At 37.0% G+C, this 288358-nt stretch overlaps 4 protein-coding genes, 1 long non-coding RNA gene and 1 other non-coding gene across 7 annotated transcripts; 3 read left to right on the top strand and 3 right to left on the bottom strand.

The window, feature by feature from the left end:
- Positions 1 to 22602: 22602 nt before the first annotated feature.
- On the top strand, positions 22603 to 29119 carry LOC106636724 (uncharacterized). 2 transcript variants are annotated; one of them, XR_016292889.1, is made up of 5 exons: positions 22603 to 22833; positions 23108 to 23248; positions 23316 to 23462; positions 23760 to 23858; positions 28599 to 29119. It is a non-coding gene; the product is annotated as an uncharacterized LOC106636724 (long non-coding RNA). The 2 variants fall into 2 exon arrangements; XR_016292890.1 differs by lacking the exon at positions 23316 to 23462.
- A 35085-nt stretch (positions 29120 to 64204) lies between these two features.
- Positions 64205 to 68049, bottom strand: LOC106639749 (uncharacterized). The gene is made up of 3 exons (XM_014353506.2): positions 67769 to 68049; positions 65697 to 65812; positions 64205 to 64605 (listed from the first exon to the last, which is right to left on the bottom strand). The coding sequence occupies exons 1-3, from the start codon at positions 67937 to 67939 to the stop codon at positions 64209 to 64211; spliced, it is 684 nt and encodes a 227-aa protein (XP_014208992.1). The 5' UTR covers positions 67940 to 68049; the 3' UTR covers positions 64205 to 64208.
- A 4560-nt stretch (positions 68050 to 72609) lies between these two features.
- Positions 72610 to 271263, bottom strand: LOC106639752 (protein CEPU-1). Its single transcript, XM_089590054.1, has 9 exons — positions 270941 to 271263; positions 77953 to 78162; positions 76846 to 77210; positions 76204 to 76354; positions 75663 to 76084; positions 74442 to 74661; positions 74330 to 74359; positions 74096 to 74211; positions 72610 to 73416 (listed from the first exon to the last, which is right to left on the bottom strand). The coding sequence occupies exons 1-8, from the start codon at positions 270996 to 270998 to the stop codon at positions 74126 to 74128; spliced, it is 1542 nt and encodes a 513-aa protein (XP_089446180.1). The 5' UTR covers positions 270999 to 271263; the 3' UTR covers positions 72610 to 73416; positions 74096 to 74125.
- TRNAD-GUC (transfer RNA aspartic acid (anticodon GUC)) lies at positions 92412 to 92483 on the top strand. The gene has a single exon. It is a non-coding gene; the product is annotated as a tRNA-Asp (tRNA).
- On the top strand, positions 166142 to 171852 carry LOC149375176 (uncharacterized). The gene is made up of 5 exons (XM_089590042.1): positions 166142 to 166257; positions 166488 to 168984; positions 169220 to 169562; positions 170117 to 170472; positions 171066 to 171852. The coding sequence occupies exons 2-5, from the start codon at positions 166554 to 166556 to the stop codon at positions 171692 to 171694; spliced, it is 3759 nt and encodes a 1252-aa protein (XP_089446168.1). The 5' UTR covers positions 166142 to 166257; positions 166488 to 166553; the 3' UTR covers positions 171695 to 171852.
- LOC149375175 (uncharacterized) lies at positions 230212 to 232590 on the bottom strand. The gene is made up of 3 exons (XM_089590053.1): positions 232225 to 232590; positions 231569 to 232142; positions 230212 to 230950 (listed from the first exon to the last, which is right to left on the bottom strand). The coding sequence occupies exons 1-3, from the start codon at positions 232295 to 232297 to the stop codon at positions 230869 to 230871; spliced, it is 729 nt and encodes a 242-aa protein (XP_089446179.1). The 5' UTR covers positions 232298 to 232590; the 3' UTR covers positions 230212 to 230868.
- Positions 271264 to 288358: the final 17095 nt, after the last annotated feature.

Genomic DNA, 288358 nt, shown 5'->3' with positions numbered 1-288358 from the left:
TGTAAAACTTATTCAAACAATTAATTAAACTATAAGAAACTAGGAAAATTTTTGAAAACACTTTTTATCAAATGATTTTTCATTGCTATTCCAAGTTAAACACGAGTTTATTAATAAAACGCTCAGTTAACTGGAGGGCAAAGTATGGCATCGCTTAACATAAAGGAAACCAAGATAACATTAGTAAAATAAAAGGCAAGGTAATAAATATTAAAGACTTAAAATTTTTTTTCTTATTTTAGAACTAAATTTTGCCATTTATATAGATATAACTTATGTTGTACAAGTTCTTAGACTAATTTTTCTGATTTAGATCAAAAAATTGTTTTTAAATCCATACGGCATTTACCAAAAAAATTAAATTTATAGTACCTTATAATTTTTTTAGAGCCATAATTGTGACCACCTATTAATCGTTTTTGTTTAAAAAATTTTTAATCTAATAAAAGGGTAGTCTGAGTATGTCTCATGGTGTATACATGTCATAAAATGTATGTAAAAAAACATATTGCGGGAAAACTGGGTTTTCTTTGTCTATGAGGACTGCACTAAAAATGCTCTCAAAATTTTACGCTTTGGTCAAACTTGTCTGATTGTAAACCCTCAGCTGAGACATTCAACCCAAATCTAACAACAAAATTGCGGCCTATTTAGATCATAACTACTTAAGTTAATCTTAAAACTTGATAACATGTATATGCGTCCGCGTTCACAGACAGAGTTCTATTTCTCGTCAAAATTCAACTTTTTTGTACTGTAATAATACTATTTTCTCACAAAAATGCCTATTAATTGATGCATATAATAAGCGTACTACCATCGACAGACGAAATTTTAATTTACTTATACATTTTTTTAATTTCAATGTAAATATGATGGTAAGTTTTAATCTCTGAGTATATACCTCTATAATTTTTTGTACCTATAATAAGGATTCTCATGATCGGTTCTAATAAGCCTTAGCTTATGATTTTGTTTTGGTATACGTACTAAAGCTAAAAAAAGCAATGTGATCGGTCAATTCGTTTTTTATTAAAACATATAAACCTCTAAAAATCAATGTTAAAATAAGAAAATTTTGCTTTTTGTTCTTAATTATTTTTTCTGTGTTATATTTTATGATTTAAACTTTACACCAACATCAAGTTCCTGACTTCAAGCATGATTAAAAAAAAATTAAATAAATAAAAATAAAAATAAAATTTGATATAGGTAAATTCGGGTGTACGTATGCATCAATACTCTTGTCTCTACAATCTTTTGAAAATATTTAGTAAGCCTAGTTGTTTCTAATCCCGTGCCTTAAGTCGCTTCAATATTTATCGATATCTTTATTATTTTTGAATTAAGAATCATATGATATTATGTAAATATTTCAAATGACAAATATTAAATATTGTCCAACAAAAATTATAGGACTAAACCATATTTTTAAAGTGACTATAATTATACCTGGATTCAATAAATATTAGTATAACTAATTTAGTGCAACATAAAAATTAAGAAATGAAAAGTATTAATAAAAAGTTGAGAGCTAAGTAATTGGTAGAGATTTTTTTTTTTTTAATACCTACTACGATTCATTCGAGAAATTACTAGTTTCTCAGCAGACTATTAAATGATTTTATAGAAATTCTACTCAAAATATTTTTAATTATTATTGTTATTATTATTATTATTACGAATATTATCATTATTATTTTTCCCAGAAATCAAACTAGTACTTTTTATACTAAAGATATCTAAAGACCAAGTTTCTTGAACGCATTATATTTTATTGTTTAGGTGGTAGTCTTATTGAAGTATTGTTTCTAGAAAATAATCACAGAAAAACATCATTGCTTTTTTTCAATTAAATGGTGTAAAACGATTTTTCAGCCATTTAGGAACGATTATTGGCGACTAAATCGTTGAGAAGATATTTAAAAAAAAAAAAATTACTTTCAAAAGTTTCTTTTTTATAAGCTCCACAAAATTTGTATTTAATACTTTGTTGTAGAATTTAAATTTATTTCTGTAACAGATACAAAATCTTTTTTGACTGTTTGTATGTTTATTTTGCATTATAAAGCGTCTGCATTAATTGCTATCTGCAGCAAAACATCGCGGTTAGCGATTATAACGGTTTTAGCGACTTTGCTTTATATATTAGTTAGATTAAAATAACTATTTTTCTTTAAATTCGATCGTTTTACATAAATTTGAATTTTGAAATATCGCGCGCAGCTCCGACTTTAAACTTTGCACTTAATAGTACAGTCTACCGTTCGCCAGGTGGCAACTACTGGTCTTTAGTGAATATCGCAAGTAAAAAGGCAACGTAAAGTATATAAGAAGGACTGCGTGACGACTATCGACATCGCCTCTGATCATGTATATACGTGCAATGCATGATTCACTCACCTGGTGTAATTGAAGTATACGTAGCAGTGGTAGTAGAAAAGTACACATTCAATAAAAATCACTGTACACTAAACCACGCTATTACTCTCTTCAAACCTCACCAAACGACCCTCCTATCTCTCTCTCACGCCTCACAAGTAAATATAAAACGCCTATTGTCCAAGACCCAGAAAACTCTTAACATCGGGACGATCTTCATTTTGTCTCCGAAAACCCCAGCAAGGTCAACTAGGCCGTAAAAAATTACGGCTCTGACATTAACCTTCTTCAACGCTCTAAACTTTGTCGAAGCCAGCGTTCTCACTGCTCCTACGACGTCAAGGCGATGCCACCTTCATCGTTCGTCCACGAAGGGACGACTTGGCTCTTCCGAAGTGACAGCGGTTACTTTTAACTACACCCCCCTCTTTCAAAGTCGCCCACCCCCAAAGGCCACTTTTAACAAATTTTTCTGTGGCTTTTTTTCTGCATAAAGTAATTCTGCCATAGCTACTTCGGCCAAGAAATTTTAATAACTCGAAGTTGTCCAAAGTCTATAAGCAGAGATTAGTAGGGAGATTGCTGACTGCCATGCTACGGAGTGTGCCCACTTTTTTCCAGTGGTTCGAGCGCCCCGCCGCGGCCAAGCGGCCGAACCAGGCGCACATTTTTTTTTTTATTTGAGAAGCACGGTAGGGGTATGAGAAGAGTGGATTCGCGTGGAAATGTCCATATAGGCGCACATTTTGGAGACGCGTGGAAGGGGTATACCGAATGTGCGCCTACGAGGAGAGGAGTGGAAATATCGGCTATATAGCTGTATATATCTGAACGCACAGCCAAAGCAAGCGACGACACGAGTTTTGCTTTTTTGAGAGTCTTTGGACTCTGCAACTGAGTACATGCTATGTATAATATGTATATATTTAACTGACTTGCTCTCGCTCTGGCTTCAATGTTATCCATAAATCTTATTTAATTAAATCGTGGAACTAAATGCTCATTAATTATATACACATAATTTTGATTTCAATACATTATGTTTTAACTCTCCCGTACTCTTAAAATTCCCAAATCCATTTATGTTTTCAAAAAATTAACCACTAATTTATTAATTTCACACATCCTAACTTCTGTAAACTGTAGGACAAGCTCCGGAGGATATCCATGAACATATGTGACTTCGAAAGAGTTACATCCCGTCCTTCGGATAGCTAAGATGGATTAGGCTTATGCCCCTACAAAGATTGTTTTGCACTTAAGGGTTCAAATCCACTTCGTGGTAGATATTTTTTTTTTTTTTTTTTTTTCATTCAATGTATCATTTTGTCTTCATTTCTTTTATTTATGTTTCGTTAAAATATATATATGTAGTCAACATTTTTTTTGGATACATCAAAACAAATTAAATTAACATTGATACTTTGATACAAGGCAATTCTATAATTTTATAATACAAAAATAACTTTTAAGGATTTCAATATAATTTGTGTATTTTAAAACTCTACATAGCTCTACACATCAATTATTGATAATCATAGCTGAATTAATTTATCATAAAGAAGTATGCACTTAACTACAATAAACAATAATAGTTATAATACTTCACGATTTTAAGAATAAAATGGAAAACTAGAATAAATAATTGGTCGATTTTTTTAGTAAACTGCAGATTTTTGAAAGATTTTGCACTACAAACATTTACATATATGTTGATACTATTTTGAGGGGGTTGTCGTGGTACAGTCAATTTCAAAATTGAATTTTCGAGTTAGAAATGTTTTTTTTTGTGATTATTCTTAACAAAACAGGTAAATAATTTAGAAATTAGGTGCATGGAACAGAAAAATGCCCAGGAAAGTAAACACAAACGTTAAAACAACAAATTAACCTAACTTTCGCCTCGGACTGTATCACTATATAGGTATTTTAGTAACGTTGTAACTGAACTTTAAACTGTTATATTTTAAAAACAGGGAAGCTAGGCTTCCTCAATTTTAGTATACTTATTTCAACTATAATAAACCCTAACATGTTAATTTTTTAAAAGATTCTTAAGAAAATTTCAAAAGTTATGAGTAAAAACGTGCATTTTCCGACAAGTCCATCTAAAAGCATGTGTTAAAGTGGCCAACTTCGCGATTTTATTTCTCTAAAACTGTGAAACTAGGCTCTTTAAAATTATAACATGTTATTTATAATACTGAAACATACCTATACAAATTTTTTCAGAAATTTCTTAAAACAATGAAATATCACAACATCCCCGTAACTTAATCGAAGTTTTTGCTAGCAGAAATAGACCCAGACTCAGTTTTTACTAATATAGAAATTCGTAGTTAAAAAATTTTGTTAGTTCTCACAATTCCTGATTCTAAATAATTTATCACGTTAGCATAATAAAGAGTCTTCTCAGAGTAATAGGCGTAGAAGAGCCTTTTCAAACTGAATATAAGAAAGAGCCTTTAATTTTTATTTCTTCGATTTTAAGTTGGTACTACATTTATGTGTGTATGTATATAATTGATCTATAAAAATGTATACATTACTACCTTAAAATAGAAGTAAACAAATTAGTTAAAAAGGCGTTGATATCTTTTTGTTAAACTCCTCGTTTTGCTCTCAAGTATAGAATAAATGTGTGGATTCGTACAGGGGTACGAGACCAACCGAGAGCTGGGTGAGGAGCAAATAAGAACTCAAAAATGTCGAAGAATAATCTTGAGCGATGATTCGTTGGGCTCAATCATACCAATCGACGCCAACACCTCAGTGCGAGTGTACCTCTGTATAAAAAGGCTTTTTCTTTTAGTTTAAGAGGACTTTATTCTGCCCGAAAATTTAAAAAGGCTCTTTCTTGACTTTTACTCTAAAAAGACTCTTTCTTGCACTCACCCGATTGTATCATTGTTAAAAATATTACGATGCTTTTCCTGCATTCAATATAAATGATTAAAGTTCCTTTATAATCTACAGCCTAAAAATATGTTTATTACAATCATCACCCTTAAAGGTAATTCACTTTTTTTTTTGTTTTTAACAAAATACTGCGGTATTATAAAAAATGTTTAGTCTCAGAATCTTGCCGAATAAATTTCATTACTTATTCATCGAACTGTTTCATTCATTATTCTTCTTCTGGCTGTCTAAAAATAAATAAAAGTAGCACACCTTATTAAAGATTTGCAAACAATTTTAAAATATTTACAAAACTATTTTATATTGTGTTCATCAAAATCATTTACTGATTAAAATTTCAACATTAAATAAATAGCAGTAAACGGGTGGCTTTTTTTTGTCGCAAATAGGATGTTCACAATTTCTTAGGAGTTTTAAAATACACAAATTATATTGAAATCCTTAAAAGTTATTTTTGTATTATAAAATTATAGAATTGCCTTGTATCAAAGTATCAATGTTAATTTAATTTGTTTTGATGTATCCAAAAAAAATGTTGACTACATATATATATTTTAACGAAACATAAATAAAAGAAATGAAGACAAAATGATACATTGAATGAAAAAAAAAAAAAAAAAAAATATCTACCACGAAGTGGATTTGAACCCTTAAGTGCAAAACAATCTTTGTAGGGGCATAAGCCTAATCCATCTTAGCTATCCGAAGGACGGGATGTAACTCTTTCGAAGTCACATATGTTCATGGATATCCTCCGGAGCTTGTCCTACAGTTTACAGAAGTTAGGATGTGTGAAATTAATAAATTAGTGGTTAATTTTTTGAAAACATAAATGGATTTGGGAATTTTAAGAGTACGGGAGAGTTAAAACATAATGTATTGAAATCAAAATTATGTGTATATAATTAATGAGCATTTAGTTCCACGATTTAATTAAATAAGATTTATGGATAACATTGAAGCCAGAGCGAGAGCAAGTCAGTTAAATATATACATATTATACATAGCATGTACTCAGTTGCAGAGTCCAAAGACTCTCAAAAAAGCAAAACTCGTGTCGTCGCTTGCTTTGGCTGTGCGTTCAGATATATACAGCTATATAGCCGATATTTCCACTCCTCTCCTCGTAGGCGCACATTCGGTATACCCCTTCCACGCGTCTCCAAAATGTGCGCCTATATGGACATTTCCACGCGAATCCACTCTTCTCATACCCCTACCGTGCTTCTCAAATAAAAAAAAAAATGTGCGCCTGGTTCGGCCGCTTGGCCGCGGCGGGGCGCTCGAACCACTGGAAAAAAGTGGGCACACTCCGTAGCATGGCAGTCAGCAATCTCCCTACTAATCTCTGCTTATAGACTTTGGACAACTTCGAGTTATTAAAATTTCTTGGCCGAAGTAGCTATGGCAGAATTACTTTATGCAGAAAAAAAGCCACAGAAAAATTTGTTAAAAGTGGCCTTTGGGGGTGGGCGACTTTAAAAGAGGGGGGTGTAGTTAAAAGTAACCGCTGTCACTTCGGAAGAGCCAAGTCGTCCCTTCGTGGACGAACGATGAAGGTGGCATCGCCTTGACGTCGTAGGAGCAGTGAGAACGCTGGCTTCGACAAAGTTTAGAGCGTTGAAGAAGGGTAATGTCAGAGCCGTAATTTTTTACGGCCTAGTTGACCTTGCTGGGGTTTTCGGAGACAAAATGAAGATCGTCCCGATGTTAAGAGTTTTCTGGGTCTTGGACAATAGGCGTTTTATATTTACTTGTGAGGCGTGAGAGAGAGATAGGAGGGTCGTTTGGTGAGGTTTGAAGAGAGTAATAGCGTGGTTTAGTGTACAGTGATTTTTATTGAATGTGTACTTTTCTACTACCACTGCTACGTATACTTCAATTACACCAGGTGAGTGAATCATGCATTGCACGTATATACATGATCAGAGGCGATGTCGATAGTCGTCACGCAGTCCTTCTTATATACTTTACGTTGCCTTTTTACTTGCGATATTCACTAAAGACCAGTAGTTGCCACCTGGCGAACGGTAGACTGTACTATTAAGTGCAAAGTTTAAAGTCGGAGCTGCGCGCGATATTTCAAAATTCAAATTTATGTAAAACGATCGAATTTAAAGAAAAATAGTTATTTTAATCTAACTAATATATAAAGCAAAGTCGCTAAAACCGTTATAATCGCTAACCGCGATGTTTTGCTGCAGATAGCAATTAATGCAGACGCTTTATAATGCAAAATAAACATACAAACAGTCAAAAAAGATTTTGTATCTGTTACAGAAATAAATTTAAATTCTACAACAAAGTATTAAATACAAATTTTGTGGAGCTTATAAAAAAGAAACTTTTGAAAGTAATTTTTTTTTTTTTAAATATCTTCTCAACGATTTAGTCGCCAATAATCGTTCCTAAATGGCTGAAAAATCGTTTTACACCATTTAATTGAAAAAAAGCAATGATGTTTTTCTGTGATTATTTTCTAGAAACAATACTTCAATAAGACTACCACCTAAACAATAAAATATAATGCGTTCAAGAAACTTGGTCTTTAGATATCTTTAGTATAAAAAGTACTAGTTTGATTTCTGGGAAAAATAATAATGATAATATTCGTAATAATAATAATAATAACAATAATAATTAAAAATATTTTGAGTAGAATTTCTATAAAATCATTTAATAGTCTGCTGAGAAACTAGTAATTTCTCGAATGAATCGTAGTAGGTATTAAAAAAAAAAAAATCTCTACCAATTACTTAGCTCTCAACTTTTTATTAATACTTTTCATTTCTTAATTTTTATGTTGCACTAAATTAGTTATACTAATATTTATTGAATCCAGGTATAATTATAGTCACTTTAAAAATATGGTTTAGTCCTATAATTTTTGTTGGACAATATTTAATATTTGTCATTTGAAATATTTACATAATATCATATGATTCTTAATTCAAAAATAATAAAGATATCGATAAATATTGAAGCGACTTAAGGCACGGGATTAGAAACAACTAGGCTTACTAAATATTTTCAAAAGATTGTAGAGACAAGAGTATTGATGCATACGTACACCCGAATTTACCTATATCAAATTTTATTTTTATTTTTATTTATTTAATTTTTTTTTAATCATGCTTGAAGTCAGGAACTTGATGTTGGTGTAAAGTTTAAATCATAAAATATATCACAGAAAAAATAATTAAGAACAAAAAGCAAAATTTTCTTATTTTAACATTGATTTTTAGAGGTTTATATGTTTTAATAAAAAACGAATTGACCGATCACATTGCTTTTTTTAGCTTTAGTACGTATACCAAAACAAAATCATAAGCTAAGGCTTATTAGAACCGATCATGAGAATCCTTATTATAGGTACAAAAAATTATAGAGGTATATACTCAGAGATTAAAACTTACCATCATATTTACATTGAAATTAAAAAAATGTATAAGTAAATTAAAATTTCGTCTGTCGATGGTAGTACGCTTATTATATGCATCAATTAATAGGCATTTTTGTGAGAAAATAGTATTATTACAGTACAAAAAAGTTGAATTTTGACGAGAAATAGAACTCTGTCTGTGAACGCGGACGCATATACATGTTATCAAGTTTTAAGATTAACTTAAGTAGTTATGATCTAAATAGGCCGCAATTTTGTTGTTAGATTTGGGTTGAATGTCTCAGCTGAGGGTTTACAATCAGACAAGTTTGACCAAAGCGTAAAATTTTGAGAGCATTTTTATTGCAGTCCTCATAGACAAAGAAAACCCAGTTTTCCCGCAATATGTTTTTTTACATACATTTTATGACATGTATACACCATGAGACATACTCAGACTACCCTTTTATTAGATTAAAAATTTTTTAAACAAAAACGATTAATAGGTGGTCACAATTATGGCTCTAAAAAAATTATAAGGTACTATAAATTTAATTTTTTTGGTAAATGCCGTATGGATTTAAAAACAATTTTTTGATCTAAATCAGAAAAATTAGTCTAAGAACTTGTACAACATAAGTTATATCTATATAAATGGCAAAATTTAGTTCTAAAATAAGAAAAAAAATTTTAAGTCTTTAATATTTATTACCTTGCCTTTTATTTTACTAATGTTATCTTGGTTTCCTTTATGTTAAGCGATGCCATACTTTGCCCTCCAGTTAACTGAGCGTTTTATTAATAAACTCGTGTTTAACTTGGAATAGCAATGAAAAATCATTTGATAAAAAGTGTTTTCAAAAATTTTCCTAGTTTCTTATAGTTTAATTAATTGTTTGAATAAGTTTTACACAATTATTAATTAGGTTGTAAAAGATGTGATCCTCATCGAAGTGAGATCATAACCATTTTGTAAGAATAGTGTAAAATAACTTAGTACTATTAAATGACTTTTGGATGAATTTTAACTTCATTAATAATAGTTTTATAGCCATCTAAAAAAGGATGAAATGGTAATTAGCATTTTTCCCACTATTGATATTATATTTTTATTAAAAAATTGAAATATTTAACAAAAGCACCCAACTTTACAAGGAATGAATTTACAAAGCGTAGTCGTTACGCAACATATATATAAAAATTAAATACTATTATCGGAAAAAAGTTTTGTACTATCATCAAAAAAAAAAAAAAAAAAAAAAAAAAAAGAAATCGTAAAAACAAAAAATCTGCTGCGGGCGAGATTTAAACCCTAAATTGCTCAAAGCAAAAGTACTGCTACATAGCTTCCTCGACTACCAACGCACTGTTTTTCTAAGCACTTAAAGTGACACATGTTTATCGTGAAGCTGCAGGGTTAAAGTTTAAGTATTAGTTTATTTTTTCTTTATATTGATAATTGTGTTAAAGTTTGACCTACAAGTAAAATTATCATTTTTCTAAATATTTTCACAATGACTTATTCTTATTAGAAAAGTTACATGTGTTGAAGAATGACATTTGAATTACAAAAAAAGTCATTCTCTATTGAATAAACTTAAAAATCAAAGTAAAGCGTGTGTTTATTATTCTGATATTTTTAATGTGCTTAATTTTTATAAATCTATAAAAACATAAATTATTCAAGTTGTAAAATTGATTATTTTATAGAGGTCAAGTTTCAAGAAGTTACATTAAATATCGGGGCTTACGTTTTATTACTCAATTTTTTATTTTATACGAGGAAAAGTCAGTATTTAGCTGTACAAGTATTTAATAAGTACACATTGAATGAGTAATATATGACCGGACATATAATAAGTAACTGTCCAACATTCAAAATGAGCTAAAGAATAGGAAAAAATTTTTTTTTTTCCAAAAAAATGAATAATTTTTATTTGTTTATAAAATTTATTGATAAAAAAAAATAGTCTATCCGGATCGCGACCCACCATCGATAATCGCGTTCAGCAGGCAAAAATACTCTAAAAAAACTTTGGTGGGTCCGTTCTAATTGAAAAGGCCACGGGACCCTACCTGGCGCCTATACTATTTATAGACTTTGGACAACTTCGAGTTATTAAAAGTTCTTGGCCGAGGTAGCTATGGCAGAGTTACTTTATGCAGAGAAAAAGCCAGAAAAAAATTTGTTAAAAGTGGCCTTTGGGGGTGGGCGATTTTAAACGAGGGGGGTGTAGTTAAAAGTAACCGCTGTCACTTCGGGAGAGCCAAGTCGTCCCTTCGTGGACGAACGATGAAGGTGGCATCGCCTTGACGTCGTAAGAGCAGTGAGTACGCTGGCTTCGACAAAGTTTAGAGCGTTAAAGGAGGGTAATGTCAGAGCCGTAATTTTTTACGGCCTAGTTGACCTTGCTGGGGTTTTCGAAAACAACATAAAGATCGTCCCGATGTTAAGAGTTTTCTGGGTCTTCAAAAATAGGCGTTTTATATGTACTTGTGAGGCGTGAGAGAGGCCACGGGACCCTACCTAGCGCCTAAACTATTTATAGACTTTGGACAACTTTGAGTTATCAAAATTTCTTGGCCGAGGTAGCTATGGCAGAATTACTTTATGCAGAAAAAAAGCCACAGAAAAATTTGTTAAAAGTGGCCTTTGGGGTAGGGCGACTTTGAAAGAGGGGGGTGTAGTTAAAAGTAACCGCTGTCACTTCGGGAGAGCCAAGTCGTCCCTTCGTGGACGAACGATGAAGGTGGCATCGCCTTGACGTCGTAGGAGCAGTGAGTACGCTGGCTTCTACAAAGTTTAGAGCGTTGAAGGAGGGTAATGTCAGAGCCGTACTTTTTTACGGCCTAGTTGACCTAGCTGGGGTTTTCGGAGACAACATGAAGATCGTCCCGATGTTAAGAGTTTTCTGGGTCTTGAACAATAGGCGTTTTATATTTACTTGTGAAGCGTGAGAGAGAGATAGGAGGATCGTTTGGTGAGGTTTAAAGAGAGTTATAGCGTGGTTTAGTGTACAGTGATTTTTATTGAATATGTACTTTTTTACTACCACTGCTACGTATACTTTAATTACACCAGGTGAGTGAATCATGCATTGCACGTATATGCATGATCAGAGGCGATGTCGATAGTCGTCACGCAGTCCTTTTTATATACTTTACGTTGCCTTTTTACTTGCGATATTCACTAAAGACCAGTAGTTGCCACCTGGCGAGCAGTAGACTGTACTATTAAGTGCAAAGTTTGAAGTCGGAGCTGCGCGCGATATTTCAAAATTCAAATTTATGTAAAACGATCGAATTTAAAGAAAAATAGTTATTTTAATCTAACTCATATATAAAGCAAAGTCGCTAAAACCGTTATAATCGCTAACCGCGATGTTTTGCTGCAGATAGCAATTAATGCAGACGCTTTATAATGCAAAATAAACATACAAACAGTCAAAAAAGATTTTGTATCTGTTACAGAAATAAATTTAAATTCTACAACAAAGTATTGATTACAAATTTTGTAGAGCTTTTAAAAAAGAAACTTTTGAAAGTAATATTTTTTTTTTTTAAATATCTTCTGAACGATTTAGTCGCCAATAATCGTTTCTAAATGGCTGAAAAATCGTTTTACACCATTTAATTGAAAAAAAGCAATGATGTTTTTCTGTAATTATTTTCTAGAAACAATACTTTAATAAGACTACCACCTAAACAATAAAATATAATGCGTTCAAGAAACGTGGTCTTTAGATATCTTTAGTATAAAAAGTACAATTTTGATTCCTGGAATAAATAATAATGATAATATTCATAATAATAATAATAATAATAACAATAATAATTAAAAATATTTTGAGTAGAATTTCTATAAAATCATTTAATAGTCTGCTGAGAAACTAGTGATTTCTCGAATGAATCGTAATAGGTATTAAAAAAAAAAAAAATTTCTTCCAATTACTTAGCTCTTAACTTTTTATTAATACTTTTCATTTCTTAATTTTTATGTTGCACTAAATTAGTTATACTAATATTTATTGAATCCAGGTATAATTATAGTCACTTTAAAAATATGGTTCAGTCCTATAATGTTTGTTGGACAATATTTAATATTTGTCATTTAAAATATTTACATAATATCATATGATTCTTAATTCGAAAATAATAAAGATATCGATGAAAATCGAAGCGACTTTAGGCACGAGATTAGAAGCAAATAGGCTTACTAAATATTGTCAAAAGATTGTAGAGACATAAGTATTGATGCATACGTACACCCGAATTTGCCTATATCAAATTTTATTTTTATTTCTATTTATTTAATTTTTTTTAATCATGCTTGAAGTCAGGAACTTGATGTTGCTGTGAAGTTTTAATCTTAAAATATAACACAAAAAAAATAATTAAGAACAAAAAGCAAAACTTTTCTTATTTTAACATTGATTTTTAGAGGTTCATATGTTTTAATAAAAAACAAATTGACCGATCACATTGGTTTTTTTAGCTTTAGTACGTATACCAAAACAAAATCATAAGCTAAGGCTTATTAGAACCAAACATGAGAATCCTTATTATAGTGTAACATCGGTGTATCCACATTAATTTTTTTTCCTCTTGTTTCAAATCTTTCCGTGCCAATGTGTATCTGCAAAGAGGTGAATTACCTACAAGAATGCTCGTAGCTAAGGTACTACGACCATGCATGACTCACTTACATGCACGCTGGCCCACGCTGACCGGAAATGCAAAATAAAATACTTTTCTACAACCATCGATACAAAAGTTTAACTGGGAACAGTTGAACTGAAATATTAAATTCAGATATAATGTTAGATAAACATAAGGTTGAACATTAGGATAGCTTAGAATTAATGCATAGAAATAAGCGAAAATATTACAAGCCAGAATCATCACAAACAACCAGTACGTACTACATTACTAGCAAACAACTACATTACATATTAACTATAACAAATTTGGTACACAACTTTAGTAACCTTCAAAGAATTATCCTATTTTTACCATTCATGTTCGCAGGCTCATGGTCTACTGTACAACCCTTTTGTATCACGTCAACAATTTTATAAACATACTGCAATAGCCTAAATTGTAATCTTGTTAAAAACTGTCACCGTTTCAAATGTAAAGGACAACGGGAAAGTCATGGCACTTCCCCCTTTTCCTGACGCAGAGATGTCGAGAGAGTCCGCACTCTTGCCCCAACACGGGTAACGGAATTCCCGATTCCCCAGGGCACCCTGAGCCGACTTCCTCTCTTACGACAAACAGAAAAACCCATAGTTGATGAAATGTTACTAACATGTTGAAATACATTCACAACTAACAATGAATGGAAATTACTGGTAAATTCAAGTAAATTAACAATATAATAAGTCGCAACGAACTCCTACTACTGTCCGTGTTTTAACCAAAGAAACCGCTACTGTTAAATAATTATTCATGATAATTTACCAGTCCGATCATGCTCACGTGTACAGCGGAAAAACTAGCAATTATTACAATTATTTACTACTACTAAAACTATTATTAATATTTTAAAGTACCGAACACTTATTCAATCAAACCTGAATATTAAGCGATTTTCACCGCTCTTTTTGCATTGGGTTCGATTGAATGGGCGAACAATGGCTACTATTAGCTAAAACTTGTTAATATTACACCTTAACATTAATATTAAGTTATGATAAAATTCTGTAAACTTTTGATGTAAAAGAGAAAGGAAGGGCATGAGTAAGTGAATCACCTTCCCTTCTCTTGACGCACAGAGGAGAACAAGCCGGATGTGGGATGTGCCAATTTCTGAGTGGCTAAACTAGAGCAGTTCTAGCCAATTAGATTTTCGGCTGTTGTCTTTTCTTCAAAATTTTCCCCCGGCAAGCTTTCCTGCGTTTTTCGAGCCAGCGCGTGACCGAGGTCCGCTTCTCGCAATAAAAAGGCCCGTAGGCCCAGAGGAAAATCAGTTTGCAGTTCGTAGTTCAGAGCTTGACTCGACTCGACTCGGCTCGAAGATAGCCCTTCTAAGTGGACTGAGTAGTAAGAGTCCGCCTCTGCTACAACCCAGTCTACTGCGAAGTGAGGTAAACCACTTCAATTCGGCACGCGAAATCCGACAATACCCTTCGAAGTAGACTGAGTAGTGAGAGCCCGACTCTGCTACAACCCAGTCTTCTGCGAAGCGAGGACACTGTCGAATTTCGCTACCACCCTTGTAAGATCAACTGGTTGCCAGAGTCCGTCTCTACTGCCACTTGATCTTCCTCGAGAGCGACTTATATTCACGCGGGTTCGACGTTTGTATAACAACTTTCGTGTTCAAATAAAAGTAAGTGACAACATATCATATTCTTTCTTTTGACCAAGTATTTCCTTTTGCGCGAATACCATTACTCGCCTTAATATTGGCACCCGCGGATCACCGGGAAGTGTAAAGTGTTTTCGTTTTCGCGAACGCCATTACTCGCCACAGTATTGGCATCCTTCGGTCACCGGTAATAACAAATCAATCTTTAGTATAAAGTGTTCTTCGCGAACGCCATTACTCGCCACAGTATTGGCATCCTTCGGTCACCGGTAATAACAAATCAATCTTCAGTATAAAGTGTTCTTCGCGAACGCCATTACTCGCCACAGTATTGGCACCCTTCGGTCACCGGTAATAACAAATCAATCTTCAGTATAAAGTGTTCTTCGCGAACGCCATTACTCGCCACAGTATTGGCATCCTTCGGTCATCGGTAATATCAAATTAGCCATGGACAATCCGTTGCCCTCCGTGGTAATAATACTATTAGAATAACAACGAACAATTGAGTTAAGGCAAATGCTTACCGTGATATTAATGTGTCAAGGTCAAATTACATACGATATCCTTACTCGTGACGGTGTTAACTGTTTTTAGATCGTGAACGAGGTATACCCCGCTCTTGACAAAAGAAAACCGCGAGCAAGTGCATCGGAATATTGCACAGCAGTCAATCTTAGTCGCGTGAAGGCAATCGTACCCTTTTTTGAGTAACGCGTCTTTAAGTTGGATTACCCTTTTAACCCCGCGTCCCACCTACGCGCCCAGTGTGAATCCCGAGCTATTGAGCGAAAGCTTAGGCTCAAATAATACGTTGCGCCGACGTAACAATAGGTACAAAAAATTATAGAGGTATGTACTCAGAGATTAAAACTTACCATCATATTTACATTGAAATTAAAAAAATGTATAAGTAAATTAAAATTTCGTCTGTCGATGGTAGCACGCTTATTATATGCATCAATTGATAGGCATTTTTGTAAGAAAATAGTATTATTACAGTACAAAAAAGTTGAATTTTGACGAGAAATAGAACTCTGTCTGTGAACGCGGACGCATATACATGTTATCAAGTTTTAAGATTAACTTAAGTAGTTATGATCTAAATAGGCCGCAATTTTGTTGTTAGATTTGGGTTGAATGTCTCAGCTGAGGGTTTACAATCAGACAAGTTTGACCAAAGCGTAAAATTTTGAGAGCATTTTTATTGCAGTGCTCATAGACAAAGAAAACCCAGTTTTCCCGCAATACGTTTTTTTACATACATTTTATGACATGTATACACCATGAGACATACTCAGACTACTCTTTTATTAGATTAAAAATTTTTTAAACAAAAACGATTAATAAGTGGTCACAATTATGGCTCTAAAAAAATTATAAGGTACTATAAATTTAATTTTTTTGGTAAATGCCGTATGGATTTAAAAACAATTTTTTGATCTGAATCATCAAAATTAGTCTAAGAACTTGTACAACATAAGTTATATCTATATAATAGGCAAAATTTAGTTCTAAAATAGAAAAAAAAATTGTAAGTCCTCAATTTTTAATACCTTGCCTTTTATTTTACTCATGTTATCATGGTTTCCTTTATGTTAAGCGATGCCATACTTTGCCCTCCAGTTAACTGAGCGTTTTATCAATAAACTCGTGTTTAACTTGGAATAGCAGTGAATAATCATTTGATAAAAAGTGTTTTCAAAAATTTTCCTGATTTCTTATAGTTTAATTAATTGTTTGAATAAGTTTTACACAATTATTAATTAGGTTGTAAAAGATGTGATCCTCATCGAAGTGAGATCATAACCATTTTGTAAGAATAGTGTAAAATAACTGAGTACTATTAAATTACTTTTGGATGATTTTTATTTTCATTAATAATAGTTTTATAGCCATCTAAAAAAGGGTGAAATGGTAATTAGCATTTTCCCCACTATTGATATTATATTTTTATTAAAAAATTGAAATATCTAACAAAATCACCCAACTTTACAAGGAATGAATTTACAAAGCGTAGTCGTTACGCAACATATACATAAAAATTAAATACTATTATCGAAAAAAAGTTTTGTACTATCATAAAAAAAAAAAAAAAAAAAAAAAAAAAAAAGAAATCGTAAAAAAAAAAAAAATCTGCTGCGGGCGAGATTTGAACCCCAGAATGCTCAAAGCAAAAGTACTGCTACATAGCTACCTCGACTACCAACGTACTGTTTTCCTAAGCACTTAAAGTGACACATGTTTATCGTGAAGCTCCAGGGTTTAAGTTTAAGTATTAGTTTATTTTTTCTTTACATTGATAATTGTGTTAAAGTTTGACCTACAAGTAAAATTATTATTTTTCTAAATATTTTCACAATTACTTATTCTTAATAGAAAAGTTACATGTGTTGATGAATGACATTTGAATTACAGAAAAAGTCATTCTCTATTGAATAAACTTAAAAATCAAAGTGAAGCGTGTGTTTATTATTCTGATATTTTTAATGTGCTAAATTTTTATAAATCTATAAAAACATAAATTATTCAAGTTGTAAAATTGATTATTTTATAGAGGTCAAAATTTAAGAAGTTACATTAAATATCGGGGCTTACGTTTTTATTACTCAATTTTTTATTTTATACGAGGAAAACTCAGTATTTAGCTGTACAAGTATTTAATACACATTGAATGAGTAATATATGACCGGACATATAATAAGTAACTGTCCAACATTCAAAATGAGCTAAAGAATAGAAAAAAAATTTTTTTTTTTCCAAAAAAATGAATAATTTTTATTTGTTTATAAAATTCATTGATAAAAAAAAATAGTCTATCTGGATCGCGACCCACCATCGATAATCGCGTTCAGCAGGCAAAAATACTTTAAAAAAACTTTGGTGGGTCCGTTCTAATTGAAAAGGCCATAAGACCCTACCTGGCGCCTATACTATTTATAGACTTTGGACAACTTTGAGTTATTAAAAGTTCTTGGCCGAGGTAGCTATGGCAGAGTTACTTTATGCAGAGAAAAAGCCACAAAAAAATTTGTTAAAAGTGGCCTTTGGGGGTGGGCGACTTTAAACGAGGAGGGTGTAGTTAAAAGTAACCGCTGTCTCTTCGGGAGAGCCAAGTCGTCCCTTCGTGGACGAACGATGAAGGTGGCATTGCCTTAACGTCGTAGGAGCAGTGAGTACGCTGGCTTCGACAAAGTTTAGAGCGTTGAAGGAGGGTAATGTCAGAGCCGTAATTTTTTACGGCCTAGTTGACCTTGCTGGGGTTTTCGAAAACAACATAAAGATTGTCCCGATGTTAAGAGTTTTCTGGTTCTTGGACAATAGGCGTTTTATATGTACTTGCGAGGCGTGAGAGAGGCCACGGGACCCTACTTGGCGCCTTAACTATTTATAGACTTTGGACAACTTCGAGTTATTAAAAGTTCTTGGCCGAGGTAGCTATGGCAGAGTTACTTTATGCAGAGAAAAAGCCACAAAAAAATTTGTTAAAAGTGGCCTTTGGGGGTGGGCGACTTTGAACGAGGGGGGTGTAGTTAAAAGTAACCGCTGTCACTTCGGGAGAGCCAAGTCGTCCCTTCGTGGACGAACGATGAAGGTGGCATCGCCTTGACGTTGTAGGAGCAGTGAGTACGCTGGCTTCGACAAAGTTCAGAGCTCTGAAGAAGGGTAATGTCAGAGCCGTAATTTTTTACGGCCTAGTTGACCTTGCTGGGGTTTTCGGAGACAACATGAAGATCGTCCCGATGTTAAGAGTTTTCTTGGTCTTGGACAATAGGCGTTTTATATGTACTTGTGAGGCGTGAGAGAGGCCACGGGACCCTAAGGTAAAGTACCTAATTGTGGTCCCCTAAATGTTGAGGTCAGCAATATAATAAATATTACACACACAAAACACCGATAGTATGCAAAAGTTATTCGTTTAATTCATTTTAAATGCCTTTTTGAATGAAACTTTACAAAATTTACTTAAAATTTTTGCTTATTTATTTAATAATTAGCTTTTAAAAATATGACTTTTAAGACCATATTTTTGAGACTAGACGGCGAAGTACCCCAGTTGTTGGACCATGCATATTCCATGGCAAAGACCTTGCGTACTCCAATTATTGGACCGCTGTGTGTTTTCGCATTATTGACGCAGAGCAAGTATATTATGAGCTTTTTATGAAGATTCAGTAATTTATATTTACTATTATAGCCTTTTATTTTAAATATTCAATTAAGTTATGATATCACAGTAAAATTGTAATGTTACAAAATATACCTAGATTTAATTTTAAAAAATGAACACTTAGGTATACAGTTACAAGAAGTTCTCGTGATACATTTGGAAATTAACTATCAGATTTTATATCGTACTGCAAATCATTAATCTGTTTTTGAATATCTTTAAGTTTCATTTCAAATCTAAATTTATCATCTTCAATATTCTTTTTCTCTTCGATCAAACCTCTTTTAGTTTCAATAATTTCTTCTTTTTTTATTTTTTCTGCAATAACTTTTATTTTTTCTCTAAAGCCTTTGATAACATCTTTTGAATCCATTTCTGTCTGACAATATAAGTACCTCTGTGAAAAACAGTAAGGAAAATTGGAAGTGTGCATGCATCTTTTGAACTTTTATCATCAACAAAGGCTTGAATTTAATGAAAACTTAAAAGCATTAGCAACTTCTTCATAAGTAGGGTTATGTGAATCTGTTTATATTAAGTAATCGTACGACAATCATCACTGAGTCAATTGTGTGATTGAGACGTTAAATTATACTTACAGTAGCACTTTAAAACTGATTTACTGACGATTAAATCATTGTAACCAGCAACCTAAAAAAAAATACACTCTCACAATTGGGGTACTTCGCTTGAACAGTGGGGCTGAGCAAAAGGGCCGGTATTTATGGACCGTTGTAATTGCGGGCCAAAAACTGGGGTACATTCACCATAAGGACACCTTTTGATGGACCATCGAAATTTTTAATAAAATTCTATTTTTTCAATTTTTTATTGGAGTACGTCAAATCCTTAAACTATAAGCTTTTGATTTATATGATAAACATTGCACAAAACATAATACAAAATTTTAAACCTGTATTTCAAAGTTGACAAAAAGCGCATTAACACCTGCACAACTTAACCGACGTGCTATACGCACTGCATATGACGACAATAAATACGTTGAAAAACATGATAATTTAATAATAATCGGGAGAAAATTTGTTTAATTCTTTGCTCAATGCCTCGTGTTTTGATTTACTATAAACTTACAGGCTTTAAACTTGATTAACAATTATTTATTAATGGTTAATTCAGATATGGACCATTAACTGGGGTAAGGGGACCACAATTGGGTACTTTACCTTACCTGGCGCCTAAACTATTTATAGACTTTGGACAACTTCGAGTTATTAAAAGTTCTTGGCCGAGGTAGCTATGGCAGAGTTACTTTATGCAGAGAAAAGGCCACAAAAAAATTTGTTAAAAGTGGCCTTTGGGGGTGAGCGACTTTGAACGAGGGAGGTGTAGTTAAAAGTAACCGCTGTCACTTCGGGAGAGCCAAGTCGTCCCTTCGTGGACAAACGATGAAGGTGGCATCGCCTTGACGTCGTAGGAGCATTGAGTACGCTGGCTTCGACAAAGTTTAGAGCGTTGAAGGAGGGTAATGTCAGAGCCGTAATTTTTTACGGCCTAGTTGACCTTGCTGGGGTTTTCGGAGACAACATGAAGATCGTCCCGATGTTAAGGTGGTTCTTCACGATGGTGCCGTATCAAAGCGACACGGGACCCTGTGATTTTCTAATTTTCGATTAGCGTATTATTTGCAACATAAAATATGTTGTACTGGCACTTGACTATAAAATCATTGCATTTACATACAAATAAACAAGCTAATAAAGTCAGAGTAAGAGTTGTAAAAAAATTTTTTTTTTACGCAAGGTTCTGAAAATGGCATGTACGCTCCTACTCAAGCAGACGTTGCCGCAGTTTACACGGCAGACATTTCGTTTACGATTAAATATCGTATACTATTTCCCTGATTAGCCCAAACTTTTGTTATATTATTAGAAAGCTGAAAAGTTCTTCTTTCACTACAAACTTTTTCTATTACGATCTTAAGTCTACTTTACGAGATATTACATGATATCGTAGTATGGAAAAGTAACCTACATAAGAACACATGTTAAAAGTGCATTTTTTGACTGACTTGTTTTCAAAAATTTGCCTGATAAAGGGACTTGAAATTTTAAAGAAAGATGCCTTATAACTTTAATAACAATCCCTCCAAATTTCCCTGTAAGTTTAAGTAAATGGGTTAGGTGAAGAACCACCTTAAGAGTTTTCTGGGTCTCGGACAATAGGCATTTTACATTTACTTGTGAGGCGTGAGAGAGAGATAGGAGGGTCGTTTGGTGAGGTTTAAAGAGAGTTATAGCGTGGTTTAGTGTACAGTGATTTTTATTGAATATGTACTTTTCTACTACCACTGCTACGTATACTTTAATTACATTAGGTGAGTGAATCATGCATTGCACGTATATGCATGATCAGAGGCGATGTCGATAGTCGTCACGCAGTCCTTCTTATATACTTTACGTTGCCTTTTTACTTGCGATAATCACTAAAGACCAGTAGTTGCCACCTGGCGAGCGGTAGACTGTACTATTAAGTGCAAAGTTTGAAGTCGGAGCTGCGCGCGATATTTCAAAATTCAAATGTATGTAAAACGATCGAATTTAAAGAAAGATAGTTATTTTAATCTCACTAATATATAAAGCAAAGTCGCTAAAACCGTTATAATCGCTAACCGCGATGTTTTGCTGCAGATAGCAATTAATGCAGACGCTTTATAATGCAAAATAAACATACAAACAGTCAAAAAATATTTTGTATCTGTTACAGAAATAAATTTAAATTCTACAACAAAGTATTGAATACAAATTTTGTAGAGCTTATAAAAAAGAAACTTTTGAAAGTAATTTTTTTTTTTTTTTAAATATCTTCTGAACGATTTAGTAGCTATATTAGCGTGAAATTTAAACATAATAAGACCACAAATAATATAACGCAAGCTCTTTTTTTAATCTTCCACCACAATAACCTAATCGTTTAAATGCCATATTTCCATAGCTCAAGCATTTTAATCTCACAACTATTTAAGCTGTTAAAACCTGTAAATAAAAGTTGAATTAGTTAATAAAAAATTGGTTTGTATCAACAATAATGGTGTTGGTACAAATTTTAATTTTTTGTGAAGAGAAGTCAAACACTATTATTACGAGATAAGTTGTTTATTAACTAGTTCAACTTTCATTCCCTTGGCAATTGGGTTTAAAGAACTTGGGTTATATATAATGAGGTTTGGTATATTTGAATTTCCCTCTAAACCCGTAAGGGATAGAGTATGAAATAAATAAAAAATAAATAAAATATATTTGAATTTCCCGCTGTGTACCCTATAGGTGTTTTCTTTTTTTAATCAGTTCCTGACATGTTTATGACATTTGTATACGTGTCTGAAATCGGAGTTATCGGAAACCTCCATTTTATGTCATTTACTTACCCACCCATATTTATTAATTTATGCTGGAGTGCTCCAAAATTTTAGTAACTTTGTAATTGTTTGCGTGTTATTTCGCATATTTTTCTACGAATTATAAATATTTAAAAAAATGTTTAAACAAGAAATACTAGGAAAAACAATCACCATACATTACTTGAATTAAGTTTATTCAAAATTCAATCAAAAAAAACGTACACACACACATTTGATATCCTAACCTTAACCTGTAGACTTTATGGTTATCGTTTTGCAAAGGACAGGATTTATTTGGCTCCAAAATGGTAAGAGATGAGTAAAATTTTCTATTTGTAAATAAAATTGTGCATATTATGACAAAAATCCGCATCAATGCATCGGTATAGTCAGTCTCTCAAATTTTTCTCACTTTGCATTGTATTTTTTTCTATGTAAGAATTATTCTGTAAGTTGCTATTTTATGTATTTATTTAATTCAATGCTTCAATATTTTTTTATCTTTCATTCGTTGCTGCTAAATTTATTTTTAAATGTAAGTACAATGAATTTCCATTTTCATGCTTAATAACCTTTCTTTAGTTAAGAACAACTACAAAGAAACGAAGAAGGAAAAAGGAGTCCACTGGTGAAGAGATGCTGTGCACCTCAAAAGTATACATGATGATTATTTAAATGCTGTGGCTGCAAAAAATGCTTTCACACACAAATAACAAAAAAGAGGTATGTTAATACTTCAACATTTTAACAACTAATTTATTCTGCTGTATAAGATAAGTGTTTTTTGTAGGTATTATTGCGGGATTAATCATGTAAATTAAGAACATACTTAAACATTCAGCTTGTTTATGGCCTGTAATAAACTTGGACAAAGTTTAAGCATTGACCACTATCTATTTAAAGATGCATCGAAGCTTGTCAAAAGTGGCTAGTGTTGGTGCGTAATAAGTACATGTGTTCTTTTGTAAGAATAAAGTTATTTTTAAATTAGTATGCTTAAAATGATGTACTAGATGAGTGCTCTGTATTAAATAATTTTATTTGAAAAAAAAGTTTACAATGTAAATACTTGATTGCTTATCAGAAAATATGTAAACATTGCACTTACAGGCTATTAGATGAGTAATATTCACATCTTACATAAGACTTTTAATGATATTGATTAATGATAATATTTAAATACATCTTAATTATAATTTAGCGTATACAAACAATGATATTTCTAAATTTTCAGGTAACTTGTCTAAGTAAAGGACGGTACTATGAAGGTCATCTCTTTTTTCCCATACCCCGTCACTATAAGAGTATGACACATAGTAGGCCAGATCACCAGGTAAGATTTCAACTACTCCAATAATGGAGTAGTGTTTTTCTTTCACCGTTAATATGTATGGAAATTCAGTGTTAATTGAGATTCCTGCATTAGCTGTGAAAATACATTCAACTTCTATAAATAACAGTTCTGCGTCATCACAAATTTTTTTCATTTCCCGTTTTTTACACTGAGTACAAACAATAACTTCTGGGTTCTCAAAAATTTCAGTTATACATTTTTGTAAGTTGTTGAATCCCCCTATATCATTGAGTATGTAAGGAGCAACATCAAAAGGAAGAATCAATGTATTGTAGCACCTATACTGTTTTTGAAAATAACAATTTTCACAACTTTTTTTTGTTTCTATCAGGAAGCAATCTGAATCACCTAGGAGAGTATCAATTAATTGAGCTGCGTTGATTCTACAGTCAACAGTATTTTTGTTTATTTTTCCAATGGGATGTACTATTTTTGCTCTATTTACATATAATTGTTCCAAACAGAATTCAGAATGCACATATGTATGGATTGAACGTAAATACTGATTTTGGTGGCCACTGTCAATATAACGTCTCAAGTTTTTGTTGTTATTATAACCGTGAGATAAAATTTCAGTTAACGAATCAAAAGCACACGTGTCCGTGTACTTTGTTTTTACTTGCTCAAAAGTTAGAGCTCCAGAAATCGATCCATTTTTTATTAAAGGGGACACGGTGGTCATTAATTCTTCGAATGATCCTTGTTTTTCAAACTGGTTTTGATTGTCAATGTCAGGTTGACCAAAAGCATTGGTCTCTCTCTCAATAAATGGCTGTTTGATGTAGTCGGGCTGATCTTTTATTTCCTCTATTTTTTCAAATACTTGTTTTTGCAAATTGTCTGTTAAACTCATATTGTTTGGACCTTGGCTGCAGACTTGATGCAGCTCGTTATTTTTCAAAGCTGCTTTTAAAAGTTTCATTCTGCCATCTAAGAGATCTAATTGACGAAGAACAAATTTATTGGCGCTTGTCGGATAGCTTATATAATCTAATTTTCGAATTTCCCTGAAATGAGCTTCTGATCTTGCTGAAGTAGCTGCTTCAAAAGGGGAATTGTAGTATTCAACCATTATGCTTGTCCATGATGGTATTTGTGAAAAAAGATAAAAAATATTATCTCTAATATCTGGGCAATAAAACGGATTAGGTAATGAAAATAAATTTTCGTTGTTATCGCAAAGAGTCAGAGCCTTTTGATATATGTGTTCTATGTATTCTCTGATGTTATTTCCTGTCAATAGCTCAGCAGTCTCTTCTTCATTTTCAACATCCTCATAGCCAATTACTCTTTCTGTGTCATTTTCTAACATACTGTCCATATATGGTTCGTCGTCGAAATTTTTGAATTTATGTATTAACCATTCTTTTCGTTTTTCAATCTCTGATTTAGGATAATAAGTCGAACTCATAGATATGATGAATATAGCCATCAGCACATTTTCAATTATTTCAATCTTATCAACTTGAATGCAATATCCTATGCATCTCTTATAAAAATCTTTTACTACGTAATTTTTATTTTTAAAACAGTTCCATTTCGTAGTAGCGTGCATTATATGGGCCCTATCAGACCGAATAAAACAAGGTTTAGTTATTGGACATTTCTGAGTTAATACATCAAGACAGGAACATAAATACTCTTTATATGTGCATTTGTTGTAAGCCAAACAGATAGCATTGAGTAAAGTCATCGAACCGTCTGTTGTAACTTCATCTGGAACTGGAGCACAAGCAATCATTGATTCGTTTAAAGCAAATTTAAGAGTGTTTGTATCGTGTTTTTCGCTCAACAGTTGCCAAAGTGGAACAATTTTGCCCAAAGCTTGTGTAACCATGACATACAAAAATATATATCCTGTTTGGTCATCTGAAATTGTGACACTCTTAACACATTTTTTTGATGCGTCAATTGATACGCACAGCTTATCTTTCTTTTTCAACTCTTGCCACAACATCAACTGTTCATCGGTCCAATACGAAACCACAAAAGGAAATCTACGGATTTCTCTGATGCCTGGGTGATCATTATTTTTTAAAAATAATAATGACTTAAAGACTGCAGTAGGACCTTTCAATTGCAGTGCCTCATCAATTGCTTCCTGTCTTGCTTTTCTAAGAGTCATGGATGTTTGCATAAAAGCTGGTTCAACATCAGAGTAATTTAATTGTTTGCCTTCTTCCTTTCTGTAACAGCTAGACTTTACGTATAATAATTTTTTTCCTTCGGCTTTCCTGGCTTGACCTCTTAATTTCCTTTTTTTAGAGTGGTGAATGTTTCTGGTGTCAAATGTACTTATTTTTATAGATACAGTGGTACTGTTCATCGAAAACTGTCTTGGACATTCTCCACAAAAATATGTCAAACATTCAGTGCAATAACCATGAAACTCAAAGAATGGAAGCGTTTCATCAGAAAAGAACTTGTTATTTTTAAAAGCATACTTACAACATAATTTCTGAGATTCCCAAAAATTTTTTACCATTACATCTGTCCATTCATTACTCAGAGTTGTATAAGTTCTATTATCTGCATAAACTACACTAACTGGTTTAATACTTTCCCACTCTTTTTGATTCAGATGAATTGAAAATTTTAAAGCCTTGCAACAATGAGGGTTTGGGTCTTGCGTAGTATGTTTAGCAGTGAATTCGGATTCGTCGTACTCATTATTTACTGAACTATCAGACTCGTTTTCTATGTCACTGTCGTTAGGAATAATGTATTTGAAAGGTTTGTTGATGTTGGAATGATTTTGTAATTGCAGCAAAATATTTTGTCTGTTTTGTTGGACAAACAAGTAAAGATTATGCCTTTTGATTTTGTGATCCAACAACTCACATGCTGTTTCCCATACAATATTATTTTCAACAAATAGTTTTCCTGTTTCATCAAAAACTTGTAAATTTTTTAGAACATTAAAAATTTCTTCAGCTTGAACTACAGCTTTTGCAGGCATTTTAGCTTACTTTTATTAAAAACATTCAGTGTCTTATTCAAATCATATTATCTTGTTATTTTTTTCAACTTCGTGATTTTTTTAACTAGAGTAATAATAAACGTACATAAAATAACTACAGTAGCGATAACTGAAAAAATTGTTAAAAAGCAAGTACAAGTATGTTTAGTTCTCCCACGTGTTATTTACTAGCTCAGATAACATTGACTCTTTATTTTTATTGGCTTAGATATTTGCAAAACAATTTTCAATGGCGCTATTTTTTGAAAAATCAAAAAGTAATTTAATCGGTATAACAGCATTCTCATGTACCCAAAGCTTCTTACTTAACTGGAACGGTTCCACTATTTTTATTACTCTATTTAAAAAATATATATATACTTTTTTTAATAAGACTAAACTTGATAATCTGAAAAATATCACACAGCGTACCATTCCTTTTAACAAAATTTATTGTCTGATTGTACTCTGATTGACAAGGTATTACATTCAAATATTTCCGCCCAATGCAAATGGGATGGCGAGCGCCACCTTGCGGACAAGTAAAAGATTGAATGTAACTAGTTTGCCTGGCAGTCGATAAAAAAGATTATGTCATAGTTTTATTAGTGTGTTATTTTTATTTTTTTTTTTTTTAATTCTCAATTTGTAATTTACAGTGCTTCCTCCAAGTAGCATACATTAGTAGGTAATAATGTAAGTTTAACAATTAACAATAGGAGAACGCCAACAAAATAAGAAAACAGAAAAATTCTGTCTTTAAGCTATAAACTCTAAAGAGTCGTTTTTGCTGTTATTGGTGTGTGTTACGAGAGATAGGTTAACTTATTGAAAAATTTAACATTATTCTTCCTTTTTTTTCTAAACGCTGTGTTACAATTCAGGAAAATACTGTACCTATATTAAGTTCATTGATTAAAAACTACTTTAGGGATATAATGCTCATGTTACAAATAAAACAAATTCATTGAAACGTTGAATCCGAGGTTGAATCAACTGCTTAATCGATTTCATAATTTAATTTTCATTACAAAGGTGGTCATGTTTAGTAAATTGTAATCAATATTTTTTACTCATTCAGGACTATTGAAATTATTAATTAGTATTTCTATGTTTCAGTAAGATGTAATATTTTAATTTATTCCGGGTCAACTTTTCCCTGTACGATCCCACATAAGTTTTGATAGGGAAATTGGTACTTTGCCCATAATTATGTATGAATTTTCAGGAGGCATATAAATAAAATAAAGATGCTATGAAAATCTCTATGTTCTAAATCTTATACATGACGTCGTACCTGCAAAATATGAATACCAGTTAATTTATAATTTTTAATAGCACCAAATAGATATAAGAAAAATAACCACTTACCAGTATATACTTAATCATCTTTGCATTTTGCTTTTAATTCATCCAAAAGATAAAAGAACTTGGATACTTGTCTCATCGTAACTCATGGATTTTTTATCCAGCGATAAAACAATAAATCATTAAAGTGTTTTTGATAATTTAATGTACAACATTATTCATTGTTAGTCAGTGATTTAATTATCACCCCCCACAAACAGGTGCCCATAAAAAAACTTAAATAGTGTATAGAATGATAGATAAATACAAATAAAAATAAATAAAAGCTTCTATCTATTCACTGTAAACATTTTATCCTTGCTAATTGCTATGCATGTAATAAATCTAATCAATACTAGAAAGAATTTTGTTAATTGCTAAGTTTGACACTACAGTTATTTTTTGTTTTACAGGTAAGCTGTAGAAGAAATCATTTTGCACGTGCTGCTTCGTATTCCTGGAACAAGATGTGTAGGTCTAATGAATCAAATTTTTAATTATAATGGTAGGACCAAAGCCAGTCGTGTCGCATGAAGATGCATTCAAGATTCTTGAAACTCTTTCCATTTTCGACGAAAATGGAGTCTTAAAAAAAGAAAGAAATCCAGTTTGGAGTACTGCTTTTCAATTATTAGAAAATAAAATAAAGCCAAAAAATCTCTACACGAGAGTTTATGAAAATAGACAAGGATTATTAACTAAACTGAAGTTATCTGCCAAACATAAAAGCAGCGGTAATGTTGAAAAGGATGATGATTCGATTAACGAAAAAGAAAAATATGATGCTAAAAAAAAATGCATCAATTTACGTGACTCAATTGATGCACTAGATCTTTTAAGATCTGACATTGTTATTTTTTCAATGCTAAAAGAGATCAGTGCAAGTCCGTTCCATTTAATTTATTGGCTACCGGATCAAATTGATATATGGAAACTTATGGTAAAAAATTTGAATCTTTCATTAATTTTTGTTGAATCTGATTATTTTGTAGACAAAACACATATATCTGGTACTGAGAGTGGAGTTCAAATTTTATTAACTCTATTAATGAAATATAATGAAATCATTGTTCCGGTTTCTCAAGTTATCACTGAAAGAAAAAATAAAGAATTTTTCGATTATTTTTTGTGTGAGATATTAAGAGAAGCTATTGTGGCTCCAAAAAAAGTTGTATCTGGGCCTTCCCAAATTATATTGGAATCCACGACTTTAGCATATAATCACTGTAGCTTATTAGATTATAATATTAAGTGTTTCCAATTTTTAAATGGCAGTTCCACTGAACTACAATACTGCACCATAAGTGTTGATATGATGCCTGTAATAAAACACTTACAACTAATGATTGACAAAATTTTTCACACTAATATTGTAATAAAACAATTTTACTTGAGTTGCATTATAATGATAGCAACCATAACAGAATTTTCTGTGTTTAAAAATGCCATAAAAAGTTTATTGATTCTTTTAAACAGTACATATCAAAATGGTAATACGGAAGAGGCACGAATGTTTCTATTAACTAAAATTGGAGAAGAGATAACGTATTTGTTACAAAAAAGTGCCTCTTTCAGTGATGAATACAACAATGAGTTTTTTAACGACAAAGATGCATTTTACAAGAACTCTCAAGATTGCGATGAAATTTTTGCTTTTATTGAAAGTATAAGGCTGGAATCCTTACAGTTGTGTTCCAATTCAAACAATGACTATTTTCATAATATAAATCCATACCAATGTATTGTATTTGTAAAACCTTTCACGCGTTTCTTATATTTTTTTCCTTTATGGACAAATCTAATATTACCTGATGAAACAAGAATTCAGTTTGAAATAGCTGATTTAAAAAAAATCCATTTTAATAATTTAAATACTTTTATTAGCCAAAGTAATAGTGATTTGTTACCAATCGAAATTTTTGTCAAAAAACATACACAATTTATTTTGGATTCGGTTCAAATATTTCGAAAAATTGAGGAAATTGAAAAAAATTAAAAAAAAATTAATTTTCATGCTTCAACTCACAGTTATCTGAATTTTAAAGAAAACTGGATAAATAAAGGAGAAAAAAGACTAAAAATTGGGATGATGTTTATGCTACCGCTGCTGCTGTTGATGATGATGATGATGATTATTATTATGATCATGATTATGATAATAATGGAACAAATGAAAATCAATTCTTTTTTAGTGGAAATAACCAAATTTCTGAAAACATACCAAGTATTCAATCAAGTACTCAAGCAACAGAAGAAAAACTTTCTTGTAAAGCATGTTGTACAAGTTCTTAGACTAATTTTGATGATTCAGATCAAAAAATTGTTTTTAAATCCAAACGGCATTTACCAAAAAAATTAAAATTATAGTACCTTATAATTTTTTCAGAGCCATAATTGTGACCACTTATTAATCGTTTTTGTTTAAAAAATTTTTAATCTAATAAAAGGGTAATCTGAGTATGTCTCATGGTGTATACATGTCATAAAATGTATGTAAAAAAACGTATTGCGGGAAAACTGGGTTTTTTTTGTCTATGAGCACTGCAATAAAAATTCTCTCAAAATTTTACGCTTTGATCAAACTTGTCTGATTGTAAACCTTCAGCTGAGACATTAAACCCAAATCTAACAACAAAATTGCGGCCTATTTAGATCATAACTACTTAAGTTAATCTTAAAACTTGATAACATGTATATGCGTCCGCGTTCACAGACAGAGTTCTATTTCTCGTCAAAATTCAACTTTTTTGTACTGTAATAATACTATTTTCTCACAAAAATGCCTATCAATTGATGCATATAATAAGCGTACTACCATCGACAGACGAAATTTTAATTTACTTATACATTTTTTTAATTTCAATGTAAATATGATGGTAAGTTTTAATCTCTGAGTACATACCTCTATAATTTTTTGTACCTATAATAAGGATTCTCATGATCGGTTCTAATAAGCCTTAGCTTATGATTTTGTTTTGGTATACGTACTAAAGCTAAAAAAACCAATGTGATCGGTCAATTTGTTTTTTATCAAAACATATGAACCTCTAAAAATTAATGTTAAAATAAGAAAAGTTTTGCTTTTTGTTCTTAATTATTTTTTTTGTGTTATATTTTATGATTAAAACTTCACAGCAACATCAAGTTCCTGACTACAAGCATGATTAAATAAAAATTAAATAAATAAAAATAAAAATAAAATTTGATATAGGTAAATTCGGGTGTACGTATGCATAAATACTCATGTCTCTACAATCTTTTGAAAATATTTAGTAAGCCTAGTTGTTTCTAATCCCGTGCCTAAAGTCGCTTCAATTTTTATCGATATCTTTATTATTTTCGAATTAAGAATCATATGATATTATGTAAATATTTTAAATGACAAATATTAAATATTGTCCAACAAAAATTATAGGACTAAACCATATTATTAAAGTGACTATAATTATACCTGGATTCAAGAAATATTAGTATAACTAATTTAGTGTAACGTAAAAATTAAGAAATGAAAAGTATTAATAAAAAGTTGAGAGCTAAGTAATTGGTAGAGTTTTTTTTTTTTTTTAATACCTACTACGATTCATTCGAGAAATTACTAGTTTCTCAGCAGACTATTAAATGATTTTATAGAAATTCTACTCAAAATATTTTTAATTATTATTGTTATTATTATTATTATTACGAATATTATCATTATAATTTTTCCCAGAAATCAGAATAGTACTTTTTATACTAAAGATATCTAAAGACCACGTTTCTTGAACGCATTATATTTTATTGTTTAGGTGGTAATCTTATTAAAGTATTGTTTCTAGAAAATAATTACGGAAGAACATCATTGCTTTTTCTCAATTAAATGGTGTAAAACGATTTTTCAGCCATTTAGAAACGATTATTGGCGACTAAATCGTTAAAAAGATATTTAAAAAAAAAAAAATTACTTTCAAAAGTTTCTTTTTTATAAGCTCTACAAAATTTGTATTCAATACTTTGTTGTAGAATTTAAATTTATTTCTGTAACAGATACAAAATCTTTTTTGACTGTTTGTATGTTTATTTTGCATTATAAAGCGTCTGCATTAATTGCTATCTGCAGCAAAACATCGCGGTTAGCGATTATAACGGTTTTAGCGACTTTGCTTTATATATTAGTTAGATTAAAATAACTATTTTTCTTTAAATTCGATCGTTTTACATACATTTAAATTTTGAAGTATCGCGCGCAGCTCCGACTTCAAACTTTGCACTTAATAGTACAGTCTACCGCTCGCCAGGTGGCAACTACTGGTCTTTAGTGAATATCGCAAGTAAAAAGGCAACGTAAAGTATATAAGAAGGACTGCGTGACGACTATCGACATCGCCTCTGATCATGCATATACGTGCAATGCATGATTCACTCACCTGGTGTAATTAAAGTATACGTAGCAGTGGTAGTAGTAAAGTACATATTCAATAAAAATCACTGTACACTAAACCACGCTATTACTTTCTTTAAACCTCACCAAACGACCCTCCTATCTCTTTCTCACGCCTCACAAGTACATATAGAACGCCTATTGTCCAAGACCCAGAAAACTCTTAACATCGGGACGATCTTCATGTTGTCTCCGAAAACCCTAGCAAGGTTAACTAGGCCGTAAAAAATTACGGCTCTGACATTACCCTTTTTTAACGCTCTAAACTTTGTAGAAGCCAGCGTACTCACTGCTCCTACGACGTCAAGGCGATGCCACCTTCATCGTTCGTCCACGAAGGGACGACTTGGCTCTCCCGAAGTGACAGCGGTTACTTTTAACTACACCTCCCTCGTTCAAAGTCGCCCACCCCCAAAGGCCACTTTTAAGAAATTTTTCTGTGGCTTTTTTTCTGCATAAAGTAACTCTGCCATAGCTACCTCGGCCAAGAACTTTTAATAACTCGAAGTTGTCCAAAGTCTATAAATAGTTTAGGCGCCAGGTAGGGTTCCGTGGCCTCTCTCACGCCTCACAAGTACATATAAAACGCCTATTGTCCAAGACCCAGAAAACTCTTAACATCGGGACGATCTTAATGTTGTCTCCAAAAACCCCAGCAAGGTCATCTTGGCCGTAAAAAATTACAGCTCGGACATTACCCTCCTTCAACGCTCTAAACTTTGTCGAAGCCAGCGTACTCACTGCTCCTACGACGTCAAGGCGATGCTACCTTCATCGTTCGTCCACGAAGGGACGACTTGGCTCTCCCGAAGTGACAGCGGTTACTTTTAACTACACCCCCCTCGTTCAAAGTCGCCCACCCCCAAAGGCCACTTTTAACAAATTTTTCTGTGGCTTTTTCTCTGCATAAAGTAACTCTGCCACAGCTACCTCGGCCGAAAAATTTTAATAAATCGAAGTTGTCCAAAGTCTATAAATAGTTTAGGCGCCAGGTAGGGTCCCGTGGCCTTTTTAATTAGAACGGACCCACCAAAGTTTTTTTTAAGTAATTTTGACTGCTGAACACGATTATCGAAAGTGGGTCGCGATCCAGATGGACAATTTTTTTTTATCAACAAATTTTATAGACAAATGAAAATTATTTATTTAAAAAAAAAAAAAAAATTTTTTTCCTATTCTTCAGCTCATTTTGAATCTTGGACAGTTACTTATTATATGGCCGGTCATATATTACTCATTAAATGTATATTTATTACTTGTACAGCTAAATACTGAGTTTTCCTTGTATAAAATAAAAAATTGAGTAATAAAAACGTAAGCCCCGATATTTAATGTAACTTCTTGAAACTTGACCTCTATAAAATAATCATTTTTACAACTTAAATAATTTATGTTTTTATAGATTTATCAAAATTTAGCACATTAAAAATATCAGAATAATATACACACGCTTCACTTCGATTTTTAAGTTTATTCAATAGAGAATGACTTTTTCTGTAATTCAAATGTCATTCTTCAACACATGTAACTTTTCTAATAAGCATAAGTAAGTGTAAAAATATTTAGAAAAATAATAATTCTACATGTAGGTCAAACTTTAACACAATTATTAATATAAAGAAAAAATAAACTAATACTTAAACTTTAACCCTGGAGCTTCACGATAAACATGTGTCACTTTAAGTGCTTAGGGAAACAGTGCGATGGTAGTCGAGGTAGCTAAGTAGCAGTACTTTTGCTTTGAGCATTTTGGGGTTTAAATCTCGCCCGCAGCAGAAGTTTTTTTTTTTTACGATTTCTTTTTTTTTTTTTTTTTTTTTTTTATGATAGTACAAAACTTTTTTTCGATAATAGTATTTAATTTTTATGTAAATGTTGCGTAACGACTACGCTTTGTAAATTCATTCCTTGTAAAGTTGGGTGATTTTGTTAGATATTTAAATTTTTTAATAAAAATATAATATCAATAGTGGGGAAAATGCTAATTACCATTTCATCCTTTTTTAGATGGCTATAAAACTATTATTAATGAAGTTAAAAATCATCCAAAAGTAATTAAATATTACTAAGTTATTTTACACTATTCTTACAAAATGGTTTTGATCTCACTTCGATGAGGATCACATCTTTTACATCCTAATTAATAATTAAGTAAAACTTATTTGAACAATTAATTAAACTATTAGAAACCAGAAAAATTCTTAAAACACTATTTATCAAATGATTTTTCATTGCTATTCCAAGTTAAACACGAGTTTATCGATAAAACGCTCAGTTAACTGGAGAGCAAAGTATGGCATTGCTTAACATAAAGGAAACCATGAAAACATTAGTAAAATAAAAGGCAAGGTATTAAATATTGAGGACTTAAAATTTTTTTTTCAATTTTAGAACTAAATTTTGCCTATTATATAGATATAACTTATGTTGTTCAAGTTCTTAGACTAATTTTGATGATTCAGATCAAAAAATTGTTTCTAAATCCATACGGCATTTACCAAAAAAAATTAAAATTAAAGTACCTTATAATTTTTTCAGAGCCATAATTGTGACCACTTATTAATCGTTTTTGTATAAAAAATTTTTAATTTAATAAAAGGGTAGTCTGAGTATGTCTCATAGTGTATACATGTCATAAAATGTATGTAAAAAAACGTATTGCGGGAAAACTGGGTTTTTTTTGTCTATGAGCACTGCAATAAAAATGCTCTCAAAATTTTACGCTTTGATCAAACTTGTCTGATTGTTAACCCTCAGCTGAGACATTCAACCCAAATCTAACAACAAAATTGCGGCCTATTTAGATCATAACTACTTAAGTTAATCTTAAAACTTGATAACATGTATATGCGTCCGCGTTCACAGACAGAGTTCTATTTCTCGTCAAAATTCAACTTTTTTGTACAGTAATAATACTATTTTCTTACAAAAATGCCTATCAATTGATGCATGTAATAAGCGTACTACCTTCGACAGACGAAATTTTAATTTACTTATACATTTTTTTAATTTCAATGTAAATATGATGGTAAGTTTTAATCTCTGAGTACATACCTCTATAATTTTTTGTACCTATAATAAGGATTCTCATGATCGGTTCTAATAAGCCTTAGCTTATGATTTGGTTTTGGTATACGTACTAAAGCTAAAAAAACCAATGTGATCGGTCAATTTGTTTTTTATTAAAACATATGAACCTCTAAAAATCAATATTAAAATAAGAAAAGTTTTGCTTTTTGTTCTTAATTATTCTTTTTGTGTTACATTTTATGATCAAAACTTCACAGCAACATCAAGTTCCTGACTACAAGCATGATTAAAAAAAATTAAATAAATAAAAATAAAAATAAAATTTGATATAGGTAAATTCGGTCATACGTATGCATTAATACGATATTATGTAAATATTTTAAATGACAAAAATTAAATATCCTCCAACAAAAATTATAGTATTAAACCTTCTTTTAAAGTGACTATAATTACACCTGGATTCAATAAATATTGGTATATCTAATTTAGTGCAACATAAAAATTAAGAAATGAAAAGTATTAATAAAAAGTTAAGAGCTAAGTAATTGGTACAGATTTTTTTTTTTTCTAATACCTACTACGATTCATTCGAGAAATCACTAGTTTTCCAGCAGACTATTAAATGATTTTATGGAAATTCTACTCAGAATATTTTTAATTATTATTGTTATTATTATTATTATTATTATAAATATTATCATTATTATTTTTTCCAGAAATCAAACTAGTACTTTTTATACCAAAGATATCTTAAGACCACGTTTCTTGGACGCATTATATTTTACTGTTTAGGTGGTAGTCTTATCAAAGTATATTTTCTAGAAAATAATCACAGAAAAGCATTATTGCTTTTTTTTCAATTAAATGGTGTAAAACGATTTTTCAGCCATTTAGAAACGATTATTGGCGACTAAATCGTTCAGAAGATATTTAAAAAAAAAAAAAAATTACTTTCAAAAGTTTTCTTTTTTATAAGCTCTACAAAATTTGTATTCAATACTTTGTTGAAGAATTTAAATTTATTTCTGTAACAGATACAAAATCTTTTTTGACTGTTTGTATGTTTATTTTGCATTATAAAGCGTCTGCATTAATTGCTATCTGCAGCAAAACATTGTGGTTAGCGATTATAACGGTTTTAGTGAATTTGCTTTATATATTAGTAAGATTAAAATATCTATCTTTCTTTAAATTCGATCGTTTCACATGAATTTGAATTTTGAAATATCGCGCGCAGCTCCGACTTTAAACTTTGCACTTAATAGTACAGTCTACCGCCTACCAGGTGGCAACTACTGGTCTTTAGTGAATATTGCAACTAAAAAGGCAACGTAAAGTATATAAGAAGGACTGCGTGACGACTATCGACATCGCTTCTAATCATGCATATATGTGCAATGCATGATTCACTCATCTGGTGTAATAAAAGCATACGTAGCAGTAATAATAGAATAGTACATATTCAATTAAAATCACTGTACACTAAACCACGCTATTACTCTCTTTTATCCTCACCAAACGACCCTCCTATCTCTCTCTCACGCCTCACACGTACATATAAAACTCCTATTGTCCAAGACCCAGAAAACTCTTAACATCAGGACGATCCTCATGTTGTCTCCGAAAACCCCAGCAAGGTCAACTAGGCCGTAAAAAATTACGGCTCTGACATTACCCTCCTTCAACGCTCTAAACTTTGTCGAAGCCAGCGTACTTACTGTAGTCCGGGAGCCAGGGTACTTTTCGTAGCCGATGGAGGTCCATGGTTGCACCTAAGTTTTTTTAAATGTATTTTGATGCGCTGAATCCGATTTTCGAAGGTGCTTGGCTGTAAATGTGGCCATTTAATTGTTATAAACGTTTTTTATAAACAAATAAGAAATTTTCATTTTTTTGACATAAAAAAATTTGTTTCAGATTCTTTGGCCAATTTTAAGACAAAAAGTATTTTTGTCATTTTCTCGTAAAACCTTCGTTTACGAGTAAAAAATTCACGAAGTTTCGAAAAACAGGGTTTTTCACGAAATTCGACCATACGTTGCACATTCATTAATGCACATTTTTTAATCCAACACGGCTTAAAACTTTTGTATAATATAGTACTACAATAACATGGAATAAGCAATGTATGATTTGAATTGGATTTTTATCTAGCAATGCCTCATCGTTAGATCTATTGCGCGCTTACGCGGTAAGTATGTACTGGAGACCACGCATGAGAGTTCATTATGTTTAATTATAAAGAGCTGCATTTAAACTTTCTTCCGATATTTTGACTTCTTATTTAAATTTCTAAGGATGCACATCATAAAAATTGTTAGGTAGCATATTGTTAAACATTTTGTTTGAACAAAAATTTTTTTTATTTTTAAACAAAAATTTTTTTTTATTTTTGAAAAAACAATTTTTTTTATTTATCTATCATGTTTTTAGCAACAAGAATCTAATAAATCCTTATTATAGGTACAAAAAATTATAGAGGTATGTACTCAGAGAATAAAACTTACCATCATATTTACATTGAAATTAAGAAAATGTATAAGTAAATTAAAATTTCGTCTGTCGATGGTAGTACGCTTATTATATGCATCAATTGATAGGCATTTTTGTGAGAAAATAATATTATTACAGTACAAAAAAGTTGAATTTTGACGAGAAATAGAACTCTGTCTGTGAACGCGGACGCATATACATGTTATCAAGTTTTAAGATTATCTTAAGTAGTTATGATCTAAATAGGCCGCAATTTTGTTGTTAGATTTGGGTTGAATGTCTCAGCTGAGGGTTTACATTTAGACAAGTTTGATCAAAGCGTAAAATTTTGAGAGCATTTTTATTGCAGTGCTCATAGACAAAAAAAACCCAGTTTTCCCGCAATACGTTTTTCTACGTACATTTTATGACATGTATACACCATGAGACATACTCAGACTACCCTTTTATTAGATTAAAAATTTTTTAAACAAAAACGATTAATAAGTGGTCACAATAATAGCTCTGAAAAAATTATAAGGTACTATAAATTTAATTTTTTTGGTAAATGCCATATGTATTTAAAAACAATTTTTTGATCTGAATCATCAAAATTAGTCTAAGAACTTGTACAACATAAGTTATATCTATATAATAGGCAAAATTTAGTTCCAAAATAGGAAAAGAAATTTCAAGTCCTCAATATCTAATACCTTGCCTTTTATTTTACTAATGTTTTCATGGTTTCCTTTATGTTAAGCGATGCCATACTTTGCATTCCAGTTAACTGAGCGTTTTATCAATAAACTCGTGTTTAACTTAAAATAACAATGAAAAATCATTGGATAAAAAGTGTTTTCAAAAATTTTCCTGGTTTCTAATAGTTTAATTAATTGTTTTAATAAGTTTCACACAATTATTAATTAGGTTGTAAAAGATGTGATCCTCATCGAAGTGAGATCATAACCATTTTGTAAGAATAGTGAAAAATAACTTAGTACTACTAAATTACTTTTGGATGATTTTTAACTTCATTAATAATAGTTTTATAGCCATCTAAAAAAGGATGGAATGGTAATTAGCATTTTCCCCACTATTGATATTATATTTTTATTAAAAAATTTAAATATCTAACAAAATCACCCAACTTTACAAGGAATAAATTTTCAAAACGTAGTCGTTACGCAACATATACATAAAAATTAAATACTATTATCGAGCATAAGTTTTGTACTATCATCAAAAAAAAAAAAAAAAAAAAAAGAAATCGTAAAAAAAAAAAATTCTGCTGCGGGCGAGATTTAAACTCCACAATGCTCAAAGCAAAAGTACTACTACTTAGCTACCTCGACTACCAACGCACTGTTTCCCTAAGCACTTAAAGTGACACATGTTTATCGTGAAGCTCCAAGGTTTAAGTTTAAGTATTAGTTTATTTTTTCTTTATATTAATAATTGTGTTAAAGTTTGACCTACAAGTAGAATTATTATTTTTCTAAATATTTTTACACTTACTTATTCTTATTAGAAAAGTTACATGTGTTGAAGAATGACATTTGAATTACAGAAAAAGTCATTCTGTATTGAATAAACTTAAAAATCAAAGTAAAGCGTGTGTATATTATTCTGATATTTTTAATGTGCTAAATTTTTATAAATCTATAAAAACATAAATTATTCAAGTTGTAAAAATGATTATTTTATAGAGGTCAAGTTTCAAGAAGTTACATTAAATATCGGGGCTTACGTTTTTATTACTCAATTTTTTATTTTATACGAGGGAAACTCAGTATTTAGCTGTACAAGTATTTAATACACATTTAATGAGTAATATATGACCGGACATATAATAAGTAACTGTCCAAGATTCAAAATGAGCTAAAGAATAGGAAAAAATTTTTTTTTTCCAAAAAAATGAATAATTTTTATTTGTCTATAAAATTCGTTAATAAAAAAAAATTGTCCATCCGGATCGCGACCCACCATAGATAATCGTGTTCAGCAGGCAAAATTAATAAAAAAAAACTTTGGTAGGTCCATTCTAATTGAAAAGGCCACGGGACCCTACCTGGCGCCTAAACTATTTATAGACTTTAGACAACTTCGAGTTATTAAAAGTTCTTGGCCGAGGTAGCTATGGCAGAGTTACTTTATGCAGAGAAAAAGCCACAGAAAAATTAGTTAAAAGTGGCCTTTGGAGGTGGGCGACTTTGAACGAGGGGGGTGTAGTTAAAAGTAACCGCTGTCACTTCGGGAGAGCCAAGTCGTCCCTTCGTGGACGAACGATGAAGGTAGCATCGCCTTGACGTCGTAGGAGCAGTAAGTACGCTGGTTCGACAAAGTTTAGAGCGTTGAAGGAGGGTTATGTCTGAGCCGTAATTTTTTACAGCCAAGATGACCTTGCTGGGGTTTTCGGAGACAACATGAAGATCGTCCCGATGTTAAGAGTTTTCTGGGTCTTGGACAATAGGCGTTTTATATGTACTTGTGAGGCGTGAGAGAGGCCACGGAACCCTACCTGGCGCCTAAACTATTTATAGACTTTGGACAACTTCGAGTTATTAAAAGTTCTTGGTCGAGGTAGCTATGGCAGAATTACTTTATGCAGAAAAAAAGCCACAGAAAAATTTGTTAAAAGTGGCCTTTGGGGGTGGGCGACTTTGAACGAGGGGGGTGTAGTTAAAAGTAACCGCTGTCACTTCGGGAGAGCCAAGTCGTCCCTCCGTGGACGAACGATGAAAGTGGCATCGCCTTGACGTCGTAGGAGCAGTGAGTACGCTGGCTTCAACAAAGCTTAGAGCGTTGAAGGAGGGTAATGTCCGAGCTGTAATTTTTTACGGCCAAGATGACCTTGCTGGGGTTTTCGGAGACAACATGAAGATTGTTCCGATGTTAAGAGTTTTCTGGGTCTTGGACAATAGGCGTTTTATATGTACTTGTGAGGCGTGAGAGAGGCCACGGAACTCTACCTGGCGCCTAAACTATTTATAGACTTTAGACAACTTCGAGTTATTAAAAGTTCTTGGTCGAGGTAGCTATGGCAGATTTACTTTATGCAGAAAAAAAGCCACAGAAAAATTTGTTAAAAGTGGCCTTTGGGTGTGGGCGACTTTGAACGAGGGGGGTGTAGTTAAAAGTAACCATTGTCACTTCGGGAGAGCCAAGTCGTCCCTTCGTGGACGAACGATGAAGGTGGCATCGCCTTGACGGCGTAGGAGCAGTGAGTACGCTGGCTTCAACAAAGTTTAGAGCGTTAAAAAAGGGTAATGTCAGAGCCGTAATTTTTTACGGCCTAGTTAACCTTGCTAGGGTTTTCGGAGACAACATGAAGATCGTCCCGATGTTAAGAGTTTTCTGGGTCTTGGACAATAGGCGTTCTATATGTACTTGTGAGGCGTGAGAAAGAGATAGGAGGGTCGTTTGGTGAGGTTTAAAGAAAGTAATAGCGTGGTTTAGTGTACAGTGATTTTTATTGAATATGTACTTTACTACTACCACTGCTACGTATACTTTAATTACACCAGGTGAGTGAATCATGCATTGCACGTATATGCATGATCAGAGGCGATGTCGATAGTCGTCACGCAGTCCTTCTTATATACTTTACTTTGCCTTTTTACTTGCGATATTCACTAAAGACCAGTTGTTGCCACCTGGCGAGCGGTAGACTGTACTATTAGGTGCAAAGTTTGAAGTCGGAGCTGCACGCGATATTACAAAATTTAAATTTATGTAAAACGATCGAATTTAAAGAAAGGTAGTTATTTTAATCTTACTAATATATAAAGCAAAGTCGCTAAAACCGTTATAATCGCTAACCGCAATGTTTTGCTGCAGATTGCAATTAATGCAGACGCTTTATAATGCAAAATAAACATACAAACAGTCAAAAAAGATTTTGTATCTGTTACAGAAATAAATTTAAATTCTTCAACAAAGTATTGAATACAAATTTTGTAGAGCTTATAAAAAAGAAACTTTTGAAAGTAATTTTTTTTTTTTTTTTAAATATCTTTTGAACGATTTAGTCGCCAATAATCGTTTTTAAATGGCTGAAAAATCGTTCTACACCATTCAATTAAAAAAAAGCAATGATGATTTTCTGTGATTATTTTCTAGAAACAATACTTTAATATGAATACCACCTAAACAATAAAATATAATGCGTTTAAGAAACGTGGTCTTTAGATATCTTTAGTATAAAAAATACTAGTTTGATTTCTGGGAAAAATAATAATGATAATATTCATAATAATCATAATAATAACAATAATAATTAAAAATATTTTGAGTAGAATTTCTATAAAATCATTTAATAGTCTGCTGAGAAACTAGTGATTTCTCGAATGAATCATAGTAGGTATTAAAAAAAAAAAAAATCTTTACCAATTACTTAGCTCTTAACTTTTTATTAATACTTTTCATTTCTTAATTTTTATGTCGCACTAAATTAGTTATACTAATATTTATTGAAACCAGGTATAATTATGGTCACTTTAAAAATATGGTTTAGTCCTATAATTTTTGTTGGACAATATTTAATATTTGTCATTTAAAATATTTACATAATATCATATGATTCCTAATTTAAAAATAATAAAGATATCGATAAAAATTGAAGCGACTTTAGGCACGGGATTAGAAACAACTAGGCTTACTAAATATTTTCAAAAGATTGTAGAGACATAAGTATTGATGCATACGTACACCCGAATTTACCTATATCAAATTTTATTTTTATTTTCTTTATTTAATTTTTTTTTAATCATGCTTGTAGTCAGGAACTTGATGTTGCTGTGAAGTTTTGATCATAAAATATAACACAAAAAAAATAATTAAGAACGAAAAGCAAAACTTTTCTTATTTTAATATTGGTTTTTAGAGGTCCATATGTATTAATAAAAAACAAATTGACCGATCACATTGGTTTTTTTAGCTTTAGTACGTATACTAAAACAACATCATAGGCTAAGGCTTAGTAGAACCGATCATGAGAATCTTTATTATAGGTACAAAAAATTATAGAGGTATGTATTTAGAGATCAAAACTTACCATCATATTTACATTGAAATTAAAAAAATGTATAAGTAAATTAAAATTTCGTCTGTCGATGGTAGAACGCTTTTTATATGCATCAATTGATAGGCATTTTTGTAAGAGAATGGTATTATTACAGTACACAAAAGTTGAATTTTGACGAGAAATAGAACTCTGTCTATGAACGCGGACGCATATACATGTTATCAAGTTTTAAGATTAACTTAAGTAGTTATGATCTAAATAGGCCGCAATTTTGTTGTTAGATTTGGGTTGAATGTCTCAGCTGAGGGTTTACATTTAGACAAGTTTGATCAAAGCGTAAAATTTTGAGAGCATTTTTATTGCAGTGCTCATAGACAAAAAAAACCCAGTTTTCCCGCAATACGTTTTTTTACATACATTTTATGACATGTATACACCATGAGACATACTCAGACTACCCTTTTATTAGATTGAAAATTTTTCAAACAAAAACAAATAATAAGTGGTCACAATTATGGCTCTGAAAAAATTATAAGGTACTATAAATTTAATTTTTTTGGTAAATGCCGTATGGATTTAAAAACAATTTTTTGATCTGAATCATCGAAATCAGTCTAAGAACTTGTACGACATAAGTTATATTTATATAACAGGCAAAATTTAGTTCTAAAATAGGAAAAAAAATTTTAAACCCTCAATATTTAATACTTTGCCTTTTATTTTACTAATGTTTTCATGGTTTCCTTTATGTTAAGCGATGCCATAATTTGCTCTCCAGTTAACTGAGCGTTTTATCAATAAACTCGTGTTTAACTTGGAATAGCAATGAAAAATCATTTCATAAAAAGTGTTTTTAAAAATTTTTCTGGTTTCTAAAAGTTTAATTAATTGTTTAAATAAGTTTTACACAATTATTAATTAGGTTGTAAAAGATGTGATTCTCATCGAAGTGAGATCATAACCATTTTGTAAGAATAGTGTAAAATCACTTAGTACTATTAAATTACTTTTCGATAATTTTTAACTTCATTAATAATAGTTTTATAGCCATCTAAAAATGGATGAAATGGTAATTAGCATTTTCCCCACTATTGATATTATATTTTCATTAAAAAATTTAAATATCTAACAAAATCACCCAACTTTACAAGGAATGAATTTACAAAGCGTAGTCGTTACGCAACATATACATAAAAATTAAATACTATTATCAAAAAACAGTTTTGCACCATCATCAAAAAAAAAAAAAAAAAAAAAAAAAAAATCGTAAAAAAAAAAAAATTCTGCTGCGGGCGAGATTTAAAACCCACAATGCTCAAAGCAAAAGTACTGCTACTTAGCTACCTCGACTACCAACGTACTGTTTCCCTAAGCACTTAAAGTGACACATGTTTATCGTGAAGCTCCAGGGTTTAAGTTTAAGTATTAGTTTATTTTTTCTCTATATTGATAATTGTATTAAAGTTTGACCTACAAGTAGAATTATCATTTTTCTAAATATTTTTACAATTACTTATTCTTATTAGAAAAGTTACATGTGTTGGAGAATGACATCTGAATTACAGAAAAAGTCATTCTCTATTGAATAAACTTAAAAATCAAAGTGAAGCGTGTGTATATTATTCTGATATTTTTAATGTGCTAAATTTTTATAAATCTATAAAAACATAAATTATTTAAGTTGTAAAAATGATTATTTTATAGAGGTCAAGTTTCAAGAAGTTACATTGAATATCGGGGCTTACGTTTTTATTACTCAATTTTTTATTTTATACGAGGAAAACTCAGTATTTAGCTGTACAAGTATTTAATACACATTTTATGAGTAACATATGACCGGACATATAATAAGTAACTGTCCAAGATTCAAAATGAGCTAAAGAATAGGAAAAAAATTTTTTTTTCCAAAAAAATGAATAATTTTTATTTGTCTATAAAATTCGTTGATAAAAAAAAATTGTCCATCCGGATCGCGACCCACCATCGATAATCGTGTTCAGCAGGCAAAATAACTTTAAAAAGACTTTGGTGGGTCCGTTCTTATCAAAAAGCCCACAGGACCCTACCTGGCCCCTAAACTATTTATAGACTTGGGACAACTTCGATTTATTAAAAGTCCTTGGTCGAGGTAGCTATAGCAGAGTTACTTTATGCAGAGAAAAAGCTACAGAAAAATGTGTTTAAAGTGGCCTTTGGGGGTAGGCGATTTCGAACAAGGGGGGTGTAGTTAAAAGTAACCGATGTCACTTCGGGAGAGCCAAGTCGTCCCTTCGTGGACGAACGATGAAGGTGGCATCGCCTTGACGTCGTAGGAGCAGTGAGTACGCTTGCTTCGACAAAGTTTAGAGCGTTGAAGGAGGGTAATGTCCGAGCCGTAATTTTTTACGGCCTAGATGACCTTGCTGGGGTTTTTGGAGACAACATTAAGATCGTCCCGATGTTAAGAGTTTTCTGGGTCTTGGACAATAGGCGTTTTATATGTACTTGTGAGGCGTGAGAGAGGCCACGGAACCCTACCTGGCGCCTAAACTATTTATAGACTTTGAACAACTTCGAGTTATTAAAAGTTCTTGGTCGAGGTAGCTATGGCAGAGTTACTTTATGCAGAAAAAAAGCCACAGAAAAATTTGTTAAAAGTGGCCTTTGGGGGTGGGCGACTTCGAACGAGGGGGGTGTAGTTAAAAGTAACCGCTGTCCCTTCGGGAGAGCCAAGTCGTCCCTTCGTGGACGAACGATGAAGGTGGCATCGCCTTGACGTCGTAGGAGCAGTGAGTACGCTTGCTTCGACAAAGTTTAGAGCGTTGAAGGAGGGTAATGTCCGAGCCGTAATTTTTTACGGCCTAGAAGACCTTGCTGGGGTTTTCGGGAAAACATGAAGATCGTCCCGATGTTAAGAGTTTTCTGGGTCCTGGACAATAGGCGTTTTATATGTACTTGTGAGGCGTGAGAGAGGCCACGGAACCCTACCTGGCGCCTAAACTATTTATAGACTTTGGACAACTTTGATTTATTAAAAGTTCTTGGTCGAGGTAGCTATGGCAGAGTTACTCAACAAAATTGACAGGAAATAGCCTTTAGGGGTCACAAAAGTCGCAAGAGGGTGAATTGGAAGGAAAACTTCAAATGTATCTAATTAATACAATTTTAGGCGTCAAGTAACTGAAGCAGAAAATTTATTGAGATTGGAACAGCAGCCTCAAAATTGACAAATAAAGAATCCATTACGTTAGAGATCAGCTTTTTGTTTTACCCTCACAGTAATCTCTTAAATCTTTAAAGATCTAAATTCAGGTTTTTAAATAAGAAGAAAATGTATTTGTATTTTTGTGGCAATAAAAAATGTAGAGATTAAGCTTTAGGACTTTGTTGCTCTGGTAATACAGTTGTGAGATAAGAGAAAAAAAAATTTTTTTAATGTATATTTTTGGGAGTTTAAAATCTTAACATCTTTAAAAAATAGCCCTTTTCGAAAATTACACGGGAGAAACTTATAATCAACCGCTCTTTATGTCCAACGATTATTTTATGGCATAAAGAACGCACGATACTTTTCAGCACAATTATATTTTTTTTAATTTTTACAGCTTATTATTTGACCAAATAAACTGCATGGATTGCGAACAAATATGTTTTTAGTAAGAAGATTTTTGTTCTGAGAAGCGTCAGGAATAAATGTAAAATTTCTAACTGAAAACGTTTCACATTACATGTCAACACACTACGGTATTCCATTTAGTAAGTCTCGGGCGAAGCCGAGACGGGGGGTTGCTAGTTAACATACAAAACAGTTTTTCCGCGGTCTAATACTCAAATTGTCATTGATTTCTTAAGACACTTAACTTCCCTTGATTTTCTCAGCTCATCTCTTATGTCACTTATATCTTTAAAACCGTTGAACGGCAGTATTTTGATTCCCATAATTTATAAGATAACACGCTTTTATTTTCTCAGAACCTTTAAAACTACCAGTCATGAGGAACGGAACAGGAATGACACCTCCGTACATGACCATAAGAAATGTGAAATATCAATTCACATCGACGTGCGGTGTGGATAGCCTATTCCAAATCTGCGTGGCTGCCGCAGCAGAGAATACTCTATTGAAAACCGAAATTGAACAGCTTTCAGATAGGAACGAGTTTTTTGAGTTAGTTACTCACGTTTTAACTGAAGTAGTAACATCGTATGCTTATACGTTAAGGGGTTTGTTTTTTGTAAAATATAAACAAGTAAAAATCGTTAAATCAAAGAAGACCGTACAAGTAGCATGTCACACTGATATAAATGACCTACAACGATACATTTTTAGCGAAATGCCTAGTTTCGTTAAAAAATGTGTAAATTGTAGCGAAGTAATTAATTTTCCTGCACACATAATTCAGCTGAATATGCTTAACAATAGACACTTACTAAGTTTTATCAAGGACCAACTAAATAAAAAATGTGCCGTATGCTCAGGAAAGGCCAACATACAATTTGGTAAGTAATGCACTTGTGCACCTAATATTGTTTAAACGGGAGATTTTCGTGTGACTGACGTAGATTACTTTTATTACTTAAGATGAAAATCATTTTTTGTATTAATCACGGTGTTTGTTAAAAAAATTTTTGTGCACACTACTAACCGCAAAATCGATAAAAAATTGTTTATGGGAGATAAGTACAAATTTTTTTTTGATATCAAAGTGTATTGTTAGGTATTTAAAGCAAAACATTCAAATACTTACAAATTTTTATTTTTATTTTGAACGACTACGTTGCTATAAAAAATGATGTTACGAACAGCGTAATACGTAATGATTAAAAAAAAAAAAAAAAAAAACTATTTTGCATACATAGTACATGAAATTAAAAAAAAATTGATAAAATATAAACAATGGAAAAGTAAACGTGCCCAAGTTTTGAGCAAGTATATTGTGACTAAAAATGTAAATAAATTGATTTTTTTTACAATTTTTGAAATATTGCAGGTACTTTGGTAAGCCTTGAACTCTATGCTGTAGGAAAGCAGTCTTTCTCACGTACATTAAAAAGCCTGCCCAAGAAATTGGTAGATGGAGACGTAATTTTTAATTTGTCTGTACTGATAATTTGCAAGGGTTCCGAAACTCCACAACCTGAAGAAATAGGGCATTATCAGGCTATAAGTTATCGAAGTAACAAATGGATGTAATACGATGACTTCAATGATGCTGAAGTAGAAGTGCACAAAAGCCTTAAAGTTATGCCCAAGCTAATTTTTTACGTTAAACATAATGTATAAGCTCAATGAAAAGTAATGAATATATGAATCCTGTTAAGAAAATCTCGAAATTTGTCAGATATAATTTACACTGAGTATTTTGAAATAATAATTTACTGTAACTGTCAAATGTTTAAAATTTATGTAAATTTAGGCAAAGATTTGTGATATCTCAAGTAAGTATGTTGATGTAAAGAAAATTGTTGAAAAGAATTACATGTACGTCTTTAATTTAGAATATTAGTCGTAGATAGGAGTGAATTAATTGTTCCCACGTCAATACAAGCTCACTTTATTGTCTGTTACTTAATACAATAAGAATTTTATTTAAAAAAAAATCCCTATTGAATAACTTTTGAATTTCGTTGACATCGCGTCGAAACAAATGACGTTATTCAACCGAAAGAAAGTTCAAATTAACACATAAAGTAATACTGAATTGAATGAAAACGATAAAAAAAAATTTTTTTTAAACCGGCTTATTTGTGGATTGTGTAGAAAATATTAGCGTACTAATCATTAAGTAAAAAAAATTTTTAAATTAAAAGACAGTTATGTGTTTGTCAACAGTATTGATTGTAAAAAAATGATATATTTTAATGGTGTATCTTAGTTATATATGAATGCAGCAATTTAATACGAAAGAGCTCTATTAAATATTTATAAACATTGTTGGAAGTATTACTTAACCAATTGAGAATAACAAATATCGATTCAAAAAAAATTGTGAAAAAAAAACCGTCAAAAATAGTATATTAATATATTATATTATAATATTACATTAATTATATGGATAAATATGTATCGTAAGTATAGTAGTATCATTAAAACAGAAAAAATGTATGAGCAAGATTTTAAAATTAAAATAAGTGTAGACTTACGTGAACGTATAAAAAAACATTTTTTGAACATAATATTCAACAATGACTGTGATAAGTACATTTAAAAATGGTCTGATAATGCCAAATACAGTAGAACTAAATAAATGTCACGTATAATTGATAAAAATAGTTTAAAATTAAAGAAATATTGTGAATGGTACAATATTTACCTAAAAATTATTTTAAGTTAACCAGATCTAAAAAATTGTAATAACGTTGTAGCTTTATAAACGACTAGCAGCCCCCCGTCTCGGCTTTGCCCGAGACTTACTAAATAAAACACCGTAGTGTGTTGACATGTAATGTGAAACATTTTCAGTTAGAAATTTTACACATATTCCTGATACATCTAAGAACAAAAATCTTTTTATTAAAAACATATTTTTTCGGAATCCATATAGTTTATTTGGTTAAATAATGAGGTGTAAAAATTCAAAAAAATTATTATGCTGAAAAGTACCGTGCGTTCTTTAAGCCATAAAATAATCGGTGGCCATAAGAAGCCGTTGATTTACAGTTTCTCCCGTGTAATTCACGAAAACGGCTATTTTTTAAAGCTGTTACGATTTTAAACCCCCAAAAAATTTATATTAAAAAAAAATTTTTTTTCTCATATCTCACAACTTTATTACCAGAGCAACAAAGTCCTGGACCTTAAACCCTACATTTTTACTGCCACAAAAACATTTTCTTCTTATTTAAAAATCTGAAGTAGGATCTTTAAAGATTTCAGAGATTGCTGTGAGGGTACAATGAAAAGCTGATCTTTCACGTAATGGACTCTTTAGTTGTTAATTTTGACGCTGCTGTTTCAATCTCGATAAATTTTCTGCGTCAGTTTCTTGACGCCTAAGTAAAATTGTATTTATTAGATACACTTGAAGTTTTTCTTCCGATTCACCCTCTTGCGACTTTTGGCATGCTTAAAATTTGTGTGACCCCTAAAGTGTGTTTTCTGTCAACTTTGTTAAGTTCTAATATATTTGTTGGCAAGGTAGTTCGACGTCCGATGGCCCTAAAAAAGACCGGTGAGCTTTTTAAGTTAACTCTTTCTTGACTGCAGTTAACAGCAATTGTGACCTGGATACCTCAGGGTGATCTTTTCTGGCTTGCTGTTAAAGATACAGACTGATTGGGAGAAAAATTACAAAGTCCGAAGCTTTGGGGCTAGTTGTAGTGCTGTTTCCCAATGTTTCCCGGTATAACGTCGAAGACGTTGGTGTCTAAAAAACCTTTTTTATTTGCAGATTCAGTTGTTTTGGTGATTTTAGATGGGGAGATTGGTTAGTGATACTTGTCCAGTGGAGGCTGTTCCGTTGGCTTAATTTTTTTTCTTCATAGCTGTTATAGGGTTGCCCAGCGCAGACCTTGGAGAGGATCAGTGATTCCTGGTTGAATTCTTAGAGTCGAGAGGGTAATATAGGGTCGTCGGTCACCGGGTTTTCCAGCCTTGCGAAGAACAACTCCGCAGGTGACGTCTGCTAGTGAATAGCTGACTTGGTTTAATAGTGCCCGTCTTTAGTTAATATAGTCTTTTAGTCGACTAATCGCTTCCGGAAATGGTAATAAAAATGTATTTGTTGGCAAGGTAGTTTACACTTAGGTGGATGCTAAAAAGAACCGATGAAATTGATGGTTAAGTAGGGAACGTAAATACTTATAATGGCCCTAAAAAGCGCCAGTGGTGAAACTTCCAGGCTATTCTTTATTATTATTCCTGATGATGAAGAGCTGGCTACGGGTTGCTTGATTCTTACCCTGGGAGTCTCGATATGCGGAGACTGTGATAGAGGGAGATACGCTGCTGACCAAAGAATATCTCGTCTCGGGTCGTTTACCGGATAACCAACTGCTCATCAGAGACGGCATCGGTTGGAATTAATTTATTTTTCTTTGATCGCACTCGTCGAGATTCAGGGTGAAGGGACACTTGGGTCCCTTCCCCCTTAGAGAAGAGTGTCGTCCGTAACCGGGATACCCAGCTGCAAGACTATTGTCAGCTTTCTGTGTGCAGCTCGTTGAATTGCCGAAGATCGACTAAAACACTATGGAGACGCTCCAGCGTTTTATAACCACACTTATTTAATTGTGTTGCAGGTAGCTTCGATTTTATGTCGACGCCACCTAGCGGATTTTACTGAACTAAAGTGAAAAGCTGGCGTATTTTTGCAAAACTTTGAGCTCATTTATTGCTATTGTTATTAAATTTTTTAAGATAAAAACTATACTAAAACCATCTAGGAAGTATCATGAATCAGTGTGCAAAATTTCAACAAAATCGGTTCAGTAGTTTTCGCGGTTAGCGATTACAACGGTTTTAGCGCTTCTGCTTTATATATTAGTAAGATTATTAAGTTTTATTACAGTACAACTGGATTTTAGTCTATATTATCTACAATGTCTCATTAAATACAATTCAAATTGTTAAATAATATAATACTTAATTGAATGAAAATGATAAAAATAAATTTTTTTAATTTAGCTTATTTGGGGATTGTGTCGAAAATATGAGCGTACTCTTCATGAAGTACAACTGGGTTATAGTAAATATTTTGTACAATATGTAATTTGTAAAAAAAATACATAGCAGTAACACTTTTTCTTAATAATTTTCAGTATTTGTATTCTGCAACTCAATAACTATTTTTATTATAAATAAATTTGATTTTTCTTGTAATCAACATAATCGTCCTACATTACTGTACATTATACACAACTATATTTTAATATCACTACTTTCAGCTTAACTTTAAGTATGTACGCAGATTTTAACTATACATCATCAAATTGCAATGATGGAAAAGAATTTTTTTTTTTTATGAAGATTGTTAAAAGGTATTCATGAACTATTTTTGTTATGATAATTTGCCCTTAAATAATTGACGTATAAAATTCATCTCGTATAAAACAATCAGAAATATAATAAAACTCGTTGCTATAAGAATATCTGGGAACGTTCAAATGATATAATATTTAAAATTAATAAATTGAAGGCTCAATACTTATACTCCTTAAGATAGGCAATACAGCATACTTTTTATTTTGCAGCATTTCATGTGTCTTTCTTATCTCCAATCAATTACGATCTATAATACGATTACTCTTTTAGCTTAAATATCAAATATTACAATGAATAGAGGAATGCATTATTCTCATATCTCTCCTTGCGTATTTATATTGCACACAGAGCAGCACAAAAAAAAAAACATGAAAATCTTCATCGAATGGCAGTACAATTAAAACTGAATTTTACCTAAATATGTATTGAATCTCTTTTGAATAAATTTATATAACATTCGTTCGATAAAAATGAGAAGTTCCATCTCAGAATGGCATATTATACCTTTTCGTTTTACTAGTCCTAATTAATTAGGGTTCACGATGCTATTCGTTATTACAACTATTTTCGATTTAAGATTCAAATCGCAATTGAATAGTGATTGAATCTCAAGTTAAATGTATTTGAATCTCTTTTAAATCGTGAATAAATATATTTCAGAGACGGTTGCGGCTCCGAAGAAATTTTTTTGAAATTGCTTAAACTGTTTTCTGGGATGGAAGTTTCTGTCTCTACTAGATATTGCAAGTCATTTAAATAATATTATCTAGTAATAAATAGCCACTTACCTTTTTTGTAGCACACAGTAGCTTTTGGATTATCTCTGCTATTTTTCGAAAGTTTCAAACGCTATAACCCAAACAATTAGTAAATTATATGTATACATATTTTTTTGTTAATTTTTTTAATTAGTCAATTTTCATGTAAATTAATACAAAACAAAAAAAAGTGCTGCATTAATATGCAATAATCATATCTTCATCGAATGGAAGTAGAATCCAAACTGGATTGTACCTAAATATGCGTTGAATCTCTTTTGAATTAATGTACACGACATTCTATCGATAAAAATGAAAAGTTTTTTCTAAGAATGGCATATTATACTTTTTTGTTTTACTAGTCCTAATTAATTAGGGTTCACGATGCTATTCATTATTAAAACTATTTTCGATTTGAGATTCAAATCGCAATTGAATAGTGATTGAATCTCAAGTTAAATGTATTTAAATCTTTTTTGAATCGTGAATGAATCTGTTTCAGAGACGGTTGCGGCTCCGAAATTTTTTTTGCAATTGTTAAAATTTTTTCTTGGGATGAAAGTTTCTGTCTCTACCAGATGTTGCAAGTCCTTTAAATAATTTTATCGAATAATAAATAGTCACCTATACCTACAGTATTTGTAACACACAGCAGCATTTTGATAGAGATCTGACTTAAACACCTGTTGCATCGCAACTGAAACTTTTTAAATAGCGAACGTTTTTTAATCGAAAATCTTTGAAATTATTTTGCTTAGAAATATCTTGCTATATCATATCTTCAAATGTGTTTGAATTGTGCGCTTAAAAAAAAAGATTTAATGTGGCTCAAGTAATATGAATATTCAGTTTAAACTAGTATCATAATGATTGAGATACTGGTTTTATCATCCGAAATACTACTGATACAATAAATACGACTTTGTTAATAAGGCTTTAAAATTTAATATTATATTAAAAAATTGTCGTATTACATGTCTGATAGTATGTTTGCATTATTTACAGCAGGACCTATAAATTACCTCAGATTCAAGATTCAAATCATGTTTGAATAGTGGTTGAATCGCAATTAAATATCATTTTCCGCCCTAGGGTGATTTTGGGAGGCTGGTACTTCCTCGGGCGAAAAAGCAGTTTTCCGGAACTCGTTCAAAAAGTCTCCTTTACGAACCTCGTTACGTCCCTCGCCTTCGGCTCGGGCCGCAAACCTCTCGGTTCGCAAACAGAGACTTTTCAAACTCGTAGGAAAACTACTATTAAGTACCTTTTTCATCTCTTTTAAACCGCCCATAGAAATTTTCTTAAAGACAGCCGTTGTTTAAACGCAAATCTCTGAAATTTTATTTTTAGATTCGAAGTATTTTACCACACATCGATATATGCATTGGAATGCAGTACTGAAAAAAAGTAAACTTGCCTGATTTAATATGAAGGTACATTTTTAAATACAATTGACATTTATTGATCATGCAAAATAAAAATGACACTCAATAGATATAAATGAGAAGTTTCATCGAAAAGTAGCATATTGACTACCATCAATGTTGCTAGTCGTAATCTAACTTCGATTTCTGATATAATTTCTCATAATGCCTGAATCTTAAGTACCACTTCGAGTAACACAGTGAATGGGGCCTTTGTATGTAGTCTGATGGATTCAAGATTAAAATCACGATTGAATGGTGGTTGAATCGCAATTGAATTTTATTTAAATACCTTTTTAATCACGAATAAAACTTTTGAAAGACAAACATTATTTAAACGTAAATGTTTGCAATTTTTTTTAGATTAGAAATATTTTGTAGAAATATACTTGTAAATGTATGAGTATAACACGCTGTGAAAAAAAAGTATTTCGATTAGCCGTGATTAGATTTATATGAATGTTTAGTTTTATTGAAAATAAGAATTATTTGATCATTTTATGAAATGAAGGAAACTGAATTGATGTAAAAATCAAGGTAAATATGGTTTCCTTATTACTTCGTATTTTTACACCGTTCGATGTTTGTGCCATGTGATATACGTTCTAATTGAGCTATATTTTTTAAAATTATTCATCACATTAATAACAATAACAAACGTTTTTACATTAAAAATTGAGATGAAAGTACTCCGATATAATAAACTATGTGTTATTTTAAATAAGTAATGGTGCCTGTTCCAAAGGCTCACAAAACAATCTTGTATAATATATATGATGTGAGACCCAATTATTATCAAGACGATGTTTAAATAACCATATCTTCAAAGTTTCTAATACAATTATATCATTTTATCATATATAAACCGTAGGCCAATTGTAGATTATTTTTATTAGGGATTAAAAAATGATACAAGATTCAACAGAGATTTAAATAAAGATTCAAATCTTTTGAATCCCGTGGACAGCCTCGTTTCCCAGTACTTATAATACCACTATTGTTTTTTATAAATTTTGATATGTTCTTTTAACTCAATTTTGAAATCACTTAAAATGTTCTTAATCACTTTTAGTTCACCTACACTCTCAGATGATGTAACTCAGCTTCAGTTGACGATTTAGTAACACTGTTTTGTTTTTTTCGATTTCCAAAAAATTAAATTACCGTACAACCTCACAATGTAACCTGTCGTAGACTTCCTATCAACTAATCATCGGCCCAATGAGCATCAACATAACAATCAATAAGATCACCTCTATTATCCTTTTTATAAAGTAACTTTAAATCTTTTGTCAAAAATAAATATTTTAAAATTCTTAACGCAATAAAATATGTTCATAACTATTTTGGAATCTGCTCAAATAATTAACGCAAAAACTAACATCAGGTCTTATCCCTGAACTTATGTACAACAAAGCTCCAATTAAGTTTCTAAGTTCAATCCCCTCACATGCTGATTGCGCTGGTTCTAGTTTTAAATTTTGTTCCATCGGAACCGCATACAATTTCGAATTTTTAATATTATATTTATTTGCTAAGGTTTCAGTATATCTTTTTTGATCAAGTGTCATTTTTCCTTTTTCATAATTGTAATCACTATTTATCCCTAAATAAGTTTTAATCTCTCCTAGATCTTTCATCTAAAACCTTTTTGACAACAAGCCTTTAATATAATTAACTTGAGTCTTATTATTACTACAAATTAATAAGTCATCAACAAACAAAGTTAAATACATAGTTTTATTTTCATCAGTTAATAAATATAGACAACAATCATTTTTATTTCTTACAAATCCTAACTCTTCAATATATATATATCAAAACATTCATACTATAGTCTTGGACTTTCTCGGTATTTTCTTCATAACCTCTAGGTTGTTTAACATACATCTCAGATTTTACTTTACCATTCAAAAAAGCCGTTTCTACATCCATCTGTTCAATAATTAATTTATTTTGACAACAGTATGCCAATAGCATTTTTAAAGTCTGCATTTTAGCAGTTGGTGAATATATATCTACAACAATTCTTTCTGTTGAAATCCCCTAACAACTAACCTTGGTTTATAAACATCATATTTTTTTGTATAAACCCATTTCAAGTCTAAAACTTTCTTATTCATCGGTTTTTCAACTAACCTCCAAGTATTATTTTTAATTAAACTAGACATTTCTCTGTCCATTGCATTTTTCCAACTTTCATATTCATACGAATTCATCGCATCATCAAAACTTACTGGACTTTTCGCATTTACATAGTTAACATATACAATACCATTGTAAACAAAATTTTCATCTTCATATTTCGCAGGTTTTTTTACATTCCTTTTTGAACGTCTCAGCTCAATTTTTTCATTATTATTTTTATTTTGTCCATTTTCAGACTCTTGTTCATTTTTATTGTCAGCATTTTGAATTTGATTTTCAAATCCATTTGCATGTTCAATTTTATTGTCGTTTATTTTAAATCCAACCATCTTCAACTATGTCAACATATCTAGCTACTATCACCCTACCATTTAATACAATTCTATACCCTACTTTTTCATAACTTAATAAAATTCCCATTTCAGCTTTATTATCCCATTTAGATATCTTTTTTGTTCTGGTATTCTTACAAAAACTTTACTTCCATACAAATGTAAATTTTCAATACAAGGTTTCTCACCAAACATTATCTCATAAGGAGTTTTATTTTTTTCTACTGAATTTGAAACTATCCTATTATTCAAAAATGCAACCGTTTTACCTACTTCAGGTCAATACATTATCGGTACATTAGCATCTGCTAGTAGACATCGTGACATATTCATAATATCCCTGTTGTATTTTTCTGCCATCCTATTCAACTCATGAACATACTTACGGTGGGCATGGTTTAATCACAATTCCTTTCTCTCTCGCAAAGTTATAAACATCTTTATTTAAAAATTCTTTATCATTATCGCATTTTAATATTTTAACTCTTTTTCCAGCCATATATTCCGTTGTATTGATATAATCAATGAAACAATCATGAACCTCACTCTTTGATGTAATTACAAAAATTTTAATTATCTTGCTATAATCATCAGTAAAAATCAAAAATATTTCTCTCTTTTATAACCCGTTGTACTACGAGGCCCATTTAAATCAGTATGAATTACTTCAAAAATTTCCTTTGCCCTTTTCCTATTATCCTCAAAAGGCAAATTTTCTGTGAGGTTTTTTTTTCTGTCATTGGGTTTTCAAACTTATCTGGCATATTTAATTATTTTCTTATTACAGAACTATCTAAAAAATAAATATCGTTTTTTATATTTGCAACTGCAATTAGATCTTAAAATTTATTATAAATTTTAGAAGTGTCACCTTTTGAAATAACTTTATTATTATTTGTAACTTTACCATAGCTTATCAAATTTATACCCATTTCTTGCACATATAAAACATTATTAAATTTGTCTTCTTGATTGAAATCATTAAAAGTTACTGAGATATTTCCTAGATTTGTTGCTTTCAAAAATCGACTATCTCTCACTTTTACACTAACTGGTACTTTTAAATGAATACATTAATTATAAAACTCATCATTGTTTACTGTATGATCAGAGCAACCACTGTCTAATAGCCATTCAATACTACTATCGCAAATATTATTAATCTCAATATTCAAATTTTCTTTCAAATCTTTTATTACTTTAGTACAAAAACTATTTTGCTGACCATAACCTGTATTTTCGTTGCGCTAATCCTGGCCTTGACGCCATTGTTACTGCTGCCAACCGCCACCCAGACAATAATCGCCATATCCTCTTCCAGCTCCTCGACCGAGCCACCACGGTACTGCCAATTCTTTTGCTACTGACGCGCGCATCCTTGCTGCTGCACGCCACCCCTTTGTTGTTTCTGTTGACGCCCACCTCTTCACTGCTGTGTACCGCCACGAGGTTTCCCCGAATTTTCACCTTGCCTCATGTTCGTGCTTGTACACTGAGCTTCTCTAACTTAAACACACTAGTATCTTTGTTTCTTCTTTCTTCTCTCTCTTTCATTTCAATCATCTTAGTTTTTCTTTTAACAAATTCTACTGTCTGGTGTGATTCTTTCAAAACGTGAATCAGATCACCAACATAACCCTATGAACTTGGTAAAGTTTTTAATATACAACTTAATTTTGTTTTTCACTGATCGTTGCACCTGTATTTTTCAACTCATTTATTAGTTTTTCAAACTCCGTAAAAAACACACTTGATTCTTCAAAATTTTTTCATCTTAATCTTTCCAATTTGTTCCTCACACATATTTGCAGTGCAGTAGATTCTTTTAGATACATCTCATTGAACTTATTTATTATGCTCGCGGCCGTTTCTTTGTCCTTGATAAATTCAAATGGATCATTTGAGATTTCATTACACGTATATATATATAATTCATTGCTTTCAAGTCTTTTTCTAACCATTCTTCTTCTTTGTCCGTTGTCTGTTTCTCTCTCGTTACCACCTCGTCACATTTCTTTAACTTCAAAAACATCAAAACTCTTTTCTTCCAAATACTGTAATCTTTACCATCAAAAACTGAAACTCTTATATCGCCCACCATCTTGGCTTCTTCTTCTTTTTTGAATTCTTCTATTTCTTCAAAAACAAACCTTTTATTATCAATATATCAGTGATCACTTTTTTACACAATTTCCTCGAACTTTTTTTCGTTGGGCAAACACCTAGTCTGAACTTTTCAATTTCATCCATGCACGTGTCTTTCTTGAAGTTCACGGCCTCCGAAGAGAACCATGAAAATCAAAATCAAGATTAAACGACACTGCAACCACGGACCTCTGCTACCATGTTAATAAAATAAATATATAGCGAGGTAGCAAACACAATGAAGAGAACGGATTAACTAATATTTAAGTTTATTTATCATAACAAATAAAGGTTAATAACGATTCTTACAGTTATTCTCATGACACTGAGAGAGACACGACGCGAGCGTACGTACCCGGCAACGGCCATAATCAGTCTGCCTAACACTTTCTTATTATATATACTCTTGCTCTCATCGTGTCTCGTACGAGTCGTATATACGCAGTACAGTAGATGTCGCTAACTACAACAAATATGTAGGGTTTTAGTCCTAGAATCGGTACTGATTATTCAATTAAGAAACAAAATCATGGAAGCGGTAGCCAAGGGGAAAATAATTAAATTAATTTGGATACCTTCTTATGTCGGTATTCGGGGTGATGAGGAGGCTGATCTGTTAACAAAATATGCCTCTAATAAGGGGATCTTTCTGGATGAGGCGATTCCTAGTTCAGATCTTTTTGGACTGTTTAAATCCAAATGTCAATATGATAATGAAACCAAACTAAAAGAGCTTGCACATTCTAAGGGAACAGAGTATTTCAAATTCTATCACACTAGGTACAAGTTCCGATGGTTTCGAAACTCAGACTTTGACAGGAAGTCGATAGTTATTTTTAACAGAATGAGAAGTGGCCACATGTCCCTTAATTATTACTTGTATAAATATCATATTACAAATAGTGATCTATGTAAATGTGGTGAAACACAAGACACAATTGACCATGTATTCTGGCACTGTCGACTATATGAAAAGGAAAGAGCCGTTATGCGGGATAAGCTAAAGAATCTAGTGACATTTCAAGAAATTGGCAACTTTTCCATGATTTTTATGCTAAGTGTTATGGATAAAGATATGCTGAGAATATTAGCAGAATTTATTCATGGGGCTAAGCTGAGCATATAATGGTTTATATTTATACTTAGGAGCTATAGAGGTATATATTATACTAACACTAAATTCCATTCAGTTCTAAAAGAGAAATTTAAGTTACTTAATCTTACTTAACAATAGTTAATAATTTACTTAACAGATCACTTAAGTTAAAATGTATGGGTCTACTAGACTCACAATGTTTTGCAATTTGTATTTATGTATAACCTTATGCATTGTTCATAACTATTTGGTTTCCTTCTTACGTAAAACTTTATTTATTGTATTTAAAAAGGGCGCCTTTATACTCCATTAATTTGATATGTATATATATGTAATGGATTTAAATGTGTAATATAATTTTAACTGTATTTGTGTTATGGCAAAAATGTACTCAAACTGCCAATAAAAATTTTATTCAATCAATCAGGGTTTTAGTCCCTACTATATATATATGTCGTCGTGGGAGAAGGTGCTGGAATGAGCAGAGAGACTTTGTATATGAGTGTGTGCTTTATTTACTGTGATTACATGTGTGGCTCGGACTCGAGCTCAGCAAGGACTGAAGTCGTCAGTAAGCGGTTACACCGCACGACTAGTATAGAGTGGGGGTAAGCCCCTACAGTACTCCCCTCAAGTTTGAACGTAGTTAAAACTTACAAACGGTCTTGTACCAAAATATTTACAATTTTTAAACGTGTACAAAAAAAATTTTACGAGGGAAAATACATTGTATGTCGCAGACAAATGGATTTTAATAATATATCTGATCGGTCTTACAACTCTTCAGATCATTTTTAAAACAAACAGTTTCGTATTAATACATTAACAGAACACTTTTAAAGTCAGCTTACGCTGCGGCACACACTTCAGTAACAAAACAATGTTAATTTAATAAAACAAAAATTATTGAGCGCTGCTACTATTTTTTACAAAAATACATACAAACATTAGGAAAAAAACAAAATAATGAGCAACAGCGCCTCTCTTATAGAGGTAATATAACGAGCTTTTGTAACAATGCTTAAAGTAATTTGGCTCGAATTATAAGCTTGCCATCGGTTTCCGCGCGTGTCAATATTTTATCGTATAACCAAAGCCATAAAAGGGAATTACAACGCTTAGCCATAACAATGAGAGCTGTTATAATTGGGTTATACTTACGGACATCAGTCTTTTATACAATACAAAAATTGGACTAGAAATAAAGCTATCACATTAATTTGGCTAAAAATTATGCACAAAAATTAAAAACTAACTTATCAGATGTCAACAAATTATCTTAAAAATGACACAGCACTCCGAACCATATAAATAAAATTCAAGACAAGACACAATTAAAGTTCAAAATAATACTGATAATTAAACTATGGTCCTTGTGACGCCACTCAATTAAATGCACATACGTAACGCAATATACACTCGCTGGTCTTGAACATGCGAGGGCGGCAAGAAGACACGGCGGCAACATGGCGATGTTACTTCACACAGCACGTGGCTTCTAAAATGGCCAATGTTGCGACGACCAGCACGTGGCTCCAAAAAAAAAATGGCCAACCCTTTGGCACGCAGCACGAGGCCAAGCACAAAATGAGGCCAAACGGCTGCCGAGGTGTCAACGACTCTGCCTAACATGTGCAGAAGGGCGAAGACAAAAACCTCGAAGATGAGCGCAGCGGAATTGCACTTGGTAAAGTCACACCTGTAGGATGATGAAGGTGGAGCATGTGGCCGATGTACAGGCTCGAAAATGGGTGCGCACACAACAGCAACACACATCATATGGTCAACAATGCAGATCTTGGCGATGAAGGAAGGAGAAACAGCACCACGAGCACCCGCCAGGTCAGGCAACGAGGCATCGCCTCAGGCGACGACGTCGTATCAAGCGCCAATATGACCCACGTGGGGTCAAAATAAGCTCGGGCTTAGCTGATAAAACGGTAGCAACAAAGGAAAAGGCTCACCGTGGCTGACACTTCCACAATAAATGCCCCAGCAAAGAAATCTCCAGGTTGACGAGGATGAGCATGTCGGGCGACCAATGCCAGTACCAAGTCGACGACGACGAAGACGATCTACAAAATCACGTCGGGGTCACCAATGTAGGGTTTTAGTCCCTACTATATATATATGTCGTCGTGGGAGAAGGTGCTGGAATGAGCAGAGAGACTTTGTATATGAGTGTGTGCTTTATTTACTGTGATTACATGTGTGGCTCGGACTCGAGCTCAGCAAGGACTGAAGTCGTCAGTAAGCGGTTACACCTCACGACTAGTATAGAGTGGGGGTAAGCCCCTACAAATATAAATTTACTTATATTCTAACAACCCTCTCGACTCTTAAGCATTCAACCAGGAATCACCGATCCTCTCCAAGGTCTGCGCTGGGCAAACCTAACAGCTACGAAGGGGAAAAAAAACTCGAGCCAACCGGATAGTCTCCAACGGGCAATCATCACGAACCAATATCTCCACCTTAGATCACCAAAACAACTGAGTCTGCAAAAAAAAAGTGCTTTAAATACCAACGTCTTTGACATTATATCAGGAAACGTTGGAAAAGATCCCTACAACTAGCTCCAAAGCTTCGGACTTTGTAATTTTTCTCCCGATCAGTACCACTATCTTGCCAACAAATATATTGGAACTTAACAAAGTTGACAGAAAACAGCCTTTAGGAGTCACAAAAGCCTCAAGCATGCCAAAAGTCTAAAGAGGATGAATTGGAAGGAAAACTTCAAATGTATCTAATAAATACAATTTTAGGCGTCAAAAAACTGACGCAGAAAATTTATCAAGATTGGAACATCAGCGTCAAAATCAACAAATAAAGAATCCATCACGTGATGGATCAGCTTTTCATTGTACCTTCATAGTAATCTCTTAAATCTTTCAGTTTTTTAAATAAGTAGAAAATGTATTTGTATTTTTGTGGCGATAAAAAATGTAGAGATTTAGCTCCAGGACTTTGTTGCTTTGATAATAAAGTTGTAAGATAAGAGAAAAAAAATTTTTCTTAATATATATTTTTTGGGAGTTTTAAATCTTAACAGCTTTAAAAAATAGCCTTTTTCGTAAACTATACGGGAGAAACTGCAAATCAACGGCCCCTTATAGCCAACGATTATTTTATGGCATAAAGAACGCACGGTACTTTTCAGCATAATTGTATTTTTTTTAATTTTTACAGCTTATTATTTGACCAAATAAACTGTATGGATTGCGAACAAATATGTTTTTAGTAAGAAGATTTTTGTTCTGAGTTTTTAATATTTTTTTAATATTTGAGAACATGGTTCATTTGAATTTTTTTCTCTTTGATTAGTGGGTAGAAATTAGAGCTAGAAATTAGTGGTCAGTATTCCATCGGTGATATGACGTTTAACGCATTAAAATTAAATTAATAATATGTTCTTAACAGCTAAGATAAAACTGAATAGAAACACAGCTTATTGATTCTTCGAAAATTTTTAATTGACACTTTAATGATAATTTAGTGATGTGACGGTTAACGCAACAAAAAATAATTTTTCAAACGTCCAGCTATTCCAAGAATCAGGGAAGATTTTGCTTGTTGTAGTGAAAGACATCATATAACTAAGATTTTTAATTGTTTATTGGAAGGATAACATCAAATTCTATTTACTATTTTTAATGTTTCAATTTATTTTCTACCTCAATTTTTCTCATTTTTTTCTTCTAGAATTAGAAAAGAGTGTTACAAAGTTGATTTTCGTTTATTTTATCAGACCATTTTTTTAAATACCTAGTCGTTTCTTATTAGGAAAAAGCTTGTTTGTTGTGAAAAAATAAGTAAAACAGCTAATATTGTTATGACTACCTAATATCAATGGTTCGTACCTTACCTAGAGGATAGCTCCGGTTCACAGTGCCCCGAAGATCCGCTCATTACCCGAGTAAAACGAAAGAGTAGCCACTGGTGGAAAACTAGGAGACTGCAAGATCCTCTTCGTCGCCCGTGTAGCCAGGGTAGTGGTATAATATATAAAGGTATAAGAAAAAAAGGAACGATTAAATGTATAGATATAATTTTGCCATTTATTGCGGTTTTCAAAAAATGTACAACAGCGCTTTGAAGGGCAGAGCTCCCCAGCTAAAGTGCCAGACTTGTTGCTGAAGGCAAAAGTATTTAACATGGACTGGCATGGGCCTTTTATACCCTCCAAAGAAGCAGCGGCGGGCGTCGGTGACTTTGATTATAGGCGGCTTGGATGGTTCGCCGATTTTGGCGCAATTCGCAATATGGATACATCAGCGCATCCACGGAATACCTCCTGAATCCCACAGCCAAGTCTGCCAGTTCCATCTTGACACATACCCCAATTATTTCCACCGTAGTAGTGCCATCTGAAGACACAATGTGGGCATACAAAGTCTTTTGGTAGGTTGGCCTGAATTATAATGTTTCCGTTCATTCCTTTCTTCACTTTGTAACGTAGATTACCGTCAGCGAGGTAGATGGGGTGTGCGGCAAAACATTCCTCGGTCTCGATGTCTCTGGTTGAGTTGAGAGGACATAGGGAAAATTCAAAGTAACCCAAGTGATTGGCACTTAAGTCAACTGTTATATTAATCCGTTTTCCTGGACAGTATCTGTGACAAAGGTTTTCAAGTTACATATTAAAAGAGTTCACAGAAATAATTATACATGATGATTATAATGATGTTAAATTAAATCCATGCACTTAATCAGAGTTTTTGATGACGAATAAGACTCATAAGTAAATAAGTAATTCTTTACAACGTATAATTGATTATAAATTTTTATACTTTCATAGAACCTAAAAAAATTCTTAACCATTTTTCAAGATGTAGGACACAAATTAAAGAATCACGTGTTTTAATAATATTTAATTAATATTTTCGTAATCGGAAATTATTTAAAATATAAGGATTTTAAATATATAACTCTTACAATTAATGTTGAGACAGTTCTTCTTTGTTGACTTTACAATCCGAATGAAAAAACATTTCTATTAGAAGCAAGCGTTTATCAAAGAGACAAAACAATGACAAATAAAAATGCACCCTATTTGTTTTACATCTTTTTAAATTTTATAAAAATTATTTGAGTAAATTTTCTACATCACAAATACAGAGAAATTTGTCTAAAACGTATACGTATAAGTGCGATCTAGGATAGTCCTTATTTTATCTTTTGGCGTGTAATTCACTTTTAGGTGGCTCAAGAGAGTAGTAGGTACCGTATCTTTGTAAGTGGATTTTAAAATAAATTATTCATAAAATGTGAGCATAAGTTATAAGACGTGTTTTTCTTGATTTTTTGAGTGAAAATATACTATGCACAAATAAAAGTTAAAAAATTATCTCAAAGTCTCAGGCCCGTATACGTTCTTGATACATCAGTGTTATACAAAGAATATTTATATACAACGTTTACTGAAAGTAGATCCAAAGTATTACTTAGCTGGCCGCTTCTCCGTATAACACGTGAATATGTATCTAATTCTTTATCGTAAATATGCAGCAGCCTGACATTCAACTATTTTTGTTAATTATTTCATGGTTCCAATCGTGAATATATACTGATTTTGGTGTTATTGTGTTCTCCGTAAAAAAAATTATACATTGCACAGTTTTTTAAAAACATATTTGTATAATTATATTCGAGAGTGACTTATTTCTTGAGTCACCTTATGTCACCTTAAATATCTTTTACCGACCTACGAACAATCACTCCTAGGCCGTATTTTCCACCATTTTCGTTGTCTCTTGGTTGACGTTGAGACCAATTGTCGCCACATGGTCCGCAATTCCCTTTATTTTGTTGATATAAAGTCTGGAAATTTTAGCCTAATTAATGAATTTAATTGAAGTATAAAATTGACTGTTGAAAAAAAAAATTGAACAAATGAAACATTATCAAGAATTTATATCGTAAAATGATATATCGTATCATATATCGTATAATTTATCGTAAAATGATAAGGGCTCATTTAATGAAGATCGCTTTAAGTACTTTACTCCGTAAGATTTAACACAGGAAATTAATGACAATGAAGCTCCGTTGAAGCACATAGCGAATAATAAATGCATATATCTTAACAACACTAGCCAAAAAAGTGTTATTGTAAAAATCCTAATAAAAGTATATAGAAAATTGTTTTTATGAGAAAGGCGAATAACCAACGGTAACAATGTGATGGCTTCAAATTTGATTAAATTAATGTAATTGAAACATAAGATACAGTATGTACATATGAGGAAATCCATTTCTAGTTTGGATTTACACGTTCCAAAGAAAAAAAGAAAATTTTTTCGAGGCACACACTTGAACCAATTTTGTTCACATTCTATATGTATACCCTCAGAAATGAGAAAAAAATTGTGTGCAGGCATTTAAGGGCTTGTGACACTGTTTTCTACCCCACTAAAGATTTTAAATACTGATTTTTTAAAGTGAAAAAGCAGGACTAAACTGAAAAATGTCAGAAACTAGTTTGGAAACATTAATCACCCCAAACCTATGCATAACTTCGATGTATAAATAATTTAGGGTGAATTTACCCATCTAAAGCCTCCCCATGAATTGCAGTACCAAAAATTGGTGTAAAAATGTATTATTTCACCTCGGAAATCCCGGGAAATCCTCCCTCGGAGGTTTTTGAGGTCACTGATCCCGAATCGGGGGTATAATTTCAAGCAGGGGTAGTTTTAACCCCTAAAATCATTATTTTTCTCTATAAATGACTAACCAATTCATAATTTTGCCTACGAAATCGTTTCTCATGGATTTTTAAGGTCACTAATCATAAATTTGAGATCTATTTGTGTGCTGGAGTGGTTTTGATAATTTTTAACACCTTATTATGTAAACGAACTTTACTTTAAATCCCCCTCAGGCTCAGACATAGTATTTTTTACACCGGTAAAGTGTTTTTCAGCCATGCATCGGTGTAAACCTAAGTCATGACTAGATGTTTATGCATATAAACACCAGGACTCTTACTTAATCACACCTATCATCACGTTGGCTAGGCGTCAGAGAAACAGTTAATCGACCCTCGAAAATCAACGGCACAGGCGAAACGGTGAGACTCGAACGGTCATCCATCCAAGTACCGACTCACCGCGCCAAATGCCGCTCAACTTCGATGATCGACGGAACTGCAACTCTACCGCTGCTCCACTGTGGCTACTGTAACAACATGTATGGCTGCTTCATCAGTATAAACTGCTTTATAACAAGTATTACGTTTTAGTAAGAGTTTAGATACGTCTGCTAAATTCTACGTTTGGTAATTCGTTTGCAATGATTAACTTGGGTATGATTATAGCAGTATTCAGTAATAAGATTGTAATGGTGGTTTTTGTCGGATAAGTGCCATCGTCTTCGGGGCTATTTTTAGGGACGTAAGGCAGCTGCGGTGCGATGGCGCTTACGTGGCGAATCCTATTTTCTAATAGCTTAAAGCAGTTTCATAACCACCCGTCGTCTCCTAGTCAGTTCAGAGTAGTTTTTTTGGTTTAAAAGTTAAGTACTTATATTACTAGAGTCTTACATAGTGTAAAAATACTTAATTTTATGCATTACGTACGCATAAATAAGCAAAGTCAGCCATAGTACCCACACTATTGTAAGGTACATTGCGGGAATTACTATTTACTCGTTCATTTTTTTTTTTTTTTTTATTAAAAACCTGACAAACAATTGTGATAACGTACGCAATTTCACGAAAATAACTAAATGAAGGGCAAAAATTTAGGTACAGTGAACAAACTATACTTAACTCACCCCCATGCCACCACAGAAAAGCTGGTTGTCGTTGTAATTTTTTGGAGCACCGGACAATTTCCTCCAAGCAGATGATCTACTCACTGGGTCTACAAGTTTGCCGTGAGCATTAACTTGTAAGTTGTAAAAAAAATTTACAAGAATAAAGGCAATGATCATATTAACAGTCATTGCTACAACCACTATTCAGTTCACTTGGAATGCTAAAATATACCCTTTCTTAACAAATCTATAACCGGAGCGTTTTCTGAGCTACGCGTTTTGCGACTAACAACTCAAGATGGCCGTCAAACGTTTGTTTGCAATATTGGAACTAGTTGATTTTTATATGTTAAAAATGACTATAATCATTAGGATTTTGCATCATGTACAGTATGTCATTCGGTAACATATCTTAAGTTCATACTTGTTTACGAGTGTTCGACGGAGCCCCGGTTACAACTCAAGCACTTTATGATTATCGTGACCTCTGGCTTCTTTATGAACAAACGCCACGTTAAGGAACGTGATGGAATTTTTCAAAACTGCTTTTATGAGCGATTAGGCAGGACATTTCGTGACTTCCCGAGAAACGAATCGTCGCGCGAGGCCAGAGCTCCACCGAGGTGCTCGCTCTCCCGCAGCGGCCCTCCACGTCTCCATCTCCGGTCGCATCGCCGCATGCATGCTTACTTATACCTACGTATTGTTTTGACTAAATAATTGAATTCACTCCGTCCCAGCCGTTGCACTTTTTCTCAAGGTCACCAATCTGAAATCGTTGGTTTACTCCGTAGGGCAAAACGTTTTCTGTAACAACTAATCTCTTTCGGTTAGTGTATCTCGATGATTTATTTATCCTAACAAAGGAAAAAATTTAATTGTTATATTTGATCCATAAGATATAGTAATTTTTAAATATTTTCAACGGTATGTCGTACAAAAAAAATTTTTAACAATTTATGCACGTCTGTGCTATTTTTCTAATTACTTTTTTGTGACTCCAATAATATCATATGATCGATTGGAGAAGAAATAATTCGGTTGGTCATATTTTCAAACTTTTTAATGAAACAATTTATCACCTGCAGTACTTGAATTCTAAATTTCTATAACATCGAGTTCAGTGACATATTGTTTTAAAATATCACTTCTGCCGAACATCACGAAACCAACACCTTTGTTTTTTCAAAGAGCTATTTGAAGTTTTTTTATTGTTGTTTCAATTATCTTCTGTGAAAAGATTTAAAACAATCATAATTTTTCTATAAAAGAACGAACATGGATAGAAAAAAAATTGTGTGCCTATATGTAGGCGTATATTTTTTTTTATGCAGATGATCGGTCGTATAAGTATCAGAAATATTTTGAACAATTTAGATTACACGTAGCTTATTATTTTTTTTAAGATTCCAATTACCACTAAAAAGAAATTATGAGCTACATTTTTTTATATTTTACAGACTTGTAATGGAATTAATTTATTTGAAAAGGTAGTTTTCGAAATATCAATTGAATGTAAAGTTGATGTAGCATTGAATAAAAATTATGAAGAAAAGTTTATAAGAAAGCTTCGCACCACTACACTTTAAGTCATTTTTTATTTATTATACTGATTCTCACAAACCTCAGCTTTTGATACAGACTAATGAAAAAGTTCTAAAAATTAACATTTAATAAGTCGTAAATCGTTTTATATTTTTCAAAGGTTATGTAGACAGAATTTCAAACAAATGATTAAAAAGTAGGAAATTTAAGGAAAAAAAATATTAATACCTATGTTCAAATTCATTTTTTTTAAATGTTTTTGTATCTAAGAAACGATGTAAAGATGTTGCGTTTCGGTTCTCCATCGCGTGATTGGAACAATCGATTTGCTCCAAGCTCCTACAATTATGTATTACGACGATTTCTATCATGTTTTTCTCCTCTTCTCTCTTCTTTTCTTTTGATGATGATGGACCTCCAGTCAAAGTATAGGTACCTCTGCAAGTCTCCCCCATCGTCATCCGTCAAATAAAAAAAGAATTCTCATGCTATAATACATACTGTATTATATTTAAAAAAAATATATATTCATGCCATGACAAAGGAATTGTTTTAATAATTAAAGTAATGAAAATTCACCAATATTATAATATAGTTATATTTTATTTTACACTATTCTGTGATTGTACAAGTTACAAACATTAAGGCAACAATAAGCTGTACTTTTAGGACTGAAACTGCAAAGCAGTTTTTTGAACCTTAGTTTACGAATTTGATTAATGTGCAATATTTTTTTTATCGTATTTTTTCTCTCTCGATAGGCAAACGCTTTCTGTCGACTTTCAAAATTAGATAAAAAAAAAAAAAAAAAAAAAAAAAAAAATACGGTCCAATAGTCAGCATATTTCTGTAACCAAAGAATGGCAGTGGCTTATAAACGTATTCTAAAGTCGTTAATTGTAGCAAAAACTATATGCAAGCGTATTTTACAAGATTAAAGAAATTGGGTTTTATCATAACGTAAGGTCTGAAAATAAAAATCTGGGAAGAGGTGGACATATCAACGAATACATGCCCGCAAACTCACTGAAAGACCAAAAACGATCATACTCATTAATATACGCACTATGAATATTTTAGAGCACAACGTAAGTATAATGTAAAAGTAAAGAACACGTAATTTGTTTGTATTGTCTAGAAAAAAATTTATTTCACGTTCGTTGATAGTTACGGATCGTAAAACTAGTTGTTTAAGTATAGAGGACGGTGCTTTGAGTAACTTTACGATCGAATAAGTATAAATTTTTAATAGCATGCCATAAAAAAATTAATTATTTTTTTCTAAAAGGAAAATTTTTTTCACATAAACTCAAAACGAACAGCCCAATATTTTACTGAAATTGAGATTTAATTTTGAAATATATATATTATAATAAACTCAAGTAATTTAAGGCTCTCTTTTACCTACATTCGCTAGCGTTTTCGCATTTAAAATAACGATAATAAAATGCTCAACCACTTAATATAAATATATATGTATGCTACATACTCGAATAAGTATATTTTGGCTCGACTGTATGTTACATGAAAAGTAAATTTTCACTAACTTAAACCATACATTTAAGGTAAACTGTCGACATAACAACAATAACAAATAAGCTGATGCAAAAGAGTATGGTAGGTGGTGAAAAAAAATTTTTTTAATATATTTTACGATCAATCACATTGTATGTTGAGATATTCTTAACAGTAAAAAATTAAAAATGATTGAAATCAGACAATTTTTCAAATTTTTGTTGGTTCCTTGCGAAGTGTTGGAGCACCAAAAAATTTTTAAACTCAAAACGGAAAAATTGTCCGATCTTGATTGTGTATGTTTATACTTATTGAAAAATCTAATTGAGCAATACTTGAATTGAAATTAAAAGTTTCATCAACATTAAAAGTTCAATTTTGAAACCATTTTATTCTTCTCCTTTGGAAGATATATATATATATATATATATATATATATATATACGTACACATGTTCACAAAAATATATTCATTCGAGTTACTTTCAAATGGTACACTAAATTTTAATAATACAATAATATTATTTATAATAATAGTAAATATAATAATAATAATTATAATAACGCATGATACGCACTCAAATTCAACGAGAATTTCATCCGGTTTCTTCCATTTATTCACATCATCATAGCACACAGTTTTCAAGACACAGTCATTCAATTACAGTAAGTATTTATATTTTAGGTAACATACAATAATTATAATTTTACTTTTTCAAGTAAAGTATTAGTAGCAATCATCATCGGTTGTCATCGATTTTCTCGGATATTAATCTTTTACTGATTATCGTTCTTAAAAACAAACTAACTTTGTGTCTCGCATTTTCTAATGTTACGCACGTAGCATTAGCATTATAATTTATAGTATTTATATAACGGCACTTATTTAAATTTTAAGTAACGACGAGCAAAAGGCATTTAAATACACTAATATGTTTGAAAATTTAGTGCAAATGTTTTTGGATGGACGTATCAATGCAAAAAAAAGTATCACCTCTTGGGATATTTTTTTTTTTTTTTTTTTTTTTGAAGTAAAATCTGCCTCCCGCCATTTTCATTCATTTTTCCACATATCTCTGCGTTCGACTTGTTTGTGTACGGATTCCAATACTTGGGCGACATTGTTAATTAATTTACATAAATTATTTAAAATATATATTTTTATAGAATATCTTCCTCACATCTTATTTTGTAATTTCTCAAATGTAATGCACTTTTTTCTTTTCTTTCGTTCTCTTTAGTTCCACCTCTCGTTACACTTATTAAAACGTGAAAATGGCACTCGTAGGAGACTCGTGACATTAAATACACACACTGAGAAGGTTGTAGTAAAAAAAGCTCCTGCCCAATCGATGTTCCAACGCGCATGTATTCAACCCAGCTTAGTTTCACTTGAACAAAATTAAATGAAATCCAGGTGAAAATGAAAAAAAATAAAAAAATTGGAATTTCACCATAAACATGAAAGTATAACAAGTTTTTTTAGAATATAATTGTTACCACGGGCTTTGCGTAAATTACAGAATCGGCGTATGATTGTGCGTGCTGTAACAGGTACATGCCCCAGAAAATAATCGGATTTCCCACAATTTAAATGATTTTTATGATTGAAAATTCGGATGAAAGAAACCGCGTTACCAGTGGCAGTTCCGAGAGTACGAAAATAATGTATACGCGATGCAGCTGTGCTCACGAGACAAGATTCTTTGAAAGGTGTCAAAGAACATGTTTATGAATTTCTTTCAGACGGCGCACGAAAAAGGCTTTAAAAATAGTATATGGAAAAAAAAAAAAAAACGAAATCTATATTTTTTGCGGTTAAACAGTCGTGGGATACCAGTGCGTCAAACGTTTGTGCAGTTGAGCGAGAGGAGGGAGCTTTTTCTTCGACAACAATGCAAGCACATTATACAAATGACAAGTGTAAATGTATCGCGGAGTGGCAACACGAGTGAAAAGAAACAAAAAAAAAAAAAAAAAAAATAGTGACAGAGAAAAAAGAAAAGAAAATGATACATGCTCACGAGAACGAAGAGCGTCCGATTTTGTACCCGTAATAACTCGAACTCTCGACGAAAATCTAAAATTATCGCCGAACATTGTATTGCCCCACGCGAAGCACTCAAGAACCCCTTGGTCGAACAATAATTATAATTATGATAGCGGGCGATTTCGAGTGGGGCGCTCCACTCGCGGAGTGAATCCATGACAGGTAAGCGCGTGGATGACGAGGCGCTGAGAAAAAAAAAAAAAAGTACACTCGGCGCTCGTCTATTCTTGCTTTTATCGATATTTACTTTCAAGAAGAAGAGAGCGCGCTGCAGACTCGTCTTTGGCTCTATGGAAAGCTGCCTTTCGTTTCGCAATTTTTTTTTTGTTTTTTTCGTTTTTGTTTTTTATTTAGTCTCGTTTCGTCGAGCAGAGCTTCTGGCGAGCTTTGGTGGCGTGTGCGCGAGGCGCAGCTCTCGTTGGCCCTACATTGTAGGGTCCCGGAGTGGCCTCCCATCGTCTCCTTCTGTCTTCGTTTACTCTTGTTTTCCTATCCATTTCTTCTTTTAATTGTATCGTGAGGTCTAGTGGTGAACGCTTTGGCTGCAAGTTATGTACCTGAAAACCGGAGATTTTTTGTCATTAATATACATACCACTCATAAATTATTTCTAATTTACGTGTAAAAAATGAAAATCAAAGCTGCCAGGGACACGCAATAACTAGTTATTCCTATTATCGAAGCTTTGAGTTTATATAGTTTACGGGTATTAAGTAACGCGTGATTTACTGGCAAACTATTTTTTCACACGTAACTACATTAAATAAATATACATTTAAAAAATAAAACGTTCCTATACCTATACGCAAGAATGCCTTGTCAGTACTTCTTGTAACTGTAAGTGTATCGTATATTGCGCTACTTGTATTTATAGAATCGTTATACAGATTTTCGATGATAAGGTTATTCAGTTTTTTCAGTTATTACTAGGGGTTCCTCCCCTGCGTGCTTCACGCACCAACCCCCTCACAGTTAATAACAACTATTTAGTTTCCTGATTTTGTTAGAACAGTTGAGTAATTTGCTACTGTGAAATATATACTTTTAATTTTTACTCAATGCAAAAATTTAAACTACAAATTATTTAACTTCATTTTTAAATCACAGAACGAATAAATCGATGACAATCAAAACTCATGGGTATAGGATACTCTATTGTTGTCTACTCATGGAAATCGTATTATTGGCACTTGATTCGTATGAAAAGGAGGTATAAGAGTATTTTTTTCAAATCACCTAAATCGAGTCGTTGAAGAGCCGAAAATATTAAAGCTCCCAGCTGAAGACAAGTGGCAGAATGACGACCAGCAGGGTCATCGCACTAAACGTGGATGTCACTCCAGAGTCTTTCACTAAAAAAAAAAAAAGTAATAATATTAATAATAACTCACCGTATGACCTTCGAATGGTGCATGGCACTGGTAATAATATATCAATAAGAATGAATTGTCAATGAAAAATTCAACACACCTGTTTCGGCTTCAACGTCGCTTTTGTACTCTGCAAAAAAGCAATATCAAAGTTAATCAATGATAGGCTCCAAAGAAACCTCCAAAAGTCAAGTATGTGTTTTCCTTATTACCTCCGTCGAACTTTTTGAGCTCCGAGTAGGGTCCCCACTCGCCGATTCTGTCGCCTTTGGGGTGCTCCTCGTCGTTGCGTGCCCTCAGTTTGGCCTCGTAGTTGCCAGCCTCGATGCCCGTGATTCTCGTCTGGATGATCTTCTCCTTACCAATGGTGCTCACGATGTCGACCTCCTTGCCCTCGAGCCACTCGTCCTCGCCTTCTTTGCGGTACAGGAGCTACGCGCATCGATGTGGACGAACGGGTAAGTGCTTATTCGAGTTATTTGCATGAATTTACGCGACAAAAAGCTGCTGCGGAAAGTTAATTAGGGCGAAGCTTATATACGCGTCGACTTTTTTTTAATACTATTTTACAAATAATTCATCTTTGAACATAATCTCATACAAGTTTTTCCGTGAATTCGAATGTGTACGTTTTATCGTTGACTTGATGGTTTGACTAATGTACCTTAAATGTGCTTCTTTTCGTTGTTGAAGAGAGGGCCAAAAACGTTAGTTTATCGAAAAATATGTATAATATGTTTAAACTACTTGATCCCAACATCAAAAAAATTTTCAGTCAAATTCGTCAATTCATATTTCATATGCGTGTATATGTTAAATAATACTTTTTTTTTTTTTTATCTAGTTTTTAAGGATGATGCCTTTTAATACTTCAAACTACGAGAAAATTTTACTCTCCACAACATACAACCGGAAAGCCAGCTCGTACCTAACTAGTTTTTCTTGATGAAGAAAACTTTTTCATGGTTATAATTTAAGGTGCAATCGAACACAAAAGAAAAACGTATAATTTGACTGCTGCACGTATATTAACGTAGATAATTTTAATACGTTAATACCGATTTTTAAAATCATCGAGCTAATTACAAGCTGTATCTGTATAGACTCTTGTTCACTTTGCCAAAATAAATGTAAACAAGGTGATGTTTAGGTGTGTTGACTCGCCGAATACGGTATCCAGGAAGTAGAGCTTTTTCAAGCTTTTCTCGTCTACTTCAGCTAGATATGGTTGAAAGCTCGAAAAAACTCTACTTCCAGATTATAGATGCCATGGATGCCGAGTTACATAAACTGGATTCAGGCTCAAAAAAGCTCAGCGTGTGCAATGGTTACAAGCTCCTAACTAAACCCGTGAAACGCACCTTCCGCATGAGGCAAGTATATTTGCCAATGCCCTTCCCAACGGAGAACAAAAGTAAAAACTACTTCCTCACCTGGGCCTCAACGATGGGCTTGTAGCTGTTAACCCTCCACTGGAACACGATCGAGTCGTCGACCGCCTCGCCCTTCTTGAAGATAGGCTGGTCGGGCGTGTCCCGGAGGTCGATCTCAGGCCCCAGAGCGTCGCCGAGCTCGCTCCAAGCCCTGCACCGGTAAGCCCCGAGGTCCGACTTGCTCGTATTCTTGATGGTGAGCACGTGGTGGCTCTTGCGGCTGACGCTCTTGCTCAGCCGGCCGCCTTCCTCGGTCTCGAGCTCCCGGCCGTCCTTCAGCCAGTGGAGCCTCTCGACCGGTGGATGGGCATGCACGACGCACGTCAGGTTGCTCTCGACCCCCATGCCCGTGTAGTAGTGGCTGCGCTCCCGCGTCTTGCTGTCACTCAGGTGCTCCTTCTCGTACTCGATCTCCGGCTTGTCTGTCGAACGATCGGGTAGCACATCATTTTTTCGATACTTGCTTTTTACGGCGAATAGACTAGGGGTAAGGGTATCGCGGTGGGAGGCAGATCGACTCGTCACTCAAGGTCATACTCACGTCTGACGCGCAGCTTGAGGTGCTGAATCAGGGGCTTGTCGCTACCGATCTCGATGAGGCACTGGTAATCGCCGGCCAGGTGCCGATTGGCGTCCTTTATGTCAAGATAAACGCCCTTCGCCGTCTCCCGGTCCACCTTTATCCTGTGTCCCTGTGTGCAACGACAATCGTTGTTATTACTGTTTATTGTCATCCTTACAGTCGTAGCAGTTTCAATGCATGATAATAAAAATTGACACAGAATTTAACAAGTATAGAAATGTCAACAAGAGCCCCCAAAAGTGGCAAAAATGGCTAAAACCTGTTTTTTTTTTTTTTTTTTTTTTTTTTTTTGTAAAAAAGATGTGCAATTTTAAGACGAACAAAATGAGCCGCGTAGGGCTCAAATCGGTTGAGCCGTTCTTTCGTGAATGGCAAAAAACTGCCATTTTGAGTCATTTTTTCGAATCTCAATAACTCGCGTTTCATACAATGTTTAGAACTGCAATTTTGGTCACAAGGCAGGTATATTGTAACACACACAAAATTTCAGCTTGATCGGTTTGAGCATAATCCCAGTGCATACAGGTATATATATCATGAGTATTGGGGGAAGGTAAATGTTATACGTATAATATGTGAGATGTAGTATAGGGGATGTACCTGTCTCGACCAGAACATGCCCCGGGGCTCGAGGCTGCCGAGGTACTCGCAGCCCAGCGTGAGGCTGCTGCCCTGTTCAACCTCCTCGTGCTCGGAGGGCAGCACGCGGACCATGTGGCTCGTGTCGCCGCCGGCCGGGCTCACCCTGATCTGATGCCTTATCATTTCACGGTTTTGCTGGCTGACCAGGGCCTCGCAGATGTACTCGCTCGAGCTGTTCTCCGCCGCCACGTTCCTTATCACCAGAGTGTTGTTGGCCAGCCGATCTATTTGAGGATCCGAGCCGATTTTCGCGTCGCCGGCGTACAGCATGTCCGGCTGTTCGCACGTTTGCGTGCACTTCATCCAGCTGATCATCACGTTGTCTGGAAAATTCGGTTGATGAGATTTGCTTGTCTTATAGCAAATAATACTATCAAAGCTCGATTGTGCACATGTCATTCTCGCACATACTACATTGTAGGGGAGACGTTACATTACGCACCGCGCACGTATAGGTACGAAAATATTCAACCCCCCCCCTCCCGTTGCTGAGGTCCACGTAGAGTTGGCTATAGTCTCGCGTCAAGCTAAACTCTACACGAATGTGCCCAGAGCAATAGGCAAGCATATAGTGTATAGGAAGGGGCCTGGCAACCATCAAACTAAATTTTATTGCAAAACTTCTATTTGGAACTTGTTAAAAAGTGATGCTTTTCAAAATTTTTAGCAAATTTCATTTAAATCAACGTAAGTTTTGTAAAAATGACAATAGAATCAGGTTCGACAGTTCCCAGCTAGTATGGACCTTACGCAAGAGCTTACAAATTGAAAAAAAGGCTGAAAAAAATTGCTAGGACTAAATTTAAAAACTCTCATTGTATAAGTACTCATTAATACATTGCATTTTTTTCTGAAGGAATCCATGTGTAGTTTAATGTTGCGTGGTTTAGTTTGTTTATGCAACGAAAGGATATCGATTATTTGAAATCTCGCAACAAAATCTAGAGTGTTTGTGTTATACGCACGAACGAACAACCTTTCGCGTAACGTGATGTAAACGTCAGCGTGACAAAAAAGTGACGAAAGTTTGTAATATCAAACACAATGATGATGATGATGGCTTACCAGCATTAAGGAATTCGCAAGGCAAATACACCGTACTTCCGGGTGTGACGTTAAATATTTTAGACTTTGTAAGAGCTTGCACGGGTAAGCTCTGGTTGTCATCGTCGGAATCATCCCCGTCCTTGTCGGGATCGTCGTTGGCTTCTCTGGTTTCCTCGTCATCTAGGAATTCTTTGTCTTCCTCCTCGCCTGCGGTCGGCTTGCTCCACACTGTAACGATAATAAGTACACATTTATTACAACACAAGCTTGTAGTTGCACTGTTGGAAACTTTATTACTTGTATGTTAAATTTCATAATTTTGATTCCTAAAACAAGTTAATATACATTGTTATAACATTTCATAGAAAAATATGAAATTTCATGGAACATAGTATTAAATTCTATAACTTGAAGTATTAATTTTTATAATTTCTCATTCGTTTTGCTTCATGATGGTTATGAAATTTGCTTCCAAACCATTTTTATTGAATTTTAATAAACCCTTTTCCGACAGCATGCTCACTGTCATTATTATTTTAGATAAATAGAGCATTTTTTACGACTAAAATGCATTAATGTTTGTCTCGTTATATCTGAGACATACAAGACTGAGGAACAAGACAACTCCACGTTATTTACGTATATTTTCAAACAATACATATCTACAAATACTTGAAATATTTTGGTTCTTGCTCATTGCTTCCTGAATTGGCTGGGTTCGAGAAATCAATAGTATTTAATTATTTTTCACGATTCTATATACATTGGTCTAGGAGTTAAAAAATAATTTTATATTAAATTTAGAAATTCATGTCTTTCATACCATGAAACACGTTTATCCTATACGTTTTTGGGCAAAAATAATACGTTGTACAAAATTTTCTTCCGAGAGAAAATAAAAGTAACGAAGGCTTGCATGATCTGTTGTTATACGGAAAAGTTGTCAAGTATATAAAAAAGTTTGAAGCTCCACCGCTTTCGGATAAAAGTTATACCTAGGAGGACGTTTTTGTTCCGTTAATATAAATCAGCGCGTTTTCCTCAAAAAAAGAAAGTAAAAGAAAGAAAAAGAAAGTACTTAAGATCCATCTTCGTCGCTGTTTTCAAAACAAACGCTTGCATCTTAGTAGTGAGGAACAAAAAAAAAAAAAAATAAGCAGAGTCGACGAGCGGCACTTGCAACAGTTTAAAAATAGCACCGCTCCCCAAGGGGTCACCAAAACCCTCCGAAACCCTATTTTCCAAGACATTATTCACGAGTTTGGTGCAAGCCGATTTTTCTCCTCGATAACTGATGTGATTCAATCATTCACGCCACGTCCCCTTATACCTCGATACATTCGACGTCACTGCTCGCCGGCAAATCCCAGCGCGCCCCTTTGTGCCCGACTCCGTCCCCGAGAGGTCCATGAACCCACGGCTAGACGAGGAGGAAGACGCTCGCGCGCGGAGGGCCCCCTTTCTTCCCTCCTTCCCGAAATTCCAGCGCTCCCTACCACTCGTGGACACGTGTATGTGCGAGGCAGCGCGCAGGGGAGATGAAATTAGACTCGCGGAGAGAGCCGTTTCTCTAAAAATACTCGCGCTCTCGGGAAAAGGGGGAGAGAGGCCGCGCGAGAGCGCTACTTACCCTTCCGCTTGATCGTCGCTTCCGCCGCGGCGCTGACCCACCCAAGTGGGCTCGACCCACCCTTTATATATATATACGCCCGTGGGGTACGATAGCGGAATGGAGCCATCTTCGCCCGCAGATTGATTGACGGGGGTCGAAGGTTTTTCTATACATTTGTATTTAGGTGGTACCGATGGGTTATTGGGTTATTGGCGATTCGTTTGTGGTTCAGGGACGAAACGAGCTGTATACAAACATTTTCTTTATCTACAAAGCGAACAGTCAATCGAGAGCGCAGGCATCGCTGCCAGTCGTTAGATCGCGGAGCTGAAATGCCCGTAGTTTTTAAGGCGGGGCTCAATATAATATCCATGTACTGCTGCTAAGTTGTTTTTTCAAGCACGAACGTCCTGTGAGGTCGATGAACTGAGGGGGTGAAACTGTACCGACACGTAATTTCGTGCTTTCATTAATTTTCCACAACGCCATCGCTTATTGCGTTCCGTATACATTAGATGTTGTTCCAAAAAAAAAAAAAAAAAAAAAAAAATCGTTAGTATATAATTACAAAGCAGTACAAAGAGAAAGGTTTTGGGTCGTATCGTGCGTATGGTGCTTTCAGAAAAATTGACCCAATTGCGTCGGAGCACGCACGCGCAGGGCCAAAGAAAACGTATACGCGTATACATGTATACTATATATTAACGCTGAAACGCTGAGTCACCGAGCGAGGCGTTTCCCATGTACATAAGCCCTCCGAGAACGAATAATCGTTTTTTTTTTTTTTTTCTCCATCGTGATAAAAACCGAGGGGAACAATCAGGTCGAGTCGAGCCATAAACACACATCCCTTGTTCACGAATCAATGCTGGGTGTTATTTGCGCGACGGAAATGCACAAGCCAATACCGTTGTTTGTTTTGGTATTCCGTGAAAGTCGATAGGCTGTGCCATTATCGCATGTAAGAGCACTCCAGAGATTCCACGGAAGGAAAATTCCATTCTCCGCATCGAGAGGCTCGGACGAGCAACCAGATCTGGGGTGGTCCGATGGAATACCCATCACCAATGGCACAAATGTATTTTCTAAAACCAATGGCCTCAATGACTCCGCGTACAATTTACTTTCAATTTGTCTGTCTTGTTTTTTCTTTCTTTTCTCCAACGCAAACCCATTAGGAGGAGCTACGCGTTTGGTACTACGTGTGCCACTGAAAAGCCATTTCCCGCGACTCGGGACTAACTGTATACGCGTGATTTGTTAACCATTGGCTTCGAACCAAAAAAAAAAGGTACTTACACACCTGCCTACCACCGTTGGACCGTGTTCGACGGGGCTAAGAGAAAAAGGGCCATTAATCAAAAGAACGAAGCCTCTCCTTTGCATTACTGTAAATGTAACAGCGGCGCTGGGTGATAAATACAATAATCTCACCTCTGTCCGACGCGTTGCAAGTGAGGTGCAGGAATCATTATTGTTATTACGTAACACAAGCACGTCCAATCGTAGGTTGATATATATATGTATGATAATAATAACAATGAGTCACGGTAAAAAGTACAGCCCCGGCTGCACATCCCACGGGGTGGTGGTGGCGGTGGTGGCAGGCACCGTGTAAATGAATAATCACAAAGCTGCGGTGGCTTGTATTCACCTAACGACGCGCATATGTACACACGTGGGTATATAATTCACAAATGATACGATGCGTAATGACAGACCGGTTGGCATCCACACGTAAGGGCAACTTTGTATTATAGGGGAGGGGCTGCCTTGGCCGGTCTCCTCCTGCCCCCCTTGCTCCGCTCATTCGCCGGATCGATTGGAGGAAACGTGATGGACGTTGACTTATATTTCCCTTGTAAACACATTTTTTTACTCTCCCCGAGAATGACGTATACATAGCATCGTACGCGTGTGGCATCGATCGCTCGCCATATAACAGTAAAGAGGCCCTATGGAAACAAGAAAAAACGTAAGTCCTTGACTTGTCGGATTGGCGATTTTTTTCAACCTCAGCGTCGCGTGCTAGGTCGCCTAATCGAGCGCACCGCGATACTACAGTATAATTGCCGAGAGCGAGCAGGTGTTGCTTACACACCTATATGTATGTATACCAACTACAATTCGTTTTTGATCGGCCGCTCCGAGGCTTTTATCATCATCATCATCGCCGGTGGCGGTGCTCTTAATTTTGATGTACGAGGTGGCTTTTACTTGTGATGGTAAAAGATGAGATTTCCCAGGGCAGCCGTGACGCGTGCTGCAATGGAATCGGAAGGAGGTTACGCGTTGTTACTCCGATGTGTTCTTCAAACAATTGATGTATGGGCAATCTCGCGATTAGGTCTTGGACGTGCATCCGATGCATAATTTCTATCATTTTTTTTTCTCGCGAATCTATCGATGGTGGCAGCTTACCGACCGTATGGGGCATGAACTTTTATTGTACTTCTTGCGTGTGTATACTATTATCGATTGCTTGGCATTATCATCAAGTGTAAGTACCGAGCGTTAAAAAATCGTGAGATGTACACACAATAAATATGAAACAAATATAATGATACAAGCTTTTTTTTTTTTTTTAATATATGATGAGTGAAAATTAACTTTTTATTGCCCATACGAGTTGGAACATCGGGTGTTATCATTAGATAATTGTTTTTAACAATATACGCCTGTTTGTTACTCTCATTCTCGTCAATCACGCGCTTGATGAAAAATCATGGCCCATATTATGTTTGAGATAATAAATAAGAGTGTATCTTGTTTTGTTTTTAACTTTTTACATGCAGATGAAAAAAAACAACTTGTTTTGCACCCCAAGACTGAAATTGTAGCAAGTTCTACTGTCCACACGTAAGCGGTACTTGATCAGGATGTAAAAAGTCACAGCAACAAAACGTACATGCATATAGGGTGGTGGTGACAAGTATGCACCTACTTACTGTCGGGAATGTGATTTGCAAGATTCCATCGTCTGAAAAATCAAGTAGAAACAGACGAGTGAGGTAAGACGAGTCATTGATGGTCAAAGACATTTAAATAACTTTCAGTCGGCGAAAACTAATGAAAAACATGTGTATTCACTGTATACGCCATCACTGCATTGCAGATCTGTCAGAAAAAAAACTTTTTTAGCTAAATATAATCTACTAGTAGGTAGGTAGAAAATTAACGTGAATAATAATCACCAATAAACGGGAATATAATACTCTGACATTTTTTGTCCCAATAAAGTTACGTCGAACCACCGGAACGATTCATGAAAACCAATAGGCTGTGTCGCCACAGCCCTTCCAAATAAAAGTAAAGATGAAGTAACGGCGGAATTCAAGTAGTAAAAAAAGGCAAAAAACCACCATCGACTGGTGGAGTCAATTCAGTTCTTCTCCCCCGTGATTCCATCGAAGAGAGAAAAGAGACAAGGAAAGCTTTCGCGGACGCGCGGGAGAGCAGCGATGACTCAATGTCCGGCGGGCCCGTCTCCGCCGATATCAATCAGCCGGTGACAAGAAGCCGAAAGGAAAAAGCCTCGACTCTGGTCGGACACGCATATTTATGTATACATATATATATATCCACGCGCGCGCGCTTGCACACTCTTTCCTCGGCCGCGTAGGGGCGTAAATTTCCGCAGCTCTGACGTACACCCTTTGCATGTGTCTCTATTGTGTTGGCCCGATGGCCTCTACAGTCCGCTGCTAAATGGCGTTCTCCGTATAAAGTTACTGTCGGTGGAAACTTATATATTCTTTACACCCGTCTGCCACTCGGATTGATTTATTCGTCTTATGCAGCAAGCCAATAAAAAGCAAACAGAGAAATGGTCAAAAAATCAGGTCGATTCGACGGAAGAGGACCGCTTACATATAGTACGAGGTTGTATTATCAATTGGTGCACCTACAGCGTGTCAATGAACACTTGATGTTTATTTGAAAAATAAAGGACAAAAAGTAGGAAAAGTTGTACAAGGTATGTGTCATGTTATGTTTAAGTTTGCCTACATGTAACGAGAATATCAAAAATAAACGTTTAACAGTAGTGTTGGAGGGAAAAAAGGGCAACAAGACCTTGTCTGCCGAGGCAAGCTCCATCGGGGTTAATTGGGCGACCATGGATTTATGAGTTTTTCGTTACAGAGCGCGCCTACTGTGGTACACCTATACTTTACAACGATACCTATTCCACACACCCCCACACACGAACACATAGATCTCTCTTTGTACCTATACTTGTGTGCACACAGGAAGGAAGAAAGGAAGGAAGAGAAGCGTTACCGGTATATGTATATGTACATGCATCCACGTATGCCTATGCCCATCGTTTATTGTTACGCGCTCGTTACATCAGCAGAGCCGCGCCTCTCTCCATGCGAGACCCGACAGCGCTTTTTCTCTGCTTTCTTTTCTAAACGACCTGGGCAAGCCGAACGCGGGTGATTTGCGTCCCAGTCGATTTTTCATTTTAATTGTTACCATTGTTTTCCTAGAATCGTTATACGTGCGTGTACCTACATTGGCACCATCAATGTGCAGAAGTGATTGCAGGCCGAGACGCTGATAAATGTTGGCAGTTAAATTTGTAAAAATGTATGCATCAAAACGTAAAGTAGTGATATTGTACTTGGGTAATGTTAGTCATTACAAATTTGTATAACAATTGATTCTTGACCGCGTCATCACTTTTTTTCAGGTTATACTGCAAACACAAGTGTCATTTGAAGTATTAAAGTATTTGTTTTGAGAGACTAGATCATAAGAAGAATTTCCTTAAGTATTCATAAACTTTTTCACTAGATCCTAACTTTGTCAAGTACCAGCGAATCAAACTTTGAGCTTATTCGTACAGATGACCCAAACTCTCAGTATTTTTGTTCACTTTAATTTACTTTTGTCGCTGAAACGCCGAACGACTTTCGGTAGCTGAAATGGAAAGGCGAAAAAAAAGCGAGTGTTTATCTTTTGTGGGAGACGAGGGCGACGGCGCTGTTGACATTGGCAGAGCGACGCAGTGACTCACGCGCGTAACGTCCGTCATATGATGACTTTAGTTCTATTAATCTGCAGATACCATTGTTCGCCAATACAAACGTATGCGTATACACTCGTGTTTATTGATTTTGTCATCGCAGGATAATACAGGCTTCGGGGCTTGGCAAGGAGACGCAACGGTGGCCTTTTTAAATCGTTCCGTCGAACGTCAAGGGCGTCGTTTCGAATGTGTCACACGTGACACGATTCGATATAACAAAACGATTCTCGTGTTTCCACGAGTACGGTTTTTTAATAAAACCGTACTTTTATGTCTGGAACATTGCTTTCGCTTTCCAACCTACGTCCGAATAAGCTCAAAATATGTACTTTCTCCAACAAAAGCTAATGTCATTTCTACTCATGCCAAATGAACGTAGGGTAGAAACTTAATTGCACCCATTTATTTTTTTAATTTCAATGCTTGTCAATTAAAAGTTACGAATTTCAAAGTATACAATTCAGTTTGGGTCCCGTTTTTCACCTATCACTATAATGGCTTGTTGATACTTGTCTGTTTCTACTTAACTGTTGAGACAACAGTATTTTACAGGCATATACCTAACATCGAATGGATACTTATTTGTTACCGCAGCTAAAATATACCGTCTGATACGTATTTAGTGCATAATGCAAATATTGTGATTTTTGTTTTTCATACATCCTGTATCTACTGTATGCAGTCACGATAGACTAGATAGTTTTTTACAGTATCAGGTAACACATACAGGACAACTTAAGTTTGGTAACTCGCTTTTATCATTCATGTATGAAATACAGTATACTGGTATTACTGGTATGAAAAAACAAAATTTTTGCCTTCTGAGTAGAACTGCACAACACGAAGTTACCATTTTTCGGTGCCTAGTATATACCCTACAGTAAAAAAAGCCTCTGATCATTTGTTTGTCAAATTACTCAGCCAACGATTACAATTTTTACACAACTGGCCCAGTTGCATAATTACTTATGCTATTAAAATATTGTTTTAAAATATTAAAAACATTAGATTTTGTACATATTAAATTTATATTTGCATATCCGTATACAGGACACAACTTAAATGCCAACATGACATGAATTTAAAGAAACAATAGCGTATGATTGATTGGAGATGAAAAATAAATTGGCAACTGGACGTCACGATGTGCATTTCAAGCATTCGTACGAATTATGTTCCCGGGGTGAGTCATATCAGCCGATGGTGAACAGCGAGCAAGCCGACAGCCGTACTTACCTATGCGTGCGTTTTAATTTTAGCCGGTTAGGTGTTCCGAGTATACCACTGCCGTGAGGCAAGTGCTTATTTATAATTGATGCACCAATCCTAGAGCACATTCTCAGAAGGAAGTTGCGACAATGGCTGAAATCATCTCTGCTAATACGCCGAAAATTCGAGTGCGAATAGGCCCCCTTTTAGACCCGCTCTCTGCTCGATAAGATCACCGTTTGTAATTTTAACCTGCGAACTTTTCTCTTTGATATTCATAAAACGATTTGTAGCTAGACTAACTGAACATTTAAAAAGTTTTTTTATACATTTAAAGATTCAACTTTGGTCTCAACCGGATAATCATTAACGGATACTCAAAAAAAATAAGCATCTGGTTATATTTTGCGTTTGAGGAGATCTACTCGTGTATTTAGACGGCTCTGTTATTTTGAAGGCTGCCGTAGGTGCAATTACAATGTTACGATAAGCCAATCATTTGAGGCCTAAAATGTGGGTAATAAGACCGGCTGACCGTATTCCATGGTATTATTAAAATGGGGCTGTGAAGAAAAGTAAAATCCATCAAAAATGTCCCACCAAGACTAATTGGGAGTATAGATTTGAGAATTGTAAGTTCGAAGGAGGTTTCAAATAAAGCATTCCATTCAAAAATGTGACGTAAATTAATACATTTGTGTTTTATAGTTAAGAAAAAATTTCCCCAGTTGTTTCCATCATGACTTGGATGTTAGTTAAAATAACAGAAGACAATCTAGATGCCTCATGTTGCTGTGAAGTGTGCAACTTGACTATTCTGATAAACATGTGAAAAATTGGTTGATCAATAACACGACAGTGTAGTATGCATTGTCTTGGTTGCGACTTGAAAAAAATTAGAGTAAATTATAAAAAAATAACTCAGATTCGTCGCTGAAGTAGGACTTTCGATTCGATTTTTCGAAACCTTGGCGTATCATACGCAATACAAGCATGCATTTTGTAAAGGGTAAATAAGGTCATGTGAGGGGCGTCTCGTAACCAATGAGCGTACAAGTTAGCATGGATAGGTCCACAGCGATTTTTTACTTGCGCAGCCCTTCGACTGTTGCATTCTGTAAGTATTGCAGTGGAATATCTTACAAGGGATCAAGTTTAATAGTAACATCCAGGACTGCAGTGAGAACTTTGCATCAATCTTTGTATTAAAATTACATTATAGAGATAAAGGGTATAAGACGTCCGCAACATGTGTGGACCAAATGACGCTTTCTTAAAAAAAAGCAGCCAAAACTAATTGGGTAAAAGTCGAAAAAAACCACTTCGGCCAATTGAAGCAGAAGGGAATTTCCGACAAAAAATGCCGTCATCTTTGTTTGCAGGATGAATATCCTTGGGGGATATGTGTTTGTTGATTAATTCGTATCACTCGACGTGAGCATATACTGTAGGTATGAAGCATAAAAGTATGCAAGTATCGCCAAGGACGAGCTTCTATGTGTTGGCCGGGCTATCGATCGGATGGGGACTCCGGGGGGATGGGGTGACTTCTAAAAGTGCGCCACTCGGCCTCCACCACTACATTCAATAACTGCAGCCTTTTTCCCTCTGCGTCCGTGTAATATACACTGGTAAAGGGCTCGTGGCATAACTGGGGCGCGCGTGCCCTCCTCCCCCTATATACATAGCTCTGTTTTTCCGGGTCTCCGAGACAAGACCCCGACTTTCCGTCGCCAACTCGTCCTCGACGCTCTCGTCGGCCAAAGTGCGCACCCGCACACAAACGCAAACACACGCACCACCTACGTAAGTACACGTGATGGACACGTACGTATAACGGAACATTACGGTGCACGCGTCCGGCTGTTGTCGGTGTCAAGTGGGAGGATTCCTTTCAGCTATACTTACTTTCCATGGCGAGTGATTGAAAAAGTAATTCAACTTTCACAATTTGTTAATCACACGGGTGTAATGTCTCGATAACTTTTTTCTAATAGAATTAATGTCGAGATTCATGGGTGTTATCGCTATTACGTGTATATAATATGCTACGTGAACAAAAACACGTTGTAGGACATGTGGAAGTTCGAACTACTTTTACAATAACAATGACAAAGGAGAATCGAAACAAATGGTAAATATTTGTGTAAGTGTAATAAGTATTGAGTCGACAAGTATCGTCTTGTCTTGGTATTGTCAAGGAAATATTGGTTTTGTTCAGAAAATTCATCATCTAATCAAAATTTGGATAAAAATATGTCACACAAAAAAGTTGTGCTTCAATCAGATAATACAACTTTCTTCAACTGTACGCAAACACCTTTAATCAAAACCATACAAGAAATATTAAAAGAACTGATTTTTTGTTATGTTTACAACGTTTTCTTCAATTATTTAAGTTTTAAGGGGGTTCTGGAAAAATAAATAAGAAATATCGACAAAACATCCACTTCAAAATTACATGCAAAATACTAAATATATAATCTTGGGGCCACTAAGATTTTTCCTTTAGACAAAATTTTCTGGATGTAAAACTGTCAGGGTGTGGTATAAACATGAAGTTACAAACCAAAATTGAGCTCAATTTGATGAAAAGTTTTGAAGATGATTAATTCTCATGTCTTCGTGAACAGTTATTGCACTTTCAGCTCAGGAAAAGATATATGGCACTTTTGTGACGCAGTCGGATCTACAAATATGTAAGTATTGATTCAAAAAATGGACTCAAGACCAAGACTTTTCAAGATCTTGTATGGAAAGTCTTGTCGAGACAAGAAGTCTTGAGGTGAACGGTATTGATCACGTCTTGTAGAGTAAACTTTAATTTTCTCTTGGTATCGTATCGATCAAGACAAGACAAAACGACATCGAGACTAATGTCGAGTATTGTTAAGGCCCTACAAATACTCGTTCTACACTTTGAGTCCGAAATTTACCTCTAACAACGTGCGTAGTTTTACCTACCACCAACCTGAGATAATAATTTTTAAGCAGCTGCAACGGTGCTGTTTGTAAAATATGCTATGATTCTTTTTGACTAATTATGTTACTTTTTCTAACTGATGATGTAACTACCTAACACGTACCTAATTATAATTTTGAATGATATATGTTACGTATCTCGTGTCCTCAACTGGATCTTAATTTTCGAAAACCATACTTCAAAGTATTATTTCGAAATAATATCTGATGGAAATATCGTTGCCCCTTACGAAAGAGAATAACACGTAGAGTAAAACAAACAAAAACGCTTCAAAATTTCCCGAAAAATCACACACAGTTCGAGATTCCCTCGCGAAAAACAACTATTTTTCTTACCGTGGGCGCAAACTTTAATCAATCATTCGGCACCCTTAAATCACTTGGCGCCCTTGGAAAGAGTAACGACATTAGGACTCTGGACATTAAAAAAAAACATACAAAAACCCCACCCTTCGGACGAGATTTTTTTACTTTGCACCTATGGTACGAAAACTACTATTTTTGAGCCTTCCGCCAAAAAATAATACGACTTTACTCTCGACAGAGAAAAACACGTTTAACATTTTCATTTTGCTAAACGCTATAAATTTAGTTGTTCACCTTAACCTTACTATGTTACAGAATACACGTTTTTTACTGTGTAAAAATCTGAATCTTATTTTTTTTCACGAAAGCGGATTCGAATGCCTATTTTTTTTTTTCGTAAGGGGAGACGATACAATGCCACTCGAATGCCAACTTGATGTAAAAGTTTTCTATTTATCATCAAAATCCAAATTTATTAAATATCACGTTTAAAGCGTGTAGTTAAATTTCATGCTTTTTATGAAACACAATACAGTGGTGTTAACAAACTTTTCAAGAAGCATATCGACTATTTAACCACCTTCACTTAAATCTTTTTTATCAATATAAGCACAATACATGTCATGAAGTAAAAAAGTAAACGAATTTAACATATTTTAAACGTGCGTAATTTTCCACGCTTGGAGTCCAACGTAGTGACGCCCATCATTTTTCAGAACTCAACGCAGCTGCTGACCCATTGGATGAGACAAACAAATACTTTACGCGCCATGTCCCTTTATTTACATGTTACGACAATTTACAGCCCCTTTTTCCCTCCAGCTTCGTTTTGCCTTTTAATCAAGTAATCCTGTTACCCCCGACTTTTCGGAAAATCATCAACCCAATCGCTGTGATAGATTCGTTGCGGGGGTTCGGCGATGATAACTTGTTTGCGCGTTCTGTACCTTTGTGTTAGGATGACGTCACCTCCAGCCCCTCCGCCCTTCACTCGATTGATGTCAGAGAAGGGAAGCTAGACGAGAAGGGCATCCAAAAGGAAGCCACGAGTCCGCGCATTTTTCGTGAATCGTGAGGGGGGGGGATGGGCGATTCTTCAAAGCCGATCGCTACAGACGAAATACCGCAAGTAACTGCTACGTTTTCGTATCTGATTAATTGACTCGAGTTTCCTTGGGATGTGCGTGAGCCCACACTGTATTTGCGGTGTTGAAATCATCGTTGCTCGTGTTTGATCACTCATTCATCCACTCCTTTTTCATTCCGGAAATCGATTTTTGGTCATTGATGCGGTTCAACGGGATTTCTTTACAATACCAAAGAATATTACAAGAAAACAAGTAATGAAAAAACCACGGTTTTTTTGATTATTTTTTTTTTTCTATATCGTGTTTTCATCAATCATTTCGACATGATAATCTGCTTCGCTGCGATGAACAAAAAAAATTGATGTTTTTTGTATGCGTGATCGCAAATGAATTATGCCGTTGTGCATCACTCAGCAGTTGAAATGAAATTTTCAATCCCATTCATAAGAAATCCATACATTTCGTCACTCGAACGGGACGCTCAAATGGTATACGTATACGCGCACCCATTGGGCCAGGAATAGTCATCGTTCGTGTGGTTGGTTGATAGTAAACCATGCGCCCAACGATTGGCAAAGCCACACGGTTGACAGTATATAGTTTACTTTCCAAACATGTATACCTAATCTTTCTTTTGTTCACGCATGTAAAAAAGATTCTGTTTTACTGAATTATAGAATGGTAATGTTACATTGTATATATATATACAAGTGTAGAGAAAACACAAACTTTCAACGAGGAATGTATGCAACAAAAATGTCATTTCCCGGCGCGCGTTGAATTCGCACGAGAGCATTGATACTTCAACAACAGTTTTAATTGAAGGAGAGGGGCTGGCGCGGAGTGTGGTTTTAAAAGGCCGCCGTCGCTGAAATGCTGGGGCAAGATATTAAGTGCACAAAAAAGGGCTTTCAATCGCACAGCGCAGTAAAAAAAATAAAAAATAATAATAACGGTAATAGCGTAATAACGAGCAAGGGCTCCGCGACTCTCGGGATAGTGCGTGCCCCTAGTCAATAACAACCATTAACGCGTGAGAGAATGCGCGCACGGCATGACGTCATGCATTCATGCATTCGTTCATTCATTCATTCGTTTGCTCAAAGTTCATCGTACACACTTAAACGTATTATATACCTACGTCGTATTACTGGTTGATTTTTCAATGGAAATTTAAAATTTTTGATCAAATGTTGCAGAAAAGTTGCATAATTGCATGATTCTTCTACACAAATTTACACAGCACGGGTTTTCAAAGCAAACGATCGACTATCAGGGCGGTTATTGACTGCGTGTATCGTTTGAAAAATCAATGGTTGCGTGGGTACTTGGTGAGTTTTAATAAGTTGCAACTAAATCGAAGGACAAAGTTTCGCTCTATGGGAGTTTAAACGATTGTGTATTGACTGTAACTGACTTACTTTTGTGTCTATGGAAACGTACCCCAACGTTATATACAATGTTTATAATGCCGTGAATTACGCGTATGTTTTTTAATGATGACCTCTGATGTGAATGCCATTATATAAATAAATGAATAATAATTTTAAAAAAATTTCGTCGTGTTTGCAGAACATTGAAAAATTATAATGTACATGTCACGTCAACGTAAATTAAACACAGTTTTTTGTGTAGTTATTTCTTTGAAAAAAAAATTAATAAATCAAATATTATAACCCTTGGTAACTTTCATATTGTCAACTTTCAATAGCCCCGTGAAACAAGCAATCACATGATTTGTCTTAACCAATCAAATAAAAGAGCAAATAAAAAAGCCCTCATAGACTCATGACAATACATCTCTTAAGATGGAATCATACAAATATTATAAAGACAAAATATACTATCGCCTCATCAAAAATACCATATGACTTTTTCACAGCAGTAAATATTATAATATAATGTATTGATGAAAATAGACATTTTCCTTTTTTTGTTACAGTCTGCCTAATAACAACACGTAAATCAGTTTGAATAATATCTATCAATGTTTGATGATTGCTTTGATAAACGATGACATTAAAATGTCCAATATGGATTATCGATGAGACATAGTTTCTCTATAATCACCTTATTCATATTAAAACTAAGAACTGTACAGATAATTCATCTATTTATTTTTTTTTAAAGGGGAGATATGAGATACTTATGAAAATCATTGGCATTTATGATTTTTAAAATGGGAAAAATGGCGTAACAAATACTAATGAAAATCAAGTTTATTGTTAAACCCATCCCTTAGAAGTCCTCGGTAGTATAGTGGTTAGTATCTCCGCCTGTCGCGCGGAGGACCGGGGTTCGATTCCCCGCCGGGGAGAATCACTTTTTTTTCTTTACTTTACATTTTAACTCACATTAATAACAATTATTACTATAGTCGTTAAAAAAAATAAACAATATTCATTAGAAGATCGCGTAAAATGTAATATTACGTCAACTGAATATAATTTTTCATCTATAAGTTGTTTCTTTTACACTGAAGAGTATTATTATTCTCCTGAGGCCGCATGCAAATGCTGTACCACAAGAAATACCACCAAGCAGCGAAAAAATCTTTTTTACGTGTTATACTTTGTCCAAGTATCGAAAGACTGTTCATCCGTGTGAGTATGAGATGAGCATGCAACTATTTAGTAATAACATCCTTTAGTGAAATAAAAGATCGGAGATGCAAAATAAACGAAGTAGGAGATGTTATTCTGAAAGACAAAACAAACGTCTACCCGACACGTAAGACCTTGATACAACGCATAATAAATAATCGAGCCACTAACAAGTACATTTTTCAATACGGGTACATACGAATACATCGCGCGAACCTTGGCCGCTGTTTGTAAGTTTAATGTCAAAAGACACAAGTGATCTCCCACCAACAAAAGATGTTCGTCGACGTGCAAACTAAACATTTAACTGCCTAAGATCATTGCATATGTTTAACGTATGTCAAGATGCAAGAAGCGTCTGCTGGTGAGTTCATCACTGCTCGTCATCCGATATTTTTAGGTGCGACACTCGGAGTGATGTCACGTAAAAAAATAGCCCAGATGTACAATAATAAAATCTACCCAAATATATAGTTCTGATCACTGACATTTGTGTTTAGTATAGTCATTAAGAAGTTGCATGATTTTATAAATCAATGACAGGTTGATACAATGTAAAAGCTAATTTGTATACAACCGAATTTACTTGAATCAATCAAAAAAACATGTGTAAAATATGCTATTCTCGCATGGACCTGAAAATTTTTTTTTTCTAATTTTTTATTAACAGTTTATCTCAAAAACGAGCCATCTGTTATAATATTATATGCTTTGATAGTTAATTTACTTCTCACATTATTTACTTTTTTAATGAGATACAGCATAAATATTTTCTATTTATAAAAAAATTAACATCAGTACTTTTATATTAATGGATAAACACGGATTAAGTTCTAAATTCAGCAGCACTAAAAAATTAAATCCTTCAAGTTACGTAAATATTTAGCTCTTCAATTGCCTGAATTTTCCGCACTCAAGTGGCTAAATTATACATCGCATATGCAAGAATCAAGAAATATACATTTTGGATGGTACTCTTGAATACCTATAGATAATAAAACGAGGAGTGTTTGAATTCTTTTAATTTTGTGAAAAAATTTACACCTTACAATTTTTTTAGTTGCAGTATATCTCAATTCTTCATGATTCCATGTAATAATTAATGAAATTTTTTAACTATGAACTCGGGTCCAGACGTTTTAAAATTTGTTTCACAAACGTGACTGGAAAGAATTTCGCTACCAGTTAAAAAGGTTGAAAAAAAAAAGTCTTAAAAATGCTTCTATGAAGTTTATTTTTAACCAGAGCCGACAAATTAGTGTTTAAATTGTTTCGGAAATTATTTCAATTAGGCTGGCAGCGTTTCATCGTTGCAAAAAGAATGTTTTTGGAACAAGTGATACGGTACACTAAAGAAAATGTCAAAACACGCGTTCTGACATAAAGAGCTTTTATAAAAAAATGTAAAATATTTTAAAGACGATCATTAATTCTTTTTCAGAAATATTTTGAATGACGTTATAGCAGAGCTACTCCTAAATAAGGGATTCTCCACTTTCCGTGTTATAACACTTGGTGTACAGTATAGAGTTACCACGCACATGCACTACACAACGTCTAATCCTCGCCTTCCTCGGCTCGATCGCCATCACATTAACAACATCAAGGGAGTGTCCGGCTTTTTCCGCTTGCCCCTCTTCCTACGTGAATTAAAAGCACTACAAAAAAATCATCCGCTATAAGGTTTTGGGGAAAAAATTTTAGAAGCTAATTTTTTTGTTGTTAAATTTGGAAAGCTCGCTTTTTTCAGTGATTAAAAAAAAAGTCTAAAATAATTAAATAACGGAGCTCAAAAAAAGTCAAGACTTCTACCCACAAAAAAGTTACGTCTCGTTTAAGTTTACCCTTTCAATTCGTTAATTTTCGTGAAAACTGACCAAATTCTACGAGGTAGGTCTTTTTATTTACTAAACAAGTCGGGTATTATTTTTTCTTTTTGACTATAATCTAAATGCATAGAAATAAACTTTTCTAAATTTTTAAAGAAATTAAAAGTTGCCTAAGAAAAAATCTATGATTTATCTTGTTTACTGCATAATATCACCTACATATATAACAATGCCAGTTCCATGATAATTTTCGTTCAAAATGACATACAACAACGCACGACTCACGAGGAATAAGTTCGTGTACACTCGCTTGTGTCTGTCCGAGAGTGTGTCGCCTCCACCCGCACGCTTCCCCTCGACAGTACGTGTCCTCTCGGCAGTATATCGTATCTCTGTAGCCTCTGTTACCCTCTTTGCATTTGGTCTCCAAGGTGAGCCCGTGTACTTACCACAGCCTTTTATTTCTCCTCCAGTCGAGCTTCTCGCCTCCGCTCTTCCTTTGCTTGCACGCCCTACGAGTGCTTCTTTTTTTTTTTTCGTTTTTTTGTTTTTTCCTTTTCGCGCTGCTCCTTTGTCGAGCATCAGCGCTGCAAAACAGGGGCGCGCAGAACTGCAGACTGTCCGCATACGTAACACTCACTTACGGCGATTCGATGAGCTGCGTTTTGTTTCGTCTCGTTCCACTCGTCGCCTGCCTTTTGCCCGTTTTTCGCGGGATAATTCATGGGCTCGACAACAATGCGCCCTGGAACGGCTGCACGCGCTTCTTCTTCGATGCTGCGCCTTTTGTTCTTCACTCCCGTGGATTGTCCTCCGAGTGAGTGCGGGCTCGAGGTGAAAGTTATTTTGTCCTCGGCGCGTTTCGCTCATTTGTCCTCGGCGCGTTTCGCTCATTTGTCCTCTCCTCCGCGTTTTTGGGAAACACGGCTTGTGCAAGTCCCATGTTTTTGGGAAAAGACAAAACTAAGACAATACATGCATGCAAGTTTCAGTGATGGTATCAGTTTAACTTTCATAAGCTTCCACATGGAATCACCGTTGACCCAAATATAGTTATGGTCATTCTTGTGGTTATTTTTTTTAGTAGGGCTCGATGGAGTGATGGATAACCAACTCTTTGTCGTTGCGGTCCAAGCCCGTGACAATACTACGTGATACTTGGAGCAAAAAAATTACGTGACTCCATGAGCGAGAGGCTCTAAAAAATGTTCTTAAATATGTATGCCGGCATCAATTTTTCGTCGTCCACGAGGTCACGATGACGGCATCGATTAATGCGCATGAATTGCTCGGCGACGAATCGGGTCCCCCGTCAGTTGGCATCGATTTGCTTCGTTGGCCTCTTAAATCCAATGTTAATTCCTGATCAGCATTAAGTGTATACATTTGCGATTATTGCCATTATTGTGTGCACATTGCGCTGGAAACGCAAGATCGTATACAATTTTTACTGCTAGAACTATTTCATTGTTGCATACTTGTAATACGGGGAATCTGAAAACATTTTAAAGCAGGTCCCGTGAAAAGTGTCCAAGTGTCAAAATACATTGTCACGTTTTCCCACCACGCCACATGTTTTTCGGAAGCCAATACCTATAATGTGAACGCAACAATGACCGATCGAGTCCAGCGCTTTATATTACTGCAATTATTAAAAAAAAAAAAAAAAAAAAAAACGTTGAAAAATATCAGCCATCACCTTGAGCCAGAAATGGCATAGTATTTATACTTGAACAATCATTTTTAAGGATGGATAATTTATATCATTTAAATTTAATAAGTATGTGAACCTCTTTAGAAAAATACAACCATTGCAATCATTCAAATTGAAATCGAGAAAGAAAAAATGATCCCCGAGCGAGGTTTGATGCTCCATCTATTGAGCTATCGGATTTGAGGAAGCTTGGTTTATATTAATAACTACTAAAAAAAATTTTATTTTTCAGTACTTTGAAAACTTGCCGTTGTATAACCATCTTCCAATGAACAAAACAAGTTTGGTTCAACGAGGTAATTAAAAAAAAAAAAATGTTTTTCACAAGTATCTACGTCTGAAATGGCGGCTGCTCGGTATAAATTAATTTTTCTCGCAACTTTCACATGCATGAATACATAACGATACTTTTTTGTTACTTTTTGACGTTGCTCCGAGTAATTCGTTTTAAAAAAAACTTGGAGGCATCAGTGTCAAACAACCACCACGTCTGTAACCCGATGATTTTGATTTTAGGAGTGCAAAACCCCTTGAACGTCTCAGCGTGACATGACAGCATTTTCAAAACCAGCGGTTTTGTGTATAGGCGTGACGTTACGTTATTGACGTCTGTTTACGTTATATGCTTGGGAAATAATTGTAAAGTCCCCCGCTAGGTGTGTACAGAAGGGCCGGAAGTAAAAGCCCAACAGAGCGACGGAGAAGAAGAAATCGGCGTTTCAGCGCATTTGACGGTCGCGAGCGCCTGACTTCATGTCGGGGCGCGCGAATAAACAAATCTATTATTGCCCGTAGCCGGCGGTCACTATTATAACCCGAGACTGTCAGCGGGGGCTCGCGCGAAAATGCACCCTAGGAACGCGTTACACATGAAGATCGTACATGTACGCGCATGCCTACGATTACAACAACGCGTGGACGGGGATGCCACAGTGCCAATAGCTCCTGGAACCGAGCCAGCTCTGCGTTATTACCGATTCGCCTCGCACATCGATACATCAGGCGAGGAGTAACGCGCTGCTGCCTTATACTGTTTATTTATCCCCAGGGACGGCCGATCGCGTCAATTTTTTATTTGTCTTGTTCTCTTGCACGGCGACGCGCCGGCTTTCTTGATTGATTTCGTAATCGGTAAGTACACACACGCGCATACGTCTGGGTAAAAGCCTGCCTGGTCGTAAAACGGAGGTGACGCATCTTGGGTTTCGTAATTTATTACACCTAATGTGTTTGCACAACTCGTGACCGTGATTTCTTCGCTCTGGTGAGCGCGTGAAATCGAAATTCCAGAATATCGGCACGTCTTTGGGTCCTTTCCTTTTGTACGCCTCGCATCCAAGTTGGGAAATCCCGCTGATGGTTCTTTCTGCCACCCTCGTGTGTGGCTATTTTCATCGCCGTCGATGAGATACACCGACATGGAGTGCAAGTTATCGTCTGGTGGTGTTTTAGGTCGTGGCTGGTAAGATCTTATCCGAGTCAGTGGTGAAATGTACAGCGTTAATTTGATTCTTTTCTATGGGCCATTTTACGGAAAACGCAATTTTTTGAGACGTTTCGTTTTAAAAACTTTTAGAATATGTTTTTGATAAATTTATAACACAAATGAAATCATAAAACAACTATTGCTTTTAGTTCAATTGGAAAATGAGTGGTGGCTAAATTGATGTGTTGCGGGTGTGTGTACCACCTTTGACGCTATTCGGAAGCAAAATATGACTTTATAATTTTTTTTCGCGCCATAGGATTTCTAAGTCGTCAATGTTAGCGTTATACTTGTATAGTTTAGAAAGCTAAAATTAAATTTGTATAAGACTTATATGCTGTGAAAGAGTCAGTCCCGAAATCGGATAAATCTAATGTATCCGCGAAAATGTCCTCGCAAATGCCCACAACTGAATTTGGGTACTCGAATTCAAAGGTTTTATATGATACACAAAGGTTGAATGTACAGCAAAAAATTATTAATAACTTTTTCTACTACCATTAGCCAATGTTACAGGCTCACGAATTCGTAAAGCCAGCCTCCGCGTAAAAAAAACTCAGAGCTAGTAAAGACGTATAATCCAAAGCATCTAGGCAAAGTATCGAGTTCTTGATGACAATGAGTAAAAATAAAGCTGGCAACTACATGATGTAAGTGCAAGGTTTGGTACTCATTGTATTTCCACTTCAAAACTCTTTTTCAGCAGGACCCAACAAATCGAAATTTGTTTAGGTCACAAACGATGTAAGAAAAATTCCAGAGAAATAAAAAAAATTCCTTTTCAGTCTTTGAAATACTCCGGTTTACGATGAGCCACACACCTTTCGACATATCGGCATCGTCTATTGCGCCACCCAAGCGCAACTAAAACTTTTATTTGCCACACGCGTTTGGGAATGAGTGACCATTGTGACCGAAGGACGCGCTTTAAAATCCAAAGTTGCGTGGGCTCGCTTCATCGGCTATTTTTCGCCGCGTCTCACGAAGGTTCTTGCAAAGAGCACCCGATAATACTCGAACGAAATGGCTCTCCTTCCTTTTTGTTTACCCACTCATTATCGGGAAGATAAGTTGGACTGTCCACAGTAATATCCACGCAGATCATCATAAATGTAGTCGCGGAGGCTGCTCATTAATAATTTAAACCCATCCCGTGTCTCTCGTAATCCACTCGCTGTGGGCACACAAAAGGATTATTATATGTGCCCGTCTTCCGCGCTCCGCGCCTCTTCTGTAAAAAACGACGCCTGGTATTAATATACCAATGGAAGCAGGTGAGAAAGACAAACAAATAAACAAATAGTATCCCATCGAGGCTGAGCCAGCGAGTCTCATTCGAGTTTGCATCATCCGCGTATAGTTGTAAGCAGCGAAGAAAAAGTAAGCAAGAGCTCTCGGTTCAAGTGAGTGAGTCACCTCGGGGAGAGGTGCAATGTGTACTCATTACGGTTTGACTTTCGGACGGCGTGTGCGGTACGAATTTTCGGTATGCGGCTTTTTATTGGTCCTAATTGGGCTGTGAGCGTCGGGAGCCAGCAGCTTCTTCCCGCCGATTATCTTTTGGGAGGAAAAGGCGAGTCGTGCACGTGTACGTCCACATCAATCACTTGAGGCAAGTTAACGCCCGAGATGAGTGATAAATTTTTATTCAGCGCTTAATATGCCGTTGTTTGGGGAAATTTCAGGCAAGTTACGAAATTGATCGTTTCTGGATCTGTGTGTTATTTTTACGTACCAATCGACATGCCTTTGGAGCGGCTAATCGCGACTAATAAAGGCCAATTTTTCTAGAACATAAATAATCGCTTTAAAAATTTAGGGGTCATAAAACTGTATTTTATCGATGTACCAATGGTTTTTTATTTAGAAGTCGTTATATTAATATAACCGACAATCGGACTTACAAGTTCAATACAGCATTTTAATTGTTCTGAATATTTATTGGCATATACTTTTTGTTGTACGTTTCCTCTGTATCACAGAACAAAGAAACACTCGATCAAATAAATCCTTCCTGGTGGACAATATTTTGGAAAGTAGAACAAGAAAAACATGTGTACGCGCGCGTAGGGGCCAACCCTTCCATTCCCACGTCCAAACAAACGAGTTCCCACAAAATTTATTTCGTCATTGGCAACGACCCGTACTTAACACGGCCGCGGTAGTTAGGGCGCACTTGCTCTATTTTCTCAGCTGGTGTGTCGTACTGTAGCAAAGCTTGGCCCGGAAAAATCGATATAACGACCAGTAGTGGCCAGCAAACCACGTTCATGGAATTGAAAACGAGTAGTTGTGGAGCTTATCCGTAAACCTTTCCGCTTCCGATCTTACATGGACTTTATAGTTGCGACTGTGCCAAACATAACAGCTTTTTTGTGCGGAAAAAAAGGCTTCATTGGATTTAAAAAAATTCATAGTGAATAAATCTTTGATGTTACTCGAGTAGTGTTTAACATTTGCATAAATATTTATTGGGATTTCAGTTTTTTATTGTACGGTATCAATGGACTATTTGTCTTATTTTCTCGTCGTTTAAAGTGAATCAACTACTAAAACTGTCACATTTTTTGTAAGATTGATTATTTGTCAACCTAATAACAAGTCATACGTTGTTAAAAAGGCAAGTAATACCCGGCTCACAAAAATGAAGGTAAAGTGTTTTACTTTAATCAAAAGTATTGAAAAAGAAATTCCAAACATGTGTATGTGGTACGGTGTGGTCCAAAAAAGGTATGTGTAATTCCAAAAAGTAGAGGAGTGCAAGTTTTTATAGGGGAATGAACAACAATCACGTAAGACTTTGTGTGAAATTCGATCGGTCCCATACAAATTCCTAGTTTAAATTACTATTCAGATTTCATTGCATCACGGATGCAACTCGTAGGGAAAAGTATTTATCAGACAATTTCATGCATAAACATTAATTGATCACTTCTCAAAACGTATCTGTGAAACGCAACTTTCAATAAGTTAACGGATGATGTATACGGTAAATTGTTTCGTGTTGATTCATTAAAACAATGACGCCAGAGAAAATGTTTTAATCCTTATCAGTTCTCGATATCACAATGCAATCAACGATTAATTACCGCCTCTAAGTTACTAAACGAGACAACGACCTGTTTGACCAGGGGTAAAACGACCAGTGAAGAAGGCGGCAAACCAAGACAGCTGCAAAGTGAAACATTTGTAAAAGTTTCACAAATATGTTCTCTAAACAGCGAACCGGACGCGCGTCACGTTTCCAGCACTGCAAGTCCAATCGGTACAGGTATCGGTGTATCACGCAAAGACGCGCGCCCGGGGGAGAAAAACATGCAATGACTCCATTTAGACGGCTTTTTCCTCCAATGAAGCATCGTAATAAACCTTCGATTCGTCATTCGAGGAAATTCTCGGGGATATGCCCGCGACGCTTGTCCGACGCAGAGCCGGAGAAGACGAAGGATTACGAGATGCCTGCGACATGCGATCACTTTGCCCGAGACGGTGGGACCTGATTCATGCGAGCTCTCTGAATTATGTATACGGGCTTTTTTCTCCCTCCCTCCCATTCCCTCCTCTGCATGCTCCAAGGAGGAAGTATATGTGTATATATCTGCTCGTCAATCGGCCATTGTCTCTATGACGCGATCTACGATGGCTGCATCGCCGATGCCAGTTGGATCAAGAGATAGAGTTACCTGTACAACAGTAATAGCCGACCGATTGGAAAAACTCACGCCTGACAATTAAACCACGCGAAAGATACAGCCAGTACTCGCACCGAGCCCAGCGTTTCCACGTAACCCCTTGCACGAAGCTAATGAACCGCGACACGTTTCTCAGACACATATACATAGCGAGCCATAAGCAAGCCAGATCATAAATAACCCACTACGTGCAATCTATGCGCATAAATGAATGCTCTCACGGTTGATGTTGCTATTAATCGTGTACGAGCGAGCAAAACAGTAGCCCAGAATCTCAAATGATCCCGAGAAGTTGTGTGCACGATATGGACAATGTGCTGGCGTGTACGCCGATCGCAGGGATCAAACGAGGTCCAAAGGATTTCGTTAGGTTGAACGGGCACGCGTGCCACTTTGATCTGCAACGGACGAGCAATCCACGGAAAGTACACCCAGGATGGGGTTACCTGGTTGTGTACGGAATGGACCTAGCCTCCAAGGGGGAGATAAAAACTAGAATCGCCCTAATCGCGACAAACAGACACGATATCTAGCTCTCGAGTACGCTTGTGTACGTGGGTATACCGTACACGACGGGAAGAGCCATCGATTGGACGGAGCGCATCAGTCCGAGGGAGACTGGCGCCTCGTCATCGATCCTCCGGCCCCTCGGAGAGCACGCTTCCGTCATCCCGAATGGAGGATCTCTCTCCTCCCAACGTTGTGTTTCTCTTTTTGCGGCTGCATGGGGGATTGCTGTGCAGTGCTCGCGGTGATTGGAGCGCGATGTTCACGGTTTTTTACCGCTCGCTGGAATCTCTTTGAGTATACGCTCGGCGCCGTTTTCAGCTTCGCTGTTGTCTTTGGGTCCCTACGGTGCCTCGGCGTACTATAGAATCTCGGACCGTGTACATATGTTTTTAAACTTCTTGAACCGAAGAAACAGTGTTAGATGTACTTTGCATTAACATCTTATATCCTTAAACATGTTATCAAGTCGTAAATAATTTTACGAATTAGAGTAGTACAGTAAGAAAGGCTAGGGATTCAAAGTCTGGAAAAATGGCATCATTCAAACAAACTTTGAGCAAGACTTTCCCTACATTCTCTCCAGATGTGAAAAGTTTGCCACTGAAGGTTTTTATGGCACTTGGTACCGAGTGATTACGTATATATACAGTTGGCAATTCTCAACTGAAAAAAAGTGATATCGATCGGCACCTCATTTGACAATCTAGTAAATTTACCCAGAAATGAATGAACGTAGGAATGTAGGTCTGAGGCGATAGACACATATCCACAAAGAAGGTAACGTTATTCAAACAACTTATTACGTTTTACTATGATAAACATGTCAAAAATACACCACAAAGCACACTGTTAAAAGTGGAGTCAACTACCTTTTAACGCGTACGCGAGAGAGCGCGAGGAGCGACAACTCGTCACAAGTAGTGGCTCGAAGGTCTTCGAACTCCCTATCGGCATTCGATAGTACCTCATTTCACTTGATGCTTGGGTTCTCTCTCGAATCCATATTATGTGGGAGGACGCTACAAGAGTCCACCACAAAGTGGTTCTGGTGCGAAGTCACGACAGTTTTGATCCAGCCAAAACGTTGAATGGCCGCGTAATTAATGATGCAAGGCTTTGACGAGGCATACGCCACGTGCTTTCCCGCAGTGACGCGCTCCATGGGAGACTTTGTAGCTGCGAGAACGGCAGAGGGGAGACCGAGTCGTTGTTTCATTGACCTGGCCCCGCGTGCATTTGTCACTCGCCGCGTATACTTATGACTCATTGCGGGTGTTCCGTTAGAATTCTCAGCTCTAGTGCAACGAAAACGTCGTCTTCCGAGCTGCTGCCATCGTACCTATTGTATGGTCCGCGGGTACCGTGGTATATGAATAATTATACGTACTAAGGGTTCGATTGTTTTCGTTTGCAGAACCAAATAGATACCATAAAGTGTAAACCATGTTCCTCTACACACGGTCTATATTTTTCATTTTTTTTTTTCATTTGTATTTTATAACCATTTCTGAAAACTGTGCCCAATAGGCTCTCCATTGCTGTGTTACTCTTGTATGTATATGCTATCGTCATTAGCATATTAAAAAACTGCCTCAGACTTCATGACATCAATCACTTACACAGTAATGGGAACCTTATTTTTACATGACTTCAAAATAATATCTCTATGCTTCCAAACCATCGGATCACGGTTTGAAATGGTATGTATAGTTTATGGTCAAAAATATACGAGATACAAACGTAGTAGTGTGATGGCAAAATATAGGGAAATTTGAGGAATGGTATATTTAAGTACGAAGAAGATAAGAAGCTGGCAGTTCCTGGTAAGGAATTCCTTCGATTGAGTAACCAACTAATGACTAAGATGAAAAAACGAGGGGTTCATCTATTACGTGATGCTTGACACGACGCAACTGTGGATTCATTATAGAATTAAATTCGTCTATTAGTTCATATTAACTGCAGTAGTTTCCAGCCAAACTCTGCTCTGTTTCGTGGTAGTTTTGTTGTACTAGAACAAACATGGCCTGGACAATTTAAACATATATTTTTAGATAAAGCACAAAAGAGAAGAAACACTTCTGATTACACTACAAAATGAACTTTGAATTTCATTTTGACTATAGGTAATTTAAATGTATACCTAGGAATGTAGAAAATGGCACTAAATAAGAAAGATGCCTGCGATTCAGAATAGTAATTGGATAGTGCATGATAAACCAATAAAATTTATTTCAAAAGTAATTTAAGAAAACCACGATGAACTTTACGAAAAGTGCTTGATATTCAGGGCTTCACGTGGACGTATCAAGTGCACCAGCATTTAGCAATTCAGCAACAAACAGATGTCAAGTCGCATTTGCTGTACAAATGGTAGGCAAATTTACTCAAATAAATCAGATGAGCTACCTTGCACAGTGATGTTGGATGGAGGTGTAGGTATGAATATTTCGTAGGTCTCTTACAGAGAGGCATAAGACATAAATATGTCACGTACAATGCCACAAGAAGCAGCAACTTGGGTTTATTTATATTTTGTGATTCGCAGAACAGCTGCAAAAAAAACAGATATAAACGTGACAAGCACGGGAAATTCAAGCGATTGAAACGAATTTGATCAAAGTTAGAGAGTAAACGGAAACTGGGAATTGAACGCACTAAAATTTAACAAATTTTTAGCTTTGAAGGTTTTATCGTAACATACACACATTTACCAAACAAATCAAAGTTAGTCTTAGGGTTGGCTCTTAAAGATTAATCCGGAATAAAAATTATTTTTAACAAAACATTGTACACATCATTGTTATTTCAAAACTTATAAGATTGGCATGTATAATAATGCATAGGGTTTTGATTTACATAATCATCATTAACAATGATACAATACTTTTAAAGTTTGAAAAAACTATGTGTCCTGTTGTAGTTTTAGAAAGATCAAATCAAAATGGCTGAAACAATCCATGGAATTTACCTTAGCTGCACGTTTCGCCTTCTAATTCAATTCTCATTGGTAAAAAGTTGTGCGTAGTTACCACCTTCCACTATTTTAAAGTTCTTTTTGCATGAAGGCTACATCAAAAGCTAAATTTATATTACAAATGGAAGTTAGCTATAATTTTTATAATCAACTGTTTCATCTAAACCTAGCCAGTAAGTTAGGTTATGTGTTATTGGGATCCCAACAATGCCGATAGCGCCAATAGCTCAAGTAAATTTACAGAAGGTGGAGGGTCTTCTAAAGCCTCGACGCGAGGCTAACCTTTGCCTTATCCCCACCCCAAACGTTGTTCAGATCCCAATAGTACCTTATGTCTACTCACTGTATACTATCATACATTTGGAAATGTGTGACGTGCAGTTTATACAATCCAGTGAATTTCGTTAAACATAATAACATACAGTATATGGACCAAGAAATGTGATTTAACTATACCAATTATCTCACAGGTTGTCATTGTTTACTGAGTACCTGACGTCATCATCGTCAACATGCTGTTTTCAACTCACCTGGAACACAAAAAAATTTTAATGGTAAAAAACGTTCTTGTTATACATGCATAGTTTAAAAAACAGGTATTATACGATTATTATATTACTGTGGTATTATTATTATACTAACAGGATTCGGGGGATAAGTGTCTTATTTTTTCCTTGATCGTTAGGGTCGAGGGTTATATGAATATATAGAAAAAACAACAGGTCGTTGACCTTTTAAGGCTTTATTTAAAAATAAAAAAAATTATGACTAATGTCTTGATATACAAAGCAAAAAAATAACAGCAAACTACCTTATGTGAAACATTGAAGGAATTTTTAACGTATTAAGCAACTTGCTCGTACGCAAGTTGAATCGGCAAAGGCATCAGCATTATGCTGTGTTGTCAATTTATAACCAAGCACACGCACGTGCACACATCTTAAGCGCAAAACAATGACCCAAAAAATCTTACAATACATTTAAATTAGTGATGTTATAGTACAGGTAAACTGTAAATGCATCGGACGACTTTTTTGCCCGTAAGTCGAATCAGCAAGGGCGTCACCGTTGGGGGTACCAAGTGTTAAAGAGTTGACTGTTACCAAGAGGTTACCTTAGAAAAACTGTGTTTTTCCAAGCTGCGATATTCTCGCGATGTTAACCTAAGATTATTAATGAACCTCGTTGAATAAGTTTGAAGGTTCATGGCGGACAAAAAAAAGTTCAATACTTGAACAATATGTAAAACAAAAAAAATGTATACCTTACGTCATGTAAAAGTCTGCACTGAGTCAAATAGCCGATCGTAAGCCCTCTGATTAAGCAGTTGTAAGAGAAAAACCAGTGAACTGAATATTTAAAACCTTCAAAATTTAATTGTATTTTTTGAAAAATTGGGGATTTTTATACGCATTCACTGGGTATGAGTATGTATTTTTTTGAACAACGTAAGTAGATAAAATTGTTCACTCACCGAAAAGCGAAACTTTGTTCGTGCGGTTAAAATATTGTTTAGCGTGCAACGTAGGCACAATGATGTTCTTAGCGCGATAATTTAATTTGTCAGCACATGTTTTGGAGATAACAAGTATAGGTATAGCTACAAAACGCTACTAACTAACGCTTCTTTGTACAACTGTATACGCATATGAATTACGTAAAAATTCGAGGAAAATGGATTGCCGCTAAAAACGAATACCCTCTGCTCACTCGTGTTTTTATGCATAACGACAAGTAAGCATTTATAACATTTACGTTACAAAAATTTAAAATCTATTTCTCCATCTTCGCTGCTTCTAGTGTTTAAGCTATGCTCGTAAAGCCCCTGCACCCTACAATATTGTTACGCGCATCAGAGTGGTTTTTAATACAATAATTACATGGCAAGCTGTTATGATTATTATAATACTCCTACTATCATCACGATGAACAAGTGGGAGCACAAGCAAGTATTATAAACTATAAGTACAACTCATTGGAATTAATCATGTACATTTTAAAAATGTTATTCGTAGTTTGCTGTGTAAAGAGTCACTCAGGAGTATACTTTATAAAGTTACATAATCGTGATACAAATATAAATGTCGTCACAAAGCAGATTAAGAAACTTCTCGCGAAAAAGCAATGTGTGATGTGTTAACACACGTGTCAGCCGCAAACTGGATTTTTAGCTTGTACAGCGCGCAGTTGGAATGGTAAAGATAAAGTACGAGACGAAACTTGTATACCTAAGCATTTCAAAACTGGAAATCAAATTTACTCAACGAGAAGGGCAAAAACGCGCGTGAGAACGAGATAAACGAAGACTTGAATTCATAAAGAATTTTGTTCACACAAGTTTGTACTCTTCCATACCAAGTGGGGGGAAAGCAACGAGACAATTTTCGTTGCAGTTAACGATTATCAGTGAAAAATACCAAATTTTCACGTCAAAACAACCGACTCGAGTTCAATGTACATATTTACGTATTTTTACAAATTTGAAATTAGTTCGATATTAAAGTCAAAGAGCGCCGCTTCAATTAAACAAGTTTATAGATTTGGGATTATCGGTAAGCTTATCATCTACACTTTTGGACGACGTTTCACTGAAATCGCATGGGCTACTAACACATACTACGAGGCATTGGTAAAAAATTACTGCGCGATCTGGATTGTAAAAAGGTCCGGATCTAAATACGCACAATAATAATATTATGTGAATGACCGGTGATAAAGATGTGGCGTTTCGTAATAAAAAGCAAGCACACTTTATTTGTTTTTCTCCTCCTCAAGAATCGGCACAGCCAAATAAATGAGGGGAATTTACTTTTGAGATAACAGAGCAGTACTATATACTTGATACTCGCGCCAACAACACAAGCGACACAGTTTGGCTCACAGTGGAGTCTGTATTATCAAGACACGCAGCTGGTATGTCAATCGGGTTGGAATCCATGTGGGGTATTCGGGGAATCGTGATTCTTTCCAGAGGCCCAGCTTCATCTATACCCAGCGTCTTATACAGACCAGACATCCGAAACAAACGAACCGAGGCACGCGCACTGTTTGCACCGAATCGGGAAGATAACATTCACACGCAGGTAGTTGCAATATACTTTCCAGGGAGTGTTGGTACAGTTTCGGGTACAACGTGTACGAACCAACTTACAATTTATACGTTGCGATAGAACCACACGATAAAAATGCCAACGAGATCTATTAGATTGGGCTGATTTCCAATACTCGCGCAGGGTATACTTGCGTGCCCGAAATGACGTGCAAAAGTCCGCGAGCCAGGATGTCCAGTACAAAAAAAAAAAAAAAACAAAGGCGGAGAGCGAAAAATGGAGTCTCGTTGCTCCGTTGTTCCGGGACGTGGGGCGAGAAAAGGCACCGCTCCACACTAGGGACAACGCGGCAGAAAGAGAGCTAGCACCCGCTAACAAGGCCCTGCTTAGCCGGCTGGCCCTTATCTCGGTTGGATTTACAAGGGGCGCGCAAGCCTCCCGTATCCCCCGCGTGTACCTGAATAATAGATCCAAGAGGAGCTTCAACCGGAAGCGCCTGCACGGCGGCGGTCAATGCCGCCACTGTTGCGGCCTCCGGGGAAAAGGGAGCAAAAAAGCTGATGGGAAGGACAAACTGTCCGGCTGTATTTTTTTGCTGCTCCCCTCTGGTGATGTAAGTGTAACGGTGCCCCGAGCGAGACAATTAACTCATTGAGTTCAACGGCATTTTTGCGGGTAAACATGGAGCAGTCGCGTCGTTCACTTTTCCAAACTATTTTTCGAGTCAACGAATATTATGTCTTCAGCAATTGCCATGGATGTTTTTTGTACGGATTATTGCAGGGATTATTTTGTTTGCCGAAAACGGTGCTATCATACGTTTAATGGAGATTTATTTTCTTTATTTCAGGGTTTTATGCTTACAACAACAGCATAACCAAGGATTTGAATATTTTACCTTAAATTTATGCGAAATTTAGCGTTTTCATATTATTGTGAGAAAAATATAACGCTACATGTCATGTCATACACCATTTTTACAGTCAATAGTTTTTTCAACTATACCATAATTATTATGCAGGAGTTCTTGAGAAATATCGTACATGAATGATGGAAGATATCTTGCAGAAAATCGTACGGAAATTTTTACAAGAATCCCTACAGGAAATCATATTGATTCCTCACTTGACTCTTATTGTATCATGGGTTGAAAACACCGAGACATAATTATGTCGTGACGATTTATTTGATAATCAGACACTCTGTGAAACTGCCAAACCTACGAGCGTCATATAAGTTACCATAAATTGCTCGTAACTCTTGTCTGTACAAGTATTTTTTACTTTACAAGGGCCGACACGTTTAGTTGAGCTATAACTATTGAAAAGTACAAGCATAAGCCAATTCTTTCCCTTACTAACAAATAACATGTTTTGTATGTCTGGATATCAGCAATCGCTTGATTCTAATACATTATGGAGTTTATACGTTTAAGACATCAGTTTTTGAAATAAAATTTGTTCAAGTTGAATTCGGTAATTTGTGGTGGAGTTGCTCATTTTAGTTTGTGTTTGCATTATTGCGTAACGTAGTCCTACTACAACTATGAAAAAATGTCATGGAAATAAAATACGCTTTAAAAGTGTCGTTCTAAAAAGATATTTCCTAATAAGTATTAAATAATTTTGAAGGTATGGAAATCCTACAAAAGTAATATTTTGTTTTACATAAACACTACAAAAGTAGGGAGAAAAAATTGTACCCTTATACCTGTTGAGTGTCAAGTTTCATGAAATTCTCATAATTATTCCTATTTGGGATATTATAATCATCACAATTGGTAACAACTAACTATTGTACGAGTACAACAGCATTGGATTAGTATTTCAATTAATTTTTCTGTCTATATATAGCACCCATATATGCGCAATCAAACCTACTTAGACTTGCTGGAAAAAAAACTATGGAGTGTGCCCTTCAGTTTCAAAGTTTGCTCCTTACGAAGTTCCCTGTAGAGCCCACAAAGCACTAATTGATTTTTAAAGTTTTTTGCCTCTCTCCCAGCGTACCGTTTCAAGATTCACCACCAGCCACTCATGAATATTCAATAGAAGTATAATCAACCAACCAATTAGTTTCCTTGACGAGCTCTTCCATCGTGTAGATGTGGATCATCCATATTAACCATTGTTTTCTTCCACGATCGGCACGAGGAGATGCGCACTTCGAGGTCTCAATGTTAAAATTGCAAAATCTTTTCAAGACAATTAAACCGCCAAATACTTGGAATTCGTCACAAATCCTATATACTTTTAGATAATTTTGAGGTTCTTTTATTTTCATGACTTCAGATGACTCTTTGGATAATTTTGAAAAAAAAAGTTTTTTTTTTTTTACTGACTGGCAACGCTCGAATGCCTCAAAATTCCGTGAATCTCACAACGAGCGGTTTAAAATACACTACACCATTGGTAAAACATCGAAAACAGCACTGTAGAGTCCAAGTATCAAATTCAATAACTAATTTTTGTCCCCTGGAAACGTATGGCATCCCCGTTGGTATACTCCGTAACCCGAATCTGCAAGAGAATTTATGCCCCTTGCCATTGACACCGATCGCGTTCTTCCTCCAGAATCCCCCGCTTCTCGTATACAAGCGAACCTGGTGAAAAATCCACTGAATATCAGCTCGATGCATCGACACGAAGAACGAGCCATCTTCTCCTTCCATCCCATGCTTTCCCAGCCAAGTGCTCGGCCTGCGGAGGAAAACTCGAGCCCCTCGCTCATCCCATCGAATCCACGGTTTTTAGATCCCCATCTCGCGATAAACAGCATTCCACCACCTACGGCCGATCGCTCCTGTCTGCTTGCGCTTCCATTATCCTCCCTTGCGGGGATCGCTAATAGACTACTAGATCAGAATCAAACTGTTGCTGTTTGCGATTATTTTCATGATAACAACTTGCTATCGTTTAATCATCCTCGTCAATCAAGTCAGTCCACACCCAATGGTGGCTGATTTGGATTAAGTAACCCGCAAGAAAAACATGAGCTAGCAACGTTCTGAGTCATCACCACCTCCAATTTGCCACTCCACAGCCACGTACGACAAACGGTAGGTGCAATAACCAACCAGCCAGAAAAACCCGAGCCCAACCAGGCGTAAAAAGTCCATTGTGCGTGCGCGCGAGATCGAAAAAGGGTCCGCTCGTTCGGTTGCAGAGCTGCACTTTTGCTCTGCTTGTTTTGTTGTCCCCGCCACGTGGCCGATAATTCAATCTTCGATCCTCGGGAGGGGATGGTAACGCCGCGAGGACTCGGAGCCGATTGTTTACGAGGGAGGCTCGGGCACCCGTTCATTTGTTCTTCCCTATCTGCGGTGCACGAAAATTTTATGCAACTTTGCTGCTCCCACCACTTACATGCACGTATATATGTATTAAGCAGTAACAATATTTAACCATACATAAATGTACCCTAAGAGCGGCTTGACTTTAAAAAGTTACAGCCATGGGTTCGACAATGTACGATTATGGGTGCGCGTTGTGGAAGCACGAGATGGCGGTTCATAAATCGTGGGCTGGACGGGGTTTGCGAACCGCTGCAGGCTCGTTAGTAGTTGGGTTGTACAGTCTTGCAGTGCAAGCAAATCTGCACTTGCCGTGAAATATATATATATATATATATATATATATATAAGAAAAGTACCCAAAAATATGTAAATAAATAAATATATTAATGAATATTTGGCTGAGTGCCCTAGTGGAGGGGTGTCTCGAAGAGATAACTCTTTAATCGGAATACTTGTGGGGCAAGGCAATTTATGGCTTGGGAAAACAAAGCGCAGTGTCTGATGTATATCAGGAAGAATATGCGCTATCTTGGAGAGTAATTTTTACAAAACACTATAATTTTCTCAACAAAAATAATAAAATACATTTTCTTTTTTTCTCACAACGTCACGTTGAAATAACAAAGTCTTGGAAAAAAATTTTTTCCTCCTTTCGGGCGGAAAGTGAGGGCCGAAAGTACTTTCAGTGCCTAATTCACGGGCGGAAAGTGGAACCTCCCGCCCTAGGGCGGAAAGTACATTCCTGCCCTAGGGCGGAAAGTACATTCCCGCCCGCAAATAAGAAAAATTAGTAAATTTTGTAGTTGGTGCTGTACATTATCAATATGTTATATGCGACATCTATCAAATATCTTTCTTTATACATCTTCAAAACAAGACTTGATTATTTTATGAAATTCTATTATAAGTATATTTTGTGTATAATTTCTTAAGAAAAAATATAATATTACAATAAGGGAGTATTATATCTCTGATTGCCATTTTTTGATACTCATACTCTCATTCCACCAAGTTTTTTTTTTTCGGGAGATTAGATTAATTTAATTTATTTTTTTTTTTTCGGGAAATGGTTGTAAATTTTTTTTAATCGAACGATCAATTGATTTTTTGGACGAGGGGGGGGGGCTTTGCCCCCCCTACCCCCCACCGGGGGCTCCGCCCCCTGGACCCCCGCCGGGGGCTTTGCCCCCTGGTCCCCCACCAGGGGCTGCCGCCCCTGGACCCCGCACAACCTTTGATGCGAACTTTCGTTTATTAACAATTAACTCTTACTTATTTTAAAAAATTCCCTACCTTACCGACTACTTTTTTAGACTTATTATTTTATAAAAATAAAATCATACTCAATTTTAAATAATTGATGCAAAATACGAGTTACCGTTCTTCTTCATGACATCTCAATCAATAAACATAGTTTTATATATACAACACAATTTATAAATAGGGAAGTTCACTAATATCTACACTGCAGTCAAGATATTCTAGCATACCAGCTTTAAGTTTTTGTTCGTACTCAACTATTCTAGTCAATACACTATTCGAAACACCTCCGTTATTTTTTAACAGAGGTTGCAATATCTTAGAATTCATTTAAATTTACCGCTGTGAATCAACTCTTAAATTTCTATTGAAGTGATCATTAACCAGACAAAATACGTTCTCACTTTGCGCCCTTAAGGAGAAAAATAGGATACGCGACTCGGGCGGAGGCCTTCCCGCCCTTGAGCGCACTTTCCGCCCTTCGAGTACTTTCGGCCCTCGGGCGGAAAGAATATTCCCGCCCTGCGGGCGGGAATCATCTTTCCGCCCTTGGGCCGAAAGTACTCGGCGGGCGGAAAGTGCGCCCGCGGGCGGGAAGAAGCACTTTCCGCCCTAGTGGCGTAATATACTATTTCAACATATTTTTCATTTTTCATCTTCTGCACTTTTCGTTGTCATAAAATTTGATTTCAACAGTTTTTTTAACTTTTCAAAGTGGATTTTCAATAATCAGCTTATAATGTTGTTTTCTTACTTTATTTTATTTTTTTCAGAAAAAAAATATCAATACACAAAACAAAAGGTAATTTGTCGCTCACAAGTAGGTGTACGCATAACCAGTATGCCAGTTTCTTTGCATTTAAAATAGAAATTTCACGCTACATTTTCCAAGAATGTGAAATTTAGCTTTGAAGTGCCGCGAAACCGCCTACGGTTATAATCACAGTTGCTTGGTCAGCACTGCCTTCTAACCTCTTTCCTCGAAAGTAAGTAATAAAAATAAAAATAAATTATTCTTGGCACCTGGGGTAATGAACCGTGTACAGTGTGCACTTAAATTTGCATGAACTAATTTTTTTTAACTTCGATTTTTCCTCACGAGACCATAATTCATACCATATTTCTTTGAATACGTTGATATTATCAAGAACTGTAATTATGTAGGTTGAAGATTAGAGTCATATAAAGAATGTTTTGGCCATATTTTGTACTATGTGAAAATAGGAAAAAAATAGACAAACTTAAAACAATTGGATTTTTTTTAACCTACACTGTCCTTGACTGTTTTTATAAATTCCACTTGTTTGTAATACATTTATTTTTATTATTTGAGTAAGTAGTCAACAATAAAAAAAAAAACCATTTAGAAAAAGGCACTTTAGGTGTTCAACTATCAGCCTAAGGGCTGGAAAGTAAGCGAACAAAAGTATTTTTCAAATCGATGACAGGCATTAAACCACTTTTATTTATAGTGTATAATTGACACGGAAAAAAACAACAAACATCAAAAAGTATCGTATGGGACCGTATGAATGGAGCTTAAAAGTACACAAAAATCAATTAACCAATACTTTTGTTTTGCAAGTTTTCGAAAAATTCATTCCGTGAGTAGAGCGCAGTTCCCTCTTCATGGAGTAAGTACACGAGCACGAAGTGAATTCAACGGAATGGATTATTAATGATAGTACGTACAAGTTGCCAACAGTATAAGTAGGAGTAGAGGAAGAAAGGAGGGGAAAACGAAACCGCAGTCGCATCGAGGCGTCAGAGGATCTAAATGTCCTCGTTGGGAGAAAGTACCCGACGCAAAGTCCTCGGCGAGCTCGCGTCGATGCATAAATTTCAACGAAGAGAGAAAGGGAAGATAAGTCCTTCTCGACAATCGAGACATTAGACGTGTACCATTAGATGATCATAGCAGTGTCACGAGGCGCATGACGTCGCAAGCATCAAGGATCACCGAGGATAACGCTATACCACGCACGGCACAAGCTAATAGTATTCTTTGGCACAACCATCGTGCATATATACGATTCATGAAAGGAACATTTATTTATTTAATCCACCTCTGAGAGAAAGGTGTGTATACTCACCAGTATTGCTGAAAAATAACAATGAAAACCTAAACCGTTAGTTTTTCCTGTGACCAGAACATATAAGTGGGTACACGAAGGGCCATGGCTTCTCGAAGCCCCTCGAATCAAGCAAGGGCCATTCTACTTGTATATTATACAGGCTCTGGAAAAATGCATACGGCAGTGAAAGTGTCCCACTTATTCTTGTATACTTTGCTCGTTGTGTGCGCCTGCACAGCTGTCCAATAAGGCAAAGCGACGCACCGTATAAACTATACTAATACAGCCAATCGGGTCACAAAGTGGTACAACAACCACTAACGTGGTGTAAAGAAAAAAAAAAAAAAAAAAAGAATTACTTCTCGTGTGAGTAGTACAAACAACGAAATCCCAAAAATATATCCATTACTATATGTGTATATATTAGAGCTCGTACATGTGTCTTGTTTGGGATGGTTTTATCATTTGGGCAACGCTATATGGCCTGTTGACAAAAATAACCTCGAGTATTCGTTAAAGTAATTAGCGTTTATTTCATGTGTGTATGGACATATAAACCAATCAATCAATGTCTAGATATTAGCTTCGTCAAAATGTACAACTTTAGAGATAGTGTTGAGGGCTTTATTGTTGAACACAATAATATTCTCGCATCGACAAATCAACGGTAAATAAACCTTCAGCAAACCATTTTCCGATTAATATTATAATTATTTTTGGCCAACGGTACAAGTTGTAGAAAAAACCGGATCGGCTGTTCAATGAAATTTGAAATTGTCGAGCATGCATGACACGCAATACCTACACGAGAGCGGGGGGCTACCACACTGGACCGCGGGAAAAAAAAAAAAACGGACAACGCGAAAAACACATAAAAAAGCCGGGAGTGGAAAAAAAAGAGGGGGTGAAAACAGAGCCACCCGTGCGTGAAATTCGTAATAGAATCGCCGCGAGCGAGAGTCGGGGATCACGGGTGCCCGAGTGACATCATCACCGCGTGGCGGGCCCCGAGGCGCTAACCAAAAAAACACGCGCACCGAGTATTTCGTCCGCGACGTGTCGTCGGCGACATTATACTTAATGGCCAGGCTAATGGCGATCCGGCGACACGAGAAAAAAACAGAGGGGGCGCTGACGGTTGGGGAGGGGGAAGGGCCCCGTTCGAAAGCTGAATGAACGAGTTGCGGGTAGGTAGGTATAGCTTTTTTTTGCCCATCGCCCGACCGGTTGCATCGACTCCGGCTGCCGCGGGTCCCGCGAATGATAAATCTTGGCGCAGCGAAGCGGCTTCTTTAATGACTTTCACCAGCGACAACAGCGACGATGACGGCTACACGATGTGTATACAGGTGGGACAACCCTCCCTCTCTCTCTCTCTCTCTCTTTCTTCTTCCTCCAGGACACTCGTCTTTGCGTATTCCACGGGCGTCGCCCCCCTCCCCCCTTTGTACCTACAGAGGCCCCCGAAATTCCCGGGACTCGCTCGCTGAATCAAAAGCCCGGCTCGTGGGCCTTTCGTTCCTTCTTCGCTCGAGAGAATGGTGCGGAGGGCCCTTGAATGAGCCTCACTTTATACGTGGGTAAACACTTTGAATGCCGCGCACTGAAAAATCACCTGTTACTCGGAGACGAGTGGGATTATTTTTCATTCATTCACGAGTCGGTGGATACGGTGTACGTGTCCCTCGGCTCAATCAACGTTTAGGTGTACGGCTGGTTTCTTTGTCTAAGACAACAAGGATTTATCCGTTTGGAGTTTACGCGAATAAAACAAACGCGCACGAAAGTTAAATAAACGCTTACATCATAGAATAAAATTACAGAGATACGTTTAGATTAATTTAAAGTAGAGAGAAGCTTTTTCATCGCATAGGCGTGATTGAGATGAAAAATGTCACAAAACTATAGGTATATAACTGTTTTTAGCTATACGTAAACCATCTCACTTTTATGAATGATCGTGTGTATGATTAACCATTATTTTCCACCTTTTAGATTATCAATAAAAGTGTAGGTACATCTCAGCGAATTTTTTCGATAGTTGGGCCGAGGCAAAAAGCTTACGATCTGTTGTATACAAAACGTTATCGCTTGTAAAATTAAGTAGAAACAGCCGAGTATGGTAAAACGTGCCTACCGATAGGTGAAGGAATTAACGGTAATGCAAGGGGGCCAAGCACCAAGTTTGACTTGAAATTTGATTTGGTGAGTGCAGTGTGACGTCTACGCTTATGTGTAACCTAATAGTCCTCAAACAATTCAAACAATAATCACCAATTACAGAAAATAGTTGTTAACATCCTAACATACAAGCAGTACAGTCTTAGAATACAAACATTTCGGGATTTTTAATAAAATATTGAGTTTTTAATATAATTTCTATGAGAATTCCTTCATATTATAAGGTTGCTCTTACCAACAGACACAAAAGCAATTTGAATAAAATGTGAAGAAAAAAAAACAGTGGGGCGGCCAAAGACAGACAAAAAAGAAACGACGAGTAGGTACAAGATTGAGAAAAGGACAACGAAAAAAAGCGAGACGAGGAGAGGCACTCGTTACAGTTGGGCGCGCGTACGATCGACATCCGCTGTTATTTTATTTGCACGAGAGAGAGAGAGAGGGAGGAGCCGTCGAGCGCATTGTTGCCGATGTAATGAGCGTGAGTATATACGTCACGTCGCGAAAAGAGCCTCTGCGAGAGTAGGGTTTGATTCGTCACCGAGACCCTGCGCCGAACAAAAAGAACGAGAAACAAATTGGCGTGCACCTATACGTTACATACATATACGTGGGGAGAGAAGGGTTCTTTTTTTTAGCGACGCAATTCGATTGGCGCGATAATTGGGCTACGCGGAAGAGCCCGTGTCCACGTACGAGTAGGTGTATCATGCGCGATTCTATTAGTCCGCAGGAAGTGTTCCATCAGGCCAACGACTCGCCTGTGCGCATTTATAGGTGTAATTTTGCTACATTAGCCGGAGTCAGCTGCTCCGGCGTCGGCGCATCACTCCCATCTCGCGATGACGCATTTCGATTCTGTAAAGGGCTTTGCACTCGCGCTTCGAGCGCCACTTTGTATGTTCAATTGGCGACGGCTTTTTTTTCTTTTTTTTTCTTCGCGCGATCTGAATTACTTTTAAAGTCACTTGCAGTAATTTCGTTTGCGTTTTTTTGCTCATTTTGTGCTCTTTACAAACGGGCAAACGAAATCTTACGTATCCTTAATTCGCACTTATCATGCGAATGTTTTGTTCCAAGATGAGTTTAATTCAAACGCCATCATTTAAATGGCTGAGCAATATAACTTTAAAAACTTGTGAAAATGCGTGTGATAATGTAGCATGTATATTGTGTAAGAGAAATAAAAAAATTACGTGTAACTTTGTTTCATCTTACTCTTGATTGTATAAACATTATAAACTTGCTGTATTTTACTAATTCCTAAAATTTATTGCCATTGATTTTTCAAAAATCCCACGGCTCAATCATTCAAACTGTTCCAACCAGTCACGCGACAAACAAACACTCGTTCAGTCACGCGTCAGACAATCTTTTGAGTAGGTATTGTAACAGACCTCTCGACCTATTTTTAATACTATTAATAATTTTACACCTCCAAATAGGAAGGAAGAAAAATACTTGGGTCGATAAGTATTTCATTGCCGCAATGAAATTCAAAAGGAGCTTTTTCTTTTCTTTCGTTGAGGATTGATTGACACGCTTTTTATTAGTTGCGCGCTGACTGTTAGAATAAATCATCAAGGCGACATTTTGAGAAATGAAATAGAAAAAGTGGAATTTGTAGGTTGAATAAAGATAAAAATCATCTGTTGGAAAAAAATGAATGTATACATGTACAAATTAGAGTTATACAAATCGGCAGGCCAAATACGCCGGGAGCGTAGCCTTTTGGTATCAGCAAGTTGTGTAAGGCAGATAACAAGTGTTATGCTGACTTTTGAAAAATATTTTAGGACTCTGCTGATAAAGACCGAGTCGTTAAACTTTAACATAAACAAGAAGAGTTCGGTGGTTGCACGCGCACTTTCAGCTTTCAATGAATTTCATTCAAACTTTATCGTAACAGAACTAGCATACAATTATTTCTTATAGACTTGATATCAGCAGAAAAATTGTCAACGACACGGACAAACGTTTGTCTTTGTTCAGCGTGGCTTTGATTTTTGCACAGTTTACTTTAGCCTTTTCGAAAAGATGAGTGTGACATAGTTGCCAAATCATAAGTCCATCCATAACAGTCGGAAAAAACATCTCGTAAGTGATGGGCGCACTTTTATAGACACAAGACATTTGGTAAATATCAAATGTAGCTCCAAAGTATAAAACTCTTAAGTTTAAATTTAGAAAATTCAAAGTTAATTTTAGAGGGAGGTGCGAGTTCAAAGGATATTCTTGCCACTTAGATACTATAATCATCAAGCACATAATCTACTATTGGTGGGATGTGAACGAGCCGAATGGACACTGTTTGCTTAAACAGTAAACTTCACTCATGCTAGATGCACATCTCATCAACCGATAGTAATTAAGGCTGGGAGTAACTGTATGGATCGTCGCAAGTCACCTTATCGCCGATGTTTTTCAGCTCCAATTTCATGTCACGAGAACTGCGCTCCACTAGAGTTTATCGCAGTCCAAGACGTTTCCTCGAGAATACTTGACAACGTTTTTACGTGAATACGAGTATGAAGTGATACGTAGCACTTTTACTTTCGCTTGTTCCGTGAGTTTGGTTGTGCAATTTCCCTTTGCGTCACATTGAGAGCGACGATAATAAAGTAGACAAGAAAAATCTTTTCCTGTCCCCACACTGCAATATTATTAGATTTGCTGTATCTTGAGCCAACAGTTACATCATCAATGAGTGTCTCAATTGACTGAAAACAGCTACAGTTGACCGTGGCAGAATCAACAACGGTAAACATAACTCACAGATTTTAGGATGTGAGTCAAAGACAACGGAAAAGGTAAAAGGTAACAAGAAATACGAAATTGGAATGGTGAATTGTTTAAAATACAGAAAAAAGTACATGGAGGGGATGGAATCACTATTTCCATGAGTAAACGGTATATAGGGTTAAAAATACACCTCATTATACCCATGCGAAAAAAACATTCAAAAAGTGAAAGAAACACTAAAAAACACAAAAATAACAGACAGTTTTGTGCTTTGGTTCTTAAAAATCTTTTTCCTAATTTTTTAGTTGTTACTGTAGGTCACATGAAATTTAATACCGGAAATAATTAAAAAACAAATTTACTTTATTTCACCAAACTATTTTCATCAACAGTTTCAAGTTTTCTTCCATATATTTATCTGATTTTACTAATTTTTCACTAAACGCCAATAACTATATGGTGTTGTATATTTACGTTTGATACTTAGGAGTTTTGCAAAAATACCATGTTCATACTATTCTATCCACTATACTTTCTTTAAAAATAGGACTGGTATTATGTCTTTTTGCTGATGTTGGCTAAAACTGAGGATTACAATAATTGTAGTCTGGATTTGATCATAATCATATACTACTCAATGCATGTTATTGTTTCAACTTGACTTGAATATCCAAAATATCTCATACAACCGGAAAATTTTAATAATCCTTCTGTAATAAAATATAGTCAATATTTTGCTTTTCTATCATTGGTGCATTGGAATTACAAAAAAAATGTCATGAGGTAAACTCATAGCAAAATTCATTTAGCCATTATACATTGAACAATCAAGATACTCCAGATGGGCACGAATAATTTAATATGATGTGCTTATCGTACATTATTCATATTGTGTTATTTTCATAAAAATTCGTAAACAAATGGTGAATAATAGAAAAAGACATTTTGTGTCGCACCTAACAAACTTTTGTTAGGCTTAAAAAACACAACGCATTTCATGACTGACCGTAGAGAAGGATATACATCTAAATTAATTCATCATAGAGTCAAGATGATTTTACATTCTGTTAACATCTCTGAGCATACTTTGTTGACAGGTGTAATTATTACTACGAGTCTTAACATAATATGTTGTACCAATCATCATAAACGTATTCCACCAGCTATACTCAAGTAGATTCATTAGAATACATAATATTTCTCTAAATACTAGACCCATGCACCTACTTTCACGGCTGTGTGTACGTAATACTCAAGACCCGTCACGTGTCACTTTCTTGCAGGATACAATACACAAGCCGCGACCCAAAATTGAAATAAATTCGCGGCTTGCTGTTCCACGGACTCTTGGTTAGCGTGCCATGGTTGTAGTGTACACAATGAGCCAAGCGGTGCGAAGAGAGCAGAAAACAATATTCAAAGGAGTAACATGTATACCATGTGATCGAGTGGAGATGAGCGAGTTAAAATACATCGGTGACTCAAGCAGTATAGGTATATGCACACCAAGTTCAGTTATTGGCTGTGACGATGTTATACTTAGGCCATCAAAATTTTCGACGTTCAATAGTAACTCCTTCCAAACATGCACATACGGTTTTTGGTCTGTATGCTTCGTCATGGCGGAGACGATCTAGCATCATGCTCATTCAACGATGATTCAACGCAGGAGCAGTGATCGAGTATTGTTTATTTTCGATCTTCATATGACTCACTATTCTCGTTCGCTCACATGAATATTAATTCGAGCTACGCAATCCGAGGAAAAAATCAACAGTCTTTCCGAAATGACCGCCAATGCGAGGTATACCGTAACTTCGAAAGTTAGTTTCGTGCGAGAGAAATGATTGATCGTCAAATTTGTGCAATAAGCGCGACACAAGCATTGCTCACCGCGATGAAATCAGCGCTGCACTCCTGCTTTTGAAAGCCTCCGCGTACTATAAGTACTATGCGCGGCGAGAAAAAACACGGTTGTGCTCATCTTGCATAAGATGGACTGCCGCTACGCGCAATTTATGATTTACGCGCGTCCATGTAACGCTTGAGTTTTCGTGTATTTTTGCCGGAGCGCGCTCGACGCAACATTCATATAGTCGTTGTCGCTGTTTCATCGTCTCTGACACGACTCGCCTTCCATAAGCTGCAGACAAATGTCTCTGTTGCTCGCGGATGTACACAAATGTTTTTTGCTGTAGCTGTGTTTCCACGCGGTGGCGCGGAAATCCACGGGAGCCGGTCTCTCCGCGATGAGTTAATTGGCTTACGGAAGAGGTGAGTCGATCGCGTCAAGATGTCGAGCCTTGCCGGCTGGAGCGTTTGACGCAACGACTGCCTTTTTGCTCCGTCGGGAGGAATTGTGTTGTATGTAGACGGGTTTTGATTGGAACGTCTTTTTTGGCTTTCGTTTTGTTCCTATTGCGTTTTTGTTGAATTGATGGGATATTTTTCTTTTTTTTTTTTCATTCGTCCATGTGTCATCCGTGTGAGCAATGGCGTTGTCCGGAGATTCGAGGCGTTTTTATCACACCTAATTAATTGTAAGGATATCCAAAGTCAGTCAAGTACCTTAAGTGACACAACACTGACTGACTTTGCTTTCGAACCGAATTTTCGGCAATCTAAATTTTTTTATTGACGTTACGTTAAAAAAAAAAAAAAATCAGTTACAATTGTTCTTTATTTTAAAGTTATCTTTTTTTCTGTAAAGTTTACTAATGCAACTGTGCGGCTTTGGAGAGTTACCATTTTTCCGAACCGTAGAGCGCTGCTGATCGAGTTACCCATTAAAAAGTATTTGAAAAAGTCTTATACTACAGTTTTTTTTTTTTTTTTTTTCTAGCCCATCACCTTTCCAGTAGCTGGAACTTGTATTTCCTTCGTAATAAATTCATCGCGTAAAATTAAAAGACACGCTTCGTCATTATGCAGCAAGCGCTAAGCACCCAATCGCTCATCAAATTAAGTTGCATCAGATGTGAATAATCACATGGAACTTCGATAATCCGCGATTGAAAGTTATGTCATATACTTTAACTTTATCTGTGAAGCTAATATTTGACAAACTTCATAGCCTCGAATTATTTTTTAGTTTTTCGGAACCTAAACGTTTTGCGAAATCTGATATATTCAACTATATTTTTGAACGTTTGGAAAAACAATTTAAAGCTTTTTTCCGTTCTCTCATCCATCGTATCACTGTGTTTTTTCACCGACTCCTAAAAGTATAATATTGAGAGAAAATCACTTTAAAATTCAAGTGTGTTTAAAGTACACGTTTAAAGCGTGTAATCGATATTTCCATTTTTATAAAATGCTTTATAGTAGTCTTGATAAACGTATCAAGAACAATCAAATTAATGCTTCGTAAACTATTACACCTATTCTATCAAACTAAAATATTTTTTCGTTAACGATTGATATAAGACGGATGTAGAGAGTAAAACATTTTTGTCACAGGTTTTACACATTTGTAAGCGTGTTGTATCTGTGATAGTCAAGTTTTTTCACTCCACAGATTTCCTACATTGATTTTGCCCATTAAATATTGTCCAATTTAATCAAACTAGTTAACCATTTGGTGCACCATAGATTTGGTTGTCTTTAAAATTATTATTCGCGCCACCACAATGTGCTTTATAAAAAGTAACAAATTTTTAATTACACACTTTAAACGTGTACTTTAACACGCTTGGATTTACAGTGAAGTTCTATTAAAAGAGTTGAAACATATAGGTAGTGAAATGAAAAAAAGTGTGTACAGAGTAGACCCGAATTGTTTGAAGTACATTTTCCTTATTCCGTAGCATCTCTGGAACAAGCAAAATTCTTCAGCCTGGGGACGGGCCGAACAAATGTCTCCGTCACCTTCGAGTACTGAAAATACCATTTTTCCCCAATTTCCTCATATATGCACAATGTATACTTCTAACGAGAGGAAGAGAATGGCATGAAATCGTAACTTTTACGGCACTCAAGATATATTAAAAACAACATAGCCAAGTGCTTGCAAAGTATAGGTACTGTGGTATACCCGCGGTGGAGATCACAGACACCATCATCAGAGAAACAGAGCCGCTCGGTGGAAATGAGTATATATATATATTATAATGTAGGTATGTCGGTGCGAACGCGCGTGTGCGTCACGCACAGAGCAACTCACGATGCATCATCGGGAAGGGATCGGCAAGGAATTCCCTCGCAATGGCTGGCGTGATTGTCATTCGAGGAGCGCACCGGCTTGGTGTATATACGTATATGGCTGTAGGGATGCGGCTCTGTAATTCGATTTGCGTGTGTTCCTCTGTGCAAACGCGCGGCACTGCCGAGGCGCCGTATACTTGCGGAGAAAGTTGCGGGGACTCTCCTCCGGGCGGTGTTAAAAAGCCCAGCCCAACGCTTGGACGTATAATGTACGCCTGACACGCCACAGCGGCCTATTACGCATACATATATACTTACTCACGGGAGCTGCCCACACCTAGGTATATAGGGGTATTCAAGGGATATTCACGGGTCTTTTGCGGTGAAGCTCTCCATAGGGTAATATTGTGATTTGTCGTGCTGTCGTTTTGAACTTTTTTTTCTAAAGTTAAATGAGTTGTTTGCATGAACAAGCCTATTGATCCTTATTTAGGGGTACTGAGATTTTTCTTTTCGATGAATTTTTTGAAAGTACTGTAGTAATACTGTAAAATGATGGTGTTTCATCATCGCAGGACTTTTTTATTGTGTTAAAAAGCTTCAAGGCATTAAAGTTGATAATGTGTAGGGGTTTTAAACAGAGAGTTACAAAAATGAGGAATAATACCTCCATACTCTTATTATATAGGACTACCAAAAACTTTCATCAAAGGTATTTTTACCATTTTTGGCACATTTTGACATTTTGGGTTATAATTTTTTCTGAGTAAACACACAAACTTTTTCTCAAATAAAATTTACGGGACATTGGATGACTTCAGTAGTTGGCTATCCCACCAAAAACAGCATCAGAGCAGGTATTGCTGACTCGAGAAAATCCACGAAAACTATATGCACTGAAAAAAATGATATTAACAAATGGACGAAAATGCAATGAAAGTAAAAGGCGTTCTAGAACGGATTTTCAATCGTTAAAAAAATATGTAGGGTATAATCTCGAAGCTTTAACTGACGCCATTCCCAAAAAAAGAATAGCATAGGTACGAAAGGTAATATGCGTTGCAACAAATGCTATAACAAAAGTATTTTAGGGAACCCATTAAAATGCCAAATTGCTCGTAATGTTCACGGTACATAGGCACCAAACCAAATTAGATTTACATCCATGAATGCGTACACTCATATAGTTATACATCCATTGACATGAAAAATATATGTTGGTGAGTAACGTCGCAAGACCTCATCGAGTCGTTAAACGAGGAATATAGGAGCTGAAAAAAAAAAAAAAAAAATGATTCTCCAACAAATTGAAAATATCGTCCCATTGCAATTCAAGCGAGGACTTAAACTCGCGCGTACGACAGAGAACCTTGGCGGGGTTCGCGGAACTAGTGGATTCGTGCTAACTTTGGAATCCTTCTGCGAATTCCTCTCTCTCTCGCGGCGCGGTGGTATGCACCATGCACATGAAAACTTTCGCACTCTCTTCTAACTCTGCATATATATACCCTCCTCACACGCTCTGTTGCAACGAAACGCGAGTGTGTGTGCATGTGAGTATAACGTACGTGTGTTGGATCGGAGATTCGTGCGCGACTGGGCTCTTATACTCGGATCCGAGCTTCCCTCGCATCCTGCACTCGGTTATCTACCTCCACTACTTATATTCGTCTGGCCCACTATGGTTGTGCTGTAAATGTTGTAAGAGCGAAAAGAGGACTCGCGTGTGAACACACAAAGTTAGTATGTTATAAGTAAAGGGGTATTTCGAAGTGATAAGTTGATTAATTGATTTTTCAACGTGTGAATTGAAGGCATAATATTGACGTTACCTGTTACCGTCGAGCGCAATGAATGAGCAACTATACATCATCGTGACATGTGATGGGTACCATCGGTGGTTGGCGTGTGGTGTGACGATAAATATTGTGTTGCGATGATTGCATGGTATCAACATCGCACGGACCTCAATCATTTCATGCACATCGATTACATGAAATGTGCAGGATTTTTGTTTACCATGGTAATTTTAAAACTGAACACCGACACGCGATGCTTTATCGCGAGATGACTTTTTTTGCTAACACTTCTGTTCAGGTGTACATTTTATACAATTTCGGTACTTGGCTAGTCAAGCGTATAACTAACGAATATCAAGTCATAAAACTGCTAATAGCCAAATAAATATCGACGAAAAATTATGAAACAGTTCAAAACTTCAAATTCAAATTTGTAGGGTATATACATGAAATATGATGAACAAAAAATGAGATGTTACTTTTTGGGATTTTATTTTTCGACCCAAAAAAATGGAAAAACGTCAAAAATGTTGAAGACTGTAAACTCGTAGCCTTTAACATGACAAAGAAATGTAAGTCCATACCAGTATTATGAAAAGTCTCGTTCCCTACAACCTCTGCGTAATTGCAAAACATCTTAAATTCACACCATGACCATTTTAGTGCCAAGAAAACTCGAGCGATTTGGTCCTCGAGTGAAGGAAAACGTCGAAAGGGAAAGTTCCCACAGTTATTAAACAAACGGGCTCGTACGAGGATCACGACCTCATCATAGAACTTATTAAAGTGATGTATGTACAACACACCTCTTGTATATCCAAGTACCCATTATGCACGTGCATGATATGCTGTACCCGTCCACCTCAAGTTGACTCGGATAGCAGTCCTTCACTATACCGTCAACTCTCACAGTTAGATAGTGAGCATCAACCATATTTCGAGCATATGTATTAAGAATACACCGATGGCATGTCATTATTACTACCATCTTGATCCGTTTCGCCACAATTTCTAATGTACGAAGCTACTACCGTTTGTATGAATGGACATCGGTGTTGCGCAAAGGCAGTAATATAAAAACTGTACGGCTCTTTGATGAGATTAACTCAAAAACAGTAAAAGATAGTTATATCCTTTAATGGCGTGCAACGTGTTGGTAAACACATGCGATACACTTGTAACCCGAAACCTCGACCGCTACTCCTCACCCACGATTTTTCACTCCGAGCCGAAGCTCGAAAGTTCCGCCTTTCCCCACTTGAAAAAAAAAAGGATTTCAAGAATCAAAGTTGTGTACTTTGAAATCTCTTCCTTGGACCCACAGAGTCCACACCGTGACCGTATCGAATGAGCCATTGTCTACCGAAAATTGAAAATCTACGGCATCGAGAGATACGAAAATCGCCACCAGCCTGGCAACAAATCTCTATACCCATACAGCCGAATAATCCACTTGTCATGGCTCGCGGGCAGCAACTGGTTGGTCCAAAAAAAAGGACCCTCCGAAGAGGCTGTTCCCACGCGTAAAAGCACCGATACTCCTTCGCTTCTTCATAGACGTATACCATGCGCTCGTGGCTGCTTGTAATGGTGGGCGAAGGTCGGAGGAGTAGCGCGACGCGTTGATAATTGATCGCCCTGTTGCGCGTGTTGGTATACACCTATTCTCACGGACATAATGTCGAGCCCTTCCTCCTCCCCCTCATCGCTTTCTTTCTTATTCATCTCGAGGGAGGAAGTATACCGGAATCGGAGGTAGCGGGTACCCCATGTAAGTAACATGCGTGTGGTCCCATGGTGCACCGTACCCATGTACGTGTATATTTTCGGCTGTTATCTACGATCGATTATACGTAAATCAGCCGTGGACGACGAATCTGTAAGGGTATAAGATCCCGTGGGTTGATACATCGATGGATACATCCGTGGCATCGTGCGTGGATAACGCGTGCACGAGTTTTATATACCTATTACGAGTCTATCATGTATACCACAACGCTAAGCTGAAAAATAAGAGAGAGAGATCATGTATACCGATTTGGGCAATATGTTCTCTCGAAGTTTAGGATACATTTCTGGAAAAGTTGTCGATCGATGACATTAATGACAAGTCTCTTATGTCTGCGTGCCATTTACCCACTGTACAATCGAGACGCCCCGTGGGATTCAGCTGATGCCACGGAACGCACTCGGCTGTTTTGCGATCGAGCCATTGGGAAAGCTGCTCGGATGGACGTTGCCCGAGCGCGAGCGACGTCACTTTGTGTTATGCTGGCGCTTCGTATGGACGTGCCATTATTTTCAGCGCACATAATTACATATACCTCTCCCATGGATCTCCCGAGGGAAAACGCGGAAGTACGTACGTGCCCGTGCGTTAATAAATAAAAAGTACCGCTTTTACCATGTACAATATGCAGCTTGTATATGTACTTACGTTTGTCGTGAGTGCAGTGAAAGTGGCGATTGCTAGCGACTGTTTCCTCTCGCGTTATCAGCGCACTCTCGCTTTGTCCTCTATTTATTTATTCGATAAATTTAATATTGATTAAATCTCGTTTCTATTGACTACTGCTGTTCTACGGCACCATTGGTTGGAAAAAATCTTCTTTCCTTGACCTTGTTTTGGCTTTCATTCAGACCACGGCTTATTGGAACACTTGAATGTCTCAAGCAGTTTGCCTTTATATGCGAAGGTATATATATATACTATCGCGCGTTTTGCAATTCCACAATTACAAACTATCGTGGTAGATGTCTTTTGACAAACAGAGAACTTTTTAGTGAAATCTTTTATTTCGAGTCCAAAGAATTATTTTAATTGCAAATCTCACTTACTCAGCTTTGCTCGAAGGTGAAAGGACCGATGGGTGTTTTCGGACACTGCAGAGATTACAAGCTACACTCGTATACATAAAAGGCCCTAATTTCCTTCGTATAATGTGCCTAGAGATTATAAATTAGGTGAGATTAAGGTACGTATAACGTACACACAGACTCTTACATCACTCCTACGGATTTTCTTTAGAGGCGTTTGGTTGATGGTCCACCTCGGTTTCACGCTATACTGCAATCAAAGTATCTAATTAGCCTTGTACGATGGACAAATCAACCAAATTTACGACTGTAGGCGTTTCGGAGCGAGAAGAGAATTTCGAACGCGGTGGAAAAAAAAAAAAAAAAAAAAGGTATCTCGTGCGATTATTATGCCCGACAAAGTGAGGCAGAGGTGGCAGGAGGATGTGGAATATACATCAGTGGAATACAAGTTTCGACAACGAGTGATTATGAATGGACACTTGACTAAATATTAGCCCTCAAAAAGAAGACAGATGCCCCGGGGCAAACAAGATTAATACATGTAATGTATGTGCCCACGCCGCATGTTCCACTGCTCGAGGAGCGAGGGGAATAAAGGAGTTTTGTCGAGTTGTGACACTGAACGAGAGTCGGGGTCTGAAATTTAGGTGCATCACTCGCGTCCTCTCCCTCTCGTGACGGAGTGCGGCGCGATAGGATTTATTTTCTGTAAACAGAGGCGACAAAGCGCACACGTGGAGAGCACGCAGTGTGCCTATATACATATTATACGGAGGGCCCGAGAAAGTCGGCGCGCGAGAGGACGCGGCTATGGACCTACAAGACCCTGGATGTGTGAACTTTTCCACAAAAAACTCCCTTAAAAGCATACATGGGACCGCTCGAAGGTTGAAACGATACATGCCTTTTTTGGGATATGGAAATGTTCGCTTTTCTGTGAGTATACGCGTGCTTTATCCCGATTACGGAAAACTTTGTGAACTTGCTTTAAAGTCTATGGATCTGAGTTGATGAGTTACACCATATATGTTTTTTTTTTTTTTTTTTTTTTTTTACCAACGTCACGAACCAACACGTTCGTGCTCATGTTCGGCGCATACTCCGCATCAGATAGACATGGGAAATTCATACTCACAAGGATCAAAAAGATTGCTACGCCTCGTTTTTTGTCGATGCCCCTGCATTTCCCACAATGCCCTCCAAAGTCGTGAAATTTCAAGTTTCGGGGTCTCCGTTAATTTGGGGTCCTCTTTTTTGCGGAATCGCTCGCCTACTAGCCTATCCCACACTTGTTTCAAGCGTTTCCAGCAGCACCGACAATGTCAGCAGTGGCAACGCAAGAGGAGGAAAAGACGAGCGGCCGGGGACTCGAAAAAAAGGGGTATACCAGAGATAGGGCTTATAAACGGAGCCTATTATTAGACGGGCCATACAATCCATAGTGGCGGTGATCATGCTGCTACACGCACAAAGAGTCGCGTCCATAATCCAATCGTGTGCTCATGTACGCGTGTTGACGCGTGCCCACTGTGCCCAGTCACTTTCGTTCCATCCGACGTTGCGAGATGGTTCCACGCCTCTCTCTCTTCTTGTTTTCCTCCTTGGCTTTTCCTAAACATAATTGAAAAACGAAATACACGTTCCTCAATTTTTTAGCCGAAAAATCTTTCAGTGTTCGGTTTATCATCGCGTTCCCCGTGTATGCCTATACTTTCCATCGGTGCCGAGCACGCCTCTCGACGGAAGATTTTGAAATCCAGCGGGTCAAAGCGTCGGGCGAAACGTGGCTCAAACCACGCGTGCACGGCAATCAACGGCGAACAATTACTTGGCGCGAATCATTAGTGGATCAAGAACAGCCCAAAGTATGTGGAGGGCCCAAACTGCGTGGTAGTATACTTTTGATGTATCGGACTCATTTGGACCGACTACGGAGTTGATAACTATACACAAATAACAAATGCGCTTGAGTACGCGCATCGTCTTATATACGCGCTCAAGGATGGATGATGCCTACTTATATGTAATTATACGCGATGCTCGAAGAGAAGACGAGCTCTCGTATCTTGTGCAACGTGGTCTACAGTTATATGGAAATGAATTTGATGAGTGAGCACCGGCGTTTGGTTTGAGTACAGCGATCAGATGGATCGTCCAGGCTCGGGGCTTAGAAGAATTGATGTCTTTTTCTCCAGCGCCAGGAGGTCACGTATATAATATCATAATATGATGTAGGCTCGTGAGTCATAAGGTAACCGGTGTATTTACGGGAATTGGCAGTGCAAAACGATATCTCCCCGAAGAAAAACTAATATTTCCACATCTTTTGTGGGTAATGAGTTTGTATGATATTTAATAACTACTACGTGTCCATAACAATTTGTTGTTTTTCTTTTATACTCCCGTTATCGAATTAGTCATCGGTAAATACTGTCCACAGGTGTAGATGAAACAAAAAAATGATCCCATTTTTTTTATTTCCTCTTCTAAGTTTTTCGGACCGTTGCCATGGACTATTCTGGCCGGCTCCGATGTCCTGTTTTTCGTTTGTATAAATTCGTACGCTAAAACTCTAGGAGCTACAAAATTACGGCAGTCGTTGAAAAAGTGCAGAAATTAGATCAAATAGATTATTATCACTTGTATTATATGTAATTATGTAACGCTAGGTAGAACCACTGGAATCGACAAAGTAAATATCGGTTTATATATGTATAGCGTTAGCGTGCGACATTTACGTGCACGCCAGTCGTACGAATTTGTTGGGCATCGCTGCGACTCCTGCCACCACGGGGGGAAGTATATGGGATCTCATCAGTCTTGAGATCATAGAGTTGTACGCTCTCTAAAATGCCTGCAATTAACCCTCGCAGAAGGCTGCACTGACTTTCAATAACTTTTGTATAATGTGCATCTTATACTTGTATTATAAGTATGTATATAGATACTGGTTATCTTTTCATCCTTTGTTCGTTAAACCTGATATTCCGCAACAAAGGCGTGCCTACGAAAAAAGCACCGCAGTACACCCAAATGATACAAAGAGCTCTGCATGTATACATACATATAAGGTACTATTATTGCTAACAATGCTTATAGTTTAGCGCACTTTAACCCATCATTAGTTCGTCCGTTGTTTTTTTTTCTTGCGCATCGAACAATTCTTTAGTATAGATAAACTACTACAATACTTGATGATACTTACATCCTTGATGAGCGATAACTTGAATTACACTGTGCGCCGTACACGTGCTGTATTTCCTAGTTTGCCCCAAGTATATAATGTGACGAATTAATGGTAAACAGTGTGTATGTAGGTATAGGTAATATACTATTGTTTATTGTGCATCGTACATTACGCGCGCAATAGCTATTTTGATTGAATACACCAAGTATCGGTGCGAGAGACTTGTTGTTTAAAATAGGCGAAGATTACAAGCGATGAACACCGACAGACGAGGAAAGGGATAGGTACACCTATATATAAGGTTCCTTATCCTTTGATCGGCCACTTATCGGGCAATGAGCAAACCTTCCATCAAATCTATCTGCGATGCGTATTATTCGATTGTGATGATTGTATATGCAGAGGGTAAGTATACACACGAGATGCATCATGAAAATTGAAAATGCAAGGGGAAAAGAGCAAACGTGAAACGCGATCGGCAAACGATGTACGCGCGTAAGCGGGACGGAATCGGTGGCTACAGGCAGCAGTTAATGCTTCTTGTCAATTCGAGATGGACGTCAAGGCAAAGTCGAGACCGTATATACATTCATACGAGCTGCAGCCGGTGGCGACGCTGTATACATGCGTCGTTGTATGCATGGGTATATATTTATATATACCTATATACGTGAAGCACGAGATACGAAAGCGGCGTATGCAAATTTGCCGGCACACTTTCTTGCGCACACGTGGTATGTATAGCTCGGAGGCCAACGGCGACCCGAGAGAGAGGAGGCTCCTCCTGGGGGACCAACTGATGGTATTGTGAGACGTATACGTGGGTATACGCCCGCGGACGAGCTACGAGATGAAAGGGACCGTCTTCTTGATATTTATGGGATTATATAGGTACAAGTTCCGCGGCGGGAGATGCTTGCTTCCAACGTGGCTCCCGTTTTATATATCATGCACCGGTACACATGCGTACATACCGATATGTGATCAATTGTGATGAAACACAAGTAGGTACATGTATGGAATTTCATTCCTTTAAATAAAAATCGTGTAAATCTTACTCCGAAAACTGTGTGGATCGTTTCACCGAAAGTGCTATGTCTTCACGCCTCAAGTGGGATTTTAGGATTTCAATATTTAGAATTTTTTCATTATTTTTCCCAAATTACTAATTCAAAACTTTGGGGCCCAACTTGATGGTGTCTGTTTTTTCAATACCTATATCAAAATATGAATGTGAAATGTTTTATTTATGATATTTTGATCATTTTTATTTGTATAATGATTCGAAGAAAGATAACACAAATGGTACTGTCGCTACAAGGCAACCTTGAGTCAGCGCTTTTAGTTAGCCTATATTTTTAGCCTTTTTGTTCCCTGAGCCCGAACGAGTACACCAGACTAATTGAAAAAGTACCTACAATATCATATCTATATGTGCATAGTTCGCACATGTGTACGCTCAAAACGCACGATAGGATAGAGTCAATCTTTTGTACAAGTGTCCGTCATTCCAAGGATTGCGTGTAATGCATACTCCTTACTCTCGATTTTCAGCTCCTAATACGCCGATACCGACGAGATTTTTTATGAGCTTGCGTGGACTTACGATGGCAAACGGCACAGCCACGCGATATGTTTACACCCTTTGATACATCTCGTTTACCATACTGCAGACGCAAAGACAGTTACTTACTAAATGTTTTATTTTGCAAGGGTACTCTGCTGAGAATAATAATTATATTATACCTATTTATACCTGTACGCAGCCATAGCAATGTAACAAAGACTCGTGGGTTCATGTCCGTTTAATAAGTATTGTTACGATTGTCATCTTAATTATATTCTTCGACGATGAAATACCTGTTAAAAATGCACAACAAAGTTTATCAATCAGTCGATGCGATTATTCGCAGTTGGACTTTGAACTACTGTTGTTTTTTATGGATTTCCGTGATTGTAATATATGGGTTATTCGTTCTGATACTCAGAAGCAAAAGTTAAAAAAGCAAGTGGTCATTTAGATTGCACGTGAGACGAGGGAAAATATCATACATTACATTATACTAAAAGCAATCAAATTAATCAATGAATTGTTAACTAACCGACCATTTCTTATCTCTGATGATTTGTGCGGTATTCAAAGTAAATCAATCGATTAATTATTTATGTTATCTTGCACCACGTTAAGATAACTTGCAGTTATAAGGACATAATATTTATTCCCAAGAATTTCATTTGCATCTAACGTCAGTAGGTACGTATTTTTTACGAGTTTACCTATTCTCAGTTGAGCGCGTGAAAAAAAAAATTTTTGTAAAAATAAAATTACCTGATGTGCCCTCGGTTCTTCTCCATTTTTTAAATTGTTAAATAATCTGATGACTCACCTGAAACAGAAGAAAAAAAAAAATTTATTTTCATTTGCTTTCGTATGAACAGCTTATACGTAATGACACTCCGGGAAATTATTGTTTAATCGTCGCAACTCGACTTTCCTTACGTAAGCTTTAGTAATTATTTTTGATAACAAAGGAATTTGAATTATCGCGAAGCATCCGAGTCACACGAGCAAAATACCTAGGGTGTTATGACTCTCATGAACATGGTAATGAGAAACGATTATAAAACAATTTGCATAAAGTATCAACAAGATTTTCTCTTACGTGAAACTTTATAAAGAAAATATTACAGCATGGCTTTGCCTGCTTTTATCTTGGTATTCAACGTACACCTACTTTATCCCATTAAATTTAATTTATAACGTAAAGATAAAATTTCAATGATATTCAATCGTTTCTGTACGCCTTGTGAAAGAAACACGTACATTAGTGATATACTCAACCACCACTATGATGATGGATCATGATAACACAAATAGTTCTGATAATTTGTCACACGATGAACTAACTTTGTAATTGTCACCTTGAGCTTATACTTATGTCGACTGACAAAATATAGATTCTTACGTAAGTTGGACAGAGACATGATTACATGTAACCTGTTCACGCAAAACGGACGCGCAAATCTTTTTAAGGAATTTACAGCCCGTACTTTGAAAAAATGCATTGAAGAAATTGCAAGACATGGGTTTAGATTATTAACAAGAGGAATGGTCTTTTACCTTAATCACCTTTTAACTAGTTATTTAGAAATCGCCCAAAAAAGTGCACCATCTAAAATTTGTTGCAAATAAAGCTCGGTCAATTATTTTTTTCGTAGCTCCACACCAACAGGTACTTCCTCGCTGGTCGTGAGTCACGACTTGCAACCACACATGATCTGCATTGTAAGAAAGTGTTATACTTCAAGATGCACGTCATAACATGACATTACTGTTACGCTGTCAAATTTATTTATTCCGAATAGCAGGTGGGTGGGGCTACTATCAACCGATGGATCACCAAAAGCCGTCATTCTGACCGTAAAACGTAAAAATTTGAATCAGTTCTCGTTTTTGCGTCTATTTATTGTCTTATATAACTATACGATACAGTTGAAGAAAAATACATGGGCTCAAAAGAGAAGCAGTACTCCTGAGCGTACATCCCTCGAGTGGCTCCCACCACAAATGTATACTTATCTCGCGATAGTGAATGAAAATTCGAGGCCGACGTTCGAGGTTTGCCAGGTGGCCTAATTTTGCCCAATATATTCGCCCCTTCGCCTCCCCTTGTTTTCCGATTTTCTCTCGAGTGGCCGCAGCTCATTCTATTAATACGCGAGCCTCCCTCCCCCCGCTGGATATTAACTGCAGCGAGACACGCGAGGCCCATTTTTCACGCCAGGGCTCCTAACCCATTTCTGCGCTGTTTCGCGCGGAGACTAGGTGCAATAAGCCAAGTGCATAAATATACGCCTCTCGGGCCATTTCTTCAGCACGCGTGCGCCCGCACAAACGACCGCTCCTATCGACAATGCCGCGACGTTTTTACTATCGCAGACGCACCAGTTTGATAAGCCAGTGCACACCTGCGGTCGCGACGGCGTTTTTTCCTGCACGTAGTTGCCTCGCACTTGCTTCCAAAGATTTGACCCCCTTGTGTGGAAATAAAAAAAAAAAAAAAAGCTTATCGAGAAAAATAAATTTACTCTAAAATGTTGAGACAGGTGTTATCGGTTCTTGGAGCAATTGCTACTGATTACGAATGTTGTTGTTATTGATAAGCCTTTTTTGTTTTTACTCTCACCGTTTTGTTGTACCCGTGCATTTGTCAACACAACTACCAACAGCTGATGTAACAACTTTTATGAAATGTTGCGAAGGTACGTTAATTGCATGCATCCCCACTTTGCAGGTGGCAACGACCGATGCGAGGGACAAAAAGCTCCTTTCTTCCATAATCATTGGTACAAAAATAAAAATGATAACGTTCAGAGTGATATTAGGGTGGCTCACAACCTCTCGTAGTCAATCGAGTTGTGGACTGTACGAACAACTCAAAAAAAGTGTTTTTAAATTTCAAAATTATCCGTTTGTCTTTGACGGGATGTCTGGACTGATAATAATCTCAATATTGACTTTAAGACAATGGAACAATCATGTTACTTACTCTACGTTCCTCAAACCTAGTTTTTGGTAACAAAGTTTACATAAACATTAAAAACACTGAATTTTCAATGCTACAATCCGGAGTCGTAGAGTCGAAATTTGGAATCACAACAGGAAGCAATGGTAGAAATTCCAACGGGTGGAAATTCGCGTGATGACACTTGTGCGTGGACACATCTGCTTACTCGAGCGAAATTCTGGGAATCGTCTGAACAAATCAAGAGTCGGACGAATTCTTCGAACAACGTGAACCTCATCTCTGGAGAGCACACAGACCGTAGGCGGACGAGAATAGGCACACGCGCGCGACGCCCAAGGTCTTGGTAGCTTTCGAATGTTGGGTGAAAATTACAATCGGCAAACATTGAAAACTCGTGGTTTTTCCCGTTGTATGGGTACTAGTTTTTTCTCTCCAAATAATACTTTGCCCGAGGCCTCGATTTCACTCGACAAATAAGAATTCGAGCCACATCCGAGGTTTCCCTCCGCCGACCGTAACTCACGCAGCGAGCATACGGAAAACCACGCATCTTCGACTTTCGCAGTCATTCATACAACGGATTTTACCAAAAAAAAAAAAAACTCGAGCTGAGGTTTCCAGGAGTTTTTTTCGGACATTTTTTTATTTTAAACTTTTTACGGATGAATTTTATCTGCGATTGAACAGAACTGTTTGTAGTGTAAGAGTCCATCGTCTACAAAATTAAGTAGAGACAGACGAGTAACGTAAGGCGAGTCACCAACTGGCGCGCAAAAGAATTGAAAGAAAATAATCTGAAATATATTTCAGATTTGTCATTTTTAGGAAACAGTAGTCATATCTGGTGGCTTATGTCCTTTTCACTCGATGCTTGCCCTGATTGGATGCACACCAGCTAGTAACTCTATTTTTGCTACTGAAGGCTCAGTAAATATCCAAAGTTAAGGAAAAAATTCTGAAATTAAGTAAAATCGATTTATAGTTTTCACGTATTGTACTTGGAACGTTTAGATAGGACTTACAATTATTAAAACAAGCACACGAAAATTTTTTAGAATCATTTTGTACCAACGTGGTCAAACATTATACCCAAAATCGAGAAAAAAAATATAATTTTATACGTATACCCTTTGGTTACGAGAAAAACTTTATTTTATTTTTTTCTACTGTTATAAATTCTTTCCAACTTTTCCGTACAGAACGTAATTCCAACCAATGTAATAAACTAACTAATTACTCATTAACACAGTGCCTTTCATAATTCAAAATACTTGAGAACAAAGATATAGGACCACTTAGTATCTATGAAGTTTCACTAATGCTGTGGGACAACAACCCTTTATTACAGTATTTTAATTATTGTACATAAACACTTTAGACATGGATATTTATCAAACAGCTGTATGATACGTTGCAATAGTTGTACAAGATTAAAATTGTTAAACAATTTTTCAACAAATCTCGTGGCTGTATAAGCAAAATAAATATAAAATATCAGCAAAAATCCATTTTAACAGGCATGGTTGTTGCATCATTTTGGAGAGACAAGATATAAAAAATGTACTTGTGATGGCATATATTTTGCAATTCCTTGAAGTAAACATAAAATATGTTTTTTTTTGCTCTTAAAGCAAAAAATAATTAATAATCATCAAAGTCATGATAATTATTATCCCCTTAAGATGCGGAAAAAATTTTGATTTTTTTAAAAATATAAAAAAACTTTTGTCGATCGTACATAGACCTTATAAATGACAAGAATATAAAGCATCACTCCAATGAAATGGGAAAATAAGTATATAAAGGAGAAAGAAAAAACCCACATCTCATCCAATCTTTGACACGGGCGATCATCAATCGACACTCCAGTGGAACAGAAATCAAGAGGGATTGCGAAACGAATTAAAGGGAAGATATTTATATCGCCGAGGCCAAAGAGGCCGTCATCGCCTTTATACGAGCCTTCGTACTCTCGTATTACGTTACAAAACACCCCGAGGCCTCCTGACCCGGAGCCCTCGATCTCTCACTCCCCGTAGTCCACCGTAGCGATTGGATGTGCTATACCCGTAAGATCTTATTTTCGATTCTGCGCCCGTAGGTATACGCTTCACCCCGGGGCTTCCTTTTGGATGGGCGTCCACCACCTTGGATGCAAATGAAACGCGAGGCGAACGATTTGATTTAGGCCTCGGTATTTTGCTCGGCGCAGATTGCACTCGCCGATTGTGATTCCAGGGTAAGTGGTACCGACCGGTTATGGCTTTGTCCTATGTATAGTCCTCTTTGAAACTGGGTTACCGTGTGGCATACCGATGTACCGTCAACCGATTCATCGTGACTCTCGTGCGTCTCGTTTTCCACTTGAATACGATATTCGACGAGTTGTCATAATCGCAACGGTACGGGAACTAACGGGTGGATTTTTATGCACCCTCAAAAGTCTTATCGGCACCTAACTAAGGACTAGGGTTGTCGCAATACTCGGAAGAATACTTATTCCATCTCGCCTTGACTTGAAAAATCAAGAAAACATCGAATCACGATGTATATTGAAGACTGGAGACGATACTAAGAGAGGCTAAAATTAATATGGTACAAGGAGACCTGAAATCTGTATAAAGAGATTGGGATCCCAACGTATTCTTACTAAAATAGTTACATTCGATACTTTTTAAAATTTAGTATCGGGATGTATTCATTGAAAATAATATATATTAATAAACCAAGTCAATTCACTGAAATATGATTTGGTGAAATTTTATATCAATATACTTTGATCTATATTTAAGCCTCCCCCCCCCCCCAACCTGGGGTCTGGAGAAATTCATTTTTATCACCCTCTCCCCGCGTGGTGGAGTCAAGATCTTTAACTTAAGATCTTAAGTATACCTCGTTCTCAAATTCCATGTAGCAAATAAATGTACAGTTTTTGATCAAACAGCTTAGAAAATATTGGAAAAAGTTGTTTTTTACGACTAGTATTTTTTCTTTAAAGATAGAGCGACGAAGAACACGAACTGCTTTAGTTGTTTCATAATATTGACAAAGTGTGAGCGTCTTTGATTGTATCACAGGAATTTACGTATTATAGGAACGCGACGACTTTATGCTAACGATGATTGGCCTTATTGGAAAATCCACAATCAATCCTAATCCATTTTTGGTGCTCACTTTTTTTGTAAAATTAATAATATTAAAGAACCACTGGTATAAGCATTGAATACTTGCTTACGTAAATGAATTATTTATAAATCAAGATAACTGTTTGAAATATTGAAAATATAACGCACTCAATTAAAACGTTAAAATCACTACTCTAAATAATAAATTGGTCAATTCCGAATGATCATTTATTTGAATTTTTACGTTGTATCAATGAATAATTTAATAAACCTATAAAATAGTTATTTCATGTTAATAATGATTTTTAATCTCAATAAACAATACCTATTTATAACTTAAACTTATTTACTGTTACAAATTGATACTTTTGAAAGAAGTATTAAAATACGTTGTTCGAGAACTACGAACATTTTAAATACAACAGCGCATTCAGTTAACAAAGAAACCACATGATTTTGACCGCAAGTATAGGGTTATTACCTCGAAACTTGCCCCAATATCTGACCTGGTCACCTAGAATTCAGATTAAAAATTGGACGATAAGTACATCGTGACCTTAGTCGATAATCTCCACACGCACCATATAAATCGATCAGACGCATACCAATTGACACAGCGATCGAGACTGCTCAAACAGTAAAAATTTATACATTTATATTGTATTATATTATAACTGATTATGTTTCTTGCAGTGATGGGATAATTCACACGTCATCGCGTTAGAGATTAATTTCGACGCAGTTTGCATAACTGGAAATCCTTAGCCCTCGCAACATTGCTCCAAAGATGTACAAGTGCAGCGGACGTGAGTCATGTGTCACTCGATAGGATCTAAAGGAATCTTGATACTAATATGCAGCATCTGTACTGTACCGAGCAGCTGTACCCTTTGAACTTGTAAAGTACAGCGTCGTGCCAAAAACCCTGAAAATCCCAATGAAATTTTTTTTTGAACGCCAGCATGAAATTTCATCCGGCACCCAAGATAGGCATGTGTAATCCATGCCCAGTATATGCCTATACTATACTTTGTAAGCGAGAGACAGAAGCGCTATCTCGTTTTTTGTGCTCTGCGGGCGTTACCTCGCACGGGTTGTATGGCGTAAAATTAGAGCGTTTCATCATCGAGCCGAGCGACAAGTACCCTCGATAAAAGAGCGTAAAATTTCTAGGTACGTACGGCGCGGAATCCGAATGAAATGAGCGGGGTCGATGTTATATTATTTATCGAGCGATTACACGGCTGTCTACACTCATGTGATTACTACCAGAAAAAACCTAACTCATTTACGCGAACATAGTTACTAACTGCTCCTCTTCCGACCCTCGCGTGACTTGTTACACATGCACATAAGCCTATAAATACACCACCGGCGACGGGCATTACGCGCATTATCGCTCGGCAAGCCCACATTACAAACGCAAATGTGGGGCAGACGAGCTACTTATCTCCCTTTGTTCCTCTCGTCTACCCCGCACTCATTATCTATTACGCAAGAGGAATCCCTCGCTTCGCGGAAGCATCAGCCGAGATTACACGGGCTCATCGTTTCGCGTCGACGACGTTTACGCTTCGATCCGCTCTCTCTCTCTCTCTTTCTTTTTCCTCGTAACCCATATATTCGACGCGTCGGCAACGAGCTTCGGGAACAATGTCAAGTGCACCATTCATCGCGTTTATCAGCTGTACGATGCGTAGAGACATATATATACTCTCGGGGGATTAGCGCGTTCGATCGAGATTCCGTTGCGCGCAGATTCGAGATAGGAATCAAAGAATCGCTCCGAGGTCTTTTTATATGCATGGCGAATTTTGCCCTTCCGGATGATGAACGACATGGCTCTGCCGATGATGCATGGGTGGGTCGGTTGATTTGCAGGGAAGGGGGTGCAAACATCGGACCCGATCTTTTATCGCCCACCGCGAGAGGAGTCCCCCGTTACGTGTTTGGACGATGCGGTCACTCCGGCATCGCTTGGTTGTCTGTCTTTTTTTTGGGAATGACGTGATTGATCAATTCCGCGTATCGCATTAGGCTGCCCATGTTTCGTGCAGTGATTTTTTATAACTTGTTGCTTTTGCGGATTCGTGTAGGAGCCCATTCGAGCCATATTTACAACTTGGAAATACCTATTTCTTGTTTCTTATTGATTCGGTAATTTTTTTATTCATCCGCTCATTTGACACAGTTTTTTCACTTTACAATACTTAGTTTACGGTACTCTGATGTGTTGATGTGAGTCAGATATGACAAAATTGGCAAATGCTGATTTCATACGCTACAGCTCTTAAGCATGTGATGTGGATGGTATATCAAGGTATAGATCACATATGTATAATGTAATAAGAATACCATGTATAACTCGTGCCGGCCTCGCCAAAATGCGTACGTGAGCTGACTTATGAAGTTATTATTTGTATACATGATAAATGCCTTACGCTATAGACACGTAAATATGAAAATGATCGTGTTATGGCATTGTAACAAAACGTAATTACATTTTGCTCAGTGGAATGTAAAAGTGTCATGCTAACTTATTGATATTTTCGACTACGTGCGTGCACGACGAGTCCATTGTTTGTGGCTCAACCCAATATATGTATGGCTTATAGCGTTTTTGATGTACCTAATTGGAATCTTGCATTAAAAATTATATTTGGCCCGTCATAAACAAGATACGATCTATTCTTTTGCACTCCATGTATACTTATCAGTGTTTTCTTATTGTTCAGTTTTTGAAAAGCAAACACTTCGCCTGGATCCCGTTGCTACGGGAAGTATAGGTTCATGCACACAGGTGACTTTGTCTTTTTTTTTCTCTTCGCTACTAATGTACACAACGTATAGGCACGTCAACCAGAAAACCAGATGGAGCCGCAGTAACGACGATGCACTCATATACGTCATAGCGGTAAAAACAACAAATCGGTAGCATGTAAAACTTGAGCTTCATTCACAAGAGAGACACATTACGGTTAATCCCTCCTTGGGGAGGTGGCTCGCGCATACAATGTGCAACGTGAGCGCAGAGCGGATCAAATCGACGAGGTGTCAAGTGCACATCCTATCCTTCCGTGCGAGAAAAACTCTATATACACGAGCGACAGGTGGTCGGTTGTAGAGTGTAGGTATCGCAGCCTCGGCGCGTGTACACATATCTGTGCCGGTATAGAGGGATAAAAGTGTTGACCGAGCCGTAGCCGCGGGGCACGTAATGTGTTTTCCTAACAGAGCCGAACAGATGTTTTCCAGCGGGGAGTAAGGTATATAAAGTGAAGCACATAGCTATACGCACGATCGGTAAAGGAGCTGGGAATGTCGGTCAGGCCGATTTATGCTCGGCGATTGGTGTATCTCGCGCATGATGGGCCGTTACGCGCAAGTAAAGCAAGTTCATCGTGTCATCGATGACCTGGAAACGGAGCCGCCCGCGCCGGCTGATTGGATCGGCTTTCTTGGATCTGTAACGTTTGACGCGCTATCGCGAACGATGATGTGACGGGCGGCCGGAGCTCGTTTCGGATATTTTGAGAAGACACGGACTGGGGTGCCTCGTTAACGGCTTTCGAACCAATTTGTTTCGTGTTCGAACAGCCCTTTGCTTTGCGATCGTTTGGATTGAAATAGATTTTTCACCGGGAGTCGGGCTCGTTTGTTTCCTGCTTCGAAAACGAGAAGCCGTCGGGTTTCTTTTTTCGTACATGACACGCTAGTTTGAGCTTTTTTTCTTCTGTGACGGTTAGATCAATGCGCCGATTAACATTATCAATGGTGTCGCTTTAAAACGATTAGGCGTATGGTAATTTCTGATGTCCCGTGGGAGTGAAATTGTAAAAACAGCTTTGTTTAGGATTTGATAGCAAATGGCTCTTAATCTTTTTTTTACTTGTGAGTGACTTATAATGTAAGGAAATCGTTTGATTTAGTACTGATTTTGCCAAATTGACAAAATATACTTTAATGTTTCGTCGAGCATTTCGCGAATGAGGTAAAAAGGGTGAGCAAACCTAAAAGCTAAGAAAATTGTAGTTGGTCAACGTTGGTCCGTCTCTGCGGTAGAAAATTCAGACCATCAACGAACGAGTAACCAGAGGCGTCTTAATTAATGTACTCCACTCCGTCACCCTCTCCCATCCCTAATCTGCGCCCCGTAATCGCCTGACTTTCACGAGCTTCCTCGCTTAGTAGGAACCGGCTGGGTATACTTTTACAACAAAATGACACCGGACCTGCGGAGATAAGTAGTAGACGGGAGATTCCGGAGCATCGATTACGAGTCGGAGGAGCGATATCATCGCACCGTGCTCGGGTACGTCACACAGCTTGGAACTCCGTCGGGAGGACCGGCAATTAAGGCGAAGCTCTCGCTCGTACAACGCGACGTACCTCCCATACTCGGCACGAGTGTATTACTAATTACTCGCCGACACTTATGCGTTGCGCGTCTCGATGTATCCATCTCCTGTGCTCAAGATTGGAAGGCGTGTCTTGATTTCGTGTCTTTCGTCCGCCGGTATTTTTGGTCAATCGTTGACCTTACATTTTCGCCGCCCGTTGCGAAACTAGTTGGCTCCATGGATATCTACATGGAATCGGCTGATCGACTATTGGGATTCCAAAACGTCACGTGACTCTCGCGATACGATTGTAATACGAAAAAAGCCTTTCAATAACATATTTTTGAGGAAATAACATTACCTTAACTATTTTTTTCCGACTCAATTAGTCTTTTGCAGCTTAAAACTTTCCTTTGAAAGTGCGAAAACGCACATTTAACATTACGAAATTTCAGCTTGTTTTCCTATAGATAGTCGGGAACGCGAGAACTTTGTACAGGTTAAATGTGCGTTTTCGTACTTTCAGAAGAAAGTTTTAAGCTGCAAAAGACTAATTGAGTTGGGAAAAAATAGCTAAGGTATTGTCATCTCCTCAAAAATATGTTATTGAAAGGTTTTTTTCGTATTACAATCGTTAAACGTGTAAAAAAAATAAAAATATAATTGCACCTGTAAGGCCTGTGTTATTTTTCCCCCAAGTGACTATATATATCGCGAGAGTCACGTGACCTTTTGGAATTCCCAATGCTCCGCAGGAACGCACGTTTCTGATACATTGCCTGCACGTGCATTGCACGTGCGGGTGTCGATCGCGAAAGTATGCGTGTAGCTCTCAAGTGTGGAACTGTGGATTAGTTCTTTTGATTAACGATATAGCCTTAGGTGCTAAAGCCGCGAGGCTAATTACGGGGTTCAAAGATCGGGGAATTTACGTTTACTCGGCAGTTGATTAATTTCATTCGAGATGACATGGAGATTAGTAGCTGAGTGGGTGGAATAATTTTTCGGTTAGTATGGGGGGTTTGTTTGCACTCGCGATCTTTGCAAATGCATTAATAGTCCGTTTTGTATATGACATGGGTGCAAAGTCGATTTTTTTACGAATCTATGAGAGCCTGTAACGCTCCTATTTTTTTTTAAATAAAACGAGAAAGTCACCGTGATAATTTTTCTCGTCCAGACCCAGCATGGCCTAAAAAGTAACTTATTTTTACCACGTACAATACGAAAAAAAAAAAAATGTGTACAATTTACACCCCATTTTAAGTGCTTGTCTATTAAGATCCTTAAAAGATGACGGTTTTCGTATAATGACCCGTGTAAGTTTTGTAATTTATTTAATTTTTTGTTTATTATTATTGTTAAAGAAAAAAAAAAAAAAAAAAAAAAAGTAAAAATTAAAAAAAGACGCAACACTGGAGTGAAGGTACGAGAATATATTGCAATGAAAAAACAAGGCAATTGAAATTTGTTGCAGTAAAGTTTACAATAACATTTTTAACGCAAAGTAAGTTATACGTTATTACGTACACCCACTCCCTTTAAAAAAGCGCAAAGTGCTGTGCCCGAAGTAAAGTGGTACATAATATATAAAGTCTCACATAGGAGCACTGCATTTTAAGTTAATAGTATGTACTTAAATAGCCGCGTTCACACCACAACACAGAGTTATACAGGTTGCAGCTAATGCACTCGTCACGATGTCTTATTGCGCATTTCTGTATATTTTTCCAAGCGGCTCCTATTGTTTCACGCCACAGAGTAATCTGAGCAATTTTCAATGTAATCGCTAGACGCCTCCTCCAAACCGAGAAATTTCAATGTGGCTCCAATGGGCAGTAATACTTAAAGTACATTTCAGCAATCCACCGTGCACTCAAGGGTGTAATTAATTTTTTTCGAACTAGCATACGAGTATACCGTACACATTGGTTTGCAATAAAAATATCATTCATTTTGAAAACAAACCCATAATTGTTTCTTAACGTACCTATGCCAGAGAAAATCATCTCCCAATTTAACATGCACATAAATATTTGCATCTTTTTCCAATATATAACTTGTTATTGATAAATTTCATGTACAAATTTTTTCATTGCATTACTCGACGACTTTGTATAAAAAAATTGTTGCAAAAAACAAAAAATCTTGAACGTCTATTTATGGAGTAGAGTAAGAGTACACCAACGGAACACGAGAAATTATTTTTAGCTGAGGGATGGTACGTACAGCATATTAGTTAAAGGACGGCGGGTCTCACTTTGGCGCACGAGGCGTATAATACACGCCTCGAGAGAGAAAAACCATAGGTAGCCACGCTCGCTTTCTCTTGCGCAATATATGTATATTAAACGGCGATAACGACAAACACGTTTTTCCGATGGAGAAGAAGAAGAAAGTTCTTACCGGCTTCTCGTTTCCGTCTATGCAGCGTCTCGAGGCTTCGCGCAGCTTGAGGCTTGCGTTGTGCATTATGTGCACGCGCTGTGCGCGCATCCGGACTGCCGGCTGACCCAGATGCCTGGTGCCGTCGTCCGAGACAAGAGGCTCGTCTCATGTATGTTCCAGCCTCGTCACACTGAATTTTTTTTTTATTTTCGCCCAAGTTCAAAGTTGGTCGGGAAAAGCAAGCTATAGTGTCCGTCCGTATTTAAGGGAATTGGGGCAATTTGCGAAAATGGTTCAAAAAAATATATGTAAAGAAACATTGCATGGATGTTGTCACCGAGCACAATCGCGTCTACAGATTTCGAGAAAAAATTTTCATAAAGTTTCCCGTTTTCGTCGTCTTTAGCATGGGCTCAAATTTAAGTTGTCAAAAAAGTTGTGGAAAAATACTTATATTACTTTTGACGTAGCGATGAGAATGTTTTGAAAAACTGATATGTTATTTATGACAACTTTGTTGATACACTTGCAAAGTTTCAACAAACTTCGGTTGATTTTAGATTTTCGTATATACGCATAAAAAAAATAAGTCTGGCTGTGGTCTGCAAAAAGTCTCGATCATTATTGTGTGTGCAAAAAATTATTTATGTCTAATGTTAAACCTAAATAAATTGCGTGCAGGATACTTTGATCACACGACTACCTGTGAAAAAAAAACCGTTGACTTTAGGCACAAGTATTGTGCATTACATTGTGTTGTGTACGAAAAATCATGTGGTCATTGTTGACTGATATGTGAACAACATTTTGTGGTCCACAAACCGTACATGGCGAAAATGTATTTTCGGACACCGGACGTAGTCTTTGCAAAAATGCACTTTTCATAAAAAATTTTCCTCTGTTCTCCAGAAGACGAGAGATGTTTTCACGCACGAGAAGTGATATACTGGCAGTGCCAGTTCGCTTCCAAATTTGACCAAACAATACGATACATAGGTGTAGTCGAGTCGAAACAACAACACTCTCAACGGCTCACTGCGCGATATGAGAATAATTTCACTTTTTTATTAACAGATGGGAAAAAGCGCCCTCGTACATATATTACCTACATACCACGCGTCCGAAGGTCAGTTGCACAAGGAGAAAAGTAAATTTCACCCAAATCCGTTATCGTATGCCGCAATGACCGTTTTCTTCTTTTTTATGAACACAATTTTTTTTAATTTCTTCCAGTAAGAATGTAGTTCCGAATATCGAACGGAGGTGAATTCACAGCCGCAGCCTCCGTTATGCAAGTAGTTTTTTCAAAGATTGCGACCAGCGGGCGCCTTCGAAAACTTTATTGCTCTGAGCCAAGGTCCCTCCCATCCTCCTTTAGTCCTTCGCCAGCGAGTTTGTCTTTGTATATGTTTAATCGTGTAGATGAAACTTGGCAAGGGGAGAAGAAAAATTTTGTAAGCTTTGAGCATTTCTTTTGCACACAATTTGCACAGCACGAATGATACGAGACAACAAACACCACGAAACGAACTGCACGGATATATATAGGTATACAGTTTTGCCATATCTGTACCTATTTCTTGACCTTTTTTTTGTTTCCAGGCTCGGTTTTCCAGTCTGCCTTTCATTGCGAAATAGTATACAGCCTCCATGCAAGAGCAAGCGTCAGCAATTTGATTTGGCTAAACATGTATATGTAAGTTTTGAGGACATTGAATGTTTTATAACAATAGGTATGCTTTTTATACTCAAAAATTGATTAATTAAAACGGGATCTTCAGTGGGTAACATGACCATTTTTTTACTAAAAGGAGGACATATATTTATATGCATAACAAAAAAAGTGATTTTTTTCCTTGTTACAAGAAACTGTGTAAGTGATTGATTCATAATAAGTCTGAGGTGATTTTTTACTATACCATTGACGGTAGCATATATGCGTATTGAACACAACTATATTGTATGGATTTTTGAAAAATTTCAAGAAAAACTTACTTTCAGAATCAAGTGCATTGTTTTTGTTGAACCAATCGTCTTATTCATCACTATTTATTGCAATGAAATACTGAGAATAAATGCTTTATAATGTTATTTCTTTGCAAATTGTAATGGATTGTTTTTACTGGAAAGCGTTTTAAGAAGTACCTAGTCCTCGACCTAGTCATGGGAAGTGATTGAAAAAAAAGTTTTTTCATTAAATTTTTAGCATAAACTTACAATACGAATAAATTGAAAAAGCATTCGTGCCTAAGTCTGTACACAAATGAGTAACACAGAAATGCAGAGCCATTGTACGCATGACGGAAAAAAAAGTTGTACACCCACTTAATTGCACTATAAGCCCACACTAACTGATTAAGCCTCCATCAGCAGTGCCAACGTTTTTTTATCCGCGTTGTCGAAAGCAGAAATGCAGCTAGCGCTCTGTACACATGGTATCTACTTATGATACGTGCAGCAAGCAAAAAAGTGGCGCGTCTTGCGCTCGCGTGAGAATTACCCACAGCTTTTGTATTTTATATGATTACGTATACGCTAAGCAAATAAGTCTAACTTTCCCATATTGTAAATACAGCTGCTAGGAAGGTATGTATATTACAATCCTTTTTTATTACCATTCTGGGATTAGCAAAAAACTTCATGAAATAGTCAATCCGCGACTCGTTAGACACCGCGTCCAGACTTCCTTCTAGGTGACTGTTTGCAGGACAAGAACAGTAAAAAAACTCACAAAGAGTCACTCAAAGGGGAGTCGGGCCGAGAGGTATAACGGTTCGCTGATGGGGGCTGCGCTAGGCCGTTCCTTGTGCCATCCAAGTACATCGACCAATATATATTTCGTAGCAAAATTTCAGTCAAGTGGGTATAACTAGGGCGAAAAACAGAGCGCCCATACGGAGCATGAAATAAGTTACCACCACTGTCACGCTAAACATACACGCATGGATGACGCGATTTGACACTTTAAAGGAAACAACTACACAGAGAATGCGACCGTTAATTACTTGTACCTATACGTAAGGATGCGTCGAATAGGTGCAAAAGCGAGCTAAATGGACACCACTTAAATAAAAAAATCAAGTTACGATAAGTGATTCTTATGTTTGTGCGGGCACTTTACCAACCGATGGAAGAATCGGTTCGTGTAACGCTCATAATTGATTCAAAGACCATTTGAAGTCGGTTCGAAAGAAAATGGGCGAATAAAAGCTCAAGATTCGAAGCGAGAAAGTAATAAGTATCGCAAGCAGCTCGCGTAGATGGAAACTAAGAGGCACAAGCGAAGCAAAGTCCCGAGGGAGAAAAGGAGAGAGGGACCTGGTGGTTCGCGACACTGCAGGCACGAGTCAGCCGTAAAGATAAGCACTGCACGGAGGATCCATGATGGCGAGGGCGAGGTGGGCTCGCAACGGAGACGCAAATGCAAATGGCCGGTTTCTCCTCTTTCTTTTTTTTTTATTTTTTTTTTCTCTTACATGCCCATTCCGTATACGAGACACAGGCAGAGAGAAAGAGAGCAATGCAACGCTCGCCTTGGAATTTCGTGGCAGCCGCATCTTGGAAATAAAAGGGATAGAGACGTTCGTTCGCGCATTTGTATTTGCGGCGTGCTCGCGGCGTGTAGAGATGTATTATCAACTCCGGCGGTATGGTGCTGAAACTTTATAGAGGCGTGGCTGCGAATGTAATGCGAGTAACGGCTCCGTAATATCTAATGTTTCGGGGCAGGCTGTAATTCGTGCGACGTATAACTTTACAAGAGCGCGTCTCTACAATTGCGTCTTTTCACGCGCAAAAACGTTTTACACTATATTTTGTTTGGATGAATGCACCACCCATGCCTGTATATGCATGTGGTATCGTGCTCCCCCGTGAAGAAGATACAATATCACACCACGCAAAAATAATTACCTTGTAAGTTTTTCGTGTGACGTCAATTAATAAAAATCACCGTGGTCGGACTTTCAGCCCTCGGACGTCTCATGTAAAATTACCTATCACACGAATTTTATATTGTTAATGCACATACCCTAAAATTTGTTTGTTTATACTTATTGAGTGGTATGTGTAAGGTTTACTATACAAAATTTACGCTGCTGAGAGCCACCATGCATATAAAGCACACAAATTTGATACACTGAATACAACTAAGTATTACATGTGTAAAACAATTCACAAAGTTTGTGTAAAAATACGTGGTTGGATGTTCATAAACGAGTGAGAAAGAAAGATACTGTGACTTTCGGAGGGACTATATACCTTTTATATTTTATCAATAGAGATTTTCTTTGCATAAGATTAAGTGAGTGCTTAGGTAAGTATATCCTGATGCGTATCTTTAAGCTCAATGATTTTGATAAACGGAACAACCAAGACTTGCGTCGGGAAATCTCATTTCGTTGATTTTCAAGACAATGAAGGATAATGGATTCAAAGTGTATGCTCGCGAAGAGAACTGGAGAAGGGGATGAAGAAATAAGGGCACCAAATGGAAGAAAAACAAGCAAATGATCTCTCATTGGGTATTAGTAGTTGAGCAATTAACGTTTCGCATCGGAGCAAGTACAGACGGATGGACGCGCTGATTCATCCTCGTAAAAGCAAAGCCGAATCTGGCACAAATCAATAAATGCCCGTGGCGCTCCGCCTCTCCCCTTCGCTGTATGTAAGTAGGTACGGAGAAACTTTTGCTCCCAACACATCGTCAACGATCGCTCATCTTGTATACGTATACACGACAGGTAAGTACTTATGTATGGAAAACGAGTTGCGGATTTCGTGCGTGAGTAATTTCATTATCCTTAAGTGCGTGTTTATGCAAAGCCAAGGGGAGTAAGTATTATTCTCTTCGGCAAAACAAATCTTTGATGGTATCAGGATGACTAATAAAGTGTACTTACTATGCATATGTGCATGTTGCCTCGAAAATTTAGACACAATGTAACCCTACAAATTTAAACGAGCGGCGAAACAACTTGTGCATAAGTATACATATATTTATGTAACAACTTGGCGTGGGAAACCATTAGTTGGTACACTATAGATACGAGCGCCCCGCGAGTGCCGTACAACTCGAGGCGATCACGACTGATTGCGTGCGCGCGTCTATCCTTACAATGGAATAGGCGTGCATGGATGCGTAATTAAAAGGAGGAAAAAAAAAAAAAAATTGATGTTTGAACGCCACGCGGTGCGCGAGAGTACAAAACGCTGTGACGCGGTGCAAAAGCGCAGACGGTAATAACGAATAAGTATAACTTGCAAACTTTTCTCGCGCCCCGAGACCATATAATATTACGTAAGTACATACGAGTGAAGATTAATTGTACATGTAATGTAATCAAACGACCCACGCATAACGGGTTGGAGTCGCCGTTCGACTTTGTGCAATTGCAAAATATGTGTTATACCTTTAATTGTACACCCGAGGGAAAATGATTTTGTCTCTTGTAACGTGACACAACCTGACGAGCGAGATGACAACACAACGACCATTCAGATGGACTGATACATTTTAGGTGCTCTCATTTTGACAAAGTATTACATTAGCTTTAGGACAGAACAGTTACTTACTTTCGGCTGTGAATTTTAAAACATATTTTTTTACTCTCTTTGGCTTATTTCAACGAAAAAAGTACTCTTGTAACTTATTGAAGAAACTTTTTCCAATAATATTTTCCTTTAATGCAAAAATTACCATAAATCTCAACACTTGGTGTTTGTATATTTTTTTAAACATGGGTGCTGAACCTATAAGTGGCGAGTCCTACTTTCCTACCGAGAGCGCAGTAAACGTCCAAATGTCACGAAGAACGCCCCGAGTTTTCATAATTTTGAAATTTTCAACGCCAAAACTCGCGCACCAACATACAGAAATTACGCTCTTTGTTGTGCTGTACGCCCCATGATGACAAAAACTATAATTTTTGACTCTGATATAATTAACCAAAAATTATAAAAAATGAAGAAAAAAAAAAATAATAAAAACCAACCAACTTTTGGCTTGCCACCTCAATAAATTTGTATTGCACGCCTAAAATGGCGTTGTGGAGGTTACATGGGAAATGGTTACTATGCAGTTAAACTTTTGTCGATGAGCTACATGTGAACATGTGAAGTCCCCAACAATATATATATATATTAATTGTAATCCGTATGTTTAACAGATTGAACTACTGTACCGATGCTATACACATATGGACTCAGCTGCTGTTGCATATTCGTAACTTTCAAGTTTTGCAGTAGAGTGTACAATATATAAAGCCCATGACTCGTACAAGTGAATGAGTTGGATATTGATTCCCTTACTGAGACGCTGCGTACTATATTTCCCTTCAAAATGTCATCGATATCTCGAACCTCGTACTCTCGTAGCGCTGCATTTACTTACACATAAATATATGGCAGCTGGTAAGCTCAACATTGGCTCGGGCAATCCCAACTCTCATCAGGTTTTCCCGATGATCATCAATCGCGGTCGCAATCGGCATATTCGTACGATGAATCAAATGAAAAAAACCCGCTGAATTTCATTTCCGCCAATGCAAATACACTTCGGTATGCAATAAAACTGTATACTTGTCAACGTCCACGATCGATTGGTTTTAATTACCGATAAATATTACCTGCTATATCTAAGGCATAGTGATCGATATTATCATTACTTTTTTTTTTAACCACATTATTACCGCTCAATCGGAAATAAGATTCTTGTAGAAGCAAATCGCTGTAAGGTGTGTCACGATCGGCGATCGCAAGTGTTTATTTCTCCCCGCGCTTTTCACACATAGGTACACACAACACAGGCACACAAGAAAATTTTGTACTTGACAAAAGTTTCCAACGCGTAGAGTTGTCTGGGCGTGCAAAAACGGCACATTTAATAAATATTTCAAAACCATGACTTGCCGCTGGCAAGCTATACTCAAGCTATATATGAAACTCCAAGAAATTTGTATAAATTTCAACGCAAGCATCTAATCACATACCTTAGCAACGCATTATTAACGCACTCAATCCTACGCGTACCCTTGATTAACCGGCAAATTTTCTCCGCATACCTGCAGTCTATACGTTATCTACGGAGAAACAATGCATAAAACGTGCATTCTATAGAGGCCTATACACACGCTTACAACAGGCATACGCGTAAAATTTTATGCAAGCAAAGGCGTGTCCCTAAAAATCCGCATGTTTTGCCAACATAGGGACGTAGGTATATACTTGCGTTTTATAGTTGACATAAAAAGGGCCTATCCGAATTCGTTCCCGTTGTGATAGGATCTTATAACAATTACCCGAAACTTATAGAAGGAACATATAATAACCGACGCTGTCAACGAGTTCTGTGACTATATATTGAAGAATTATATAATGAATGATTCGCCGTACCCACCAATTATGTGGGCAAAATATTCATCGTTCCTATGTAGAGAAACAAACGGTTGTGACTCATTTCACTCTTACATCAATAGTATGTTTAATGTCCCTAATCCAACTCTCTTTATTTTCTTAAAAGTAATAACAGACATACAAACAGAAATATACATTAAAATGAGAAGTGTTGGCCAACAAGCTAAACAAACTGAAACGAAAGAAACATTTTACGGAAAGAAATGCTGAGATATCAGCGAGAGACAACTTTAACTTTAACCAGTGTATTAAATATAACAAGAGAGATATGTGACACGATTTGTAGACATAAATCAAGAAAAAATGTACTTACCATTTTATTAATTACTACCAAATACATATTTTTTTTTTAAGAACGCCAGTTTTGTAAATAAACTTCCAGTCCGAAGCCTGAGAATCAGTGCGAATTTTTGGATGTGCAATGAAAAGTGCGACCGAAAAAATATTATTTAAACAAGGAGGAATTCGGAGAAGGAGTTAAGAAAAAGTTGTAACAACTCGGGGACGAATTTGGTAACAGATAAGTAACACCTTATCGACTCGGGGACGAATTCGGTAACAGATAAGGAAATACTTAATGACCTGGGGACGAATTCGACCATACTCATTACTTTGGGGACGAATTTGGCAATCCTGCATAAAAATGATAGCCAATATGTAATAGGTAATTTGAAAGACAATCATAACATTCGGTTGTTTCCTGCGTAGTTACTTACATACATGTAATCATCTTACATTATCTTATCTTACTAATATATAAAGCAAAATCGCTAAAACCGTTGCAATCGCTAACCGCGAAAACTACTTAACCGATTTGGCTGAAATTTTTCATACTGACCGAGATGGTTTTCGCATAGTTTTTTTCTTGAAAAAGTTAATAACAACAGTGATAAATAAGCTTAAAGTGTTGCTAAATGAGCTAGCTTTGCGCTTTAATTCAGTAGGATCCGCTAGGTGGCGTCGATGTAAAATTGAAGCCACCCGCAGTCAAAGATAGTGAAGAGTGGTTATAACATGCCCCATCGAGTTATCGTTTATCGAATTAGTTCATCGGCGCTCGGCAGTACACTACGAACGAAGTTGTTAAATCGTTTTTTACCCCAAATTATCACCAAGATAACCGAGCGTCATGGAAAAATGGCGTTCGGAACGTCAATGTCTCCGGGGGAATACCAATACCATGCAGGAGACGTATCTAGCCAGAGCACAACCTGTTCCAACACTTTAGAGTTTTGGGGCTGTTCAACCATCCGGCCTGGAGCGGTCAGAGAATTTCCTACTTCAAATGCCAGCCAGGGAAGAATGGCCTGAAAAGTACGGGCAGCCACAACGACCACCTTCTTAAAGGTTGTCGCAACGGCATACCTACAGAGAAGGTATACTTCAGACCCACTTTCCCAACTAACAATGAGCGGTTGGTTATCTGGGGAACAACCTGAAGACGAGATATCTTTTGTTCAGCAGCGTATTTCCCTCCAGCACATTCTCCATGTCTAAAGACTCCAAGGGTAAGAGTCAAGCAACCTGCGGCCGGCTTTCCATCATTAAGAATAATATTAGGAATTCGCTGTAAGTATCACTACTGACTTTTTTCAGGGCCATCATAAATATTTACGTTCCCTACTTAACCATCAATCTCATCGGTTCTTTTAAGGGCCACCTAAGTTTAAACTAACTTGCCAACAAATACATGTTTACTATACCATTACCGGAAACGATTTGTCGACTAAAAGACTATGTAAAGCCGGCCAAGTCAGTCATTCACTAGCAGACGTCACGAGCGGACTTGCTCGTCGCAAGGCTGGGAACCCCGATGACGGACAACCCTGCATTACATTACACACTACGTTGTTCCATTTAGTGAGTCTCGGGGGGCCGCTAGTGTAAAAATATGTCCACTCGAAAATCCTCTCAGTTTCCTCAACGCGACTTTCAGCCTCAAACACATTCCAACAGGCATGATGTCAACTTGACCAATAACCCAATACCCATATACATTCACAATGCGAGTTCTAGTGCATCAATATGCACCCCATACAATAAGGCGTGCAAGTTGCGGAGAGAACTACAAAAGTTGTCAAATCGACTTTGAACTTGACTGCTACACTCGCAACCTTGTGAAATCGCGCTTTGGCTTCCGGGGCTAAAAGCATAAAAGGGGCCTTTCTGCCCCGGCGTGACAGTCTCTTGCAAGAGATTTTAATATCCCTTTGTTTCTCTGCTCGAGCTATCGTTTTTCGCGAGGCAATGTTTTTGTCTCGTATAGGAATGAAACTCATGAAGTATAATATATAGGTATTATCTCGCAGTCACCTTTCCATGCAACGACTCCAGCGTAAGCATTCTCTGATAGGTGATAACTCTTACTCTCAGTAATCGAATACCTCTAGCGACAGTACAGAGCTCCGCGAGATAGAAAATGATATATCAGTAGGTAGGTATAATGATACAGTTCACCTGGGTACCGAGTACTTATTCAAGAAGATATCGTGTTCGCGTCTCTCGCTGGTCTCCCAAACGCGAGCTTACGTACATCTTATCTTATCTTACTAATATATAAAGCAGAAGCGCTAAAACCGTTGTAATCGCTAACTGCGAAAACTACTGAACCGATTTTGCTGAAATTTTGCACACTGATTCATGGTACTTCCTAGATGGTTTTAGTATAGTTTTTATCTTAAAAAATTTAATAACAATAGCAATAAATGAGCTCAAAGTTTTGCAAAAATACGCCAGCTTTTTACTTTAGTTCAGTAAAATCCGCTAGGTGGCGTCGACATAAAATCGAAGCAACTGCAACATAATTAAATAAGTGTTGTTATAATAGGCCAGAGCGTATCGATAGTTGTACAGTCGAGCTTAAGCAGCTCAACAAGTTGAACAGAGAATGCTGATGATAGTCCTGCAGCTGGGTATCCCGGTTACGGACAACACTCTTCTCTAAGGGGAAGGGACCTAAGTGTCCCTTCACCTTGAATCTCGACGAGTGCGATAAAAAAAAAAAAAATAATTTTCAACCGATGCTGTCTGCCAGAATTCCAGGAGACATATCTATCCAGAGAACAATCTGCACCAACTCTTCAGAGTTGTGTGGCAGTCCCACCATCCCACCTGGTATAGTTAGAAAATTTGTGGCTACAAATGTAAGCAAGGGAAAACAGCTCTGAGGGGCACGGGGAATCACAATGGCTACCTTCTTGGTCGTCGCGTCCCCAACGTGCTTACCGACATGTTTGCGTCTAACGATGAGCGGTTGGTTATCCGGGGAACGACCCGAGACGAGATATTCTTTGGTCAGCGACGTGCCTCCTTCCATCACAGTCTCCGTACATCAAGACTCCCAGGGTAAGAATCAAGCAACCCGTTTCCAGCTCTTCATCATCAGGAATAATAATAAAGAAAAACCTGGAAGTTTCACCACTGGCGCTTTTTAGGGCCATTATAAGTATTTACGTTCCCTACTTAACCATCAATTTCATCGGTTCTTTTTAGGGGCCACCTAAGTGTAAACTACCTTGCCAACAAATACATTTTTATTACCATTTCCGGAAGCGATTCGTCGACTAAAAGACTATATTAACTAAAGACGGGCACTATTAAACCAAGTCAGCTATTCACTGGCAGACGTCACCTGCGGAGTTGTTCTTCGCAAAGCTGGAAAACCCGGTGACCGACGACTCTATATTAACCTCTTGACTCTAAGCATTTAACCAGGAATTACTGATCATCTCCAAGGTCTGCGCTGGGCAAACTTATAACAGCTATAAAGGAAAAAAAACTTGAGCCAACGGGACAGCCTCCACTGGACAAGTATCACTAACCAATTTCCCCATCTAAGATCACCAAAACAACTGAATCTGCAAATAAAAAAGGTGCTTTAGACACTAACGTCTTCGACGTTATACTGGGAGACGTTGGGAAAGAGCACTACAACTAGCCCCAAAGCTTCGGACTTTGTAATTTTTCTCCCAATCAGTCTGGGTCTTCAACAGTAAGCCAGAGAAGATCACCCTGAGGTATCCAGGCAGTCACAATTGCTGTTAACTGCAGTCAAGAAAGATTTAACTTAAGAAGCTCACCGGTCTTTTTTAGGGCCATCGGACGTCGAACTACCTTGCCAAAAAATGTATTAAAATTAACAAAGTTGACTGAAAATAGCCTTTAGGGGTCATAAAAGTCGTAATCATGCCAATAGTCGCAAAATGGTATATTGGAAAGAAAACTTCAAATGTATCTCATGAATACAATTTGAGGCGTTAAGAAACTGACGCAGAAAATTTATCGAGATTGAAGCAGCAGCGTCAAAATCGACAACTTAAGAGTCCATTACGTGAGAGATCAGCTTTTCATTGTACCCTCACAGCAATCTCTGAAATCTTTAAAGATCCTACTTCAGATTTTGAAATAAATAGAAAATGTATTTCTGTTTTTGTGGCAATAAAAATGTTGGGTTTTAGGTCCAGGACTTTGTTGCTCTGGTAATAAAATTGTGAGATATGAGAAAAAAAAATTTTTTTTTAATATAAATTTTTTGGGGGTTTAAAATCTTAACAGCTTTCAAAAATAGCCCTTTTCGTGAATTACACAGAAGAAACTGTAAATCAACAACTTCTTATAGCCATCGATTATTTTATGGCATAAAGAACGCACGGTACTTTTCAGCATAATTATTTTTTTGAATTTTTACACCTTATTATTTGACCAAGTAAACTATATGGATTCCGAAAAAATATGTTTTTAATAAGAAGATTTTTGTTCTGAGATGTATCGGGAATATGTGTAAAATTTTCTAACTAAAAATGTTTCACATTACATGTCAACACACTACGGTGTTTTATTTAGTAAGTCTCGGGCGAAGCCGAGACGGGGGGCTGCTAGTGTATTATATAGATATATAACACAGTTAGTGTTCTGTTTGCACGCATGAGTACTACAGTCAAGTAGGCAAGTACGAAAACAAATACGTGAGAATTTTATTTAAATTGCTTGTCCATGTGAACGTGCTGTAGTATTTGTACTCACCTCTCATTTTTACCAATATTTATTCTCAGTAAAAATGGTACTTTTATCCAGTTTAAGATTATTGTTGAAAAAAATGAATGTATAATTTTTTTATTTTGATCATGTAATGACGTAACAACTTAAATGTGTATTTAAAATGAGTAAAATGTGCTAGGGCAAATATTAATTCTGGAACTTCCCGGACAAACCGATTAACTTCATTTTGTGATTTTGGAGAAAAACTGCTTTAAAGATTGAAAAGATACTTTTTGACAGCGCAGAAGTTACCCGTTTCCTGCTGTGCTCAATGTTAGGTACTAAGACAAGACTCGATAATTTTACATGGATATCAAAAACTGCAATGAACTTTGTAGCTACGAGTCGATTTTAGACTTATTCGGTTAGGCCAGGAAAATGGCAATTAATCGCTTAGGTCCTGTGCCGATTACGAAAAATTGGCAACTCGAATCATTTCAAACGTTTGTTCGGACGAAAGTATACTAAAAAAGGGATATGCTTTTCAGTCCTCACTCAATTTTGAAAAAAAATCGTATTTTTATTGTAACTCGGCAAAACCTCACGTTTCAAAAAGTAAAACCTAACCTAGAGCTGTAGGAGTCATGAAGTTCGTTTTTCGGTAACAGTCCATGACTTTTACTTGTTTAGTTGCAAATGTCATAATAGTTCTACGATTTTCCTGGATATTTTCTTTTGACAAATCGTATTTACGAGCCTCATTAGTGTAACTCGAAAAAGTGACTTCTTATCTTATCTAAGAAAACTACGATAAATACACTTGGTATCTAAATTCTTTCAAGCTAATTGAACTGCGCGTGCTTCGTTATTGGTGAAAGCCGATTATCCCAGCTCACCATTGCTCATCGTCCTTCTCAACGTTTTCACCCGTTAAAGATAAAGAAACTACGCATTAGCTGCTCGTGTATAAATTGCAGTGCAGGAAGGCCCTGTATATCATTTAACAAATATCGGTTTATTTGGTAATAACTTGCGTCGAAGTGTACCTACTGCACACCCAACTGGGCTCGTGGGCTTTAAGGATTACACCGTCAGCGTTTTTACTTGTATCCCAAGGTATGTTGATTTTCTTTTTATTACAATGATATTTTTGACACACATAAGTACTGTAACTTTTTTCTCCTTGAGCATAGTACTTTCAAAAGCTATATATATATATATATATATATATATATATATATATATACTATGGGTGGTATTGAGTACTAACATGGGTACTTTTGTGATTTTGTTACAAAGAGTCTTTGACATGTACAGCCAGCAATCTCGACCCGCCTCACCGGAGCGCGAATCTTGCGGGGAAAGAAAAGTGTCAGTGATACAAACCAAAGACGCTTGTGTAAATGATCTCGACAACATCTGCAAGAAGATGGACCAATTGTTCACCTACAATAAGGACGAGCAGGTCAAAGTGAAAGCGCGTCGTTCTCACAACAAGGACCAACCGACAACGGCCATGGACACGGATGCAGTTATGGAAACCCGTACATGTTCCCATGCTAGCTGCGATCGGTGGTGCTACGCACGGACCGGCTACGCAGTTCACCCGTACAAGCACGTGCATCGCCAAGCCCATCCGTTCCACAAAGTTAAGAGAGCCAGAACGAAATTACAGTGCACCTGTGCAGCCAACGGATCTCCCTTTGAGTTGTGCTTTTGCGTGAACGAGGACCGACTGGTGCATCGTCGGAGAAGAGTTGCTCGCGAGCTGAGTTACGAAGATTGTGATAATGTTTGAGATGTTGCGCGTAGCCGCGTGGGCCCGAAGGTATAATAGTTCTGGAATTTTCCGCTCCTAGTGCTATAGTACTTTCAAGGGCTTGAAATTTAATGAAATTTTTTATACGTGCGCATCTGTCGAGAAAAAGTTTCACGAAAACTCAGGCAAATCGTACATTTTTACACGTGAATGAAAGAAATTTTATTTGGTCATCAAAAGGTTTTCTACGTTGATTTTTTTCAATTTTATTTTTATACTGCCACAAGTATACAGAAGGAAAAGAAAATATTACTAAATGTAAATGTCTAGCAGTGTGTTGGACAACGGGAGGACCAACTTGTGTATGATCGAGGGATATATGGATTTGATGTCTTCATTCGATTCATCGATAGATATAAATGTATATGTAAAAAAGTGGCAGCTTTTTTGAGCCTGTATGTATGACGACTAGTTAGTAATAAATAACCCGTTTGCAAAATTAATGTTAAATTTTTCTGCGTACATGCACAACCGTCCCATCAATATCCTATAATACAAGGTATTATATCATCCCCTCCAAAACTCCATAAAATTAAATATCCGCGGGAATACACGGTATAAGTATAACAATGACACATCAACAGAAACAAAACATACGTACATTCCATCCCTCTTGACTAATACCTCGAATATGCTAATTATTCACAAGCAAGGTGAATCACTCGTTGGTAAAACTGCAAATTTTTTTTACCACCACCAGCAGATGGACTGTAGGTATGAATTTTAATTGCACTAGCGAAACGTGTGCAAGAAACTCTTGTTTTTGTGTTCGATCGGGTATTGTTTGTTGTTTATTTTGTGAATTTCAAAAATCTAAGACGCGTAAGAAATGTATTTGACAAAAATCAAACTGTACATTGTGATATTGATTGCAACAATGTTTTATTTTACTCCCAAAATAATGCTATGTTATCAGAGAATTCGAATATAAACTTGGATGAAAGTACACTCAAAAAGGATATTTTTTCCGGTCGTTATTGGAAAAAAAATGGAGTTAATCGGTTTGGCCTAGAAGCCACAGAGTTTAATTATATTGCGGTAGCCATGTTTTTTAAGTTCAAAAAGATAAAAGTACGTGAAATATGTACATATATTTTATTTAAAAAAAGTTTTTTGTACGACAAAAATTAGTTTTCATTGTTTAATTAATAAATGCCGCAGTACTCTTTTACATATTTAAAAATTACATTGCTTACTAAAGGCTTATTGGGTTATTGACTGGAAATTTTTCTACCTCATAATTTTTTCTCTGTGTACCATATACACATGCAATAGGTGCATATGCACCCTGTTGAATGGTTCCGATAAAACACGATAAAAAACAATTATATCAGGATAGATGTGTGTCTTTGCACCAAAACCTGATATATTGATCAGTGTTTTCGTATGAATATCCCAGGATAATTTTATATCAACTTTATAGGATCATACAAGTATTGTAAAATATATAAATTTTTTTCGATTCAAACATACGTCTTACAATTGCTTATAGGTTTTTTTAGGGAGAGTATAGAGCTGACACAAAATTGTATCATGTCGTATAAGATTAATTACATTACCAAATTATTTATCAGGATCCACTAAATTATTACGATACGTGTGATATGATGTTATAACGTGCTTATTATGTTTCACGCATGATCATACTCAAATATTTTACCTGTAATTATACGGTCAGCTTATTAATATACGTGACTGAAAATTTAATATTTTTCTAAAACTGAGTTTAGATGTCTGACTAGAACTCGAATCTTTTGGGAAATTCGATTAATACACTATTTTTAAATTCAAACATATTTTCAGTCAAATAAAAATACTTTATTGAAATTTAAAATAATCATTTGTAAAAATAAAAAACGTGTTAAACAGATCATAGATCATATCTCAATTACTAAGTATTTATTTAATGTAATATAGTTTATAAATTTTAGTCTGACAATTATTATTATTAATCACGTACTTACATAACTTTATATTATAATTACCACCCTGAAAATTAAATTTAAAAAATTTTACCGTGAGTTTGAATCGAACTGGAGTCTCCAGGTATTAATTAAATCCGACGTGTTACCGCTGAGCTATGGCAACATATAGGAATCGAATAAAGAAAAACTGATATAAATCCTTTTACATGATGTAAATGTATCTACTTCACGCGGGAATCCATCGATATCTTGTGAATCCGTTGCATTGAAGCACACGAAAGAACGTGTATATCACAATTGTAGTTGTTCGTTTAATATTTACACAATATTTTGGCAAGCTCAGCTCCGTAAGTCGTAAGACAATAAGTTTCATGTTGACATTGTCAGTCATATCCGCATTGAATACCAAACCAGTAGAAATTAGACGAGAATCATATTGGGATTATGCCTCTACCACGTGACATCAGTATATATATGACCAATATAGAGGAGAAATAACACAGGTCTTATGGGAGGAATCTTGTTTTTATTTTTTTTTCGCACTTAAAAAGATATTGACCTTTAAAAGGTTGTTAATTCCATGTTACTGACATAACGAGAGTTGCGTAGTTATTTTTTTCCTTTGATGAATTTGTTCATGAAGGTTGAAACAGCGTTTAGAACGTATACGGAGTGCCGTTTAACTCTACTTTGAGCTGTTTGTTTATCTCTGAGCATCAGCAGCAGTAGCGCAGCAGCAGCAACAGCTGAAACAAACAGCTCAAAGTAGGGTTAAACGTCACTCCTTATACGTTCAAAACACTGTTTCAACCTTCATAAACGAATTTACCAAACGAAAAAAATAACTACGTAACTCTCGTTATGTCAGTAACATAGAATTAACAACCTTTTAAAGCTCAATATCTTTTTAAGTGCGAAAAAAAAATAAAAACAAGATTCCTCCCATAAGACCTGTGTTATTTCTCCTCTATATTGGTCATATGAGATATATTATTTCTTGTAAATAAAAGTCCACTGAATTTAATGGTGGTCTAAATTATATTTCGAATGGGTCAAAATTTTGAGAAATCCGAGCTCAAAGTTGTAACTATTAGCACGTGTTCCTATGGGGCAGCGTGAAAAACAATTTGTTTTCGTTTATAATGAACCTAAATTAAATGTCCCAGCAGACTGAATATATACGTTTTGTAGATGAAGTCTTCCTCTGTAATATGCTGTATTAAAAATTATGGATAAAGGACCATTTTAGCGAGATATTTGTGATAGAAGTAAATAAATTGTGTCCGGGAGGTCAGGAGGTCACGTGGGTAGCAGACGTACTTGTTCATCTAATCGCGCGAGTTTTCAAAAAGTTGAGATTGCCTTTCCTCCATCCTTTTGAGACTCTATGTGCGTGGTATTCTTTTTTTTAGGTGGATTAGAAGGACCGTCATCCATTGTTTATCAATTAAATGATGTTAATGACATACAGATACTAAACACTATAGAGGTATAGAGTAATAGCAGAAAGGCATGCAAACACGACATATATATATCATATACCTATATATTACATCGCTATACTACACCAACACAGGTGGTGTACCACTGTACCCTCGTATGCACTAGGGTAGACTGGTCAAAACAATAATAAATTTTTCGTACAAAGTTAAACTACACACATAAATACCATTTTTCCCACTTCATACGTTATTAAAAATATCATAATGATTTTCAGACACATTTGTTTATTGAAAAACAAAACTTTATTTTTTGTTAGTCTTTGACCTTAGCAGTAGTCGTGGGAGCCTCCTTAAAGACTAAAATTATAAGAATATATGTGTGTATTTGCACCTGACATATTTTATATCGACGGCTATCACGAAAAACAACGGAACTCAGAAATTTCAATGTTATTTTAAATGGAAAAAACTGAGTTCCGTTGTTTTTCGTAAGAGCCGTCGATATGACCTTATGTACCGAGAATACATCAAAATACTAAGAAAAAAACAATATACATGAAGTTAAATGTATATATTCTATATAGTTTATGCATAGTTATTTTGATTGTAAGACATGATACAAATGTATAAAGAATATTCTTATACCAACTTATCAGAAGTGTATCAAGAAAAACCTATGTCACAAAGTTTGCGTCATTAAATAGGGATATTTAATTCTGGACGAGTAATACAAGCAAGTCAAAAAATTGTAAATAAATATCAAGGTTCGCCATACGCAACCATCAGAAAATAAACTATATAAAATAATTTGTACAACTATTTTGTAAATTACCATAGATTATGTACTTGTTATCCACAAATAGGTATATTTCGTTGCAAATCGTGGTAAATATTTTTACATCATATACACCGATACATTGGGAAGACAAAAAATTTACTGATAAAATATTATACCTCGCAATTTTATGTCCGGTATACTAAAAGAAATTTATATCAGGTTTTATCATGTTGTACCGGAACCATTTAACAGGGATAGGTAGACTTGTAGTATATGACAAAGCTTGTGAGCGTTTCGCCTTACCTGAAACAAAAAGTAGAAAAACATACCGTCAGGACATACACAGGAAAACAATAAAAATTAAATTAAGTGATGAAGTTTTGCTCCATTTTTTATCTTTTTGTGTTAAATAAGTATGTTACGTAGTGGCAGCGAAAATAATAGAAAAATTCATACGGATGATATGATGAAACGATATATACGTTAAGACAGTGTAATTGCTCCATGAATAAAGACAATGTACATACCCACAGTAGGTCATGACATTACAATTTAAAAAAAAAAAAAAACAAAAAAAAATATACGTTGCCTATAAGAAACCAGATAACTTTAAATACGTTCGGTTATTAATTCTTTCGAAGCGTATATAATACTGTTTTTTTTGTCGAGTACACTACTTAGATAAATACAAATGTGACTTTCCATTTGCAAATTAATATTGAATCACCTATACTTAATTCCAGTTAAATTTGCCGCTTCTCGTTACATGCTGTTCTAGTTCTGGAGACAACTTCATGAAAGGTGGTTTAAAGTCCCCTAATAGTATTTATTTATTTATTCTTTCACAATGACCAGCCTGAGCCTCAGGCTTCACATTTCATTAGGTTTGTTCATTTATCCACCTAGGAGCGCTCCGAGCGCTCCGAGGCCTACGAGCGATCTATAAATGAACACGAGTTCTTTGTCGGAGAACTCGGAGGCCTCCAAGGGCTCCAAGATATCTTTATACTATATAGGTATACTTACCGCTTATAACTGATGTTTGTAAACAATAAGCAGTTAAAGTGAGTATACTTATATAGTATTAAATTATCTCGGAGGCTTCCGAGTTCTCCGACAAAGAACTCGTGTTCATTTATATAGATCGTTCGGAGGCCTCGGAGCGCTCCAAGCTCCAAGGTGGATAAATGAACAAACCTATTATGTCAGTATTTTCAGTAAGTAGTATAGGTTCGCTTGGGGCTTAGCTTGGAGCGCCTCCGAGCAAATTCCTACAGTCGGTATATGTATATTTATAGCAAAGACGTATAAATATTTATATTAGAGCGTGCGGTGGCTCAGTCGGCTAGGTCGTGGATTGGCACACGGGAGACTACTGTTCGATTCTTGGCCAGTGCGACTTTTTCAAACAAAGTAACTCTGTGATTTTTCACACGTGCTTTTTCACCACGCAATGCTCCTCGAGGAGGGTTTAGGCGACCTTCTCGCAGCATAATTGCCTAATTTCCCCCTACCCACCTCACAGTAATAGGAGGACTCCCCATCCCTCTTCCCTTGCTTCTCCAAAGTGCTAAGTGCCCATTTAGTAGTGCCCTTATTAAAGGAGCCGGACGTAGAGCACTATAATATAAAAAAAATAAATAAAAATATTTATATTGCCAAGACTGTAAATATAGATATACCGACTGTAGGAATTTGCTCGGAGGCGCTCCGATGAGCTCGGAGCACAACGCATGTTTTGGGGCAAAGTTCGGAGGAGCTCGGAGGAGCTCCGAGAAGCTCCGAGAAGCTCCGAGCAGTCCGAGCTGCTCCGAGCTAAGCCCCAAACGAACCTAGTGTACACAATACATACTAAATAATGAGCAAAGCAAAAGTTGCAAGTCGTTTCGTGCTCTTTTTACTGTTAATAATTTAATGTTTTTCTCTTAACCTCCAGCAGCAAAAAATAAAGTTACTTGTACTGTCAGTGAGACAAAACTTGGATTTTATTTGGTACGTACAAAAATATATCGCTCTGAATGTTGTAGAGTAAATGTTAAGCTTTAAATTGAAAGCTAAACCATTAAAGTCGTTTATAGGTATGCGTGTGTTATAAATAAACAAAAAGCCTTTAAGTCGAACTTACAGTGTATACCTGTACTTAAATTATTCAATCGTGAATCACGATTATCGTGAATAATGGTGTCAGTGAGTTAAAATTAACTGCAAACATTACTTTTCAGGCATGTGTAATTTTAGCAAGAATATCACAGATTTTTTCTCTCCAACTTTCTAGTATTGTCGATAACATGGCCACTAGTACATCAAACAAAGATAATTACTTAAAACTAGCCATTTTAAAAAATCAGTTTGAGTCATTGGATCAAGATTCAACGAAAACTACTTTGATCCTTCATTATTATGACATAAATTATGCACTGTCGTCTAGCATTCCAGGCGTCCCCCATTATCGAAAGAAGTGGTTGGGTAATACAGCATTACATTTTTTTGCAAAATATTGTTCCAGAAATATAAAGTTGCTAGAAGCAATGTTGAATGTGGGTGCTGATGTTACTCGGAAAAATGATAGAGGTCTAACGCCAATACATGTGGCATACAATACGAATAAAAAAAAGGACTTGATCAATTGTTTCCTACTTGCCCACCTCAAATTTGAGAATTCAAAGAATCCAACTTCCAATGACAATAATTTGTCTCATTTGCACATTGCTTGTATCGTGAAAAACCTAGAAGTCGTGAAATTCTTTTTGGAACATGGAGCTTCGGTCAACGAAGCCATCAGCAATGACTCCAAGGTTTTCCCTGGATTTACACCTTTGCACTTGGCCATAGAAAATGGTGATGAAAATATGGTACAACTACTTTTAGAGCACGGAGCAAATTTAAATCTTGTTAATTCCCTTGGAATAAGTTCATTGCATTTTTTAGTTGAAAAACAAATTTTTTTTGCCTCTTACACTGGATCAAGAAATGTTCGTGAAAAACGTCTTTTAAGCAATGAAAAAATGTTTGACATGATTTTCAAACCAAATGAGGATGCACTTAATCAAACCGATAGTACTGGTTTGTCGCAGTTTCACGTATATTGTACACGAATCAACAGCTTTAAATCTGAGGAGTGCATGAAATTTTTGAAAAACGGTGTGGATATAAATTCATCGTTGAATGCAAGCTCTGTAGTGTGGTCAAACTATACACCGTTACATTTTGCTGCCCACTGCAATCTAAATGCGGTGGTGCTGCTCACAAAGAGTGGAGCAAACCTCATGGCTAAAGATACAAAAGGTAACACTCCACTCGACATATGTCTCGAAATACTGAGTCCAGCCAACATAAGCTGTATTTTCGAGGCTCAAAAAGATGAGATTGGTGCTATTAGTTTTCAGAATGGCAACAAGTTAGGGGATGTGATTGCTGCATTCAATTCTAAAGAGAGCTTGGATAACTATCTGAAAACTCTCAATGGTAATATCAATAATGTTCTTCCAAACGATTCCGTGCTCTGGCCAGGTTCTACCTTATTGCATTTAGCTGTGAGGCTGTCACCAGGGATGGATAGATTTAGAGTTTCTCAGTGTTTAAAACACAATGCTGACATCAGGATCCAAGATGCCAACAATATGACAGCCTTTCACCTAGCCTTCCGCTTGGAAAGAAAAAGATGCGTCCTCGATATTATGTGTGCCCACAGACATTTCACCGCCAATCCCGTTGATAATGAAAATTTATCGCATTCTCACATACTTTGCTCGGCTTACAATGGTTCTACAAAGCGCATTGTTGAAATATTCTTGGATGGTCAAGCCAATTCTACTGATGCTGTTAATCAAGCCATGCCAACCAGTACAAGCTTCGAGTGTGTTGTATCACATTCTGGTATTGTGAAAAACGTTGTCATACCTGCTGGTTCGAGGCCTCTTCATATTGCCATTGCTATAAATAACGAAAATTTGACGCGGTTGCTCATTAATCATGATGCTCGTCCCCATTTCCTTGATGCTGATGGTTTTACTTGGGTGCACCGAGCATTTATTAGCCTTAATTTTTTGTCTTTCAAAATGTTTAAGCCACTCTTGTGGCTCGGCCAAAAGTCTCTGGAATCAAACCCTGTATCTCCAGGTGGTCTTTCTCATTTTCACATAGCTTGTTATGCTGCCAATTTAAAAGCTGTCGAGGCACTTTTACCACAGCAGAAGAATATCAATGAACCCATTAGTAGTGAAATAATTAAGCACGTCCAAGATACTTGTATATGTTTGGGGGATACTCCATTGCATTTAGTAATGAAATACCTTGACAACGATTCTGAACAAATAATCGACTTGCTCTTGAATAATGGCGCTGATATAAGCGCGACAAATGAAAAAGGCCTTAGTCCTTTTCATGATGCCTTACTACAGCAAAGATCTAATGAAAAAGTGATTGAACGATTGGCTTCAGAATTTGACAAGAAAATAGACTGGATGGATGAAACTGGATTAACAAAATTACATGTTGCATGTTTTTTGAAAGATTTAACAAAAATAAGTAAGTTACTGGAAAGCACAGGAGAAATGAATAGTCAAATCAACCTTCAGTCACCAATATGGCCTGGTAAAACCCCTCTTGACGTATTAATTGATAAAAAAAATTCAAAAGATGATGATGCTGTTAAATTATTACTCTGTGCCATCCTTGATTATATTGAAAATTCAATCAAAACTGATGAAAAAGCCTCGGGTAAGTTAAAAAAAGCCCATAATTTTGATAAAACTAAGAGTAAAGTAACGAATGAAATTAAAAAAAAAAAAATTGAAAATGCCTGGAAATGATACTTTGGTTTGGTTTTATGTATGATAAAAAATGTTAAAAACAACGTATTTATTTAGAATTGATATAAAAGTATAATTTTCCACTGCAACAGTTTTTCACTTTTTTAATTAATGGTTCATTTTAACTTTGTTTACAAAATTAGGATCAGCTGAGTGCCAAAAATCTGAAACTATGATGCAAAGACAAACATTTTTTGCCAACCAAAAAGGACTGTCGGCTTTCCATGTAAGCTGCATGGGAAAAGATATTGGAATCGTTGAGAGATTTTTGAAATTAGGTGCTGACATCAATGCGCCTAAAGATTGTTTTGCTTCTGCAAATGCTGGTTATTCCCCTCTTCACTTTGCAGTGAAATATGGTAGCAAAGATGTGTTTGAGTTGCTCATAAAACGCGGAGCTAACACCAATCAAGAGGAAATCAATGGTTATACTGCTGCATACTTAGCTGCTGTATATGACCCAGAAAAAATTGAAATATTTTCCAGGTGATGCGTATTATTAGTTACGTTTGATTTAGCTATCTGCTGTGTACTAAGTACATCAAAAACTGCTAAAGTCTAATTTTTGTTCATTCATGGGAATATTGTATTAATCCAGCCAAATTTTACACATCTTATAATCATGCACTGTTTGAACAAAATTTTTTTCGGTAACATTTGATCGATATTTTCCCATTATTTCAAAATTAAAGTTTTATCTTATTTGTATGTACACGAATGCTTGTGTGCTCACGCATTACTAGAAATATTTTATTTATTTTGTATTGATTTATTTTAACTTAAAATTAATCACAGTTGTGAATAAAAAAAAATGATTAAAGATTGCGTTGTGTCTATAGTAAATGAGTCCTTGTTGTGAAATTAATGTGGCTAATGGATTTCTAGTATATTAGTTAAAAATCAAGCAAAACGAATTTATTCATGGGCCTTGTAAAGTTTAACAATACAGTTGTAACTGTGGAATAATTTTTTTTTTGCTTTCTTTCATTCGCTAATGTTGTGTTCATTCCCTATTATAAGTACACCTTTATTTCTTTCAGATATGAAAAAATTGACATCTCAAAGAAAAACTCATTTGGCCAAACAATCTTAGATTTGCTGCTGAATTGTGATGGGATAAGCAGTACCTCATATTTGTACCTCCTCAATGATGGCATAGGAATGGAAAACCTCAAGTGGACAAAAAAAGTGAATCTTGTAAAAACATTCAAGCTCATGTTTGATGTGCCTACTTGTAATTCTTTATTCAAGTACATACCTGATTTTGAGGATGACCAAGGACGCAATATTATTCATTATATCTGTCAATTACATTTCTCAGACTACCACGAAACTGCTAGTAATATTGAGGTTTTCATAGAAAATGGCAGTAATATTGATCATCAAAACGCAGCAGGTGAGTTACAGTTGAAAATGCGTTGTAGACCCTTATCCATAAACTACGACAATGCTGCAAATGTCTAATGTTCGGAAGTAAAATGAAGAAAGCCTTTCAAAATGTCATTACTGTAACGCGTCTCTTTTGAAAATTTCGCTTTTTGCAGTGTATGTATTGTTGACCATTTCGTATTCTGGGGTGTCGAGTACACTGTCAAATTTTTTGACCATCATGAGGTAGAACATAGCTTGTAGGTAGCAGTATAACTGTAAGACTAGACAGACATTCTACACGTGCACTAACGTACTGCAGTAAACATGACATGTATACCTAAAATAATTGTGCTATAAACTTCTCATTTGCGGCTTTAAAATCAAAATTTAAGTAACGTTACAGTAATTATCATAAGAAAAAATTATTAAAAAATTAAACACACTGTCATTAACGCTAACGCAAATAAAACCCCTACCAAATACTAAATTCCTCTCAGGTCAATATAGCGATTTTAATGAAATGTCTTATTGATGAATGAAACATAAAGAATCCCTTAGTCCCTACAGACATTTTGAAGATTGTTCTTTTATTTGATTTATTTATTTATTTTTTTTCAGGGAGATCACCCCTTCACACTGCAGTGTTTTACCAATTCAGAAACAATGTCAAGGCGCTGTTGTCACTTGGAGCTGATATAAACATCAAAGACAATCAAGGACAAACTCCATACATGTTATGTTCCATGGCAATAAATGAAAGAGACGTAGAAACGATGAGCAAAGTATTTTATAATCATATAGCAAAACTGAAGGTCCTTGATTTGTACGTTGATCCTGAAAATGAAAAGTGCTACGAAGAGGGAACAAATTCATTCACAAAATCTGATTTACAAAAGCTGAACATAATGAATAGGAAACGCTTAGGAATAGATCACAAAGCAATAACATTACGCACATACCTCACCGAAAAGGTTGTGAGGAAATTTACTGTGATGCCTTTGCCCCAGCAACGGGATATTCTTAAGCTGTTGGAAGAGAACAGATTGCAAAACTTCTTTTTAGAATGGTTGGCTCTTTTCAAAACCACATACATAAGAATTTTGGAAAGAAAAAAATCATATGATCTTGCATTTGATGCGTTGTGCGCTCTCCTCGATCCGAGATTACCTCAACACATTTTGGAATACATTTCGATTCATTTGGAAATCCAAGATTTGGAAAACTTAATTGAACTTAATAAGCTGTGATCATGCACGTTGTTATTGTTATTTGTTTCGTAGATTTGTGTTAATAGGTATACATTTTTATAATTTTTAACATTAATTGTAAGGTAGTATTCAAATCAAAAATCCATCAAAAACTTGGTGTCAATGGATTATTTAATAACAAAACGTAGCTGATGACACTTTGAATTAAAAAGAGTCTGGAAGTACATACATGACTAAGAATTGAACAAATTAACATTTATGGATTTTTATATTTTACAATGAGTAATTATTTCAAACAAACTACATTTTTTAAACAATCGATGTTTCATTCTTAAATTGACCTATTAGTTGAATTTTTTTCTACATCAACGAAATAATTTCTACGTGGCTGGAAACGTTTTGGTCTTGCAGAGATTATTATTTCTTTTGCTTCGTAAAAAAAAAAAACCAACCAAAAAAAAAACGGAAAAAAGTATTAGATTTTTTTTCTTTACCTCTGACAGTTTGATAACTGTTAGTACAAACATCAAGAATTTTTTTTCGTCACAGTACCAAAAAAAAAATTACTTTTCTTTACTATAAACAAAAAATATTTGTCATTGAGAGAAAGAGAGACTCGAAGCTACCTGGCCCGATTTCTCGGAACCGATCGAAAAATCATCATTTTAAAAGCCAATAGATCGTTATGGTATAGCCAAGACTCACATTTCTCGCTACCAGACCAAAATTCTTGTACTTAAGATTGTAAGCCTTAGTTTCTATGAATTAATTAGAAAATCCTCACGATGGTGTGGCCGACCTCGTTTCACGATATACTTACCGATTAAAGGATTCAATGTACATGAACGTATATAATTATCAAAACGCAGCAAACAGGAGATATCTCTCTGTTGCTTTTCCTCCTCCGCACAGATGTACGCACACATTTATAGCAAAATAACACTCGAGAAGGCAGCATCAGCAAAGCTCTTTTAGCACAGAGGGGCTCTTTTTACGCGCTTTTGTACTTGCGCCGCCGCTGGTAAGTACGTATATATATTACACATATGTCTGGGCATTTGGGCACGTTAGTTTGAGCAATCCACGCGTAGTTCCCTTGATTTTTTTCGCGCTCATAGGTTCTACGCGCGCAAATGTGCGGTATAACGATTAGTCATTCAGTACGTGAATGCTATGCTTTGAAAATGTATTGATACAACTCTGGGAAGCCAACTATGCAGTAGATGATAGGAATTATTACACGAGATAATATCGTTTGGATAATTTTGTATCCCGAGCTGCATTTGCAATTGCGGAATATGTCCCAGTGGAATTATTTTTATCGAGCAGTGCATCTGATAAGAGAAACAAAACTCGGATTTCTCTGGTCCAGATTTCCTTAAGTAAAATATGTTTTTACGAGACCCCACGTAATTTTGTTGGATCTCCCAATCAGACAGCCCATGCCCAAAGTATTTGTCTCGAGTTGTGTATTTATCGTAATGGACTGAGTGATCATACTTTAGTGATAAACCCTTTTTTTTTTTTTTTTTTTTTTTTTTTTTTTTTTTTTCTATGTTTATTTGCAAAAAATTACACGTGTTGGTGGATGAGAAAACATTATAAAAACACCCATATATTTGATTAAATAGCTCTAGTACATAATGGTCTTTTAGGCTCTCGCTGATTTTAAAATTAAGGTGCACGTGGTTTCGCTGCTGTTTATTTACATTTTTTGTTTGCATTGATTAATTTTCTTTGCTAAGAGACTAAAATCATCACTGAGCCATCGAATATCTCTAATTGTTTCGTTTAGCAATCAATCCCAAACATACTATATGTAACCGTCAGAGACCTTAATTACTTTAAATTGAATGTAGACAGCTGTTTACTCATCGACCGCTGCGGGTTAACAAACCCATCGACATGCACTTGCATGTATCCCTTACACATTCAATAAAAATGATTATGCGCATATTAAAATGTACATTATCGTATACGCTGCAAAAATGTACTACGTAGCAGCTCGGCAAATAAAAATCGCGGGCCGATTTCGCGAAACTGGTACGTGCATGCATCAGCAGCCTCGTCGGTGCACACCTATACATAGTCCTTTATACCTACAACATGAGAAAAGATCTGATTGCGAAAATACTTGCACCCGAGAACTGAATTGCTCAATCACATGGTATCTTACAACAATCGCAGTTCGCCCAAGGTGCGTTTACGCACCCGTAGCCCGTAGGTGGAACCTTCAATATATATATGTTATTTATACGCGTGAGTCACAGGTCGGCTTTTAAATTACATCGGTTGCCAAGTCTCGCTTTCCTACACCTATATACATCAGTGACACGAACAATTTTGCCTCCACAAGAAAAATTCCTTGTCCTTTTCGCGGATAGTCTGACCTCTGTTTCCTGACATAAGTACCTATAGATGATGGTTGTGATATTGTGAAAAAAAAGTAGTTTACTTCGATGCACACCTATAGTAATCGCCCGTGTAGGCATACCATTTTGTTATATGTGGCTCATTGTACGAAAACAGGCTTACTTCAATGGCTACGTCACCTAAATCTAGCCGTGCGGCTTAACTTTTTGCTGCTTAGAACATTTTGAGGAGCAGGAAATAAATTATAAGTACGTTTTGAATTGGTTGATTTTTTTTTTTTTTTTTTTTTTTTTTTTATATTACTCCGTACACAACAACAATAAAACAATCAAAATAATAAGTAACAAGGAGAGACTTTAGACAAAGTAGACATTGGTATTTGTACTGAAAAAATGTTATATTTTTAAAACGAACATTTTTGTTAAACTTTTAAATTGAATCTTATACAAATTTGATTGCATGCCATGCACCGTCAAAAATAGTACACGAGCCCGTAACGACAGTTTAGCCATTTTTTCCATTTGGGACTGTTCACGCCAATCGTGAACTTTTAATTTTCTCTCTTCATTTTCTAATAATTTCGTTGGCATGATTCGTTTAATGTGATATTTATATTTCCTAGAATCGTAATAGCTGTAACTTATCTTTATCATCTAAAATTATCACTCATCAATTTTGTACCTTTCACTTTACATTCATGCATACACTTTGATTTCAGAACTTATGTTGTCTTATTATCTTATCTCTTTATTGTATTGTGACTCTTAACGTTTAATCCAGTACAAACGATAGCCAATGCAATGTGCATAATTTTGATATTGATAATGACTAATCATGTATATTTGTATAATACATATAGTTAACTTTAGTTATTCTCTCCGCTATTAATGTGATAAATCAGACACGTCTCAACTATAGCAATTTTGAGTACCAACATCCATTGCACTCTAAGCTCTGCTAACCGCTATTGTAACACATACATCAAAAGTTTTGGTGATCCTTGGTAATTCCCGAATAATTAATATTAAAACATCCTCGGGTTCGGCAAGTACTTTGGCTTGACCGCAACTGCAGAGACAAAAGTAACAGCTTTTTTGGTTTTTTTTTTTTACCTAATGTTTGTTGTAGCTTTGACAAAAAATAACTCCTTACAGTATAAAATAGTTTTTAAATATCTCCTCTGTAAATGACTGGGACACAATAAATTCCCTTTTCTGTAAAATGACCGACATAAAACGATAAAACGGAATAAGCAAAACGCGCGCAGCTTTTTCTCCAATACAATTACTCGACGCGTATATCTTGCATTGAAACGATTTTAATTATTTCACAAAATGAATTAACTCGGCACCGAGAACCACCGTGTCCGCGCACATTCAACAGGCGCGCGCGGTATGCCTAAGGTAATAATAATAAAAATAAGAACGTTGTCGATACCGCGCAAAACCCGGCGTTTATCATATCATGCGAAAGTTATTCCACGTCGGTCAATGAGTACATACCGAGGTACATACAGCAGCGCCGGACTTGTGTATCCCACGGCGACTGCTCTCTTTCTCGCTAATACACACATACATACACGCAGGCGCAATATCGATATAATTTAATTAATTAATTCAATCCCAGATAAACACGTGCAATCACTTACGTTACCGGGCAAGATGCACATACGGGTGTACCATATGTGTATGTATATATATAGGTATACGGACTCGCCCATATCCCCGCGTGTAAACTCACTCTTGGATACAGTACGAGTCTTTAATGGGAATCTAATCGATAAGCGCGGGTACATAATATTATATGCATGCAAATACACAGAGACGCATCGGAGACGCGGAAAAGCGAGGATCTCCGGCGCGCGGGGATTCGCGTTCTTATCGCAAATTAATGTAAATGCGTGTGTATACTCGTATGGGCTCGATCGAGCGACGGGCGTGCGAATAATCGTATCGGGAGAGCTTCGCGTCACCGTCCTCTGTGTATATATGATCGGTTGGCCGGGCGTCGAGAGGGAAATAGGCGCCCCCGGAGCCTAACGAAGCTTTCACTCCCTCGCGGGCTGCACGTGCGTGCGACCGTGCCGTACAAGCACGCGGAATCTCTCTTGGCCTCGAGGCACCCGGTGGGGTGTCCATGGATGGAATTCTTTGTATAGACCGGACCGATCGGTGCTACAAGGTCGGCTCGAGAGGCATCTAGGTATATGCGGGGGGAAGGATAGGTATGTAATTGTACGTACAGGTAGTAGGTAATCATTGGCATGTGTACAATTGATTAGTGCCATGAGGAAACAAGACTGGGTCATTGCTGATCGAGGGGACGAGGAAAATCCGATTCTCTGCTTTTTTACTGTAAAATATTATGACATTATCCGAACGAGCAGGCTGGATCAAGCTTGTTGTTTTATTTTACTTGTACAGAGTGACTAATGTTTCGTGATGAAAAAAAAAAAAAAAATCATTAAGAACCTAATTTCTTTATTAAGCCAATTTCAATTATTGTTGTAATGCAAGCTTTTGTTCCGGCCTTACGAAATGTTGAGTAACTATGCCACTCATTTAATATAGTCAAAGTTTGAAAAAATATATACCAGTGCCCCCACAACTTTTATTCAAACATTTTATGACTAATACCAAATTCAACAAGTGGTTACAACAAACGAAATTGTCTACAATTACTTCATACTATTACTTCCTCTTACTTCAAGAAAGAGGAAGTATAAAGTAATATATTATATATATGTATGAGCGCGCGGTGGCTCGGTCAGCTAGGTCGTGGATTGGCACGCGGGAGAGACCGTGGTTCGATTTCCGGCCAGTGCGACTTTTCGGGCAAGTACCTCTGTGATTTTTCACATGTGCTTTTTTACCACGCAATGCTCCTCGAGGAGGGTGTAGGCGACCTTCTCGCAGCATAATTGCTTTATTTCCCCCCACCCCCCTCCCAGTAATGGGAGGCCTCCCATCCTTCTTCCCTTCCTTCTCCAAAGTGCTAAGTGCCCATAATAGTACTCTTATTAAAGGAGCCGGACGTAGAGCACTATAATATATATATATATATATATATATGTGCAAGTGCACCTACATGACGTATGTGAGTTACAACGATTTAAGTACTCGTTTCATTGTAAGTATATGGCCGGTAACAAAACGTATTGTTACTGATAAAAAACGGTCTGGTGGTTTAACCGCAACCAAAGTTGTGTAACTTTTATGATCGGTCAGAACACGTTGTTGCACCTCTCAACCGAGTTGATTACTGAGGGAGGTACTTGACTGTAATGCCTTCAAAGGCATTTTGTAGTTGTTTAATTTTCCCGCAGCTTCAAAGTGTTTAACAAAACGCAAAAATATATCATCAAACAGGCCACGCGCGGAACTGGCTTTATGAACTTACATTTACCTATATATGTACGAGCCTCAAGCCACTATATTAATCAAATAACTAATAATAGCATAAACACTAAATTGTTTCACTCAATTGCAACTCTGCGCTATCACTAGTATCATTTTTCCTAACTAAATAACTCTTTCCTTTTTTGCCAGCTTGCATTTGATTTACAGTACAAATTTTTGCTGAAATTTCTCTACAATTTTTATTATTTTTTTCTCTTAGAGGGTACGTGTCGTTAGAGTTCAAAGCAACATCAAAGTTTGTGAGGGCGTACCATGAGATTATCTCAGTCCAGTATTTGCGTTCGTACAAACTGATGCAGCGTGCAAACTCTAAGAGCTCGAAGCGTAGGGCCAAACGAACCCAAGAGTTTGGACTCCCTCGCGACAATCATGCTTGAGATTTATTAACGATATTATTTTTAAGTTTATTTGTAACACTCAGTGTATATTTTTTTTACACTATAATTATTTTCTTCATATTTAATGTTTTCTTCTTTTTAAACTTAGGGTTGAGAGTCACAGAATTCTTATGTTAGAAGAAAACATGGTAAATATTGACATGTCCTCAATACGAGCTATTGCTCAAAATCCAACGTCATTTCACGTCCAAAATTTATCCAAATTTCCTTCAGAATCTCTACGTAAATGCTGTTAAGAATTTCTTAATAGATTACAGACTGATGTTACTAAAATTCACTTAAAAAGCATGCAGACGTTTGCTTACCGTAAAGCTCAACGTCAGTTTAGAATCATTGGGCCTCGTTGCTATAGTATTTACACGTACTCGAAAAACAAGAATCCTTCAAGTTTTTTCATCCTGTAGATTTGAACGGTATACTATAATACAGTAGTATATTTATAAATACGTTACCCATGGAATAGAAAATGAGCCACGAGCCATAGATGTTTACGAGAATTATTTTAACATTCAAGTAGCGGAATGTGGTTTTATCGTTTATAAGAAAACCCAATGGATCGGTTATTTTTCTGATGGTGTAATTATGAGTAATGGTTTGCCTTTGAGACTAATAGAAGTAAAATGACCTGATAATGAAAAATTTTAAAGAACAACAGATATTCTGACGAGCAGAAGTAAAAAAAAATATATATTTATGGCGTTTATTTTTTACGCAAGAAACATCAGTATTTCGCCTAAATTCTGTGATTTATGACATTTCTTAACATAGATACCACGAATTTTCTTATCCATTCATCTTTTGACAAAAGTTTATATGTTGTATGAGTTGAATTACACCAGAAATTTGTGCAAGATTTGTTTTGCACTGCAAAATACTGTTAGTAGTTCAATATTGTATGTTTGCATTGAAGAAAATGTATGTAAAGAAAAAAATAAAATAACAGTTATTTGTTTAAATAATAGTGATAATGATTTATTGCTCATTTATCAAAAACAATATCACTGCCAATAATATTTGTACAACCAGATTCATCCTAACTATTTTTTTTTATTCTAACATTATATTTAATTAGTTATTTTAAAAAAATGTGATGTCGTTGAATATTGGTTTACCTACATTTGCCACGGCACAAGCTATCGTAATAATTTTTTCGCAATCACAAACAAGACTACGAGGCATTTTTTCACTGATTATTCTAAATTCTTTTTCAACTTTACCGTTACATTTACGGTAAAAACTCAGGTGATTGTTTTCTTTGTGTAAAAATCATTAGTTGACTTTTTTCAACTGACATGAAAAATACTACAAACCCTAGGGTTCATTCGGCCCTAGCTCTTAGAGTTTGGCGCTGCATCAGTTTGTACGATCGGAAACATTGGACTGAGAGAATCTCATCTTACGCGCTCACAAAGTTTGACGTTGCTTTGAACTCTAACGACACGCTCCTTTGAGCCTTATTAGTCCAATACTTTTCCCCGTGTACCTGTGAACAGGTTCGGGTTCAGAAAATACCCACCAGAGTGGCGCCACTAGTGGGTTAAGACGACAAATTCAGAGAATAACATAAGAAATTAGATTCTAGGCCATGGGTCCGAAACTTTGTAATTGACTAACAAAAAAATTTTAGTGCTTTTGTCAATAATATTCCCTACAATGAATGCACGACGCTATTTGATGTACAAACGCCATGATGAATCCAACAATCAGACATTTTGATTAAATAGCCTAATTGTCCAACGCGACTTTAAACACACGTAGTGGCTCACTTTTTTGTCGCGTACCGTACCTATATACAGTACACTGTGAATAGGCACTGCACAAGATCTCGCGGTGAAGCAGCTCGTCAGTTGGAGCCGGCTCGAACACCATATATAAATACACACACCCCGAGAGCACGCGGAGTTGTGCGTCGTCTCTTGTCTCGGTCGTCCACAGCTCTCGCTAATTAACTATATAAATTGCTTCGTATGCATATATGGCGAGTGCGGTACGATGTGTGGTATGCACATATACATGTGTATGCGTATGGGATGGGAGGGGAATGTCAGGATGGCCAACTGATGGTATAAAAGAGAACCGACGCGCCCTTATTCTTATACATATATATATACACTTATACACTGGGTTTGCGGACTTGTGCGCGAGCAAAATATACACATATCATATGGATACATGATACAGATCCACACGAGCCTTCCACAAATTATAAGTTAAAATTTTACTTTGGTATGCGTCTTGGATTTATTTATTTATTTTTTTTTTTTTAAACAAAAAATAAATTAATAATTTTAAAATTGTAATCTGTGATCTGATATATGTTTTTAGGACCATTATTTTCGTTGATAGTAAAAAATTTTTATAGATGCGCCATCGTATCTATTTCTTGGCCTGAGGGACCCCACGGTAGCCCCGGTTGGATGGTGCTTGTGTGCTGAACACTGTTTTTCCTATCAAAGGCGCAGTCTGTTTATCTATCTGTAAACATTTTTTCTGACTGAAATATTTATTCTAAACCATGACCGTATCAAAATTTTCTTTTGGTTTTGAAAATGATATATTTTGCATAGGATAGACGGTGGTTGGTCACTACAACGATACACTGAATTGTCTACAACAATGTGTAAAAAAACGTAACGTATAAAAATCGGTTATACTGCTGTAATAATATAATAACCTTTTTTTTTTAACCTGTATGAAGCTCAAACAAGTTCGAATTATCTGTAAAAGTAGGTAATAAAATTTGTGGACGTATCCTAATCGTTGTCTTACTTAACTCGTCGTTATCTACTTATACTTTTGTAAACGATGAAACGTTTGGTCAGAAGTTAAATACACTGTGGTCTGCCGAGTACAATCAAATTTATATATCTAAAAAATTGTCATTATGAAAGACAAGATAGCCATTAATTTCCGATTGTAGCTTCAGTTCGTATCGATTTGTAGATAAGATTTTAAAATGAAATCTGATTAATCAAGGAAGGTCGTTGAAATAATCTCCCAACATGCTTCGCAGTCTATATAGAGTGTAGTGAAAATGAAAATTATAAAAAACCTTTTTAAAATACGTTCTAATGTATAAATTAAAAAGGAGAAAACGATTTTTGTCATACACATGACTGATAAAAAATGATGTTTCCTACACTGGTGCATGTTATCAAATTCAGTTACTTTTGCGTTTACCATACACCATAGTTTTTAGTTAGACAAAAGCGTATTTTAATAACTTTTTTTTCTTACATATTCTAGTAAACCTTCAATATTATTTTTTGTTTTCAGTTTTCATCAATCCCCGATTGAACAAGCTACCGTGGAAAGAATTAAATTTTTCAAAGGCCTCCAGAGGCATCCATTTGTTAACGATTTTTGGCTATCACTTTCCAAATTGTACCTTTTCAAAACTCATTGTTTTAAATAGCCATTTAAAATTTCACTACCGTCCGAAACAACAACTCCACATAAAAACCAATGAATGAAAAGGGTTCACTATTTTCGTTCAAAAGTACCCTTTGACACGAAAAAAAGAGCACCGAAACCTCCATTCTTTTCCATCTTCTCCATAGCTGGTTCAAGACTCCTGAGTCTATACACACGGCACCGCTCTAATTGTGAGCTATAGGCAGCCTCACTCGTGTATATACACGCATACATACGTGTGCTCGTAACCGCGGTCAGCATCGTAATCTCGCATACAAGAGCCCGGCATGCAGGCGCTCCGCAGTCTGCATGAACCGAATCGGCGCACCACTCGCATCATCAAAAGGAGGCCGGGGCGCGGTCTCGGAGCTACGAGAGCATCAAAGGGCCCGAGAGAGCCCCCCAGTCATCTTGACCCCCGCGTGAGAAAGGCCAAGAAAACAGCAGGGGGGGAGGAGGGCTATTTTATGCGGCCGGACTCGCAGATCTCGTCTCGCGATCAGTACACGCATAGCTCGCAGACACGGTATCTTCCTCTTTCTCTGTGTAGCATTGGTCACAATATTACACAATGCAAATAATAATTCGTTTATTCACTCATTTTTTCAACGCTGTATTGTTCACACCAAATTTATTGTATTTGAAAGGTGTGGATAAAACATAGTCTCACACACAGTAGTACGTGTTTGCGAAAACGTTTATATTTCGAGTGCAAGTATAGGTAGTTGTCACGTATAGGCACAATGAATCTCCTGTTTTCGAGTCTGCTGATCCATGCACTCGCAAATGCAGCAAAACGTCAATTGAACGTTGCAATGTATATGCATTTCGAAGCGATCCTACCTGTGTGTGTATGTATACTTGTTGGGTACTTGTAGCTCGATCCACTGCAGCTTGCAGCACCGCGAAAAAAATAATCACGAGTATACCCGTAGGATATACACATAAGTATGCACGATATGTTTGTATACCAACAAGAGAGCATGCCCCGCGAGCGGCCCAAGCACATCGATAATCTGCTGGCATTAAAATTCCTGTCTCTCTTTCTCTCTGAGTGCTTTTTTATGTAAATGCTACGTGACTATGACGTTACATGAGCTAACATACATCACAATGTAGGTACCTGCAGCACTGCCACTGCTCGAGTGTATTATTTATCCTCCACTTTTCTATCTCGGAATAACGAATTCTCCCTTTCTATGAGCCGTTAATCTCCCGATAATCGCTTGGTATCCTTATAATAGTGCGAAGCAGCGAAAAAAAAAAGCACAACCGTATTAATAGGCAGACAGGCTTTTTTCGCTCGGCCATTGAAAGTATGAAATCTCCGTTATTTTTGCCACCGTCGAATTGTCGATCCGACGTTCATTCTCGCGCTATCGCCATTTGTAATCTTAAATTCAAACTCGAACGATCGTGAACGTCGGTACGAGGGATTTGTTTGGAAAATCTCGACTTTCATCGCTCGTAAAATCATACCTACTCGCGTTTACCGGCGCACGCATGAATCTCCGATCGGTATCGTTTGATCGATCCCAAGATCAATCGCTTGGCGCTTTACAAGCACCATAATGTTTCAATGTGCTTGGAAAATGTTCGGCATCGCAACGACTCTCGTCGCGTGTACAAAATACACACACATGGACACTATGGCTTGAAGAATAACTTTTTCATCCTAGATTGTTTTTGCTCATCCATGAATTTCATTGTTTCCCCGATCCGCATGTCGCGCGATTCCAAAGAACTTCCATGAGCGCGCGGTCGATGACCACGTGGAAAAAAGTATCCGATGTGTATGCAATGCACCGGACGTATTGCACGACGGTACACACACGCGAAAATATGGCGTAACGTTTCAACCCCGTAATTATGGAATTACAGGTTGTAATGAGGCGCAATTTACCACCAGCGCCTGTGGGCCGTAATTATGTATACGTAAGAAACATTTTGACGTTGGAATCCGGGATGAGCTGTGCCCCGGAGCGTATTGTCCGGGGGGTGAAATTTCACGTTTTCACTTTGCCTTCGTTTTCCATCCGACTCTCTGCGATAAGGTGTACGGCATGTCGAGGACAGCGAATCCTCGAAAAGTCGAGCTCTTTGGAAAATTGTGAAAACGTTTTACCACACGCATACGATTTGTATACTGATCGAGGAAAAAAAAGATTTTGCTGAGCAATGCAAGTTAATTCGAGACTGTTAAGCGTCGGAGACAGCATATATATACATAGTATATTTCGTTCACTCGGCAGTGATGATCACAGGGAGTCGAATCGCGGGGTTCAAGAGCCTCGCAAATCCATGTGGAGAGGGAGAGGAGGAGGAAAGAGAAACAAGAAGAGCAAGTAACGAGAAAGAGACGGAGCTGCAAAATACAGCGCAGAAAGACCTTGGGCGCTACTCTTCGCTTGGCCCCGCCATCGCGCTGCACAAGCCCATCGGGGGGATCGAAATTTCAGACGCTGACGTCACCCCTACGGCATGGCACTCTCACTCTCTTTGCCCCCGTTACTTACACATACAAGTACATACAGAGCGCAAACGAGTTAATATATATATGGAAGCATCTATATATACATATGCACGTGATATTTGCAGGGTGTATAAATATATATTTTAGCCACATGATGGCTCTGTCGGTAGCGTGTCTGCCTACAGATCTTGATGGCCGGGGTTCAAATCCCACTCTGGACAAAAATTTCATCAATGAATGAGGTTTTTTTCTGGATGGGATTTGTACTTCAATAAACCTACCGATCTATCTACCGTTTCCCCCTACTGTTATTAAACCCAACGTATGGCTAAATACACTTTATAGTGTCAAAATAGCCATGTCTGAGCCCTCAAGGGGCGATGATGAATATAAAAAAAAAAAAAAAAAAAAAATATATATATTTTAGAGCGCGCGGTGGCTCGGTCGGCTAGGTCGTGGATTTGGCACGCGGGAGACCGTGGTTCGATTCCCGGCCAGTGCGACTTTCTGGCAAGTACCTCTGTGATTTCTCACCACGCAATGCTCCTCGAGGAGGGTTTAGGCGACCTCCTCGCAGCAAAATTGCCTAATTTCCCCCTACCCCTCTCCCAGTAATGGGAGGCCTCCCATCCCTCTTCCCTTCCTTCTCCAAAGTGCTAAGTGCCCATAGTAGTGCCCTTATCAAAGGAGCCGGACGTAGAGCATTATAATATAAAAAAATATATATATATATAACATTATGTTGGCTCGAACCGACAAAGCCCAAAAGTGTAATGTATTTGCTCTCATACATTATATACACCCCGAAAATTGCTAGCGTGTCCATGAGCTGCGCTTCATAATTAATCACATGCACAAACGTCAAAGCCCTGGCTTTGTTGTGACGTGTATGGATACGCGAGGTATACGCGACTACGATTCGAGAAACTTTTTCGTTTCGAGCCGAGCTTATCTCTCTCGCAGTTCTCGGTAAGTATCGCATAAATAAACATACCTACGTGATATCGGGCGGCTGTCGCGAGGATCGTGCCGATTTCACGACGCGTACGTGACAGTAGCAATCATTGTCGATTGAAAAATACATATAAACCCATATGTGGTCGCTGATTCATATGCACACACACACACAGTGGGTGTGAACGTGATCTCGAACTTGCGTGGCGATCGCACGACTGGAATGCGTCGTATAGGGCACTTGGATCGCGATCACAAAGATTGCCATTGTTCGGAGCCGTGACTGAATAAATTTGTTTGCTCTCGCGACGCGTGATCGCACGGTCGAGGTTTGCCATAGTGGATTTTCAAATTTCAATTATCAGGCTCTACAGTGATCGGGTAACATACATCACTTACGCTATGCATCATCCGATGGAGCTGTATAAGTTGAGGGCATGATGTAGCATTGAAAATATATGCCGATTGTAAAAGCAAGGATGCGATGGAGTATACTTATCGAATTGAACCTTATGAAAGCTGGCTAAAAAATGATAGTTACACTGAGAGAAAAAAAAAATTACTGTGCTAGAATGGTAATCTGGTAGTGTTCGGTCGTCTAGAGGCTTTTTCGTGCAATGGTTTTTACTGTTTGTATGTACAATATAAATGACTGTACAGAAAATCTTTAGGTGGCGGAACGACACCAGATTGCCATTCTAGTAATTTTTATTATATTTTTCTCTCAGTGTATCTAATACATCCCCATGGCGGTCAAAAACTGGTGTTTAATGGGCATTTTGTTTGCGTACGCAGCTATACACAATAGACCAACCTCTCGGTATTTAATAATATTGTTATGTTTTTGTACACATATTGTACATATTTCTGCACTCCTACAACAAAATCATCGTTCAAACTACAATTCAGCAGTTTTTTCCATCTGTATTATATTTTGCAAACAAAACCTACCGTTCTAGGGGTAAAATTTGTGACCCTATTATATATTATAAGGCCTTTCTCGATAATCCAAACTTTGAAAATACTTAATTTTAAAAATTTCGGCATGTTGATCAATTCTGAAATTCTACAACACAGGTTCGTACTTAATAATACCTACAAGTTCGAGTAATACGTGTGCCAACTTTTATGTAATTGCAATACTTGCAATTATAACCACCAAAAAATTTGAAAATCAGTTGTTCGTGAAGTTCAGTGAGATTAGCAAGAGGACTTGCGCAAAAAATGCGTACACCTGAAGAAGATAACAGGGAAATACATGAGGGATGCGATATAAGGATCAACACCCTGTGCTCAAAGATAGCACGAGTGCCACTACCGTCTCCTTCCAAAAAAAGAGAGATACGATTACGGTCCATTACAGCGTGTACAGGGGCATATATCCCTGAGGTATAAAGAATTGGTTTGTGGTTTGTCTATGTAATACTCGCCTGCTGATGGCCGTCCGAGAAGCTTTTCAGAGTATTTATAGATAATGCCATGGGGAGTCTCGCCACCACTGTCGAGCCGAGGCCCCCCTCCGAGCGTCGTTTTGCTTTTTAGCCTTTTCGCGCCGTGTCCATCCGGTATATACATACGAATACATAGCATAAGTGTAATTGTATATATATGCAGCAGCATCTCGTAATGTGACTACTTTTCTTTTCAAGCTTTAATCCACGGCTTCGCTGCATTGCTGATTGCAAGGCTGGAAAACTTTTCTCTAAGGAATGATATATATGTGTATGTATTGTTCTAAAACCCACCTCGCTTTTGGGTACTACAATTTTTCTGAACTAAAAGGACGCTAGTGGCGTTTTTCATCTTATTTTCCCAACCTGCATTGAGGAAGCATTAAAACAAATAATGACTGTCACGGGTGGGGGTGTGATCAACTTACCATATACTATTTATACCTCTGTGTCTTTCAATTCCAAATTAATTAGAAAATTCAGTGTATACATCTATGTATTAAAATTTTTTAAGCATAACGATAGCCCTAAAATATTATAAATCATATATGCCCAGATTTCGGTGGTTACTCCTCCCTCCCTCCTCACAAGATCACTTTACAGAGATCCACCACAAAATATAGTAACATTCATCTCTCTTCCCTCACAATAATACTTATCTTTAACCCCGCTAAAACCTTCCCCGCAACCCCTTAAGTACTTCTCAACGACCCCTCACTTACTTTTTACTGCCCTCACAGCAACCTTCCTTTTCCATTGACTGTTTATTTTAACGGGTTGTCATTGCATACATTCGTTTTCAGTATTTATACTCATTTTTTTACAGCCACTGTGGCACAGTGGTTTAGGCTGTGGTTCTTGTAACTCTAGGGGCTTGGTAACACATGCTCACGAGCTTGAGACTCGGCCTTTACTCACTTTGGCGCGCACCTCTAGGATACTAACTCCTAAAGTATGTATTTTCCAACTATGGTCCGATGATTCGGAAGCCATATATAAAGGAAGGTTCCCTTTGCTGTGGCTGTGTTTGCATGAGGCTTCGCTAGTTAAGTCAGTTAAGGTCACGTGATCATTTATCATAAGTGCGAGGAAGACAACATGATGTCAACGTCTCACTCGCACTCATCATAAATGATTACGTGACGTTAACTGACTTAACTAATGGAGCCTTAGGGTGCCTGTACATGGAAGATCTGCTGTTTGGCAACTACCAGTCAAAGCTCTCTGGTCTCATGGGAGTGAGAGAGAGAGGTTCATCACGTGACCACATTTAATCTCTCTCTCACTCTCATGAGACCAGAGAGCTTTGACTGGCAGTTGCCAATCAGCAGATCTTCCATGTACAGGCACCCTTATGCGAACACAGCCTGTATAAGTGATTGATATTACAATTAAATCTGAAGCGGTTTTCTAATATACCAATGACGGTAGCATGTATATATGCATAGTAACCCAGCAATGCAGAGCCTATTGGGCACTGTTTTCTGAAATGGCTGTAAAAAAAAAGTTATACTCATTTTGTGGTTTAGCAAGAAATATGTCTGTAAGGTGTCACCGACCCCCTGGAAGCGGGCTATACAAGATGTTAGATGAAATTTGTGGCTATTCTAATTTTGATATTCGTAATCAGTACTATGAGCAACTTCGATTGATTTGCTACGATCTGCCTTTGGACTGATTAACCAAATCTCTTTTTGTCCTTAACATAAAAGTTAGCGATAAATCGAATGAGCGTTTATTTATCTGAAATCATCTAAACAGTTACTCTTGATATAAAACACCAAAAACCATCATCATTCACAACCACATACACACGTATAGAGTTGACCAAACCAAAGTTCCGGGAACCCAAACGCGACCCGCAGAAGATAACCGGTACAACGTATACCCCCGATCGTGATCGTATTAGCTTCGTGTAGCAATTTGAAGCCACGCCACCTGCAGGAGAAAAGTTGTCGATGCTAACTAACAAGAATACACAGAATCTTTATGAGCAATGATCTTTTACAAGCGTTTATTTCAACAGTAATGTATATTTGAAAACTGATGTAATTCTTTCGGGTGTTGAGTATACTTTCAAGCCGAAAAACATCTATTTAATAGTAAGTACTTTAGTAAAAAGAAAATTTTTTCTCCTTTTATGGCTGTATTTTGTAAGTATTGCGATTTTTCTCGAAAATAAATTTATTTTGTGAAGTACTTTTAAATCAGCACATTAACAAGTAATATTTACTGTGCTCACTTATACATTATGTCCATTTTATTCTAGAACTTTACTTTTTTTCATCAAATTAAAAAAGTATTATTTGCTATTAATAAGCTACTTGGGATTAAAAAAACTTGTTTTAGTTGTTAAATATTTATTATTGTTGAAATAAACACTTGTAATGTATCATTGTCTATCTAATGCTGTGTATACTTGTTAGTTAGTATCGACAGGATCAACATCTTTTTCCCTGCAGGTGGCGTTGTTTCAAATTGCTGCACGAAAACGAAAAGCGAGAATAGCTCGTACTGTATCAACAGTGAGTAGCCGGTTCGGTTGAGTTGGCGCGCTGTTGCCACGATAGCCCCTGCAGTATGCGCTGAAGCAGCGTGGCCGCCTCGTCGTTACACTACACACCACATCGTCTTCGTCAGAGCGAGCCAACAGCAGAGAGATCACTCGCGGGCGGCTCGTCGGGTGGGGGGAGGGGGGGGGAGAGCCAGCAACCGCTGGCGCGCAAGCCGGTAGTCGGGCGTCGGGCTCCGTCGATAGGCCTCGCAGGATCTCCTCGTCAAGCAGCTGCACTTTGGAGCAGGATACCGCGCTCGCGAGCCCGTTATTATTTTACGTGCATACTTATAACACTTTTATTATCACCAAGGATGGCGACAGCTCTGTGCGGCAACAAGGCCGAGCCCCAGTCGCCCGGCAGCCCATCGGGGGAGCGGAGGAGCGTGTCGGGCGTAGCGCAGCAACTGCAGGACCTCCAGCTCAAGGAAAAGTCCCCCTCAACCGCGACGGACTCGGACGAGTTGCAGGCCCAACCGTCTGGTTCAGGAACGGAGGCCGCGCGACTCGAGAGCAAAGAGGAGGTCTACCGGAAGTTCTACGAGGCGCTCAACTATTTGCTCGAGCAGGCCGATCTGCAGCCCGTTCCCTACTGCCTCGATTGACCGAGCAGCCGGTGACTGGCCGCAGTGATAACTTTGTTTTTTTTTTTTATATACGACAAGATGTACTGTCCATCTTTTTTCTTTCCTTTTTTTCTCTTTGTACTCCGAGTGATCGTCAGTCAGCAACCAAAGAGGCTCTCGATCATCAAGTGCGCATATCGACGATGCTCCGAGAATATAGAATCGTCCACGCGATATGTATAACGATATAAGTACACGAGTGATAGACTGAAGGTATATAGGTAGAGCTCGGCCAACGACGCTCTTAACCATAAGATTTTTTAATAGTACGTATATATACAATATAATAATATGTAGACTTTTAAGCGAGTGCGCGTGTGTGCTACTCTCACCAAGATACGATTAAATTGAAAACAAAAATGTGTTTCTATATAGTTACTATGTTTATTGGTGTTTCGAATGAAATAAATATAATACGCTATTGTTAACGATCAATCCATTGTGTCTCTCATATTTATTTATTTCTCTTTTACGATATACCACATCCTCGCATCCTTTTCGTTCGAGCTCCAATTAATGCTCGATGAGTCTTGTTTGAAACTGACATCAAAGAAAAATCAATCGCCGGCGATTTGAAATCATCGTCTCTCGGGCCTAACTGCCGATCACTAAAAACTCTCGTGGCTGCTCGCACTCCGGAATTAAATTTTCGTTACATGTGTGTATGTTGGTATAACACGCACACGGTACGGATATAACATTGTACACAAGGCGTATAACAGCTCGAGGGAGTTTATACGAATCCGAGACGCTCGTACAACCGGTATTTGCTCCCGATCGCTCGGATCATCTGTTTTTCTTTCTGCCCGTGAAATGGGTTGTGCGTGGGTATATATGTATGTATAAATACACACACGCACGTTCTATAGCTGCCTGCTAAGTATATCTCGAAGACGCTTCTTGGCAGACGCAACGGCGATGCGTCAAGCCTGAGACGTGTATATAAGTATATAAAATATGAGGTGGCGTTTCCTCGGAGGAGAAAAGCATTTTATCGGAAAAGCGTGCATGTTTATACCGGGAAAAATAGAAATTACTCATTTGGAACACGGGAAAATAATTTTAAGGGGGGGAAAAAATAATGATTATTTTCTATAAGTACTTAACCTGTTGTTCGTAACAGCGTCATATCTATATACGGCCACCGTTAGAAAATTTGTTTTCTGATATCATGAAAAAATTGTGCAGGCACATTATTAGTAGATTATTTTGCAGAAGCTGCTTGTGAATCTGCAAAGTTTTCTGCATCTGCACAAAGGAGAATCCGATCAGCAAAAATTTCTCCTAACGATTAGGTACCTATTTTCCCTGTTGGTCCTACGCGTCCAAACGACGGCTTTTGGCGATGAGTTAATTATATGTATAAGGAAATCCACAAAAAATATCCCATTTTGGTCCCTTATTTTAATAAAAAAATGCAACGTATGACACTATGAGTAAAATGAACCCAGTTATAAGGGTGAGCCTCGAAAAATTTTTTTTTATTTTAATCGGGGCCGAAAACGGGATATTTGTGTAGATTTTCTCATACATCTACGAATTACATCAGCGAAATCAATTGTAATACCTTATAATAATTGTTTCTATGACCTACTACCTATATGTAAACACGCATGATGTTTACTCATTAACTGACGTCAATTTGTCCAGGAGAGCTTTGGACCTTTGTGTATAAGTAACAAGGGATTACAATAAAATAATAGTCTAAAAAGCTTTAAGAATATGTCCTAGGATGTTTACAGAATATTTAAGAACTTTAGCAGTATGAAAATTGTTGGTTGATTATATTGTTTTTAATGGATGAAAATAGAAATTTTTTTCGAACTTTAATCATTAACATGTCGGAAAGTATTAACTTTAGAGAAAATTTGTAAAACGTCTTTTTTGTTCATATTTCAAACATCCTACAAAAATTTTATTTGAAGTAAAATATGCAGTTTAAAAAATTTGTTTGAAAAAAATTGATTAAACAATTTGTGACCGATTTTTTGACCTGTCAACGTTCAAATTTATTTTTATGAGATAATTTTGCATAAGTTCATGCAAAAAAAGTTAAATCCAAATATTTTTTCCAACGAATTTCAGATTATGACCTGCACTAGTGAGGGAATCGATATTCTTGAGGAATCAGAAAGACGACACCTCAATTAATTTTACCAGCAATATCTACGGATTATAATAAGCATATTCGTATTCGTAATTCGTATAGCTGTGTGTACTCATTTTATTCTTATATGCCCATAAACTAATTTAAACCAAAACTAAAACGTGTATCGAGGATACAAATTCGTAACGTCCAAACAACGGTCCATCCCCCTTTTTTTTGCATATAGTAACGCGCAGTCCGTGTTCTTCTCGTGGATGTTGTGACCGTATACATAATGTATACACGAAAATACTAATGTACTATGCCCACACAGAAAACAACACGCTAATGAGTTTGGATGCCGGTGGGTTTGCTCGCTGCAGTTTTGACAAATGGCTCTGCAAGGTGATGCGCATCTGTCATTGCCATTTCGGGTACACCTCGAGAGGACCACCTCCGTCGCTCGTATTGCTCTCGAAGCGTCAAGTGAGCCCCGGTCGCGCATCGAGATTCCGCTCTTAACGACCGGGCTCGTACAAAAATTTACAGGCGTCATAAATTCGTGTGGCCCCTTTGTGGATACCATAAAATAAGTATACCCATAACTACATGCACAAACGCGGTGTTTGCAGGTGTATGTTTACGCGCACAATTTACGACCGCAGGCACGGGTGCAACGAAAGTACAATCGGATTGTAAATTTGTTGGTGGGTTTTCACGGCATTGTGCTACAAATAATCCTGCCTACGATTATTCTCAGGAATCGATCATTTGCTGAGTCCGCTTTTACGGTACAGTTGCACGGGAACGTAAATCTTAGCGCCGACAGTCTTGGAGTTGAATTTAAATCGACGCAAATGCTCTGCAGTACCGGTATGTCGCCACGTCATGTGCGCACCGCATTCGAGCGTTATCATCTTGTGTACACATGGTGTATTATCTCCACGATTAGATACCGAATCGATGTATCTATTATTATTGGACGTATTTCTCATGTTCGCGATTGATTTTGGATACAGGAAAACAAAACAAAAACAAAACCACCTCTTTACAAACTTATTCTTTTGCCGTCTGTAGCACCTCGGGGATTTTGGATATTAAACATGCAGCTATGCAAAACTCAATTTCATAGAAGCTGATCCTCATACATATATTTTCATGAATTCACGCTGATTTCTCATGCTCGCGGGGATCACTTGATTCTTCGACGCGCAGCACCCTGAAATAATTTCGCTCCATCTCCTTCAACGACTTTCTTGGATTTTCATTTTGTATTCAAAATAATAATATTCCCCCGGATGGAAAAAAATGTTTTAGCCGAAATCACAGGAGCACTGCACCTATATACAAACACCCTTGACTTTTTTGCGACGATACCCCACGCAAAATGATAACGATGCGATAACACAAGTTGCCTCCTCGCTTCGAAGGTAAAAGCATCGATCTCGAAGAGCCAACATTGATAACCAAGTCGAGGTACATAGAAACGTAAATGATAAAAATAGCGTGGGAGTAGGAGGCACCTATATCTCTGTTTGCGGGTAACTCGCTGGTCTCACGTATGCCCCATTAAAGGCAAAAGGCGTGGATACATTAATTTATCCACGTGAGCCCCTGAAGAACCCATACACTCGGGCTGCGATGGTGGGCGATGCCCCTTTTCCTTACGCCCCCTTTTTAGCTCCGACTCGAGGGCACGCGCGTGCAAACACGGGGCGCTCGCAAAACACGTGGTATACAAGTGCCCCACGTGCCCCGGTTTTACAGGGAGCAGCCGTGTACACGGTCATCGATTACGGCCGACTTCCCTTTCCCCTACACTGACCCTCTCCAAATATAATTAGACACACCCGTGGAATGCGGTTTGCGTACCCAACGCCGGCACCGCAATCGACAATAAGCGCCAACAATTGCATTGGGAGCGCGTGCCGTGTATACCTCCTCTCTCTCTCCCTTACAACAATACGTACCAGTAAGTACTGTGCAATATGTGCCCACGTGTTTTATACACGCACAAGGACGGAAAAACTGTTTCGTGTATGCCCGGTGTGTTGAAAGAGTCGTTTGTACCGCGCCGCCCGTCCGCTTCCGGCGCGAAGGCTTGCTCGTTCTTTCGCTTGTGTAAATACACCTGTCCCTCCGATACGCCGGTTTTTCCCGTTATGTTTCTTTTCTATTATGTTTTTTCGATTTTTTTTTTGTTTTACACCCAGGGCTGTAACAACTTCCTTTCTTTGACAGAGTCATGCACTCCCTCACATTGGATTATAGTCAACGAGCGTTTTCAACGAATTTCCACTGAGTATACAAGTAAAGAAGGACGTATAGTGTAAAAACTATGCTTTGATTTTCCCCTTTTTTGACATTTTCACTTGAAGTATGCGTCAAACGATTGATAAAAAATACGCATCCGAAAAAAAAAAGAGGAAAGGACCGAAAATTGTACGAAAGATGTAAAAGTGCGTCAATGAATCAGTACCAATATTGAACTTTCTATCTTTATCAAAAACACTTGACGAGTTTGCGACAGAAATGAGAGAAAAACCGAAATAGTTACGCGTGAAAAAAATGATTTTATCGTTGTTTTCGAAACGAATTACCACACTATAGTGGAAAACGTACTTATTTCACATCCGGATCTCGCTTGCAACAGCATTGTGATACGAAACCATCAGAAAAGCATATATATACGCTCCCCGGAGGGATCAAATTAAACCACATAAAACTTTCCCGCGACAAACGCGCCCGCACGGAAAAGACATTATGGGTACAGACACACATACATATATATATATATATATATATATATATATATATATATATATATATATATATATAATACACTATACTGGGCTTGGCGACCCGCAGAGAGGTGATAGAGCGAGCGTCATCTTGAAAGAAAAAATTATGTGCTCTCTCCTGTCAAAATAAAAATACCGGGCTCTCGCCTCCGGCACGTCAGCCAGAGGGCAGAGGGGAAACGCAGGCCACAAAGTGGAGGCTCTGATTGAAAAAAAGCGGGGGGGGGGAAGAGAAGGAGTGTCGTGGACTGCAACCCAGGTTTCACGACACCCTCGGCATAATCCAGCAGAGCCAGTCGTCCTCATGCGCGTTCTCAGCATCGATCGCAACCAGATATTTAAATTAATACAAGGATCACCGAGCGAAATCGTATGCACCTCCACGACGTACGATGATGCGGGGGGTATGAGATCGGGAAAGCAGCCCATCTGCTGGAGACGCGAGGAAAATCCATGCATCGCCACCCGTACTCTTGCACTTATATACGGAGGTACACACGTATATTGTATACCTGGAGTCCGGGAGCAGCTGTTCCTCTTCTTTTTCCTTTCACGCTGTGTAGGTATGGGCATGCTTTTCCGTGACCACCTGCACAATGAAAGCCTCGAAGGAACGAATGCGTCAGGCCTCGCGCGCGCTTTTTCCATCCGTGTGTGTCCTGCATGTATTGCAGGTATTATCTTTCCCCTGAGAAAGGAGACGCGGGTCCCGTGACTCGGCGCCTCTTCGGTCCTTGAACCGAGAGAGAGTACACCAAACCACGGCATTATCGTACGCGTGGGTCCCATTGTGAGTACAGATTTCAACCTTTGGAGTACACGCTTGGCTTCCATGACTTCCATCCGCATGCAGATTGGGTTATTGGCGATACAACAGGAAGTACTGCCAAAAATGTATCGCATCGTATCCCATCCCTACTGTTTGTGTCAAACAGTGTTTTAGAAAACCCCGTTGGTTCTCCCTCTCCTGTTAGAGCCCCTGGGTTCATGACCACTGAACATGTATTGGACATCAGCTCTCGACCAAAAAAAAAGTCTCCTCGCAGCGTATTGTAAAACAATTCAGTGTACAGATGGTCTGATACATTGAGATTTAAAGACAATATTGGGAGAATTTTTTCAAACAAAGTCTTGCATTCAAACATTCAGTGTACAACCATCATTGTCTTCAGTTCAATCTGATGCATCCAACGACGTGCCCTTTGGATCGGTACGTGGTGGTTCGCAGGATTACGAAAAATAATCGTACCACAAAGTAGCAATATCGTCACTTGGAAATGGCAATCGAAAACATGAAGGAAATATCATCAAAATCGAAAACTACATGGAAATCCCATAACTTTCCTTGATGCTCGATGAGATTGATGTAGTAAAGTATTGATATAGTATCGATTACCTTTTTTTATTTTTCTCAAAGGAGAATTTAGGGATATTATACCGCTCTTTGTGAAAACGTAACCATATTTTTTTTCATGGCAAAAAATTGTAAGTACCCTGCCGAGCATGGCGTCCAAACTGGAGACATGCACCTATATACTTATGCTGTACACTGCATGCATATAAACAGCAACTCGACCCCCGAGCAAGAATCTCTTTCTGTGTTTACTCAGGGGGCGCACGTGCAAGCACTACAACCAACGTACATCGGTGTAGGTGTACCTATAATACATGTACATACATGTACACTCACACACACACATGGTACGGGGACAAAGAGAATATGTAATACGCGCGCCGGGTGGACCTACGGTGGGCGCGGAGGAGGAGCACCGGAGAAGAAACAGGATTTTTCACCAGCTGGCCTTGAACTTGCGCGTCTCTCTCTCTGACCTGCAGAGCGCGGGGAGCTCTCCCTCTTATTCATTGCACCACGCTCGTGTAGTACCACACAATGGGCGCACTTACGTGATGATGGTTGCTTCCCTCACTGCACCATCATGGGCCGCGATCAAAGTACTTACAAGGCTCGTTCCGCGATTTCTACCGATGTACTTGTAACGTATTATAGACGGACACCTATACCTACGCAGAGCCCCTGCATAAAATATACTTACCGTCCCCGTGACGCTCACCTTTTTCTTTTTTAGGCTTGATTGCTCAATACTATATTATACACAGAGCCCCTTTGCTCTTTTCTCGCGCCCCCGTACGTGTAGCTTCTCTTCGTCTGTTGTTCCTTTGCCCACCGACGGGTCAGACTATTACCGGCAATTGTATCGGCCCGCATCCGAGAAACACGAAACGCTCGCGTGTACGTTTGAGCACGCGCTTCGGTGTAAGTTATTCTTTTTTACCCTGACTATAGCAGCGGGGCCTCGGGTATTTCTTTTATACTTTCCCAATCGAATTAATGCAATACCATCTTTCGTTCGTATAGGGATTGGATAACACGATGTCACCCATATCGGCCCCAGTTTTATACGGTTCGTGGATGGATATTAGAAAAAACACGGCACTCTTGAGATTCTATTGGTTTCTCCAATACCACCATCAGACGCTTCAGGGTATTACGAGATGTGGTCTTTGCCGGGGAACGATTGGCATTATCACATGTACCTAACTATAAAAGCGTAAGGTTGTGCTCGATAGATCGGCAGCGATGGGCAGTATCGGATATATGGACATATATATTTATTGTGTATTCTATAAATACGTGGTTACGCGGACAACAATGGAACTTCAGTTACTCATACTAATGACGCATGAAACAACAGGCGCTCTCACACACACACACACACACACACACACACACACCTGTGGTAACAAAGCACTTTAATTTACCGACGAGAGCTGGTGATTCGAACCGATCTATGTACTTACGTACACGTGAGAGATCACATGTATAACATATAGGGGTAAATGACCCAATTACTGCGCAGGCTCCAATTACTCGACGGTAACTGAAAATAAGAAAAACAGACTGAAAAATTTGGGTGCTTGGATATTGTAACACGCACGTACATTAATAACGTTCAATCCAGAATCATACTTTGCATCATGACATTTATATTTGTTTAACCGAGTGACTCTAAACGAATCTAACCTACAAAACTTTGTAGTCGTGCGTAGTGATTGGTGCGCAGCAATGGGGTCTAGGGCTTCAGCATGAAAAACTTATGGGAGATACCCGCGCAGTAATTGGGGGCGCAGCGACTGGTGCTAATTTTATAACCGTGCGCAGTAATACCAGCAAGTGATATCAGCACTAAAACAATTATTTAAAAAAAAAAAAAGTTACTTAACAGAAGAATGTTTGTCGTTTTAATCGCACAAGATGCTGCAGATAAAGATCAAGTAAAACTGGTTCAACTTACATTGAAAAACATTGAGAAATGAGAAATTTAGTACAATCAAAAATTTCAGTGCGCAGTAATTAGATCATTTACCCCTATCGTTTTTAAAGGTTTACCCATGAAACCGAGGGCTTTCAGTTGACATCATTCCTTTGCTCGTTTAATGGAGTCACTCTTAAATGAGCCTCGGATACACGTGTAGGTATACCTATCGCACGAGTCTTTGCTGCCTTGTGGCATGCCTACTACACTTATACACATATTACATGCATTTACTTCGAAACAGCTCGGTAGGGGAAGTAATGATTGATTGTTCCCTTCAAACTATATACTTGGGTACCTATAGGTATAACGAATATTTTAGATGGAGCTGTCTCATCGTAAAGTTCGTTTACTGTTGCGTGTAAGGGACAAAAGGGAAGGGGGGACCCAAGACCAAAGGACTTTGGAAAATTAAGCGTATACAGGTATTAGTGCAAGGGCGATCTGAAGGGGAGATTTTTTTTTCACGTGACCAAGTGTGTTTGAGAGAATAACAGACGGGCAGTGAACCTTTTTTTTCTTGTCTTTTTTCTTCCTTTTACTACCAGAGTCCGGCTAATGTGGTTGCGTTTATTACACGTTTTACAGGTATTGGTAACTATAATATTATGTGTACATGTATATATAGAGTCTGTGGGAAAACAGTAGCAAACAAGATAGTAAATACTTGCTTCTTTCGGTATATTTTCTCATTCTCCGTGGGTCTAAAACAAGCGTTTGCTCAGCCAACAAACACGACTCCTAATTCCTTATAGTGACATGGATACCGTATTCTCATCTGTCGAAGTCGTTCGAATCGATGAAAGCAATCTTTCACCAATTCTTACAATAGTTAGATTATTAAGCCACATCTTATAAAGTAAAAAAGTGGAATTCTGAATGACAGCTGTAGATTATTAGTATGGAAAGAAAGAAAACCGTTTGATATCGCCATCCGCTCATACGCAGTGAAAACGACAAACTACTTTTTTAAATCAATTTTTACAAAATTAACATATCATTTTCATACAAACCCTGCAAAATCAGTAGAAAAAGAGCTACCTATAAATACCACTTGGATTTACAAAGGCTATAAGTAAGCACATTATTGAATCTAAAATACATTGTCAAATTTTATACAATGCAAGCGCTTACTTAAAAAACGACGAAACCACCTTATGGAGTTCATTGTACTGTTGCAAAACCTCAAATTCAGCGAATTTAATATCAAAAGGTGCACGTATTCCCTTCCTCTTTCCCCACGTACGCGGTATATTCATGTATATACATGTACTCGTTACGCCAATCGAGTACGATTAAGCGCGCGTGTCGGCCAGTCTCCCCCTATTGCCTGTATGACATATACTTATAGGTACACTGCAACTACATTACACTGCACATATATGATACGCATCGATCATCAAAGTTAAAAATCCTTACCAGCATGTATAAGTATACGGTGTGCGTGTAACACAGATAAGTATCTACCCCTCTCGATATGTATACCTACACGCCTAAAGCAAAAAAAGTATGGTGTAGCGCGTGCACACGGCCACCACCACCACCACCCACAACATAAGTATACCTAGCAATTATAACCATTGGACGCGCGTGCGATAAAGTTTCGGCTCGCATCGCTGCCCAGCTACAGTTTTAACGCTCCCGTGCGTTCAGTGTTTCAAGTATGGGATACCTACTTATGCATTTGCAGCGTATAATATATATGGGCAGGTAACAATTGAGCGTGAAGTTACAAGTATATGGTACACGTAAGTTTGTATGTCCACTGGAATAAGAAGTAGGTATCGATAACCATATGCTTATGTATCGGTAAATATTGCACGACATGCGTTACCTGTGTTATATATGTATACGTGGCCAAGACAACCAACTCAATATGTAGTTACTCTTCGATGTGTGTTTTCTTTGCCCTTCTGTAGTCAACCGGACCATCATGGGGTATTGTGTACAAAGGTGGAGGGCCAAAAGTGCCGAAAGGCTGTATGTAGCAGATGTTGCACTGCCACAACGCATATACTTAATATAAATATATGCAACGCGCCGTTTTGGCTCGATGGGTTTGATGCGTTATGCACTTACCTATCGTTTCTAGCGTTGGTTTTTGTGCTTAGTTTACATTTTGGTGCATTATACTTTACTCCTTTGTCACCAGAGCTCGTGCGCGACTATTTTTTATCATGGATATTTGCATGTACATATCAGGTGCTTCTATACGTAATACGATACGTACGTGACTTGGACGCAAAGGCGTATGACAACCACTCCCTCAAGTGTATACGTAGGTATTGTTTGCGCCCTGTAGGGACGCAAATGTACTATTTCTTTCAAATTGAAAAATTGTACTAGAATCGCGAAAAGATAAGCAAGTACGAGCACAGTCGTGCTCTCTTGAATGGGAAAAAAGTACCTGAGGGGGTGAGCAAGCATGGCTGGTCCTGAGGAAAAAAAGAGCTTGTGGTGTGTGAATTACGCACAGTGCAAACACGCTAAGCGTAGGAGGATATATAATATAAATATAATACAAGACAGAGGGAGGGAGAGCGGAAGCGCCAAATGCTCTCCTCAACGAGCGGAGTTGGTCCGCGCGTTGATGACTGTTGGGTGGTAGGTACACACACAAACACACACACACACACACACATAAGAAGCACAAAGAGCAGCTTTATACACTCACTTGGGCTGCCGAGTCTGTGGCCGCTGTGCTTCAGCGGCGAGCGGGTGATACCATACCCAAAAGTGGTGCGCCCGCAAGCCGAGCGTACGCGGTGGTGGCAGGCTCCATGCGGGCTGGAGCTGGTGACAGCGTCATGCTCGGACGAGGAAAGCCAATACCGATGGTTCAAGTAGATAGGATAACTATAGGTCCTAGCGAAGGCAGAGGAAAGGACTATCCTACAGGGGAAGATACGAAGAAAGCACTACTACAGAATATTAACGCGGCTCGCCTGGGCTTACGCGTCAAGCGCGTCTACGAGAAAGCAGACAGCGCAGTGCTCATATAGAGGGAGAGGCAATCGAGGCGCTGTCTAACAGTACAGCATTAAGCGTAATAGGTCTTGAAGTCAAGCCAGAAAAGCGACTGTTACCTTGCATCGTCATCAACGATATCCCTGCAGAGTACACGGAGGAGGAAATTCATAGCTACCTCATGTCGCAATATCTTACTGAATTCCAGAGGACTGATGCCAGGATTGTTTACTTGTACCCAGATCGTAAGAAAAAACTCAGATCATGCGTCATAGAGGTGACCCCGGCATGCAGGATAAAACTATTCAGTCGTGACAGAATATGCCTTGGAGATCATATATCCCTGCTACAGTGTTATCAGTGTCATCGCCTCGGACTGTCAAAATCCTGTAGCCTGCGGTTTCTGTGCTGGAAGTCATCGAACGCGGGATTGCACCAGCAGGGACGAACTTTGCTGTACAATATGAAGGGCCAACAAGTATGTCAACACCAAGCACTGTGCCTTTGACAAAACAAAATGCCCCACATTGAGACTAAGCGTGGAACGAAAATCACGTACAATCGATTATGTCGAATAATGCTCGCAACCCGATACGGCATGACTTCAAGGTTGGACATATCAACGCTGAATCTCTGCCGGTACACCTCCACGACATACAGACATTTATCAGAAATCAGGACATTTCAGTGTTTGGCATCAGTGGAACCTTTCTGAAACCTAAGATAACTAACCACGAAGTGCACTTGCCTGGCTATCAGTTCTTTAGGCACGATCGCACTGGTCTGGGTCGTGGTGGAGTGGCTGTATACGTCCATGACTCGCTGCGGAGTAGGATTGTTGGTGCATCATCATCGAGACCAATTTATGAAAAGTGACCAGAATTTCTGCTGATCCGTATTAAACTTCAATGCATTATCCTCTGATGCGTCGTCGTGTACAGCACTCCAAAGGCTGGCTACTGGGAGGACGTGGAGGAGGCCATCGTGGCATGCAACCAGGGATACGATCGGCTCATCGTCATGGGTGACTTTAACATCGAGTGGAACTGATTTTTTGAATACGTTGCACTGCGCCAGATAATGGAGTACATAGAGCACCACCAGATCTTGGAGGGTCACATAGTACGCACATTGCTCTGCTCAGGATTCTGGATGACGCGAAAATAGCAATGGAGAGAGGACATGTGACGCTGCTAATAGTGATAGATTTGTCGAGTGCGTTTGACCTGGTCAACATCCAGCTTCTGGTCAGCAAGCTAGTTAGTCTGGGCTTCTCTGACTCGGCGGCATCCTGGATTGCGTCTTATCTGTCGGGTCGCACTCAGGTGGTGCGGGCTCCTGATGTCGCGCTGTCGCGGGCTCTTTTTAGGGAGTCCGGGGTCCCACAGGGCAGTCTGCTTGGGCCTTTGCTCTTCTCGTTGTATGTGAATGACATGTCGGGTGCCTTCCATGGCTGCGACTACCACTCGTACGCAGATGACACCTGTTTTTAGCTGCACGGCGAGGTGGGAGACGCTCCGCTATTAATAAATAGAGCAAACGAAATACTGAGCAGGGTGTCAAAATGGGTAAGGCTCAATGGACTCCAGATCAAGGAGTCCAAAATCCGAGCAATGTGGATGGGCACCCGAGACCTAGAGCTACGGTTGAACGGAATGGGACCTCTTCCTTTAATCGAGATCAACGGCACTGTCATAGCGCCGACTACGTCCCTCAGACTGCTTGGAGTGGAATTTGACGGTACACTGACCTGGCGGCCACACTGCATGGAAGTCTCCAGGAAATGCTACTCCAGCTTGGCGCGACTCCGGCGTCTCGGCGAGGGTGTGCCGCAAGACACTCGCCTCATGTTGGTGCGCTCCCTTGTCTTTCCGCACATCGATTACTGTGCTGCGGTGCTCTACGGGCTCTCCGGTGAACTGATGGCAAGGATGGAAAGGTGTGTCAACGCGGCGCTGAGATTTGTGGACGGATTACGAAAGTCCGACCATATCCCACCGTCCTACCGGAGGTACAGCGTGCTTACCTACCCCAGCAGACAGCTCTACATGATGCTGAGCCTTGTCGCAAATGTTTTAAGGACGGGTACACCTGAGTACCTAGCTGAGCCAGTCAGATTCAGGGACGAGGATCCACGGGCAGTCGGCACAAGGAGGGTCGGTACTTATGAGCTGGAGGTGCCACGAGTCCGCCTCGACGTGTTTGGCTCGTCGTACATGGTGGGTGCAGTGGTGGAGTGGAACAGACTGCCTGCATCGACGAGAGCTGCCTACGCCACTACTAGTTTCAGAAGCAAACTTTTAAAAGTACTAAAATCGAGAGACATTAGACTTAAAAATTAATGTGTTTTTATCAAAAGTGTGTGCATATAGTGACTTTATACATACTCATGTATATATTTTTACATTTTATTTTTTATATCCTTTACTAAAGTTAATTTATTTTAAAATTCTTATTCTTTTATAGATGTTTATTCTCAACGAAATAATTTATTTTGTTAACTATGGTGAGTCTCTGATACAGTTGAAAAAATGTACAATTTCGTCCTGGCTACCATGGACTACTTGTCTTTAGCCTAAAATAAACTTCTGACTTGGGGCTTGGGCTCGCGTGTACACGGTGCGCGAGTGTGCGCAAGCGGCTTATCTATTTTTGCGGACTCTTCTTCTTTTTTAGCGTACAAGGGGGCGTACACCCGTTGCTAAACGTACAGTATGCACTTCTTTTTCGGCACTCCCTGCAAGCCGTACTTTTATAAACGCACACCTAAACGCCCACCTTGATTCGTACCAATTGAGCGCAATGGTTGTTTTTTTTTCAGCTCGTACGATAGGTGCGGGGTGGGTAATATCACCGAGTTGTACTCTCGAAAATTCGGTGCATGGGCATGAGTAAGCATCAATTCCTTCGTTGACTCGTTCAAAACACATGTGTATAAGAATTTTTTGGTAAAATTATCTAAATCACATATTTACATGAAAACATTCACTCGCGACTTGATAAATCAAATAAACGAGCCCGTAGAAGAGACCCCGAGCCACCGTCGTAGACTTGCAATACGGTTGAGAAGTAGGTACTTTCAGGTACATTCTATTTCACGTTATTTAAAATACTACGTGTACAACTAATACGCGTGAAATCCCAAAAAGAGCAAAAATTAACTTGGTTCTCATCTCTCCTCCAGTAAAATAGTATACAGTATGAACGTTTATATGCTCAGGTTAATCAAATCACGAGCAAAATAATCGAGCCCCAACATAATACCTGAATACATGTGTGTAGATGTATACTACAAGACACAAGCGCGAAGCGACTGGAAAGGCACGATTAATTACGTCGGGCGTGTAAATCGATCGATCATTACTTGCACTAAGTATACAAAGGCAAGTGAGTATACGCGAGAGAGCAAACAGTGGAGACACTGTAAATCCACGCCTCGGCTCGACAAATTGTTAACTTTGAGAACAATGGCTCATTCACTTGCGTGGACTTTTATTTTTTTTCCCCTCACTGCCGCTGTAAAAACTATTACAGCGCATTAGCGACGCCTTCGAACTCGTAATTAGTCCACCTATGCGAGTGTCCCGTATGCATAGAAACTGTTTTTCTCGTCCACCTATACTTTTAATTTGAAAAACCGTGCACAGCGAGCTTTTCTCGAGATTGATTTCTTCCATCGACGGCGCGCGAAATCGGCACCAAACGATTCGTCGTGGAAAGCAAGCCGAGATTGCCGTAAAACGACTCGAGCTGCACGTATACACCGAAACGGCGCGAAACAGGGGCATAAAAATTTCCACTCGGATTTCTTTTTTCACTCGTAAAAAGAGCCTTCCACCACACTCGCCTGTAACAATAAAAACAAGCAAAGGCTTTCCAATCAATGACCACGTAGCTCGGCCTCCCGTGAATAATATCCGACCCCAAAGGGAACTGTATATATACATGACGGATCGTTATACTATATGTATAATGGCCCGGGGGGGGGTGAGACAGACGAGCCAAGTGACTTTGTCGTCTAGGCTTTCATTAGTCAAAGCGCGTGGGTTTGAAAAAAGGGGGAGCACAGTCGGCACCGTCGAGCTTCAATTTGGTGGTAGGTGCGTGGATAACAGTGCTTTCTCAAACAGACGGACGTAGAGCAGACGCGGCGCGTGCTCGGGGGTCCCCTCTGATAAGCGATATTCGAGGCTCCTCGAGTGCCACGCCTGGACCACTATGTACGGCCCAAGGAGCTATATAGTTGGGGAGGGGGACAAAGGAGCTCGTGATCTTCGAATTCCTCGGATGACTTTGAGGGGCCTACGTCATCGCTCTTGTGAGCGGACAAGCTATATGCGGAGCACTCTCGTCCCTCGGTGTCGATTGATCGGCCCTCGATGATTCCTGTAACACGTGCTCATCGATCCTATGGGATATTTAATACAACGTACACCTTGCGTATACGCGTGGAATATTTTTATTTTTTGTTGAAAAAAAAAAAAAAAAAAGAATCAAATGAATATACGTGGTATAAAATCATAAGTATACGAGAGCATAGTGGAGGTGAACAAAGTATGTATAATGCCAGGCGTGAGTTTTCAAGAGGTTTTTTACGTCACGTGGCTCGTAAATAAGCCCGAGATGTACACGTAAGATCCGAGCGAGCGGATAAAAAGTGCGTCGATCGCTAGCACGATGAGGGCTGCATACGTATACACGTATATTTATACGTAGCGGGGTTTTGCTGTAACATTTGTGTAGCACGCAGAGTCGTTTCGTCATTTCGATTTTGAATTATAATGGATGTGTACGTGTACATGATATCTCGTTACATCTAGATCTGCATTAGTATTCATTTATTCCAATGTGGTCACGTTGATACAACACACACACGCGCGCGTACGCAATCATATACTAGCAAGGCTTTGCTCCGCTCGCTAACTCCCCTTTTTTAATAATTAAGTGCTCCTGTTTTCCGAAAAATCCACTTTTTATTTTCAAGTCGCGTTTTTTGTAAAGAGTTGGCTAAGTATTGCGATCGAAAATGTTGTTGACAGGAATTTATTCAGCCAGTGTACGAAAAACTCCCCACAGGTGTCTCAGTTCAAATGTTTCTTTTCAACGACTTCACGAAAAAATTATTAATCCGAGAACTTGTCTGTTCTAAAAAAAGACATCCACCTTTTGAGTACGTATATTTCAACAATTTTCCAAGTTGGGGGCTATTTTGTACTGATGGGGGTCGCGGGAGGTTGTACATTTTTTTCGTCCCATTAAAATGATGTAATAAATCATCAAAACTCCACGTGACTTTATGGAGAGCTTGTATAAGGTTCATTGGGGCATAGGATGTTAGTGACTATCATTTAAAAAAAACTTGTGTTGAATAAAAACGTATGTAATTATGTACAAGTATGACTGACCGTAAATGGCTCACTTGGCGTACCCCGCTCGTGTTCGAGGATATTTCCAGTACTACATAAAATTTTAAGAGTCTAATGATTTTAATTAGTTTTCTCATTTTAAAGTAACTGAGCTTTACCAGACTATTTCCCAAAAAATTTCGGGTCAAAACATGAGACACGTGTCACAGCGTTTGACTCAACGGGCCATTTTTCGCGAGAGATGCATCAGTAAGTATTCTCACTTTTACCACCGCATCTAGCAAAGTTGCAAAAATTCTGTTAAATGGTCATCTTGAAAGTTAAAATAAAATTTTACCGAGTGAAATTTTTTTTTTTCATTCAGTGTCAGCTATCAAGAGTTGCAGTATAGCTTTAATAGATCGCGATAAACGACGAATTTTGTACGTATTTCATAAAATCTCTCGCAGTTTTTATTTAAACCGAATCAGAGAACTTGAAATTCACACGCAGAAAAGTATCACAGAAATTTTTACCGTAAAAGCAACGGTAATCCTGTGATAATTTGTCATTAGGTAAATTTTTACCGTAGGTGTTCATGAATTTTTACCATAGTTTACAGTAATTTTGTATACAAGCAGTTTTATTTTAATTTACGTATCCAATAGTAGCATCATTTACACGTAATCTTCAACTTATGACAACGAAGCCTGTGCGGAATCTAGTATTGATTAAGGTTTGATCAAGTACAAAGGACCCGTGAAGTCTTTGTGATTGTCTTACTTTTATTTCCGCACGCCACTCGCAATTGACTCACCGCATATAGCTACAAGTTTGATCGCAACTAGCCTGTAGCACATGGCATTGTCAAAGAAACTACCTATGATTCACTTAGCACACACCTCCCGTATAGTATTATATAAAAAAAGGCGACACTCACTACAGCCGACGCGATCTCCTTGTCGCTACCCGCCGGAGATGAGTACACGCGCTCGAGGGACAAGCCAGCGATCACACTCCCCGCCACCCCGCGATTACTCAGCGAAACAATATTGTGGGAAAACCTCGTAGAACAAACAACTCTCGCCCGCAAGCTCCGATCGATGTGTTTGCATTAAACAGGATGCACGTGAAAAGATATATATATATCCATCGCGCGGATAACTTTTTTTTCCTATCTCTTCTCCCGATTGTAATTGAATCATCGGCACTCGAGTGTTGTTTTTTCACACCGCGCGCTACTTATCGGCCCGCATCTGTTTCCGAGAAGGACGTCGCGGTCCATCATTCGTACGTACACACGCGCCATCAAAGGTGGTTGGTGGAAAAGAAAGGGGAAAAAAAAGTAATCTCGAAAAGAAAAGTGGATTCTTCCGATCCTATCGGCACACTGGTGTGCTTGATGAGGGGAAAAAAAAGGCGTGAAATATTATACGCGCGCCACGATGGCTATCTAAATAATTCCAATAAATTCCGACACGCGCGCGTAATTATATCGAAAGCCAAACTCACGCGACGTTGCACGCGTGCGATATCCGGTTTGCGTTTCACGGAATGGGAAAACATATGTATAGGCGAGTGGCGGGACATCGTCGACACATATGGGTGTATACACGTAGAGTTAAAACCTCGACCGATCTCGAACCTAGGCTCGATCGTGCTGCGTGGGAGAAAAGGGTACAGAGTGGATGACATTGACAGCAACGGCGCGCCTAGAGTGTCGCGCTATGTATATACCTATATAAGCACAATAACATTGGCCTTCTTCTCCCTTTCTCTGTCTCTCGGCTTTTACGGACGAAAGTAGTTCCTCCGGAAGATTTTATCACGCGTGTGCGTGTGTGTATCCTAGTTCCCGGCGTTGCGCAACGAGAGGGAGAGCACTTATGGACGGAGGGCGCGGAGGGTCACAAGAGAGATCTATATGAGTGACTGCTCGGCTCTCAACGGCGGAATCATAGGTTTTTTTTTTATTCCACGCAACGCACTGCAATGATGAGTCAATAGCGTTTTGCAAGCCCGGCTGTCTGGGAACAAGACGAAAACAACACAAAAACTTTATTTCCGAGTGAATATAATATCTATACATACGCGTATCTAAGGTGAACTTCTTATTCAACTCCGCACGCAGTTGGGGGGGGGGTCTCAAACGGCTCGCACCTAAACACGATACAGATTTATACGTCAAGTAAATCAGTTATCCCACTGCGTCTGTCGCGTTAATGGAATATGTAATACCCGTCTGATCGTTAAGCGGCCCAAATTATCGGTTCCGTGATGCGTCCATAGTCCATAGCCCCGATGGGGACCCGTGCGTACACCAGCTGGCTCTGACTTTTCAAAATCGCAACCGGTTTACTCCATAACCAGCCGTGTGAGTGTGCGTTTTTAAGGTGTATTATCCGTGTGTAGGCCTACAGAGAGACCGTTCACGTGGAAATTGCATGACTCGCCGACTCGCGGTGGGTAATGAGAGGCAAAACCCGTTTCGCGTTGACGCGAGCGCGCAACGAAATTGACGCCGAAATCGTCGGCCGTCCTGTAGGTACTGTGGGGCCGGAGCGGAGGCTCATCCATATACATCGGTCGAGGTGGCTTCGGCACGCATAAGACTATTAATTTGATGGGCTCGCGCGTAAACATATTGGTGCTATAAACAATATTGCTTTATTATCATCCTGGTTGCGCGCGAGTCACTAGGTGCCGTTTGAACTTTTTTGGACGGAATATGAGTATAATGCGCCATCTGTATACGCGTATAGCCTGAAATCGTCGATAATTTTGGATGCTCCACAAGGGGCCTGTTACAAAAATAGACGGTTCTTCATTTTGTGTGTGCAACAAAAAATATCTTTGGATACAACAGAATCAATGGTGGATCCATGCGTGGGAGGTGATAGGAGCACTCGCCCATCTAAGACTTCTGAATTTAGTCTTCCCGTGTACCTACTTCCTACAAAGTTTAACATAGAGGTCGATGTTCAGTCAATGCTTAATTTATGTTTTTTTTTAATATTTCAACTAATTATATAACATCAGAATTAAAGCTGTGCATACCAAAATAGGAAAGGGATCTTAAGTATAATTAGTCTAAAGGAGGGATAAACTTGTTGGACTTGTTTCATTACGAATTTTTATCAACTAGGTACCTTTGAATAGCGCAAATGCAAAAAAAATTTTTTATTCTTTAAAAGTGTCAAAACTTGGCCTTAAACAACTGGAACAGGCAATAATACATGAGCAAAGGTGAGAATTTACTTTGTAAGATCAATGAAATTCAAAAGGTGTAGTCTTACCATAGTGGCTTACTCCGTCAGTAAATAAACCATACGCCTTTTTTACTATTCATTTAAAGACAGATACAAAGCAAAACTTAAAATCACATGCATTTTATAAGATCGATATTAATTGCACAAATGCAAAAATAAATTTTTGGAATAGAAATATTAAATTTGTACAACAATCTCAAACTTGGTGCGATAGTAAATAATGACCTTGAGTGTAGTTGATTGTAATTTTCACAATAATAGTCTTGCTTCTCAATACCAAGTTGTGGTTCTCAATACTATTAAATTTTAATTTTGTCCTCGAATAAGTACAAAAACGAATTTATTTCTATCAACGGAATAAACTTGAGTAATAAGCCTCTACGGTAGAAGTAGATATTCTAAATTACTGAAATATGTCTATCAGATTAATTGACATGGCTTAATACTGAATTTGAATATAATTTGCTACGCATAAATTTCTTAACGTTAACTTTTACAATCCATCAGACTAATTTTTTGTCATCACCACCCTGTAAGGCAGGCAGTTGGATCCGCAAGGAGTGAAACAGCTCACGCTGAATGAGTCATTTTGGGTAAGAAAAACAAGGGAAAAAGATAACCGAAGGAGTCATGGTGGAGCAAGTTCACGAGAGGGCGAGAGCCTACAATACATCATAAAATAATCACGTAGGTACGTGCACGCGCGTGTGTAATGTATGCATACGCCGGACCGGGGCAGATATATTTGTAGGTGCAGGCTTACAGAATCTCGGCGACGAGGTAAGCCACACAGCAGGTGTTCCGTTCTCCCGCACATTCTTTCTCGCTGCAGCGTTAGCACGTGTAGCCACGGTATACAAATAATATGCGTATAATACATGAGACGCGTATACGCTGATGTTGCCCCACCTGCCTATTTACCACGAGCGGCGCTGCTTCTTGCTATACTTTCTTTCGCGGACAAGGTATATACAAGCATTGCAATGCCCACGTCAAAACAACGCCGCGTGCGAGAGGAAGAAATGGCCCGCCCACGCGTGTCTCTTTGTTTTACCTGGCTCTCCACCACGCGTTTCCGGTGATCTTGGCCATTTAATTCGAACACGCTCTTAATGCTTCTCTTTGACACGTTGAATACAAGTTTTGCCAAGCAGAATCTTTATTGTTTAGAGAAAACATTTTTTTCATGGGATTTCAATGAAACGATTTCGGGGTTAATGTTGTCAGAATAAGCAAACAAATTTGTCCGAGTGTGGTTGTTTGCTATGTAAAAGAAAAGACATTTTAATTCTGATGGAAAATGTTGCCAAAATAAAAGAGTACGATTTGAAGAAGAAAAAATGAGCTATAATTAAATTATCTTGTAGCTTTTTGGTTAATTGAGAGGAATAAGGTGCCAATTAAGTCAAGCAATAAAAAAGTAAAAATCTCAATACTTGTTGGTCCATCAAATTACAAAGTATTCTCACTTTTGCAAAAATTACGAAAGCTGTCAAACTCTCATAAATGAATTTTATTTTTTTCAAAGTTGGGATGGGGATTCGAATTTACTTTATTTTCGACCAAACAAAAATTTCTGACTTCTCGTAAAATACCAGTCCAATACAAGTTTATATTTGGCTAACGAACTATTTGTACCTACATATCGATAACACCTTTTAAATATGAAACGTCACATCATTTTTTCCAGTCGATCATTAATGTTTCAAAAATAAAATTCTACGCTTAGGTGGAGATATGTATATGTCATAGAAATGACAAAACATTTTTTTTCTACTTATTACGATGTCATACAGTCGATGACTAATGTTAAGAAAAATTTATAAAAAAAAAAATCAACAGGGTCACAAAATATGAATAACTAAAATACATAAAAACAGACGCGTATTACTTGAATGTTTTTTGGTACCCACTGAGCATGAATATGGTGCCCTAATTGCTCCATAACTGTGCTTTTTTGTAAAGAAACACGCGTCTAAATGGGAGGTAGTGCGTAGCGTTAACAATATATTGCTCTGCAATAATTTACCTCTGTACAAACAAGCGTTATAATGGTGAGGTTGTAGCGGTTTGGGGCTTGGATTTGAGTTTAGTGACTTCAAAACGGCTATTCTTTGCTGTACTGCTCTTGCGTATTCAATATTTTTTATAAATTTTGTTATTTCGACGCACAGAATAAAAATTCAACTTTAAATATATTTATATACTTTTTAATATATACTTTGAGATCTTATGTTGCGAAAAAAAATTATGCTACCAGGCATCGTCAACAGTGACAATTTTGAAGTGGGACACAAGCCCGTATCCCGTAACATGAATTTCGCCAGTTTTTTTCGTTTAAAACAAAAGTAATAGCTTTTAACAATGTAATTTACGTTGTAACTGTATATAGCGAACGAATGCCTCGACTTAATATCCCTCAAAGCGTAAAAAAAAACTTTTGCTTGGCCTAATCCTAGTTCAGTTACGCTTGACAGACTTGTCGCTCAGTCAAGTGCCCTTTTGTGATTTGTCGAGCCACGACTCTTGTCGATGTTTGCCCCCATTTCGGCCCGAAAGTCTCGCTGACGCATACAACCGAGGGGCTAAAACCCCAGGCAGGTACATAATACACAAATAAACACACAACGCGTGATTGTACGGATGCGTTTACTTGGATGTAAATGGCCGCTTTGAGCAGTGCCGACTCTGTCCGCGGCAGAGAAAGTGGCCACCACATTATTCACAGAAGTTGGAACGAATGCCATCCTCTCTATATTCGTAAATTCACGTGTCGGGGAGAATGTGAAATACTCACCGCGTCGGGGCCGAACAGTTTTTTTTTTTTTTTTTTTTTTCTACAAGCTGCACCAAACAGTTTTTTCTTCATCCGAACAGGCACACATTTACGCGGGTTGGAGGAAATCGTCCGTCTTGGACTTGGTAGTAAGGTCTTTTGCATATGCTGACTCGTTACCAAATTATCTGAGATGAAGCAAAGACCTCAATAATACCCATGCAACCCAACATCCCGATAAGAAAGTACCAATAAAATAAAAAAAAATAAAAAAAAAACTGATTATTCACCTTTTCGCTCATACGGTTTCATAACGAAGGATAATAAAGTCTCGCGAATGATCCGATACTGAGCGATGGTAAAAAAATTTCCCTGCACGTACCAATTAGCCGGATGTAATTACCAGTTTTCCCACGCCGATTTGTGGGAGGAGGAGAAAAGCCCGCGCGGTCTTTAACTCGTGCAACTCACCATGCAGCAGCGAAAAGCGCTCGAACCGGCGTTAGCCGGGCTATGGGAAAGCCGCGAGAGATGACAACTTGATTGGCGTTGGCGCGCTCGCGGCATTTGTTTGGTGCAGCTATACGCTTAATGGGAAAACGTATTTTAGGCTTCGACTTTTCTCTCTCTCTCTCTCTCTCTCTCTCTTGGAAGCGTCCAAGTATATACAAACCGCGGTGTTCTCGAGTGAAGCACCTGTGCCACAAACTCGTGTAGACAATGTCGCTACCGCATTAGCATTCAGCCGTATTTAACGCACGTACGCGCGTGCTTCTTTTTTTCCCCCCCTGTCGATATGACTGCCGCTCACGTGACTGTGCATACATTACGCTTCAGCGCATGCAGATATGCGTATTTCGTGCACACTCTTTTTTTTTTTGTTAACAGCAGTTCCACGAAAAATATAAATCTTGAGAGGGCTTTGTTCGAGGCGGGCATTCATTATTTCTTGGTCTTTACCTTTTAGATATCGTATATACACGCGTAGATGGTTTGTAGCGATGCAATGAATTGACTGGTACACAGATTTATCTCTAGTCTTAATTTATTGGGTCGAATAAGGTACAAAAGCTACGGATGTAGGTGTAGTTACTGTGACTTTGATACACCTTAATAGTTTCTCTTGGCTGGTTAACATAAGAAAGCTTTCATTTTTAAGTTTTGATACAAAGACTTTGGACCCGAATATCGGACACAAGGTTTCTCTCTCATTACTTACACGCCATAAGCATAATATATTATACGCAGTAGTAGATTTAAAATGTTTTTCAATTTTAGTGTTTGAGGTAAAATTGGATGAAACGTCTGAAACACTTATAAGTTTTTGCGGAAAAATCTGTATTTCAAAGATTTGCATTAAGAATACATTCTCTGAGGATTCCATATGGAATATATCACGTGTCAAATGTTTGAGCAGTACATTGGTGCACAGCAAAATACTGTGTCATTCCTACAACTAAAGTTTGTTTGAAGTGTATATTATATATATACGCGTGGAGTCTGCATATTCCAGTTGGGTCAAATTTCTACCTCAAACAGAATGAAAAAAGTGTTATTTGCATAAAAGATAAAATTTTCCTCGAGTAAAGTCAGAGGATTTCGTCCGCGCGACTCCTAATACTTGGAGCCGTCGATTATCACAATTAGGATGTCACATCTAAAACATAATTCTATGTTAATTGGTCTGTCAAAAAATTTTAGATACTTTTTTTTCTTGTTACTTGAACGAAAATTGACAAAGACGGCACAGATCGAATCAAAAAGGCGGCAAATACGACATGATCTTTTACTAGTTTGCTGCGGACAGAGTTTGCAGAACATAGCCATGAACCCCTCTGAACTGTAGGAATAATGCCCGCATGAAAGCGTAGAGTACGAAAGTAGTAGGCAAAAATAATATATGCTCATCGGGTACAGCTGGACAAAAGGAAACAAAAAAATGATTTTTGGTAATACATATATATATATATATATATATATATATATATCAAAGCCTTGTAGACGACAGGGGGAGCGGGAGGACGCGGGGAAGACGAAGAAAACGCGGGCGAGCTATTTAAAAAACGAAACCGGTCTCCCTTCGCCGGTTAATTGTCTTTTTGCGTCTCTCTTCGTCGGCCGGGGCTCTCCTCGGATTAGATGTGTTGGTTTGTCCGTCCATCCGCTTGCTCGACTTTTGCGAAAGCGAAAATTAGTTTACGAGGCTTACGGCCGCGTGTATATCGTTCACCGCCCTCGTGGCGGGGCCTCATCAAAATGCCCAAGTGGAGCAATCGAGGTGCTGGTAGCGAGTGGCATTATTTATTCAGATGTTGCCGCTCGAAATCGAATAATCCAACAGTGTAAATGCCGTCCGCAGTTGGAATAATTTTCATTTTTTTCGTGTCAAAAACATTTTTGGTCATGTGTTTTAAGTAAGTATTCAATCATCATCGGGTATTCAAATTCAGAGCTCAGGTGACTCACTATTTTCATTGATCTCGTCTTGCATTGTCTTGTATTTCCATGCAATAACCAATGAATAATTTAAAGATGTTTCTTTTGCCGATAGTCATTTTTCTCAAATTGCCAAAGGGATTTTTCTTTTCATACAATATTATGTATTATCGCGATACGAAAGTTTGTTAAAATGAGTTCATTTAAACAGAGTTTATTAGAATTAACGTTACATCCATTGTGTAATATGACTCGACTCAAAACTCAATTTTTTTTTTTTTTTTTTTTTACCAACAAAAGGCGCGATCAAAACAAAAAGTTTAAAGAATGTCATGCGCGACTCGGGAGTCAACATGGCTTGCTACTAAAGGTTAAAGAAAAGATAGTATATAAACTGACATTGTAATGGAAATTAAAAAAATTACTGATTTTTGGCATACTTGTAATGGAACAAACTTTTTTTCATAAATATATAATGTTTTTACAAATACAAAGAAAAAGGGCAAAATTTTTTTCTCTCCAAAGTGAATCAAAAAAATAAAAGTATTTCTAAAGTAACTTTGAAAATATATAGTCTCGATGATCATTACATTACACAAAGATTTTCTATAATGTATGAAGGAGATTCGGGAGTAATAATAAAATGCAGAGATCACAATAATATAGAGTTTTTTGATAGTATAGAATACGTAGGACTTATATGAATTTTTTCAATGTTTGTTACAGGTCATTTTTGAAAGAATCATACAAACGAAAATGTTATACATGTGATTAACATAGACTCTTGTGGGAAGTGACCTCTTTGTCTCGCTTAAATGGACAAAACTTTTTGAAAAATGCAAAGGTATTGAAAAAAATGTACCTACGAGTTAATTATTGTTTAATTATTCGGTGAGCAAAATTTAGAGGCATGTTATAGTGCATTTTAAACAATGCAAACGTTAAACGTAAGGAAAACATTGAGTTTGCGCGGTAAAGGGAGCCAAGCTGCGTGGGTAGAGGGGACTTCCCCTTCCTCGTCCCTTTGAATGATACTCCCGAACCTCCTTAAGTATCATAAAAACGTCATAAATTATTATCATAAATTGTTTGTTTTCAAAATTTTTAAACTATGAACAATAATAAAACACAATAAAACCATAAATATTAACGGAGTTCGTTTGGTGACTAGTGTTGTAGGTTGTAGGTAAAATAGTGTATATAATCTTTCAAACTATTTCTCCAAGTTCCGCTTTTCTATAAGTTATTTTTTCATCTAAGTATAGACCTTCTTTAATGATTTATCACTGAATTTTCTCTAAATTAAAAAATAGCTGTTGAATTTCATGGAAAAATCTTTTTATTAGCAAACAATAGCTAGGAATGCGTAATTACAAAATAATTGTCTTAATCGTAAATTGTTGCATGACGTTTTTGCTTCAAACAATCATAAAACACAGGAAAAAACATTGGTGTACACATTTACGTAAGTATAGTACATAAAAACGCGCAGGTTATGACTGAATCACTCTCTTGCGCCTTAATGTGGACTGTTAACCTTAATGAGTATTTAAAAAGAGAAAAACTCGCTACGCGTTGGGTGTATAACGGGGGCGCGGTAAAAAAGTGCTGACTTAATGAAACTCATTTTCAATATAATAGCCCGTCTGTTCGGATCGGAAGAGGATATTCACTTGTTCGGTTGAAAAACGTAATAAGTAACACTATAATTATAAATCTTGTAGCGTTTCAAGCTATCAAGAATAAATCGTGATTTGTGTTTTTTAACAAGTACATAATATACTATTAACGATGCAATGACTTCTGAATTAGAGTTTCCTTATTTTCCTTGAGCGTATACAAATGAAATAAATATCACTACCGACGATCAATATTTATAAGACTAAAATTATTTTGTATTCCCAATTTTTTGCACACAATTAAATTTTTGCGAAACTTTTCTTAGCAAGCAGACACCGAATGTTTTTCACGCTCATCTTAGAATGCTACACTTGATGCAGCTTGATGTTCGGACTGGTGAGCGAAGTGATTTATTCGTGGAGAGGTGCCAAGAGTCACACTGGTTTACTCTCTTTGTTGCGTGACAGTTGCAACCGGCATGCACAACTTTTTCTCGTGTATTTCAACGATTCAGCGACAGAACAGAGTTAACTATACTGCAGAGTTTTCGTGACATGAAAATGTAATGATTGACTATTTACCAACAACGTGAGGTTTCACGTCAGTACAAAGTGTTTTAGTGTAGCACGTGCATTAATTTTTTTGCAAAGTGTTTTGAATTTCTCAAAGTGTCTATTATTTTACATATACGTAGAAACAAGAGTCTACTCAAGTTTATAAAAAAAGGTAAAATTTTGCAATTTTCATGATATGGCAAATTTTTTTTACAAATTCTTTACAGCCCCTCAGATTTATACGGTTTTATTGAATTCCAATATTTTTCAGACTAATTGAGGAACTGTACTTTTCCAAGATCCAAGAATTTGGGTTACGGAATTTTTGGTAGGGTATAATTTAAATTCTCTTTATATACAATAGGCAAATTCATTTTTAATACTATACTGTAATTATTTCTCCCACTTCAAGCCATCAGAGAAGTATACTGGATAAAATGTATGATATACAAAAAGCTTTAATTTTTTTCTTAAAAGTAAACTTCTTTCTTTGATAGAACTCTTTAGATTGAAAATCTTTGGGGTGTGGTAAGAAAACGAAGTTATCGAGATAAGAATTGAGATTAAATCAATCGAATGTAAACCTTATAATAAGATAGCAAATGTACGTATCATCGTACATGTAGGGGAGACTGGGGTGTGCATGGCTACCTGGTTGCACTGACCAAACAATGTTTTTACTGAGCATAGCGACACTAAAATACATTTTTTTTTACGAACGATAACTGTATATATTTTTGATCTTGACAAAATTCATCGCTCGAAAAGAAATCCTTAAAATTTTTTAACTTTTTAAATTTGACTACTTAAAAATTGTGGAGGAACAACTCGCGCATCTTTCCTCGCGAGAGCGAAAAACACGTGGAACCAACTCATAATAGAATATTGTCAAAAGTTAAAGTCTTAATCTTTAGGCTCTTTTTTTTTAAATTTTTACCAACGTATATTTACAAATAACGTTATAATTAAATAATTAATAACTAGTATACTACGAGTTTGCAATGGCTGTCATGAGGTTCGTAAAGAAGTCTTTTCGAACGAGTTCCGTATGATATTTTTCCGCCTGAGAACCCAAAATCAAGCGGTGAAGGTGCTGTTTTGAGGTTAGAAGACGATCTTTATGGAAGAAGGTGAACGATTGGGATACACAGTGCTACTTTTGACACAAAAAGGTGCGAGAAAAATAATACTTAAGCTAATTCGAACTGAGCATCCTTACCTACAGAGAACAAAGAAATGAAAACGTAATAGGGGTAAATGAGGGTATTATTGCGGTTGCTCCAATTATTGCGGTACTCTCGAATAATTATGAGCAAAATGCGTAAAAACGAGCATTTCATTCGATTAAAAAATAATCATACAATAAACTTTATTCAAAAACTGATATTTTATCCCGCATGGCTATAGAAGTATTATATTAGAAAATTTAAAAAAATGCCCATGCCGTTTCGAAAATATTGTAATTTTAATCTATTTTTCCATATTTTCAGTATGTCTATATGGTAGCCAAAGTAACTACTATTTTAAATATTATATAGTTTCATATACGATCATTGTGGTTTTAGCTATAGGCAAAGTTTCTGAAGTTACTATTTAAAAGATTTTCATATCAAATAATTATATTAAATCGTTGTTATTGTAAAATCAATTAATATCGGTGGACATTGAGTAAACGACTTACTGAAGTGCCAAAAATGTGTGTTGTATTTACTGTTAATCTATACAAGTTTTTCTCCTGAAATTTTGATTCTACAGACCCCGTGTAAAGTTATTGAAAAATGTTTTATATTGTTCTATGAACAAAGTGTTTCTCAATAATAAGTTGATAAAGTTATGGTGGAAAAAAACCCCTCGGTATCTCCGACATGCACACACACATCTCGCAAATGGTTACCCCAGCGTTTTAGGTTCAATCCTAATTTGAAAAACAGACAATCTATACGCTGTGAATTTTTTTTCGCTTTCGTGAAAATATGCAAGGATGATAGATGTGACGTTGGGTTTTGTAAACAATAAAGTGTTGAAAAAAAAAAAAAAAAAAAAAAATCGAAATACCCATCCAGCATTGTTAATCGCAAACAAAGTCACGCACGTGGCTCCGGCCATAATGGGATCACGTTCTAGTCCCGATAATCCAAAGAGCGAGGCGCATTATCTGAAATTCATTCGCAGCGAGCGATACATCACGGCAAGCAAAAAAAAAGCGAGCCTTCGTATGTAAGAGTGTACGATATAAAATTAGCCCCCGAGAGCATCACGCTGCCCGCGGCGTCACTCGTCGTCGGAATTTGATTCCGAAGGAGGGGTGGGGGGGGTCAAAAAAATTTGCACGCCGTTATCGATTTCTCGGAAAGCCGACCGTATCGTCCCGCGCTTCAACATCCCAGAGCTACAGGAAATACGAGGGGGGCGGGGGGAGGGGGAGAAGAATCAACGAACGGCTGATGCTGCCGCGTCACCTTTTTTTCGAGGTCTCCCCGATCGCTGATGCTGTTTCTGCGATATGACATCAGCAGCATGGTATAGTAAGTAACGGCAGTATTGCACACACGCATATATAATATATGTATATGTAGCGTCGTCGACCCGCAGCTCTCATTAATAAGCACGGCTTGACACGTATATGAGCGTATATACATAATACAGTGTATATACTATACATGCACATGTACGTATACGTTGTGTTCCTCTCTACGTCTCTCCATCGGATAATGTGTGATGTAGCGGGTGTACGTGGCCGCACTCGAATTTCGACACATGGGTTGGGCTTTTTTTTTCTTCTTTTTTTGTTTTTTCATTTCAACGAATGTCCCCCTTTGCGCGCTCCTGTGGACTAGTAATGCCGCTATTACGAGCGTTGTGCCACACACGTTAATTTCGAGCACTTTCGCTACGGAACTTTTTTATCGTCCTTCCGTGAGTATTTACGTATAAGGTGAGTAAGTAGGTATATGGGTATAAAAACCGGCTGTGCACGACGTTTCAACGATAAGCCGGCTCAGGTTATCGTTGCATAGCGTCGGCGGCGTTTCCATTTGAAATCGAGAGTCTACTGTTTACCACTGCACGAGCCTATTATATCACGGTGGTCCTGAAACTTATGCCGTTTTGTTCGGCGCTGAGAACAAATGACTCGGAGTATAGGATATTTCCCGCGTCGTCATCGCTGTTTATTAGAACCAACAATTGCCCGTGGCCGTTTGCCGCTCTCGTGTCATCTTAAATCTAATTATGTGTGTACGGGTCCATGGGATTGTGCAAGTTGAGGAAAAAAAGAAGGTATACAGATGAAGGTCCTGGCACCATATGAATGAGCATAATAAATATTACTCTCTACTAATGTGCTCTAGTACTCCACGATGTAAATTGGTATTCGAGGAAAATCGTAACACTTACTCACAAAATGTAAGCATCGGCGGAGAAAATTTTTTTTTTATTAATGCCTGTTAAATGGGTATTTCAGCTCGGAAGAATAATCAACACCCAAAGAAATTACGTTAGTTGTTAAAGATACATTATTGTTGAAACAAACGCTTGTAACTGCAGATCATTGCCCATAAAGGTGGCGCTATTTCTAGTAAAGCGAATACCGCTGTGTTGCCAAAAATTTGGAGTACTTTCGGAGGGTTGTTTTGCAAAAGCTTCAATTCAATTACACACAAAACACATCGGTATTAGCATTAAAAGCCCTGTAGTTGGCGTGGGCAGCGATTTTACATTGGTGTAAAAGGGGAAGAGAAAAATCGTTTGATCATCGATAGGCTTAGCTTGGAGGGATTTTAACGGCTTGCGCTGCGTATGAGCAACTGTGGCACCCAGATGACGGAACTCCATCAGCGGCTCACGGCAATTTTTATTTCCCTCGGTCTCTCGGAGAAAAGAGCGCTTTTATCGCCCCAACCGCGACTGGAAGTCCTGGAATCGATTAACGCCGGCTGCGCAAGCTCGAGTAATATTTTTGTCACCGGAGACGGCTCTCCCGAGCCCGTTAACTAAAGCCACGCCCGCGCCCGTGGTCACACAAACCACACCAGTGCTCCGAACTCCTTTTATGCTCGCGCGGGGTACACACGGGCCCGTGACCGTACGGTCCCCCCTGGTGTTGTGCTTCTCTGGCTTTTGTTCGAATACACGCGCGACGAGTTGTGCTCAAAGGGGATGTACATTCTTACTCCACCGCGAAAATAAAACGGCCGGGCGAAGGCTAAGCCACGGGAAAAAAGCTCCGAGGGTATTACGAGATGATAAATGGCGTACATGGGTGAGCCGGGCAGTAGGTGTGTATATGGCATCGGGAGGAAAAATGTTGTGCGGGACGATAAGACATCTGGGTCACCAGGGCGCTTCGAGCGAAAACACCAAACTTTCTGCCTCTCGATCGCGCTGCTGCTGCCGCGTGTCCTTTTATTATCTCTCGCTGCTTGCGCAAAGTCTCTCTCGAATGCACATCGTGCGTGTGGTGGACTTTGTTTTGTTGGGCTTATCGACGGCGCGTGTGTGTATTGTACAACACGCTGGCGTTGCAAAGTGTGAGGGTCAAGAAAATTAGAACAAGCGTTGAATTTTGGGTCGGACTCTGGGTATACTATGGGGATGTGACCTCTTCAAGTGCATCGTGATGGCTTATAGTTTTTTTTCCCCAAGGCTGTTGAAAACGCGTGCACGTCGTTTTTCCGAATTTTTCAATTTTAATTTACTTTGATAATACGTAACTTTTGTGAATACCAAGTGTAACAAACGTATCACGTTATTGGCACTGCACATATACTCTGTAGACTTGGGTGCCATTATTTTATGGATTTTAAAACAAATTAGATAATAAATACTTTTTCGTGAATAAACTGCATTAATTTTCTGATGAAATTTTGTATCTCCCTAGTATTTACAGTAAAGTAAAATATTAACAGTTCAACTGTTGAAGTAACCGCAGCGAATGTATTAATTCTTAAAAAAGCTCCTGTTAATATTGACATCGAAATTCTCTCAATAAATTCACAAATATATCCACTTTTGTGAACTGTCAGTTACATTTTTAGCTCAACTTCTACCTGTCCAACACCAGTAAAATACTTGACAGTACGACACGCTCGCACTATTTACTCTTCATCACGAAAGCATTGCCGTATGTATTCAGCCTTTGATGTCGCCCACCCTATTTTTGATCGCAGTATTTTTAGACTATCTTTATACGTATACCATCATAATTATGTCTTTGGTGGGTGAGCAACAATTGACAACTTTGTGAGTCGCGTGAAAAAAATTTTTTTTCCAGCTCATCGATTTTACTTTCGTTCCAGTGTTTATTTTGTCAAGTAGAGGTAAAAAGACATGGAAAAAATATACTTGTTGATAAGCACATTATAGTTCAAAAATACGCAAAGCAACCTTGCCGTCTACTTAATGACCAACCCTTTGACTAATTAAAAGGCCGGAACACCTCTAATTAGCGCGACTATTGTTTCTTCCCCTTAATGGATGTAATATACCATCATGCTGGCAGTTGTTGTGCAACAAATTAATTACAAAGTGGAAATTTTAATTAAAAAATACCCTCGTAAACAGTCAAATGGTTACGTTTTACTGTACTTATACTTCAAGGTCCATGTGTACTAGTGACTATTGCGTACTTTTATCGCGTTAGAGAAAATAAAAAAGCGCTGTAGCCCGACACACCCCAAAAATCTATCTCTACTTACTGATATAATTATTATACTGATCGCAAAACACACTTGACAAAGTCCATGTTACACACACCCATGACGGTCGCACAAAAGCCATGATGCATCGCCTTACCTCCCTCAAAATACGTAACATCCGACTGACGTGACATCTCTTATTTAATAATATATATATAGATAACATGTCCCTCCACGGTGAGTGCAAACACACGCGTCAACAACAAAGTTCAACACGAACAGGAGGGCCCGACCGTAACTAATCGAATTACTGCACCGTATATTACGCCAAAGTTGGCTCGTTCAACGATGGGGTATTGAGCGGCATCGCTGTTTAAATTCTATATGTGTATGTATACATGGGAGTTGGTAGAGCCAGTAGGCATACATGACGCACATATGCGCCTAGTGCTTACGGGGGATAAGAGACTATACATAGTGGCTTCTAGACCGGGGGAGGGTGGGGCAGCCGATTAAGGTTGTTTCTTGTGCTGTAACGAGCTTATCCTGCCCCCACCCTCCCTTGAAATTTACACACGTATATGTTATTTTACCCGCATATGGAGCGGATCGTCAACTCTAAACTGAAGTTACCTTAAAGCGTGGCACGTGCTGACCATACTTATACGGTGCTGTCGCTATCAAGGTATACATACATACATATATATATATATATATATATAAGCATGTGGATTGTGCGAAAGAAATGAGAGCTTGGACGTATCGGGCGATGACGGATGTATGGTATATATTAGATGGATTTGGACAAAAACCCCGTGGAATACGTACCTACACCCCATGGCGAGCGGATGTGCGGTGTGTAAGTATATAGTCACTGATGCATTCTAAGCAACAGCTGCCGTGAAACATTGTATCTACAATATAGATCGGCGCTGCATCTGCGGCCCACTGCCCCCCCAACGTGCTATCCGCGAGATCGGCGCGCTTTTTTCGCTTTTTAGGGCTCGATTTAATTCCATCGCCTGAAATATCATTGTCCGCCAACGCCAAGCATGCATAAATATATCAGTTGTCGGCTACCTTTGAGGCTGCTCTGATATGGCACGGCTGACGCTTCAAAACGATCGAGCGCCTCACCCGCGGAAGATAAAACGTATGCGTTTGATTGTCAACGTTATTTTTACGCTTAATATGAACAATCAACAATGTACCACTTGCGTCGGAAATGATATTTGATGATTTATTTATTTTTTTTTTTTTTTTTGCGCGATAGAGCTGTAACACCCGTCCACGGGTACACGTCGGTGTAGCTCGGAGTACCCATTAGGTATAGGTACTTTTACGCCAGAGGGTTTCAATAATACACCGCGACGGAACACCCAATTAGAGAGACAGGCCGTAAAAAAAGTTCACCTACCGGGAGTAAATTAATTTCCTCTTTGGCAGGGCAAAAATGTCAAACACACGCAATTTAGAGATGGGACCGTAGATGTGGTGGCAAGTAGACCATTACGTGTCATTGGAACATATTATACTGTATGTACCAAAGGAACACGGGGTGTAAGTGTATATAGGTACATCCAATGTATCATAATACACATTGATACGTAAGTATATGTATAATGTAGGTGTTGGCTGGAAGTATACGTATCGATCTCTGGGTGTATCTCGGGAGATTAAGATCTATGTAAATTTCCAACACGTAAACTAGAATTTTTCTTGACGCGCGCGTGCGATAAGCGTACGAGATATAAGTTGTACGTACTTACAGCACCGGCTTCATTAATTTCTCCCCTTTCTTTTGACATCCTCGATGATGTTGGTGCCACGTGTATGTATATATATACGATACACGCGGCGGAAACGGTATAAATATCATTGGAGCAAGTTTTCGGTGCATTGCAATGGTCTGTTAATAGCTGTACGAGTGTGCGTGTATAGGTGCGTGTAATATATCACGCGACGGCAAGGCTCAAGAAAATTTTAACCCAACCTCTTGTTCTCCCTTTTTCCACGTGACGTCACCGCTGTACACCATATACGGCCCTCCCCGTATACAATTCGTGCAATTTGAGCCTCCAATGTACGTTATAAATACGCCCCCTCTCGTTCACTTTCTCGTGGCAAAGCGAGATATTTCAGAATTAATCTCTTTCCTATATGTGTCAACCGTAACCGCTTGGAAGTTGTGTAAAAGAGAGCCATCAGCTGTCCTCTGGTTTATGGTTTTCATATTTTTAATGTAACTACTGTTTTGTACATAGTCTTACATTTTGGCATTACATGTCACAGCAAATGACTTGAGCAGTGCTTCGACTTTGCACGTATGCCAAAACAGAGGTTTAAAAATTCACTAACCAATTACTGCTCCTTAAATATTTTATTTCCAAGTCGCACGACTAATCAAAGGCGGAGTTTTGTAATTTATAAGGGTTTTTGGCAAATCTTACAAAAAAAACAAAAAAAAAAAAAAAAAAACAAATAGTTAAAATAGCTTCCATTAATTTCACTTGAACGAATATTAATAGTATTTCAAACTTTCGATTGATGCATTAATGTATCCATTTTTCCTCTAAAATGATCATGTCGAGAGATACATTTGTGATGATTTGTGTTAGCCCAACGCAAGATGATTCACACGATCGGAATGTAAAAAAATAAAAGTACGTCATACAATAGAGCCCAAGTAGAATCAAGATTCCATCAACGCAATGTAGTAGACGATAAAGATTTTTTTCTTCGGTAACGAATGAAAATACTAGGTTACAGCTGAATGAGCAAGCCTCGCTCGCGACACTATTATTCGATTATTGTCGTTCCAGTGTACCCGGAATCGAAGCGAATATTGCGAGATTCCATTGGCATCTTGATTAAATCGATGTCGATCGCAGCTTTTTTAATGTTTCATTGAAAAGTTGGTATGACGCGACGCCAACTCAACCTCTTTCTGATTCACTCTGAGTCAAAAAATGTTTTAAAGCCAAACGATTCTAGGTACATTGTGTCCATACGAAAGTTAAATAACCAATCGAGTGGAAGTTGATGAAAAAGAGGTAAGGTTCATGCCGAGTGGCGGGTGACCAGGGTGATTGCCGGGGCGCCCGCTATGTAGGCTATCTATCTCTCTCTTTTTCCTTCGCCAGTAAGTGAGAGGTCAATGTCCTTTTTACCTCATGTGAGAGAAAGACAGGTAGTATACTCGAACTTCGCTGAGAACCTCGGCTGTTCAAGGGGGCAGATTGGGGAAAAAGGGCGAGCAACAACATGAAAAGATAAGTAAGTAACGATTGTAGAGATTTGAGGGTTATTTCCTTGACACGACAGCAGCCGTCTATTGACACCCATCATGTACACGAAAAGGTCGTCAATTTTTTCGCTAGACATGATATGAACATAAATATATGGGCGTCTGTCACCTTACGTTAACTATATGATTGCAAACAAGCTGTTTCAAAACTCCTGTTATCAATCCGGTTGAAAAGTTAATACGTTTCATCTAACGGATAAAAAACAAGATTTTTCAGGAAGTAAGTGATTTCAAGTTTTTTTTAATGGTATCTCATTCAAATGAATTTTAGCGCAATAACGAGTTAAACGCGACGAAATTGATTCTACCGAAAGGCCAATCGAGTGAAAGGTATGAGACTTTTTGAGTCTTACTTCGTTTGCATTTTGCCTCGCTTCTACACGTGATTTTCTACATCAAATAATGACTGTATATATATAATTATGTATGAAACATGTATATACTACGAGCTTCGTCTCAGTCCCGCGGCCACGATGAACAGAGGCAGGAATTCAAGGCTAAATCTCGCGCCCGCTCTTACTTTTTGATTTTTTTCTACGATATTTTTTTCCCCCGCGACGACGCCAAGGCGAGAAGAGACATTCCGTGGGCCAAGGTGCGAGGCTGACGCGACGACGGCTCGAGTTTTGGCGCCCGCGCGCCTCATCCGGCTGACTCGGCGAAGGGGTTCTATTTTACGGGCGATTATGAAACGCCTCGCTCCGGCGTTTTTTGGGTGGGGCCAACAAAAGATTCCGGCTGTAGCGAGAGTGCGCCTCTGGTTTACGGAGCCCCGTGGGTGATTGCTACGTCGTATCCCTCGAACTGGCTTTTTCCCAGCTCCCACCCCTTGAATGGCTTTCCCGTGACTTTAAATATTAATGTTTTTTTTTTTTTCCCACAAATTTCGAATTTTAAAAGTTTACCCACACCTACAGCCCGATTTAGGTTTGAATCCACTTGATTATCGACCAACACATCATCCAGTACAATACGAATTCGGAACCCAACATAAAATAACCGAAAAAGAAAGCAGTGCTACGGTTGAGATACAATTAAGCAATTCAATGAATGTATAATCGCGTGATGCGTGTGCATGAATCATTTTTATCACTAATTTATTTAATAACACAGCTTAATACATTCACTGCGTTGAAATCGAAGCTCACTTGTAGTATTCTCTAACAAACCTGATGTAGAAAGTAGTTTTGCTACTCAACAAATAATTATTTTTTAACATTGATATTTGAATGCCAAGAAGTTTGCTTCAACGTAATCATCAATAATTTCTTGTAGACATATAAAGAAACCCACAAAAAATATCCAATTTTTGTCCCCCATTTTAATAAAAAAAAATTTTTTTTAGGTACACCCTTGAAACCGGGCTCTTTTTACTCGTGTCATGTTGCATGAAAAAAAATTTTTGAACACGGGTGTCAGTGAGGGTGACACCCTTTTTCAGCGATTTACATGTTAAATTTTGACTAAACGGTGTCGATAGGCAGATTCGTATTGATTGCTGACGTATAAGTTTATTTATGTAACCAAGAAAGCCGAGTAAATGTACAACTTTGTCATTCAATGTATTTTTTTTTTTTTTTCTTTCTATGAAAGGTAATATTTGACACACCATTTGGTAGTTGTGTTTCCATTTATGCATGAACTTTCTCAAATGACATTTGATTCGCACAAATTTAAATGATGTAAGTCACGATCAAGGTAGAATCGCATGAAATTTCAGAAAATTCTCCCGATACCTCTGATAAAGAGGCTATCTATGGTATGCAAAAGAGTTGAAAAAATAAACACCCCAACCAGCCGCAAAACGAAAGGATTTTGTCCTCGTGTCTGCTCGAAAACGAGAGGAGGCCGTATAGCTCCTCAGAGCCAGAGTGTAAAACGCCCCAAAAAACGGTCCTCCGGTTTTTAATTGCCGAGCCACCCCAGACTTTTTTTTTTTTTTTTTTTTTTTTTTCATGGCCCTGTTAATATCGCGCCAGTCATAAGTACACGCGAGTCCCAACAACGGGGGGGACTGTCGAGGGCACAGCTGGCAATATAATACGATTCGGGCCGAATCACCCGTCCGCGACGATAAAAACGAAAGTGCCGCCTCGCCGCGCACAATGCGGCGTTGATTGTGCACGCGTATGTATACGCGCCCAACTGCTCTGCAGTGGCTTATATAAACGAATATGCGTCCGTCGATCCCGTTTCACTTGATTTATCGGGTGCGCGACATTAATTCGTCTTCGAATTTCTCGAATTCCACTCGGAGCGAGTAAAGGGTTTTTCATGATTACTATTTTTGTACCGTCCAAGACTAAACATAGATAAATCACGAAACGTGAGATGGGATTGGTATGTGCTGGGCTTTCGTGCTGGTACCTACTCTCACCCGTCGACGAAAAGTGAAGATGCGTCGGAAGGCAGGTAGCAGCGTATAGGGTGGCTAATGGGACTCACCTGAAACAGAAAAAAAGACAAGCCATTGGTATCGAGTCGTTAAAAGTTTCGTGTGTTTAGTGCGCCTATACTCTCTAAATTATTACTTTATGTGAGCGTGTACGGCCAATGACGTTATATATGAAAAGTTCTCTCGCGTGACGGGAGACTTTTTCACTAACGCCGCTGAATTTTCATTGGGTTGCCAATACTGCAATGATATTGCTGTGTACAGCTCTTTGCAAAAAAAATACATTCCATCGTCAAAGTGTTTTATTAATAAATCCATTTAGTGCGCCGAGGTAACGGTATCACCAAATTCTCGTTATTATGTATAGGATTTTTTGAAATTCTCCAAATTTCTCGTTACTTTTGATGACACTTTAAAATAATCAGTAAAAACATTTTAAAATGTGCCTGATATAAAAACTAATATTAAAAATACTAATCATTTTCCTTGAAACGTTAAGAAATAGATTTATGTATATTTTTTTTAAGTATAATTTACAGCTATTTCTGAGAACAATGCCCATTAGGCTCTGCAATGCTGAGTTATTAAGCATGTATTAGTGGCTTTCTTGACAAACCGATTAATTCCATTTTTGTGATTTTCGAGAAAAACGGCTTTAAAGACTGAAAAGCTACTTTTTGACAGCGCAGAAACTGCGCGTTTCCTGCTGCGCCTTATATTAGGTACTAAGACAAGACTTTATAATTTTATATGGACGATCAAAAACTGCAATGGACTTTGTAGCTACGAGTCTATTTTGGACTTATTCGGTTAGGCCGGGAACTTATTCGATTATTCAAATATATAAATATTTACCAAAAGAACGTATTTAACCACAAAGATATCAATACATACTATGCCTGCTAACTAATTAGTTGTTAACGAGCAGTAGATTTTTTTTACTCAACGATAGCACTGTATCATTTTGTACAGTTCTACCGAAAAAATGAAGGCCCCGACGAAAAGTAACATTATTCGTTTTTTTTCGTTTAAAATGATATTGAAAAATTGGAATCGTGTTACTTTTTTTCGGAAACAAAGCTTGAACTGCCGTTGCAGGGAATTTAACTAATCTGGAGCGTCAATCGCCAAAACAAATTTACTTTAGGTGATGGCGAGGGTGATAGCTCCTTGAGAGGAGTACACTTTTCTACGGCATAGTTCCGACATTAGCACCCATTTACCCCTATAGTAAAATTTTACAAATATGTGGCTGTTGCGCTATTGGAGTTTAATTATGCGTTACCCTTATCCTCAATCTAATATATTGCAGTAAAAATTTAATGTCTCGCTACTAGTTTCTCTCTTTTATAACAGCTCAAGTGTAACGCAAATCGCGTATACCATACGTACGGTTAAGTATGTGGCTTTTAGAAGTTAATCGCTTAGGGCTTGTGCCGGTTACGAGAAATTGGCAACTCGAATCAAAAGTTTGTTTGGATGAAGCTACACTAAAAAAGGGATATGCCTTCCGGTTCTAACTCAATTTAAAAAAAATGGAGTTAATCGGTTTGTCCGGGAAGCCACGGATGTATTTGCTATCGTCATTGGTATATTAAAAAACCGCTTCAGATTTTATTATATCAATCACTTACACAGCAATTGGGACATCGTATTTTGCATAACTTCCGAACCATTGGAATATAGTTGAAAAATACGTAGTTAGGGAGTCAAATTTCCTACAGGTGCGAGCCAAAGTGAGTAAGTAAAGGACGAGTCTCAAAGTCATGAGTATGTGTGTGTATATGTATAATATACACACAGGTATAGGTACGCATGGCAATTAGAGGTGAAAGTACTTAGGCGTGGACGTGATCGTTACTAAAACGTGCGAGTCCCGTCATCGCGCACACTCATTTTACTCCACCCTCTCATTGATTAGTTATTAATTGGAAGTGAGCGGGAGACAAGAGTTTGCGCAAACTGTGTCTCCTGCTTACAGATACGTCTCTTTGGTCTCTGTGTATAACTAACTTTTGCAAGATTTTCTGTAGAAAACCCTGGAGTTGCAGAGCTACTGGTGCCTTTGGCTTTCTCTTGCTTGATGCATCAGTCATAGAAACGGAAGAAATTTTCTAATTATTTGTTTCCTGTTATACGTGTGTTATTTCACGCAAAGTTGTGATTTCGTCAATGAATGTGACGAAAAATGATTAAAAACTTAAAAAATAAATGTTTTCGTAGTAAACTCTGTTACACACTATTAATGACTTTTGAAAGTCTTGTGTGGTATTTAAAGGTTTATCTAAAAGATACGAGTCTCTTGTGAAGTTTGACATAAAAATTTATTATATTCTACAAGTACTGTCACGCACGTGGCTTGGCTCAAGCCAGCGCCCGTGTTATCCATTTATTTAATAAATCGGAATTACCTGCTCCCCATCTACACGAGAATTCCCGAAGCTTGTTCTGTAACAGTACGCGTTACAAATAAAAATATATCATCAATTTTGATCAATAGAAATACAACTTAATCTTACACATTAATTTTCGAATTGTACATATGTTTTAACATGAAGCTGCTCTCGCACGTGATGGTACATATATTGACATACTTTAGTTTGATGAAAATAAAAAACGCAAAAGTAAGCGAAATCATCTCGTTTACAAAAGGCTCTCGTTTTGAAACGACAGAGTAGCTAAGCTGCTGCTCGAAATATTGACAGTATGATACACGTTAGCTACGTTATCGAATGTATCAAAGTTCACGTTTACATTTCAGTCTTATGGCATACGCATTTTGCGAGAACATAGACGAGATTCAAATCAATTGATCTATATCCCAAGTTACAGATAAATTATTTAATTTCTTGAAAAAATCAGTCTCTTCAATCGTTGCAAAGGATCGCGTGTTATCCTCTGTAGTTGAAACTACCGGAAAAAATTTTTGCAGCGGTTGGCGGTTATACTGTTGGAATTGTAGCTGCTGTACTTGTAGGTGTTTTAGTTTTACTTGCGGCTGGTTATGTTGCTGGAGCTGTCGCATCAGTCACACCGTGAATAAAATTGTTGCTTTAGCTGTTCCAGATGCATTAGTTGCTCTTGTTCGAGCTCATCCAATTTGAATCTGCAATTATTAAAATAGTTAACCGAAATTTTTTCAATGCTGTTGCCTAAAAAATTTAATTAAAATATAATTAATGACTGACTGTTACATTTTTGGCAATATCAAAAGTAGAGGTAAATTATAAAAATGGTAAGAACTTAGTTCGCGCATTTTGAAGTTGAATCAAATTTTTAATTCCGACTCTTGTGTAATCGTCTTATATCAGTGCATAAAACACTTTCTTCGGTAAGTACCTTTTTTTCTGAAATTCGTTAAAATCTCCAACTAAGCAATATTGACGATAGTATTAAAAGTTAATTTAGTATAGGATATATTGGTAAGATTGATACATATAATGAAATAGCACAGTTACAAACCAAAGACGGAAGAAGTTTTTCAAGCCTATACATTTACTTTTGTTTGTATCTTCATGTAATATTTATCGACACTACTTTTTTGAAACGGATGATTCAACATTTTTGTATTTTTACCATAGTTAGCAACTGTTTTCATTCCGCGAATTTCTCAAGTAATACCAAGACTTTTATATGTTTGCGAGGCGAAAAGAAAGTTTTATTCCAATGCTCTTTATATCGTTGAAATTTCAACGATAAAATGAATAATGAAATCTCACATTACCTGGCGTAATTATAATAAGCAGACGAACTGTAGTAAAGATCTCTGTCTCGAATTGAAGATGTCAGGACTGTAGGGTTTGTAGGCTGTGGCATCCGTTCCGAACCTTGAGGCTGTTGAGTGGAGTATGGGTGTAGCGATGGTTTCTGCTGCATTTCAAAAAAATTCTTCGGCTGTTGGGGCATCGTTGATTGTTGTATCTGCTGAGGGGGGGTACGCGTTTGCCGATGATACGGAGACAACGGCTCTTCCGGTCTGTTCGATGGCAGCTCGTCTTGGAGCAATTCGGTGACACCGATAGCACCCAACTCATGGCCTGGCGTCGCCGGGGATGGCAGCGGTTTACTCTTTTTAACGATGTTTCGGATTTCAGGGCATTTTCCGTTGTCTTTTTTGAACTTCATCCTACGATTCTGGAACCATATTTTCACCTGAAGTTCCGGGAGTTCCAACTGCTGCGCCACTTGAACTCGATGGGGCTGGTTCAAATACTTGGTTGTGGTGAATATGTGCTCGAGCGCCATAATCTGCGGCGATGTAAATATCGTCCTGCTTCTTGCTTTCTTAGCACATTCGTCTGGAAATATCCAAACGCACATAATGTACACTTACACAGATTTTTTTTTAATGCAAAGCAGTTATGCGAGTATGACGTTTACCTTTCGTTTCCTCATCTTGAGGCTTGTGCTCCTCAGCTACATCATTCAACTGGTCTGGATACTGCATCTCCATTTTTTCCGGGACAACTTTGTGCTTTAATTTTATTATATTATTTTAATTTGGCAGATGCACGGGGTTTTAGCACAGTCTTCGACGATTTAAAGAATTTCTGTATAGGTATTATATTTGCGATCACGATAATAGATTTTTACTGATACTTCAAAGGTACGAGTTGAAATCAAAGGTTAACACTGAACTGACTTGTAATGCACGGACACATGGTTTTAAATACCCCAGTCATTGTTATACTTTCTCTGTGAAAGGGATTATAAACCCATTATCTGTTATTTCTTGGTAAGCATTTAGTAAGCAATATTGTTGCCGTTAAGTACATTCTATGAAATATTTTCATAACCAATTGGTGCTCGCGCTTATCTATATGTAAAACTGATGATTACTGAGTGAGTAATGGCTTGAGCTTTAGACTGTATCTATGTACGCGCGTGGTTAATCAAATCCATAGTGTTTTAACTTGCCGATTAGCACAAACTTTAAAATTCAAAATTACTCACGTATTACAAAATACTTAGCACATTGTGTGTCACCTATAGCTCAAAACGTTGCACTGTATTTCAGTCAAAATTTTGCGAAATTTTTCCTATTGCCGCATTTCAAGCTCGGCGTCCCCCCACCACCTCTGGAAGCTCCTTTTTTTAAAATAAATTTTTTTTTACACTTTGGCTTAGTAAAATGGTACGGCATTGCAGGATGTTGTAGAGCAAATCTTGATTAACAGAAGCACGTTTGGGAAATTGGTCTACATTGGCTCAAAACTTTTTTATGGCCATTTTTCGAAAGGACCTTTTTTTAGTTTTTTTAAAGTTTCTCATAAAGTATTACATTGCTAAAATTTTGTATGGGTATTGAGGTTCATAAAACACATATTCTTTTAAAGTTTCAAGTCTTCATATTTAATAGAACGAGAGTAATGGAATTTCGAAAAAAGGTCATAAAAGTGGTTTTTTGCAATTTATTAAAAAACTACTGTACTGATCGGAGCTCAAAAACAAAAAAAAACTCATTCGATTCGTATTTTTATTGCGCACTTTTTTTTTTATTACACTTTGTTTGTCAAATGCATAGTTTTTCTATAAATCGCAAAAAAGTGACTTTGACGTTTTTTGCCATTTTTTTTAACCATCTTGTCCTATTGGGATCGGTGTTCAAACTTAATACGCAATTCGTATTGTTATTGTTGAACAACAAAAATTTTTAGTTAAAAAAGTTATAGTTCGCAATTGTATGTAACGGATTTGCCAACTTTACCCGACTTACGTATACATCCCATCATTTTTAAGGTCGCTCTTTGTAATAGTGGAATCCATACGTTTTCTTAACGCACGAGATGGTGATTTATTTACCACCAACATACAAGTATATTAACAGAAAATAAGTTAACATGTTCCTTATAACTTTTTAAATTTTAACTGCACACAGTCGGAATGTTCATAGTCAACATGCCATTTTTAATACTTTTACTACTCTAATATCATTAAAACGATACATTATGCAATAAAAATATAACAAGATTACGTGCAGTCCTCTATTTTATGTAATGAAAATGTAAACAAAGTTCTCTATTTATCAGTTAAAATATTATTTTTACTAAGGCAAAATATTGGAATTGATATTTTAACTATTACAATACGTATATGGTTTCGGGATACATATTATACGTAAGTTAATAACTAACATATGAAGTTAATTACTAACAAATCCTTCTTTCAGCGCGTTCTTTTGTTACGATATTTTTGCAAATTAAAGTAAAAAAAAAAGTTTCTGATTTTTCTTAATTCTGCACATATCGAAAACTTAAATTTATTTATCGATAACACAGTGCATATATAGAGTTCTTGGTAATGTATTATGTAGCTATTCAAGTAGCTCAGGAGGTTCATAAAAAAAAAAATTATACCTAAGCTCATCTCATTGCAACGAATGGAAAATGATCCATCATCCATAATCCATTATAGTTTCGTTGACCAATAGGTAAACGAAACTCGAAATATGAGAAAAAAAATTGTCCAACGAGTTTACAGTTCTCAGGCAAGCATTGTTTCGCACAGGACAAATTCCTCAGAGACAAGTCAAGGAAAGAGTCCCAGCCTTCGAGTATGTACGAGGAAAAGCCTCGATTGCATGGCCCAGTTTATCCACATCATTTGTACAAGGCAGAGGAAGAACAGAAACTATGTGTATCCGTGAGGGATGCTTACTTATACTTTTACCGGCTTGGATGAAAGAACCAAGCAGCCGTCGATTTACTCGGGATTTGTCTCGCGAGATCGAGTTACCCGGTATAGAATATCCTTTAAAAAAAAAATGTATACATGCTCACGTGTACCCATACCTACGTTTCAAACAATGGAAAACATACGAAGGGCGAATTGTTGCAAGCTCAGGCGAAAGGTTTTTTCAAAGAAAAAAAGAGCTAAAAATCACCTACCAGCGAAAATCATTCGATAAAACGTATGCTGCGCAAACAGTGGGGCAAACACACGCGAAACAAGCGAGCGACTGTTGGCTTTTCGTGGGCGTATAGGTACGGAAGAATTTGTCTTGAAATTCACGCCAGCCCGCATATCACGAGCACAAACAGCCGTTGCGTCGTGGAGGGGAAAAAAAAGTCGAAAGTTGACACGCAGTGTGTAGGAAAGTATGCACGTGTATACGTGTAAATGTCGCATACTTAATTTAGCTATCGCGCGAGTGTGAGATAAGGCGACGACCGTTGGGGGCTTAGAGACCTTGAGACGAGAAAGGTGAGCTTTCGCCACCAAAATCGTCCACATGAAATTACTACACGTAACGTTACAGTACATATATATAGGTGTATAGCGAAGCTCACCTGCTGCTTGCACTCACCGGCAAGCTGAGCGTTGGAGGCCGCGCTCTCGTTTCGTTTCCGATCGGAATATTTACATTTGAATTTGCGCACGCCGTCGGCGCCAAAAGCATAAGTATATCTAATGCGTGCATCGACAGCAAAGAGGTCTATGTCAGCTTGGTGCATCAATGAATGGTGGATGGACTCGACACTGCAAGCTTGTAAATCACGCTCCGGTGTCTTTGGGATCGGTATTTTTGTTGTCGTTGAATCGTCCTCTTTTCAAGAAAAAATTTAAATCGAAAATCGGTTCGTGCACCATGCCAAGTATTTATGCAGCACGTACATATTAAAAAACGATTTTCGGAATAAATGATGAGTAGGTACTTATTTGATAATTCATAAGAAGACAAACAATAATTAGTATTTTCATGAGATAAGATAAGAAAGTTTTTCAATAATTGGTGATTACGTCCACATGCACCGTGAAACATTTATTTTTCTACGCAATATAGTATATACAAAATAAATTTGAATTTTATGAAACAAATGACTTTTCAGGTATTCCATAATAAGAACTAACTCATTATGGAATAATTAAAATATACATTCTATTTCTAATGCCTAATACTGACGTTGATAAATAACATTGCATTGAACATGATATTTTTTGCTCTTGTTAGGATACTAGAATAGTATTTATTCGCAATTATAAAGACTATCTTCCTGGTATATGACATTGCCGTTATGTTAAAACTATTTTTTTATATAAATATACGTTTGTGTCGATTGGGCCCAATTATTATAATATTAGATATTTCCGTTACATTTGTGAGATTTTAAAGCTTTTCGGACATTTAGAGATACGGAATTTCTTGATTTTCGAGTTGAGAATTAGGGTAGCATTCATCTCATCGCGGGAATCTGATTGTCATGCCCCACGCATCCCTACCTACAGCACAAAATTTCTGTTTCATTCGTCATCTGGAACCTGTGTCACAGACCAGACTTTTCGTGCTCCAACGAAAGCTATTCTCACGTGTACGCAGTTGGAAAAAAAAGCTGTACAGACGGAGTAAAACAAGTCTATACCATCGTGGGTAAGCGCGGCATTGATTTCGGCCCTTGGTTAACTCGATCTGGATGCCAAACTCTCGAAGAGACGAGCACAACGTTACAGCGCCGTGAAACGTGCCGGCCTCGTGTGCATTCGAATAAACGAACACGATAAGCCGAGCCATTGTTGTAAAACAGTTACGCAATAAACTCCGAGCACCAACTGCAGTCATCTGATTGCGGGAGCACATCCACCGGGTGCCAATGACCTCGTTTGTACGCACAGCTCTTTCTGTACGTGACGTGTATTTATACATATATACACGTTCACGTATCCGCCTAGCCAGCTCTAAAATAGTACCTACGGAGCGACGCCTTCCGACACACTGAAAATACCTCGGTGATGTATATATATTTTCGTGTCGCTCGAACTTTGTAAAACAAATATACTTTTGCGCTCTGAAAATTCTAGAAAAACGATGTAGCACTACGATGAATACTTACTCGAGTCACTCGCACGAGCGAGTTTTTGCTGCATCTGGTACAGCTTTATTAGCCCGTCCACTGGGTGTCGATTGATACATGCATACGTGTATATAGCTGAGGACAGATGTATCACAAAAAATTTTTAAAAAGACACGCGTGTCAGGGGCACGTCGCGACGGAGCTTTGCCAAGTAAAAAATGTATGCGAAATAATTCAAGGGGAGCATGAGATTTCACAGCTGCGATTTACACAAGTTTTAAAAAAACCGAAAATCCGGACGTAAATTTAACGGCATCAAAGTTACAAAGTTTATTTCTGTAAAGTTGATATGGTTTTGACACTATCATCAACCACATTCAGATCTAATGTAATAATAACGTGTTGGTCATGTCACGAAAAACGAGCTATCAAAATATGCAAAGGATAATTTTCGAAACTTGGATGTCATAATTTTTTAAATCCTTCCTTCCAAGTTACGTGAGGTGCAAATAAGTTGTACACTCCGTTTTAATCGTGACGTAATTTTTCAAAACATCAAAAAAGCATATCATTAATAATAGTTTTGTCATTGTGTAATGTCAAACAGAGAATCTGAAGCCGTAAGGATTGAGTTCATGTTTGTTTACACAAACATCTGGTTTTGTACAATGTACAACTGCAACCATTGTTGAGCAGTGGACCAAAATAACACTGCAGTAGTGACCGTTTATTTCTTACCAAGATGTTATAACTGTATGTTTATAGCGATACTGCTGCAATAAAAACTGCATTCGAATACGGTCCAATTCGAGAGTGTAAGGTTGAGCATTCGAAGGTCAACCAATTATCACAAAACAACACCGATTTGCAGTTATTAAAAAAATACAATTTTTCTTTTTTCAAGATTTTTCGTTCTATTCAGTATTCGCCAAGATAGTAATTCAAATTTTCTGTCCTCTGCAGGTTAAATTCAATAATTATTAATAAACATTTAATTGCAAAACTATTGTGGACTTGTGAGTTTAGAAGGTATGTCAATTAACAGTTGGTGGTGCTGATAAACCGAGCAGTATGATAAAAAGCACCGTAAATGTAATTGTATTCCATTAAAAACTGGGTTACATTGAAAATTACATCATTTGAGAAAGATTACGAGGAAGTTTTTTTTCAGAGGAAACTTTCACCGAGGAAAGTTGTGTTTATTCGTAATTTACAGCTCCCCTTTTTAAAAAGTTTTGAGTGTAATTGGATGAGCATTACAAAAAAACACAACGTCATTCAGTTGCGACTGCCTTAATGCCTGTATATAATTTGCCTCGATCTCTGTAATATGAATCCAATCACTGAAATATTGTGAAAAACACTTCATATCTTAAATATATAGGAATAACTTTCTCTCTACGAGAAACTCACATGCATACTTTTTATCGGTCTTTCTCGCAACACTCAACACCTCCAATCTATGTATATCTATGAGCCACGAGCCCTGTAGGTATATATGTCCAGCTTATCGTCTTCTACGAGTTTTTAAATTTTAGTGATATACCAATTAATTGTCATCTTCATTGGACAGCTCATCAGAGTTTCAGCTCAGCAAATTGTTTGCGACTTAATTAAAAACATGTTCCAAATTTCGATGAGATTATAAATCACATTAGCTCATCGATGGCTTTTTAAACGAGTAGAGCTCCACATTTTTTACAAGTTCCATGGTTCTCTCAACCGGCTGTATTCTCGCGTTTCTCTGAATCTCGAATTACCCGTATAGCCTGTAATTCAATTGTTCGCCTCTAGTTTTGGTATGCGAGGTAAAAGGCTCTTTACTGTATAGTCCTTAATGAGTTTACACGAGCAAGATTCGCATTAGTAATAAAAATTCAATTCGTCATTCAAATTTGTCTCAAAATTTCATCAACTTTTTGTTGCAGATAAGTTTTTGCTTTTAAACTCGGATTATTTCAATATACAATTCAAAAGAGTCGTACATACTGAAACATGAAAAAAGCCCAAACAACGAAACACAAATTATTATGCAGTAATTTGAGTAAATGTAAGGATATTCAAAGAATGCATGTATACACAATAAACGGCGTTATTTGCAAACAATGCGTTACACTAACTGCTTGTGTACAGCAAGATATTATTTAGTCAAGACTTTTGACGTGTGATTGATAACTAAATACAGCTGGGTAGATATTAAAATAAGCATTCCTTTTTTTTTATTTGAAAGAAGGTTTGTCAATACTTTTTAACGTATGTCACGTAAAGTTGGTATTTGTCAATGGTAAAATTTTCGTACAGGAAACTAAGCACAAGTTTGGCTGAGCTAAGAAATTTTTCAAACAATAACTGCTATTCAACTGTTCTCGTCGTCTGAGTAAATGTGAGCCTCGTCCAGTACTTTAAAAAAAGTTTAGCACTCGCAAATGCATGCTCGATTTGCTGAGTTTATGATCAAAATTTCCCATTCGTCTAGATAATTCATCAAGCCTGACTAAAAAAAACAAAGTTGTATGGAGACGGTATCTCAGCAAAATTAGCTCGTGTTGCAAAAAACAGTGTAAGCAAGGGGGGGAAAAGAGAATAGAGAGATAGGTGCAGCTCCGTTACTGCAATCCGAACGGTGCCATCGTCTCCTTGTAAATGAGTGCGTGCTCGTCCATCAGCGATATGGAAGCCTCGCAGGCGCGCCTTCCGAAATTCAATCACGAACGGGTCCCCGCTTTTAAAACGGTACACCCCATGCGAATACTAATCCGAGATGGATGGCTCTCGATGAGGTATACCTGCGAATTCTCGTGTTTGGTAATGCGAGATTCGACTCTGTCTTGTGAAAAGTACGATTTCCTGGAGTACCAGTTTAAGAAGAATAATATTCGTGCTCACATCTCGGTAAATGGTTACCTTTAAAATGTGTTCCAAAATGTTTGATTATTTATTTCTATTGATCCCTTCGATTTCTCATGCGAGTGTGGAGACGCGAGAGTATTTTCCACCATAAAAATTTTACCGAGGGAAACACTAACTGGATATGACTAAATTCGCAGCGTTATAACGCTTTATACATCATTGAGTTTCTTCACTTTCACAACTGCCCAATAATATGCATTAGGTAATTAATACAGGTGTACCTCAGTGATTTGTTGACGTTAATGATTGTACATCCAAACGGTATAGCTATTGTATATGTCTGCTCTGTAGGTGGAGGGAAAAGGAAGCTAAATGGTGGCTGAATTGAACAGGGAAGTGCACAAGGCAGCAAATTGTCCATCTTAAAGGAAAAAAGCATCGAGCACTTGCGTGCAGAGCGACGCATGTTATAGCAATAACAGTTTTATAGGGTAAAAAATTGCGAACGAATCGTGTATAAACGTTAAAACCACAAAAGTTGAGGTGGAATGAGCGAATGCAAGATACTTTCCAACCACTACTCTTGTAGTTACATGTTATTTCTTCAACATACAAATACAGCTAATTTGCAATGTCTTACCCCCTGATGAGCTGTAACATTCAAGTATTGTCATCATGTATATATTGTCGCTTACCAAGCTTATTTTAAAACGTTGAAATGGAATGAAATATTTTGTGTATAGCAATGCACCTACGCGAAATGTGCAAGCCTCTATAACGAAATCGACAGAGTCCACGCTCTCGTCAACCACCTTTTTCTGATCACCAATTATATATAGATATGTACTCTGGTTGCACTTGCGAAAATCGGGGGTGGCGTGTGACAAGTACTCGACGCCGACGGTCATCAATTCCGATTCCTCGCGCTTTCTCGCTGGCAAGTAACCCGCACGGAGCTCCCGCTCATCTCGCTATTATAAAAACGATCCGTCCCACATTTGCCGCTCCGATCACGCCCTAAGCTCATTATCGCTCTTGGTTTCCCTCCGCGCTGGCAATCGGCGTAAAGTATAGCCACGTGTACTTATACCGGCCGTGGGTGAGGTGCACTGCTTGAGGAAAAAGGGGCCGGGGAGTTGATCCAGGACGCGAAAAAGCTCTTACGACGCATGACTGCCCGCGGCCGCACTGCCTTGGCTGTGTGGGTACTCATATATATATATATATATATATATATATATAGTGTGTGCGTGTTTGGTCGTTTGGATCGAGTTTCGCCGAGGGACGAAAAAAAAAACAAAGAAAAATACTCGTCTGATAGGAACGAATGGAACGCAGTTGTCTGTGTGTCGGGTGCGAATAAAAAAAAGGATCGAGAAAGTGAGTAGAGTCGCGTGCGTGACCGTTTCTTTGGAGGCGGCAGGGGTGATGGCTACTTATATTGATGAACCTTTGAATTCTTCGTTCGAGTGTACTTGGTTTTGGAAATCACAGCCGTGTTGATGTGTAATTTTTTTTTTTTTTTTTTTTTTTCACTGCGTATCGTTGTTTTAACTCTATCGAGATAATAGTTGAGATACTTTAACTATAGCTATATTTGAATAAATTACTACCCTGTGATAAACATTCACGTACAAGATATCAAACGAGATACATTAAGGGTTATTGGGTAGAAAAGTGTGGCCTTTGCGGAGTCAATTTTAAATTTACTGGCGAAAATTCCATTACCAAATACTTGGCAGAGGATGGAGGTGTCAAACCACCGGGTGTAAAAATAGTCACGGGACAAGGTCTGTACGAGGGATCAAGGTGTACATATATATATATGAGTGAAATGCTTTTCACGGGAAATGTTGTTATTTATTCAAAATATTTTTTAAAATGTTCTGTGTTCAAAGTGTGCTTACAAAATCACTACTAAATTTCTTTGGTACTTGAAAGTAATTCACAACCGTTCATACTTTTATTTTCAAAACAAACCGACCATCTGTTTTATTGGTTTTTACCATAACGAGTTTAATTAAAATTCTGAAAGTGAACATGACCAGGATATCAGTGTAATATTAAATGACAAAAAGATGTATAGCACTATGATAAATAATTTTTTTTTTTAACTAGAAATTTTTCAGATGAAAACTAGTAGAGCAGTATTTGATTCGTTATATTTTAATGTTGTATTCTAATACTTTGAAATTTTTTTTTCTCCAAAACACTCATGTACAATGCATTATTTTAGCTGAAAGAAAAATCTCAAGTACTGTGCCGTAGGAATGCCAAGCCGAGTAAAAATCAAACATTTTCCTGTCCATTGCATCGAAAAGAAAGAAAAAGTTGCGAAACAATGTATTTCAATACGTATCTGAGCTCGAATTTGAGTATTCGTAAGAAAATCCATTATCTGCGCAGATATCCCCCGAACCCGAAGTATTTTTCGGAAGATCAAACGAAAATCATTCTTTCAACTGAAATATAGGAAAATCGCCATTAACAGCATTTCCAACATTTAGCTCACTTGCACTCCTATACTTATGAGTATCCCCGAAAACCCCACACTCTGCTACCCTCCCACGTTTAGATAAAACATCATCCCCGCTCCCAGACCATATTGTTTTTGTGTCCAATTTCCGTCTCTCCTCACCAATCCACCAAAAATACCCGGTGCTCGATGACGTACTGGAAAGTGCTTCCCCAACACCGAGCCGCCGAGCTGCTTATGGCGATAGACGATCCGCAGCATCAGCACCGAGCGTCCCCCGCGACTCGTTGGCGACGGTGGGCGGCTTTTATTGATGGGAGCGGATTAGCGCGCAGCAAAATTGAAAATTATCGCGGACTCGACGGGGCGTTTCGGCCTCTTGGCGCTGTTCCCTACACTGCCGGGTGACACGCGCGTGCGGGCGGTGTTTCGGTAGCCGATCGTTAAAAGTATATTTGTAACGATTTTTCTCCTCCTCCCCCGCCTCGAAAAGCCAAACGGACGGTGCGGTGAATTTAGTATTATCATACGTCTGACGTTAATAAAAAATAGCTGGGAATATGGAATGACTCAATATGCTTGTAAGAAAAATAATGAATATACATGCCCGCGAATAGCTGAGCGCAACTTGAGCTCTAATAATAAAAGTACCTTGATCGATCGAACGGGAATCGCGATTTGTTACGAGAATCCTTTCCATCGCGAAATTGTACGTACATCAGGTGAATGTGTATACGTACTGTGTACTGCTAATTGCGGAAAATTATCTCACTGCTGAATTATCCACGGCAATAAAATAGCAATTACTCAAGCTGATCGGTATTTTATCTAATACGCGCATTTTGAAATCACCGATTGTACCATGTACATGGAGTTTATCAAAGCCACTGTCTACGTAAATATTGTGTTGGCTTATAATGTAGCTACGCGATCTGTTACCAGTGACTTGGAAAATCGCGTGAAAATAAGATTAACTCCTGCGAATGCGCATTACCTTAATTGGTGTAACATTTTCTCAGGTTGTGCACGCAAGAGAATTCGAGTAGATATGGACGCCTGGCATACGAAAACAAACGTAAATTAGACTCTCGCGAAAACTGGTTTACATAGAAATTCTTCGAGAAAGACAAGTTCAAGTAATGGTACCCAGGCGAAGACCGTAGCGTTTCGCGGAACAATATTCAGAGCTGCAGTGAAAAAAAAAGTACAATTTCCGGAGCTCTGGTGAAAAGTATATAGCTCACCTCGGAGAGCTTCCACGAAGAGTAACAATTATCGCTGGAAAGTCAAGTAAAAACTTAGCCGTTAATCATTTTACTGATGAGCGGAGATGGAGAACCGTTGGTGATGCGTTACAGTTTTCATGAATGTCGATTGCGCCAATGTGTCGTCGTACGATTGAACAATCGTGAGCAGAAGCAACAGATGGGAGCGTGAAATTCGTTAATCATAAAAATGGAAAACAAAGATCTTTTATTTCATTCGATTGATTATTTTGTAAGCGGCGTGACACAGTTTTATCAAGAGTATGATGTGCAATAAAGCATACACGGATTGTTGGCCACCTTGGACATTCAGTCCAACATTTCTTGTAAAAACTCCTTCATACTTAAAAGTTTTTTGTTCCATCAGAGGTCCACGAGCTGCTCTTGTTTTCATCAAAACTCCGAGTTATGGCAATAGCTTCGAAAAGACGCCGTGAGTTGTGCTTCTCCATTTCTAGAGAAGGGGGGTGTGCCGATCATGCGATTAACATTTGCTCGAGCCAATGCACCGATTTCGCTCCCTGGCTTTAGGCGAAAAACATGGCACGCTGCAGTTGATGCTTTTATTGTATGATGCGCGACCTGCATTGCGTCTACGCCCCTCGATCTTTATCGGCGAGTGTTAATTTTCTACATTCACGCCTCACCAGATGACTATACTGGCATTACTATAGGTGTACCGTAAACGTGAGCGCATAATGTACTTTGCAGCTGTGCTGTGACTGCTCCTAGCTGATACTGCTATTATAATAATGCATATGTTGCACTCGGGGGCTTTATCTCGCGAACAGCAGGTAATAAAGTGCGTGAAGATACACATGTTAAAGCCCATGAGAGTTTACAGTTCTCGCGCAGTTTTAAGCGCTATACAGGCGATTACGTTTACATCGGTGTAGGTTTTCGTTTTTCGCGTATTCATACATGATCGGTACACGTGTATTGTGATGCAGGTATTTTGCGATATCGTTGAAAATTTGAAGGTGGATTGCACTTTGATGACAAAAAACTACATACCTATGCATAGAAACGCATGGAAGAGAAGAAGGAGACACAGAGACTTCACGAAAAAAAAAGAAACAAATAAGTAAAGAGGCAAAGGGAAAAGAAGGATAAGTAAGTATTTACGACGAATGAAAGTTTTCTCTCCCCAGTAGTGGATCGTTTCGCAGTCGGGCGCGATCCTACCATCGGCACCACCATCCTGTGGAAAAAAAAACAGGCAACACTCAGGAATCCCACGAGCGGAAATTTGTCCAGGCTCGGTTGTGAGAATTTGGGTGAACAGAAGGTAGTCTGGTAAGTACAGTGTAGGCATCGCCATCACCGTGGTATTGCACGCATGCAACGCGAGGAACGTGGCGTGCACCAACAAATGTAAAACAGTACAAGCAGGGGTCAATTTACAAAAATGAGATTTTTCGAGGCGTAAACTAAGACCTTAGAAGTTCAACGTTTCGAATGGTTTTGTTATTTTTCGTATGGTGCATAAGGTCCAAACAACCTTTTGGAACCATCAGTAGTATTTATCAAATTTTTTTGCGTTCTCAAGCACAAGAGAAGGCGTCCGACACTTTACACGTGTATATATTGCAACGTCAAATTGTAGGTACCTTAACCAATTGAAAATGAGATTTAGCGCATACATAGGTAATGCCTCTTGGCCTGTTTCTTGCATCATACGGCCATGAAAAAAATTATTTCGACTCAATCTTCAAAATACTTGGAAAAAATTAGCTTACACCTGTTAAAAAAGTTCTGATTCGAAAGATGATCAAATCTACCGATGGCTGTTTGAGCGAAGTATGGACATTATATTATGTAAATGTACATCGTACATTTTTTTTTTGTTATAATGTAGGTTACCTCACATGAGGTATACATTTACACTTACTTTATTATTATTCTTCTGGTGTTACATTCATATACTCGCTAAACACTCATAAAATACGTTGATACAGTAGTTTTCAATACATTTGATAATAACAATTGCGTTTTCCTCGTAGATACAATAAACCGCGTAGTTGCAATTAATATTGCTCCCACTTTGCGTGCTTCGTTATACTATCGCTTTTTTGAGGTACAAGTGGGGTTTGTAATCGGTGGTTTGTTTTTTCGGAATCATGGATTATCATCCAGAGTCAGAGCGCACGGAAAAAATGTGAGTGACCTGACCGGGATTCGAACCAACGATCCCTCGAGCTGTGTTGTTTCGGTAGCCAGCACGCTAACGACTGAGCCAATGACGAGCTCATAATGTACTTAATGTAGGCTTGCACAATAGCTTCGATGTTTGACGAAGATCACTGCTCTCAGAGCCCGTGTGTATACACACACATATACTAGTAGTTGTTACTTTCGTGCCACTGTGTCACTTTTATTGAGCTTATTAGATATTTCAAGCGAGCGCGAGTAATTGCCTGCGTTTTTCCACTTGCGACGTATGCATAAATACCTTTACGTCCCTGTCACGTGAAAAAAAAAAAAAAAAAAAAAAAAAAAAAAAAAAAAGTGAAAGCTCGGCTAATTTCCCATCGCTCGATTAATTACCCTGACATTTTATACATGCATACCTATAGGCACACGTATAACATCACAAGCATACGCAACGCGCATCCGAGCTATATATAGCCAAGATTTACAACCTCCGTGGTGTGAGCTGGACTGGCCCCTTACAAAATCGCTTGGATCAATCTACCTGGTTTCCGATCGATTCCTCGCTCGTCGAGCGGAAAAGTCAAACCTCTAGCTGTGGGCACAGGCATCGTAAGTATTTTAGAAAGCAACCACGACGAGATATATGCGGGAAAAGGCAGTCGGCAGCTCGAACGGGTACTTGTACAGGTATATTCCTTGATTAAACGCTCACGATACCACACGGGTACGCGTGCGTGTGCATGCATTTTTAAATAAAAAAATAAGTATACGGGGTTCCAACTCCTTTCGGTCAAGCTACTGGGTTGGTTTTGATATTCGTTTAATATGCTAGAAACAACCTTTGAATGAACTTTCATGGCGCTGTGATTCTGCGGTGACATGACACATCCGATCCAGACCGGCACTTTCGTTGAAAAAATTATTACTGATGTGGTTCAGTACGAGAAGTAACATTATCGAATTTCAAAAAGCCTACATAGCTTAACAGTTGTCCAGGAATTTCATCACTCAGTCTCTTATGCGAAAAAGTCATCGCAAAGCCATTGTTAATTGTTACTACCACAACTTTACTTGTCGCTCCGTGAATTTTTTACAGAGTTTCATGAAAAAAGAATACGTTGAAGTTCGTTACGATTGAAACCGTTTGGCCAAGGATTATGGAGCCTGTAGCTTCATCGTTTTGAAGTTGTGGTAATTCAAAGTTGTATAATGTTATTTGTATGACTGTGCAGCAGTTCAGTTTAACACGAAAGCTGATATTAATTTGTGAATTTTATATTACTCATTAGTTGCTTCGTTAATTTTGATAAGTGTACGTCAAAACGGAAACTAATTCCACTTTGAGTTAAGAATGATTTTAATAAACCTATTACAAGCCAAAAATATATTTTTGAGGAACGATATTCTTACTCATACGAGTACCAAGTACCAAGCATCATTGCTATTTCTCTTCTATATGTTCGACTTGACGACGTCTCGACGTCTCGACATCGATTTTCCAGTTTTAGGCTAAACACGCGCTCTGTATGGGTGATTCTACCGTAGTGGCTCACTTCGTTTCCAAAGCTTATGCTTCTACAAGAAATTAAAATTGGATGTTCCAATTGCGTGAAGTTATGTTAAAAGTGTATCCAAAAGTTATGTTAAATCGTGTGTACAACAATTTTTGTCACTTCCGTCGACCCCTAGATTCGCCACTCTGTTATTCATACAGTTAAAAAAAATTTTTTTTCTTGTATTATTAATTGACGCCAAATTTTTTGTGATCGGAAAATCGTTTATATTAAGTCTAAGAGCCGCAGTCCAAAGCTCTAAATGTCACTTCCGTACCCTTCATTGGTAAAAGTGTCTCTTATTCTAGTTTTCGTGAATCGAAACTTCACGAAACTTTTTTCCAGTATTTTTGGGATAAAACATGAGACGTGTATTTTATTCGGCGTTTGGTCTAATTGACTTTTTTCGCGAGATACATCGATAAATGTCAATTCCACTACCGACAGTAGTAGCGAAAGAGTACACTATTTGAGGTGGTCCAAAACAGGCTCAAATGACTGCTAAACTAAAGCTCTTTCGATAAAAAAAAAAAAAATTGTTGAATTTGATGCCACGAACCAAAAGTTGTACGGATTTTTTTTTTAAATCACGAATTTCTGGCAAAAATCTACGAAATCTCATTATTAGAGATTTTTATCGTTCCTCTTTGAACAGCTATAACTTTTGAACGGAGACACTAAATAGAGCAAAAAATTTTTTCAGTCGATGGAGTTTTTAGTCCTAGCTCTTATTTCATTCGAGTTAGAACACTTTAACTATACAAGCAGCTTAGCTACACGCATCAGGAGCAGATGTGTTTTTTTCGAAAATTGACTAAAATTGACTTATAGAAAATACCGTACACCTTTTGACCCACAACTTTGTAGTAGAGTCGCTTTGGATATTTGTTGTGGGTGGTATTTGAGGTAGAACTACTATGAAAAATAAATTTATTAACCAACTTTTTTTAAAACGATTTCTTAAGACATCTCGAGCCACTTTCGGCAGAATCACCCATGTACTACTCTGCTAGAGTACATCAATGCGTGAGATGAACTCTGACTATAACTCGGGCTATTGATAGTCACCGATTCCACAAGCGTCGGAATTTATCGGCAGGGGTGGAGGATTATTTTACCGATTTCAACGGAGTCTAGTATTTCTTTGTTGGCACATCTGTAGGTGAACATAGAGTACATAGGATGAAACGATTCGGACGTCGAGATCGTCCCCTCGAACAAGTGAATGTTTTGTGCAATGGCATATTGTACTCACGCGCTTGTGTATCTGCCTGTCTGTCTTCTTGTTTTCTTTTATCATCATCTCTGAGCATTGCATGTATTATCTACCAACTACTGGCATTTTTTTGGACTCTGGAAATAAGGGACAAAAGGAAAGCTTCGCGCCCCATTGTTCCTCATCTTTCTTTTTTTTTTTTTTTTTTTTGGTATCTTTTGTTTCCACCTACGCGCGAAAGGTGTATGTAAGCAGCTGTTGGTGCGAGCGTGATAAATTGGCCGATTTGCATGAAAAATCGTCATTTACTCTCGAACCGAGCTCTCGTTATGTTTATCCGTCTTCTCAATTCTTCGCGGGTGTGTATATTTTCAATTCTCAACACGGACCCTGTGCAATTTCAAAGTCAATTTCAGCACCAAGGAGTGAGTTTTTGTTTTTCTCGACTAACAATTAGGACTGGTGCTATTAAAAAGCAATATTCGGTTCTATTTATCATTCCGCTGATGACATTTATGATTTACTAGCAGCCCCCCGTCTCGGCTTCGCCCGAGACTTACTAAATAAAACACCGTAGTGTGTTGACATGTAATGTGAAACATTTTTAGTTAGAAAATTTTACACATATTCCCGATACATCTCAGAACAAAAATCTTCTTATTAAAAAAATTTTTTTCGGAATCCATATAGTTTTATTTGGTCAAATAATAAGGTGTAAAAATTCAAAAAAATAATTATGCTGAAAAGTACCGTGCGTTCTTTAAGCCATAAAATAATCGGTGTCCATAAGAAGCCGTTGATCTACAGTTTCTCCCGTGGAATTCACGAAAAGGGCTATTTTTTAAAGCTGTTAAGATTTTAAACCCCCAAAAAATGTATATTAAAAAAAAAATTTTTTTTCTCATATCTCACAATTTTATTACCAGAGCAACAAAGTCCTGGACCTTAAACCCTACATTTTTATTGCCACAAAAACAGAAATACATTTTCTACTTATTTAAAAATCTGAAGTAGGATCTTTAAAGATTTCAGAGATTGCTGTGAGGGTACAATTAAAAGCTGATCTCTCACGTAATGGACTCTTAAGTTGTCGATTTTGACGCTGCTGTTTTAATCTCGATAAATTTTCTGCGTCAGTTTCTTGACGCCTCAAATTGTATTCATTAGATACATTTGAAGTTTTCTTTCCAATATACCCTTTTGCGACTATTGGCATGCTTACGACTTTTATGATCCCTAAAGGCTATTTTCAGTCAACTTTGTTAATTTTAATACATTTGTTGGCAAGGAAGTTCGACGTCCGATGGCCCTAAAAAAGACCGGTGAGCTTTTTAATTTACCTCTTTCTTGACTTCAGTTAACAGCAATTGTGACTGCCTGGATACCTCAGGATGATCTTCTCTGGCCTGCTGTTGAAGATCCAGACTGATCGGGAGAAAAATTACAAAGTCCGAAGCTTTGGAGCTAGTTGTTAAGATCTTTCCCAATGTCTTCCGGTATAACGTCGAAGACGTTGGTGTCTAAAGCATCTTTTTTATTTGCAGATTCAGTTGTTTTGGTGATCTTAGATGGGGAGATTGGTTAGTGATACTTGTCCAGTGGAGGCTGTCCCGTTGGCTCAAGTTTTTTTTCCTTTATAGCTGTTATAGGTTTGCCCAGCGAAGACCTTGGAGAGGATCAGTGATTCCTGGTTAAATGCTTAGAGTCGAGAGGGTAATATAGAGTCGTCGGTCACCGGGTTTTCCAGCATTGCGAAGAACAACTTCGCAGGTGACGTGCGTCTGCTAGTGAATGGCTGACTTGGTTTAATAGTGCCCGTCTTTAGTTAATATAGTCTTTTAGTCGACGAATCGCTTCCGGAAATAGTAATAAAAATGTATTTGTAGGCAAGGTAGCTTACACTTAAGTGGCCCCTAAAAAGAACCGATGAAATTGATGGTTAAGTAGGGAACGTAAATACTTATAATGGTCCTAAAAAGCGCCAGTGGTGAAACTTCCAGGCTATTCTTTATTATTATTCCTGATGATGAAGAGCTGGCTACGGGTTGCTTGATTCTTACCCTGGGAGTCTCGATGTACGGAGACTGTGATGGAGGGAGGTACGCCGCTGACCAAAGAATATCTCGTCGTCAGGTCGTTCCTTGGATAACCAACCGTTCATCGTTAGATGGGAACATGCGGGTAAGCGCGTTGGGGACGCGACGACCAAGAAGGTGGCCGTTGTGGCTTCCCGTGCCCCTCAGAGCTGTTTTCCCTTGCTTACATTTGTAGCCACAAATTCTCTAACTACACCAGGTGGGATGGTGGGACTACCACACAACTCTGAAGAGTTGGTGCAGAATGTGCTCTGGCTAGATATGTCTCCTGGTATTGTGGCAGAGACGGCATCGGTTTGAATTAATTTTTTTTTATTTTTGATCGCACTCGTCGAGATTCAGGGTGAAGGGACACTTAAGTCCCTTCCCCTTTAGAGAAGAGTGTCGTCCGTAACCGGGATACCCAGCTGCAGGACTATCACCTGCAATCTTTACACAGCTTGTTGAGCTGCCGAAGCTAGACTATACAACTATTGATACGCTTCGGCTTATTATAACCACACTTATTTAATTATGTTGCAGGTAGCTTCGATTTTATGTCGACGCCACCTAGCGGATTTTACTGAACTAAAGTGAAAAGCTGGTGTATTTTTGCAAAACTTTGAGCTCATTTATTGCTATTGTTATTAAATTTTTTAAGATAAAAACTATACTAAAACCATCTAGGAAGTATCATGAATCAGTGTGCAACATTTCAGCAAAATCGGTTCAGTAGTTTTCGCGGTTAGCGATTACAACGGTTTTAGCGACTTTGCTTTATATATTAGTAAGATAAGATGAAACTACTGCAGTTAACTGGTAGCTCTTGTGTCTTATAATGGAAATCACGAGAAGTTACCTTTGAAACGCTTGTTCATTTTACCTCAAATAAATATATTTGAGTGTATAATTTTGTTTGTACAGTACGGGTGGGAGATTATTTTTAAAATGTTTGTGTAAAAATGCTATTTTTAAACAGTTTGGAGAAATATTTGTGTAATATAATATAAGTATAATAAAATTATGTATCTAAAATGATACTTTATTCCAAATTGAGCATTTTGAGACGACCCGTATACTTGAAAAAAAAATTCTTGAGATCATGCGTTTATCCAAGTTATTTCTAGATTAGAAGGTTTTTAAATGAATTTTCAAGACAATACACTTTTAAAACAGTTTTTGAGATGATTTAAAAAAATTTACATACGATACATTGTTCCATTCGACTATTAGTATGCAAGATCACAATATAAACAAAACAATGATGAAAATTATTATATTATACATGTCAAAGATACAGAGCGTAGGCCCACAAGATTCAACACTATATGGAGTGTAATACAGGTTTGTACCCACAACTCGGCCGATTACTCCCCTTCTGACGCCTATATAATATGTAGGTTACAAACAAATAAGTGCTTACACGCAAGCAGGTTTAGTAATGTATAAGTATACATGCTCGAGCCGGTACCTCGACAATGGCCTTTGTGTTTCGTACGGCAGCACCCCACCCACGCACGAAATTTGCTTCATGTGTTTATATATACATACAGACACGTACATTACGCCTTCCGAGCATGGATAGAAGCAAACCTGCATTTCGCAGCTCGAGCTGATGGAGATACAAGATCATCTCTCCGTGCATGAAGAAGATGAGGTATACATGTATACGTGACCAAGTATACCCTATTACGTTGAAGTCTCAAAAAAATCTGCAGTTAAAGAGTACCGGTAACTCGTACATGTGGATCGTCTTTAACTCGTGCTGGGATGGCATTTTTGTCTCTGGAAATCAAAGATGGCCTAACAAATCTAAAAAATTGTAAGCATCATTAGCTCAAGTTTTTTTGATGATTTCGGGTTCACCCTTTCCGTAGTAAACGGTCATAAAAAAAAAAACTTGGAATAAACTCTCATTTAAGTAAAATATATAGGCCAGTATACCAAAATATTAGTCTCTTATTTTTTTAACGAAAAGCAAAAAAAAATATATTTATGCTATTATCATACTATCTTTATGTCGTCGCGTAAATTTCAAACAGCTTGTAAATGACAGGTTCAGGTTCAAGTTGGAACCATACGTAGCAGTATGCACCCTTGCTTATACGCATACCGACCACCCGCCGTGGGTGAGCGAGGGGCTGTCGACGTGATTTAAAGATTTAAAGATTCAAATGCGATTTAAATCTTAAATCGCAATATTTTCATTATTATTTTTTTTTAATTATAAACGAACTATAGTGCTTTATAATGAGCAAATGTAAGCTCACAATGATTTTAGCTGTAAAATATTTCTTACTCTTGCTGGTAGGTACATAAAAACGAGTCAGAAGTGAAAGTAAGTTACCACTCATGTCACCATATAATTAGGTTATATTTTGTAGTGTGTAAAAACCATATAAATGAAATGCAATTTACTGTATTACACAAATTAAATATTATTTAAGTGTTCATTATACACTGCTACGTTAAATTACTTTTAACTGTGATATATCACCGATAGAAATACGCTTCAGGTAAAATTGAAATAAGATTTAATTTTAAATGAAACGTTAAATAAAATTAAAATGTAAAAAGTAGATTTGCACTCAAGTCAAAATAAACATTTTTTTTTTAAATTTATTTATTTCGCTTTATTGAGAGAAAAAAATTTAGTTTTTTCACACTCAAAATATTGTTCTTTTTCAATAATATTAAACAACAATATTTTGTTTTTATTTCAATTGTAATTGCACTGTTATAAGTGGAAAAAAATGAAGGCAATTTTTCCTTTTGCATAAAAAGTTCATTTGCGGTTACCAGCGATTTATTGCCGATATAAATACGATTTAACAGCGATTTAAAAGCGATTTAAAAGCGATTTAAAAGCGATTTAAAAGCGATTTAAATGTAATTTAAATTCAGTTGAAATAAGATTTACAACTGATTTAAATACACAGTAAAACCAAAATGTAAGAAGTATATTTACACTTACGTTGAAATAATAATTTTTTGTTTTTACATTAATAACGCTTTTTTGAGAGAAAACGAATTGAGTTTTTAATCACACACCCGAGCACACACCAAACATTCTCCTCTTTCGGTTATATTAAACAACAATATTTTGTTTTTATTTCAATTGTAATTGCACTGTTGCAAGTGGAAAAAAATGAAGGCAATTTTTCCTTTTGCAAAAAAAGTTTATTTGCGATTACCTGCGATTTATTGCCGATATAAATACGATTTAAAAGCGATTTAAAAGCGATTTAAAAGCGATTTAAAAGCGATTCAAATGTAATTTAAATTCAGTTGAAATAAGATTTACAACTGATTTAAATACACAGTAAAACCAAAATGTAAGAAATATATTTACACTTACGTCGAAATAATAATTTTTTGTTTTTACATTAATAACGCTTTTTTGAGAGAAAAAGAATTGAGTTTTTAATCACACACCCAAGCACACACCAAACATTCTCCTCTTTCGGTTATATTAAACAACAATATTTTGTTTTTATTCCAATTGTAATTGCACTGTTGCAAGTGGAAAAAAATGAAGGCAATTTTTCCTTTTGCAAAAAAAGTTCATTTGCGGTTACCTGCGATTTATTGCCGATATAAATACGATTTAACAGCGATTTAAAAGCGATTTAAAAGCGATTTAAATGTAATTTAAATTCAGTTGCAATAAGATTTACAACTGATTTAAATACACAGTAAAACTAAAATGTAAGAAGTATATTTACACTTACGTCGAAATAATAATTTTTTGTTTTTACATTAATAACGCGTTTTTGAGAGAAAAAGAATTGAGTTTTTAATCACACACCCGAGCACACACCAAACATTCTCCTCTTTCGGTTATATTGAGAAACAATTATTTCTTTTTAATTCAATTGTAATTGCACTTTCGCAAGTGTAAAAAAATTAAGGCAATTTTTTCTTTTACGATAACAGTTTATTTGCGGTTGCCTGCGATTTGTTGGCGATATAAATGCGATTTAAAAAAGATTCAAGTCAAAGATATTTTATCAATTTCCAAGGTGGCACAAAAGCCCAAAAAAAAGATATAAATTTTTTTCTGATTTTTTTCGTACACGCGTATTTGCGTATACACGGAAAACTGACTGTTTTCCGATTCTGGCGGCCTTTCAAGGCTTGGAAAACTAATTGGGATTATGTATAGTAGTGATAGAAACATATATTATTAATTTTTGAGGTGGCACAAAGGCCCAAAAAAAAGTTATAAATTTTTTACTGATTTTTTTCGTTTACCCGTACTTGCGTATAGGCGGGAAATTTACTGTTTTCTAATCCAGGCGTTCTTTCAGGGCTTGGAAAACCTGTAGGAATCGTGTATAGAAGTGATAAAAACATATTTCATCAATTTCCAAGATGGCTCAAAAGCCCAAAAAAAAGTTATAAATTTTTTTCGGATTCTTTTCGTATACGCGTATTTGCGTATAGGCGGAAAACTCTTTGTTTTCCAAGTATGGCGACTTTTCACGGCTTTAAATAGTTGCAAGGATTGTGAATGGGAGAATCGCAACTCCATATAGCGTTTTTCTAATGGATCAGGAAAAAAAAATTTTAAGCCACGGGGCCCCTTAGGTCTGATTCGTCTCTTATCTGGTGAGGCTACTCCGGCGTGGGGCTAGTTTCAGCTACATCGTACGAACGAGCATATGATAAACGGAAAGACACATAAAACGAAATAACAAATTTTTTAAGCACCAAAGTCTAGAAGAGCAATAATATGTACGTATGTACATATATGTGTTATAAAAGTATACTTATTTTACGTAAATATATAGAAATGGTATTAATTACGTATACATAAAAAATGTTGCATCTTAAAAAAAAATATTACTATGTTTTTAATTGTAAAATCCTTTTTTTACGTAAGCTTACTCGCGCCACCTGAACAAATACAAGCACAGTGCATTTAATATACTTAGATTTTATTACATTTTTACATGATTATTCGGCCGCGCTGATTGTAGAGAAAATAGAAAATATTTGTAAGTAAGACTTAAAATTAAAATCGCATTTAAATTGCATCTAACTTGCATTTAAATCGCATTTAAATTGCATTTACATATAACCCATATCAGGCTTAAATCACACTTGAATCGCAACTAAATATATCATAAATTGAGGTATTGAGAACATGCCTAAAAATAAAAAAGTAGACTTCATGCAAAGCATTGAAAATAATTCAAGTTTATAATAATAAAAAATAAATCTTTTTCTTTAATAATGTAACTACAGATCAGTAGGAAAACAATTTTTTTTTTAATTCTCACTGTCGAAAAAATAGAAAACATTTGTAAGTTGAAGTTAAAATTTAAATCCCATTTGAATTGCATTTAAATCGCATGTAAATCGCATTTAAATCGCATTTAAATCGCATTTAAATTGCATTTAAATCGCATTTAAATCGCAGTTACATCGCTTTTCAATTGCAGTTGAATCGCATTCAAGTATTACCCATATCAGGCTTATTATGTCACTTAAATCGTAACTGAATATATCATCAATCAGGGTATTGAGAACATGCCTAAAAATAAAAAAATAGACTTTCTGCAAAGCATTAAAAATAATTGAAGTTCAATTGTAGTTTATAATAATAGAAAAAAAAATTTTTATCCCTTTAAAATATAACTACAGATCATTTGGAAAATAATTTTTTTTTATTTTAACTGTCGAGAAAATAGAAAACATTTAAAATTTGGAATTAAAATTTAAATCACATTTAAATTTCATTTAAATCGCATTTAAATCGCATGTAAATCGCATTTAAATCGCAGTTAAATTGCATTTAAATTGCATTTAAATCGCATTTAAATTGCATTTACATCGCATTTAAATCGCAGATAAATCGCACTCATGTATTACCCATATCAGGCTTATATGTCACTTAAATCGTAACTAAATATATTATCAATCAGGGTATTGAGAACATGCCTAAAAATAAAAAGATTGACTTTCTGCAAAGCATTAAAAATAATTGAAGTTCAATTGTAGTTTATAATAATAAAAAAATAAGTTTTTATCCCTTTAAAATATAACCACAAATCAGTTAAAAAAAAATTTTCATTTTCATTGTAGAGAAAATAGAAAATATTTGCAAGTGAGAATTAAAATTTAAATCGCATTTAAATTGCAGTTACATCGCATTTAAATCGCAGTTACATCGCATTTAAATCGCAGATAAATCGCACTCAAGTATTATCCATATCAGGCTTCAATGACACTAAAATCGCTACTAAGTATATCATAAATCGGGGTAGTGAGAACATGCCTAAAAATAAAAAAATTGACTTTCTGCAATGCATTAAAAATAATTGAAGTTCAATTATAGTTTATAATGATAGAAACATAAATTTTTATCCCTTTAAAATATAACTACAGATCATTTGGAAAACAAGTTTTTTTTAATTCTAATTGTCGAGAAAATAGAAAATGTTTTTAAGTTAGACTTAAAATTTAAATCACATTTAAATTGCGTTTAAATCGCATTTAAATCGCATTTAAATCGCAGTTAAATCGCAGTTAAATCGCATTTAAATCGCATTACAATTACATTTACACATTACCCATATCAGGCTTAAATTACACTTTAATCGCAACAAAATATATCTTATATCGGGGTGTTGAAAACACCCCTGAAAATAAAAAATAGATTCTTGCAAAGCTTTAAAAATAATTGAAAATAAAGATTTTTTTTATGATTTCATTATTGTTTACATGTTGTAAGTAAAATTTTACATTTAAGTTACATTGAAATCATACTTAAATTGCAATTAAATCGATTTTAAATTGGCGTATTGAGAAAATTCCTGAAAAAAAAAAATTTTTTATAAAGCATTAAAAGTAATTAAAAATAACTGTTTTTCATAATTTTATTATTATTTATACGTTGCCAGTACAGTTGTACATTTACTTCAGATTTGAATCGCATTTTGGTCCTACTAAAATTGAAATTGAATCGATATTAAATTAGGGTTCATAGAACATTTCTGAAAATAAATAAATGTTATTTTGCAAAAAATTAAGAGTAATTCAAAATGAAAAATGTTCATCCTTATGTCATTACCATCCACATATTTTCAGTATTATTTTACATTTAAATCGCATTTAAATCATACTTTAATCTGAACTTAAATCTTAATTGAAAAAATCATGCGTCGGGGTTGAGAGAGTATTGAAAAAAAAAAGATTTTCTGCAATAACTAAAACAATTTAAAGTAGATTATGTTTTTCCTTATTTCATTACCATCCACTTGTTGTATCTACAATTTTACATTTAAATCATACATCTGTTATTTCTATACATTCAAGTATGGTATTTAAAAGATATATCCAAGTCTAATTTTGACTGTAACAGAAATTGAATAAATTTTTATAGTTTAAGATGATACAAGTACGTAAACGGGCGTTTTGGATGATTAAAAAATTCCGAGGAATAGTCTCGTAGCTTCTTATTCGCTTGTAAGACATCTAGAGTTCATCACTATATATAAATTTTTTTTTTTTTTTTTTATATTATAGTGCTCTACGTCCGGCTCCTTTTTAATAAGGGCACTACTATGGGCACTTAGCACTTGGGAAAGGGACAAGGAAAGGGATGGGAGGCCTCCCATCACTGGGAGGGGGGTAGGGGGAATTAGGCAAATTTGCTGCGAGAAGGTCGCCTAAAACCCTCCTCGAGGAGCATTGCGTGGTGAAAAAGCACATGTGAAAGACACAGAGGTACTTTGCCCGTAAAAGTCGCACTGGCCGGGAATTGAACCACGGTCTCCCGCGTGCCAATCCACGACCTAGCCGACCGAGCCACCGCGCGCTCTTACTATATATAAATAAGTACATAAGTATATTATTCACTTATAGAACAACTTACTTTGCTTGTGACAAAAAATTTTTATTGTTTCAAGATTTAAATCGCACGTAAATCGCATTTTGTGATTGTTAACATTGCTGAAACTGTGTAATTTCTTATAATTTCAATTTTTTAACGCTGTCGAGTAACTATTACGCATAATTATTAATTTATCAAATGTGATTAAAAATTATTACGATTTAAAACGATTTAACTACGATTTAAATCGTTTTAAATCACGTCGAGATTGTCCCGAACGAAGCGTGATATAAAACTTACCGATGTTTTATTGTAACAGTAGTGTACAGGTATCTTCATACACGGCTTGCACAATAGCAAAAAGCACATAGGTATAACATGTACATGCATAATATTGTGAGATTTGTGTTTTTGGCTGATCTCCCTTTTTTTCTTCCTTAAATAAGAAATGGTTCTCTACGGGTCCTAGTTCGTATGGGCCACCAAAACATACCTGCACTATTTTAAGTATATACCATGCAAACAAAGGCGGCTCTTTTCTGTTTTTCAGCCACAGTTGATAAAATACACCTAGTGGGGGTTAGAGCTTAGTCCTGGCCGAGATCTGGAATAATTAGAAGAAGCTGAAACTTTGAACTGCGCGCAGAGGCGGGGCAAGGAATGAATGCACATCGGTTGGAAGGGACCGTTGAGCCAGTGATAATCCAGGGGCTCTGGATTCTAGAGATCGCCAGGCAGACAGTCGCCCACGCAGGCGCCGCTCTTTTAACTGCACGTTGGTCGTTTGACAAAAAACTGGAGTTTTCCATGCCTCAGTCGATTCAATTGCCATTTGAAAACTGGTTTAAGTAATAGTTAATATTTTTCTGATAACGATTGCTGCTATTTTTTAAACAGAAAAAGTGGCTGAATTGGCGTTACGGGCTTGTATACCTTTTTTGACAGTGTATAAGACGCGAAATTCGGTTTCGTATTTTCTTTTCCCGCCATTGTATCTCAAATAAATCCAATTTATCCGTAACAAATGTCTTCGTCGATGCACACTCCAATGACGTAAAGTCAGTCTCCCAAAAATAAAAACTCAGAGCTAGTACCAATTTTGAGAGTATTGGAATATTAAATTTTTGTAAGCTTTTGTTACGTCGTAGGTTGGTACCCGTAGTTAACTAACAGAGTGGCTGATTTCATCGTGTTCTTTACTAAAATTGAACCCACGTTTTGTTAGTTAAGTAGGGATAGCAACCTACGATCTATCGAAAGCTTGAGAAATTTTTCATTTCCAAATACCCTCAGTTATAGTATATGGGTCATTTTACGAAAACCGGCATATTTAGAAGGCTGAAATGGACAAAGAGTTAGAAGGAATTAAAAATTTTTCTAATATTTGTTTTTAATTGCTTGTGCATGACAAAATAAATTAAAACTTTGCATACCCTGCTTGAACTGCTTTGAAAATAATATTCTAATAGAAATATAATGCATATCGTTTGGGATTCTGAGTGTAAATGGAGCGTCACTGGGACAAGATCATCGATATAACGATGTATGTTCAATGAATAGAGGAAAAGTGCACATACCCACAGTAGGTCAGTACACTACGATGTAGAAAAATGTATACATATTATGGGGTTGACTCAATGTAAAGATACGTATCCTCATATGATGCGGGTCTCTGCGTTTCGAGCTCCTAACTCACAACTTTTCCCGTCACTTTCTTCCCCATCGCCTTCGCTCGAATTTAACGAGGCTAAATTGTTTAATTATTAGGTTGAACTAGACACTCGCACTCGTGACGTAATAGACCACACGCGCGCACTCACACGCGTGTATATATGCACGAGCTAGCTCTGAGCGTAAAAACAACACTCTCGAAGATCAAACATATGGGTGTATGGCACTAGGGCATCGTCTATCGACAGACCGATAAAAGGAAGACTTTTGAGGAAAAGAATACAGTAATGAACTACTTAGATAAGCCAACGCAGCTTGATCGTGGTCTCCCGTACGATGATTGACCTCAATTGTAGATGAATTCCGAAAATCTTCTCGATGATGTACAACACAGACTTATTAGGTGTGGTCATTAAAAAGACGCGACATGAAGGGTCTTGTTACTTGTCTGTCACGTGTTAAAGCCATATATTACCTAGTTTGAACCTTATAATTTTTCAGGTCACGTTCAGTCATACTTGTATAGATACCAACATTGTGGACTAAAGTAAACGCGAGGACTGAACGTAGCGAAGATAACATTAAAATTATTAAGGAATCAATGGCGTTTACTGGCGCAACCTTCCATCTAAACGACACATATTATAAATTGGGATGATTTAATTAACGTTATTTAACGATTACATTATAGTTTAATTAACATGAATTTTCTGTTACGTAAGACGTATCAATGTATTTGTTAGAGATATAAATATGTGTACCATATTTTTGAGGATTTTCTTTGATTTACATATTGAAACAATAAATGACAACATCATTTCCCCGTGAGTAGAATTCGTGAGTCAAGTTTCAAAGAAATAATGACTAGGCTCCGTTATACAATAGTTATGGTAACATTGTTACCGCAACAAAAGCATATAATCAGTATGTTGGTAATACTATCACAGTATTACCAAAAAAGGTGTAAAAATGTTCCTTCGTTTCCTCAAAGCTGTTAATGAATGTTTATATGATCTTCGTATTGATCCACCATCTAAAAAGATAAACGCGCCTTCATGTCGCTACTATTCGTGACTTTCTTGGCCCGTTCTTCGTAAAATATGGCCTCAAAGTGATTCTTTGTCACTGAATACGATTTGTAGAGTAGCAACGAGCGAGACAAATGTTTCCAATAGACTATGGCTACGTGTGATTGAAAATCTGTCGATAAGTTGGGCTCCCAGATTGGTATAAGATTTTGCATTTACATAAATACCAAGCAATATATAATGAAATGCTTGAAAACATCATATATGTCGTGAGAGTCCTGTAGGAGAAACTTAGTTCAACTCTAGGTGGAAGTAACACCTGATATGGCCACAATTTACACGCAAAATTCAGGCAAAAGGAGTCCAGAGTAATTCTTGGTTCCAAAAAGCAGCACACATTTTAAAAGTTTTTACAATGTTCTTACAACATTATTCTAATATATTTACTACGTTTTTAAGTAGTACAGCAACCTTTTTTCAAGGTCCTTATGACGTTGCGCTATTAGAGTCGATTGGGACCACATTCCACATAGAATCGCATAATGTCAACGAAGTACTCACTCGCATGGACAGCAGCCGTAGATCACGAAACCTATTGCAATAACATGAGATGCGGAAAAAGCCAGCAACTTACGGGAGGAAAAACACATACAGGCTTGAGCTCCTACGGTAAAGGTCCGCATGCACGCGTGCTGGTGATTTGTCAATGCCTCGTGTGCATTAAACTGTGTCGTTTTATACGGATGATGCTGCATTTGCATCCGTTGATGCATCTTGCCGAACTCCCACGCATTGCAATTGGACGTCGGGACTCGACGTGGAGGGTGAAGGGAAGAAATCTAGACATGTATTAGTATGGAATAAAAACGGAGTCAAAGCCGGTGCAATACTTGTGCGCAAACGAGGCCCGTGAATCAGTCGAATTCGAAAAACGTCAAATACTGTCAGTGACAGAATTATTCCCTTTTCTCTACAAGTGAGTTATGCCATGCCCACATTTCACTCGGATTCAACTTTCGTGCGCTGACTCGTGCGATAAGATATTATATATCTGAATGCTTGCTCTTGACTAGGAGCGTCGCATCACCTTTTTGTAAGAACTTGGCGAGAGATTTATTACTTCACGCAATCTGGATGATAAGTGTTTTGGGGTTATATATTTGTCGGTATGCGAAGTGCACACCTGTGAATGAGCTGAACTCGATAAGCATAAAATCTCGCATTAGACCTACTGCTCAAAATATCATCAGGTTCATCATAATAAGAGAACATCATTTCTTTTTTAGTCTCGACAACTATTTGAATAAATAAGTTCCAGAAGAAATAAAAATACTTACCAATAAAGAAAAGAGTAAAGGGAAACAGATTTTTTTAAGATATCGTGTCTGCTCTCCTTTATCCTAATTAATTGACAGGATTAACGAAAAAATATTTCTACAAGCAGTATACACATTTAATATGGCATTAGGTATACATCATTGATCGTTGACAATATAAATTAAAAATATTGTGTCATTTGAGAAGGCTGTCATTTTTATCAAAATAATTTTTAATATTCGATTATTTTTGCTCCCTTATACAGGGAACTTTAAACTAAAAAAAAATGAAGTTCTCCAACTTATATTTCTCACAGTATTTCATATAAAAATACCCAATTACAAAAAAATTATCTACGTGCGTGAGTATGGGGTAAACAGTCATATCTCCAAACCCCTTACATCGGACTGATTTAAATTTCAACTGAGTTAGATGCTTTTAGACCTTCAGAGATAATTAGTATAGCTGGACACGTATTATTACCGGGACACCGTATATAATATATAAATGTAAGCCTTAACTTTCTTTCTGTTCATGTATAAGTAAATAACGCCCAACGTACCATAAAACCTACGAACCAAGGCCGATTCAAGATATTGTTGAAAACAATAAATAAAATAATAGCTTGTAGATTATTCGTAGCTACTAAAAGTCTTCCAAACACCTTGAAATTATTTGATTCGTCTCATGAACACTCAAAGCCATTATTTTTGCATGGAGGGTGGTCAGGCGGAGGGCGTATGGGGCGGAGCCCTACTAATAGATGTACATAGTTAAGTACACATCACCTGAATTCTTTAGAGCCACGTGCAGAGGTAAGTGAGCGTTTGATGATTCGGGGGCCGTATGACATTATGCAATCGGTAATGTACGGGTAAAACAGTATGTCTATCAATACAAGTATAGTCATGTGTGATGTATAATCCAAATGCGCCGCGCGGTTGGAGGGGAGAAGAGAAAGCAAGCCGGGGATTATAAATAAATACAGGCTTATACCGAACCCCTGGCGAAAGAGGCTGATGAAAAGGCAAGGTGGTCTCGGTATAGTAGGTAGTCGGTCAAATTCGGGTGAGAGAGACAAGGCCACGCATGCACGCACATCGGGGACCAGCTCGAAAATTCGGCCGAGAAAAACACCCTATAGGTATGCGTGCATCATGTTGCAGTTTTAGGCTGTGCTGGCCTGAGTAGGTATTATTTCTTTCAGAGACCCCGGACCCGCTCGGCTACTGGCCAGCTGCCCTCCTACAAATATATAACCATACGTCTGGGTAAATAATGGCGTGCTGTTGTTTGGACGTGTATTGTGCAGTAATCGGCAGGTACACTATGGCTCATATCATTTTTCGGCTTACTGTTTCAATCTTTCTCTCAAACACATATTAGTACGTCCGCGGAAATTTTTTTAATTTATTTTCTCCGGCTCCCCTGCAAAAAATTTTTACGAAATAACATAGAATATGGACTTAAACGTTACACGAATCTATAACAATTATTAAAAAACCAAGCGGTACTTTTGTGGTGAAATTTTTTTTTAACAAAATTTGAAAGCAAAAATGGTGCTCCCATGATTTAAGGTCAAGACATTTTTTTAAATTTTTTGCTATAAGAAGCACATACTATTTGCGTTTCAATAATTTTTAATTTTTAATATTAACTGTAGAATTAGATCTTTCAAAATTAAGAAAAATTATTAGCATTGTAAATGAAGCGGAAGTGCTAAATTATGAATTTTTGAAAATTCCTGACTTTTGTGACGCATTTTCTAATAAATTAAGGATGAGTAAGTCACCTTAAAACAGGCTTTAAAAAAAAAAAAAAAAAAAAAAAAAAAAAAAATCTATACATTTGGTAACAAAAGTGCTGTACTTTTATTATTTTTTAAAAACAAATTATGTTTCCACTCCATCAAGATAATGTAAGTATACAATGTATACGTTCGTGTAAACAATTGGTATGGAAACTATGTATGGTAGTGGTGGTGTCATACTGTCATCTACTTCTCAAAGCAGGTAACGGAACGAACATGACACCCCCTAACACTAAAGTGTACGGAAGTTTCCAGACCAGACCTATTTGTAAAACCGTAGCCTGCACTAGCCGGAATGACCTCACATAAGTTTGTTTTGGCACGTCCAAATATTTTTCAATAATTCTGGTAATAGATAAAAGTGAAAACTTATTGACGAAAATTTTTTTATCATATTTCACGTATACCAATTCCAAACAATCATTAAGTATTATTTACTATCTGTATCTTGCCATACCCAAAAAAAACTATGGTTTCTGGTGAAAAAAACCGTACTTTTAAGGTTTTAAGTTAAACTTTCGCAAACTTTCTTCCAAAGTTTCTTTTGGTAACTTTTGCTAGATGCAACTTCAGTGCAGGTCTAAAATGACATACTTTACTACCCATATATTTAAAATATCGTGTTTCAACGATTTTTTGGAGTTTTTTAATGAATATCCGAGTTATTGAGTACTAAAAAATTATTCAACGAGAACCCATTGAGCTAGTAAACCAGTAGCTTTCGTTATTTTGATCGGGGAATCCAGCAGTTGTGAAAATTTTTTTCAAATGCAATACTTAGCAAAAATATTTTTAAACAAAAAAAATTTTTTCGACGTCCGTCCTGAACTTGGAAACATATGTTTTCTTTTTTTCCGATTTTCCGTTGAAACATTTCACTATTATTCATCGGTCTTTGGCCAGATTCTAAGAAAATTCGACCCCTTCATGACGGCAGCTGTTGCTATTGCTATACATGTCCGCTGCTGGCCAACTCGTTGTAGCCGTACCTCATCGACTTTGTTGTAATAGATCACCTGGACTCTGTTTTCCGGGCTATGCATACTCTCGCATGGTCTCCAAAATTATAGTCTAGTCCAGGTGATCTGGTTTGCCATAATGAGCCACGACCGAAGGAGAATCGTTTGACTGTGGATGTGTCAAATTTTTTGTTTATCCCACTGACTTCTTTTTTCCATCCATATACTTGATGCCAATTAATCTCAGAATTTTCACTCTGAACGTAATTTTACCGATGAATTAAAGTTACTGTTGTTATAGATCTTATTTATCCATTAGATATTAAATTCTTAAGCGCTAGTATAATAATACGTTGACAACGAAAGAAAATTTGTAGAGCAATGCCACCAGGGAGAAGCGCAATCGATTTGATTTTTACTTTATAATAGCAAACTATTGATTTGAAAAGTTTTTAATAATTCAAGGTTACATAACATATGTGTGTGTGTTTCATTTGACTGGCTGAGGGAACTTGATATTTTTTAGGAGGGGTAATAATCATATATACATATACATATATATATATATTCCTAAATACACACATTGGGCTACACGTGGTTATACATACCACCTGATGGCTTAAATAACGACTTACATTACATTACACACAATTGTGTATACATTAATACATAACACATTGCTTAGTAAAGGTAAATTGAGTTCTATTTTATGATGAAAAAAAATTAAAAAATAAAATTTGTTGTTACGAATATGTTAGAATAAGTACAAAACACGTTTTAATGAAACATTACCTTTTAGAAAATTCGTTGAGTGTCCGATAAAATCAACATTATTGTTACACTAACACTGTATCAGTCTTAAAAAAAAAAAAAAAAAAAAAAAAAATTATTCACTTTTAAACTTCTTACGAAAAAGAAACCACTTTTTTGCACGAAACTGGAATTTTATTCACAGGGGGAGAATTCGGGTGGAGAATCCTAATTTCATCAAGCGAGTAAGTAGTCTGTAATGGAAAGAAAAATTGCCGAAGCAAAAAAAAAAAGAAGCTGCAAAAAAACAAAGTGATGATTTCGATGGTGAAAAATAGTATAACACGAGCAACGCGGGACGGTACGGATAAAGATATGTTTATTATGTATACATATGCATAAGGCGCAGATATCTCAGCGAGAGTTGGGTGGTAAAATATACTGTATACATGTATAGAAGGTACAGCAGTATCGGAGGAGTCATCTGCGCGCATACCTGGACCCGCCTGGACCATATAGTCTCATCCTTTCTCTCATTCACCTGGATCACAGACACATACCCATACACACACAGGCAGGCTACTCGTCCTTCCGGTAGGCAGGTTTTGCACAGAGAGAGGGCGGAGGGGGTGCGTTTTATAGTGCTTATATATATAGTTACCATCTCACCTATACATACACGTATGCTTTCGTTCATCTCTTTTCCCTTGTCTTCCTCTGCATAATATAATACGCCCGCTCCTTCGTTCGGCCCATTCAGTCGAGCGAGACACGATCGAGCCCCTTCTCCTCCGCCTCTTTTTTTTTTTTTTTTTCCTTCTGTCCCGTTTTCTTTTTCTTTTTTCCTCCGCACTCCCCCGACGCGCACATCTCGTTTTCCTCCTCTTTAAAGTGCATACCCACCTATATAGCCAAGAGCAACGTCGCTGCTGATCGCCATTCAACGGCTCAACGGCGGAGAATGAACAGAAAAAACGCGGAGCTGCAGCATTTTACGGCCGTGTCTTTATTCTCGTCTCTCCTTTCCTTCGAATTTTTCACAATAGTTTCCGATGGTTCCGATCTATAGGTACAGTAACCCACTGCAGAGACCAACGCAACTATGGTCCGGTCGGGAAGCCGATGGGCATCGTGTTCATAGAGAGCCTATACTAGCTACAACTTGGTATTACCGATACTTTTCCCCCAAAAAGCTGTCCTGCACCACCGACGACGTGTATATGGTGTCCAAGAGCAGAGCTACGAGTCGCCATACATGTATAATTATGTGTCTGTATGGGTTGTACCACCGGAGGGCGTAGCTTAATTGTGCTCATGCGCTAAATGATACGTACGCCATTGGCACCTAACTGGTACACGTCATAGAGATAGATCTGAATAGTTGTTATTCTTTACGAGCTAAGTCTTGATTTCACAGTTTAAACGTCAAGGTATGTAATACAGTTGAAGTGGCCAAAAGTGCCATTTTGTAATACAGTTGATGTAAACGGTAGCCATAAGTGCCATTTCCAGGGAAGAGTCATGAAAGAATATGGAGAGCTTTGAAATGTCAGTTCTGCAACATTATTTTCAATTTTTGAGAAAAATCATTTCACCGTAAAAAAATTGTTGTGATGTATAAATTGATGGGTACAAAACCATAGCTAAGGACTTTTTTCAATTATGTAGGTACTTTTTCATTGTGATTGAAAACAATTAATTAACTGTTCAATAATGATGTACATCATGTATAAGAAATGTATTACAGTATGCGTTTAATATGTGTTGAAATGTAAAATTTATATGCTATAGCTTAAAAAATTGATTGTTAGTATATCAAGAACATTCAATTCCATAAACTTTTAAAATCATACAATGGCTCAATCATAGTAAAAACTGGAAAAAATCTCTATTATAATTTTGCCCATAACTTATTACTACAGATAAATGTACATCAGACAATGGCACACTAAGTCGGTAGTATAAAGTAAAGAGTTTTGTCAATTGCGCTTATTGAACCGAAACTGTATATTTAGAAAAATCCAATCCTGACATTCCTACACCCGTTTCAGTTTCGTTACAAATATTTGTCATCAATGCGTGTTCTCGCCAAATCCTCATTTGGTATGTTGTTGTCTTTTCTCGCGCTATCAACATCTTATCGTCATCAAATCTCATAACACAATTGACGCAATTTTGTAACCAACGTACACACCCGACAAACATCATTTTTTTATCCCAATAACAAAAATCTGCGTTTGACGAATCTACCTTTTATCACAATCTTTGAACCTTCATTAGGAAAAAAATACGTTTCGTAGCACGTAATGAATTTTATCGTATCATTCGCGGTCCAATCTCGCTGTAAGCAACATTAGTTTGACCAACTTCTTATCTGTAGACACACATTTGACTGTATTTTCGCGTCACTCTTATCTTTTATTATTCTTATAGTTACAGTTGGTTACTCGCTAGATCTTCTTCATACTTGTAGCAACAGCTATCGTGAATGAATAAGGTCTCCATTGATAAAGAACCGATGTGCCAATGTATCGGTGACACTTGGTGAATGGTGAGCGCTTTAGAAATTTCGAAATTGTCAAACCAAAGACACATGCCAGTTATATGCCTCCAACTGATGGTATAATTTTCAAAACTCGGATAGCAAGCGTTTTCATTGTTTTTCCATTCTGTGTAGCTGTAAAATTTGTAACTTTCGATCAATCGCGCAAAAATCAAGCCCAACATGTCTCAGTAAACGTTGCACTCAGACACACAGGAGCAACAAACTCTAAAAAAAAAAAAAAAAAAAGGTACACATGAACTGCACGCGCATAGATGCAAGCTACTATTGGGGAAATTATCAATACTCTCGGAATGAAAGAAAGAGTCCCCGAGATCATGGCTTTGGAATCGCTATACATGCAGCAGCGCAAGAGGGAAACCAGCACATGCAGCGGCTAGGCGCTTCTTAATGAGCCACCATGAGGTCATTACACCTCGCTGGTGCAATTATACCTACCGTCGGTTCAAACCTGGTATGGTTATGGCGTATCATTAATATTTCTATAACATGGAGAGAGAAATAATAAATATATATATACACCAAGAGTGCGCGCATGTAATACATGTATACATACATGCCGGCTAGGAAGCTAATGAGGCGGAAGAAAAAAAGAATTTAACGTTTCACTGATACGGCTCAACTCTCTTTGGCTTCCGAGTTGGTGAACCAGCCGTTGCGATGTTGAGACTCGATTGGAAACTTTGCAAGTTCATTGAGACAAAGGAAAGGTATGCCTGGTCTTGGACAATATAATACAATATGTATGACCCTCAACCTGTGGGCCAGTTGCTCGTGTTTTTGCGGGATTTTTCTCACGTTATCCGTACAAAATTTGTTCTCTTAACAAACGATGTACATCTACAGAAATTCTATTCCCATGTATCTTCCAAAGTGATGGAAGAAGTTATTTTTCTTGTATTTCCATTAATCTTTGATGTAGCATAAAAAGCACGTAGCTAAAATTAAAAATAAATAAAAACAGCTTGCGTGGATCTTAACGAGGGATACTTGTTAACGTGTATAGCCACGTACAATTATTTTGAAACACAACAAACTTACAAGTATACGCAATAAATATGGAGGGACAAGATTATCGATATGTCAGGCGTTCTTTTTCTCCCATGTCGTTTTTTCCGTCGTCAAATTAATACCTTCTTATCGAACCTTTTCATCGGCGCTTCTAACACCTCGACTGGTCGCTCTTCCTCGCTATAGTCGTATTTTCTTCGCTTGGACTACCCTCATAAAAGCGAGACTATATTTATGTCATTGCTTCTTATATTTTAAGGTCGAATATTTTTTTATTTATTTGACGGTGGTAAAAATATTAAATATTTGTTACATTCATTGGGTGTGTCTAATATAACGATTCAAACATTTTTCAAGTACAAGGCTTTTTATGAGCAGAATAGCTATACCGGTATGATTATTATTAAATAAGTGCCCTTATTTATCAAAATGGCTTTGCTGTTGCATCTGACTGATACATTTGTCACCAGAGCAAATAAGTATCATTACACGTCGTAAAAAATTTAGATGCTATCAAACGTTTTTTCATCATACTGCGCCGAAAGTAGGAACAAGACGAATATCCCTTCATTCTTAACCTCGCTCACTAGGTGCGTAATATACTATTTATGTACGTGACAAAGAGGTGTATGCTGTAAATTTTTATAACTCTCGCTTTTAACATTTCGGCGCTCGTAGATTGTCAATTATCACCGTTTTGGAAAAAAGTACGATTTTTCACATGTTTTACTTTTACTCAAGACCAGCAACAAATTATTGACTTTTCCGAGAAAAAAGTGTACAGTACAAAAAAAGTTATGTACTATCTCAAACTAATTTGTTAAGTAATCACGAATAAAATTACTTTTAACCTCTGAACCCAGTAGTAAAAGTACTAAGAACGGGTTGACTTATAATAAAATAATAAAACCCCACCCGATAAAAACGTTCACGTTTTTCTACAAAAACCAAATTATCCAAGTTTGGTGTTAATCAGGTGCCAATGACTCAACTTAGTCTCAAAACACAGTTACGTACATAAGGAGATATCGAGATATACTACACTTTTGTTCCGAAAAATAAAGTACAAGGCAACCTTTTCGAGCAGTTGAGCCTAAAAGCAAAGATTTTACTCGATTCCTGGTCAAACGCGCTGAATTTAGTGTTTGACGTTTTGTTCAAAGTTATTCGGCTAATCTTATAACTCATACATCCGTTCATTGTCATAGTTACTACAGTGGGATATCGTTAGAGTAATTTATAAATACCTCTAAGAAGGTTCTTAAACGATTAAAAACTGAACTTTTCAACAGTATAAAGGTCACCTTGTCGTATGAAATTTTTGCTGAGGCGACAATAACGTAAGTCGCAAGACAAATAATGAAGTAAGTACACAAAACAGCTGTTTCAATCAAGTAAAAAGACCCGAAAAGGTTCTGCACTTGGCTGTAATTAACAGATTTTGATCTCTAATCATCAAAGGATTCTCGCTACCGATGTAGGTGTCTTAAAGATTCATAGAAATACTAAATCTGGGGGTATGTACATAGGTTCGCTTTACTACGGCTACAGCACTTTTATAATTTTTGCAAATTCCAAAGGACACAACTTGACCAAATGTCACAAAAGTTCACTGTATCGAAGTGTCAAGTGACTGACGTCCCGAGAGGCTGCATCAACTATCCATTCCATCCGAATCGGCAAATAAATCTGTCCCCAAGGGCCGATCGTTCAATCTCACGTACCCCTTGGGTCACGTCTGAGGGAGTATATTCGCGGGTATTGCTTACCTTCGGCCAAGCACAGCAGCGCGAGCCCGACGACGAGCCAGCGAATGTCCAGCCTCATGGTTCCTTAAATGTATCTCCAATCAAATGAGCTATACTGCGGTCCAGCAACGGACACCACACCACCAATCACCTCACAACTTTAGCAAACAACCGGCACACCGATAGATCGGTTTGTCGAGCGGCACGCACCGAACAAGAACGACAAAACGACGGCTACAACAAAGAGCAGCCCACAGCGGGAGCACGACTCGTGGCGCGGAGGAGGGCCGGCTTTAGTCAATGTATTTATATACCAAATATGAGACCAAGGATTGGTAAGATCGAAGCGCGCGGAGGATTATCGGGGCGATACGGCGCGTCGAGCCGTAAAGTACAAACTGAGCGCGCCCTAGCCGCCACCACTGTACCGCGCTGGCCTTCCCCGCCGACGCCACCGCTGCTACCAGCCACTGACACCAGTCGTCGCCAGTCGTCGAGGTGAACACACTGAACACGCTGCTCGCGCTGGCGTTGTTGTTATTGCCCGGTCCAACCAACGCGGCGCCTGGGGTACCTATATTTCTTATACTTCTGCGTAAAAAGAAATATAGTGACCGGGTGGAGTTGTCCAATTTACTTCTAAAAAAATTTTCAATAACTGTAATGAAAAAAAAAAAAATAAAAAAATAAATCAATTGAAAAAAAATGCCTCGAGCATAAGTATAACCATATTCGTATGAATTTTTAAAATTATCGTTTAGACAATAAAGATCACATTTTAGGTATAAATGAGTGTTAAAACAATGTAGAACGAGATCTACAAGTTTCCTCTTGACCACACATAAATCTAAAACATAATTTGTATACAATACAAGCTATAGCTAAGGATCTAATTTTTTCGTGTTGAGGATTCTCTTCAATATTTGTAGAATGATACAAGTCTTTATAAATCAGTACCTAAAAATCAATGTTTGTATTATTTTAAAATGTTTATTGTTTTCCAAACCATCAGGATTATAATTCGAATAAAATACCACAACGCAAATAATTTGTTTTTCAATGAGATTTAAAACTTTTTCTACTACACAAACATCTTTCATAAGAATTTAAAAGGTATAGAAAAAAACTGATATTTTTATATTCCTTAATGGTTTTATTAATTTGTGCAAAAACGGTTCTTGAAAAATAAATAAAAATTTTCTTTCTTTATATATATTTACAACTTTTTTGTTGACACCACGTGTGCACGTCTTTCACTTTTAAGAAAAATTTAAGAAAATTTTTTTTTTATATTTACATATTTTCTCGACTGTGTGAAGATGTAAAAAAACGATTTTAGTTTTTTTCAAATTATATTGTCAAAGGATGATAAAATATTTCCCTCCCGTGCAATATTCTTGGTTTTAAACTATCAAGTTCTGATTGGAAAAGAAATCAGAGCTACAAATGTAAAGCACCCCTGTGATGCATTCGTTAAAATTTTTTAAAAAGGAAAAAAACTTTCTTTTGTGTATATAATATAATTAAAAAAAAGTAAAACTCGAATTACACACAACTCAAAAAAAGTTAGAAAAACTGTTAAAAATAGTTGTTTTAAAAGTTAGTAAATATTTTTTAAATATAAGTACACCGTTCTCATTAGCTAAAAATATAGTGTATAGGCGAGATAAAAAAGTACTTCTATTACTTCTCTACTGTCGATAATAAAACTTAACACTTTTTTGACGGCCAATAGTTGCATAGTAGCAGCTAGTCGATCGCAGTAGGTCTCATAGGCATGTTATTTGAAAGATAATGGCATTTTCTACAATGACTGGTGTTCACTTCATAAATTAAAAAAATTGTGTTTGTGTCACCACGTACGTTTCTATTGGTGTACGTTCATGTATGTTGATAAATTGTTATATATCGTGACAAATGAAGTTGTAAGGTCCAAAAAATAAGTTTTTTCAAAATTAATTACAAAATTAACTTAAAAAATTTGTGTAAGTGAGGAAATCTACAAAAAATATTGCGTTTTTGTCCCTTATTTAAATAAAAAAAATTTTTTTAGGCTCACCCTTATACCGGACTTATTTTACTTGTAATGGCATGTACTATAAAAAAAATTTTTTTGAATACGGTTTCAGTGAGAGTGACACCCTTTTTTCTCGATTTACATGTTAAAATTATATATGTATTTACAATATTTATATACATACATACTTTTACTATCGAAATCGTGGAAAAAGGTTGTCACTCTCACTGAAACCCGTGTTCAAAATTTTTTCCTTATAGTACATGACATTAGGTGTAAAATGAGCCCGGTTTCAAGGGTGTGTTAAAAAAAATTTTTTTTCGTTAAAGTGGAGGACAGCATTGAGAGTTTTTATAGATTTCCTATAGTTTCCTTACATCCAGGAGTTGGTAATAATTTCAATTAGTTGTCGATTGCTCACAGCTATTGCTGGGTGCTACTCTTTGACCATTGTTCACCAGACATGTTCAATTATATTGAGAATGAGCGCGCGGTGGCTCGGTCGGCTAGGTCGTGGATTGGCACACGGGAGACTACTGTTCGATTCTTGGCCAGTGCGACTTTTTCAAACAAAGTACCTCTGTGATTTTTCACATGTGCTTTTTTACCACGCAATGCTCCTCGAGGAGGGTTTAGGCGACCTTCTCGCAGCGTAATTGCCTAATTTCCCCCTACCCCCCTCCCAGTAATGGGAGACCTCCCCATCCCTCTTCCCTTCCTTCTCCCAAGTGCCAAGTGCCCTCAGTAGTGCCCTTATTAAAGGAGCCGGACGTAGAGCACTATAATATTAAAAAAAAAAAAAAAATCATATTGAGATCCAGTGACTTATAGTTAGGGGGCCAGGTAGGGTCCCGTGACCTTTTGAGTTAGGACGGACCTACCAAAGTTTTTTTAATGTACTATTGCCTGCTGAACACGATTTTTTATGGTGGATCACTGTCCAAGTGGACAATTTTTTGTTATTAACAAATTTTATAAACAAGTAAAAAAATTTTACAATTTCAGTAAAAAAAAAAATTTATTCTGATTCCTTAGCAAATTTCGAACAAAAAATTGATCAGGATGTATATACCTAAACCCCACAGATTTTTAGTAAAAAATTCCTCAAGTTTGAAAAAAGGAGTTTTTTGCGATTTTTGACCACGTGTTTCCCAGCTGTGGGTGCATTACTTTGAACTTTTGTGAGCTTAAATTTTACCTTGAAGCATATATTTTTAAATAGAAAAAGATTTATAAACGTCAGTTCCTCAACAACTGCGGTATCACTGATCTACGAATAGTCGTTGTACATCCTAGTTGTCTACGGATTGGGACTACATGTTATATGCGCAGATTGTATATAGATATACAGTAGGCTACAAAAATAACGCAACTGCGATATTGCCAGAGAGGTATAAGAATAGAGGAGAAAAGGGGTCGTGATATGTGACAGCAGAATTCGCTTCGTAACGGGGCATCTGTCTTTGTCTGGCAGTTATGTTATTGGTCAAGTCTTACATGAGATTGAATTAACTCTAGGATTCAGGACGAAGAAGTAGCCAATAACGTGGCTTTGGCAACAAGGATAGATGCCCCGTAACACTTAATTATGCTGTCGCTGCCGCTAATGGGCTAGTATTGCGCTTTTCCCCTCTATTCTTATACCTTTATGGATATTGCTGATCTACAAATGGTTATTTTTGTAGCCTACTGTATATCTATATACAATCTGCGCATATAACATGTAGTCCCAATCCGTAGACAACTAGGATGTACAACGACTATTCGTAGATCAGTAATATCGCAGTAGTTAAGAAACTGATGTTTATAAATCTTTTTTTATTTAAAAGTACATGCTTTAAAGTAAAATTTAAGCTCATGGAAGTTAAAAATAATGCACCCGTAGCTGAGGAGCACGTGGTCGAACATCGCAAAAAAACTAGTTTTTTCAAACTTGAGGAATTTTTTACTAAAAATCCCTGGGGTTTAGGTATCTTATCTTATCTTATCTTATCTTATCTTATCTTATCTTACTAATATATAAAGCAAATTCGCTAAAACCGTTGTAATCGCTAGCCGCGAAAACTACTGAACCGATTTTGCTGAAGTTTTGCACACTGATTCATGATACTTCTTAGATGGTTGTAGTATAGTTTTTATCTTAAAAAATTTAATAAAAATAGCAATAAATGAGGTCAAAGTTTTGTAAAAATACGCCAGCTATCCACTTTAGTTCAGTAAAATCCGCTAGGTGGCGTCGACATAAAATCGAAGCTACCTGCAACATAATAAAATAAAAGTGGTTATAATAGGCCGGAGCGTCTCGGTAGGAATGTAGTCGAGCTTCGGCAGTTCAACGAGCTGTATAGAGAATGCTGATGATAGTCTTACAGCTGGGTATCCCGGTTACTGACAACACGCTTCTCTAAGGGGGAAAAGACCTAGGTGTTTATTTACCCTGAATCTCAACGAGTGCAATCAAAAAAAAAATTAATTCCAACCGATGACGGCTCTGGCATAATACCAGGAGACATATGACATATCTAGCCAGAGCACAATCTGCACCAACTCTTCAGAGTTCCGTGGCAGTCCCACCATTCCACTTGGTGCAGTTAGAGAATTTTTGGCTACTAATGTAAGCCATGGAAAACATCTCTGAGGCGTACGGGCAGCCACAACGGCTACCTTCTTGGTCGTCGCGTCCCCAACACGCTTACCCACATGTTCCCGTCTAACGATGAGCAGTTGGTTATCCGGGAAATGACCCGAGACGAGATATTCTTTGGTCAGCGGTGTACCTCCCCCCATCACAGTCTCCGTACATCGAGACTCCCAGGGTAAGAATCAAGCTACCCGTAGCCAGCTCTTCATCATCAGAAATAACGAATAGCTGGAAGTTTCACCACTGGCGCTTTTTAGGGCCATTATAAGTATTTACGTTCCCTACTTAACCATCACTTTCCTCGGTTTTTTAGGAGCCACCTAAGTGTAAACTACCTTGCCAACAAATACATTTTTATTACCATTTCCGGAAGCGATTCGTCGACTAAAAGACTATATTAACTAAAGACGGGCACTATTAAACCAAGTCAGCTATTCACTAGCAGACGTCACCTGCGGAGTTGTTCTTCGCAAGGCTGGAAAACCCGGTGACCGACGACCCTATATTACCCTCTCGACTCTAAGCATTCAACCAGGAATCACTGATCCTCTCCAAGGTCTGCGCTGGGCAACCCTATAACAGCTATGAAGAAAAAAAATTGAGCCAACGGAACAGCCTCCACTGGACAAGTATCACTAACCAATCTCCCCATCTAAGATCACCAAAACAACTGAATCTGCAAATAAAAAAGGTGCTTTAGACACCAACGTTTTCGACGTTATACCGGGAGACGTTGGGAAAGAGCACTACAACTAGCCCCAAAGCTTCAGACTTTGTAATTTTTCTCCCGATCAGTCTGGGTCTTCAACAGCAAGTCAGAGAAGATCACCCTGAGGTATCCAGGCAGTCACAATTGCTGTTAACTGCAGTCAAGAAAGAGTTAACTTAAAAAGCTCACCGGTCTTTTTTAGGGCCATCGGACGTCGAACTACCTTGCCAACAAATATATTAGAACCCAACAAAGTTGACAGAAAATAGCATTTAGGGGTCACAAAAATTTTAAGCATGCCAAAAGTCGCAAGAGGGGGAATTGGAAGAAAAACTTCTAATAAATACAATTTTACTTAGGCGTCACGAAACTGACGCAGAAAATTTATCGAGATTGAAACAGCAGCGTCAAAATCGACAACTAAGAGTCCATAACGTGAGAGATCAGCTTTTCATTGTACCCTCACAGCAATCTCTGAAATCTCTAAAGATCCTACTTCAGATTTTTTAATGAGTAGAAAATGTATTTGTGTTTTTGTGGCAACAAAAACGTAGGGTTTAAAGTCCAGGACTTTGTTGCTCTAGTGATAAAGTTGTAAGATATGAGAAAAAAAATTTTTATTTTAATACATATTTTTTGGGAGTTTAAAATTTTAACAGCTTAAAAAAAATAGCCCTTTTCGTGAATTATACGGGAGGAACTGTAAATCAACGGCTTCTTATGGCCACTGATTATTTTATGGCATAAAGAACGCACGGTACTTTTCAGCATAATTATTTTTTTGAATTTTCACACCTTATTATTTGACCAAATAAACTATATGGATTCCGAAAAAAGATGTTTTTAATAAGAAGATTTTTGTTCTGAGATGTATCAGGAATATGTGTAAAATTTCTAACTGAAAATGTTTCACATTACATGTCAACACACTAAGTACGGTGTTTTATTTAGTAAATCTCGGGCGAAGCCGAGACGGGGGCTGCTAGTGTATATATATATATATATATATATATATATATATATATATATACTGTTAAATTTTTTGTTTGAAATTTGTCAAAGATTCAGAATAAATTTTTTGTTTACCGAAATCGTAAAATTTTTGAATTTGTTCATCAAATTGGTTAATAAAAAAAAATTGACCACTCGGACAGTGACCCACCATCGAGAATCGTATTTAGCAGGTAAAAGTACATAAAAAAAACTTTGGTGGGTCCGTCCTAACTCCAAAGGTCACGGGACCCTACCTGGCCCCCTAAATATTAGATGGGTGAGGAAGTCTCACAAGGTTCAGATGTTGGGTGCATCACTCGTGAATAACATGGGCCGTGTGCACAGGACTATTGTCCTGGACAAAGTAAACATTCTCTTCATTTTTATATCCATCGTTAATACTGGGAAGTACGTATTGGTCCAAAAGATGAATGTAGTACTGAGCATTCAGTTTTCTGTTTACAATTACCAGGTCGCCTGGACCATCTTCTGATACCCATCCTCAGGTACTTTGCATGTGTCGATCGCTGTGTGCAATAGGTTATCACATTCTCAGTAGCATAACGTGTACATGGAAGTCTCCAAAGTCCAAGCCTATTTACATTTTTTTAATACTAATCATTATTTTTCTGATAAGAATTTCAAAATCTTAGGAATAAATGTGGAAGACAATTTTGTGCAAATTACCATCCTTCAAGGAAGAAAACACTTTCTTATCTAACAAGACAGTCTTTTGCCACTGCTCAACTGTCCTGTTTTGCAATTGCATAGCGTAATTTAGATGCAAGTTACATTGAACAAGGTTGAAGGCAGGTTTTACTGCAGGTTTCCGAAACCTAAACTCTGTTCTTTTTACCAAAGACTTTCTGATGGTTTCTTAATGGACATCCAGCTCCATTTCTGCGGATAACTAGCAAACAGCAGTGAATGGATTATCCTGAATGATACCAACGATTTGCTCCAAATTGGCATGAGGCATTTTTCATGGCTGACGATTGAAATGACGCAGATTATGTGCAGGAATGCCTACTTTCCTTTTCACTTCGAAATCGATGCCTCCACTTCCTGACACAATTTTCAGAGCACTCAAAATAATCAAAAATCTGTATGTTTGTTTGCCTTACTCTAATTAAAGCTCTCGTTTGGTCTAGATTGTTATCAGTTGGTCTTAAAACCATTAATTCCATTGGTAAAAAAAGTTAGAATTTGTGTACACTAAAGTAATATATGGCACAAAAAAGTGTTATTTTTCTTGCAGCTTTGTTTCCAAAAGTTAATATCTTCTCAAAGCATGGTTTCCAACTTTGATCATTCATATAAAAAAAAAAAAAAAAAAAAAAAAACATTTGAAAAGCGCTAGCTATAACTTAAAATCTAAGAATATGAGTTTTTGAAATATTTTTAAAAGTTGGTATCAAAAACAGTTGAAGTATAAGAACCAAAACAAAAACGCAAAACGGTCACAAACTCCATCACGGTCAGTCCATGCATATAGCTTTTTTTATATTATAGTGCTCTACGTCCGGCTCCTTTAATAAGGGCACTACTGAGGGCACTTGGCACTTGGGAGAAGGAAGGGAAGAGGGATGGGGAGGTCTCCCATTACTGGGAGGGGGGTAGGGGGAAATTAGGCAATTACGCTGCGAGAAGGTCGCCTAAACCCTCCTCGAGGATCATTGCGTGGTGAAAAAGCACATGTGAGAAATCACAGAGGTACTTTGTTTGAAAAAGTCGCACTGGCCAAGAATCAAACAGTAGTCTCCCGTGTGCCAATCCACGACCTAGCCGACTGAGCCATCGCGCGCTCCATGCATATAGCTACAATATAAGTACGGCAGCATTTTTTCCGTGGCAAAGAATAGTCTAAACTCAAGTATACAGTTGTAATATAATAAAAACGAATCCTCAAGTAATACAAATCGCGTTTTGAGTAAGCTTAAGGGTCTGTACTTTACAATCCAGGGGCTACTTTGTACAAATGCCCAGAGTCGAGGGATGGTGCATAGAGAGAAATTGAGGCTGAATTCAATCATGTTCTACCTGCCGACAGGCAACGTAAGAATTTATATGCGTATAGTTTTACATAAGAAAACATAATTTTAAAACATTCTTAATACCTCGCTATCGAGTCATGCTGATTTACATGTTTTTTTTGTTTTAGTTAGAAGAGAAAACGCAAAAACTATTTACTTGAAACTGTGAAAACAGAACCATAGAATTTAAAAAAAAATTGCATGATGGCACGTCGTTCAGCGAACTACTCACTCCTCGGAACAGTGAAATTTCGTACAATCTTGATTTTTTAAGGCTTTTTGTTCAATACGCGTATGGGTGCCCATGGGTGGTTGAATTCTCCATGAGTTTTATAAAAATATCTGTAATACCTTTACGTGTATAACTTGCGTGTGCCCTTGGTAATTTTTATCATTCTTAACCAATGCTTTGGCTTTTTATATATTTTTTCATAAATTATATAAAAAGGTGTGTGCATCATTTTTTACATTTTCGTGAAATAATAATAATGAAAAAAAAAAAAAAAAAAAAAAACGAATTGAAATAGAAAATAAATTTGTGTTAAATTTTTCATGTATTACAAAAGCCATATCAAAGACTTTTTTTTCTTTCAATTTTTTTGCCCTAACCGCACGCGGTGCAAATCTTTCGTACGGTCCCCTTGCTAAGTTCCCCGCAGATGACAGAGAGTAAAACTTTGAGTTCCATCACGCGTACCTACTATTTACAGCTTTGTGCCCCACTCCTGAGAATCAGGGACTTAGTGAGAATCAAAGATGCATCAAGACGCTGAAAAATTGTGGTGTATGTAACAATAAAGTGCTTTTTCTTTTTTTAGGTCACAATGCTAGTAAAAGGGCTTAGCCTTGGCGGGCGTTAAGATATTGTGATTTTCTAACCTTACTCATGGGCTACTCGTTTACTCTGATTAAAGAACTAATAGACATAAAAGAAGTTAAGAGACTAGGTAAGCCATCCGGAACTTCCGGGAGGCCTTACCACCCCAGGTTATCAGACATAAAAAAAGCAATGGATACGTATCCAGAGGTACCTCTGAAGATGCGCTGCCCTAAAGCACCAAAGAACTGTAACGACATTGGCAGAGGAGAAGTAAGTTGCTGAGCAATTGATATTACTCTTGACTATGCAGGATGGTACCAAGAAAACAGATTGGCGCCTCTTCAATCAGTAGAGGTAACGATAGTAGTAATTTCAGTCTGGCAAAAAAATACTTCACTTCCAAAACCCAAGGCTTTACAGTGTTTTTATCTCCAGCAAAAGACCTAATGAAGGCCCTACGCCTAAGATGTATGGATATGCAGTAAGCGAAATTGCCTATAACAAATATAAGGTAGACTACATAGTTCCCAAGAAATCTTGAAAAATTGAAGTCTTCTTAAAAGACTACCAAGAAGCTAACAAACTCATTGACGATACAGAAATACAAAATAAAGGCTGTAACATTTTTATATCTAATCACAGGCTTATACAAAGAGAAGTCATATGTGGTGTTGATACTGATGTCGAAGAAGGATATATCCTACAAGATCTTAAGTGCAGCATTGAAATTGACAGCGTAAGAAGAATAACAAAGAGATATCCACAGTACAAAGAGGGTAAATGCATACCTAGAAGTTTGTCTACTACATCCATTATTGTTTCTTCCTCTGGACAAAACTTACCTCTACATGCTTACTTGTATGGTATCTCTCATGAAGTTAGTGTATACATTGCTACTCCAAGAATATGCTTCTCTTACTAAAGACCTGGCCACAACTCGTCAGACTGTGGATCTAGGGCTATGTGTGGAAATGCGGTGAAACTAAGCATGATGGCATGTGCACTGCAGACTCTCCCAGGTGCCTTAGCTGTCAAGGAGATCATTTCGCCATTGATGGGAGATGTCCAGTCATGATCCAAGAACAATATGTGCAGTACATTGCTGCTACGAAAAAGAAGCCCATTAAAGACGCTGGAAAAATTGCCACGGACAATCACTTTTCATGCAATCTATCTTCTACTAAAGAGGCTTTTCCTTCACTCACAAAACAACATAACACAAATGATTAGAACCGCTGACGACCTTTGCAGGTACGCTAAAAGGATATAGACGCGGAGACCTCAAACCTGTACTCTCATGTTGTAAGAAACAACAAGGTGAGTGAGCCACAAACTAACTCTCCACGTAGAAGACAATCAAACAACACAATAAATACAGCAAAACAGACTACAATTAAAGTCTCTACACCTAAAACTAATTGGAATAAATACCAGAGAGAAAACTGCCCAGACTATTTAAGCAGATCAGATCTGCATAGCTATTAACCGCAGTTTACCAACCTTGCAGCTCACAACAAAGCTATGGATAATTCTGTGGCCAAGACAAATACGTCTGTCGGGAACTTAGCAAGGGGACCGTACAAAAGATTTGCACAGCGTGCGGTTAGGGCAAAAAAATTAAAAGCAAAAAAAGTCTTTGATATCGATTTTATAATACATGAAAAATTTAATACAAATTTTTTTAGAACGAAGTTCTTTATGTCGCGTTACTCGGGGGGCTGGAATTTTAAAACCGACAGATTTTTTTTTTTTTGGAAACGAAAGTGGTTTCACCCAAAGTCTCTTCCTTTCAAGTTTCCCCCCTTACCCCGTTTCCCTCACCTACTGTTCTCCATACACTTCCCCTCTCCCCGCTATATATGTATATCTGCCAAACGTGCCGTGTTACTCTTCTGCACACCTTTACCCACCATTCCCTTTTCACACTCCCAAGCAATTAATTTTCAAACCAATTACAATTTTATTTTCCCTCAATAACTTTTATTTCACTTTAAATTTTTTTCTTTTACAATTCTGAAAAAAAAAAAAAAAAAAAAAAAAAAACAAGAAATAAAAAAAAAAAAACAAGAAATAAAGAAAAAAAAAAAAAAACAAACAAGGGGGGATAAATGGGTCATGGGGCCCACGGTAAGAACGAAGTTCTTTAAACATGAGATGAGTATGGACACAATTTCTTAGGTAACAAGGGGGTCGCCAGACCCACAGGAAGAACGAAGCTCTGTAAACGTTAGTACTGCATTCATGTTGTTTACTAAAACAAAAACTTGAAAAACGAATAAAAAAAAAAAAAAAAAATATTTTACTAACGATTGTTGAACTTCGTGAGAACGTCGTGCATAAATACAGTACTCACGAAGTTCAACCATCGTGAGTAGAAAAATATTTTTTTTTTTTATTTTATTCGTTTTTCAAGTTTTTGTTTTAGTAAACAACATGAATGCAGTACTAACGTTTACAAAGCTTCGTTCTTCCTGTGGGTCTGGCGACCCCCTTGTTACCTAAGAAATTGTGTCCATACTCATCTCATGTTTAAAGAACTTCGTTCTTACCGTGGGTCCCATGACCCATTTATTTCTATTTTAATTAGTTTTTTTTTTTTTCTTTTATTATTATTATTTCACGAAAATGTACAAAATGATGCACATACCTTTTTATAATTTATGAAAAAATATATAAAAAGCTAGAGCATTGGTTAAGAATGATAAAAATGACTAAGGGCACACGCAAGTTATACACATAAAGGTATTACAGATATTTTTATAAAACTCATGGAGAATTCAACCACCCATGGGCACCCATACGCGTATTGAACAAAGTGCCTTAAAAAATCAAGATTGTACGAAATTTCACTGTTCCGAGGAGTGAGTAGTTCGCTGAACGACGTGCCATCATGCAATTTTTTTTTTAATTCTATGGTTCTGTTTTCACAGTTTCAAGTAAATAGTTTTTGCGTTTTCTCTTCTAACTAAAACAAAAAAAACATGTAAATCAGCATGACTCGATGGCGAGGTATTAAGAATGTTTTAAAATTATGTTTTCTTATGTAAAACTATACGCATATAAATTCTTACGTTGCCTGTCGGCAGGTAGAACATGATTGAATTCAGCCTCAATTTCTCTCTGTATCTTCAAAGTTAGAAAAAAGTTGAAAAGAAGATGGTTTCCACTAACATTACCGGGAAGTTTTTATTCCTAAAACAGGAGGTAAGATTACGGTAATTTTTAAAACACTCAAAATACAAATTTTAGAAAAGCAGCTTTTATACTTTTTATTTATTCTATAACTTTACTCCTTTATTTACATGTAAGTGACGTGCGGTATATTCTTTATTAATATTCTGTACTAGTTGTATATCCGGCCGGTAAGTGTGCTTTGCTGCATTCACCATTGGTAGCTGGTAAGGAGGAACAACCATAATGTTCGACGGTGGAGGGCTGCCTATGCGCTAACGTTAAGACGCCGGGAAAGCTGCTACATTTCCTGAAAAACAAAATATTGTTATATAATTAGATTGAGTCTTATTATCCATATAATTATACACACATAGACATTGACAAAATTATTTTACCGCACGCACGCTTTCCAGTGCCTGGGTCATATTTGGTCCCTGTTGATAGCTACTTCGTTCTTCGCGATTACCCCAGAACCTTGAGGTATATGGCCTGGATGGATATGGATATGGATATGGATGGATATGGATGGATATGGCCAAGTTCATTACGGAGCGCTGTAAAGTACGGAAAATGAGCCACTCCTTGTATCTCCTAATATAACCGGCTGATTTTTTCGGCGCCATTTTAAACTAAAAATTGATGTTATACTTTATGTTAAGTATATTCATAAAATGTCATAGAATGTAACATTGAAAAAAGGTAAAAATACTCTTTCCATAATTTCTGCAGAGAGAGTTGAAAAAGTAAGAAATACTCTCTTTTCTATCATTTCTGTGGAGAGAGATGGAAACGTACAGAATACTCTCTCTCCATCATTTCTGTGAAGACAAAATAGTCAAAATTCTCGGCATTATTTCTGCGCCGAGGTATGAAAAGAAAAATTTAGAAAAAGTAGAAAAATATAATCTGAAAGTTTATTAAACTACTTACTTGAGAAAAGTGTACCGTTGGCCGACGATATATGTATCACAGGACTGAAACTTTTTTACTTGTCACCACACTTGTCGTTACATTCCGTAGATGCTGCTGATACACCCAAAGTTGTCAAGTGAATAAGGCACATGTGGGTGATGAATTGTCTCACAAGATGACATGGGAGTGTAAAGTTCTCCCTCTATTAGGGCAAGATGGTTTTTCCAAATTTAGGGAAAGGGTACAGTTTTCCCTTTCAATGATTTTCATTGGACCGGAGAGATAACTTTCTCACAAGCTCGCCGTGGTCAAATTTCGCTGCTGAGGTCCCTCTAGATCAGATAGAGGTCGAAATGGTACCTCTCTCAAGAGAAGAAGTATTTTTGACGGAGTTGGAGAAGATGATGGACACGTATGAAGGGGGCACTTAGTTTGTTGATAAAATATCAAAAATTTCAATATTCATTTTCATTTTTAAATATTAAGTATGGATAATAATAATTTTTAATGTCATTCTAATTACAGAAAATAATGTATTAGCGCCAGTTATTGACCTCAACCAATCGCCTGCGATTAATAGGTTGATACCCGAGGTCGACCTGATATCTCCTGTCGTCAGGTCAATTCCGGAGATAAATCTAACATCTCCAGAGATTGACCGGTCAATTCCTCTTGTCGACCTCACATCACCTCGAACTTATGATGTAAACTCATCGCTAGAAATCGTCTATAAGGTGAAAAATAAGAAATAGAGGTTTGAGAAAGAAAGCGAGGGTATGCATAAGACAAAAAAAGTATATAGTCAGCTAAATTAACCAAGCATAAATTTGTATATTTATAATTCATTTTCGTAACAAAATCAACTAACTTAAAAAATACATAAATGTTTCAAAACTTAATTTCCTTGAAATTCCCAATCCTATATTGCATGTCAACAAATAATGGTTTATGTCAGATAAGACAAAAACAGATAAATTAGAAAAACAGTTTATTAATAACAAAAAAGAAGACTCAAGCTACTCTGTGCAAGCAAACTCAAGCAGCAGTTCAGGAGATGTCTACAAGAAAGTTAAGCTTCAACATAGATTGCAACTCTTGAAATTGCGCTGAAGGGACTGCATGCAACCCAAATACTTATACAAGCATGTATATGAAGATTATTACTCTTGAGAGAACCCTATACACTTTAAACTAAAAGTAGGAAAATAAACGCTCAAAAGTAGGTGATTACATAAAACAAAAGTATAAAACCATAAATTCTTACTTTCCAAAAGTAGAAACGTTTCTTTTCTTCTTTGAAAAGAATGAATTAAGTCATTTCATCTATTAAAAAATAGGAATTACATATTTTACACTTTTCAAAAGTATAAATCCAAATTTAGTTCTTTTGAAAAATAGTACATCACGCCACTAGAGCGCAAAGTGGCACTTTGCACCCGTGGGCGTACTTTGCACCCGCTGACTACTTTGCGCACGTGTGCCCAAAGTAGTCAAAGGGTGCAAAGCGCGTACAAGGGTGCAAAGGCCTGCGCTCGAGTCGCGTATATTATTTTTCTCCTTAAGGGCGCAAAGTGAGATGAATACAATAATGATATCGGGTCATTGTTAAATTATCAAGTTCTTTTTGTTATATTTTATTCCTACCTCAGGCGTTTTGAGGGGATGTTGATAAATAAAAAAGGTTTATCACACCTTATTAAAAAATTACTATTTCTTTATTAAAAAAGTAACATGTTTTTTTATAATTTTTATACATTAATTAGATTAGTTTTTTTTTTCACATTTCAATCTTATGAGTTTTTATACTTTTTAAAATATACTTAAAATGTTATATGAAAATTAAATAGTTTTTTAGGTTGCGTATCCGCATTTGAGCTTGATGTATGAATGTTTATCGTCACGTTTTTAATCCATGCAGCTGCAAAAGAATCGCACGAAGTTTCATCGATCTTTAAAAGTTTTGATGGTTTATCACTAATGTTGATAATTTCTGCATCCTCTGTGACGTTTGATTGTTCTGATTCGGTGACATCAAATTTTGATTGTTTTGATGACGAAGGACTATTTATGTCATCTTTTTCTACAATATCTCCAACAATTTTATCACATAATTTTCGTTTATTACTAATAGAGTCGGCAATGTACCCTTCGACGACCTTGGTCGATTACCAGCCGCCGTGGCGTTTCAACTCCATCTCATTTGCTCCAGCATCAGCTAAGAGAGTAGTAGATGTTCTTCGAAGACTGTGCGACGTATATAGTTCAGGATTGGGTAGATTTAACCACTTGGCTATTTTATGCGTAAATTCTCCCAATCGATTTATTCCCACAACTTGCCTGGTACATTTTCTATTAACGTATTTTAGAAATAAGCTGTCAGGAACAGACCTCTCCGATGTACTGGGTCTAGAAGACATGTATTTCAAAATTAATGTACGAAATGGTTCGTTGACTGTGAATAAACGATCTACGTGAGTCTTAGTGTTCGGGAGTTTGACAACAAGATGCATATTTTCATCTTTGATGTTCTCGAGCCGTAAATTGTAGAGTTCTTGCCTCCAATAAGCTCCTGTAATTCCTAAGATTAAAGCAACCTGTAACGATTTAAAAGGGGTTAACATATTTTCAGTAATAAATGTTCAGAAGTTATAAAATAATTGATCAATACTTACTTTGATGCTTAAAAAGTCATTATCCAGTGCTTTAAACAAATTTTTTTTCAAATCTCCAGATGTGAACGGTTTTGCTTTTTTCGAGTTGTATCTAGTATTTACTTTTTTAATAAAACTTTTGAGCTTGAAGTATTTGCCGATGTCAATGTCTTTTTCGGTGTGAATCATCGTCCTCAGCATGGAAAATTTTGACCACAGCGTTGGTGGAGGAACAGACTTACTGAGTTCACTAAAGTATGCTAGCAGCACAGGTTCCAAAAAAGAGTTGATTTTTTTCGCCTCCATCCATTCAGTGAAATTCTTATACACGGCCTTGTACTTGGCTTTAGAAGTTTCTGGCAGCGTATCAACAACAGCAGCTTGGGCTGCATCGAGTAACTCCTGCGGTACGCTCTTTTCATCAGACGATTCACTCATTCTCTAATCAAGAAGATCAAAGGAGACACACAATTAACACTGTCATGTATTACTTCTTGCTGAATTTCTAGAACGAGAAACGTAAAAAAATGCAGGTACTTACTATCGCTCCTTTTGTTGATAGAGTTTTTTTGGTTAAAATTGCGATGCGGTTTCCTATCGAGCGGTATCTTGAGTAACGCCTTGAGCAACATAGCCTTCACCGAGAAAATTTTCATTTCAAAATTTTCAAAAAAAGACGAAGTAACGGACTGATAAATAGAACGTTCATAAGGAAAAAAAAGAGTCTTGCTGTCAATCGCCATCCCTGTAGCATCGGCATCGCTACACTCGCGCGTCTACATTACCTACAACACCTATACAGCTGTTTGGTAACTTATACGCATGCGAGAGAAAAAACGATAAATAAAAATAGGGCAAATTTGAGCAAGTATCCCATTCACCCCGCTCGGTGTACATCTTTAATATTTAGTCACAGAATGGTAGCTTCTCTCGATTGAGCCCATAGTGATCTAAATTGGGGTCTAAAAGCTGTTGATTCAAATTGTTTGATTTTAAAGACCTTAGTAAATCTCTGCATTAATTGACTTTGAAAATTTGACCCCTGGTCTGTTTTTATCACTTTGGAACATCCAAACCGGCAAATAAATTCTAACGCAGAATGAGTAGCGACTGTTCCGGCTGTAGCATCGGGTAACAGGAGGGCATCTGAATATTTTTTAAAATTATCCTAGATCGTTAATATGCATTGATTCCCTACTGAGGTCTTCCTACTATATCCATTTCAATAACCTGAAAAGCTTCCTCAGGGGTAGAGGTGATAGTCAAGAGCAATTTAGTTTTGACACAAACTAACTCTTTTCGTCGGCATTCTCCACGTGTTCGTACATACTCCGAAATATCTTCCTTCATTCCGCTCCAGACAAGTTTTTCTCTAATCCTACTGTATGTTTTTGCTATGCCTTTATATCCACTGATCAATGAGTCGCGGGCTTCACTTATTATACCTAATCTATCGTCGTATAAAGTTATACTAACTTCTCCTGTACAG

This window comes from Copidosoma floridanum, unplaced genomic scaffold, assembly GCF_036245765.1.
Source record: "Copidosoma floridanum isolate Cflo_tuat_1 unplaced genomic scaffold, Cflo_Japanese_pri ptg000011l, whole genome shotgun sequence".
Taxonomy (NCBI): Eukaryota; Metazoa; Arthropoda; class Insecta; order Hymenoptera; family Encyrtidae; genus Copidosoma; species Copidosoma floridanum.
Note: the sequence above shows the minus strand (reverse complement) of the source record. Positions and strands in the feature narration are given on the sequence as shown.

Bases quoted from the DNA above. Each gene is read 5' to 3' on its own strand.
- LOC106639749 (XM_014353506.2), bottom strand. From the start codon at position 67,939: ATGACTGTTAATATGATCATTGCCTTTATTCTTGTAAATTTTTTTTAC. The intron at 65,813-67,768 runs GTGAGTTAAGTA...TAAAATTTCCAG, and splicing joins TTTTCTGTGGTGGCATGGGG to ACTTTATATCAACAAAATAA. The intron at 64,606-65,696 runs GTCGGTAAAAGA...CCTTTGTCACAG, and splicing joins CTAGGAGTGATTGTTCGTAG to ATACTGTCCAGGAAAACGGA.
- LOC149375176 (XM_089590042.1), top strand. From the start codon at position 166,554: ATGGCCACTAGTACATCAAACAAAGATAATTACTTAAAACTAGCCATT. The intron at 168,985-169,219 runs GTAAGTTAAAAA...TTACAAAATTAG, and splicing joins AACTGATGAAAAAGCCTCGG to GATCAGCTGAGTGCCAAAAA. The intron at 170,473-171,065 runs GTGAGTTACAGT...ATTTTTTTTCAG, and splicing joins TGATCATCAAAACGCAGCAG to GGAGATCACCCCTTCACACT.
- LOC149375175 (XM_089590053.1), bottom strand. From the start codon at position 232,297: ATGGAGATGCAGTATCCAGACCAGTTGAATGATGTAGCTGAGGAGCAC. The intron at 232,143-232,224 runs GTAAACGTCATA...GGATATTTCCAG, and splicing joins TCAAGATGAGGAAACGAAAG to ACGAATGTGCTAAGAAAGCA. The intron at 230,951-231,568 runs GTAATGTGAGAT...TAATAATTGCAG, and splicing joins GCTTATTATAATTACGCCAG to ATTCAAATTGGATGAGCTCG.
- LOC106639752 (XM_089590054.1), bottom strand. From the start codon at position 270,998: ATGAGGCTGGACATTCGCTGGCTCGTCGTCGGGCTCGCGCTGCTGTGC. The intron at 76,085-76,203 runs GTGAGTATGACC...ATCGTTCGACAG, and splicing joins CCTCAAGCTGCGCGTCAGAC to ACAAGCCGGAGATCGAGTAC. The intron at 74,212-74,329 runs GTGTGTTGAATT...TTTTTTTTTTAG, and splicing joins CGACGTTGAAGCCGAAACAG to TGAAAGACTCTGGAGTGACA.